Here is a 288,358-nt window from a genome sequence, read left to right on the forward strand (position 1 = left end):
CAAGCTTCTCCGGCGGCCATTACAGACAGCTCGGGCCGCGGCGGTGAATAAAGGGGCACAACGAGGGGTGGGCACCCTCGCTATTAAAATAAAATAAAGAAGCGAGGTGGGCCCTCGTAAAATAAGTAAATAAACGGGCAAAGTCGCAGGGTAGGCACCTGCCAAACCTCACGCAAAATGCGTGATGGCGCCATGCTCGCAATGGGTTCAAATAAAGCGCTCTCCCAGCGCTATAAGTAATATACAGTGCTCCCAGGCGCTATAAATACCAGTCAAGCGCTCCCAAGCGCTTAGGAACAAACCTGGGTAAAGGCAAGAAAAAAAGGTCTCTTGAAGGAAAATGCAGCTTCTCCATGCTGCCAAAGGTCCCAGAGATTTCAAGGGTGCCAAGCAATGCCCCCCCCCCCCCCCATCAGCCTAAGCAAGGCAGAGGGGTCCCCCAGGAGTCCAGGAAAGTCCATCAGGTGTCCAGGGGCTGGGCAGGGCCCAGGGATTCCCCTGAGCCCAAGCTGCAGCACGCCCCTAGTAGGATTCAAGTCAGAAAACAAGAACATTTTGGAAGGGGATACAGCCCCTTCTTATACAGAGAAAAGTCTTTGAAGTCTTTGTGCAGGCAGTGTGAGAACCAGCTAGAACTGGTTATAGGGAAGTCCTGTCAGTATGACGGACAGAGGTGACAGTCGCCCAGTGGGAGGTGGAGGCAGCATTGTGGTCAGGCAGGCACAGCCCTGGTCACTCCCAGGTGCCATCTCCTCCCACTTCCCTGGCAGCAGATGCAGCCTTTCATCCACGGGCTGACTCAGACAACCTCCTGGGCTCTCCAGTCCCTGTCACCCTCAAACCAGACAGTCAATCCACAAGCAGGCCCAGGCACTCCTGGACCAGGCTCAACAGCCAATCACACGCCAGAAACAACTTACACAAATATGCCAACTTCTAAAAGTGGTACTTCTCCACTAAACACAGTCATGCCGCATATATCATTACGCAGCATTCAATCTCACGAGTTCTCTCATACCAAACTCGCCCCTGCACTCCCACATATCAGGAACTACCATGGGCATACATATTCCCCATTCATTCCTATGGGAGGACAGGTCACTCACCACACATACACAGAGAGCTCAAGCACTTTACACTGTACCACAGTGAAAAAGTGGGCAGAGGCCTAAAATCACCACCACCAGGTTCCAGAAACAGGCTAGGAAAAAGCAAAAAGTCTCGGGGTGAACCTGCCAAAAGGGCTGGGTCCAACTGCTGCCATTTCATACACTGTTGGTCACCTGTGTGTCACCCTGACCCCGCCATCATCCCCCGCGCTCTGACTAAGCCCGAGCACACATACTGGAGTCATAAACCATGTCAGCATGAAAGTGCCCCGGAGTCACCTCCCGCGCTAAACCCACTTGTCCTTTCATCCTCCATGCACAGGCAAGCTCCCTTTTATAACCTCCTTCCCTGCACCTGGCCACTCAGTCCGGTCTCAGGCTCTAACTGACCGCTGTGGACATTGTTTATATCCTACACATGGCAGGGCTTGTTTCACCAACAAAGGGGCCTGATTTAATAATCATTAGAACATTGGAATGTTGGGAGCTCCATTGAAAACAATGGAGTGCTCTGGGCTTACAATGGCTGGTATAAGCCTGAAGCTCCAACATTCCAATGTTTCTTTGTTCACAGCTCTGGCTGTGAACAAAGGCTTCAGGGAACCTGAGGGGATTCCAATCCCCTCACGCTCCCAAAAGGCTTTGTTTTTTTTGTTAGAACATTCTGTCCTCTAGTGACAGAATGTTCTAATAGCCTTATAGCCCTTCGTAGATGGGCTATACCGCTATTAAAGTCCCTCTCCCTTGTTAAAGGCCCTCGCCTTCGGCTCGGGGCCTTTAACGCTGGAGAGGGCCTTTAATAGCCGGTATAGCCCTCTACGGCGGGCTATAAGGCTATAATAACCCAAACCCTTAGATCTGACCGATCCCACGTACTTTTAGATCCTGCTGGAATGTCCAGCTGCGAGATAGCGATCATCTGTTACATCTGGGTGGGGGACGATTGCTGCAAGGTCTGTGTGGGAACTAACAGGATTCCAAGGATGTTTGAATATAGCCTTATAGTCCGCCGTAGAGGGCTATACCGGCTATTAAAGGCCCTCTCCAGCGTTAAAGGCCCCGAGCCGAAGGCGAGGGCCTTTAACAAGGGAGAGGGACTTTCATTGCGGTATAGCCCATCTACAAAGGGCTATAAGGCTATTAGAACATTCTGTCACTAGAGGACAGAATGTTCTAACAAAAAAAACAAAGCCTTTTGGGAGCGTGAGGGGATTGGAATCCCCTCAGGTTCCCTGAAGCCTTTGTTCACAGCCAGAGCTGTGAACAAAGAAACATTGGAATGTTGGAGCTTCTGGCTTATACCACCCATTGTAAGCCCAGAGCACTCCATTGTTTTCAATGGAGCTCCCAACATTCCAATGTTCTAATATGCAATTATCTAATGTCAGGAATGTTTGACCATGTAACAAACAGACAGAAAATAGTATAAAAGGCCATGCCACAGAGATGCAGTTAGAGCACCTCCTGACGATAGCCCCGGTGTCTGATGTGATGTGTTCTCCTCCGGAGAAATAAACTTGTTCTTCGCCTTCCAATTCCAGCGCCTGCCTCATTATTTTGATCGCTATTCTTATGTGAATTAGAGGTGGTTTGCACCAAGCGGCATCGAAAATCTTGGGAGTCAAAGCTGCTTTTTCACAGAACAAAACAGAGTTTGGCTGAGGGATCTGTGTGACATAGAAGAGTGAAACAGAGCCTGGGTGAGGGGTCCATGTTACAAGTACAATTTAAAGAGAGCTTAGGAGATGGATCTGTATTACAAGGAAGAGTAAAACAAAGGTTCAAGCATGAGATCTTTGTTACAAGGAAGACTGAAACAGAACTTGGGTGAGGGATTTGTCTTACATGGAAGAGTGAAAAGAGATTGGGTGAGAGAGGTCTGTGTTACAAGGAGTAAAGCAAAATTGACAGATTTGTAATTAATTTAATAGAGAAAAAGCATGGCTCGGGATTAAAGGCGGTGAAAAATTTACGAGTTTATGTTAAGAAGACATGTTAAGAAGACATATTGGACTCACCTTTCAAACCCTGCCGGGGTATTTGCTTCTTTATCCAAGTCATCTAGGATGTGTTTTTACGTGTGGCTAATTGACTCAATTGAGGGGATTCTCTTTGTTACAAAGGGACGCGTGGATGGTAAGAAGGGTCAGGGAGCAAGTATGATGCCACCTTTTGAGAAGTGCTTTAATCTTTTGTACTCATTTTCTTATATTAATTGGTGAAATAAAGATATATATTAATTATTCACAAAAAAAAAAAATACATAATGGTGCAAAAACAAAGGCGAGGACTTGGGGGACCGGGACACACATTGTATGATGAACCAATAACCATCAGTAGTAAAAAAGAAGTTGTGTGCACTTGTTGGCCCAGAAGCAGTGAAGGCAGAGTGTACCCTTGTCGAACCTGGAACATGGAATTATGAATGGAAGCAATGGTGTCTCATTCATGGACAGAACAAGTAATCTGGCAATCACTGCAAAGGGTCAGAAATGCAGGTGCTACATTGTACAGATTTCTGAATAAATATTGGTATATATGACTATGAGAATATTGGCATGTACAGAACAGTATGAGAGGCGCTCAGTGTGTGCACCCAACAAAGAGCCGCGTTGGTTGGTTTGGCAAGCAATTGGCATGGGCAATGGCATGATCATGGTGCAATGCTACAGTACTGTACTGCAGCTGCTACTGTTACAGTAACAGAGTTCTCAGTTCAATCACAAGTTACCGGTTCAGGCTGGACACACACACACTGACTGGAGTGCAAAGCCTGCAGCCTTAGTTACTTAGGCTGCTGCCCAGTGATGTATTTCTGCCACTTTGTGCCCCTGTGGCCAACAGCTGCTGGCCTTATTGGACCTAATTCCAGTCCATGACACTGAAAAATATTCATGAGTGACCACAGTGCCGTGAAAGCAAGTGTCCTTCCCGGGTGTAGAACCTCACCCCAGTCTGTGCAGCTTTATTTCAAATGATTAGGCCTACTACCAGGCCCTGCCTCACCTGGTGTCTACTCCTCAAGACTCGCCTCAACTCTGCCAATGTCATCCAGGTCACTGTCGCGCTCTCAGAGACTTTGAACGGCGGCGGCCTTTTAACCACGATGACTCGGTGCCAGTACTGGGTGAGGTGCGGCCGTGCGGGTATGCTGGGGCGTGGCAAGGCAGAAAATGTGAGCGCAATCTGAAAAACTCTGCGGCTGCTGCCGCACACAGCCCCAACCCCTGCAGAAGTCCAAAACACAGCCCTGCCCCGCCCAACTCAGTGTCCCGCCCACGGGGCCGGCAACACTGAGCTGCGGCCGCTGGTCCATACGTGCCACTGCATTGACCAACAAGATTTGAGTCACTGAGAAAGAACTTGAACAAATCGAAGTCAGAAACAACTAACATCAGTCATCAACAACACGACAGTACGTAACACTACCCTGTAATAGTAACAGCAGCACTTACGGTAGTACAGCACTCACTCTGTGCCTCCAATTACTATCAAATCAATTAAGTCCACTAAATGTGTGTATACCCTGCCCTGATACTTAAGTGCAGATGCTAAGCACCGGCAAAAATTAAGCATTGCGCCATCTCCCGTCGTGTGTGGCAGCCGGGGTTGAGACAGCTTCCCGGGCATACACACACAGCTGCACCGGGGTACTTCACAAGTCTTTAAAAAACCATTTACTTGTTAATGAGGCTATGTTGTTTTTTTAACCATTCTTAGAGTCCTTGCCCCTTCACTATGCCAATTGCTGGAAGAATTAGCCCCCCCTGAACTTTTTATTAGCCCCCTACGAAATCTCACTCTAGTTGAGCCTGTGCGGTCACCGCTGTCCGGAAAAAAAAAAGCAGACCGCTTGTGCAAGGGCACAAAATAGAGCCTGATAGAGCCCCGTTTCAAGGCCTCCTTTAAACAAACATTTGCAATGCAATAGGTCTCGCATTTGCAATAGTTGGAGCTATTGGCATTGTAAATGACAATGCCTTTTATTCTTTTGTTTTGAAAACCTACAAGCCATGCATAAACATACACTTTGTACGTATCGTCCTTGCTTACGAGAAGCAAGGCTGTCAGTAAAAGAGACTGCCAGCTTTGCTTCTCATAAGCAAGGACTACAATTACAAAGTGCTTGTTTACGCACAGCTTGCAGGTTTTCAAACGCTTTTAATAAAAGGCATTGCCATTTACAATGCCAATAGCTCAAACTCTCGCAAATGAAAGACCTATTGCATTGCAAATGTTTGTTTTAATGAACTGTGCAACTACAGATTTGACTCTAGTGAGTCCCCGCCTGTGGCGGCGCAGAGTACTGTGAGCCACAGCATTCCAATGCTAGCCGTGCCAGGGGAAGGCCAGATTCCGACAGAGACGGGTATCCCTGAGACAACATAGAAGGAACAGTTCCACAGTGTGAGGAAGCCACCCGAGCCCTGTGAGCCACGGATTTCTCAAGTCACCAGAGCCTGTGGCCGGGCAGAGAAAACCAGTGAGCCATGGTGGCACAGTGCTACCTTAAACCGTGGCAGGGCATCCTTTTAAGATGAAGTTTCGTGCAGCTCTATCTTAAATGCACCAAAATGATTACAAACACAAAATTGTTTTTTCCCCAAGGACTTGCGAGTCTAATAGGCACCAGAGAGGCACCAGTGCCACCGCATTCACACTTATAAACATTTGCATAGCTCCCACGCGGTTGTCTCTTGAGAGGCGCTGTATCAGCTGTGCGTTTTCCTGCAGACCCCGGCCAGTATGCACTAGCTGTAGTGCAGTGTGAGGGCAGCAGCAGCCCAGACCCCTCTGCGGAGGATGCCCCCTGACCAGCTTTGCGGGGCTACAGAATGCGGGTGGGATATTAAGTCGGCCTTTGATTAGTAATTACAGTTATATGGGAATCCCAGCATATGACATGATAATCCACATTTGTAAAGCGGCACAATCACCCGTAAGGGTCTCTAGGCGCTGGGGGCCGTCGGGAAGATTAAGCAAGCTATTGCCCAGAGTCATGATGGTAATTTGGAAACGTTACTGTTGATGCCAAGCCTCTCCAGAGATCAGCCCCAGCCCGCTTTGAGAAGGTTGCAAAAGTCCCTCTGAAGCCCCCTCAAAGGGATTCCTCAGATCTTGCGGTTGTCGAAGTGCACATAAATCTGAAAGGCGCTGCTTCTGAGCGCTCTATAAAATCATAGCTCCCCGCCCCTTCCTCCGGGAGAGCCCCCTCTCCTGACCATTCACCCACTCCCCGCCTTTTGTTCATTTCTAGGCAGATGCATTCAGGGGCCGGCGACGCTCAATGAGGCTGTGTAGCAGCTGCCCCTAATTGGCGTTAAAGCACTCAGTACTTGGGAGCATATGTGGGGAGGGGGCTCCCAAGTCCCATCAAGCAGCGCACCCACCCACAGGACCCTCAACCCGGAGGGGAAAGGCAGAGCAGAAGCTGAAAGTGTCAGGGTGTGAGGGAGCGGGAACTGGTACGGACCGAGGGACATTACACCTTGCATTCCGCAGGTGTGGGAGCAGGAAGGGGGTTAATGGAGACCTGCCTTCTACAGGCAGAGAAATCTCGCTATAAGCCCCACAGGCCAGGCCACGAGGAAGGGCCAGTTGTTCTGCACTCTGGCTATGCAGTACAAATGGGAAAGGGTTGGGGGGTTACACACCCCATGGGGGGCATCGATGGAAGGACATTACCCCTGCATTCCACAGACAGGGCCCAGTGAGGGGGGTTCATGCACAGGTGCCCTCTACAGGCAGAGACATCGCGCTATAAGCCCCACAGGCCAGGCCAAGAGGTAGGGGCAGTGGCTCTGCACTCTGCAGTACAAATAGGAATGGGTGGATGCGCACCCCATGGGGGTCCTCGATGGAGGGACAGTGGTTTGGCTCCCCTCAGGCAAAGAGCCCGGAGGGGATCTTGGTAAGCTGCACTGTAGAGGCAGGGCCTAGAATGAGGGCTGCGGACAACGGACGCGCCACACAGGCAAAGCCCCAGAGAGGGTGCTTCAAGGCTTTGCGCCCGCATGCAGGGGCCCAATGGGGTGTGAGGGGCTCAATACCTCAGAGAAGAGGTCTGCTTGAATCTCACAGGAAGGGCCATGAGAGGCTGGGAGAGAGTCCCAGAGGATAAAGGCATTGGTCTCACCCGGCATAAAGAGGCCACTAAACAGGGTGCATCCAGCTCAGACAGCCTGCAGTGAAGTCTGCCCAACAGGTGGATCCAAGGAAGACAGAACCTCGCACAGCTGAGGCAATCTTTTTTCCTCCTAAAACAGTCTATAAATGGTAACGTTTGTCTAAGGCTATAAGAGTAAATAAATTTGCCATTCAGGTCAGAGTGAGCGTTGGAACTTCAGACTGAGGTGAGCTGGGGCAGAGCAGAAAGTGTATCTCTCACGAAGAAGAAACCTAGGTTGGGATCCCGGCTCCCTACTTCATCAGCTTGTGTGATTCTTGGCCTATCGCTCCTCCTTGTATACAGCAACATTCGCAGCTCTTGGAAAATGTAAATATTCTTATCTAGCTAATTGAAAGCTTAGAGCGCATCAAACAAAGTTGGTAGACACTATTGAAAAACGCTGCAAGCAAATGCCGACCACAACAAGCAACGTACCTTTCTTGGATTGAGTGTTTCCGGTCCGTCTGCACGAGTGAGACACAGGAAGCCAGGCTGGACTGCCCGGGACTGCCTGCTTGAGGGCGGGGCCACCAGCACAGACAGGAAGCGGACGGGAGCCTACCCCGCGCTCTATGTGAAGGGAAGGGGGCTAGCCGCCTACAAATCCCTTGCAGCGCCACTACCGCGGGACAGGACGAGAGGAGTATGAGAGACCCAGTGAGTGAGGGCGTCGGGGCACATTGACGGCTAGACTGATAGACGGAAGCCATTAGGTGCGATCATTAGGCACGTTCGGCACGTTCACAACACCAGAGCTACAGCGCCCAGGAGAGTCAGAACAAGTGATGCGAGCCCGCCAGCTGAAGCGCGTCCTCGAGGTGAAATCACTGAGGTTATGCACGTAACCAACCCCTCTCAGCCGTTCCCAGGAAACCCACAACAATAGGTCTTTCGCTGGAGCAGCGCTATGCACTGCTAACACCAGCGAGACCAAAAAAGCACCAATCACATTAGTTCACAACAGCTGAATGGAAGCGCACAGGAGAGTGTGCACAGGGCCAGCAGAAGCGGCAGTGAGGCGGCTTTTTACATAACTTGTTGATTTTAATTAATTCCATAACATGAGAGCTATCGTAGAAATGATATATTGTAAGCAGTTCTTTTAACCGTAATGGTGTCAGCGACAAGAAGGGTTACGAAGTTTGAGACGTGGTAATGCTTTGGAATTTAAAAGCAACCATAGTCCCAGTGAGGCGGCTTTGAACGTACCTTTGCGACTTTTAACACTGTGGTTAAATAAAAATCACCAAGCACATTAGTTAACAACATCTGAACTGAAGCGCACAGGAGAGTCTGCACACGGCCAGCAGAAGCGTGTGCCACTTGCCTAAAATAATTAGAGATGCGGAAGTCATTAGGCGCGATCACAACAACAGATCTGCAGCGCCCTGGAGAGTCAAGTGCGTGCAACTTGCCAAAAAAAAATGCGAGGCACGGAAGTCCTTAGGCGCGATCACAACAAGAGATCTGCAGCGCAGATCTGCAGCGCCCTGGAGAGTCAAGCACGTGCCACTTGCCTGCAAAAAAAAACAGCGTGTGCAACTTGCCTAAAAAATAGAGACACGGAAGTCATTAGGCGCGATCGCAAAAACAGATCTGCAGCGCCCTGGATAGTCTGCACACGTGATGCAAGCCTGGCTGCAGAAGCGGGTCCTCGAGATGAAATCGCCAAGGTGAAGCGCGTAACCACCCCCTGCACCCCATTCCCGGCAAACCCACAACAATACATCATTCGCTGGAGCAGGGCTTCGCGCTGCTAACACCAGCAAGACCTAAAAAATGCGAGGCACGGAAGTCATTAGGCGCGATCACAACAACAGATCTGCAGCGCAGATCTGCAGCGCCCTGGAGAGTCAAGCGCGTGCTACTTGCCTGCAAAAAAAAAAAAGCACGTGCAACTTGCCTAAAAAAAAAAGAGACACAGAAGTCATTAGGCGCGATCGCAAAAACAGATCTGCAGCGCCCTGGAGAGTCTGCACACGTGATGCAAGCCCGACTGCAGAAGCGCGTCCTCGAGATGAAATCGCCGCGGTGAAGCGCTGTGGTCCCGTGATTCCGAATTGGGTTCGATAGTTCTGAAACCCGATTTATGAAGATTGTCGGAAATGGACGATCTTGGTGTCAGCAGACCGCAAATGACGAGTGTAACGTGTCTGAGTGTTTTTGTATGAATCGATATAGGAGAACACTCTGCATTTGAGGATTTAGTTTGAACCTTCGGGTTCCATTTTGTATGTGGCAACCATCTTGTATGGTTGCCCTAACATAGGCCCTATGATTGTGGCCGAACGAGTCCTTGACACGTACGCCTTAGCTGACTCCTGGTTGACCTGGCCGAACTGACTCCTCGCCTGGGGCGAATCCTGCTGAGCCAGCTTCTTGTCCAGCAGCTGCACTGATAAAGATCAAAGAACAGGACGTGGTCCGATTTTATGGCCCACCTTTCCCACTCCTCTATCTCCTTTCCATCTGTTTCTGCCTTTCCTTTACGACATGTTCATCGATCTGGGTTGAAGGTTTTATGATGGGTTTGTCCGGCCTGATTGAACAGGAAACTAGCATGTGTGCGATCGTTTTTGGTGGGCTGGACAACGGAAAGTGGGATTAACTTTGACTGTCGTGATTCGATACTTTTTGAAATGCTACTTGTTCATTGGTTAGTTTTGTATGCACCGAATGCAAATTGTGATGTTGCCAGAAGCGTAATTTTCGGCATAAAAGACTGGGTTTTGTTCATTTGAATTGGTGCAGTCTCTGTCGAACTACCCGTGTGTACTTCGTAGACCTCTGTCCCTGGTTGCAACCAAATAAACTTTGGTCTTTGACGTCATCGAGAAGTATCCCGTGTCTCTGTTTGCCAAGACAGGGGAATCCGGGGTCTTTGGGTGTTGCCCTGACACCGCTGGGTTATCAATCAATCAATCACTGACATTTATAGAGCGCACTACATACCCGTAGGGTCTCAAGGCGCTGGGGGTGGGGGGGTGCCGCTACTGCTCGAACAGCCAGGTCTTCAGCTTCTTCCTGAAGGAGAGGTGGTCTTGGGTCAGGTGCAGGTCGGTCGGGAGGGAGTTCCAGGTCTTGGCGGCCAGGTAGGAGAAGGACCTTCCTCCTGTAGTCGCTCTTCGGATGCGGGGGACGGCGGCGAGGGCGTGGTTGGCTGATCGGAGGTGGCGTTTGGGAGCGTAGAAGTTGATTCGGCTGTTGAGGTAGCTTGGGCCTTGGTCGTGTAGGGCTTTGTGTGCGTGGGTGAGGAGGCGGAAGGTGATTCTTTTGTTGACGGGGAGCCAGTGAAGGTCTCTCATATGTCCGGAGATGTGGCTGGTTCGTGGGATGTCGAGGATGAGTCTGGCTGAGGCATTCTGGATCCGCTGGAGTCTCTTCTGGAGCTTGGCGGTGGTACCGGCGTAGAGGGCGTTGCCGTAGTCCAGTCGGCTAGTGACGAGGGCCTGGGTGACGGTCTTCCTGGTCTCGGTGGGGATCCACCAGAAGATCTTCCGTAGCATGCGTAGGATGTTGAAGCACGCCGAGGAGACGTTGTTGACTTGCCTGGTCATGGAGAGGGAGGAGTCCAGGATGAAGCCCAGGTTGCGTGCATGGTCTGTCGGTTTGGGTGCGGTGCCCAGGGCGAGAGGCCACCAGGAGTCGTCCCAGGCGGAGGGTGAGGAGCCCAGGATGAGGACCTCCGTCTTGTCTGAGTTCAGTTTCAGGCGGCTGGTCGTCATCCACTCGGCTACCTCTTTCATCCCTTCGTGCAGGTTGGCTCTGGCGGCGGCGGGTCGTTGGTCAGGGAGAGGATCAGCTGGGTGTCGACGGCGTAGGAGATTATGCTGAGGTTGTGTTGGCGTGCGATGGCCGCGAGGGGGCTCATGTAGACATTGAAGAGGGTGGGGCTCAGTGAGGATCCTTGGGGGACGCCGCAGATGACTTTGGTGGCCTCTGACTTGTACGGTGGTAGGCGGACTCTCTGTGTTCTTCCGTCGAGGAAGGAGATGATCCATTCCAGCGCCTTGTCCTGGATTCCGACGTTGCTGAGGCGCTGTACTAGGGTGCGGTGGCAGACAGTGTCGAATGCCACGGAGAGGTCTAGGAGGATGAGGGCCACTGTTTCTCCGTTGTCCATCAGGGCTCGGATGTCATCGGTGGCGGCGATGAGGGCGGTCTCGGTGCTGTGATTGGCTAAGAAGCCGGACTGTGAGGGGTCGAGGGATCCATTCGTCTCGAGGAAGGCGGCCATCTGCTTGTTGACGGTCTTCTCAATGACTTTGGCTGGAAACGGGAGGAGCGAGATGGGGCGGTAATTCTTGAGTTCGGTGGGGTCCGCTGTGGGTTTCTTGAGTAGAGCGCTGAGTTCGGCGTGCTTCCAGCTCTCAGGGAAGGTGGCGGTGTCGAAGGATGTGTTGATGATGTCTCGCAGGTGGGGTGCGATGACAGCGTCGGCCTTGTTGAAGACGTGGTGAGGGCAGGGGTCGGTCGGTGATCCGGAGTGGATGGAGTTCATGGATGGAGTGGATGGTTATTGTAATAGTATTGGTTCCGAGAAAACCCAGTACCTCAATTGGCGCCCAACGTGGGGCGACTTCAGCGGTACCGGTCCAAGCCAGAGGTTCGTGAGGAGCGTCGAGTGAAAATTCCAGAGGTTGGCCAGCCACTTCAGCGACCCCTGTATGTCGAGGTGGTTCCGAAGGTCTTTGCTGCGAGGCTTCCCACGTCCCGACGGCTACGAAGGACGGCTGCCCTGACTGTCGCCCTGTTTTGGAGCCTTAGACGTTTGTAGAGCAAGACGATTGACGGGTCTTCTGGTGACGCCATCGACAATTCAGTTAAGTATAAAAGGGAGCGTCTCCTAGTTCTTAGTTTGGTTTGTATGCTTTAGTGGATAGCTTTGATTTGATACCTGCAGGCCCCAAAGCCAAGGGATTCGTGTATTCACGAGCTTATCGATTTTAGATTACCCTTGTTGTTTGAAGCTAGACTAGTGAGCAAGATGCCTGGTTTTAGCAGTCTTAGGAATTTGTTTAGTTGTGGTACGTCGAGGGATTCCCGGTTAGAGGATTCGTGTCCGGTTCCTCCGATAGGAACTCCTACATACGAATTGTATGTGAAGCATGGAGTAGGTCCTATTAGCTATAATGAGATTTGGGTAAAATACACAAAGAATGACGGTGTCCTACAGTGGCCCCGTTATGGTAGTTTTGAGACAGAAGTCCTAGATAATCTTGAAGTGAAATTGTTCAAGAAGAAAGCCCGGCCGGCAATGTTTGACTCTTTCCGTATATGGCGCAAAGAAGCCAAACAGAAAGAAATTAAGTTAGCGAAACAGAATAAAAAGGGTATGTCAATGGTACAAGCTGCCGTTGCATACAGAGATAATGAAGAAGAGAAAGACAGTGAACAGATGCTTAGAGTGAGGAAGTTAGCGGTAGACATATGCTACCCAGTCTTGCCGGCTAAAGAGCAGAAAGACGAAAAGGATCTTGTGAAAGACCCTTTGATGTCGCATTTGCTAAATTCACCGCCACCTTATGTGCAGAATGCTACAGCGCCACCACAACCTGTGGTGGCCGCGCAAGCTCCTGTTGTTCTGCCTCCTGTTATTCCTCCACAGCCAGCTTCTTCGTTGGTTGTTGTTCCTAATGTGCAGCCTTCTCAAGGGTTACTAACTTTGCCTCTTCCTGCTACTACTGTTTCTATGCCTGTTCCGACTATGGATCTTACTACTACTACTGTTTCGTCTCCTCTTGTTCTTCCGACTGTTCCTTCTCCTAGACAGTGGATGACCGCTGTCTTTTCTAATTTTCTAACTCCTATTTTGGGACAAATGAGTATGTCTCCTATGAGTGAGCATAGACAGTCGCGTAGCCAATTGCCTGATACAGATGAGCGAGTGGTTTTGGACCATATGGCACGTAGATGGGTGATGTATAGGTCCCAGTATGACCTGGAAGGTATTATGGATGTTTTCCGACAATGGGAAGCACCAAAGCAGCGTTATGTTTTTGAGCTTATGTGTGCGTTCCTCCATGAACAATGGATGCACGATTTGGGTAGAGTTCCTGTGGAATTGTCTCGATTGCGTTCGGAGTTTGCCAAAGGAACGATTGTAAGTCTACTTGACATCGAGAAAGCGGTGTCGACGTTATTGTCGCTTCGCAGTGATGTTCCTACTGAACGGCTGTTTGAGCCAGATTCATCAGTTAGGAGACATGCGCGTCAATATCCGATGCGAGAGATTCCTCCAGTTTGGAGACCTGCTGATCCTAATGCTGCTCCACCTGTTCAAGCACACTTTCAGCGTGTGTGGGTTCATGTACCATGGAAGCGTGCAGAAGTTTTAGCACTTAAGCAGACTTTACCAGATCCGCGGAAGAATCCGGCAGGATATTATAAAGAACTTGCGCAAACTGTGAGTTTGTGTGTCATGAATTTGGCGGATATAGATATGCTGTTTGGGAATGTTGTTCCACAGCCCATCTGGAATGTCATTCGACATACAGACCATGATAATGAATTGGGCGACTCGTGGGTGAATCTTGTTGCAGCGAATGACAGACAAGTTGGAGGTGCTAAGCCTGAAGCTGTTATCACTGAACTTCCTGGTAGAATTATCGCTTTCATGAAGACTTTAATGCCTGAAGTCCGTGTTAATTGGGACAAATTGTCAGCTTGTAAGCAGAAGAAAGAAGAGTCTGTTTCAGACTTTTTCTCGCGTTTCGAGGAAACTTTTGTTGATCATAGTGGTCAGGATATGGCTACTGAAGGTGGCCAGAGATTGTTCGTTGATAAATTTGTGCACAATCTTCTTCCTGAGTTGTGTACTAAGTTGAAGGATTCCAAGAGTGCTTGGCCTGTTTCTACTTCAGCGCAAATTCTTGCTACGGCTCAGTACTATGAGAATAGGCGTAAGGATGAGTTAGAGAGAGCGGATAAGAAGACTAAGGAATTGAAGACTAAAGTTCTTCTACAACAAGCTTATCCGCCTCGTGTTAATAATCAGCATGACTATCAGCAGCCTCAACAGTATTCGAGGAACTCGCAAAGAGACGAGACTCCTCAACAACAGCGTGTTCCGTATGGGCCTAATCAGTGTGCGTATTGTAGAGAAGAGGGTCATTATAAGAACAGTTGTCCCGTTCTGTTGCAACGTGCAAATAGTGCTCCTGGTGTTAGAGGTAGAGGTGCTCAACAAGTGCCTAGAGGTAGAGGTCGCGGACAGAACGCGCGCCCTTTGCCTCCTCAGAATTCGATGAATAGCTTTGATGAACAGCAGAATTCTTCTGGTAGGTCTACACAGTACTATGTAGATGATTACTATGTTGAGGGCGATGGAGAGCAAGGTAATGATTGTTAGGACAGCCATGGACAAAGAGAGGGAGTTGTTTCAGTTCCGGTAGATCAGAGTGGACCTTACGTGGAAGTGATTGCATCAGGTGTGTCAGAGCCTTTTCTACTAGACACTGGTGCTACGAAGAGTTCTATTATGCATTCCAAACTCCCTGGCGCACCTTTGTCTGGCTTTAATAATGTTTCTATAGGTTTTTCTGGCGCCCCGTTACGAATCCGATTTCTGTTCCATTGCCTCTTTCTGTTGGTCCTCGTAGGTTCGAAGCACCTCTTCTTTTGACTACAGGTTATAATGAGAACTTGTTAGGCCTTGACCTACTGAAGAGATTGTATGCGACTTTGTACTGTTCTCCGTTAGGAGTACATCTTACTTTGGGTGAGAATGTGATCTCTCCGATATATGTTTAGAAAGATTGTCTTACACCCGAATTGTCTTCGTTACCGGATTTGTTATGGGCTACGGGTCCAAATGATGTGGGCCTGTTAGATATTCCCCCATATGTTGTGAGGCTGAAGATGAATGCTCAGTTACCACGCATTCCGCAATATCGTATTTCAAGTGATGGTGAACGAGCGCTTTTAGCGATCATTTATGATCTGATTGACAAGGATGTTATTGAAGAGACTCGAGGTAATGTGTGTTATAGTCCTGTTTTGCCTGTTCTAAAGAGAACTGATTCTTCACAGCCTCCTGTATATAGGTTTGTTATCGACCTTCGTGAAGTGAACAAAATTGTTGTTCCACAATTCCCTGTTGTACCCGACATTACTGCGTTACTGACATTGATTCCAGCTTCTGCTACCTGGTTTTCGGTGATTGACTTGAAGAATGCTTTCTTCAGCATCCCGATTGCCATAGAGAGTAGAGATATCTTTGGATTCTCTTTAGGAGGACGAAGTTTCCGCTTTAAGCGCGCTCCTCAAGGCTATTGTGAGAGTCCATCTATTTACAGTCAAGCTTTGAAGACGCAACTTGACTTGTTGGCCTTACCTGAAGGTGCAGCCCTTATTCAGTATGTTGACGATTTGTTGGTCGCTGCCGATACTGAAGACATATGTAAGGATGCCACTGTGTCCTTGTTGTCTCATTTATCTGAATGCCATCATAAAGTTTCTCTCTCGAAATTACAATTTTGTCGCCAAGAAGTAACCTATCTAGGTCACCTCTTATCGAAGGAGGGAAGGAAGCTGACCCCAGAAAGAATCCAGACTATAGCGAGAATGAGTGTCCCTACGACACATAGAGAAGTACGTGCGTTTTTGGGTATTACGTCGTACTGTAGACAGTGGATCCCAATTTTTTTCCTTTTAGCGAAGCCTTTGATAGCTCTTACGGTTAAGGATACTCCGAATCCGATTCCTTGGACTGAGGAATGCCAAAAGAGTTTTTCTGAACTACGTAATTCGCTGTGTTCGGCTCCTGTGTTGGGTACTCCCGACTACAGCAAGCCTTTCACATTGTATGTCCATGAGAGAGAGGGATGTGCATTGTCGGTTTTGACTCAACAATTCGGCGGGAAGCAACGCCCATATGCGTACTTTTCGTCAACTTTAGATCCTGTGGCTAGAACGTTGCCGAGTTGCCTGAGAGCAACTGCAGCAGCGGCTGTTTCGATTCGACAGTCTGCTGGTTTAGTTATGGACAATACGCTAGTGGTTATGGTTCCATATGCAGTGGATACCTTGCTGAATCGGATGAAGACACAGCACCTGACTAGTGCTCGGTTGTCAGGGTATGAGCTTACATTGTTAGCGAGCCATGTGCACATCAAGAGGTGCAATACCCTAAATCCGGCTACGTTGTTGCCGATTTCGCTTGAGACAGACGATGATAGCTAAGAGCAACACGATTGTTTCTTGAGAACAGAAGAAGAGACGAAAGGGAGGATAGATCTGAGAGATACTCCTCTTCCTGATTGTAATGATGCTTTGTGGGTTGACGGCTCGTGTTTTAAATTACTGAATGGCGATACCACTGCAGCGTATGCCGTGACGACTTTACATACAGTTGTCGAAGCTGCACGTATCCGGAACAATTCTGCTCAAGCGGCGGAGTTGATAGCACTTACGAGAGCATGTGTGTTGGCGAAAGGGAAAAGAGTGAATGTGTATACTGATAGTCAGTATGCATTTGGAGTGGCGCATAGTTTTGGACGATTGTGGCGTGAATGGGGATTTTTGACATCGCATGGGACAAAGATCCAGCATGGGCAGATGGTGAATGAGCTTCTTGAATCTCTTATGTAAAATGCAGTGCCCATAGAAAGATCACGGATGATGTTGGTCGTGGTAATGCGTTCGCGGATGAGGTTGCGAAAGAAACTGCTAGGAATGTAACGAGTCGAATGTATGTTGTGGGTCCAGCGAGATGGGTTCCAAGGAAGAGTATGTGCAAAGACACTATTGAGAGTGTGAAGATTATCCAGAGTGAGGCTTCAGAGAAAGAGTTGGATGAATGGAGAGAGAGTATGGGTAGGTTAGATTCGAATGGTTGTTGGACTGATTTGTCCGAACATCAAAGATGGTTGTTGCCAAATGCGTATGTGCTTCCAGTTGTTACAATGGCGCATGGATTGGCACACATTAGTGTGAAAGGGATTTGCAAGGTGTTGGCTCAGGTTTGGCAGAATGTGGGAATACCCAGATGTGCAGAGAACTTGGTCAAGAATTGTATGGTGTGTTTGATGCATAATCCTGGCAAGGGAACTCCAACACCAGCTGGTCATTTTGCTCCTCCTACATATCCGTTCGAGGCTTTGCAGCTAGATTTTATCCATATGGAAAGATGTAACAACTTAAAGTATGTGTTAGTGGTTGTTTGCTCTTTTTCTAGGTGGGTAGAAGCTTACCCCCTTAAGGACAACACTGCTTTGTCCACCGCCAAAGCTTTGATAAAAGAATTCTTCCCTAGGTTTGGATTGCCGAGAATCATTTGGAGTGATAAGTGAAGTGAGTTTGTGGGTCAAGTGATGAAGAGAGTGTGTGATGGTCTCGGAATTAGGCAGAAATTCCACGCTGCAAATCATCCCCAATCAGCTGGTTTAGTCGAGTGCTATAATGGCACTCTGAAACTTAAATTAGCCAAAATTCAAGAGAGCACTGGTTTACAATGGCCAGATGCTTTGCCATTAGCACTTTTGTCCACCCGAATGACTGTGCATTCAAGAATGGGTTTGAGTCCGTATGAGGCTGTGTTTGGTCGCCCGGCGAATATTTGGGGCGTACCAAGACCGACGAGGTTTAGTGACCTCGAATACCCTGTTTTGCTTGATTACTTGCGTGAATTGACAACTAAAATGAGTGTTTTACGCCAACAGGTATATAACTCCCTGCCACAAGCTACAGAAGATCCAGGCCACGCCATAGAACCTGGCTCTTGGGTCTTCGTTAGGAACTTTCAGAGAACGAAGAATAATCAGCCCTGCTGGATTGGACCCTACCGGGTCCTCCTGTCGATGAGATCTGCGGTGCGAGTACGTGGAAAGCGTCACTGGATCCACGGATCCCATACGAAGAAAGCACCCTTACCTTTGCCGTATGACAAGTGGGTTCAGGATGGTCTTGCAGATTCTGAGACAGAGACAATCCCGAAATGTGTTACATTCAGTGATGCTCTGATTGGGACTAATTCAGAACTGGAAAACGATCGTCTTTTGCAAGCATCAATACCTCCTGCAGAGCGGTTGGACACTACCGAGCCTCATCTTTTGTTTGCCGATCAAGAATTACCTGGAAGAGACAGATACAATTTGAGATCGAGAACTAAGGACAAATAAAAGAATAATAAAGTTAATTTGTTTACTGTTTGCAGGTTAACTCTCCACCAAGGATCTACGTATTTTTGTTTTTCTGAGCTGCCATCCGGTTCTTGCTGCTAGGGTCGCGGTTGCTAGCAGTCTTGGGAGTGCAAGCCTGAGACACTAGGTCTTGGGTTCTGTTGGTCCAAGGCAGCCTTCCTGGATTCGGCGGAGGCACTCTCAAGCAGAATCAACCAACCACCGGGGGCAGTACCTTTAGTTTAGGATGGATTTCTTTGAGTTGGAGAGACCTGTGCAGACACTGACTTTCAGAAAACGCATTTGCAAAATAATGTCGAAGAAATGCTTTTTGATACCATGCATACTTTTACTATTGAGTTTCGTAATTTTCATAGTTGGTTATGTAGCATTTGTTTTTAAAATTACGTTTAATTCCACTGTGCAACCTACACCTTCACCTACTATTTCCTCTCATTCTTTCCACCCTTTGCCCGAATATGAGGTAGTCAGACGTAAGGAATTCTCTAATAATTCGTTCATACAGCTTTTGCACCAGCATCAGTTAGTGATCAATACAACGAACTGCTGGATTTGTGGTTTAATGCCTCATACTACCGATAAAGGAATTCCTTATTTGGTCTTGCCTTTTAGTTTGAATGGTTTGATCCGAGCTTATAGAACAATGTTCATATATGCCCATAGTGTTGACCCCTTACATTCACCGAGGGATAATCCAAAGAATAGTCCTATAGCTAGAGGGATAGTCGACATGATTAAAGGGACTAATGCAGTAGAGACTATTCCGAAAGACGAGAGGCAACCATATAGTGGTTGGAACGTTACTGGATATGGAGTAAGTCTGAGTATTAACCAGCCTGCGAAAAGTCCTCTACCGATCTGGATAGTGCCCCATAAAGGCTACTATTGTCTGCAGGGCAACGGTAAGAATCCAAAAGCTCAGTTAGGGAAGAGCGTCTGCGCTGAGACTTATGTGTTTCCGTCTCAGTCTTCCCCAGCGTTCTTAGCTGCTAAGGGTACTTACTTTGTTTATTTATTTATTTATTTATTATTACATTTATTAAGCGCGCAGCTACCCGGAGGTTTCCCGGCGCTAGAGCAAACTGATCGGTGAAAGGAGGGAGGAACATTAGTTTTTGAAGAGCCAAGTTTTTATTCCCTTACTGAATTTCAGAAAGCACGACAAAGCATACACATGGTTGCCCCATGACTTTTCGGGCACATGTTTTGTTTCCTTTCTGTTACCCCCCACTTTTACAGCTGCGGCAGATTACCACAAGACAAGAATTGCTAGAGGTGTCTTTAGCCAAGAACACTGCAGCACAAGAATTGGGTGATTTCTTTAAGGGTTTTCTGCCGTTCTGGGGACCCATGGCTAACAGTAGGAATATTCGTCAGCTTACGAGAGTGGTTGAGTCCAACATAGTCAAGACTGCCGGTGCCCTTGGTAACTTGACTGCTGAGCTCCAGTCGGATAGACTTATGACACTTCAGAATAGAGTTGCCTAGACGTTATCCTGGCAGATCGAGTGGGAGTTTGTAGATTGATTCAATCGAGCTGCTGCGTTTTTATTCCAGACAACGCTCCGTCAGTCTTCCAAGCCATTTCTAAATTGCACAAAATCTCCGATTCCGTCCATCTGGACAAAGGGGATTGGTCTTTGTTGGGATGGTTATGGGGATTGATATCCACTTGGGGTTGGAAGATTCTGAAGGTCATTGGTGTGGTCTCAGTGTACAGTGCGCTCCGGCTATTTGTGGCCTTTGTGCTACTTTGTGCGTATGGAAGACTGTCCGGAGAGAAATGCATAGTAATAAGATGATGCTACAACAGCATATCGATGACCTGATGAATATAGATCCGGATTCAGATTAAAATGGGTCTGGGTTTTTTGCCTATGATAGGGCAAAAGGAGGGTCTGTGGTTCCGTGATTCCGAATTGGGTTCGATAGTTCTGAAATCCGATTTATGAAGATTGTCGGAAATGGACGATCTTGGTGTCAGCAGACTGCAAATGACGAGTGTAACGTGTCTGAGTGTTTTTGTATGAATCGATATAGGAGAACACTCTGCATTTGAGGATTTAGTTTGAACCTTCGGGTTCCATTTTGTATGTGGCAGCCATCTTGTATGGTTGCCCTAACATAGGCCCTATGATTGTGGCCAAACGAGTCCTTGACACGTACGCCTTAGCTGACTCCTGGTTGACCTGGCCGAACTGACTCCTCGCCTGGGGCGAATCCTGCTGAGCCAGTTCCTTGTTCAGCAGCTGCACTGATAAAGATCAAAGAACAGGACGTGGTCCGATTTTATGGCCCACCGTTCCCACTCCTCTATCTCCTTTCCATCTGTTTCTGCCTTTCCTTTACGACATGTTCATCGATCTTGGTTGAAGGTTTTATGATGGGTTTGTCCGGCCTGATTGAACAGGAAACTAGCATGTGTGCGATCGTTTTTGGTGGGCTGGACAACGGAAAGTGGGATTAACTTTGACTGTCGTGATTCGATACTTTTTGAAATGCTACTTGTTCATTGGTTAGTTTTGTATGCACCGAATGCAAATTGTGATGTTGCCAGAAGCGTAATTTTCGGCATAAAAGACCGAGTTTTGTTTATTTGAATTGGTGCAGTCTCTGTCGAACTACCCGTGTGTACTTCGTAGACCTCTGTCCCTGGTTGCAACCAATAAACTTTGGTCTTTGACGTCATCGAGAAGTATCCCGTGTCTCTGTTTGCCAAGACAGGGGAATCCGGGGTCTTTGGGTGTTGCCCTGACACCGCTGGGTTATTGTAATAGTATCGGTTCCGAGAAAACCCAGTACCTCCGCGCGTAACCACCACCTGTGGCCTATTCCCGGCAAACCCACAACAATAGGTCTTTCGCTGGAGCAGCGCTTCGCGCTGCTAACACCAGCGAGACCTAAAAACTGCGGTGCTCAGCCCACTTAAAGCCCTGGAGCAGCCTCTGGTCAGCAGGTGCATTCTAAGGGTTGCAGTCTAGTTTTGCTTTCAGGGCCGGACTGGGAAACAAAACCGGCCCTGGAAAACTGCTCGGCCGGCCACCCATGGGGGAAAAGTGGGAGTGCGGCCGAGCTGTTTTCTAGGGCTGGTTTCCGCTGATTTTGTTACCGGGGCCGATATTGCCTTTGCTTTCGTGTAACTAGACTGACACCTGATAGAAATGATTTGCAAGTGAAAAGCTCAGAACTGGAAGCAGATAATGCACTCAAGTTCCTCAGCTCCCTGCATGAGTAGCTAGTCTAGTCCAGCTTTCCGCTTTGCATTTTGTGACACATGGTCCCTTTTTATCCCACAAAATAATAAAAACTATGAGTCCCAGAATGCAATGCTCACACTACACTGAACAAACTACTCGCAGCATGGCCATAAGAAACTCGGGAGCTCCATGAGGATGCTTCCTATGGAATCCTGTGCTCGTCCTAATCTCTGATAGCTCCCCAGGAGTTAGACACAAAGTTGTTTGAAAGGGACGGTCTGTTTTCAGAAATGCTTTAAATGAAGAAAAAAAAGGGACGGTCTGTTTTCAGAAATGCTTTAAATGAAGAAAAAAAACGAACAAAAAAAATAGTAACTCGCTTCTTGTTATTTTCAAGAATATTGGTGACACACAAACACGCGCTAGCCCGAGGCCACGAGGACACATGCCCCAGGCCCAGTTTTCTCTGGATAGAGCTATGAGTATGCAGGAGGAGGGGGGCTTGAGCTCTCATTTCCTCCCCCCCGCAGGCTGCCAATCAGCCCCACAATGCCCGCACATCCAGTCTGTGGGAAGGTGGCCGCTGAAATCTGCATTTCCTTTTCTCTCACACAGCGCGCAAGGCCGAAATGTGCCTTCAGCACAGCGGAGAGTCCCGGGGGAGCAGCTGACCTCTTAACACCAGACAAGTGGCCAATTAGCTGATAAAATGAGGTTCCTCTTTAGTTGTGTAGATCACGGGGAGGGGGCAAAGGGGCTGTTCCGCAGGTGATCTAAGCCAGCAGTCAGGAGGCTGGGCTGAGAGGAAAAGCTGGAAGAGGACGCAGCGCGTGGAAGTCGGAGAGTTGGTCATATCCGGCTGCGAGACGTGACGACTCTAGCTAAAGGTAGCTCGTTGGGTTAATGCGCCTGCTCCGGACAGCCGAGCATAACGTGTTTCCGCTTGCGGAGTGAGGTTGGCTTTGCGCCGTTCAAGGTTTGTAACCTGCTTTCTTTTCAGCTTTTAAGATTTCAAACAGCCCGTGGATTAAATGGGTGGTAGTATTGCCTGCTTGCAAATTGGTTTGATAAAACAGTTCTCGTCTTCTCCGCGTTATTCACTGCACACCTCATGTCCGGACTGGCGCTCCTATGTGTCGACTGTTCGGCATTTCAGTTTCCTCTCATATTTTAAAATGGCATAACGGGAGGATTCGCAAAGCACCTCCCCACACAAATAATGTCCATTCTTTTGGTGAAAAAAGGCGGTTTCTCCCACAAACAAATATAGGTATTGGACAATTTAACGGCTCTTTACTGATTCTTAATCATACCTTTGTAATTTTTTTATACACACTTTGTATTCTGGTACCTTTTAGTCCTGTTTTCTCCACAATGGCTTTATGGCAACAAACCAAAGAATTCAAAGAGAATAGCGAGGCTCTGAAACCTGCTCGCGTGTGAAATTGGGAAACGCAAGATATTAGATTTAAAGAGGTCCTCTTAGAGGGCAATTCAGAGCACAGAGAAAAAAAACGGTACTCTTTATATAGTCATACATTTACAACAATGGGTTATGTAGAATGATGCTTTATATGATGATGTCAAATGGGATTTCGAGATGTGTTGTGACAACATTCACTGGCTGACCCCTTTAAATGTTCCCATAGAGAGATCAGACAGGCGCCTGGCTCACAGTGCACCAGAGAAGCCCCAGTGTTGAGTTACTTGTATTAAAATGCATCCAGGTCACGCCCCCTCGCCTTTACTCTGCACAGACCACCATCCTCTAGAGCAGTGGTCTTCAAACTTTTTTTATGCATTTCCCCCCCTGTGGGGAAAAAAATCATTGGGTCCCCTCAGAAATTGTTACAACTATTCTATTAAACTGGCAATTTTTAAATATGTCTAGACTTATTTTGACAAGCGCGAGCATCAACGAGCGCGCACTTAGGACCCGGCCCCCCGGCCCCGCCCCTACCTCATCTAGTCCAGTGGAGGCCGGTCAGCCCCATGGGGCGACCGGCCTCTTAGTACTTCCAGGGGAAGAGTGATGCACTTCTGGTGGGGCAGAGGGCGGAGGCTGGGGACCTATTTGGGAGTTAAGTTCTGTCACTGTTTTAAAAATCCAATCAAATATATGAGTGTCAGACATATTATTTTGGTCAAGCTGACCTTACTAACGCGTATGCGTATCCACAGTGTGAGTATTAGAAGTGGGGCTTTTGCAGAACATTTGGAGCCCCTTCCCTTTTGACGTATACTCCCAGCTAGGATATAAACGACAAAACATGTTAGTGATGGCCCATTATGGAGCAGGTTAAGGCCGCTCAGTTTTTTCCACTCATTGCCTAGTGGGGTATGTTCAAACACGTATCACCAAGTAAACGCACATCTAGCGAACAAAGTAAGTCCTTCATTTATTTATTGGTCTAAAATGGAGTATGCCATATGGATCAGTAAAGAAAAAATATAAATATATTTTAGTAGCACATCAAACCCCCTTTTGTACAGTGGAGCTGTTCAGAAGCAATTGGCAGTTACCTGCCCCCCCCCCCCCCCTCAAAAAAAAGTCTTGGACCGTAGAACTTTGGTGAGAAACGAAGGAGCGGGAGAAGGGCAACGAAACAGGCAGTGACCAAAGGAGTCGCCTAATGAGGTCCTAAAAACATAGAAAACACATGCACTCTCATGGAATGTGGAAAGAAAAAGAAAAAAGCAGTCTCCCAAATGTGAGTGGTGGAGTTTTATGTAAGGCTCCCGGTTTTCCGTTTAAACAGATTTTTACATATAAATGCAGACCAAAACCATTTTTCCCTTTGTCTGTGTTCATAAATATAAATGGAAAAATACTAACAAACCAGATTCACACAATCCTGCAGAGCAGCCGTGCCCCTGCCCAGGGTTGCCTAATCTGGTGTATAGAGGAATGCAGCTGCCCTCGGCGCATGAAAGGCGCCTTACTAATGGGGCAGACTCTAAGCGCTGCATTTGGCCCTCTCTCTTTGCATGCCATTCTTGAGAAGTGGACCACCGTGGGGAGCCTGGTGTAGTCATCCTCATCCAATGCGCTCTCAAAGTCGGGAGTGCATTGCTTTATAGGGTGCGCATTTTCGCAGTCCCATTGTTCTTTGGGTCCACTGGAGGAGAAGGGGGGGAATATCTCTGTTAAAACTGAAGGCTGAGATAAGAATTTATTCACAAGACTGCGCAGCCAATGCTTAACCATCTGCTGCATGTTAACTTTAATTGGTGTGCACAATGTGGTGCTGTTGCGACTTTGATGACCATCTAAGATGAGGGTGGATGGCAGTTTCAGGAATGTTTTCTGGTGCCACTAAAAAGCACATCCACATTTACATTGAGGTCGCTGCTTCGGCAAAGCATCATGTGATTCTAGGCATATCCCTTCATTTCCACACGCCTGTACACAATGCATATGACCAGATGAAATTCAGCTGGCAGTCGGGTACAGCTCTCCAAGACCTTTGGGTCGAGTTCCATTGTTCTGCGTTTTTGATGGGGGGGTTGTTTCCTATGTTGAAATAACAATTTCACACCCTCCTCCTTCCCTTAAAAATATGAACACTGACCTTGCATTTTAGCAATTTATAAACGGAGATTTATCATAGTGTACGCAGGAAACTAATGATCACCTCCGTTTAAAAAATAAAAAAATTAAAGGATTCTTATGTAGGTCTGAATAATCCCAGCGAAGTTGTTCTGCAATGAAAAAATAGAATGGGTTACTCCTGGCTAAGACACAGCTTGACATTTGACCTCTGTCTTTGAAGGCACAGCAAATGTGACTGGATAAGAAAAGAATTTAAAGGCCTGTCTGCAGAAAGGGAGTTCTATCCTCCCCTCTGGTCCCTCGGGTGTACAGTCCCACAGTAAAGGTTTCTTAATGCAAGTTACTCAAGGTCTGTTCAGGCCTACGTCCACTTCAAATTAGCTTGGCAATGTTTTCAGATGAATGTATTGTGTTTTTCCTAATTTGATGTATATATGCATAGATGTACACCTATAACACCTGAGTGCAAGTGTGCAGTGTCTGTTTAAATAAATGTGAAAAAATACTAGCTGCAGCGTCTTCTTTTGCTTGCAACAAAAATAGATGTGGATAAATGCAGATAAAATTACCCAAATACATACAGACTGAAATGTAAAAAGAAAAATACCATAAAACCAGGAGCTCTAATTATGTCAGCCAATCAAAAGTAAAGAATCTATGCTGCAGTTAAGGCACAAACACAAGCACGGATATCAATGCCACAAATTAAGAAGCAAGTAAAGACAATAAAACCAACCAATGGAAAGCAATGGGCAGGTCATAAGCTCACTATAAGGTTTTGGTAGGGTCAGCTAATGCTATTGGGTAGGCAAGACCTAACTACATGTCCCTAAATGCAAAGTGCTATGCAGCCAAAAGATTAAAAAAACAAGCCTGGTGAAGACGTTGCACATGGCGTGCAGTCACTTACCAGCAATGAATCGAAGTCATAAATTCGAATCTGCATCTGTGTTTTATCAGAGTAGATCTTTTTTACATCCGTCCTCTCAATGTGTGGCGGCATAATATGTAATTCGCAGGAATATGTAACTTCTTCCTCATGAGGTCAAGTTGGGCAATCCTAGGAAAATCCCTATGACCATGTGCATCGCTCATCATTTCTGGGGAAAAAAGGGATTCTTCGAGGGAAGCTGACTCTCATAGTTAATGAGCAATACATTATGTCTGGCCTAGAGACACCTTAAGTTGTAGCTTTTTGCTTCGTTGTTTTGTAAGCATCATGTTTTCAAAATAATACATAATCAAAAGATAGATACATGCAAGGACTTTTGGTTTGCCCTCCTCATCCATTGGTCTATTGAAGTGTCATTCACTTTTTGCTTCTGCCCACCACAGTATACAGCATAGGGTAATGAATCCGCCCTCTTCTGCCACTGGTTTTCTTCGCTATGACAGTATTTGCGCATGTGCTCAATCACTTACAAAATAGTTCACTTCTGTGACAATGGTTGGTGGGATACTTTTTGCTTCCTTTTCTTTTTCATTTTTAGGTCTGGCCTTGCAGCAGACTCTTGTAAGCAGGGAAAAAACACTAATAAAATGATGCATACATAGATAAAGAGGCTGTTGGTCAGCCCTCTTCATCCATTGATCTGATCAATTGTCATTGACAATTTTGCTTCTGCCCACCACAACATACCGCATTGTCAACACACTTCAGCCTTTGGCTCCCTGGCACTCTAAAAACATTTCCTTCTGATCAATGTTCAGATCTACCTTAAAGGAAGTGTACCTCAGTTACACTACTGTGGGTATAATACCATACTTTGCCAATGTTGTTTTTTCTTTTAATTCTTTATCCTTTATTTATTTTTTTATCCTGGTGTGTTTAAACTATGCCTTCAGGTTACTGTAAGTGTACCCTTTTTGCACCAATGTAAAATATATTTTCATAATCTGAATTAAAACTAAAAATGGCTTCAATAGTTCATTGTATAACTGCTATGAAGCACAGATACTCTTCTTTGAGAACTATGAGATTGTTTTATACAGCCATCACTTTTAGACGGTGGCTTTTTTTTTATTTTTGTGGCTTATGCTTGCAATAAAAAAGGTAAACATCTCATCAGTTTGTCAAGTTTGCACCTAAAGGATTTGGTAATGATTGTTTCACATAGCACTTTGTACAACATATCCGCCTTTTCTAAATGCTATAAGTGGCAGGTGTTACTTTATCATTAGCTTTAACATTCCCGGTTTACTGCCCTCGTAAGAATTGAAGGTTCAATCAGTCTTGCGACGATTCAAATGTAATTGTAGTTAGGGAGACCGGATTTTAAGGGGCCGATAACGATGACAGGTGGAAAATCTCCTCCCGACAGTGGGAATCTCCTTGACCGCGTCGGAGCCCTTCAGACCAACTTGGTTGGTTTACATTCTGACCGCCCGATTACGAATTTCGCGATCAGAACATAAACCGCGGAGTCATTCCAAATCGGTTCCTACCAACTCGCATAGTATTCGTGTCTGTTGGAACTGCATCGTATACCACTTTGGACAACGTTTCCGCCCTCGAGATTACAATGCCCATTTTCCAATCGCCTTTCCGCGTTGGCCTGTCCAACAAGGAAAGTCTGTTGGAAAGTGTCTTTGGGGGCCCTGGCAGGGCCCCTTACCTCCGAAGCCTACAGTTGATGGTTGAGGGGGTACCACCTGTAAAATCCTGCACTGTGTGACAGACCCCATGAGGTGCCTGCGACAGGGTGCAGGGTTTTACACACACACACCATTTCCCCATAGGAGCCTCTGTTACGACCGGTTCTCGGGTGTAACACGAGCTCCCATAGGAAACAATAGGAATCCGAGCGAACAGTGTTCGGTAGCATCATAATCGAATTGTAGGAACCACAAGCCAGTTGGTCCCGATTCCGAGACGGTGTCGGGCGGGGGCTTTCCTCCCATCATAGTAATGAGCCTTTTAGAAGCAAAGAAAGGGACAGGTCAGACATAAAAGTAGGAGTAAAGCCTTTAGTCTCACTTTTATATCTGTACTGTCCCGTTTCCTTTCGGAGCCTTGTGTGTATGTATGTATATATATATATATATATATATATATATATATATATATATATATATATATATATATATATATATATATCCGAGCAAGGAGCGCAAGCGCTTTGATGAGGGCTCACCACAACGGCCCGAGCCTCCGGCTTCTTTGTGGCACCCACTGGAAAGTTGCGATTCCCTCTTAAATAAAGAAAGAAAAGTCTGACGCGTTTCGGGGCCTAAACACCTCCAGTGGCAGGCAGCCTTGGTCCGCCCCCGGAGTGGAGCTCCTCATCCCGACCATGGCGGGCCGTTGGAAAATGTCGCCTTAGCTGATCAAACACGTTTTATTTGATCAAACGAAGAAGAATCCCTTTTTCCCCCAGAAATGATGAGCGATGCACATGGTCATAGGGATTTTCCTAGGATTGCCCAACTTGACCTCATGAGGAAGAAGTTACATATTCCTGCGAATTACATATTATGCCGCCACACATTGAGGCGAGGGAAATGCAATCGCCTATCAGCACAACGACCCCTGAACTAAATGCAAGGTTGAAGATTTCTCTCCCCTTCCTACTCAAGGATCAAACGGACAGTTAAACATCAAGGAATGCCAACCTACTCAAGGGTTTAACAAACGCTCACCTTACAGGACTACAACTCCCACAGATCCTGGCGCTGCTAACTCCTCCCACTCAGGGCGGACGACGCCCATTGATCAAATAAAACGTGTTTGATCAGCTAAGGCGAGCATGGTAATCTCCTTTCTTCAGTCCATGAATAAGGGGCGTGTTTAGGCCCCGAAACGCGTCGGACTTTTCTTTCTTTATTTAAGAGGGAATCGCAACTTTGCAGTGGGTGCCACAAAGAAGTCGGAGGCTCGGGCCGCTGTGGTGAGCCCTCATCAAAGCGCTTGCGCTCCTTGCTCAGATATATATATATATATATATATATATATATATATATATATATATATATATATATATATATATATATATATATACATATATGTATATGTGTGTACAAAATTTGCAAGGCTATGTTTCCATAACATTATATATGGCCAGACCTCCGCTCTGCTCTGTCTCCCAATTGCTGGGAACAGGCAGCGGACGTCCTCCTGAGCTGCCAGACAGAAACTAATAAAATACTTTCAGTTTTTAAGACTTTAGAGGTGCATATGAAAGGAGAGCATGCCTTTCACTTCTGATTCCCACCTGACCTTTTTCCCAAAAACCGGGACATTTATTTAAAATAAACAAAAGTGTTGGGAAACTGGGACAGTCGCCTGAAAACCAGGACAGTCAAGGGAAATCCGGGACGCCGGGTCACCCTAATTGTAGTCAGATGTCAGCAGCGAGCGTTTAACTCAAAGCTCCACGTGCAACATGAAATAAGAGCAGAAACTGGTTAAACTTAGGCCAACATTAATTGATATGACATGCAATCAGAGAGAAGATGTTTCTAACCCAATCGAGGCCGCTTTAGGACATACCAGGCTTGAGTTTCCAGCTGCCCAACCAGGAGGACTTGTACTCAGTGCTTGAAATGGAAAAATAGAAGTGAGAAGTGCCGGTACTCTCCAATTAAAAGTATTACATTTCTTTTGAGAAGGGCCGGTACTCTACCCCTCAAAAAGCATAAGTGCCGGTACTAGGTACCGGAGATTACCGGCCCATTTAAAGCACTGCTTGTACTGGTCCTGTGGAATGCGTAATGACTTAGGGAGGAAACTACAAACTACACATCTCCTCTCACGACCTGGCTGCAGGAGCTGAATGAGGAAGTGCGACTTCCTGAATCGGGGCCACGCCCCTTTCTCCAACGCCAGCCCCTCCTCCCTGGAAATATGGACCGTTACACTATTCAAGAAGAAAGCCCCTAAGTGCCAAAACATGGCGGGTGGGGATAGGATTTGGAGCCAAAGCCAAATGCGTCACAGCCAAAATATCACACGGGACGCGTGAAGCTCTATACGCCAATAACTACCCCATTAAACCGCTACAGGTGTCGATGGTGTTGAGTGGGCCGGCCTTTAGCTTGGGCGAGCAGGGCCCAAGCCCAGGGCGCCTATTTTCTGAGGGGCGCAGGGAGCATCTTGTTCCGCCTCGTCCTTGTTCCTGCCTGTCCGTTTCTGTATGATTATTCAGTTTTAAATGGTTTTAGTCTTCTTTCATTATAATACGGTTGCGATGCTTTTGACACCCCTGCAGCCCGCTTCCTCGCCCTCTCGTCACCCTCTGCCCCCTGCTGGCATACATCAACAAAACCACCATCTGCACGAGGCAGCTACGCTATCGGGGATGTAGGTGACTTGGGGTAGGTACCTGCTTATCCAGGCGCTGACCAGTGCACGAGGCAGCTACGCTATTGGGGATGTAGGTGACTTGGGGGAGGTACCTGCTTATCCAGGCGCTGACCAGTGAACGCAAAAGGAACCCCTACTGCCTCATATGATGTACAACCATCAGCAAGGGCGCTACATTACTCTCCGCCCAGGCGCTATCTTAGCAAAGGACTCTGCGGGAGGCGCCTCGAAACAGGCATCACAGGCGTGGCGCACTTCGAAAGATAGAATGTAAGCTCCTGTGCTCCAAACCACACAGTACAGAAATGTAGTGCCTTCGCGGGTAAAGCAAAGGATTGTGTTTTTTGGGGGGTATTTTTTTCGGCAGTTTTACATAACTCAAACTTGGCTCAGAGGCATCGGAGCGCTTTACATAAGTGTCGTGTTAGACCACATAAGGCCAGAGGTTTGTGTTGATTTAGGCACAGGGGGTCTAACAGTGCTTAATTGGGGCTGGTGGTTGCAGGTGGGGCCCACCGGAAGTAATTTGTGGGGACCTGCTCTTATTTTTCTTCATCAGGCTTTTGACCCAGAGAAAAGAGAGAGAAAAACACAGAAGGGGAAAGAAAGCAGGGAAAACGGAGACAATGGGAGGCATTATGGATGAAAAAGAACCAGCAAAAGTGAAATAAAGAGGCTGGGTGTGTCCGGTAGACCAGCTCTGGCTGCGAGGACACATCGTACCCTAAGTGTATCATTAAAAAAACCCGCCCACCCATGTCACATCCCGCAACCCAAAATCAGTCCTGCACACGGGATTGCCCTGATGCCACCTGTGACGTCAGCACGCCGCTTCCAACCATGAAATACACAGCCGAGCCTTCCTGCACCCTGAAACAAACCGCACATATCTGCTGCACACGGCCCCACAATCCAGATCCATTGCATACACCGCAGACCCGCAACACGCTGAAGCACAGCAGACCCGCAGCACGCTGAAGCACAGCAGACCCGCAGCACGCTGAAGCACAATAGACCCGCAGCACCGTGAAACACCACAGACCCGCAGCGCGCTGAAGCACAGCAGACCCGCAGCACGCTGAAGCACAGCAGACCCGCAGCACGCTGAAGCACAGTAGACCGGCAGCACCATGAAACACAGCAGACCCGCAGCATGTTGAAGCGCAGCAGACCCGCAGCACGCTGAAGCGCAGCAGACCCGCAGCACCATGAAACACAGCAAACCTGCAGCACGCTGAAGCGCAGAAGACCCGCAGCACGCTGAAGCACAGTAGACCTGCAGCACGCTGAAGCGCACTGCAGACCCGCATCACGTTGAAACACAGCAGACCCGCAGCACGTTGAAACACAGCAGACCTGCAGCACGCTGAAGCACAGTAGACCCGCAGCACCATGAAACACAGCAAACCCGCAGCACGTTGAAACACAGCAGACCCACAGCACGTTGAAACACAGCAGACCCGCAGCACGCAGAAGCACAGCAGACCCGCAGCACGCTGAAGCGTAGCAGACCCGCAGCACCATGAAACACAGCAAATCCGCAGCACGCTAAAACACAGCTGACCCGCAGCACCATGAAGCACAGCAGACCTGCAGCACCCTGAAACACAGCGCAGACCTGCAGCACCCTGAAACACAACAGACCTGCAGCACCCTGGAAAATAGTGCAGACACGCTGCACCCTGAAACACAACAGACCCGCAGAAATACAGCTGACCCGCAGCACGCTGAAACACAGCTGACCCGAGGCATGCTTAAACTCAGCTGATCCACAGCACACAGAAACACAGCTGACCCGCAGCACACAGAAACACAGCTGACCTGCAGCACCCTGAAAGACAACAGACCCGCAGCACCCTGGAACACTGCTGACCCACAGCACACAGAAACACAGCTGACCCGCAGCACCCTGAGACACAGCAGACTTGCAGCACCAACACGCTGAAACACAGCAGACCCACAGCACCCTGAAACACAACAGACCTTCAGCCCCCATGGAAAATAGTGCAGACACCCCTCACCCTGAAACACAACAGACCCACAGAAATACAGATGACCCGCAGCACCATGAAGCACAGCAGACCTGCAGCACCCTGAAACACAGCGCAGACCTGCAGCACCCTGAAACACAACAGACCTGCAGCACCCTGGAAAATAGTGCAGACACGCTGCACCCTAAAACACACAGACCCGCAGAAATACAGATGACCCACAGCACACAGAAACACAGCTGACCCGCAGCACACAGAAACACAGCTGACCTGCAGCACCCTGAAAGACAACAGACCCGCAGCACCCTGGAACACAGCTGACCCACAGCACACAGAAACACAGCTGACCCGCAGCACACAGAAACACAGCTGACCCGCAGCACCCTGAAACACAGCAGACTTGCAGCACCAACACGCTGAAACACAGCAGACCCACAGCACACAGAAACACAGCTGACCCGCAGCACCCTGAAATACAGCAGACCTGGAGCACCCTGAAACGCAGCAGACCTGCAGCATCATGAAAAGCAGCAGACCATGAAACAGCGCAGACCCGCAGCACATATAAAACACAGTGCAGACCTGCAGCACCCTGAAACACAGCGCAGACCAGCAGCACCCTGAAACACAGCACAGACCTACAGCACCCTGAAACACAACAGACCTGCAGCATCATGAAACACAGCGCAGACCTGCAGCACCCTGAAACACAACAGACCCGCAGCACCATGAAACGCAGCAGACCCGCAGCACCATGAAACGCAGCAGACCTGCAGCAAACCTGCAGCAGCATGAAATGCAGCAGACCCGCAGCACCCTGAAACACAGTGCAGACCCGCAGCACATATGAAACACAGTGCAGACCCGCAGCACATATGAAACACAGTGCAGACCCGCAGCACATATGAAGCACAATGCAGAACTGCAGCACCCAGAAACGGGGCAGACCTTTAGCGCCCAGACACACGGTGCATACCAGCAGCACTGAAACACACGAGCAGCACTTAGACACACGAGCAGCACTTAGACACACGAGCAGCACTTAGACACACGAGCTTACACCCGCAGCCCTCAGTCACACGAGCACACGCCCGCAGCACTCAGTCACACGAGCACACGCCCGCAGCACTCGGTCATGGTCTATAAATGCACGTGCACAACCTCGATCACACCCCATCCATTGAGGGCTCACTGTCGCGCGGCCACACGCATCAGGGGTGACACGCACGCCTCTAGTATACACGATTCCCATCCCGTCCCCTAGTGCGGATACCAGCGGGATCTCCCTTAAATAGCACCCGTCCCGCTCCTCTGAAGCTTTTCCCACTTGCACATCGGTGCCCCCCCCCCCCCCCCGACCCCCGGAGCCACCAATTAACCCTGTCATGTTCGTTTCTCGCCTCTATGTTTTTGTAAGTGATGAATGTTCTGCCTTCACAGCACCGCAGAAAACCGAAGCCGGGCGAGGGCAGGACGCATGGAGGGAGGGATCCCTGGATGGTGAGGGGGAGGGCGCCCTGGAGGAGGAGGGCTCCCTGCTGGGAGCGGGGGAGGGGTCTCCTCTGGATGGGATGGGGGCTGCACTGGATGGAGGCTGGTTCGGCGCAGTAAGGGCACAGCTCAGCACACACCGGTGGCCCGGGATAACTCGCTCCCAGATCTGCTTCGTATTTTCCCGGAGGGGGAGTTTCCTTTTTTTTTTTCCTCCTCTCCGACTTTTCACTCGTGGATTTATTGGAACCGCTTCATTCCGTCTGAAGACATCCAGCCCGGCGCTGCTCCTCTGCCCTTTTACCTCCGCGCTCTTACCCCTACCCCATCATTTACCCCGGCAACCTTTGAACTGTCCGTTTGTTCCAGCACACGCGCTGAACCAGAATCTGCCATTTTACCCCGGGACCTGCCTTCTTGCCCCCAGGATCGGCCCTCTCGCCCCCTGAGCGCTGCTGGGATCACCCCGTGTGCTGCCAGTGGGGTCTCTGCCTGGGCCCCCTCACCGCTGGATTTTGGATTTGACCCGCAGCTGTCCGTCTCCTGCAGCGGCCCCCGGGCCCGGCCGTGCGGCCCCCACCCTGCACCTGCCCCCGGTGAGTCCAGACTGCCCTTGTGTGCACCGGAGGCGCGCGGGCTGCGTCCTGGTGGGTGGGACGGGGCTCGTGAGTGTGAACAATATCTTACTGTGTCAGTGCGGCTTTTTATAGATTATCGGCATGCACCTGGCTGCTCCGTCTGGGGGGGGCGAAGTCTGCGCCTGCTCTCCTTCAAGATCCCACGAAGTGGTTAGTGGCTGGTGCATTCCTTAACTTCACTCCGGCATATTAATTCGAGGGGGGGGGTGGGTGGGGGGGGGGGGGGTGTTGCACCCTCAAACTCTATACATTTGGGGATACCCCACTAATCTTCAGTAGTCAGCTGGCAGATAATTCCATCAACCCGCCTCAATACAGGGACCCCGCAAGATGCCCCCCCCCCCATACACGCACCCCCCGCTGGAGAGGCAGCCCGGGGGTGCGCGGCATGGTCACCGTACACAGGCAGGTGCTAGAGTTTGCTTCTCTTCAGGGTGGCTAAGAAGGGGTTGGCGGAGTGTTACGTCTCCACCCCGTCCCAGGGGCTCCTGCTCTCTACTGTAGTGGTGGGAGGAGGTGGTTTAACGAGTAATACTAATACTGTAGGGTGTCCGTATGAGGCTTGTGATCTGCCTCTTCCCCCAACCTCGCCGGGAATGCTACTTAATGTACAAATCCTCAATATGATGAGAAAGCCCCCCCCCCCCCACCACACACACACACTGACACAAAAAAAACTGAGGCCGATGCTCCACAATGCGAGGTCCTCAAAACTTTCGCCTCCAGCCCCGGCTTGGTACTTCACGGCGGGTGCCCCTGAGGTTAGCATGGCGAGGGGTGCCCTGCTCCCGGGCTGGCACTGAGGTGATGCGAGCGCCTTGCGGTCACTCACTGACGGACGCCCCCGCGTGCACACTCGCCCCTGAGAGTGACCTGTGAGTTGCCTGAGCACCTGTCTGCCAGTGCTGTCAAGAGTACAGCAGGTGCAGTGACCCCGGGTCCCATGGTGTGAGGGGGCTTCTGCACCCACCTTGTGTTTGTAATTCACTGCTTAACTTGTGACGTGGGATCCCTTCCCGTGCTTCCACCGGGCCCAGGGCCCCCTTGCTGCGGCAGTGTGACAGGGAGACTGGAAGCCTGAGGCAGCTGCTGCAGGGACCGGGGCCTGGGACCGCGAGTCCAGCTCTTTTGTCAATGCTCGTGTCACGTGGTGTGCACGGGGTGCTCGTGTCACCTGCCGTGCTGTGCACGGGGCGCTCGTGTCACCTGTGGGCTATGCCCGTTGCACCCGTGTCACCTGCTGTGAAGTGCACGGAGCACTCCTTATCCGCTGTGCTGGGCACGGGGCGCTCGTGTCACCTGGCTGCTTGGCTGTGCACGGGGCGCTCGTGTCACCTGCCGTGCTGTGCAAGGGGCGCTCGTGTCACCTGCTGTGCTGTGCACGGGGCGCTCGTGTCACCTGCTGTGCTGTGCACGGGGCGCTCATGTCACCTGCCGTGCTGTGCACGGGGCGCTCGTGTCACCTGCTGTGCTGTGCACGGGGCGCTCGTCATCTGCTGTGCTGTGCACGGGGCGCTCGTCATCTGCTGTGCTGTGCACGGGGCGCTCGTGTCGCCTGCTGTGCTGTTTCGGGGTGGCGGGAAGTGCGCTGTCAGTCCTCAAGAGAGGTGTAAGGGAGCAGATTGTCAGTTGTCAGGGTGAAGTAGCAGGCTGTATGGTCTCGGGTTGAATAGTGGTCAACAGGCTGTCAGTTCACAGGGTGAGGGGTAAGGGAGCAGGCTGTCAGTCTCAGGGTGAGGGGTAAGGGAGCAGGCTGTCAGTCTCAGGGTGAGGGGTAAGGGGACAGGCTGTCAGTTCACAGGGTGAGGTGTAAGGGAACAGGCTGTCAGTCTCAGGGTGAGGGGTAAGGGAGCAGGCTGTCAGTCTCAGGGTGAGGGGTAAGGGAGAAGGCTGTCAGTCTCAGGGTGAGGTGTAAGGGAGCAGGCTGTCAGTCTCAGGGTGAGGGGTAAGGGAGCAGGCTGTCAGTCTCAGGGTGAGGTGTAAGGGAGCAGGCTGTCAGTCTAAGGGTGAGGTGTAAGGGAACAGGCTGTCAGTCTCAGGGTGAGGTGTAAGGGAGCAGGCTGTCAGTCTCAGGGTGAGGTGTAAGGGAACAGGCTGTCAGTCTCAGGGTGAGGTGGACGGGAACAGGCTGTCAGTCTCAGGATGAGGTGTAAGGGAACAGGCTGTCAGTCTCAGGGTGAGGCGTAAGGGAACAGGCTGTCAGTCTCAGGGTGAGGCGTAAGGGAGCAGGCTGTCAGTCTCAGGGTGAGGTGGACGGGAACAGGCTGTCAGTCTCAGGGTGAGGTGTAAGGGAACAGGCTGTCAGTTCTCAGGATGAGGTGTAAGGGAACAGGCTGTCAGTTCTCAGGGTGATATGTAAGGGAGCAGGCTGTCAGTCTCAGGGTGAGGCGTAAGGGAGCAGGATGTCAGTTCTCATGGTGAGGTGCAAGGGAGCAGGCTGTCAGTCTCAGGGTGAGGCGCAAGGGAGCAGGCTGTCAGTCTCAGGGTGAGGCGCAAGGGAGCAGGCTGTCAGTCTCAGGGTGAGGCGTAAGGGAGCAGGCTGTCAGTCTCAGGGTTAGGGGTAAGGGAGCAGGCTGTCAGTTCACAGGGTGAGGTGTAAGGGAACAGGCTGTCAGTCTCAGGGTGAGGGGTAAGGGAGCAGGCTCTCAGTCTCAGGGTGAGGTGTAAGGGAGCAGGCTGTCAGTCTCAGGGTGAGGCGCAAGGGAGCAGGCTGTCAGTCTCAGGGTGAGGCGCAAGGGAGCAGGCTGTCAGTCTCAGGGTGAGGCGTAAGGGAGCAGGCTGTCAGTCTCAGGGTGAGGGGTAAGGGAGCAGGCTGTCAGTTCACAGGGTGAGGTGTAAGGGAACAGGCTGTCAGTCTCAGGGTGAGGGGTAAGGGAGCAGGCTGTCAGTCTCAGGGTGAGGTGTAAGGGAGCAGGCTGTCAGTCTCAGGGTGAGGTGTAAGGGAACAGGCTGTCAGTCTCAGGGTGAAGTGGACGGGAACAGGCTGTCAGTCTCAGGGTGAGGTGTAAGGGAACAGGCTGCCAGTCTCAGGGTGAGGTGTAAGGGAGCAGGCTGTCAGTCTCCGGGTGAGGTGTAAGGGAGCAGATTGTCAGTTGTCAGGGTGATAAGTAGCAGGCTGTATGGTCTCGGGTTGAATAGTGGTCAACAGGCTGTCAGTTCACAGGGTGAGGTGTAAGGGAACAGGCTGTCAGTCTCAGGGTGAGGGGTAAGGGAGCAGGCTGTCAGTCTCAGGGTGAGGTGTAAGGGAGCAGGCTGTCAGTCTCAGGGTGAGGTGTAAGGGAACAGGCTGTCAGTCTCAGGGTGAGGTGGACGGGAACAGGCTGTCAGTCTCAGGATGAGGTGTAAGGGAACAGGCTGTCAGTCTCAGGGTGAGGCGTAAGGGAACAGGCTGTCAGTTCTCGGAGTGAGGTGTAAGGGAACAGGCTGTCAGTTCTCAGGGTGATATGTAAGGGAGCAGGCTGTCAGTCTCAGGGTGAGGTGGACGGTAACTGGCTGTCAGTCTCAGGATGAGGTGTAAGGGAACAGGCTGTCAGTTCTCAGGATGAGGTGTAAGGGAACAGGCTGTCAGTTCTCAGGGTGATATGTAAGGGAGCAGGCTGTCAGTCTCAGGGTGAGGCGTAAGGAGCAGGCTGTCAGTTCTCAGGGTGAGGTGCAAGGGAGCAGGCTGTCAGTCTCAGGGTGAGGCGCAAGGGAGCAGGCTGTCAGTCTCAGGGTGAGGCGCAAGGGAGCAGGCTGTCATTCTCAGGGTGAGGCGTAAGGGAGCAGGCTGTCAGTCTCAGGGTGAGGGGTAAGGGAGCAGGCTGTCAGTTCACAGGGTGAGGTGTAAGGGAACAGGCTGTCAGTCTCAGGGTGAGGGGTAAGGGAGCAGGCTCTCAGTCTCAGGGTGAGGTGTAAGGGAGCAGGCTGTCAGTCTCAGGGTGAGGTGTAAGGGAACAGGCTGTCAGTCTCAGGGTGAGGGGTAAGGGAGCAGGCTGTCAGTCTCAGGGTGAGGTGTAAGGGAGCAGGCTGTCAGTCTCAGGGTGAGGTGTAAGGGAACAGGCTGTCAGTCTCAGGGTGAAGTGGACGGGAACAGGCTGTCAGTCTCAGGGTGAGGTGTAAGGGAACAGGCTGCCAGTCTCAGGGTGAGGTGTAAGGGAGCAGGCTGTCAGTCTCCGGGTGAGGTGTAAGGGAGCAGATTGTCAGTTGTCAGGGTGATAAGTAGCAGGCTGTATGGTCTCGGGTTGAATAGTGGTCAACAGGCTGTCAGTTCACAGGGTGAGGTGTAAGGGAACAGGCTGTCAGTCTCAGGGTGAGGGGTAAGGGAGCAGGCTGTCAGTCTCAGGGTGAGGTGTAAGGGAGCAGGCTGTCAGTCTCAGGGTGAGGTGTAAGGGAACAGGCTGTCAGTCTCAGGGTGAGGTGGACGGGAACAGGCTGTCAGTCTCAGGATGAGGTGTAAGGGAACAGGCTGTCAGTCTCAGGGTGAGGCGTAAGGGAACAGGCTGTCAGTTCTCGGAGTGAGGTGTAAGGGAACAGGCTGTCAGTTCTCAGGGTGATATGTAAGGGAGCAGGCTGTCAGTCTCAGGGTGAGGTGGACGGTAACTGGCTGTCAGTCTCAGGATGAGGTGTAAGGGAACAGGCTGTCAGTTCTCAGGATGAGGTGTAAGGGAACAGGCTGTCAGTTCTCAGGGTGATATGTAAGGGAGCAGGCTGTCAGTCTCAGGGTGAGGCGTAAGGAGCAGGCTGTCAGTTCTCAGGGTGAGGTGCAAGGGAGCAGGCTGTCAGTCTCAGGGTGAGGCGCAAGGGAGCAGGCTGTCAGTCTCAGGGTGAGGCGCAAGGGAGCAGGCTGTCATTCTCAGGGTGAGGCGTAAGGGAGCAGGCTGTCAGTTTCAGGGTGAGGGGTAAGGGAGCAGGCTGTCAGTTCACAGGGTGAGGTGTAAGGGAACAGGCTGTCAGTCTCAGGGTGAGGGGTAAGGGAGCAGGCTCTCAGTCTCAGGGTGAGGTGTAAGGGAGCAGGCTGTCAGTCTCAGGGTGAGGCGCAAGGGAGCAGGCTGTCAGTCTCAGGGTGAGGCGCAAGGGAGCAGGCTGTCAGTCTCAGGGTGAGGCGTAAGGGAGCAGGCTGTCAGTCTCAGGGTGAGGGGTAAGGGAGCAGGCTGTCAGTTCTCAGGGTGATATGTAAGGGTGCAGGCTGTCAGTCTCAGGGTGAGGTGGACGGCAACTGGCTGTCAGTCTCAGGATGAGGTGTAAGGGAACAGGCTGTCAGTTCTCAGGGTGATATGTAAGGGAGCAGGCTGTCAGTCTCAGGGTGAGGCGTAAGGAGCAGGCTGTCAGTTCTCAGGGTGAGGTGCAAGGGAGCAGGCTGTCAGTCTCAGGGTGAGGCGCAAGGGAGCAGGCTGTCAGTCTCAGGGTGAGGCGCAAGGGAGCAGGCTGTCATTCTCAGGGTGAGGCGTAAGGGAGCAGGCTGTCAGTCTCAGGGTGAGGGGTAAGGGAGCAGGCTGTCAGTTCACAGGGTGAGGTGTAAGGGAACAGGCTGTCAGTCTCAGGGTGAGGGGTAAGGGAGCAGGCTCTCAGTCTCAGGGTGAGGTGTAAGGGAGCAGGCTGTCAGTCTCAGGGTGAGGCGCAAGGGAGCAGGCTGTCAGTCTCAGGGTGAGGCGCAAGGGAGCAGGCTGTCAGTCTCAGGGTGAGGCGTAAGGGAGCAGGCTGTCAGTCTCAGGGTGAGGGGTAAGGGAGCAGGCTGTCAGTTCACAGGGTGAGGTGTAAGGGAACAGGCTGTCAGTCTCAGGGTGAGGTGGACGGGAACAGGCTGCCAGTCTCAGGGTGAGGTGTAAGGGAGCAGGCTGCCAGTCTCCGGGTGAGGTGTAAGGGAGCAGGCTGTCAGTTCTCGGAGTGAGGTGTAAGGGAACAGGCTGTCAGTTCTCAGGATGAGGTGTAAGGGAACAGGCTGTCAGTTCTCAGGATGAGGTGTAAGGGAACAGGCTGTCAGTTCTCAGGGTGATATGTAAGTTAGCAGGCTGTCAGTTCTCAGGGTGAGGTGCAAGGGAGCAGGCTGTCAGTCTCAGGGTGAGGCACAAGGAAGCAGGCTGTCAGTCTCAGGGTGAGGCGTAAGGGAGCAGGCTGTCAGTCCTCAGAGTGAGGTGTAAGGGAGCAGGCTCTCAGTCTCAGGGTGAGGGGTAAGGGAACAGGCTGTCAGTTCTCGGAGTGAGGTGTAAGGGAGCAGGTTGTCAGTCTCAGGGTGAGGGGTAAGGGAGCAGGCTGTCAGTTCTCGGAGTGAGGTGTAAGGGAGCAGGTTGTCAGTCTCAGGGTAAGGGGTAAGGGAGCAGGCTGTCAGTTCTCGGAGTGAGGTGTAAGGGAGCAGGCTGTCAGTCTCAGGGTGAGGTGTAAGGGAGCAGGCTGTCAGTCTCAGGGTGAGGGGTAAGGGAACAGGCTGTCAGTTCTCGAGTGAGGTGTAAGGGAGAATGCTGTCAGTTCTCAGGGTGAGGTGCAAGGGAGCATGCTAACAGTAAATAGCCTTTACACCGCGGTCAAAACACAGCGGTGCCATTACAAAGCGTCTTTTACAACGCAAGTCGTTACCACGACTTGCGCTGGAGGGCGCTCTAGACTAAGGAATAGTAGATTTACTATTCCAACACCTTTCCTACTGTACGTAGGCTGGAGTTGGAATAGGAAATCTTACTATTCCTAAGTCCAGCAACCTACAGCGCAAGTCATGGTAACGACTTGCGTTGTAAAAGATGCGTTGTGATGTGCCGCGATCTTTTGGATCACGTTGTAACATCATACAACCATGCTGTCAGTCCTCAGGGTGAGGTGTGAGGCAGCAGGCTGTCAATCTCAGGGTGAGATGTGAGGCAGCAGGCTGTCAGTCTCAGGGTGAGGTGTAAGGGAGCAGGCTGTCAGTCTCAGGGTGAGGGGTAAGGGAACAGGCTGTCAGTCTCAGGATGAGGTGTAAGGGAGCAGGCTGTCAGTCTCAGGGTGAGGTGTAAGGGAGCAGATTGTCAGTTGTCAGGGTGAAGTAGCAGGCTGTCAGTTCTCAGGATAAGGTGTAAGGGAGCAGGCTGTCAGTCTCAGGGTTAGGCGTAAGGGAGCAGGCTGTCAGTTCTCAGGGTGAGGTGTGCGGCAGCAGGCTGTCAGTCTCAGGGTGAGGTGGACGGGAACAGGCTGTCAGTCTCAGGATGAGGTGTAAGGGAACAGGCTGTCCGTTCTCAGGGTGAGGTGTGCGGCAGCAGGCTGTCAGTCTCAGGGTGAGGTGTAAGGGAGCAGATTGTCAGTTGTCAGGGTGAAGTAGCAGGCTGTCAGTTCTCAGGATGAGGTGTAAGGGAGCAGGCTGTCAGTCTCAGGGTGAGGCGTAAGGGAGCAGGCTGTCAGTTCTCAGGGTGAGGTGCAAGGGAGCAGGCTGTCAGTCTCAGGGTGAGGCGTAAGGGAGCATGCTGTCAGTCTCAGGGTGAGGGGTAAGGGAGCTGGCTCTCAGTTCTCAGAGTGAGGTGTAAGGGAGCAGGCTGTCAGTCTCAGGGTGAGGGGTAAAGGAACAGGCTGTCAGTTCTCAGGGTGAGGCGTAAGGGAGCAGGCTCTCAGTCTCAGGGTGAGGGGTAAGGGAGCAGGCTGTCAGTTCTCGGAGTGAGGTGTAAGGGAGCAGGTTGTCAGTCTCAGGGTGAGGGGTAAGGGAGCAGGCTGTCAGTTCTCGGACTGAGGTGTAAGGGAGCAGGCTGTCAGTCTCAGGGTGAGGGGTAAGGGAACAGGCTGTCAGTTCTCAGAGTGAGGTGTAAGGGAGCAGGCTGTCAGTCTCAGGGTGAGGTGTAAGGGAACAGGCTGTCAGTCTCAGGGTGAGGTGTAAGGGAGCAGGCTGTCAGTCTCAGGATGAGGTGCAAGGGAGTAGGCTGTCAGTCTCAGGGTGAGGTTGAAGGGAGCAGGCTGTCCGTCTCAGGGTGAGGTTGAAGGGAGCATGCTGTCAGTCTCAGGGTGAGGGGTAAGGGAACAGGCTGTCAGTCTCAGGATGAGGTGTAAGGGAACAGGCTGTCAGTCTCAGGATGAGGTGTAAGGGAGCAGGCTGTCAGTCTCAGGATGAGGTGCAAGGGAGTAGGCTGTCAGTCTCAGGGTGAGGTTGAAGGGAGCAGGCTGTCAGTCTCAGGGTGAGGTTGAAGGGAGCAGGCTGTTTGTCTCAGGGTGAGGTGGAAGGGAGCATGCTGTCAGTCTCAGGGTGATGTGTGAGGCAGCAGGCTGTCAGTCTCAGGGTGAGGTTGAAGGGAGCAGGCTGTCCGTCTCAGGGTGAGGTTGAAGGGAGCATGCTGTCAGTCTCAGGGTGAGGGGTAAGGGAACAGGCTGTCAGTCTCAGGATGAGGTGTAAGGGAACAGGCTGTCAGTCTCAGGGTGAGGTGTGAGTGAGCAGACTGTCCGTTCTCAGGGTGAGGTTAAGGCAGCAGGCTGTCAGTCTCAGGGTGAGGGGTAAGGGAACAGGCTGTCAGTTCTCAGGGTGAGGTGTAAGGGAGCAGGCTGTCAGTGTTCAGGGTAAGGTGTAAGGGAGCAGGCTGTCGGTGTTCAGGGTGAGGTAGCAGGCTGTCATTTCACAGGGTCAGACTGTTTTGCATATGGCCATGTCTGAACTGGGGTGGTGTGGAGTGCAAAAAATCGATGGATTTAGGCCCAGATCTCTGTACTGGGGTGAATGTATGACATTATTCTGCATTCTGTCCATCACATGTGGTTTTTGCATTTGTCACCCCGAGTGGGATGGGTATGCTCAGATGCGGGTCCCATGCACTCCACACCACTGGATTCAAGCAAGCCGGGCTGAAGACGGCTGGAATGCCAGAAACCGGTCCTCGGAAGCTTGTTTCCGGTCCAGGGAAGGCATGGCTTGGCAGTTCGGGCTGGACTGTTTCCATGAGGCACAGAGTCAGACTGATTTGCATATGGCCATGTCTGAACTGGGGGTTGTGGAGTGCAAAAAAACGATGGATTTAGGCCCAGATCTCTGTACTGGGGTGAATGTATGACATTGTTCTGCATTTTGTCCATCACCTGTGGTTTTTGTAGGTGTGAGGGAACAGCTTGTCAATCTTAGGGTTAGGGGTAAGGGAGCAGGCTGTCAGGCCTCAGCGTGAGGTGTAAGGGTATCGGAGGTAGTAGGGTAGCCCGCGGTTAGGTTTTAGGCTGAGGGGGTGTGTGCAGCAGTCAGTTCTCGGCGTGAGGTGTGCAGGAGGTGTAAGGTCTCTCAGTATCGGTTGGGGGAGGAGAATTACTAGGTCCGATCTCCGTTTGAGTTGGGCAGTATCCAGTCAGATTCGAACATGAGGTAAAGGGGGAGAGAGGCTGACCGCTCTCAGGGTGAGGGGAAGGGAGGTGTCAGGTTTCAGGGTGGGGTGAAGTCGGCGAGATCCATCGGAGGAGCAGGAGCTGCTTGCTGCCAGATCTCAGCCTCAGCGGATTTGCATACAACCGGCCAATACAACAGTCGCACAAAGTGATAAACCAATGGAATGGAATGGAGCCTGAGAACTTCGGACTGGCCGAGTGGCGCGGGCCCGAGCACGTCAGGCAGGGGGGTTCTCGGGGAGGCCTGGAGCTGAGGGCAGTGATGGGCAGGACGGGGTGCGGCTGGCGGTACTGTTAAAGGCCGTGCACAGCTGGGAGGTCACAGGAAGTCAGAAGGGGGTGCTGCTGGGGGGGATTATCGGGGTCCGGTCAGATGGGGTGCTGCTGAATGGCACTATCGGGTCTGGGGGAGTTGAAGGGTCACAGTCATACCCGAGTATTTAGTGGAGTGGCGCTGGGACTCACCGTGGGGTACACCCGAGGGTCACTGGCAAATGTCAGGGGGTTCAGGAAATCGGCGTCAGCGACTAGAGTAAGGTATGCAGCCTCCATCAATATACAGGGGGGTTGCGGGGTCCCTGTCAGGTGTCAAAGGTGACGGCTTTCGATCATGGCACGCAGTGTCAACAATGCACTAAGAACATATACTTGAACATGTTTTTGTAAACAAGATGTAAATAGATAAAGTAAGGTGTGTCTGGGGGCGGGTCACTGCCGGGTGTCAGGCTGTCGTGCTCTGAGGGTCAAAGGCCATGCGTTAGGGCTGGGCTGGATTCTCACTAAGACAAATCCGGTTAAAAACGTAATTTATAAATATGATATCAAGAGGACGAGGTGAGCCTGGGGGGGGGGGGTCACCGTCAGACGCCTCAGTCCTGTGGTCTGAAGGTCACAGTCAGAGGTTGGGGAGGGGTGGTGCTGTGGATTTGGAGGTCACAGTGACGTGGTGCATGACGTCAGGACTGGGAGCGATATCATTGCCCCCACTGATGGTGCCGCCCGGAGAGGTCGGATCCCCACCACTCCTACTTCCGGCACCCCAGTTCCACAGACACGCACATACCAGGCCGTGGCTCGCCAAGAATTCACCCAAGTCCTATTTGTGCTGAATTCCACTTCCCAAACACCGTGCGGTATTTCCGCCATAATTGCAAGGGGTGGACCTTGGTCTCCTGGGTGAGGTACTCCCACAAATAAGATTCCTCGTTACAGAAACCGCCTCTTTGGCGTGATGTCGCCGATGATACACAAGCATCGGTAGGTCACGTGGCCTGTCCATCTGCCCTTCTAAACTGGAGGCAAAAGGCACACAATTGGTGGACCGAATGCAGAATAAATCAAAACATTCACCCCCAGTCAAGAGATCTGGGTTGAATCCATTGTTCTTTTGCTCACCATGCCACCCCAGTTTAGACCTGGCCATATGAAAATCTGTCTTGACCTTGTGCTTCATTGGAACTGCCAAGCCAGGTGCCCCCTGAACTGGAAACAGACATCCTAGGACCGATTTTGGAGTTTCACCCCTCTTCAGCCAGGATAGCTTGATTCCAGTGGCTCAGTGAGCACGGGACCCATGTAGGACATTGTTCTACAATCTGTCCTTCAATTTTTCTTTTTGCCCTTCTAAAGTGGACAGCACTGCTTTACGCTGATGGAAACTTCGAATTTCCTCTGGAAACTTTGAATTTCCTCTGGCGGTGATGCGTGGCCACATATTACGACCATGGATGCTATCAGGGGCAGGCTGGTACTTGGTTTCACTCGCTGTTTATTCATTGGGAGAGAGGATGGCATTGCTACACCAAATGGCAAGGCGCCTGAGCTGATGCACGCGCTGAAGCAACAAGGAGTGGGTGCGAGCAGCCTAGCTGACTGCAGCCAAGTTTCAGATTTCCTCATAACCGAGTTAAAAACAAAAAAAAAATAGCGGGGAAGGGAGCCTCTGTCCTGCCAGGGAGAGTGAGGGAAGAAAACCGAAGCAGAATTTTCCAACCCGCTCTCTTTTTTTTCTTGTGTACAATTTTACTGTGTACCAATGTTCTTTCAGAGGGGCATGTTGGCCTAATAACTCCGAGATGGTGCTATGTGAAACATGCAAATGCAAGAGGTATGAGCTTTTGCCCAGGGCAAAGAAATGACATGCTTAGTGACCTTGGAGAGGGTTCTCGCAGTAGTGTAGCAAGGGGGACATCCTTTACAACGCGGATGTTACACCGCTTTTCTCTTACAATGCAACTTTTACAACGCAAGTTGTAACAACGAATTGCGCTGGGGGGCGCTCCAGGATAGTACATAGTTTAATTCACTATCCAACTCCTTCCCTACTATCCACGGGGACTGGAGTTGGAATAGTTAATTAAACTATTCACTATCCAGCCCCCAACAACGCAAGTCGTGGTAACGACTTGCGTTCTAAAACATGCGTCGTAAAGTACTGCGATGTAAAACATTGCGTTGTAACGACATACATCCAGTGTAGCAAGGATGCCGTGGGCCCTGGTGCAGCATAGAAAATGCCCCCTTTGACTGCTTTTGGGGGGAGTAAAAAACAGAATTGTCAGGTACCACAGGGCCCCGGTGCCACTGCACCTACTGCACCAATGATAACCCGGCCCCGGGGCTCAGGACCCATCACCTACTGAGGCTGCAATCAGACCTACTAGGTAGTGCTGTTATGCTTATCAGCCACAATTCGATAGCAAATCAAAGAGCACCGCCAAGAACAGTGTGCCTCTTTAAAGGATACTGTGTCTGTGTGCATAACAGGCCACTCCCTCCCTCAGCTGTCCCCCAGCCGCTTGTTGACTGTCTTTTTTGACCCTATGCAGTGCTCCCAGGGCCATAGCTATCAATAGTGCATCAGGTGCAGTGGCCCAGGGGGATGAGGGCCCAACGTTACCCAATTAATGTCTGCATTGTGCCACAAAACTAGCAAATGGAGGGCCCAGTTTCCTTGCTAGCATTAGGGCTCATGGTGCCCTTGTTACACCACGGAGCACTCTTTTGCTATGTTCAAGCTATACAAATACCACTTACATACCTAGCAACAAATACACAAGCATTGGCAAAGCCCGTCCGCCTGGCTTGCATTTTGAGTCCTGAATAAGCAATAGATTTAGCAAACACTTCTGAAAAGAAAGACAAAACACACATGGATTGGGTTCTGTATACAATGCACAAATGAGATAAATATTTTGAGGAGGGTCACAGGCATGCTTAACAAGAAGCACTATTAAAGAAAATTAAAGCACACATAGCTGATATAGGTGTTGAACTGGTGTGTGTGTGCGTGAGTGGTAGGACGAAGTGTGAATTCCTTATTTAAAAGCTTATTCAGGGTTTTCTTCCCTCCAAAAGCACTCACAGGACCAAAGAGCTAAGCTGATGATTGCAATGTCCAACTTGTGTGTTTTTCAATGCGGCTCCCATAAAGTGGCCCATTTTCCACCTTGAAAGTGTGATGCAAATCTTGTGGAAGGCTAGGTCTCTATGCCCATTATGAGAATGAATCAATCAGTCTGCCTTGGCTGACCATGCCTCAGGGGGTGGCAGGATGCACAAACCCTCCCACAAAGATGCCGTCCTTAAAAAAAGTCCTAGCAGAAGCCCTGTCAAAAGAAAAATCATCATATTGGGTGTAGATTTCTTGTGTCCGATCTGAAAGCTGAAACCCCCTACTACTGTCCAACCAGATTTGAGGAGTTCAGAACACGAGATACAAAACTGGTTCTCTCCCTTCACAGATGCTCTACTGGTAATTGAAGTTGGCCTCCTGTCCAGCTCTTATGCCAAAGGACTCCGTTTATACAGGCCCTGGCAAGTCAGTGCTTAGAAGCCTCTTTAAATTGATCTTGAAATTCATGTGGCTCTTTAGCTGGTTCTCACAGGATGCTGAACTGTGGGTTTCCACAAATCTAGGACCAAGTAGGTTCATCAGCTGTCTCTTCCAAACGTGCGTGTTTATGAGCAGGGCGTGCATGACAAAGGATGGAGCTGAGCATGGGGCCTACTCAACAGTGCCTTGGAGCTTGTGATTGCCCCAGCGTGCCACTGACAAGACTTGCAGAAGACCCAACATGCAGGCAGACACGCCAAGTGTGGCGACATTCTCTGGTGGTCACACACATTTGTACAGGCAGGAATCTGGAGAAAACACCCTCTTTGTGCAACTGCCGTATTATCTTTTGCGTGTGGGCAGACCCCCATTGTCATGGGTTGCAAGAGGAACATATATTCTCTCCTTGAAGACCTATCCACTGACACTGCTGGATGCCCACAGGTCCGCTAACTAGCTGGCCTTTACATCCAGAGTTTGGCAATGGAACCACACAGCCCATCATTACCTTTGCACACCTTCAGGTCAGGAGTACAAATCGCCTTTTTGGCATTAGGCAACGCAAAAGAGGGTTCCTAAGCGACAGTGCACCATTGGACACCATGACAGTGAAATTGCTGCAGGCAGAATAGTGAGCCCCCTCTAGCCCAATTCTACGATTTCCAAGACTTTCAACAGAGGAGTACCATTCACATTTCCCATTCATAACCATTGGCTCCTAAGTTGTTATTGCGCTGGAGTCTTTTGACTACTATTGGTAGCCTGTTTCCTATTGGACACTATAGCCATGGTAACCTCTTGATCTTAACCAAAGGTAGGTAGGTCATCGTTGTACCACGCTGGGGGGGCAGACAGTTTTAACTAGTTTGTGGGGCCTGTGATAAATGGACCTTTTTTTTCAGAGTTGATTTTAAACTTTGGATTTTCGATTCGTTCACAAAAACCACAGACACTCGGGTGAAAAGACCAAAGTGGATTATGAAAACTGGCCCTGACTGCACCATCATGGTTCTCTCTCCCACCTCCCCTTTGCCAGTGAGATGCCTTAACCCTGTGGCATTTCCTTCGACTCCAGGTTAAAAACTTTCAGCAGTTCGGACAGCTCCGGAGCTGTCCACGGTGCTGAAACCTCATAGCATAATATTCACAAATGATAGTCAACGAGCTCTGTTCAACCAAAAAATGAATGAATAAGAACATTTATAAGGTGTAAATAAGTGGACAGAAGGAAGAGATCAATGTATTTCTTAGACCACATATTTAGGCCATAGTTATACCGTTGGTTTCTTTAATATCTCTGGATTGGACATACACCATTTGTTCTCATTTTACAGTGCAATCACTTTAAAGTTTTCAATTAATTTTTTTTTTAATTGATGACTAACTTGGCATTGATACGTTTGGTTGTGTGCTGTTTAACTGGGCTATGTACTATATCTGATCGACCATCACACCTCCTCCCATGAGCTAGGCCTGGACTACTCGGCCGAGATAATGAATACAATTAGAAAGGCTTTGATAGCAATTTCCTCTTTCAGACCCAGCAGCACCCTGGACAGTGGGCAAATATACAGCCTCCCCTTTTGATAGTCTAGATACTCATTCTGGCTTCAGGATTCTCAGAAAATTCTGCCCGCATTTTGCAGCTAATTTTAAAGGCTTTTAGAAGTTTTTGGAAATGTGAATGGAACCTTCATCTGAAGACTACTTCCGGGACCCCTGATACAAGCCACTCGTTGCATTGCGTCCTTCTAATTATAACCCCAGGTTTAGTCCTTCTTTTCGTGTAATTTCCTTGCAGCCACCGGCACCTATAATCCTCCTGATCAACTCCTTGATAGCTTCTGGTATGAACTCTTTTCCTCCACCATATTCCTGGAAACAGCCACTCCCCTCGCTACTTCCGCCAAACTCCTGGCACTCTACTCATCCCTCATGCCTATCACTTGAACCTTTGACCTCAGCCGCTCTCATCACTTCCTTCTAATCATTGACTCATCCAAAGCTTCAAACCACTGACATCAGATGTTTTCACCTATTCACTTCCTCCTAACTCACGCCTTGAACCATTCTCCTCTGGGGCCACTGTAATTATGCGGCAGGGGAGGACCAAACTATGTGGCAGGGTCGATTGAGTCGTCAACAAAAGGCAAATATTGTGGCGTAATGAAGCACATTTGGCAGTAATGTTACTTGGTTAGGTTGTCATTTTTGCACTGGGTGACACTGCCTGGGTAAAGGTTTCACTTCATTAGTACGACTTTAACACCCAAATACAGCAATAAGCACAGAAAAGGGACCAGTCAGCCTTTGCAAAGTGAGTTCCACAGTGCAGCAGCATGTGATAAGCGCATTTTTTGCAATTTTTTGTGAAAATCTGCAGACTGTGCAGCAGCTTTTTTAGTAATGAGGTAAATGAGGCCAATCTGTAATTGTGTAAAAAAATGTTGATGCCGTAAAATCACATCATTCCTGTAGCCGTGCTCGCCTCATAGCAGTTTCAACCTACAGCACCAGACACTCTCCTCACAGTAAAAACAAAATCACTGTACACAGCCCCTACTGATGTTAAAGCGGGGTGGTGCCCTCCCCTTCTGCCCCATAACCACACCTCCTACCTGACTCCTTCCATAGCCCTGTTTTTGGGTTAAGCCCCATCCTCCTGTCCCCCTTTAATGGTTTTTAAAGTAAAAGATGTTAACTTGTAGACGCTATTCAGTAAACTTATAGTTTGTTCAGTATAATTGTGTTTTTTTTTGATAACTTGTTTTTAAGAATTGGGCCAAACTAATTCTACATCACATTATTTGATATAAACCAGTTGCTTATTGCCTGCATGTCGGTCCAAGTTAACCTGATTTATGTGTAGCAATAATGAGCACATCTACACACAACTATATCATAACTTGCGAAGTACAGAACCCTCCCACCAGGTATGTTGGCTCTTGTTTAAAACTCACTTTTTCATGTTTTACTTGTGCTCTCCATGCCACTGGAGTCAAGCTATCCTGGCTGATGAGGACTGAAAGCCCAAAACTGGTCCTAGGATGCTTGTTTCCAGTCCAGGGAGGACCTGGCCTGGCAGTTGGGCTGGACTGTTCCCATTGGGCGCAGGGTCAGGACTGATTTGCATATGGCTGGATGCAAACTGGAATGGCTTTGTGAGCAAATAAACAACGGATTTAGTCCCAGATCTCTTACTGGGGTGAATGTATGACATTGTTCTGCATTCTGTCCATCAATTATTGTTTTTGCATTTGTCACCCGAGTGGGACGGGTATGCCCAGATGTGGGTCCCTTGCTCTCCATGCCACTGGAGTCAAGCTATCCTGGCTGATGAGGGCTGAAAGTCCGAAACCGGTCCTAGGATGCTTGTTTCCAGTCCAGGGAGGACTTGGCCTGGCAGTTGGGGCTGGACTGTTCCCATGAGGTACAGGGTCAAGACTGATTTGCAAATGGTTGGGTCCAAACTGGAATGGCATGGTGAGCCAAAAAATTATGGATTTAGGCCCAGATCTCTGTACTAGGGTGAATGTATGACATTGTTCTTCATTCTGTCCATCAATTGTTGTTTTTGCACAGCACTAGCACTACCTACATGAAAAAAACTAAAGGCTGCAACAGCAAAGAATATATTTTTACTTGGTTACCTTACTACACACCTTAAAGCATCATGTAAATATATACAGTAAGATCCTCTTCATTGGAGTACAAAAAATTGTGTTATTTTTCTTCTTTTGTTTTGGTTTTTTTATGTCATTTTTTTAAATAATAGGATATTTACAGAAAAGGGGAAAGGACATAAAAAAAGAGGACGGGTCTTGGCAGAGAAAATTGCTTGTTTGTTAGCAATTTATGCCCTGAGACCAGAAGAGAAATTTTGGGTTACCACTACTTTTTTTTGGGGAGATCAGTCTGGAGGCTGCTGCTTCGAAGCCAGGACACATTTTGGCTTCAGACTGATGGGCGTAGCTACCAATAGAGCAGCAGGCACAGTAGCACCAGGGTCCAGGATTTGGGGTCCCCACTACACTCCAATGTTTTTCTTTTTTTTTACCACTAAGCAAGGGTGACGCGTTTTTTCCCTCCTTGCATTAGGGCCTGTGCCACACTCGTTATGCCACTGTTTAAATTGGCAGGTGAATTTGCCTGGGTCTTTGCCTTCTATTGTTAGTATCTGCCTAATAGTTACTAGTGACACTACTTTGAATCTACAGCCATGGACTGACGTCCTCTATGCTCACAAGCTTTCCTATTGCTGAAACTAATCTATTGGAAGGTGTAGAGAGATTTTTTTTACAGTTTAAAGCCATTGTCAAACTGGGACAGAGTCTCAGTCATGTACCAAAAAGCCACATTGTGTCTCTGGTGCTTACTAATTTAATTTGTTGTGTTTTAAGTCATTTATGTGTCATGCCGTTGTCTCAGTCAATTGGACCAGAAGACTGTATCTAGCTTAGAAGTAATTGTTCTCCTCCTACATAACTAGCAGTTGTTGTACAGCATTATTCTCCCAGGTTCTGGGGGCTACTGGGCTACCCCATCAGAATGAATGGTCTTTACCTGAAATTCGCCGGGCCCCTGCTTTCTCTTGCGGGGAGCATCTCCCCCAGCCCGAGCCTCGAGTCACAAGCCTCGTGGAGCAGGTGGGAGCCTCCTGTTTCCAAAGCACGTGGACTGAGCGGTCTCCAGCCCAGGTGCGGAGGCTGGGCCCAAGTGGATTGCAGTGTGCGTGCTCGTATTTCAGGCCTGCACAGGGTTGGTGGCAGCCTGAACAGAAGGCCTCATTCAGGGTTCCCTGGGAAGGGGCTGCGGCCTATGACCTGTGCCCCATGGAGGGCTCAGCCAGTGGGTGTCACCAGCTGCCAGACCGAGAGAGGGGTGCCGCTGAAGCCCCCGACAAATCACGTTCCCTTCAGAGAGCGTGCTTCCGGCTTCCGGCTCACGTGAGGCCCTCTCCGGTCAGGTGGCCCCTTAGCTCTCTGTGAGCCTCTCTTCGAGCTCTTTTAGTGATGCCCCACTCTCTTTCCTTCCTGTCTCTGCCTTCCAGTATCCTTCTGTCTGTGCATGTTTCCCAACCGTGCATCTCTTCCAGGCAGTGAATCGCTTTTTCTTTAGAATTTTGCTAAAAGCATCACCAGATGTAACTCTAAGTGTCTCTGCATCCACTTCCTCCCTCGCTGCAGTTTACCCGATGGGCTCCGCATGTTATCCTGCTCGCTGTTCTCTGTGCCTCTGCCTCTCATTTTGACTTTTCGTCAGGGACATGCCTGGCTATGTGCTCTCTGCACATCCTCTTCCTCTCCGGGTTTGCCGCTCAGCGTGTCCTCATTTCATCATGCGTTCTGTGTCTTTCTAGATGTGTCTTTGTGCCCCTGCCCCTTCTCTCTGCGTGTCTTACCCACGGGGGCTCTGCATGCACTCTGCCCCTCTCTCCTCCTGCATTCATAGGGCCTTATTTATGAAGGCCTTGCGTCAGTTTTGCGCCGCCGGTGCGTCACTTTTTGTGACGCACCAGCGCTGTAAAAAAATGTGCCTAGTTGCGCCATATTTAAAAAGTGACGCATCTAGGTAGATGCGTCACTTTTTAAACCCCTGCGCCACATTATACCTGCATCAGGTATAATGTATGCAGAGGGGGCGTTCCACCGCAATAAGCCTCGTAATAGTGACGCAGTGAAATCTATGAGATTTCACTGCGTCACTTTTAGGACGCTGTTGCGTCAAAATCTTGCGCCTGCCTCACAGCAGGCATAAGACTGACGCAAACCCTTTCACATGGGGCTTTCCCCATGTGAAAGGACGCATTGTTGGAGTTGCGTCACTTTTGTGACACACTCCAGCAGTGCGTCACTTTTGCGCTTACAGTTACGTCAGAAAAACTGACGTATCTGTAACTCCTTGCGACATGGTGTGTCATACATTAAATATGACGCATCAGGAATGTCGTAAGGAGTGCGCAGTGAAAAGTGATGCATCGCTGTTTTCACGCAGCAATGCGTCACTTTTCATAAATGAGGCCCATAGAGCGGGCACCGTCTATAAATCTTGAGAAAATTGCCCTCATTCTCCGCAGACATACAGACTTCCGCCCCACTAGAACCTCCACTGGGAAACACAGAATCTGAAACGGTAGTTGTAGGATCTCATGCAAAGAAGGTCCCTTTTTGATTGAAGAATGGGTGAGTTAGGGGGTTGGTTGAGACTTAGCTCTGAAGTGTCATCTATTCTTCCATTTGCCTCCATGAAAGCCATGTGAACATGTTTCTATAATACTATGCAACCCAAGCGAGCTGGCAGCACTTGGGGGAGACACACTGTATTTTATATTAGATGAGATTAGACACCCCAATCATGAACAGGTAAACAGTCCTTTGCAGGTGCTTGTGGGGTAATTTCTCCCCAATTCCGGACAACTGGCGCTTATCGGCTAGTGGTTTGTATACGGAAAGATCGCTGTCGCCATATCTTCTGTTGAATGCTAAAGAATGCTCAGCATTGCCTTGTAACAGCTAATGTACCATAGCTAGAGCCTTTTTTGTTGAAGCCCTGGCTCTTGCAAATATATAGAAATGAACACTGGTGCTATAGAGGCCTCGGGTAGCCTAGGCTACCCGAGGACCCGAGTGGTCTCTGTAGCACCAGTGTTTATTTCTATAATATAGATTACCCCATGTCAGATTACTGGGGTTCCCTTGTTTTTGATAAAATACTGGCTCTTGGTAAATGACCACTGGATAGGGGTGGGCGGAATTTGCGTAGTCGCACTACGCAAAGCACCGTAAAACTGTAATAATCTTGGCGAGCACGCAAAAGTTCAGCGAACACACGGAATTGCTTGTTCCTCCCGTTCGCGATGCTTTTTTCCTGTTCGCGAACGCTGTTTGCGTGCTCGAGGAGAAATATCTTGCGAACATGCATTTAGAAAGCGTGAACAAGCAAAATATTCTACGAAGCGTGGAATTTTTGGCAATTCCGAGTTCTCCGCGGAACGCAATATTACCCAAATTCCAGTAGTGGAACGGAATTTACAGCCCAGGCATGCCACTGGATTCATCATTAGTGGAGGTTCCGAAAGGAGCACGCCGCCGCATGGAAATGATATTGTTCGGTTGGTGAGGTTCATGCTTTATGGTCGGGTAAAATGGAGACAGAGAATCTAGCCAACCACGCTGAGGCACATTGACAAGTAGTACAACAGCACACAATATTTGGTGTGCCACTTATGACACCCATCCCAACAAACTCTAAAATATCTCTGGATACACAAAAGAGCTTTATTTATCTTGTCCAGGGGTGCCTCTGTAGCAGATCTTAGCAAAAGCAGTGGTGAGGTCATGTGTTCTTCCTAGTGGCCTTGACTGCTGGATTATCGCCCCAACAAAAGTGAACCCAGATGTTGTTAGTTTGTGCAGTTGTAGGTGTGCCAGTGTTGTTTAGCTTCCTCAGAGGTCGTGTTGTGAAGGTTGCTTTAATGTATCCCTCATTGGAGGCGGTGAATGCCCAGTCAGTGGTGTTTCTTTTAAAAGAAATCTAGTGTGAGTTTATGTTTGGATCACTAGAACAGATGAAACGAGAAACATTGGGGAAGCCCATTTACGGTTCCTGAGATATGACCCCATTGGAAGTTTATGGTTGACATGATTAAAACAAAATGGCGGTTAATGTGTATATTTTTTTATGGGGCAATGTTTGCAGACCGGTAGGCTTTGCAGTCACTCACTTGATTTACAACCTTAGCTATGTCTTCTTGGTCTGGGACTTTGTGGGGCTGTAACTCCTGTTTACAAGCATTCTGTCATTCTATTGGCCGATTGACCTACACAGAGAATAGAAAGCATAACATGGTTTCAGACAGTTTCATTCAAGAGATTCAGTGTTTCTAAGGTAGTAAGGTGGGTTTCATTCCTACTTCAGTGTCTCAACACCCACAACTAAAAAGAATGTTCCTCGATGTCATGATGCTTTGTAGTATTCCCAAACAAGGTCTTTGGTGCCCATTGGTGCCACGCTGCTTGCCTTGGTCCTCAGTTCTGGCTGGGACTGCTGGAGGTGAAAAATGGGCCACTGTATTGCATTTCATTAGTCACTCTTAATTTACTCTGGAAGATTGCGCTTTCTGACACCTACTTCTTTGGGTGGTTTCAGTTAGGGCTTTGAACACCAGGCCGGATCCCTACAAGTGAGTTTAGGATTTCTGGTACCTTACAGCAGGGTTCTCCAAACCAGATTTTTAAAAAGACTACATTTATCTAAATGGGACTATGCAAAAAATCTGGCATGGATCCGGCCCTCCAGGACCGGTTTGGAGAACCCTGCCTTACAGCATGATGCTGCTGAAGTCATGAGGACGGTGTGTGTTCCATCCCATGATGCATGTGTCTAATTGAGGTTTCACATCAAGTTAAATTCATTGTTTTAACTTATTTTGAAAGAAAAATCATGAATACATATATGCAGATTTTAAACAGTTTTTCGTGCATTCTGCGTTAAACGTTATAATACTTTTACCTTACATTACAGTTTTTTAATGCAGTTTGTTCGTAATTGCAGTTACTATGAAAGCGCAGTAAGTTGTCAGTAAACTTTTCTGTACACACCTTTTGCCCAAATTCTTGGAGAGAGTCTTGGAAAGGTGTGCAGTGGGTGTGAAAAGATGGCCGACGTTTTCTGCATGTGTTGCAGCCCAGACTTTTATATCATGGAAATTCTTCTTTGGTGCCCTCTATAAATGTGTACGTGTGTAAATGTGTAAAGACGCTCACGTACACATTCTAAATATGCAGTGCACATGAAACAAAGAACCATGCTAAAATGAACCTGTGCACATATGTGCGGTGCAAAAGCTGTTCCCCAGACATAGTATAAAGTCAATTTCATCTGTGCACCTACTGATGATGCAGAACCTGCTCTTGTTAAAGCGGGTGGTCCCCCCCCCCCCCCCCCTCCTGCCCCATGACTGCACCTCCCACCTTGCTACTTCCATAGCCCTGTTTTTGGGTTAAGCCCCTCCACCAGTACATCTGTCATGTTAAGATGTTAACTTGTAGACGCTATTTAGTCAATTTATAGTTTGTTCAATATATTTGTTTTTTTTATAAGTTTCTAAGAATTGAGTCAAGTTTCAAGTTTAAAAAAAAAACAAAAAACTTGAAACTTGAGTCAAACTAATTCTACTTCACATTATTTGACACAAACCAGTTGCTTATTGCCTGTAACTGGGTCCAATATCACCTGGTTCATAAGTAGCAATGATGAGCGCATCTACGAGCAACTATATTCTAACTTGCTAAGCACAGAACCCTCCAACCAGGTGTGTTGGCTCTTGTTAAAAACTCGCTTTTTCACGTTTTACTGCCAATGGCAGTTGGCACTGCTGCGCCTAGAGACGGCACAGAGTATCTGAGTTATTTAACTACTAGCACCTTAGGCTTGGCACATCAACAGTTACTATGAGCACAATGTTGTTCTCTATAAACGCTCACAACACATATTTACCTCTTGCTGCGGCTCTAACTATCAATTGTATGGTTTTGCACCATACAGAGGGGGTACACTTTAATATGCACGTGTGCTAGTGCAACAGGCCTCGTGCCCAAGTGCAGCCTCTTAAACGTGCGCCGGCTTTATTGCAGACGCGACACCAGGGCACTCTGGACTGTGCCATTTGCGCAGGGGCCACACTTTTGCCAGTGACAGACTCCCCTGGCCCTCGTCGAACTGAGTGTTGGATAAGCTAACATTCATATCAGAATATACCTGCTGCTTCACCCCACCTGTCGCCATATTTCTTGTCATTCAAATGAAGCTGACCCCTCTCTCAAATCAGCTTTCAATCAGAGGCAGGAAAACAACACTGGACTATACCACTTTAGCATCTCAATTCAGTAGGTTCCATGTACATTTATACAGACGTAAGAGTTTTGAGGTGGACTGTTTCAACCCCCGTGTTTTTGTTTTCGTTTTCCTGCAGTAGTGACATTTTGAAATGCTGTCATAATATACCCTGAATCATTGTACAAGGTCCAGGCGGCGCGAATGGCACTACCCCATTCTTAAACCGTGTTTTGATGTTTCTCCCAGGTTGGCCAGTAGAGGCCGCTGTGACATCAGATTCTTGAACTTCACTTTCATCCAGGGCGGATGGACGGCCCTGGCACATCGCCCAACACATTCACTGGGCGTTTAAAGTGCCAAGCATAATAAATAAACAGAAACAAACTCCGTGATATGACAGCGAAATAATGAATCGAAAAAGGACAACGGCCCCAAGATGTCGCAATGCACAGCCCGCGGCAATCCTTTGTAGAAGGGGTTTGTCACAGACTTAAACAACAAGTGGTAACCATATTTTGTTTTTTTTTTTGCTGTAAAAATTGCATGCAACAAAGTCAGTGTCACTTGGGTCTGTGGTTTGCCTGATTCTGGGGTGAAATCCCCTGCTAAGTGGCTGACATGGGGCTTTCTAGATTATCGTGCGAAATCTTCCATTTTCCAAATCCTTATTAAAGAAAACCTCATACTTGGCTCAGTGTAACAGTTTCTTTATTCAACAGCCAACATCTGGCTGTCTGAGCTAATTTTCTCAAAGGCAATGAAATGGTACAAGTTCACTCCTTATGTGCCAGTAAGCGCAGAGAGCGTTGGACAGACAGACAGGATTTAGGCAGCGAGAGAGTCATTGCATTTTTGACTACTGGAATTATGCAACAATCGCGGGCAAAATCATGCGTTAGAGTTGACTACATTAGACGGTAAAACCAGTCAAATTATACGGCATATTCAGTGGCACAGTATTTTTATGTCCAATTTTCTTAAAATATAGGGTAAATTCACGTGCTCAAGCGGCATGTCTTCCTATGGATATGCCATTCCTAGCTATTACAATCGCTTTGGGGAAGTTCCTGAAAGCGATATACGACATTCTAAAGCAGAAATTAAAAGAGGGATGCTGATTTTAAATCTTTTAAAAATGTTCTCCTAAAATTGGGAATTTTAGGAATTTATATTCTTTGTAAATTGTTTTTAAAATGAAATGTGTATTTTATTATGTTATCACTATGAGGATCCAAAAGCTGTGTATGGTTTTAAAGACTATGGTCTAAATAAACATTGTTTATCTCTCTCTCTCTCTCTGGCACTGTTTTGTCATTTTACTGTATACTAATACTATCTGGGTAAACGTTTCACGTCATTAGTATGAGTTTGGCGCTTTTGATGCAGCAATCAGCAGGAGAAAGGGGGCTAGTTAAACTTCGTAAAAGTCTGCCACTGTGCAATTGCATGTCTAGCACTTTTTGGTAAATTTAAATTTTAGCAAGATACTTTTTTTTAAAAATAAATTCTTTGCGAAGTTTCCTAAAAACTTTGCCACGCAATGCGTAGTACCGCAAGTGGCGGAGTGTGCTTGATGAAGCCGTTCGCGTTGATTTTCAGCGCCGGGTGTTTGTCCTGCACTGGATAAACAACGCACATGGCACCATGCACCACGCAGGAGGGCACAGCCTCTTTTCTGCCATTCGAGTCGATTTTCTACTCAAGCTGCAACTTTCTCAACACAAGCATAAAGTTTCTCAGCGTAAGCAGTCGCAACAGCCCGCATTGAGAAATCCGACCGCCTGCGTTGAGAAATCTCACCGGGAGGTGGATTTTCCTCGCTCATGCTCGCAAACTCGACTTTGGGGAGCACGAGTGAGGAAAAATCTTGCCGTAAGGTGGATTTTTCTCGCTCGTGCTCACCAACTTGACGCTGGGGAGCTCAAGCGAGGAAAAATAACTCAACTTGCTGGGCAGAGTGCGCAAAACTCAGCAAAATCCGTGAACGGAGCAGAGTTCACCGCTCAGGCTTACATAAAACATATTTTGTTGTAACTTCACATAAGATTATAGTATCCCACTTTTAATGTTACACATAAGCGATGTTCTGATTTAACAAATGCCTTACATCAGTCTTTGTAGTGAATATTTATTATAAAAACATATACTAACTATACATTAATTGCATTTCTTTTTGTATATTAAAAGCACAGCACCCTTCTAAAATCATACATGATTTCACAAATATCCTGTTACTACAATAGTAGATAAAATACTATATATAACACATTCAATTAAATCTTGATTGTAAATAGTGATCTTAAAAATATTGTTGACGCTGCATTTTGGTGGTTCAGTAGTCTATTGCACCTTTCTCAGGACAAAAGGCAGGCACTTAGACACTTGTTATGGTATAATGAGTTAATAATCTTTAAAAAAAATCTTTTTCTTTAGGCAACCTCTATAATTAATCACACCTACTTATACCCAAATCATAGATAAATCAAAATTTCACTTTTTGATAGAAGTAGTTTCAATTTAGGACTTTTTTCAGAGTTCTACCTCTTTCTTAATATGAGCTCAATCGCTTACTCTGAGCAGTCTACAGTTCAGTAGGAGTAAAAACTATACATGAGTGAATGAAAAATGTAAATGTTCACAACCTTTGTGAAGGGCAAAAACTGTAAAACCTTGTAGGTGGATTCTTTTTTTTTTTTAACCAACCCACGTCTCTGGTTCCTGAATATTGACAGCCTGGTTGGGCACTTTAGTCCCTTTCAGGGACACTGTCTACTACCATGGACTATCAGACCTCCATTTTCTAGTGGACCTAATTGAAAACCTCTTTTAGTCCTCTCCAGGCTGGACAATGTATCATCATTTTCACAGTAGTGGGTGGAGGTAATCGGCATACCCAGATGAGCTCGGTGATGAGATTAGTGCAGTAAAGGCAACGCCTCGCAACCAGGAGCTGCTTGATAGCAGATTGGTACAAACATGGAAATACACATATCATTACAGGCAATGCACTCAATAACAAGCATAGGCAAAACCAATAGGTCTGGTGTGGGCAGTCTTTTCGGCTTTGTCAATGCTTCCTTTGTTTTAATGGATTTTGCAAAACTTTACTGTTTGGGATGCTGCTGGGCAATGTCAATCAAAATAAATTTGATAAAAGCAAAAATATTTTTACGGTTGCAAAAGCACTGATTTAACTTGGTGTACCACATGGGCGGACACATTACCCCATGCTGTATGCTGTAATGGGAGGCAGAAAAATAAAATAATAATCAAGCAATAACAGGCTAATGGATAAAGAGCACTGGCTTAAAGCCCTTAAAAGTTAGATATATAATATTTTAGCGAAACCAAAAGGCCTGGCTAATGCCAAGACCCGGGTGTAAGGGCTAGTGTTTGAAAAGACCTTTTGGACTGAAAGAACAAAGTTCAGCACACTGGAAAGCAATGCTTAAAGCGGATGAAGCGCTTTACATTTTAGGTGATCATTTGCTCAGAACTTGGTGGTTGCTTTGGCATTTGATGGTGAAGAGGGTGAGTGCATACATTCCCAAATAAGAGCTTACTGTTGGGGGGGAGCACTTCCCAAAGACCAATGTCTAGTAGGGTGCAGTTCATGTAGCATCTGACGGTGTCCCTCCCTTCAGTGCCTGGCTGTATACCCATATTAGGGGCTGCAAGTTCCTTCTCTGCTTACGTCAAGTCAAGTCAAGTTAAAATTTCTATAGCGCACTACTCACCCAGAGGGTCTCAAGGCGCTTGAGGGAGGGGGGCTACGTTACTTATCGAATATCCAAGTTTTTAGTTGTTTTCTGAAGGAGAGGTGGTTCTGTGTAAGGCGAAGGTGGATGGGGAGAGAATTCCAGGTTTTGGCCGCTAAGTAGGAGAAGGATCTTCCCCCCATGGTGGATCTTAGGATGCGTGGAATCACGGCGAGGGCTTGATTGGACGATCGCAGTTGGCGGGTGGGGGTGTAAAAGGTCAGGCGCGTGTTGAGGTATTTGGGTCCTAGGTCGTAGAGAGCTTTGTGTGCGTGGGTAAGGAGACGGAACGTTATTCTCTTGTTGACGGGGAGCCAGTGGAGTTCTCTGAGGTGACCGGAAATGTGAGCTTGGCGGGGGATGTCTAGAATGAGTCTGGCTGAGGGGTTCTGGCTGAGGGGTTCTGAGGGTTGTAGTTTTTTCTGTAATTTGGCTGTGGTTCCGGCGTAAAGGGTGTTTCCGTAGTCCAGTCGGCTTGTGACCAGTGCATGGGTGACCGTCTTTCTTGTTTCGGTGGGGATCCAACGGAAGATTTTTTTGAGCATACGTAGGATGTTGAAGCATGATGATGAGATGGCGTTGACTTGTCTGGTCATCGAGAGGGAGGAGCCCAGGATGAAGCCCAGGTTACGTGCGTGGTCCGTAGGTTTGGGTGCGTTGCCCGGGGCCGGTGGCCACCAAGAGTCGTCCCAAGCGGAGGGGGATGATCCTAAGATGAGGACTTCAGTTTTGTCTGAGTTCAGTTTTAAACGGCTGGTCTTCATCCACTCGGCTACTTCTTTCATCCCTTCGTGTAGGTTGGTTTTGACGGTGTTTGGGTCTTTGGTGAGGGAGAGGATCAGCTGGGTGTCGTCTGCGTAGGAGATGATGTTGAGGTTGTGTTGGTGCGCAATGGATGCGAGGGGACTCATGTATACGTTGAAGAGGGTGGGACTGAGTGATGATCCTTGTGGTACGCCGCAGATGACTTCAGTGGCCTCCGATTTGAAAGGGGGGAGGTGGACTCTCTGGGTTCTTCCGGCGAGGAACGAGATGATCCAGTTCAATGCTTTTCCTTGTATTCCGACGTTGCTGAGGCGTTGTATAAGGGTGCTATGACAGACTGTGTCGAAGGCTGCGGAGAGGTTCAGTAGGATGAGGGCAGCTGTTTCTCCGTTGTCCAGTAGAGTTCGAATGTCGTCTGTTGCTGCGATGATGGCGGTCTCGGTACTGTGTTTGGCTCGGAAGCCGGACTGTGATGGGTTGAGAAAGCCGTTGGATTCGAGGAAGGCGGCGAGCTGACTGTTGACGGTTTTCTCAATGACTTTGGCAGGGAATGGGAGGATCGAAATGGGGCGGTAGTTCTTAAGTTCGGTGGGGTCTGCTGTGGGTTTCTTCAGGAGGGCGCTGAGTTCGGCATGTTTCCAGCTTTCTGGGAAGGTAGCGGAGTTGAGGGAGCAGTTGATGACATCTCGGAGATGGGGTGCGATAATGGAGTCTGCTTTGTTGAAAACGTGGTGGGGACATGGGTCGGTTGGCGATCTGGAGTGTATGGAGTTCATCAAGCGGATGGTGTCTTCAGTGGTGATTGGGTTCCAGGCGCAAAGGTTGTTGGAGGGGGGTTTTGGTTCGGAGGTGGGTGGGGCGGACTGGTCGCCAAAGCTGTTATGTATGTCTGCGATTTTGTTGTGGAAGAACGAGGCTAGACAGTCGCAGAGGTCTTGAGAGGGAGTGATGTCGTTGGTGCCAGCGGTGGGGTTGGTAAACTCTTTGACGATGTTGAATAGTTCCTTGCTGTTATGGGCGTTGTTGTCGAGTCGATCCTTGAATGCTGATTTCTTGGTGGATCGGATCAGCTGGTGGTGTTTGCGGGTGGCATTCTTGAAGGTGGCCAAGTTGTCAGTGGTTGGGTTTTTTCGCCAGGCTTTCTCGAGGGTGCGACAGATCTTCTTGGATTTCTTAAGGTTGTCTTTGAACCAGGGGGCTTTTTTGCTACCTTGCTTGATTTGATGGTTTTTCAAGGGTGCTAAATTGTTAGCGCTGTGGGTGATCCATTGTGTGAGGTTGATGGCTGCTTGATTTGGGTCCAATGATTTGGCAGGAGGGTTTTGGTAAAGCGCTGTGAAGAGCTGGTCGGTGGTAATTTTGTTCCAGTTTCTGCGGGCGATTGGTTGTGGGTCGTGGTCTTTTTATAGTTGAAGTGAACGCAGCTGTGGTCCGTCCAATGGAGTCCTGTGGCGTGATTGAAGGAGATGTGCTTTCTGGAGGAGAAGATTGGGTCGAGCCTTTGCCCGGCGTAGTGGGTGGGGGTGTCTACAAGTTGTTTGAGTCCAAGATTGGCGAGGTTGTCCAGAAGGGTGGTGGTGTTGCTGTCGTTGTTCTTTTCCAGGTGGAAGTTGAGGTCTCCCAGTAGAATGTAGTTCTCGGAGGGGAGGGCGTGTGGGCTGATGAAGTCAGTGATGTCTTCGCTGAATTGTGTGCGGGGTCCTGGGGGTCTGTAGATGAGGGTACCTCTGAGTGTGGTCTTAGGGTCGGTGTGGATGTGGAAGTGAAGGTGTTCGGCGGCTGCGAGGTTATCGTCGGAACTGGTCGTGATGCGGATGGTGTTCTTATGGACGATGGCGGTGCCTCCTCCTGTTTGGTTGATGCGGTCCTTTTGGATGATCTTGTAGCCGTCCGGGATGGCTATGGCGATGTTGGGCGCTGATGAGGCGTTCATCCAGGTTTCTGTAAGAAAGGCAACACTTCTGTTAGATAAAGGATTTGTTTTTTAGAAGGTTGCGTACAAAATGACTGCCTGGTGGTGATATCATCAGATACTCAAAAAAAGTACAACATGGAACTTGCTCTAATGAAGCCCCATGCTAAAACTCTTTAGCTGGAGCTGGACCTCCAAGTTACTCGCCAACCTGCAAGATGGCGCCTCACTGGCGAGAGCAAATAAAAGAGAAGGAGAAAGACCTAGCATTGGGAGAGTATGGGGCCCTGGCAGGCTCACAGACCCTCATCCATTGCACACTTGCAGTGCTGGTACCCCAGGGAGTGACTCACTTATCCGGCAGCAAACCATGCAAAGGTGCTAAGTTTAGGGAACAGCACCCATTTCAATAGTAGCTACACATACTGAGTTTCCTTATTTCTGTTCCACGGTCACAGATATAATTGATACCAACAACTCCTAAAAGAGTGTAAATGCGGCTCCTACCCTGTGGCAGAGGAGCATCACCTCCCCACCGCATTGCTGGGTTGGAGACAGCATAGCACAGGTTCCCATTCTCTCTGAGAGCGCAAATCAAGCGTGCGCTGGCCAATCTTGAAGCTGCTGTCATGCATGAGATCAGGTTCAGGATTGGCCGCAGAGGACTTGGGGAGCCTGTGCCTGCAGTGAGGCCAGGAGAGGAGCAAAAGACTGGCGATGCAGCGGGCTGCAGGTATGTCTTTTTTTCATTGTCTCCTTTACACCCACCCCCGCCCTGCCACTCTCTTCTGACACCAACCACTCCTGAAAGAGTGGCGAAGGAAGGCAAAAGCGGCGACAGTAATGGAGGACATCCCTCTCAAGAGACAGCCCTGTGTCTTGCACAACCTCTCTGCCAGCCAAATGAAATTACTTTTTACGCAAATAAAATATTTTTTGGTTGGTTTTTTTTGCAGATTTTTATGTAGCGCAAACTTGACCAGAATCGGGTATCAGAGCGCTTTACATAGCACGCCAGTTGCGTTACATGAGGACACACATTCATTTTTGTTAGGCACAGGGAGATCAAGTGATTTGCCCAGAATCACAGGATGTTAAACATCATTGCCGAGACTCAATCCCAGTTCCCCAGATTTGAGCTAGGCCAACTCCTCTCCCCAAGAAGAGAGCAGTAAATACCGAAACTTTTTTTCAGTTTTCCACTTGTGGTCATTTTAAGACCATATTGTTGTAAAGGGTAAATCAAAGTAGACCATGATGAAGCACTGTCACATGTGACTTTCTACCACCGTCTTATTAAGACTTTTCATCTCTGAGGCAAGGCATGCTCATGGAGGAACTCATCCTTCCTAAATTGTACCAGAATACTGTCATAATAAAAAGCTGTTCTCAGTTGACAGTATGTGAAGTTGCTAAGAGTTTATTTTTTCCAAACTTACCAAAGTTTCATGGAAAACCACGCAAATTTATGGCGTTTCGTGTTTTTGCAGTTTTACATGAACATCTTAACTTTAGCAACAATTTATGTTACAGACATTACACTTTCAGAAAAAAAATCCTACATAAATTTGCTGAAAGGCACAGAAATACTGAGAATTGATTTGCATATGTTTTCAGTCTTGGTTGGTGTTTGTTAGTGTGAATAAGAGCATTTTTTTTATTTCACAGTTTTTTTTATTAAACAGATGTTTATATATACATACAGTACAGTTTCTGTGTCTCATAACACCCAGAGAGCCTTTGCAGAGTTGAAAGCGAACTTAAACCGGAAAACATGACAAGGGGAAACAATGTGCAACTTTGCAGCACTTTATGGGTGGAAAAAACTTTGCACAGCCCTACTTTCGCTGTGATTGTCAGCCAAGTCAGCCAGCTTCCAAAGATGCCGAAAAGAGGCTCCCAAACATGTCGACAGTCACACATGCCTGTCTGAGTCACACCCCCAGGAGATGAATTTGAGGTGGTGGCGCATTTTGCATCGAGGAGATTTGTGCTGATTTACCAGGGGAGGCTGTTCCAGAAAGGAAGCTGCCGAACTGGTGTGTGGTGTGTAAGTGGTCACACGGAATGTTCTGTTTCTTTCCCACCGTAGACTAAACAGTGGATGGCTTTTCACCACCTTTCTTCCACCCGCCACAGCTCGGCGTGCGCTGGGAGAATGAAGGCAGGGCTCTGGGATTCATATACATAAAAGGGTAAATGCAGTATGATGCAAAACTTCTGAGGAGGCGTCAAAACACAAAGTATGTGTCGGAATGGCGCACGCCCACGCGCCTCGGTGCCAAACATCTTCTTGCCTTTCTCATAAATCAGAACAAAAATTCCCTGCTCTCTGTCGGCTCTGGACTTCAGTTGACTTGCGGCAGATTTGTTGATACATATTTGAGGTGTACCTCCAGGAGCAAAGGGACTGACTGCGAGATTCCAGCAATGTGTTAAAAAAAACACACTGTCGATTGTTAGTACGAAATGCGCAGAGGGATTTGTGGATTTGTGAAAATGTAAGTGAAAGAGTCTTCATGCAGACTTTTTCTAAAATGGCTGCTGCATTTTGTGCCTGTCATCCGAGTTGCTAATTCCAGTGGAGAATAAAATAAAACTGGATTGATGATGGCATATGTAAAGATTTAAGAGACATTGGCTGTTGATTGTGGGTCTTCTCCCATTGCATGCCATTTACAAGTGTTTTCCCTCAAAAATGAAATAATAGGTTCTGAGAGATCATTGTGACTTTGATTTGTATTTCTGAAATCCAATCGGTGCCTCCAACCAGCTCCCTTTATTTTAGGATTCTAGTGGCAACACAAGGAACAACATGGCTAGTGGGTCAAGTGCAGACACTGCCTATATATATATAGAGAGAGAGTGGGAGGCTAGATACTGTACCTTGACTAGAGCGGGCTACTGGATACTTGGGGAAAGGCATGCAAGGTCCTCGTAGAGGGTCAGGTGAGCCACAAGGGGACTAGTATGCTATATGTGTGGTGTATAGGCCTGCGCAGAGTTGACCAAAAAACTCCACAAAGCTATGTAGAGTTCCGCACGTGTTGGGGTGCGTTAGGATGCGCTGTTTGTGCTGATTTTTAGCACCTGGTGTTTGTCCCATGCTGGAAAATCAGCACGAACAGCACCATGTGCAGCACAAGAGGGCACTGCTTCTTTCTGCCGCTCGGGTAGATTTTCTACTCAAGGGGCAGCTTAATCAACGCAAATGGATGGTTTCTCAACACGAGCAGTCACAAGCATCTGCGACCGCCCGCGTTGAGAAATCTGGCTGGGATGTGGTTTACCGTTGGATTTTTCTCACTCGCGCTCACCAACTTAACATAGGTGAGCACGGACGTGGAAAAAAAGTCTGCAAACTCAGCGAACGGAGTGGAGTTACCCGCCCAGGCCTCGTGTTGTACTACACATTCCACAAACTCCTTTTCCGTGTGCAGCATATGACGGTGCAAAGACTCTGCTTCCCTCCAGAGTGGAGCACCAGGCTCCTTCCACAAAATGGCATGTGTGACCACTGAAGCCACATAATCACCATTCCTTTAATACCAAGCATACAATACCATGAGGGCTCTTTGGGTGTCGGAGGGCCGTACCTTTGCTGATCTGTTACGAGAATCGCAATGTTGCAATGTTCTATCTGCTGGAAGACAGGCACATTTACAAGTGCAGCTGACATGCCGCAAAAAAATCAGTTCCACAATTAGCTCTGCCATGTAAACGTTACACTTCCAAGGGGAGCATTGACACTTCAAAAGTATCTTGATTGCTGGTGGGGCACACATAGAAAAGTGTTGCTCTGGCAACAAAGGGGCACACGCACATGAGATGGACACAGTTATGGTTGGGACTGCTTGAGGTGCAAAATGGGCTATTGTATTGCACATCATTGGTCACGCTTAACTTATTCTGGAAGATTGTGCTTTCTGGCACCTACTTGTTAGGGTGGTTTCAGTTAGGGGTTTGAACACCAGGCCGGATCTCCACGCCCACAAGTTGTGTCTAGGTTTTCTGGTACCTTACAGCATGATGCGGTTGAAGTCATGAAGACGGTAGGGGTTCCATCACTTGAAGCATATGTCTAGTTGAGTTTTCACAACAAGTTAAAATAAATTCTTGACTTATTTTGAAACAAAAATCATGAATAAATATATGCAGATTATAACCTAGACCATTTTTCACGCATTCTGTGTTAACCCGTTGGCTGCGTCGAACGTTCAGCTCCAGTGCTGAACGTTCGAAAAACGGGTGGGGCAGCGTCGGCCAACGGACGTGCGCAGCACTACCAAGGTAGTGCACGCGACGACCGTAGGCCGACGGCAGCAGCCAACGGGTTAAAAGTTCTAATACTTTTAGCTTATATTACAGGTGTATTTAATGCACTTTGTTCGCTATTGTGGTTACCATTAATGTGCAATTAGTTGCCAGTAAACCAGCTAAACTGACATGTGCATTTACAAGTGCCTACCACTTCTCCTCCCAGTCCCTGCACTGTCAAGAGAGGATTGGCTGGCCCCACCGGCCCTAGACTCGGCAGCATTGGCTGCACGTGAAAAATAAGAGGATAATAACCTTGTTTTATTGTCATTTTATTTTTTATTCTGCTCTAAGTGGGGCTACACTCCTCCGCCCTTACGGAGGAGCCTCGGCTGTTGGTACCTTAAGACTTGGCACATCAACAGTTATTATGAACACAGTTTTGTTCTTTATAAATGCTTAATAACATTTTAAACACTTACTATCTAGCTACCAATGAAACATGCGCTCGCTGTATTGCAGACGCGACTCCAAGGCCATGCACAAGGAAACCCTTTCCACCAGAAGGGTGCACTTACCAGACTGGAAAGGATATGTACAAGGGTAGTTGAGGAACTAGTGTGGCACACTTACAACGGGTTGTAGGGCCACCAGCGAACACGCAGCAGAAGATGTGCCAACAGGCAAGCACTCTTGCAGAGCAAACTGTGCGACAGGGAGAGCACGCTTACAAAATATGACTTACCACCAGAAGGAGAAATGTGTACGGCGAGCTCTAACACGCCGTGGTTATCTCAAACTGTGACCCCCAAGTGCTCTCTTGCAATGATAGCTCTGACTTCATAGGTGCATGCCATGGCACAATGACCTCTGCTTCTGGAAATGCCCCCTTTGCAACAGATGCTTTGCCACCAGATGGACACACACTGTAGCTAGCTCTACGACCGAAGCAGGGCGTCTTAACAGCATTACAGGCCCCCGGGAAAAGCAGTGCACTGGGCCCTGCCTACACAACCACTCGCAGGAATACAAATGTAAATTATCGATAGAACAAACTTCTATTTATTGGTACCTTCAACAAAATCAGTGTTTTGACATTCTAAAATTGGGGGCCTTATGTTCATGGGGCCCCGGGCAACTGCCCAGGATGCCCATACGTTAAGACGGCTCTGGACTGAGGTGCACATTTATGAGTATAGCTTTAAAGCCCAAAGGGTCTCCTTATAAAGGTATCTCTGGTGATAGCAATGCACGCTCATAAATGCTGCTGTGATGGCAGAGGGGCACACTCACAGTCGTACGTTTGATTCCAGAAGAGCATTCTTTCCTCATCCTGTGGGCTCTGCTATTGGCTATAAATGGAATATTGCTTGTAGAACACCGTGCTTATAAACAATGTGAATGTAAGAGTGTGAACCGGTAGAGTGGCCTAACTTCCAGAGATCCATTTGAACTCTGCTCCGTTTCTTTACCATATAAAGTATCCGGAGAAGCATCGCAGGCCCTTTAGCCGCGAACGCAGTAGTATCATTTCATTCACAGCTTGGGCGTGGGGTGAAAGAAATCTGCAATTCCACATTTTTAAGTTGCAGCCTCAACAGAAAGGCCCGGGCAATGGCCAAAATAAACAGGACGCATCCGCACAGCGAGCCTTTTGGGGGGCCCCTCCCACTCCCACGCGAAAAAGCCTCCTCGTGAGTCACAAAGACGAAGGAAAGTGGACAAGTAGCCACTTTCTCGACAACAACCCTGCTCTGAAGTGCGAACAGCTGCGGGCGCGTGGCCACGGCCTCCCGGGGCCTGCGGTGACGTGCGCGGCCTCGGCCCTGGGCCTGTCCCCGAGGCTGAGAGACGTGCCCGCAGGCCAGGGTGGTCGCGGGCCTATGTGTGGCGTGTCGCTGTGTGGGCACTGGCAGGGCCTGGGTCCGGCCTTGTTCTACCACGTTAGGGATATTTCCCAGGGGACCCCCATTGAGATGTTGCTTGCCCTTTTTTTTTTTTTTTAAAGATTTATGTGTAGCGCTGTGTGGACGGTTTAATGAGGTATATTTGTAGCATGTCTCACCCACACTGCAGCGCAGGTGGATTTTGCTTTCAGACGCCATTACCTCCGCCTGCATAGGCTGGCTGTACTACTTGGTACCCGGGCAGTGAGGTAAAGATGCTTTTGGGGTAGAGTGACCAGAATTTTAAAGCCAAAAACCCGAACATTTCACAGAAATAGAAGGACTACAATTTTACTTCAAGCTATGAGAGCGCTCCTCAGCAGAGAATTACAGAACAGGCAGTAAGAACATACATAAAATGTAATTTTTAAACCCAGTAGCTTGCCTGTTAATTAAATTGCGTTCTTCAAACAACTGCTAACTTTCCCTGCTTTGTAAAACATAAAAACACCTCCCACCGTTTTCAGTCGACCCTCTCTAAGGCCCAAGACATGAGCTACATTTCTTGACATTTCCTGGGACAGCTGGTTAAAAACGGGGACCGTCCTGGCAAAACGGGGACGCCTGGTCACCCTATTTTGGGGCCGAAAGCAACCAAAGTAAGTACCCTCGGGCACTCAGTGGTGGTTAATAAAAAGATGGCCATTATTAGGGTGCAATGGCCCCACACATCCTTCAGCCCGTGAACAGCTGAACCCATGATGGCTACATGCCACCATTGTGAGATTTCCTTAGAGGCCAGTCCTTCTGAAAGTCTGGAAGGGCTGGGAAGAGTCAGTCACATGTCTGGCCGCCCAGCATCGCACCAGAGTGAACCTGTCCATTCTTGTCCAGTTTACAGGAGATTCTACTAACTTAGTAGATGTACGTGCACCGAGGCACATATGCCCCTCTTCGCAAGGCGCCATCGCCATTGTGAGACCCAAAATGAAGGGACTTTTTCTACAACATCTCTTTAAAAAAAATTTCGTTTTTTTAATGCCCTTTTAGTTGTTTTACGTTCCTACATTTTGTTGGTTATCTACGCGCCTCTATGGTATTATGAACGCAAACGCACCTGGCGCATTCACAGAGGGTTAAATACATTGAAGGAAAAAGAAAGCTTTCATTGGTGGTGTAGTTGCCAGCAGGATTTCTTTCAACCAGTGGTCTAAGGGGAGTGATTTTCCACCTTCTCTGCTTCTAGTGCATTGGGGCAGTGGGCAGCACTTTTTTACCTCCTACAGTACAGATCATCGTACCAATGTCTGCTTTTTTTCATTAAACATGCTCTATTATCGGCGATTGGAGAGTACACGTTCTGCCATTGGGATGCCATCATTGCACTTTCTGCAGGTTACGGGTTTACAGTCGAAGACTGGGGTCAGATTCAGCTTGCGATGATGTGACATGGGTATTGTGCACTGGTTCCATTCTCGGTTAGGTAGCTTTGTCGTATTCATTGGGCTGTCAGTGTGTGATTTTGGTGTGAAAGGTTCAAGGCCGGAGGGATTTGCCAGTTCCTTAGGCATCTTATAAATTGATAGGCAATCCCATTTCCCAGCGGATGAAAGTGTGTGTGATTTTTCTCATGGCAATGGTTGTCTGGTAACATAACAGTAGAATACATGTTTTGGGCCATGTTGAGTGCCTGTTAGGAGTCAGTGGCGGCTGACAGGGAATGGGGGGTGGCGGGCAGGGGGGAACAAATTATAAAACATAAAAAAACTTATCACCTCACAGACGTCGGCCGCCATCTCTCCTCCGTCTTTACTTAAACCCCGAAAGAGGAAGCACACCGGCTCCCCTAAGCTAATCACAACACTGCAATGGAGCATTGTGATTGGTCTGAGCGCCGTGGTTTGGCACTCCGGTAAGCACTGGATGCCTGTGCATTTTTCCCACCAGGAGGTGTATTACAGCCTCATAGGGGACATACAAAGTGCGCATTACTGTTTGGCTGGCCCGAGACGGCCAGCCAAACCGTCACTGGTACTTGGAGTGTGTAAACTACTCCTAAGCTCTGATACCAGCCCGCTCGGCCCTAACCCAACCACATAGCTACAGAAAACAAAATGATAATACCATCTTATCATTTTATTTGTCCTGTTCGGAGAGCAGTGGGGTGAAACTCCTCCACCTTAGCAGAGGAGCCGCCCCTGTTAGGAGCCTAGTGGTATATTAGTGATATATTAGTGTATATCAGAAACCTCTATCCCCTCTGCCGTATGTTGCTTAAAATAGGACACATCAGTCCATAGTTGCAGGTGGTAACATCTACGTTTACAATAAACCACCCCCAGAAACAAGACCCCCTTCTATCTAGTTCCCCTTTCTGCCCCTGACAAGGGTGACCACTTTATGCTAGTTGCACAATCCCATTCTGCTCTTGTGGCTTCAGCTACCTATGTCTTCCTCAACAAAATCCCCATTCCTCAGGGATTAGGCTATGCACACATCCTTCTAGATTTACCCTCCCATCACTGACGTGAACAGATGATCGATGTAGCAGCATCAATGGAATCCCACAAGGGGCAGAAGTGGCCTTGCTTCACTACCAAAACTCTGAGTAACAGGTTGAGAAGTGTTTGGAGTATGTCAGACCAGAACCAAGTCACAAGCGTAAGGCTAGCTGTAAACTGACATTGTGGTGTAAACTATGGTATCCTACAGTGGCGGCTGCCACGAACAAAGGGTGGTGAGGTGGGTGGGGTAATGCGGGGGTGGGGCATGGGGGTGTGTTAGTAATAATAAAAACAATAGCTTACCTGAAGCCACTGGGCGCCTCCTGCATAGCGTAGCTCCTGCTGTCCTCTTCCTGGTCCCAGCAGCCCTTGGGACAGACTCCCATCCAAACCCCGAGCTGCAGACCATTGCGGGTATTGGCCTGAGTGGGCTTGAAAGATGCTCCACTCAGGTCAGGGAGTCTGTGGGGTTTCTCCAGCCCGGCTGCTAAATGCAGCCGGGCTGAAGAAACCTAAGTGCGCATGTGTGTTTTGGTCAGCCTGACACTGCCAGCCAAACACATATGGGCACATAGGAAGTGCACAGGCAATCCAAGCACATATGTACATATAGGAAGTGCAAAAGCACTCCTCTTCCCTCCTCCAATGCCCCGCCCCTCCCTGCACAAGCTGCCTCAGAGCCGGTAAATGCAAAATAAAACGAGTGGGGCGAAGCTTCTCTGCCATTGTGGAGGAGTCGCCGCTGGTATCCTACTGTCAGAAATTAAACTGTGGATACTTGTGAGGCAACAGTAAAATATATATAAACAGAAGAAGCAGGGTGTTTGGCAGAGACAGATGGAGAGAACATTGCATGCAGCAACAGTAAGGGAAGACTCCAGGTCTGCAGGAGGCCGGGGCTATGAGATCCTCTCTCAAAAGAAGGATGCGTTGTAGGCTCCGGGAGGTACTCCTAGCCAAAGACCCTGATCACAGTCCAAGTAAAGTCCGAATCGGTCTAGATCATTTCCAACCTGATAGACTGAGGTAATTTAAAGTCTGAAGAGATATAACAGAGAATTAAAGAGAAACAAATGGAGACTTCAGAATGTAGTTCAGGAATCTACTAAAGGATGAAGGCAAAACTAAAGTGTGGAAGAATCCAACACAGTGAAGCTATAAGCACTCGGTTTAGAATACAGCACAATACCACTGTTCTCTCAAAAAGGGGAGGTATCTTGGGCTTTTCTTGCAACAGAGGCCTTCAGATAAATGACGCTAAAGCCTCATTCCCCAACAACATGTTAATTGTGAGAATCATCCTTAATGGGAGTTTATCACCTTTCATCCTTTACCTCAACACTGACCACCATGGACTACGTAAGTCCATGTGTTTTTTATGAGGTCTTAAGTTCAAGAAGGTAGGGTGGTTAGACAGGTAGCACACGCAACCTGATACTTGGCCACACATGGAAAAAATGATAGGAATGCCCTTCTACACAATTAGCTTTTCAGGCACTAAACCTCTCTCCTAGCCCAAGTCCAAGGTAGCCCAGACACCTAGGAGAAATGATCATTGAGTCATTTGTGGTACAATTTTTGCTGGTCATGCACAGTAACTAAGAAAAATGTTATGCTCATGTCTCAACAGGGTCCCATGCTGAACAAATAAACAGAACCCCATACCAAACCAGCACTCTGAGAAAAATAACAATCATGCCACACCATTCTTAAATAGACCAAAAGGGAAAAATCTAGGAAAGTATTCATGGTGAAATTGTACTTTAACCCCTCCTCGCATCTGAAATAGCAAGAGAGAAATGCAGTGATCTGGGTGCATATTCTGGTGTTATCTGCCCCACAGGAGTAGAACACCCTCTTAGGCATCCACGGGACTCTGAGAGTTGGCCTCTGCACTGAAGAGACTGGAGAGGGCAATCACAGCTACTCAAAGAAAAGTTGGGGGTTCTGTCACCAGTTCTTGGCATTACTTTCAGAAAAAAACAGTACTTCTCAACTAAGGGTTAATAAAGGAAGCCCTCTCCCACTGTTGTTATTCTGTAATGGGTTCTCACGAGGGATAAGGCTGCCCAACCTATTGTCTAATTTGTCAAATGGGGCATCAGCTTCCATAGTGAAAGAAGAGCAAACACATCTTAACATACAGCGCAATTCTGCTGGAGATGCCTTTATTAGTATTAGCAAAGGCGTGCAACATGTCACGGCTGGTTAGCATGTGCAGGTTTCTGCGATGAAGTGCCATGCCGGGCACAACCACAAAAAAAGATCTGGGGAGCACTTTGAAAGTTAGTCCACAAGTAGCTTTGTAAGCAGACGAGGGGGGACCGAGACTTTCAGGATTCTGCATGGTGTGTGGCTTCCAGAGAAGCAATTGGTCCTTTGTCAACATCCTCGTCATATTTAATATCTGAGATCTCTTCATACGGAAGGAAATGAAACAAATCATTGTTCAGTGAAGCATCCTTGCTGCTGATCCTAGATGGCAAGGAAACACTATAAGGCAGGTTGGGTCAACGCGAGCCAAGAATATGTTTTGAAGAACTCTGACCGCTTATCACACAGGAGGACCAGCACAGTTTCAGTGTTATGGGTAGAGCTGAACACAGCATGGACAATAAGACAATAAGCAAGCCTTGAAATTCTAAACAGCACCAAACACCTTCTTGGTGGCCCATCTGTTAGCAACCCTGGTGTTAGAAACGGGACCCCGGCCGGCCAAAGACTCGCGTCGAGGTCAGTCAGGGATCGCCATTTCTAAGTGTCAGGGCAAGGGAGTCACACGCCAAGGCAACCCCCACTCGCCCTCTAGGTAACGTGGCGCGAGCAGTCAAGGCTAAACTTGGAGGTGATGTAAGTTAAGTATTTGCGCATGCACCCCAGCAACAACACCCAAGGCCCACCACAAAGAAAACACTCCACACAAGGTTATAGAAAAATAGCCTTTGTATTATAATAAATATACATCAGATAAAACACACATCTTATTACACTGTGCCAACAGGCACGGGCGGAATTTACAAGGGATATTTGTACAGGACAGGACCACTTGGATCACTGTCACGGGTAATAGCACTTTGTAAGCAACACTTTCAGCACTTCAGCAATACCTTCAGTAATAGCACTTTAGCACACAATATAAAGGTAGAACATACAACCAGTAACCACTGGACACAGGACCTCTCTAGCACCACCTGTACTAGGGAGAAAACAACCACCTACACGTCACACTACCTGTAGGGGTGCAAAAGCAACACACATGATGTCGTAACATTCAGAGGTGTAAAAGGACAAAGAGAACACATGATGAATAATCTACCCATTCAGAGGTGTAAGCAAAACACATGATGCCGTAACATTCAGAGGTGTAAAGGCACATGACGCATAATCAATACATTCAGAGGTGCAGAATCAATAACAATTTCCCCAAACTCACCAGTCACCACCTGTGACTGTCCCGGTGTCCCAATGTCAGGGCCTAAACGTGGCAGTTGCCCACAAAGTGCTGGGCAACTGGAGCAGGGAAAGTTGGCACAAAGTTGGAGCCTCTCTGGGCTCAAAGAACCACCACTGTGGCACTGCGTAGCCTCACTGGACTCCCAGACAAGAAATGATCCCCTCAGAGCCTCTCTCAGGCTCTCAGACAAGGGGGGGGGGCACTCGAGCCTCTCAGGGCTCGTAAAGCAAAAGGCAGGCTGGAGCCTCTCTGGACTCCAAGCCAATGGTGCAGCCTTGCTGGGCTGTGGGGTCCCTCTCTTTGGGGACCCGGGGTAAGGACAAATGCTCCTCAAGAGCCTCTCGGGCTCGCCAAACAAGGAATGTGCTGGTCGTTGGAGCCTCTCTGGGCTCTTCAACACACAATGCCCCCGAGCCCTCAGGCTCAAAACACTAAGGCGCGTGGTCGCGCTACAGAGAGGGGGCGGGGCGGACACCGGCAATGTGTCCCGACGCTCCCCCCTCCTCTGCAGGCACCTACCGGGTTCGCGCTGGGCTCTCCAGCGGAGGCGGGTCTCTCCCGCTGGTCCCGGGGCTCTCCTGGGCGGCGGAGCCTTGCCGGCACCTTATCTCCGTTCTCCTCGCTGCTGGGCTCTTCTCTCTCCCGGCGGCGAGGCGGGACTTCCGGTTACTTCTCCCGGGGCCGCGCTCTGATTGGCCGGCCGGCCGGAACACTTCCGGGTCGTCGCGGGCAGCGCGGCGGCCCGTTTTAGGCAGGCAGGCGGGCTCCCAGATGATCCGAGGAGTGGGCTCCCTCGTAGATCAATAAATCGGCACAACACCACAGCAATAAGCGGGGTGGCACCCGCGCTGTCAACTCGCCACACGGGACGATCGGATGCCGGGTGGGCACCGGCCTCTGCAGACCACAGCGCTCCCAAGCGCTGCAGGCACAAATAAGCGCTCGTAAGCGCTAAACAGCAGCAAAAAGCGCTCCCAGGCGCTAGGGGTAAAATCCAGCGCTCTCCAAGCGCTAGGCAGGCGATCTCCACGCTCCCAGCGCTGAAGGGCAGAGAGCAGCGCTCTCAGGCTGCATGAAAGAAGTCCTCAGTGCTCCCCAGCACTGGAGGACAGGACAGGGCTCCAGCAGGGCTGGAGGCAGGCAGGGGGGCAAGGCTGGGCCAGAGCCAGCACACTGGGTCTCCAGGCAGGGAGACTCGCGGGCCAAGTCCAACACCTGGCTAGAAAGGACAAACTAGGCTTCCAGGGAGGTATGATAAAAGAATGTTGTGGACAAGCTATTGATTGACAAAAATATTACGTTCAAAATAGAATTTGCAAAATGCTCAACCCATTTCAATTCATAATATAAATGCTATACCCAGTAGCAAGATATTTTTGTAAACAATATTTAGGACACAGCATTTATGTCGTATGACAGTTTTGCCAACGAAATTCTGATAACAGCCTCCTGTCATCCATATCAGGAAGTTAGATTAGGAGGGTTGTAGAATTTACTCCAGGAGGAGAGTGATTATTTCTCCAAAGGATGTAAACCCCTAAGGGAAGATGTGGAGCCACCAAATCGTAATATCCAGATAGATATTTAAGATATCCACAATGAATTTTTATGAGAATTGAATATGGATTTGATGGATTCATGAAGACGACATATTTACAATTATTTGTAAGTCAGAAGGTGTGACTGGGTTTGTTGTTGGCTGGGTTAATGAGCAATGGCCCATATACTGGGCTGTTTTAGCTTCAAAGAGGGAACAGAATTTGTCAGTAATTTAATTTAGTAACATTGCTCCGTTATCTCTGTTGGTACATCAGTACAGGTGCACAAAACCACAGTTGATGGACAGAATGCAGAACAATGTCATACATTCACCCAGTACAGAGATCTGGGCTTAAATCCAATGTCTGAACTGGTGTGGAGTGCAAAAAAACGATGGATTTAGGCCCAGATCTCTGTACTGGGGTGAATGTATGACATTGTTCTACATTCTGTCCATCAACTGTGGTTTTTACATCAGTACAGGTGAACACTAGTTTGTGAGTGCCACCCTTAATGTGTATTTCCAATAGCAGTAGATGGCATCCTTGTGCTGCAAGGCCTTTGGCACATAGCTCTCTTAGCCTCAGGTCATCATGAAAGGGCTGTGAGACTGACGCTGAGTTGTTCACCGCCTTTTTGGCACTGCGGTATTTTTTTCCAGACTCCAAAGCGCTTGCAGCATTTTGATGAGGTTGCCAATTCTCCCTTTCAATAAACTCAGGATTTCTTTTAGTCAATTGCCTTTTTCAAGAATAAACCGCATGTGCATGTCCACTTTCATCTTGCATTCTAGGGTCCGCCATACCGTGTCGACAGAAGACAGGTTATGTTCTTTATTTATCTTTTTAAAATCTGTTCGCATAATCAGTGATTCAAGGTCTTTTGTAACCTCTTTCTAATGGCCTGGAGCAAGTTATGGTCAGGGAAAAGGCATAATCTGAGGTAGGATTGGAGACTTTCCTTGTGTAAAGATGTCCAAGGTTTATTCTAGCCAGGCCAGTGTGAATAAATGGCTTGCTAAAGGAGGCTGGGGCTCATCTGAGGCTGGTCGAGTAAAGAAACCCAGTAAATTAGAACATGTACATACTGTACCTCTGAACCACCAGCAACTTTTATGGATGTGTTTGGCCAGGTCATTGTCTCCACCTCCAAGCTGGATACATTTTTGAATGTATGAGACTATCTTAGTTAACCACATTGCTTAGTCTAGTATGTTAGTGTAACCTTGAGCCCCTTAAAGCGTGTAACTGCTTTTTTTTTACTTTCTTTGACTCGAGCCTTAAGTTTGTGATTTTTGGATTTGTGTGTCTGCTGTGGTGGGGCAATCAGCAGGATTTACAGTGGCCCAATGCCAGGCCTGGAGTTCTGTTTGTGAACTCCATGGTTTGATGGCAAGGACAATGCAACTTCGCATGTTCAGGTACTAACAGCAAAAATGTCTTCTGGCAGGACCCGAGTGGTTTCTACACCAGTCTTTGAAATGTGGTTTATTTAATATATTTATGCAGCTTGCCTGCTCTACAGAGGATGTTGGTGCGCTTCAGATAAAACCGATCAGAAACGAAAATTATTTACAACAAACAGTAAAAAAAAATATTGAGCAACATGGTAACTGAAGGAAAAATGATCTATTTAGGAAGAGGGACCAGTGTGTGTGTCTTCGTTGAGGTAAAAGTAGAAGATTCCTGAAGGTTAGAGGTTAAGTTTAAGTTTTTTGATTTATATATTGCGGCTTATCACCCGTGAGGGAATCCAAGTGCTGTCCATGGGCACTGGGAGATTGTGATTTGGCCAGAATCACAGAATGTTGCCCCAATGCCGAGACTCGTACCCGGATCCCAGCCCCATAGTTGACCGCTCTGGCCTTTGTGCCACATCCTCTCGGTACGGTTCTGATCTCAAGTGGTAGAGTATTTCATGAAAAGTCGCTCCAACAAAGAAGTGTGCTTTTCCCAAGGGATTTTGATTCAAGGCACTTCAACTGTTTGGAGATTGAGCATCTTATATTTTTAGTACAGCTAAGACGGTGACGAGTTTGGATAGATAGGACCTTATGACGGAACTTTACTGGCCCGAAATCTACAGGCGAGGCTGAGCTTGGTGTTGGCTCCAGAATCCTCATCTGAAAGCCTATATCTGCCAGTGACGCAACTGAGTTGATCTGCAGTTTCGCTCCAGACATTATGTACGGATCTGAGTGACTTCTTCTATCACCAGGTGTCTTTAGGGTTTTTTGGGCCCATTCCAAGTCAAATAGGTTTATATAGCTTTGGAGTCCACATCTCACGCAATTCCACGTTTCCCCAGGTGGAGGAATGCATCTGGTAGAGTCGAATGTTTCTGTACACATTTTCCGCCTGCTGAAGCAAGAACTCGGACAGGAATCGATGAAAACAGGCGAAATGAGAGTTGGCAATTCCGGGTTCGACATTGCTGTTCCTCATACTGGGCCTGATGACCCAGACTGACTGGTAAAATGGAGACACCATATATATCTGAGACCCCAGTATATCGTTGGGAGTCTATTTAGAATGGCGGCCATCTCATTGTCTTCATTTTCTCTTCATTTTTCCTTATTCTCCAACTCATGATCTCGCATCCGCCAGTCAGTATTCTCATCGTACAGCATTACTTTAACCCTTTATTTTCTACTCTCCCTCCTATCCTAGGCCGTTACTCATTCTGACCTGAGCCCCTTGCTCTCCACCTTTTTTTGCCTTACTTTCTAACAATTCTTTCACCCCCATATCTCCCTTGTTTGTCTCATGCTCTCTCTTGACCTGTTACTTTGTCTTTTTCTTCTCACACTCCCCCTCTTGCTCCTTATCTTTCTCTCTCAATTCACTTATTCACTTTGTCTCTCCCTGTTCTGTCTCTCATTCTCTCTCCAGCAGCCTACACCCCAGTTTTCTTCCATTTTAGATTTGCGTCCTCCCGCTTCCCATTTTTTTTTCCGTATTACACTCCTTTTTGACTCACTTCATTTCATCCTATCTTTCCTCACCTGCCCATATTAATTGGTTATTTTTCCCTGCCATTCACGGTTTCTCCCCGAACTCTTGATTTTATTCTCCCTTCCTCTGTTCATGGTTTATCTTTCTCTCTATCTTTTCCTTTCTTCGTCCATCCCTTTCTTTTTGTCTTCCCTTTTTTCTTTGTTACCGCCCTCCATGGCTATCCGACCCCTTCCCCTGTCTCGCCATCTTTTCTGTATCTCTGTCTTCTCCACCTTTCTACCCACTGCCTCTGTTCCATTTACGAACATTAGCTTCCTGTATTAATCTTCATCTCTTCCCCTCATTCCTATGTTCACCACTTTGCGTCATCTCCACCTTTCTTTATTGTCCACTTTCCACATCCTTTTTCTTATGCCCACGTCTTTTCTCTTTCTCTCTCACCATCTATCCCATATTTTTATTATTTTGCTTTCCCACATCGTTTCTCCTCCTGATCCCTTGACTTTCACTCCTTGTCCCTTTGTTCTACGCTCACAGCATTCCTTTTCTCTGCTGCCATCATACCTGTAAGTCTCTCCCCACCATTTCGCTTCCTATTTCCCCATACTTTTTCTTATCCTGTTTCCTGCTTTCTCTTCCCATTTTTCTAGTCACATAACCACTGTCTTCCTTTTTCCATGCATTTCCTCTACCTCTCTTCCCGTCCACTCTTCATTTCTCTCAATTCTTTGTACACCTCAACTGTCAACCCGTCACTTCCCCTTACACCTTCCGTTTCCTTCCTCTCCTTCCATTATTTCGTTTCATCTCCTCCCTTTTCGCTTACTTTTGCTCGTCGCTGCTCCTCTTCTTCCCCACCCTTTCTCTCTCCATTTCTTCTTTCTCTCCCATGAATTCTCTTTTCACCCATCACTTTCTCCTTTCTCTCTGAATCCTCTGGCCTGCTTCGTCCCTCGTTTGTATCTCCCCTTCTGTCCGTCCTTCGTCGTCTTCCCACGTCCTCCCGTTCTGCCGTCCTTGCCTTCCATACACCTCTCCTCTCCCATCCTCGTCTGCGGTGCTGCACCAGCTCTCCTCCCCCCTCCTCCTACCCCAGCCCCATCATCATCATAACTCACCCCGAGCCCTGTCAGCCTCTCCTGAGTGACTCTGGCGCTTCGGCCCTCTCAGCCCGCAGAGAAAGTAAACACGCCATAAATCAGGCCTGGAGTGTGAGCGCGGCGGGCGGGGGGTGACGGGAGGGGCGCAGGCCAACTCGCGCCAAATAAGGCAAGGAGTCCTCGGAGAGCGCAGGCACCGAGCGAGGGGACAGGAGACCCCCGCCCCCTCCCAGCAGCAGCCCTTTTACCTTTAGCGACGGGGAATGGAGCGAATTCAGCACAGACTGGGCATGAACTACCAAGAGAGAAGCCTGCTGCATTACCTCAAGGTCATTGACAAGTGTAAGACTGACGTAGAAGCGGGCCAGTGACGTCATGTTCCGCGCCAGAGGGTATGGGGTATAAACGCTTACAGATAAGTTATTGTCCAATGGTGTTGATCATTATAGAGACAGTAATATCATGCCCAAGCCAGTTATAACCCGGATATATACACTTTCACTGCACAGCGGCCGCCCTGAGGGGGATACATACCCATCATAAGGATATATACCCATCATAAGGATATATACCCTTCATGTGAATATATACCCATCAAGGATATATACCCTTCATGTGAATATATACCCATCATAAGCATATATACCCTTCATGTGAATGAATACCCTTCATATGTAATGTAAATGTATGTAAATGTATAGGCATTTATATAGCGCACTACTTACCCGTAGGGTCCCAAGGCGCTTCGACCGCTGCGAAACCCTTCCTGGCTTCCCTGAGAGATGGTCCCTTAATGGGTATCTCCAGGGTGAGACCAGGCATCCCAGGCGGTCTGGTGGGGCCGTTAGTGAAGATGAGGCAAGCTAATGCCCAGAGTTGCCGAGTGTGATCGCTGATCAGAGTGGGCACCGAGGCGAGTGAATTATCGAGTCCGCTGACCCTGGCCCAGAAACCTGCCGCGCCGGGAATCGAACCCTGGTCCCGGGCCGTCCTCTGCTCTCGGGTCTGCCGCCTCTAACCATTGAGCCACACTACTTCATATGGATATATACCTTTCATTGGGAAATTAATTGGCCTACAGGTATATCCCTTGCAGTGGGGACTGACTTCAGTGACCCAGTTATATATCTCTGTATGTGGTAGGGGAAACATCCTTTACCCCGCATGCGTTACTTCGCATGCCATTACCCCTCATTTTTTACACTGCAAAATCTTTTATAACGCAGGGCTTTACACCGCAAACTATTACGCCTTCCCCAAAGTAAAGTCCCCGTGGAGTTAGAATAGTAAATTGCATTGTAATGGGGAATGTATTGTAATGGATTGTAAAGCACTATGTTGTAAAAGATTTTGTGGTGTAAAAACTACAGGGTAACGGCACGCAGAATAAAAGTGGGCAGAGTAAAAGTGGGCGGGGTAAAGTGTCCTATTCATGTGGTAGTGGCTTCAATGACCGTGAACTCTACCATGACAGAAAGTCCAGCACGGTGCATTAATCTCACTGGCCCATTCAGATAACTCTGCTTGAGGTTCCCAGGCCACCAAAACCTGAATAGCAGGACAGCCCGAGGGTCAATCCCTTGCCAGGATTGAATAGCTTTGTTGTCAGTCTCAATATTCTGCTTCTTATTCAATGGATTTGTTTCCTATTCTTGTGTTTGTTCCACCCGAGGATCATTTGTTCTTTACCTGCAGGTGAGAGATTGTTTGACTTGTATCCTACTTGAAAGGATTTTTATTTTTATTTTGTATTTGGCTTTCAGCAATTCAAGGTATGCATCACATGCCTCGCTTTCTTTAAGGATCTCTTCAATTTTAGTTTTTTGTTCCTTCTTGTTTTTTGCGTCGTCCCTGAAGCTGCGCTCCTGCTGTCAGATGGCTCACTTTCGGCCATTTCCTTACCTCCACACTCCCCTCCTAATGCTTTCAACTGCCCCCAGCTCCAATTTGTTTTGTTCCTTTTTTGTGAGCTGCCCACTGCTATCCAGTTGCTTGCTTCTGCAACATGGCGTGGCATCCCGTGCATAACTTTTTTATTTTATTTACCATTCCAAGATGGCCGTCTGCCACCTTGGAAAGATATATTAAAATTAAAGTAAAAAGATGGCCACTGGATGGGTATGCATGACTGCCATCTTTGAATTACTTTGTATTTTGCCTCATGAGAAAGTCTAGCCTTTGTATGCATGACAGGCATGTTGCAAATATATTTCTTAAAATAAAAGAAAAGTAATTAAACAATGACTGCTATGTGTGTACATAAACGGTGGATATATTTGAATGATTCTACTTTTCCTTTATGAAAAATGCTTTCGAGGTGGCCATCAGGCTTGCATGCAAACAGGCACCAGCAAATTAAAGGTAAAAAGCACTGGCTAAGCAAATGGATATCATGGGCAAAACCCATTGGCTTTGCCAATGCTATATTTCTTTTTGTGTGCAAACATATTCAATATATACAAAAAAAATGGGATAGCCCAGGTACACCACCCTGGGCATGGAAGTGCACTTCTTATCAGATGGCTGTACAGATTTGATTAGGCAAAAACGCCGTCACGCACAGTGCAAGCTAGCCAATGGAAGAGCAGGATGGCCCATTGCCCATGATGTTTGCAGTGGATAGCTGAGTCAAAATGTAAATTACGCTTCGACAGACCAGTGGTTAAAGAGGGCCAGCCAAAATACCCCCATGTATCTATTTTTATTATAGTTTTGTGGAAACATAAAGTTGTAGTTAATCTTAACACCTTCGCTGCGGCGGCTATTCTGCCGCAGCGCTAAGGGGGTGGGGAGGCCGCGCGGCGCGCCCATGCTGGTGACGGAACCTCTCTGTTACCAGCCTCGGTTGAGCTGTGCTCACGACGGAGTGGTTCCGTCATGGCCCCGCCCGCTCAATGAAACGCCCAGCGCAGGCGCGGAATGCGTGCCGCGCAGGCGCAGCGAGCGGGCCATGACGGAACCGCTCCGTCATCAGCACAGCGCTACCACGGCTGATGACGGAGCGGTTCCGCCATCAGCATCGAAGGAGTTAAATAAACCAACTCAGAGCAGCATACTGTGTCTCCCACAGCCAGGAGACCATGCCCTTGATAGGGAGAGTACATCAAGACCCGAAGAATAATTGTCCCCTGCCCTTTATCCAAACAATTCTGTCTTCTCCTTGCTAAATTTGGTTCTTCTTGAACAGGAGCACTTCTGGATCTTTCATTTCAAATAGTTTTTGTTTATCCTTTCTGTTATGTATAGTCTCGGACAGAAAGAAACTGCAATGCTATCTGTACTCTTCAACAATGTTCCACATAAACCACCTAGCCAAAAGTATACAAAGTAGCTTCCTTAATAGCGACAATAACATATAACGCTACCCGGTGGAGATGAGTTTGTAGCTGTTTGTACCATCTTTTCCATGTTTGGTTGTGCACTGTTGAGACTGTGGAATAAAAGTTGTAGGGAAAAAAATTCTACAGGTCTTATTTATTTACAGAATGACCAACATATTTAATAAACATTCCTACAATCCATAATTTCCAAGATTCTCCAAGCATACAAATATAACAGTTATTGCAAGAAATGATTTGCTCATGTCCTGAAATATGTCTCACCGTCATTTATGACCAAACCTGCTGGGACAGCCAGACCACAAAATGATTCCACCCTGCAGATGGTTCTCGCCTCTTCACAGCCCTTGATTCAGAGAGTGCTGACTGATGGCAGCAATTAACAGTGTTTGGCGACCCCAACCGGATCCCCCAAAGGATTTGTTCTCACCTCTCCTCAACTCCTTGATTCCTTGAGTACCAGTAATAAGTAATTTTTGGCGGTGCATAATGGCTTAAACCCAGGGATGAGTCTTCAGCAGGCTTCACATTGAGGAGTTCATGTGTTGTTTCAGACTTAAGCCTATGGACTTATTCGTAAGTTGGGTGTTAACAGAGGACGAGGGACTGAGAACTGGGGAAGTGGTAATTATAAACTGAGGAATGGAGGAGGAGTTGGTGGTGGTCTAGTGTAAATCTGGCTGGTGCCGGGGGAATGAGGGTGTCACTTGTTTTGGCAAGTCTCTGTACTTCTGGCTGGTATGTACAAGGGTATATGAAGGTTTTCTCAGTCCTCATTCAACCAATTGCAGGTCTATCAAGTTCAATAATTTTTAAAGTCTTGGGGCCAGATGTAGGTGGCCAAATACCGGTCGGTAACGGCCGATTTCGGCCGTTACCGACCGGTTTTTGGAGTTTTAGATGTAGGGGGCCTTAAAAATTACCGATTCGGTAAATTTACAGATTCTGTAAATTGGCGGTTCGGTAAATTTACCGAATCAGTACATTTGAGATGTAGGTGGCACTGAAAACAGTGCCACAGGGCCTTAAGGATTCGTTATTTACCACCAACTACTAGTTGGTGGTAAATAACGAATACCTGTGTACATGCAAATCTGTGCATGTACACCTGTGCCATGTGGCACACATACATGCCCTAAGGGTATGTATGTGTGTCACATGGCACACAAGCTTGAATCAGGGGTGCAACAGGGTGTCAAAGTGACACCCTGCTGGGTGTCAAAGTGACACCCTGCCACCCTTGACTATTCGGTAATTTTACCGAATCGGTAGTTACCGATTCGGTATTTGCCATTGATTGAATCAATGGCAATTACCGAATCGGTAAATACCGATTCGGTAATTACCGAATCTTAACGATTCGGTAATTGTTACTGAATATTTACCTACATGGCATTTACCGATTTGTAAATACCGAATCGGTAAAATTCTGTATTTACGAATCGGTAAATGCCATTTACCTACATCTGGCCCTTGGTTCTTATAATTTTAATTTTAATATGAACTTCTTTTTTAAAAGAGAATGGAAAGTGCTTTTAAGCTCATTTTATGTATTAATTGTCATGATTTTAATTGATTGTGCAAATAAAAATGTATCTATCTATTTTATAACCAAACCTGTAGTGAAAATTGACACAATCAGCCATGTAGTCCTAGTTTGTATATTAAACCCAATAATAGTATATACATTTGGTCGTGGCCATTCAGATATTTAGTTCTGAAGGCCTAGTCCAGACATTCGGCACTGTGTTACTTTTAGTTGACATTCAGCAGGGTGATCTTAGATTTTGCGGTTAGTCTTGTGGTTTTAGTTCACATTTGTAGCTCTATGATCCAAGTTCATACATTTAGGCATGGAGATCCTAGTTCACATATTCTGTCCTGTGATCCTAATGTAGACATTTCACCATGTGTTTCTTAAGTTTCGATTTTATGCGGCATCACCCTGATTCGTACGTTCGGGCAGCTGGTCCTAGTTCATATGTTTATCCATATAGCCCTGTGTTATACTTTCAGCCAGGCGGTCAAGAAATCATTGTCTCTCACCTAGTCCTCGTTTAGAGATTCAGGCATTCCTTGTTCAATAGTTTATCTATGTGATCGCAGTTCAGATATTTACACATATGGTCCTAGTTTTTACATTTAACCATGCAGGCCTAAATAATACTTTTATGAGATCAGATCAAATTCTATATTTCCAAGAGGTAAATTCTTACAGGAATATTACACATCACCCAATTCATTGACATATACAATTTCAAATAATCATAAAATCCCCAATACATGTATCCAGGTGGTCCTAGTTAAAGTGTTCAGCCGAGTGGTCGTAGCTCATATATTTAGCATGTGTTCCTAGTTCGTACATTGTTATGCCATCCTAGTTCATACGTCAGCCACACGGTCCTAGCTCATACATTCAGTTATACCATCCTAGTCACTACATCAGCCATATGCTCCTAGCTCATTTATTTAGCATATGGTCCTAGCTCAAACATTCAGTTATGCCGTCCTAGTTCATGCGTCAGCCGTATGGTCCTCGCTCATATTTAGCATGTGGTCCTAGTTCATACATCCTTTATGCCATCCTGGTTCATACGTCACTCATATGGTCCTCGCTCATACATTTAGCATGTGGTCCTAGTTCATACATTCAGTTATGCCGTCCTAGTTCATATGTCACTCGTATGTTCCTATCTCATATATTTAGCATGTGGTCCTAGTTCATACATTCAGTTATGCCGTCCTAGTTCATGCGTCAGCCGTATGGTCCTAGCTCATATATTTAGCATATGCTCCCTAGTGCATACAATCCTAGTTCATACGTTGATCTGTGTTGCTAGCTCATATATTTAGCAGTATGGTCAGAGTTCATACGCTTAGCGTGTGGTTCTAGTTCACATATTCTGTTCCCTCCTCTTAGTTTCGACATTTGGCAATGTCCTCCTAGTCTACACATTTAGCTGTGCGGTCCTGCTCGTGTTGTTTCAGACGTCTCCCCCTGCACAGTTGGCCTCTTCTCTGCTGCAGACGTTTCGTGGCTCAAAGAGCTTTAGGAATAAATTAATGCCTCTCTCATTCGCCCCTCCACAAGCACCCCTAGGGCTCTGGGGTCTCGGTCAGCTATGACCACACACAGGACAGGAGCAGGGCGGCCGCGCACTCCCGTTTTACCTCGCTAAACTCTCCAAACGGCGGCGACAAAGTAGTGAATATAATAAATGCAGATACGAGCCTCGCGCTCTGGAGGGGAGCGTACCATTTTTCAGGGGTGAAGGGAGGTGGGCTAAACAGCTGCACTAAAGGGCAGCGCTGCATTCAAATCCTTTTTGGGTGTTGTTAGATGCAGACAAATCTACACAATACCGCGAAGGAAGTTAAAGACTTTCATGGCCTATTTTGTGTTTAAAATATGAATTTCTGCTTAGGAACCTTTATACATTTTGTTTTTAAAAACATGTATGTTAATAAATACGGCTGGGGGGTTTACGACTCCCTAAACCAAAAAATTCATTTTAGTAGTAAACCTGTTACTATCTGGGTACTGAGAAGGGAGGAGGGGGTCTAGGCTGTACCTGGCCATAATGGAGGGGCTGCTTTCTCCCCTCTTTGTGTGATGATAAATGGACGACTTAGTCCCTAAAGTCTATTTAAACTTTTGGGCTGGAAATAGTATGATGATTGAGGATCGTGGCCATAATAGAGGCTTAATGGAATTCAAGATGTGGAGCAGATGTGTGCGCCCAGCAGTTGAGGTGGGGAAGCTGGCCTTATGTATTGCATAGCCCCATAACCCCTGCGAAGCTTCTGAAATGGCAACAGGGGTTGCATGGACTGGGTGCACTGTGGTGGTATTGTTACCTGTGGCATATCTGAAACCATAGCAACCGCTCAAGGATGCTGTTGAAAAAGGCTTCAATGGTAAGTTGTACACAGGAGTATCTCCATCACCCCGAAGGATCTCATTATGAAAACCACAAGCGGTGACATCTTAAAAAAGATAACATGGGTGGCCAATTGTTGCCCACAGTCATTTGGAGGGTGTCTGTACCTGAGGAGTGCTGGCTCTGACAAGGCCCTGGAGTCTATTGCGTCTTCCCTGCGTGTGGTGGTGGGAAATGCTGGTCTGGGTCTGAAGCCACATCTGTACCTGTGTGAGTGGGATTTCCTAGACTGCACTGGGTCTGAAGCTATTGAGGGTAGGATGGAAGCCATCATCCATAAAAAATCCTTGCTCATTTGTGTTGGAGACTTTTCTAGATGTTGCCTTTTTGTCTGGATGTCATGGATGGATGTTCTGGGAGCTTTTTCGCATTTGGAATCCTTGATCTGGATCTCTGAGTGTATAAAAGAACTATATCATGCTCCATGTGGGCATCCATTGCACCACTCCCATGGAAGGCCTGTGTGCTACGACTGCGCATTGGTGCCTTAAACTTGCCTGTGCCTGTGTGAATCCTACACCAGAAATCTGAGTAACAATTTTTTTCTGTACCTGGAAGGCAGTCGGAGGTCAGACAGGATTTGAACATGCTAAAAAAAGCGTCATTCACTCTTACCAAACTTGTCTAATCCCCAAATCCTGCTATTCACTAGTAGTGGTCGGTCACAGGTTGTGTTATGTACCTTTAGCTGTGCGGCTTTTTTTTTCTCAATTCAATGCTTTATTGTTTAAGTTAATAAAAACAATAACAATGCTGTGAAAGGAATGAAAGTCAGACGATTTACAGTCATTTAAAATGTTTAAAAGACGTTGAACTATTTTTTTTCCTAAAAAACACAATTCAAATCATGTACAACGAACTAAAACGGACCATGTTACTATGTCATAAAATTATCCACGATATTGGTATCACATCAGTTTTGATATAAAAAGTACTTATGCAGCAACTTAGGATCTAGATACAGTCAACGGATTGTTGGACGGAACCAGGCTGGTTGTATATATTTCCCTGGGCCATGTTATCTTTTCATAAAGTGACAGAAATGTCATAATCTTACAGGTCAGTCGAGGATCTGTTGTGCCCAGACCGTTAATGATGGCAGATCTGCAAGTTTGAATGCCCCTGTCGTTAAAAGCTTTTTTTAGTAGCGAAACCTGGATAGATTTTAAGAAGGGGCAAACACAAATGAGGTGAATCTTGTCTTATTGCACCAAATAAGCTACATGTTTTGGGGCCTTTATCCTTCCATGCAGGTTGCTCGACCAAACTTGGTAATGCCCCGAAACTGATAGCCATTAGCTTTCGTTTCAGGGAAGATGAATATGTTGTGCTTAGGTATTCCACCGGACGTGTTGATGTGTAAGTAAGTATTCCACTTGGTTGAGTGACCAATCCAAATGCCTACTCCTGCCAGATGGTCTCAACTAGCAGGAAACATACAAGCACAGTGAAAAAGGAATATGAGATCATACATAAGGTCAAAACAACAGTAATTCTAAAAAACAACCATATCTGTTCCAAATACAGCTAAAAGGTTGACTGAACCAATAGCTCTAGATTTAAAAGGATCATTGGGTTAATAAAGGGAACTATTTCAGTTGCCTGATAACAATGTATCTCATTCTATTGTACGATGACTTGAATATATCTAAAAATCGTGGTTCTGATTTGTTTCCATTTTGTTTTTTTCTCAGGTACATAGAGCGAGGCTACCTGTACATTTTGAGGACTGGCGAAGATGGATTCCTCGCACATTCTACATTTTATCCTTGTGGTCTGCATCCTCACCGTCACCTGGGCAGCCAACCCATTTGCTGTGCAGCAGGCACTCCCCGATCCCTGCTATGAGGAGGGTGGGGCTCCCCGCCGTTGTATTCCTGAGTTTGTCAACGCTGCGTTTGGTAAGGAGGTGCAGGTCTCCAGCACATGTGGCTGGCCACCTAGCCGCTACTGCGACTCTGCCGACCCCCGCAAGGCCCATCCAGCCTCTTACCTCACAGACCTCAACACTGCCACCAACATGACCTGCTGGCGATCTGAGAACCTTCACCACTCGCCACACAATGTTACTCTCACGCTGTCATTGGGGAAGAAATTTGAGATCACCTATGTCAGCCTGCAATTCTGCTCGCCGCGGCCTGAGTCCGTAGCCATCTTCAAGTCAATGGATTATGGAAAGACCTGGGTGCCCTACCAGTACTACTCCTCCCAGTGCCGGAAGATCTATGGCAAGCCACACAAGGCCACTGTGACCAAGCAAAATGAACAAGAGGCCCTTTGCACCGATGGCCACACGGACCTATACCCCTTGACCGGTGGGCTTATAGCCTTCAGCACGCTTGACGGGCGCCCCTCAGCCCAGGACATTGACAACAGCCCCGTGCTGCAGGACTGGGTGACCGCCACAGACGTCCGGGTCATTTTCAGCCGGCCACATTTATTCCGAGAGCTCGGAGGCCGCGACAATGATGAGGATGAGGCAGCTGGCCTCTCTTCCTACTACTACGCAGTAGGCGAGTTCCAGGTGGGTGGGCGCTGCAAGTGCAATGGACATGCTTCCCGCTGCTCCAAGGAAAAGGAGGGCAAGCTGGTTTGTGACTGCAAGCACAACACTGAAGGGCCAGAATGCGATCGCTGCAAGCCCTTCCACTATGACCGGCCATGGCAGCGGGCTAGCGGCCGCGAGGCCAACGAATGCTTGGGTAAGTGAAGGGCGTGCATGCCTCATTTCTCTCTGCGTAATAGACAGCACAGATGCCAATACTGTATTTTACTTTCTAGATTTCGTTCGAACCCATATGAACAAAACATACCGGTCTGTTTAGTATAACGTCACTAGTTTATTGATTTATTTGTTCCACTAGTCCGTATTTATTTTTTAGCTTTTTTTTATCATCATAAACATTTTTGTGCATATACAAAATGTACAATTAAATACAATCTATTACAACGACATACACTCTCTATACATATTTTACAACTCATCCACTCCAGACTTCCAGTCCATTCATACAAAACTCTTACAAACAAAATGAATCAATATGGTGTGGCCCTGTGTCAACACAAGCGTTTTGCTTGTACACTTGATGTACCCTAATGACCGTTTCAATGCACCATTGTTACACAGAAATGTTTAATTGGAACCAAATCACATATTTTCCTAACAAAGTCCTTCTAATCCTCATTTCTCTCTGCTGCACCTCTGATTTCAACTGAGATGGAAACCTGACTTCAGCAATTGAAGCCAGTCTTTCTGGCTTGGTGTCAGCTCATTTTAATGTGTTCAGATAGGATGTGTCCAGATGAGGTCTACCAGGTTTGTTGAGTGCTATGGAATGAGGCACTCTTCTTTTTAGCTGGAAACCTGTGAAATCTTTTAAAACATCAATAGGTCTACCTTTATTGAGTTAAGGCATGCACATACATGCATGCATGAACAAATGCTGCTGTGCACATAAAGAAATTAGGTCTGGCTTCTGCCACTGCCAGGCAAAAACGTACAGAGAGGATTGTTTTATGCATAGAGGAGTTTAAGAGCTGAATGTGACCAACTGTGTAATGATTGAGTGAAATTTTATTTTGAAGAACTTAAATTGTCAAGCATGCATCCTAATGAAGGCACTTGGTAGTGGGAGGATTGATACATCAAATAGCCAAAAGCATGAGGAGAAAGAGAAATACTCATCTAGGCAGGTCAATAGACTAACTATATGTATATTTATAGTATTTGCTAACAATAGGTCTACATCTGTGGTATAAAGCCAAACCTAAAAAGGACGGTCTGCAGTTAACCTCTGGTGCCAAGCTGGTTTGCTGTTTACTGTTTTTCTAGGTACATGGTTTCACAACTTGGGGGCATGGCTTCACTTCTCACTTCCTTGTCTATACCCTTTCTCTGACTGCCTAGTGTCCCTAATCATAAGGGACAAATGATGTCCTTGATGATGTCATATGTGATGCCCTGGGTCTTGCCATCCCTTGACTGCTGTTAAGAGCTTAGACTGGGCTTGCCCCAGTTTGATGACACTTAGTTACTTCATGTTTTAGGGACGGTGGTTGGCTGAAGGAATGTTCGCTTGCAGCATGTCAGCGAAGCAGCCATTCCATTGTGATGCATTTTCTTCTCCAGACAAATACCTGCTCACATTTCTCCAGCCAGTGTCACACTATTTTTAAATAACTCAATATTTTGTGACCTAGCAGTCCATCTTTGTCTCCAAGAGCACAAGAGACTTGCAAATAACTTTTTAATGCATGACTGCAAATATAAATGTAATGTAATAAGATATACGTGTGTGAGTGCTGGCACTCTTTAACCCCTTCGATGCTGATGACGAGCTCAGCTCGTCATCAGTCAAGGTGGTCGTGTGCTGATGACGAGCTGAGCTCGTCATGTAACGCGGCTTTTGCAAAAAAGCCGCGTAGCGCAAAAATAACCCCCGCACGCATGTGGTTAAATATGAATTCTTCGTATATAGCTTCATTGTCCCTACAGCGATAGCGAGCTCCATTTCTTACTGCATGGTTTAGAGATGAGCAAAGGAAAACCTCCATATTCTGGAGAATGTGGTAAATCCAGCGGATACTCTACTTGTGGGTTTTTCTCCACGATGTGTTTTAGTATGCATGAAAAAGATTTTACATTTTATTACATAGTCTAAATCAGGCATTTGCTCTTTGATTGTTTTCTTTCCTTTTTACCCCTTTTCCCTATCGAGAATGCCTACATTTTCTTCTCAAGTGAGCCTGAGAAACATGCACATTTCCGGCGATTCAGACAGGTCGTGCAGTCAGTGTTGTTTCCAAGACCTGGGTCTGGTAGAATTTCGGATTACCCCATTGATACCTAACCCCCAAGTCGTTTCCAAGAATAGCCACACAAATTTCCCGAACTGCCCATGCACTGATTGTTTGTGTGATTCCCCCTGGCCCTCATTTTGCATGCAGGGCCGGACTAGGAACGAAAACCAGCCATGGCAAAGTGCTCCCCCCCCCCCCCCCCCCCCTTGGAGAGGGGGTGGGGTGACCGAGCTTTTTGCCAGGACCACATTTTCGTCCGATTTTGTTACAGGGCCGATTTTGCAGCTATAAAATCGGCCCCCGGGGGGCCCAAAACCAGCCCCCATCCTTGCGGCCCACCGGGGGATTGCCCGGTGCCCGCAACGGCCAGTCCGGGTCTGTTTGCATGGGAAGCTGGTACAAGCTGATTGAGAACCGGTCAGTTTGCAGTTCACGGCAGAGCGACCAGCGACTGACAGCCTTTTTTAAAAAGTCCACGACGGGTAGGAGAGAAACCATGGGCGTCAATTAGAGGTCGTCATTGGTCACATCTGTGACCCCTAAGCCACCGGTTGTGACCCCTGCCACCTTGCTTGCGACCACTGGCTTTTTGTCCGCCTCTGCAAGTGCCTCGATGGCATAAAATCAGCACCAGTGTGAGCAGCGCTTGATTTCATTGCTGTGCTGAAGCTCTGCCTGCAAGCTGGGCCTGGGTGGGGCAAGGAACTAGTCTTACTCGTTGCTACAGTGAGCCCCAAGCCGGGCGGGCAGGCTGACGTAGTCCTAGATTTGATACATTGTATGCTTGTGCTGCGGGCCTGGGCCAGGAAGCTGAGCGAATGACCACGAAGCGCGCACAGCATAGCTGGGCATGATTGGACAGTGACTGACTACACATGCTGCAGCTAGAGGCGAATATGTGTGAGTTCAAGCATTCACCTGCTGCCACTACCCTAGCTGAGGACATAGTGCATGGTGCGATACGTATACCACTGTAATTGGACCCGCCGACCAGGTCCCAGGGCTATCAATCCAGCAGTGCGAAAGCATTACTAATGATGACAATACATCAAAAGTTATTGGCATATCCCCAAGCAGCAGAAAACACTGCGCTGACACAGCGTGCCTCATAGTCGAGTCGGACTCATGCTTGCTGCGTGGGTGCTAGGTGTCAATAGTCTAGAGTGAATGAGTAGAAACAAACGCAAGTCCAGTTCGGGACCATGAGTGACTTGCTTCACTTAATTGTCACTCTCTGACTGAGTCGGACGGTCGGGCCTCAGATGGGCCGCGGGACAGGTGAGGTGAGGTTGTGTGAGAGTGAGACTGACTAACTCATCACATCGACTCGACTAGAGTCTTCACTCAACTAGAGTCTTGACTATCCGACTCCCCTTGTGGTGGTGCTGGTGATTGTGACTCCTGTGCGCTGCGGGCCCTGGGCAAACCTCTAACAGAAGCAACAAGTAAAGTAAGATAAGATTATCTATTTTTGGAGTTAACACAACATTTTCAAATGCCCTTCAAAACTTCAGACATTATTGTTAAAGAGCACACATTTCACGTTCAATTCTTCTAGTGGTCTAGCCATGGTTTAGGTTATGCGACTAACACATTAATTGCCATTGTTTTATGTTGAACACTGCATCTGTATAGCCACAGCATGGGCACCCCGGTCAGTGCTGGTGGACTAGCCAACAAGATATTGTCTGTTTTGAACACCACCAAAGCCAGAATGGTCGTACTGGGCATCGGGCAAAGGGCCGGCGTTTCCCTGGGAGTCTGGAAGGATGGGGCCAGGTTTTGTTAGTGGGGGCGATTTTAGTTCTTTAGTGCAGCAGCTTTAAAGGCACTGCAAAGTTAATTGTATATTCAGCTGTTTTTGGGCAACAATAAACGTGTCAAGTTAACTGGTGATTTACTAATGTACCTGCTGGAGAGAGATGGGAGTTTCGTCTAGTACAGTTTTCACTTTTCTAAGGAAGTATAGAGGGTTAAAATGCTTTTTGCAAAGAACGTGTACCATGCATATCAAATATTTTATGTGGATAGCTTGGTGGGTTACTACTTTTGTCACAGACATTCTGTTGTTCCTGTGCAGTGCCTAAGTTTTAATTAGTAATCTAGCATAGTGAGCTATGAACGGCCATCTAAGAGCTTGCTGCAAGCTGCATGGCACAGGTTAGAAAGTTATCCTTTTTTCCCAGTCTTTCTATCCTGATGTTTCTAAGAAAGGTTTCTTTGGGTAGAAATACATTCTTATTATTAAAGTCAACCCTAACTACTGAGTTATGTTCTGAATCCTGAGCTTCTCCAGAACAAACACTCTTAAAAAGTGGCCACCAGTGTGGATGGCATGTGAATCCTACATCTTGTAGCCTCCTGAAGCTTATGTATCATTTACTATACACTGATTTACACACATATGATTCATTGTCTCTGTATGTGTGTGATGGTTTTGAAAATGTGGAAAGTTTTAGGAGCAGTGATTAATGGAGTCATTTTTAAATGCGGACTGTAACATCTGCATTTGGAAAGCAAGCATTCATGCCTTTGGGCATTTTGGCTCTTAGCTAAGATGTTTGTTGCGGGTAACGTATGCTGATGCCGAACAAGCATATCATTGATCAACACAAGTACTGTACCAGTGATGTGCATGTTTTCTGGAGAAGAAATTAACGATAGAAAACCTGGAAAGGTTCAATGGCTCCACAGGTTTGGAGGCGTGTATACCTTGTCATGAAAAGGAAGGCTGCTGGGAGAACTCAATCTGCATTAAATAGTACTGTTACCCACATTTCAAGACTGAGATTTAATTGCAAGGTACTCTCAGTTTCTAAAACAAATGATAAAGTGATTTTGTTTTGAATGTTATGAGCCCATCAGCCTTTCCATTTTATTATAAATTTATTTGATATTGAGAATGGCTGAGTTCAACTTGACTAACATGTTTTCCATTGTTATACATTATTTGATAGGTTTTTAATCAATGCTACATTATTTAATTATATATCTGAAGATACTACCTGAAACAATGTATGTAGCTGCATTTCGAATAGGATTTGAAGTTCTTCTGTTTACAGGGTACTTCTTTTGTATCTATAGAGATTTTCCAGCCTCTGCCTGCGATGTAAGTAGCCAAAAGTTAGATGCATCATTTCCTGTGATAGTACCAAGCAAAAGGTCATGCAATACAGCTTCCTTAGATTTCATAGAGTCCAATGGTCACATGATGTCACTTTTTGTAATGTCATCAGGCCAAATGCCTTGCGATTTCACTTCTTCTGACATCGTCAGGGTAGGTCAAAGGGGAGGTGATGTCATTTATTGTGATGTCACCAAGACAAAGTTTGTGTAATGTCACTTTCTGTGCCTTCATGCGGGGGTCACATGCCATGTGATGTCACTTCTGCTACCCCTGACATTTTGATAATCAACGTCCATGAGAGAAACGTTTGCAGATTTGCATTGCAATTTCTCAATGGCACAGTACCAAAAAAGTCGCCTAATTAATGGCTTACTAGAATGGTGCTCATGGAGGTTACTGTTGAATAATTAATTGTCACAAATTCCTCCTAAGTAGACTTTACCTCCCAGAGGGTGACTGGCCCACCCTGAAGTGGTGCCTTCTGAATTCACACAGCGAGGATCTTACTTCTGATTCCGCACTAATTGAAAATTATGTGAAGAAAAGAGGCCTGTGGATCTCCATGGATCCACCATGTCAGAAACCGCATAAGCGTGAATGTATAGCCCTTGACATTTAGACCTTGACATTGTTAGGCCTCTTTCAAAGCACACCCAGTTTTAGCAGATCAGTGAATGGAGGACACTTTGATCAGGATTACTTAGTCTAGCCTCAGAGGCAGAAGTTTGTGGAGGTCAGTTGTCTGAATTCAACATTGGCAGATCACCCACAAGTCCACCCTCTTCATATGGCATTTCTATGGTGCAGGGAAGAGCTATTTCACCTGTTACAGTGTCGGATCCCACTTGTATTGAGCAAAGTCAGTCATCATTGTCGTTTATGGAGCAACAATTGCCCCATGTGACTGTAGCATGAACAAAATCAGACCAGCACTATTCATTTAGTCATCATCATATGCTTATATAAATGAAAAGGTGAAGTTTGTGAACTTGGATGTTACCGACTTCACGAACCCGTTTTCATAAATTGCCAATTCACAACTCTGGTCAGGAAGGAAAAAAGTTGCATGTTGAAAATACTGCAAAAAGTAGGGTTTTGGGGAACGAGAAACATTTAAAATGTTATTCTTATGGAGGAAAAATCTCCCACAAGAAAGGTTTTTGCTGGAAAAATGTTACATCCATTTTTTGTAGAAAATCTCACACCACAATTGTTTCAAATAGTCTAGGTTGGTCATCAGAACCCTGTGCAACATGGGAATTGTTGAGAAATACAGAGAAATTACAAAATAGGACATTACTGTGCGCATCTTACAGAAAAATTAGAGATTCTGGGGGATTTTCAATTTTTTCATTGAGTTAGTTTTTGTACAGCTCAACTGAACCCATACTAGGATGTCTGAGTGCTCAAAATAAAAATGAGACCGAACATATTGTTAACTAGTGAGGCATATGTAATGAGTGAGTATGAAATTATGTACAGCATCAAAACATGTTGGTGTTCAATTGAGTCTATGTTTTGCCCCTTAGTGGCGGACAAGCCTGGGGAGTTTTTACAGCATTGTAGTCCAAGTCTGTTAGTGACGTAAATTGTCACTATTTATGAATATTTAATTAGATATATGACTTTATTCTTGACCATACCTGTCAATATAATAGAGATCTTACCTCTTTCCTGGAATGTTTATTTAGTTTTCAGAATTTGTATTGTATTTTTGAATTTTTATTTGCAATTTGTGAAATTGAGTACCTGTAGAGCCTTGCAAACCAGTCTGTTTTGACATATATACAGAGTAGCAATGCATTAGTGGTTCAAGCAAGTTGGATGAGGTGTGAGCATCCATGTACATCTGGCCTAGGGACCCATATAATTCTCAGCATATAACTACAATCACAAAGGAATTGATGCAAGAGAGATAATAGAAAAAAGAAATAAAATGTGTGCCTGTCTCTAAAACCAAGTAAGGGGACAAATTCATTTATTAATTTCATCCAGTGGGAAACAGCCTTTACAGCGCTGTCTCCACAACGCGGTACATTTACAACGCGGTTGTTACCACGACCACGTTGTTACCACGCATAGTATTACATTTCAACGACTTTCTATACGGGTCTTGCTGGTGTTGGATATACAATCCAATACCTTCACTGCTGCTGCACAAACTGGAGTAGGAATAGTAAATAATACTATTCCTAAGTATAGCGCACCCTCTAGAGCAAGTCATTGTAAGGACTTGCGATGTACTGGTACACCTGGTAACAACGCAATCGTTGTAACTGCCGCGTTGTTTAGGCTTGCGATGTATTTGCATGTGTTGTAAACAGCCATATTCTCATCCAGAACCGCTGTGTAGCATGTGAATGCCCTCCCTTCTATGTATACAAAAAGTGATGGATGGACTGCTTGAATTAATCTCAGCCATGTGTAAATTACACGGTGACTCATCCCAATCCATCGTTATTTTGCACACCTTGGCACCTCAGTATAGACCCAGCTATATGCAATTCAGTCTTGACCCTGCTGAACAGTCTATCCCGAAATGCCAAGCCAGGTCCTCCCTAAACTGGAACACAAACAATCCAGGACTAGCTTTGCCATTGTTATGGGCTAATCAGCCAGGTATAACTTGGGTCCAGTGACACAGTGTGTATGGGACCCATGTCTGGGCATACCCTTGCCACTTAAAGCGACATTCTAAAGGATACAAAAAGTGATGAACGGAATGCTTGACTTTATCTCACCAAATGGTAACTGCTCCGCATCCCAGTCCATCGTTATTTTGCACACCATGCCATCTTAGCTACACCACCGGAGTGGGACGGGTATGCACACATGTGGGTCCAGTACACACTGTGTCAGTGGGACCAAGCTATACCCAGCTGATGAGCCCATAACAAGGGTAAAACTGGTCCTGGGTTACTTGTGTTCTGGTTCAGGGAGGACCTGGCTTGGCAGATCAGGCGGAGCAGGGTGAAGACTAATTTGCATATAGCTGAGTCCAAATTGAGGTGGCATGGTGTGCGAACGAAAGGATTGGGATGCGGCCCAAGTAGTTACCAGTGACTGAGATTAATTCAAGTATTCCATCCATCAATTTTTGTATACTCCCAGGTATGTGGCACTATTAAGTTGGAGATTATTCGGAAAGCACACAATCGTTCAAGACATTCGGGACACACACAGCCTATAGAGGGACTCTCAGACTATTGAACATGCCCTGGAGTGAATGCAACCTAGAGAACTGTAGGACATTGGTCACAGCACATCTCTCCAATTCCTGGCAGACATCACCCTCTTGAGATCATAAATAGCCCTCAGGTAGGGCCATCAGAGGTTCCCATATCACTTGGGTCACAGTGCCCAGCTCTGGTCTATACAAATCATTGTTTCAGGTGTTTTCGTTTAATTAGGGCAACTGAAGTGAAAACTCTTGCAATGCGGTTTGTTTGTCAAACAGAAGCCCATGACAGGGAATACTGAAGTTATCGGATGACCCCTGGATATCCGGTACACCACATTCCAGTCAGGCCCGGATTGACCAACACCAGGCATTTTCCTGGTGGGCTGGAAGAGTGGGGGCTACTTTTGGAGCGGTGGGGGCCACTTTTGTAACATGGGCCAGTTTTGGAGCAGTGCTGCAATATCTGCCCCCTGCAACAAAAGCGGCAGCGGTGCTTCTTACTAGCCCCCCCTGGGCTTGTGCTTCTCATTAACACTCCCCCACCCCTCAGGGCAGGTCCAGCTGAACTCCCACGGCTTGTTTGAGTTCCCAGTCCGGCCCTGATTCCAGTCCAGTTTTTACTTTTACAAACCAGAATAAACTACAACTTTAGACAAACTACAGTGATTGACACTATAGCTCCCAGAACCCACTGGGTTGAATAAATTAATAATACTGATCGCTAGAACATGGCATCTCTGAGGACATGGAGTCATGTCTTACTGAACATATTATTGCGCTCTTAAATGGAACTCTACAAATAAATAAATTATGAATGTGCTGAACCATAGGGAGAATAAAATAAATGTGTGGGTGCTCGATAAAGAACTGGATCGCCTTGGCCAGATAACATTCCCACTCCAAGTGTGATAGTCTAAATCTGAAGTCCTAGTCCAAGCCAGGCAGAGGGGCAGGAACCCAATTTAAAGCTGTTGCCGGATGTCCTAGTGGGTGGGGCTGCTTTCTTTGGCGAGGCAAGCCAGCTAAGAGAAACATAAGCACTGCAGAACTAGAAACAGATAATGTGAAGCAGAAATAGCTCACTAGTGCACTACAGACCTGTTTATATGGTCTGGTGGCATGGCTCAAATGCAGGCACAGGCTGGCATGCCTACGGCTTGGACGACGACGCTCCCTAATCAGCTCCAGAAAGCAAAGCTGTCAACTGAGACCATGTCAAAAGGATGATTTTGAATGAATCCTGGTTTCAACCAAACCATTTGCTTATATTAGTATTCATGATGGAGATTTTACTTACCATGTTTGCAACTTGTAGTTTCACTTCTTCCATTAATAAGTGTGATCAGTGCTGAATTTGTTCAGACTGTGGACATAGGCACTTTATTTTTATTTTTTAGAGAACCGAGGTCACTTTTTCATTATCATGCTTTGACCATCTGCCAGAGAGAGAAAGAAGAAGGAATAGAAAGTTAGGAAAACAGTGACAACGGGAGAACGCAGGGATGAAAAATAAAACCTGCAAGAGTGAGGCAAAGAAACAAAATATTGGAAGAAAGAGGCAGTGAAATCAAAATTAGGAGCTTGGCCATGCCAGTTGCGGGCTTCAATGTAATATATATATATGTATATGTATGTATATATGTGTGTATATATATATATATATATAACGTGTGACCAAGACACATTGGTGTCGAAACGCGTAACGTTTTGTGAGGAATAAAACTCTTTTCAGCAGACCTGTTGCCGAGTGCGCGTTTTTGCTTACATGCAACCTGAGGATTGTTAATATATATATATATATATATATATATATATATATATATATATATATATATATATATATATATATATATATATATATATATATATATAGATAATATAGTCACTGAAAAAAGCAAAGGTTACAGGGGCATTACAGTTAGGCTCAGATTTCACTCGTACAAAGTCATTTAAATTCAGCAGTTATAGTTACCTGAACTAACTATAACTTACGCCCCTACAATGCACTGCTTATGACCTCACACATTGCATAACTCATGATTTGGTCAGTGACATCACTGACATCATCCAGTGAGTGTGTTTTCTAAGAATTTGAGTGTTAAACATATATACCAGGCTACTACAAAAGTTTAATAAGTATACTAGTTGTACTACTAATGAGCGATACTGCTTTTAATATATAATATGTGAGTGACTGTGTGTATCCATGTGTGAGTGGGTGTGTGAGTGGCTGTATGGGTGTATAAGTGGGTGAGTGAGTAGCTGTGTGGGTGAGTGAGTGACTGTGAGTGGCAGTATTGGTGAGTGAGTGGGTGCGTCAGTGGCTGTATGGGTAGGTGAGTAGCTGCATTGTGAGTTGGTGTCTGAATGGCTGATTGAGTGAGTGACTGGGCATGTAAGTATGCTATATGGATGAGTGAGCGGCTCTTTGAGTGGGAGTTTGGTTAGGTGCTTTGGTGTGTGAGTGACTGTATTGGAGAATGTATCTGTGTGAATGGCTGTATGGGTGAGTGAGCAAATATGTGAGTACTCGTATGGATGTTTGGGTACATAAGTGGTTGTGTGGTGTTTGAGTTAGTGTGTGATTGGTTGTATGGGTGAGTCAGTGGCTGTATTAAGAGGCTATATGGGTAAGTGAGTGGATGTGCGAGTGGATGTATGAGTACTTGTATGGGTCTGTGAATGGGTATGTGACTGGTCATGTGGGTGTGTGAGTGGGCATACGAGATATTATATGGGGTGTAAGTGGGAGTGTGAGTGGTTCTGAGGTTGATGCTATCAGTGATGTCACTGACCATGTCACGAGTGATGCAACAAGTGAGGTCATAAGCAGTGTATTGTGGGGGTGTAAATTATAGTTCCCTTAGGTAAATATAACTCCTGAATTTCAATGGTTTTGTACTAGTGAAATCTGAGCCTAACTAATAGCGTCCCTGTAACCTTTGTTTTTTTTTAGTCAATTTTTAAGGTTTTTTCAATTCTATTTCCTAACTATAATGTCCCTGTACCTTTAGGTGTTTTAAGTTAATTTCAAAAAAATGTTAAACTTTTAGGCGTTTTTGCAGAGTGGTGGAGAAAGGGCCAGGGCCTCTGACCAGTTCTCACCAATCCCGCTGTGTGGGACTTACTGGAGGTAACAGGAGAGGTTCTTGGCCCCCAAGGACCCTGAACATCCAAGGGGACTTAATCCCCCAACCTGTAGTGTGCCAGGAGGTGCATTTGCAGAGTGGTGGACAAAGGGGCTAGGGCCTTCAAGGACCTCTCAGCAATCCCACTGTGTGGGGTTTTCTGGAGGTAACAGGAGGGGTTCCTGGCCCCCATGGATCCTCAGCATCTAAGAGGACTTCATCCCCAACCAGTAGTGCACCAGGAGGCACATTTGCAGAGGGGGTGGTGAATGGGGGCATGACCTCTGATGACCCCTCAGCTATCCTGCTGTGGGGGACTTAATAGAGGTAACAGGAGGGGTTATTGGCCCCAAGGACCCTCACCAGCCAAGTGAACTTCATTCCCCAGTAAGTTGCGCACCAGAAGGCCCCATTACAGAGTGATTGAGAAAGGGGGCAGGCCTACGGAGCCTTCCCGGGGGCCAGTCTTAAAAAAAACATAAAAGGAATGTTATTTTGGGAGAGGGCCCCATTGCCTCCCTTCCCTGGGCCTATTTCAGCCATGTGGACCCCATCCCCCGAGGCACAGCTTATTTTTAATAGGGGAGGGGGGCTGTCTCCAGGCCACGTGGTCCCCCCCTCCTTTGTTGTAGTGGGGCCTACCCCAGGGAGGTGCACTCCCTGGGCCGAGGACAGCCCGGGAGGGGGGCTACGCACCCCCTCCCATTTTAAAAATACAAATTGGCCCCAGGAGGTGGTGGTTCTTAGGTCATGGGGGTCTGTGATGCCCCCTCAATTTATTTTGTATTAGCCCCAGGGAGGTGGCGGTCCCTGGGGCTGCTGGGGAGGCCATACGGGGCCCCTCACATTCATTTTAGCAATAGCCCCAGGGAGGTAGCGGTATCTAAGGCACAGGGGATTCTCGAGTCCCCTCCCCCCCTCCTTTCTGATCATGAAGTCCCTGGGAGGTGGCGGTGCCCGGGGCATGGAGGCCTTGTTAGAATATGGATGGGAGACTGCCTAGGAAAACCAGGTTCTGTAGGCTTTTCATCTTTTTTTTAACTATGCCTCCTTGGAGGGTTGGAGTGGCCATTTACAGGACCTCCACATCAAGACAAAATAGCCTGCACTTAAAAAATCAATGCACAACAATTGCCTGGAACTAAAAGTCGCTCTACAAGCTTTTCTGCCACGTATAGCAGGAGTCTCCATGTTGGTCTGTACAGATAATACGATCAGCAAACATTAAATCAACAAGTAAGGGGGGACAAGGTCTCTAACTCTCTTTCAGGAGGCTCAAGACATTTGGCACTGACTCACAGCCCTCAAAATATTTCTAAAAGCTCAGCAAGTGTCAGAATTGAACAACACCTTAGCGGACACTCTCAGCAGAACCAGAGACAGTTGCCACAGTTGGGAAGTGGATCTTTTGGAGCTGAACAAGATATTCTCATGCAGGGGCAATCCAGCATTGGATCTCTTTGCGACAGACAAGAATGCTAAATGCCAGTTCACCGTCAGTTGATACCCACTCCCAGGGTCGTGGGGGAATGCCCTTTCAAAGGGGTGGTCCTGGATTTATGCACACACTTCTCCTCCATTTCCTACCATAGTGAGGATTCTCCACAAGATAAAAATACAAATTCTAATAGCTCCCAAATGTCCCAGGTAGCATTGGTTTATGGAGCTACTGCTACTGTCAGAGTCCAATTTCCTCCACCTGCTGAAGATCCAGACCAAAATTAAAATTGGGTTGGGGTGGCACTCCTTTTGACACTCTAGTATGAATAGCTTCTACACACCGCCATGAATCCCCTTTGTAAAAAGGGAATAGAAACCTTGCTATAAAAACTTGTTTCGGACTGCAAACCAATGAAGAGCAAGTATACATTAACCCTGCTCTACTGTGGAAAAGCCAGTGGTTGGACAGAACACATATACAAAGACACATTCCTGCTCAAGAGAAACTTTTAGGGCATTTGCTGTTTGTTGTGTAGATTCCCTTGAATAGTTTTGCTGAAATCGCTTCACCTGCTAAAGGTAAATTTGCATTTAAACTCTAAGCTCATAGATGTATGTTAGAATTATAGCAAATGGTTGAACAGAAAATCCTACAGGCGTGGTAAGGCTGCAGTCCTGTCTTTGGACACACATACAGCAACTACTTTGAACTACTCAGGATGCAGGAAAATATTTACTGAAGTAAAATGTCAACATTCACTCCATTGAAGTTATGTGCTCTCTTCTACACGACGCCACAGTACAGTAAACTGGAGAATCAAGGGTGCACTTTATAAGTGATAGAATAGGTTTTGTACAATGGCAGCTTAGATCTTTAGATGGTACGAAGTCCATAAGGCAAACTGCTTTATCAATAGAAATTTGGGAGCATGTGGGCAATCCTCTGAGTGACACATGATGGCCTTCCACGTTGACATGCTCTGACCTGAGAGCTGTGGGTACCTACGAGAATTATTTGAAGGGCTTGCATCTTCAATTTTCACAAATCTCACACAAAGCCTTGATCCCATTCTTCGCTTCCATTGGCCACTGGCCTCTCTAGACATCTAAGTCCATTCAGCATCCAACCAGGCTCACAAGGATGTCTCCCAGCTTCCTCTGACTTGGCAGACTCTCCCGGACCCACTTGCTTGGGGTAGGGAGACATCCTGTTTATTATCTCTGCTTCTGGTTGTGTGCCACTCCTACTCCAATCAGTTGTGTTACTTCTAAAATCTTAGAACATGGGTACTCGCTAACATTGTACGAAAGGCCACAACGTATGGTCTGTAAAGTGACTCAGGGCAGCATTGATGTCAGCAGGGTTGTGGTCAAGTGGGTTTTAACGCATGCGATGTAATGGCATTGCGGAGTAAAATCTGCGTTGTGATTGCTGTCTCCCGGGAGGGAGCGGTAAGCTGGGTATAGGGGAAGCAAAGTATATACATTTAGTGCTGAATTGCATAATGTGGAACCAGAACATCCTTGAATTTAACCCATATTACCCATTTACCAAATTGTGTGATCCTAAGCATTTGATTTATTTCACTTTCCCTCCTTTTTCTTCATTATCACATATGAGTACCTCAAAATACATGACTTCAGGATGTCCGCTGTACAAACCTTTCTCCTGTGTTTGGTTTAATTAACTATGAGTTTTTTAATGTATAATAGGAACCTAGGCAACCCTAAGAGTGCACATAACAACTGTTGTGCCTCTTAGTTCACTATTGGCATTGTTATCAGTGTGTCGAGAACAATGAATGTTTTTAAATTCATATTTGAAAAATTCAAAAAAATACTTCTCAGTGCACTGATATTATCTGATATACTAAGGTGAAATGGTTCTGCATGTTAATGAAATACGCATTTTGGATTTTGAACAGACCTTACCTATTTTTACACTTTTGCTGTTAAACGGCTTTTAAAATGAAGGTATTTTTAAAGTTAAGTTGTGCAAGACAGCCTAGTTACTTCCTTTCCTTAACTTTAATTTCCTTTAAATAAAGGCTTGCGAACAGCAGCCTAATACCGATGCTGACCAGGGGGCCACATGTAAAGGTCAGGTGGGCCGCATGGGGCCATCAGCCCATACTGGAATTGGAATTGGAAGCGATATTTATAAAGCGCGACTGTCGCTTCGGAAGAAGCATCCTGGCGCTGACTGGAAGGTGAGTGGAGGGGAAGGATTTGGGCGGGACTAGATGGTATCGCGCACATACTCATCTGATAAGCTAAAAATCCATGTTTTCAGTTGTTTCCTGAATGTATATTCCTTTGTCAGGAATCTCAGATGCTGGGGCATGGCGTTCCATGCTTTGGAGGATAGGTGGGTGAGAGTTTTTCCCCCTTTGGTTTTTAGGTTGAACTTTCCTATTGTAAGAAGGTTGTTGTTGGAGGATCTCAGCGACCTGTGTGGGTTATAGTGGCGATAACGTTTAACTAGGTACTTTGGACCAATCTGGTTGAAAGCCCGGAAGGCCACGGTTAGGATCTTGAACAGGATCCTTTTGTGCAAAGGTAACCAGTGGAGGGTTCTCAGGGCGGAGGAGGCTGAAGATCGTCTGGGGAGTTTGAGCACTAGCCTCGCCGCCGAGTGCTGGACGCTCTGGAGTTTTTTGAGTGTGGTTTTCTTCACACCTGCCAGGAGGCCATTGCAGTAGTCTATACGCGAAAGAATTAGTGCCACTGTGACCGTCTTTCTTGCTTCAATTGGAAGGAAATCAAAAAATTTTTTGAGGGACTTGATGATTCCGAAGCAGCATCCTGCGACTGTCCTGACATGATGGTCAAAGGACAAGTCAGTGTCAAAGGTGACTCCTAGGTTTCTTGCAGTGGTTACGGTCTGTGGGGGGGCTGTAGAGTCCTTTGGCCACCAAAGGTGGGGATGGAAGTTGAGTATGTTGAGTATGCCTGTCTTAGAAGGGCTTTTTAGATTCTAGCTTTGTATGCCTTTCTTTTTGAACATGTATGTTAAGTATGTCAAAATAAGTATATTGTGCAAGACTAATCAAAATACCATATTTAGAATTAAGTGATTGAAACACCGCATACAAAATCAGATACCTATTTAATTAAAAAAAAATTAAGAATAAGAGGTAATAAAATCTGTGAAACTAAAATGCTCTGTTTTACCCACCTAATGGTGAATTTTTATTTATATGGTGATTATCCTCCAGTTTTATTGATATTAGAGTAATACATTATTTTAGCTATTTGTGGCTTGTGAGAACCTATGGATATAGTCCACCACTATGTTTAATATTTATTAAAATCCAGTTCAGAGATGAAGTTGGATTTCTAATAAATATTAGGAAAAGTAGCTTTTAGAAAGTTAACGTTCCACTTCCTGAGGCTGCAGAAGGCTAATTTACTTGACAGCAGCTGCCTTGCCAGTCCATAATGAGTTGTAAAAACTGCTCCCAGAACACCAACAATGGCTTAGGCCTGCTGACAGGATAAGCTGGGTGTGGAAAGTGGGATACACATCTGCTCAGGAAGGGCAGCTTGAGTGGTTGAAGAAACTTCATGAATTTGAAAGGGGCAGAGGTGAAGGCTGACCATAGTTTAGAAAAAGAGTAGACTTGAGAAAGGAACTGTCTTTGTTCATTAAGGCCAAGGTATCAAGTTGGACACTGGCACAGGGGGAGTGGGCTCTGGTACGAGACCAAGTTTGATGTAGTGCACGAGGACGTAACCGCTCATTACCTTAAACACACTCCAGGCTCTTCCAAAGGCTTCTTTCAGGGGCAGAAAGCCTGTGCCATTAACAAGATCTGCTTCAAAAGTGGTTAGGGTTGCTCTCAGGAACACTTTCTTCATTGGTTAGGGAGTGTCCAGGATTAATCTCTACCCACTGAACTTTACAAAAATACAACTAACCACTAGTTCTCTTTCTGAACCTCTGCTAGTGGCCTCTGCTGGAGTAAATACTGACCTTTCAGCTCTGACGCTAAGATCCTAGGGCACTTAGATGTGTGAACCTGGACTTCATCAACCTCTGAAAAGTTGGGACATAGAAAATGTTTGGAATTCCAGACCTGCGGAGGATCGGGACCACTCACCCAAGTCATTCTCAGCAAGGCATGACCTAGGTCGGGGAAGATTTCAAGTTGGTCCTGCCCCTCAAAAACAACTTATTCAGCATATTCCAAAACCTGAACTTTGTGAGGTAACAGCCTTATACTATTTGTACCCTGAAACTGTCTCTGCCTATGCAGCTCGCTTGGACCTCCTTTTAAAAATAGTTTTTGTCCTGGAAAGGAAAAGTCCAACTTCCTGGCATGCCATGGCTCATCATGGCTCTCCTCCAGTACAGAAGATTTTGGAGAAAGCCTCATCAACACTGCAGATCCTTGTTACTCCTCATCCGTGTATGAGGAGGTGGAGTTGGTGATGCTCCAGTGACAAATCATTAACCATGTTCATGGACTTCACCCCTTCTTATACTTGTAATATGAGGGGCGCTGTATGGTTTCATGGCGGAGACCATTTTATAAACCCTAGAAAAGAGCAACGTATGGCGTCCTAGATGGTGGCAGACTGCTACCAACTTTAATGGTGGTTTGTCCTGGCTGTTTATCTGTATGTATGAAATATGACTTCTCTCTTGACAATCAGAGAATATTTTGGGGGCAATCCCCTAATGTGTGTACAATAGGTAAAATCTGTATCTCCTGGAAATATATAGAAGACATTTTCTTATTTTTGCACTGACACTTTGCACTACAATCACTTTTTCAAGATGTCATCATTACTACTTTTGAAACAACTGTGTATCTGAACATGTAGTGTGAAATTGTTAATACCACAATAACAGTGTTTTCCACATTCTAAATTCTCAACTTTAATCAAGAGCTGTGACTATAGGAAGGGGTGCCTCTTAACTTCCGATCTTGACAAAGGTCCCTCGAGATCGAAACGCGTTAATGAACTTCTTTCGCAGCCAACAATATATGTGGAGAAAAGATAGCCCTAGCGAGTGTGATTGCTATGTTCATTATAAGAGGCTGCCACAAAGTCGCACACACACTCTCACAATGTTTTTAAGATGTTATGGAAAGGTCTGGTGGGTTGAAGCCCCATGAGACTGACCCTTTAAGTAAATGATTGAATATCAACACCACAGGGCTGTACTTTCTCTTCCAATCCTGATGGAACTTCCTGGTGAGAACCATCAGCCTGTTACAGTGGGATTCGCCTAAAGACAGTTAGACAATAGCTTTCACAGCCTGTCAGACTTGTGAATGCATGCTGGGGGACCCTTTCACACTCCCCACATTGATGCATCCAGACAGTGACATATTAGATAGAGTACAACCACTCCCACACCCAGCAGGTTAGAAAAGCACAAGTGACCCTGCTGCTCATATGCAGGTCTTCCTTGCATAACAAAAGCACCTAACAGAAGCTGGGACCAAGAATGGAGGGGTTAAATGCATACTGCACTGGAATGTCACTGGTAAGCCCCATTTCACTCCTAAATAGGTAAGAACCCTTAAAGTGCGAGAGTGTGTGTGTGTCTGTGTCCCCCACACTGTGAGGCCGGATCAGTCCCCATAGCATAGCTACACCCAGAGAGAAGCAGACAAACCCTATATTTGCGAGGACCGGTCCCAGTAATGTGTTTAGGTACTTTCTAGTGAGTGTATCAGAAAGATAAACGTGCAGTTCTATTGGCCTCAGTCGCTTTGTCACCTCCCCTACTATAAACGTGTGTTTGGGAGTTAGAATAGTAAATGCACTCTTCATTACTGTCAATGGCCGGTCCTTAAAATAATAGATATGTTGTGTTGAGTGTGTGAGTTGCAATGTTGAGCTTGGCAGCATATACAGGCAAGTGAGCCCAGGAGGAGTATTTACAATCCTGGATACACAGACAGGCATGAGCACATGATGTGGCAACAGCAACCCTTCATATACAGATAGATTCCTATGCAGGGTGGAGTGACCGCAATCCAGCAAACACAGGGAGGCCACAGAATCCTGCTTTGGCCTGTTCGGCGTGTAATGGGGATTTTGTATACACACAGGCTGTGGTAACAGGAAATGCTGGATTGGAGTTTTCCTGCATACTTTCACAAGTTTACAAAGGCAGATATCTTGTAAATGCAGGCAGGTTGGCACACAGGTTGCAGATACAGGAATCCTCTCTGGTTACAGGACGCATGTGCCAATATCCTGTGTAAAGCGGCAGGTCTCGACACATGCTGCAGGCACTGGAATTCAACATCCCTACCCAACCCAGCATACACAGGCATGTTCGCACACAGGCTGCAGGTGCAGCAGAGGCAGGCTCCCCTAGATGTAGTAGGTTAGCCCTGCTCCTTTCTGTCCCAGGACGCATCCCTGCCTGGGACACCGTCCCAAACCTTGCTTCGTCTGGCCTGCTCCCAGATCCGCTGGTGTTTATTTAACTTGACATTTCGTTACTTCCTTTCTTTAACAGAACATGTTTATGAGTGGAAAAAACGTTCTTTTCATTTATTTTTGTCTTATTTCGTGCTCTGCTGTACAGGAATAGTAACTCCTCCAACTCGCCCTGCATTTGTTTGACTCTGATGGCGAATCTGTGTATTTTAAGACTAAGCAGAAGAAATAAAGTTTGGTGGGGATAACCGACAAGTGAAAGTTCATATAGAAAATTTGATTGTAAGGTGTGACCCCATCTAAAGACAAAGGGGGGAAGTTGCAACCTCACACATCTGGTGAGGTTATGCTCCAATGAGGGACACTTGTGTCAAACGAGTGGGCTGCATTCGAAGATGTGGCATGGGGGACAGGGGCCCCGTGACAGAGACAAAGATATGAGTTCGAACTCAGGCCACCAATGGTACCCCCCGACGCCGAGTACGGCGTCAGGATACACGTCATTCAGTCTGTACCGGCACACAACATCCCTCCCCAAGTACCAAGTGGTCCGTTCTGCCCTTAGTCACTAGATCCTGTTCATCAGGCTTAGTGCCTGAGACTTTGGGAAGAAGAGGGGTTTATAAAAGGCTGCATTTCCCCTCCCCTCGAATTCGATGTGGGTGTGGGTCCGGCGGCAAAGGTTTCGGGGCCTAAGTTGAAATCTGGGCTGACAGCGGGGGCTCTCAGGCTTTCGGCTGGTGTTTGGGCTACCACTCACCCCACTCCGCCTCCTCCAGGTCCACGGTCTCTTCTCTCTGTGTAGCTTAGGCCCAGAGCTTTCTGCCACCTCTTAGCAATATATTCTTAGTCTTTCTCTCATCTCCTCTTTGGACCGTAGCGTAGCGGGCTTTCGGTCCACCACTGTCCAGAGTTCTCCCTCAAACAGCATCTCAAACGTACTGTCCGGGTATTGATTTTGCACAAGAATTGCATCACCCAACTTTAGGTCACTGTGCCGGGCTCGCACAGTTTGTGGCCTTTTAGGCCAATGTCCAGGGGTGCTGGGTACCAGTCTGGAGACACCTGAATGGGGCCTGGTAACCAACAGCTAAACAGAAACATAGCTCTGGTGCACAGTGTAGTACAATGCGCCATGTTGCAATACATTCGCAAGAAGTTATGTGTGGCTAGTTCTGCATTGCCATTCTGATAACTTTGTTCAAGTTTCTCATCAGACGTTCCACTATCCCAGTGGTCGACGGCCATCTCTGGGTGTTTTTTATGTCTACGTCCTAATAATGTGAAATACTCCTGAAATTCTTTACCTTAAGAAGAGATGGGGCACGTTTGGGCAATGTAGTTCATGTAATCATCTGCTTTGTTGTTGTGCTTGGTGTGGTGGAGAAGTGTGGCTCAATGGTTAGAGTGGCAGACCCTGATGCCAAGGTCTGGCCCGGGACCAGGGTTCAATTCCCACCTCGGCCAGTCTTAGTGGGGTCTTGAGCTTTAAATTCCTCAGACCTGATTTCTGGCCTCAGTGCCTATTCTAATCATGGGTCCCACGCTGCAACTCTGGGCAATAGCTTGCTTAATCTCCACAACTGCCCCAACAGCGCTGGGATGCCTCGCTTCACATTGGGGATGCCCAGGAGTGGACATTTCACAGTAAAAAGCCAGGAAGGGTTCCTTAGCGGTATGAGTACAAGCGCCGGGAGACCTGGTCCGGGTAGCTGTGCGCTAGACAAATACAAAACATTTACATTTACATTTTCACAAGCGGCATTCTGGCATATATATCTACTGAGGCATTCAGTCGGGTTCTTACACTCAAGCTTGTATGCCAGCGAGAGCCTGTATGCCAGCAGTTGAAGTGCCCCTTTTTAATATGGCAAGGAACTGGAGGGACATGGTCCCTAAGAAGAGGGAGGCAGAAGAGGTTGATGGTTGTTGATCACATTGGAGGGGCACCATAGAAATGCAGGGGAAAGTGAGTGCTGCCCTGTTTGATAGCCAATGTCTCCCTCTCAATCTGGGAGCTTCCCTCCTCTGTCTCAGAGTTCTCAAATTGCAAAAGCATTAGGCTTCCACTCGCTCCTGCTTTGGTCCGCCATCAGGATTCCCCTAGCCCCATTGAGCTTGCAACCATAGTTCAGTGTCCAGCTGGGTGAAATACCCTGTAGGTCCATTGTACAGGAGAGTCCTTGTTTGCTTGAAATGCTGCTGTTGGATCTCTCCCCTCCCCCACTACAGGTTCCTTTTGATCAGTTCCCTCTGGGGTTCTGAGAGGATTGACAGGTTGGGGATGAACCTGCTGCAAGATATTATCAGGCACAAGAAGTATTCTGTGGGCGTGCAGCTTTTCTAATGTTGGTCACTTTTTTCGCCTCCACCTTGGCAACTGCTCCAGAGAAGGAGTATCCACAGAACTGCAATTCTTGTTTTCGAAATTCACACTTTGCGGATGCAAGGTTAGGCTGTAGCCTCCTAGCCTTGCAGAGTTGCCTGTTGGGCTCAGGGATGTTGAGGGCATCTATGACAGTGAAGGTCACCGAGATACCAAAGTTCAGCCTCCTGTATCACCTCAGGACTACATGGTTTGAGAATGCCATCATGTAATTACTTTTTACTCCAGTTCCAGCAGGTGGTTGTCGGCGTTGAGATCCAGCTGTGGTCCACATAGTCCTTCTTTGGACGTTGCCGTATTCCATTGGAGCGCTCTGTATCATGTTGCAGCCCCTTCCCACATGATTTCCTGCTTCTTTTATGGTAGCACCAACACCACTGTTGTTGCTGCTGAAACCAGGTCCCAGACTACTTCTTTCCAGCACACTGTGATGTATCTATATAGGGCCAATCTTTCAGATCTGTCAGGCAGCCCTATGAAGTCTTTATTTCTCAGCAGAAAAAGCATTTCCAAACAAAATACCAAGGGTCTAAGACCTACTGCTGTAGCAACAGTAGACCACGGTGGCCTTGCCTCCTTCTGTGTGATGTCTTAGCTTGGATTCACTTCTTGAGGCCTGAGTAACTGTCGGCATGAAGTGTTGAGGTGTGGTTGACACATTATGTTCAGGCAACTCCCAATCGCAGTGATAGAGCGCAGTTCAAGGCATCCTCAACCTAGTTTGCTAGATTGTAGTTATTTTCATTGACGAAGCTGCTGCTTTCTTAAGTTGACATGGCGCCTCATCCATTGGATTGGCGTTCAACCTGGGGCTTGAAGCAAATGCAGCAGCTGTCTCGTAGTTCTCACAGGCCATATACATATTTTGTTTTGTCCAGGAGCTTTTAAATTGAGCCATATTGCTCTAATATACTTTTCATACTTTGTTTGAAGTACAGACCTTTTCCAGCTGAATTCTTGTTTTAGCTGAGGGAGTGCGTTACTTTAGAGACGCATGTCACAGATGGGAAGTGTGAAAAACAAAATGGCTCCTCGTCTGGGAAGGCAAAGTACTCCAACAGGTTAGCACGCCTTTACGCCTTGTGTTTATTACGTTCTTCTGTCCTGAGGTAAGTGTGATGCGTCACCATCTAGTGCTCAGCGGCTCAGTTCTTGGGCCCCCCCAGCATGGACATCATTTAAGAGTGGCAAGGGATAGCAGCTGCCACCCATTACTTGGCCTGGGGTACCTCTGGCATTGTCATTCCTCCCCCTGGTGTCTGGGTCCATGGTGGGAACCAGAGGCAGGAATGGAAAGTGCACAGGACCGCTATAATTGTTGTAGTTTTCACTTCTTGTCCATCAGAGGAGGCTGCTGAGATGGCTTCGTGACAAAAGGTCATCCATGTGATGTCAATAGGATAAAAGGGCACTTTGATGTCATTTCCGCTAACCCTGGCATTCTGATGAATCGACCCTTGTCTGCAAGCGTCTCCTAATTGCTGTGAACATGAGCAGGCAGATTACTTCCAAGGTTGAATGCAGGTGACGTAGAGGTGAGGGTCAGCACGGGGCTAGTGACAGGAAGTGTTCAATCTAGCCCCACCCCCTCCTTCCGTAATGGCTGGAACACCTTGTGTTGTTGTCTTGCAGAGCCTGGTCATCTTACACAGCGGCACGAAAAAAGTGAGTGAGAGAGATAAGTGAGTGAGAGAGAAAGTGCGTGTGTGTGAGAGAGAGAGAGAGAGATTTTTGGAGCAGAGGTCACTCTCGCCATGACCTCAGGCCCGGAAGTACTTCTGTATCCTCGTGGCTGATGTTGGAACACCATGCCTATCAGCGAGGAAGTGACCAGAGTTTGCCAGGTCTGACCACTTTGGGGCTGTTAAACATCAATAGCAAAGCTGTCTCGCTACACACTTCCTGTATCTCTGAAAGGTCGAGGCCTGAAAGGCATCGATCTAAGCTTCACATCTGTAGGAGGTGGTATGCAAGTTTACCTAAATTCATTTTTTTGGGGGGGGGGGGTGTTTGGAGGGGGCAGGGCCGGCTTTAGCGCTGGTGGTGCCCGGTGCGACAATCATTTTTGGTGCCCCCCTCGTCCCTTGACCGCCTCCTCGTAGTCCCTCACTACCACCTGCAGAAGTGCCCCTCATCTCTCATATTGCCAAGCACAGCCCCCCCCCTGAAGTCACATCGCCCCCCACCACAGGTCAGCGCCAAGTGCGGCCGCACCAGTCGCACTGCCCTTAGGCTGGCCCCGGGAAGGGGGGGGGGGGGGGGGCGGCATGTTTTAAGTTGGCATGTACATCCAAAGTACCTGCTTGGTCACCAGAAGAGTGACGCACTAGAAAACCAACACGTAAACTTTGAGTAAGAGTGTCTCGAGCTGGCATTGACAGTCAGAGGGTCTCCAGTAACCTGACCCTGTATTTTAAAAAATGGCGACAACGTCCTGCGGATAGACAGCTGTACTGTCAAGCCGGATCTAAAATTTATGGGAATTTTCCTTACTTCACTGTACATATAGAAGCATCAGTAGAGTGGTCTGTGTTACAACAGCTGAATGGGTTACACGCCCACTGCAGAGAACTGCGCGTAACTGACAAAACAAAGGTTCTAAATGCTACTTGGAACAACATATATACTTGGGACAAGTGTTCACATGCAACTCATTTTCTAAAACAACATGGCATTTTATCCTTCCAAGGGTGAAAAAGCACGTGTTAATGAGTGCTATTAAGTTGGCTAATTACCCTACCAGTAACTGAGTGCAAATGAACAATTCAGTTTGCCATGCATGACTGCACCCTCTAGAATGGTGCAAATAATTATGAGTACGTCCTGCACACTTTTGGATGCCGACAGCAACTGATTTCGTGGTCAGTACCTGGAAAGCTCATTCTGTTGGGCAAGCAGGAGAATTTAGGCACCAAGAGGGTGAGGTGGGGAAGTGGGTTGGGGTGATACTAGCGTGTGTCCCTGCGTGAGACTGACTAGTAAAGGCCAGGGCACTCCCTTAATACAAGTCATGTGATCTCCCTGAGGAAGGCCTGGTTACACGTTTCCATCACCTTCCACAACAGTGATACTCACAGTACCGCCCAGGGCTGCTTGTGGCCCTCTTGACCTTTACATGCAGCCACCCTGGTGAAAGGTAGCAAAAGCTGATGTTTAGTTGCTGAGCAATAATATTCAGAAACAATGCTAAATAAAGGGGCGAGCATTTATTAACCTACAAATAAATTCTTCCTTGTTTATTCAACATTTTTTAGACCTCCTTACACAATCCTTGACCCGCCCAGACCCACTACCGACACCCTGCTGGCATTAGTGCGGCCCTCGGTCACATTGCAGACCGTACTGTGTGACCCCTGGATAAATGTTTGCGAGTACCCATGTTCTACAATAACAAGGTAACTGTGGGGGTAATTTGGGGGTAGTCAGGAATGGCCGCTGTTGCCCCTGGCTTGTTGTTTGGTAGCTCGGATTGGTAACGCGGGCATTCGGGCAATGCCCGATGGGCCGGTGTCTGAGTTCCTGCTGTGAGCTGCTTTTTTGAGCAGTCTGGGGCCGATTTGGGCGGTGTCTCTATTTTCACAATACAGCCAGCGGCCCAGTGGGTGGCTGAGTGGCCTTTCTGCAGGCAGATGGGCGCAGATGGGCGTTCATTACCACCCTCCCTCGCCACCAACACCGCCGATCCCCCACCCCCCGTTTAGCAACAGGCAGAAGTATCACTCCCTTTGTCTCGCTGGCCGGCCCATTAAGGTGTGCACATACTGAGCGAGGCAGGGGACCTCAGTAGAAGTAGCCTCACTTGTTTTCAGGTGTGTTTCACTAGTGTAAACTAATGCGTGCATTTTTTTAAGCCCCCCCCCCTTCTTCTTTTTAATGCAATTACGATGAAGCAGTGATTTGAGGAAAGGCATTATGCAAATGGGGGCCGGTTTTTTTTGTGTGCCCGGGCCGATTTTCAGTCCCAATCCGACCCTGGCTCCAGCCCTTGCTATCTCGTTTCTCAGGGGATGTGAAAGGTACGTCAAAAACAAAAAGTATAAGGCCTGTTCTACTCCTTTCCCTTCCTCCAGCCCCTCCACGTCAAATGGGCCGCAAGGGGTGGGACAAAAGACCAGCTCATAATGTCACATCTTCCACCTCCGGCGTTGAGGTGAATCGATGTCCGTTTTTAGTTTCTAGTGCGTCGGCTGTGCAGGGCTGACGAGGGCTGCCACTGCATATGGAGGGAAGCTTCCAGTAGGAGTGTGTGCTTGCCGTGCACGGATTTGTTACAAAGCCGAGAGAGCGTTTCGCACCAGAAGACTCATTTAGAAAACAGCTGTTTATTTTCATCGTTTCATTAAAAGGCATCGTTGCCTTGACAGAATCCATTTATTTCTTGTGTTTTGTGTGACACCATGTACACCCACCAAAGACTGCCATTAAGGAAATGTCTGTCTTTAGTTGACAAAACCACTTTTAAAGTGACAAGCACAGCCTTATTCTGAGCTATTGCATAAAAAACTCGAAGGTCAAAAATGGGCGTTCTTTTTAAAATTTGCATTTACACGATTTCTAGTCAGGCATGACTGGGTGGCGAAAGCATCGAAAACTGTGTTGATAAAAAAAGAAAAAGGAAATGGGGAAGGCCTGTTTCACAATGTATGTCAAATTTGATTCATTTTCCCAATTCTATCTCCTCACCATAAATGTGAAACTGTTTGCAGTCTCATATGAAACAGAAACATCTCCTTTCTTTTCATAAATTAAATTCCACAGGCACAGCAAACCTTCTCCTTTCTGGCATTTCCACCTATGAATCTAACATGTGCAATGTTTAGAGATTGGTTCCTAGAACAGTTAATATTGTAGACCTTACAAATGTAGCAGGAACAATCATAATGCAAAGTTAAAGAAATAGGAATTGGCATAATTCTAAAACCCAGCGAGCTCTATGCAAAAGTCTGAATGCATCACTCTGGTCAGACTACCAAAGTAACACAATATATATTATGTCTTGGGAGTATTGCTCGGGCCCGTTTGTTTATGTCCTTGTAAATTGTAACTTGATACTTGTATAGAGCACTACTCACCTGCAAGGGTCTCAAGGCGCTTGTATGAATACTGCTGTGGAACCCATCCTGGCTTTCCCTGTGAGGCGTCCACTCCTGGGCACCCCCAAGGTGGAAGCCAGACATCCTTAGCGTTGGGGGGGGGGGGGGGGGGGGCTGTTGTGGAGATTAAGCAAGCTATTGCCCAGAGTTGCAGAGTGGGACTCCATGATTGGAATAGGCACCGAGGCGAGAATTATCAGGTCCATGGAATTTTGAGCCCAAGACCCGCTGAGGCGGGAAATTGAACCCTGGTCCCAGGCTAGACCTCTGCATCAGGGTCTGCCGCCTTAATCATTGAGCTACACTTCTCCTTAACATGAGTGTATGTAGCATAGAAACCGTGAGTGAGACAGGAGAGATTTTACCAGTTAGGTTGTACTGTGGTAATAATATAGAATTTGACTTTCGACGGGTAGTAATGTGTTAATGTATATTAATTAGGGTGTTTGCCTAACATCTTTGGTAGATTACTCTGCTTATTTTTCTCTGCATTAGGTCACTGGTAAATATGCCAATTACTTTATCCCAGAGCTCTGCTCAAAAGTGCGCGGCAGGCATTATTAAATGTCAGCACACCTGATTCCAAGGCTGGGCAGCCTTCCATCCAACTCATGCATGTTTAATCCACTACCAGGCACTTCCTTCCCCTTTATGTCACTCTTGCAAGTTCCGGCTTTCTCTATTTGTGACCGTTTTTCTGTCTTTCTCTTCCTTCTTCTTTCTCTTTTGTGTGTTTTTTGCCTCTCTTGCTCTCTGGCAATGTCTGAATGAGGAGAAAGATGTGGCAGTCCATAAAATGGAGTAAAGATTCTGACTATGAGTCCTGGTGGCCCACCCGGCAGCCACGGGCTCAAAATAAGCCCTGCACTTGCCTCGCCAGCAAAAAAAAACAAGTACTAAGAGCTTCACAGTTATACTTGCACAACATGACTAAAAAAATATTGTGAATGCCAATACTTCACACCCCTCTAGCCGCCCCAGAGGCATTTAGTGGCTTGGGGTTGCTCTGGGTGATGGTAAAAGTCGGTAGTTAGTGTGTTCCGAAAAGTGGATTCCATTGAATACATTGTCCAACTCACTCCCTGCTACTCCGCTGTGGACTCTCCCTTGGTGGGGGGATGAGCGCTGTTTAGACCCGTCATGTGTCAGAGTGAGATTGAGAACAGCCAATTGGGCCCGCAGCGCCGACCAGCAAATCCTCCTTCCAGTCTGGTGGTTCTCAATTGCAGGCCCTTGTCGCTCCAGCATGTGCCTGTCAGGAAAGCATCACCACAAGTCTGACAGGATGGGCGAAAGTGAAGGGCAAAAAAGGACAAGAAAGGGCGAATCTTAAGAGGGAGGAAATTAATATGGAGATAGCATGTAGAAGTTTAAGGTGGTCATGAGAGGAAGGGAACAGAGGTGGCAGGGAGGAAAGGACAGAGATGGGCTAGTGTTTAGTGAAGAGGAAGGTAGAGGACCAGTGCTTAATTTTAGCTGGTGGCTTCTGGTTCTCGGAACCTGCACTTAATTGTCATCACTGGCACTTATGACAGTCTGCCACATGGAGGGGCTGTTTGTCTAATTTACAGATGAGCACAATGAGTTGTTTATTTAATCAATGTACATTAAAATGACTAAAGCCTGCCATCCAAGGAATTAGTATAGCTTTGGGGGGCCTGGATTATTTATTTTATTTATTTCTAAAGTTTTATATAGCGTGAACAAGATCCCGAAGGATATCAGAGCGCTTTACATTAGGATGGAAGGAAGGACATAAATGCAATATCTACACCAAGTAGGAGTAAAAACAGGAATGATTGCAGAGTACAAGAAGTCTGAACTGTCACACTGTAAGGCAGAGGTCTTCAAACTGTGGGGCGCGCCCCCCTGGGGGGGCGTGGAGTGGTTCCCAGGGGGGCGCGAATAGCTCTGCAGATGCATGTAAATTAAGATGGCCTGGATGTGCGGCGATCTTTAATTGCCGCATTTCCAGGCTGTCTTCATTTACTCTGGAGTACAGTGAGGGCAGGGGTGAGTAAATGTGCTGGCAGGGTCAAGGAGGTTGCCTGAAGAAATCTGGTGAGCGAAAGGCACAGTGCACGCAGCGCGTGTCACTTATTAAGTCATCCCCGATGGCTCCGAGGTGCAGAGATTTTATCACGGGCGTGTGCAGCAGGGCCGGGTCTAGGATTCTCGGGGTCCTTGGCAGACAGGGAATTTGTTAGGCCCCTCTAATTTTCATAGATGTGACACATTCAGGGCTGCCTGCATCTCAATAGATGCCCCTGCTTATGAAGATGCAGCCCATCCTCTCCTTAAGTGCCTCTTGACAGCTCATAAAGGGCTGGAGGTGTGAGGGATGCTTATCTGCGCAGACTGCCAGGGAGCTAAACAGAGGGACAATAGCCATCACACTGTGCCTCTGCATGGGTGGGGGTGGAGACCCAACTGCCGGACAGAAATTAGTAATGTGTTTTCCTACAACTGGTTCTGGCCCCCACCCTTCACCCCCCTCTGGTTTGCTTCCCTACACCAAAGCAATGAGGCCAGGGGAGGAGGCCCCCTAAGGTGGCGGCGGCGCACTTACAAGGTCGCTTCTTTAATGCCATAACCTGGCTGTGTCTTATTGGTGCAAGGCCCTAAGTTGGAGGGCTGACTACGGGGCCCTGACAGCTGCTCACACTGCCGATGCCTAGCGCTGCCCCTGTTGTGCAGTGGTTCCGTAAAAGGCCTCTGCCCTGTTAACACCGTAATGCAAACCAATGTATGCATTGTATTTTCTGTTGAGGACCATATAGTAGTGACCGTCTTGCAAGCTGCTGGGACAGAATGTTGAGCTATGTCAGTCAAGCTAAGAATACAGAAATGTGATGGACAGAAGCCCCCTCGATACAGGGTTCAGGTACCACTCAAACAGCAAAACAGCTCAAATGGGGATTATCACGGGTGTCATTTGTATACAGAGAGGAGCCACATGCAAGCGGGCGCTGCGGCCTGGGAGTTTCTGTCAGGTGTTCGCATTTCATACACACGAGAACCGATGTAAGTAAGTAAGTGTTTTGTGTTTTCACAGTAAAGGTCTGGCATTTGAAAAAGTTAAAGCTATTGCGTCATAAATTGTCATGTTTGTTATTTACTTTATAGGTCTGTAGTGGAGTGATTGTTTTAGGAACAAAGTGCACGTGATTCTATATTACTAGAATTAGTTGGGACGTTAAGGAGTTGTGGGGTGGAGAGCTATGAAGACAGGAAGAGGATAGTGGACAGAGGTTTAGGTGGAAAAAGATAAGGCGTGAGATAGAATAGTAAGATGAACTGAACATGCTATGGATGGAAAATGCAAATAGAAAATTGCAAGAGGGTATGGAAATCAAAAATGGTGGACGGTCGGTAGGTATGTCAGATGTACACTCGGAGAGCAACAGGGAAATAAATGAGCGAATGTGGGGAAAATGCTGATAGATTTCCATGCAGCATACTCCTGCGCATGTGTGTTTCTCAAATGGAACAACTACAAGAAGTCATCTTTAGCAGTCTACTGGCCTTAATGTTAGTTTCAATGTCCCCATGTTGTTAGTTTGCTTGTTAAAGTTGCAGGCGTCAAAATGTTGTTTTCTTTTCCTTGTAGTTCTGTTTCAGTGGGGACATTTTGCTAATTTTTTATTATGTTCAGTGAATCGAGTGTTTCATGTGTCTGTTATTGTGCACTAAGGAAATTGATAAATGTTCTCAAAAATACATATGGTGGACATATTAGTGACTCATTGTCGACAGCATTAATTGCATGTGGCGGCTAATTAGGTCTTTGAGTATTTGAATTTTTTTCTGAATGGTACCTAGGAGTGCCATTGGTTTGCTAGAGTACCAGTACCTACTGCGGCACAAGTATTGTAAATATGGTTTATTTAGCTCTGTGATTCATTGTTTGCGGGGGGGGGAGGGTGCCTGCCCATGAACATAGCCATGTCCCTCCCGCTCCCCCAATCAATACATAAAGTTTTGGAGGGGGGCCCAACCCCAAAACATTTTGCTTAAGGGGGGCTCAGAGCAAAAAAGTTTGAAGACCTCTGCTGTAAGGTGTGATGGTTAATAGTTGTTTTGATACTGTCATTGGCAGTACTGGCAGCTGCAATGGGTGGTCCCAGCAGCAGTGCCCCCCTGACAAGGGCCCTGGCACTGGAGAGGACCTGATTCGAAAGAACAGGCATAACGAGGAGGGGGTGGAGTTGTGGAGGAAGGTGTGGGAGGACGAGGAAGAGTAGAGGAAGAGGCGATGCTCAGGACGAGATAGGCAGAGGAGGTGAGAGTATCAGAGGATAAGAAGGATGACGTAGAGGAAGAGGAGTAGAGAGGCGATTGGGGTCCCAAAGTGGACGTAAACGTGGGAGGAGAGGGATAAAAAGCTTCAAAAATGGGGAGAAAAGGATCGATAAAGAATCGGAGAAAGGGAGAGGCGAGGCGGAGGCAACAGAAGGAGGAGGCCTCTGAGGCGTCAACGGGAGAGACCATCTGCGAAATGAAGGGGGAGGCGGAGGGAAGAATTGAACTGAATAACCGTGCCAATTAAGCTGAAAAATATTATAGGTGAGCTGTGTTATGCCCGCCGAAGCCTAGCGCTGCCTGGTACACTCGTTCTGGAGTCCTCGCCCAGTCCATGTCTTGGACTGTGGAGGGGCGTAGGTCAGGTCAGGGGTGAGAGAGCAGGTAAATAATTGCCTCTGTATAGTTATTGGGCTAGCTGAATCAGTAACTTGAATTCTTCGACTTTAATTAGTGAACAAGTAATTCCATGACTACATTTTCAGTGACCTCCAGGGAGGGCGGCGCACTGGGGTCTGACCCGGCTGCAGGCGAGCCCTGGCGGTGCAGCACAGGTGTGTGCCACATAAGTGCATCAGGAGCATGACGCTGCAGGTTGAGCCCCAGTGGTGGCATGGCAAGTGAGTGTGGCATGGTCAGGTGGCACATGGAGGGTCTGCCTGTTCATGACCCTGCGCGGCAGGGCTTTAAGTGGGATGAAAAAACTGGGGGGTCTCTCGTTGGTGGCGTGGCCAATGTAATTAAGGTCGTGGCTTTAAAACTCGTACGCTAAAAATCTGTGCTTAGCATAGTGTACCGCCTGACTTGTATTTTGCTGTTTGTCATTGCATCCAGATATGATACAACAAGTAACATCATACCCACAACAAGCCAGGACTATTGGCTTTGTCAATGGTTGTTAGTTGCATAAGATAAATAAACAGCAACTATAGCTTGTATATAACATTGAAAAAGCTTCCACTTGAAGCCCTGGTGACACCACGACAATGTTGCTGCGCCTGGGTTTCAAAAAGAGAAGGCAAATCCAGAGAGAAAATTACTCTTTAAAGGATTTCCCTTCCCCTACAATGCTCACCTGGCATGACGTCATGCCGTAACTTCTCCACTAGTGAGAAGTGAGTAGTGTGAGCACGCGCACATCATGTGCCTGCTGTCACTGCAGTCCGGGAAAAAACGGACCGCTAGTGCCAGGGTACAAAATAGAGCCCGATAGAGACCCGTTTCGCGGACTTCTTTATAAAACTGCCGGTGCTCAGCAACGGTGAGACCCCGCCCACTTAAAGCCCTGCTGCTCTGTATGTTTAACACCCTATGGTCTGCTGTTGAGAAGCATATGCAGGACAGTGCTGGTTGAGCCACGGGCTGCTGTCTCACTGCAAGGGTGTGACATAATCTGGTGGACCGGGGAGGTGCACCGTGGGCATGATCATACAGCATGTTCATGACACAGAGTGACGTGCCATGGAAGTGGTACACGGGCATTAGGTTGATCATTGGATTCACACTATGGGTGATATATTATGATTCTAGAGGAGTAGCGTCTCCATGACATGTCTGATTGAGCCACAGTGGTGCCGTGACAGAGGGAGGTGGTTCCGCAGCACGGTTATGACACCTTATGGCATGCCACTGAGACGCAGAAAGAACATGACACTACAGGTTGAGCCATGGCTCTGCTATAAGCATGTGAGGAAGTTGTGTATGCCAGAACCACATGAATGTATTCTGGAGTGGTCCCATGAAGTTGCAGTGTTGGCCCTATCCTGCCAGGTTCACCCTTGTAGTGCATTTTGGGTCTTTTGCTATTGATGGAACCATAAAGCTGTAGTGTGGGCTTGACACTGGCAGAGGGGTGATTCACGATGGTCAGTGAGCCAAGAAATGATGAGCAGGTGCAAGTTTGCTTGACACCCAGTACCCAGGTAAGGTCATGTGTGTGACCCCGAAACCGTGGACTTCAATGTCTGTGTAACTGGCATCTATTCAAGACAGATCTGCGAAGTAGTCACTTTACAGCTGCTTGTTCTGTGTTGTTGACTGTCACATGTAAGGGACTCTAATATTAACCCAGTGTCTGCCAGAACCAGCTCAGGTGGGTTATAAGTGGGAGTAGCTGTCTGGATTATCTGCTCACGACCCAACATGTAGGAGATAGCAGGTTCCTTGATGAAACTTTCTCCTCAGTAATCAATGAGATCTTGACATTAGGTGAGATTCTGGAAAGAAAGTGAGGCTAGGCCTATATTGGAAAGGGCAAAAAATGACCTGGAATGTGGGCAAGTGATCAGAAATGCTGCTTTCTCTATGGTCTAGGAAACCATTCACAGCCTCCTTGAGGAAACGGTCCATTAGAACCCAGCCATCTCGTGTTTTAACACTGAAAGCCTGCAGCCTTTAGGCTAATTCCCCAGAGTGCATTGCAGCTGCACACGGTAGCACTTGTTTTATTGTTACCAAGAGTCCCATCACAAACCTTCATCTGGGGCCTTTGATGAGTCGGTGTAGCCTATCAACAGCCGCACAATTACCCCATTGTCCCCTACAACATTCACAAAGGCAATTAGTCTTGGCGGACAGTGTTCACCTGAAGACCCCACCTGGAGCTTACCTATCAACTATAGGCAGATGCCAAGCGAGTGAATTAACATTTTGGCGTGACAGTTGAATATTCCACAAGACCCTCTGTGTCGCAAAAGGAGCAGATCCTCTCGGGCTGTTACACTATTTTCTGGCAAAACAAGTAACTTCAATAGCTCACAGCATGAGCAAATGGAGAAGTATTCTGGCTCCTGCAATCTTTACTACTTAGCAGCAGCAAAAACATAACACTGAAAGCATCATGAATTTCAGACCCATATCTAGATGGAAAATAATGCTTTTCATGTCCACTCCCCATATGACCACCACTTTACATACTATATCCCCGAGAGGACATCTCACCTTGGGTTTTGATAATGGACCTCTCTTTCTAGAGGTTTTTTTCAATCTCTTAGACATATATTGTGCAGCAGTGCAAGGATCTCGGATGGACAGTACGTTCAGGGCAAGGTCTTCCTCCTCCCCTGAATCCGCATCATCGCCCTTTGCGGGGGTCTTGCTTCTTTGGCTCCGACACAGTGTGTTGGTTGTAGCAAAATATCCCATCTGGACTCTATCATTGTCCATGACCGTGGAGCCACATCTTGATGTCCGTCTGTGCCATCTTTGTCACCCTGGAACAGTATGTCACCATTCTCCATGTTTATCCAACATTTCCTATTTTCCACATGAATCTCAACTCAGTTCCATTCTGCATCGTCAAAACCACGAAATCTGTAGATCTGTAGATATCCTCTTATGTGGCTTGCAAGGCTCCCTTGGCCCTTTTGAGCTGCAGCACCTTATGAAAGGACTCCTGTCATCCCTTGCCTCCATACATATCCTCTTATTTTCAGACACATGCTCGTCCGACTTGATAGCCACTTTTTGCAGATGCTGCCCTGTGTCCCCTTCCAGAACCGCTCATAGAGCGCGGCACTCTATGGGGATGACTTGAAAGTGTGTCCCTAATAGGCTTATTGTCCTCGGACACCGCTGTCAACACTGTACTATCCACTGATGCTGCCATGACTTGTTTCAAGCTATGAGCTTGTGGTAAGTCACATTCTCGTGACTGCAGAGCTTTTGTTTTGGAATGATGACCCCTCCAGCATGAAGTCCCACCTTGTCTCCTTAGCCATTATTAGCCTCCTACCTAAGGCAGAAATTATATTCAACTGGGTGTGCCATGGCCAGTCGTAGACCCCCCGCACTGCGGTCAGCACTACATAAGCTTTAGAAAATGTACAAATGTAGGGAGCTGGTAGGACGAATGGCACAAGATCAGGGAATTGGTCAATACGAGGCCTACTCAAAACTTCTACTACCAACCTACAATGTGCTAGAGAGATCCGCTACCCCACCTCTGCAGGTAGTTTGCCTAGAGGAGAAAGTTTCGCTGCTCCAGAGTACAAAGGTCAAGAAGTGGGCCCAGCAACCAAGGGTGGGGCATCAGTGCACTATGCAATGCAGCCGGTAGGCTGCGCAAGAGCCTCAGCAGCTCGCTACTCCTTTTCTAGGTGCAGTTGGGATAGACTCTGCCTGCTAACCTTTAAATGGGTACACCGTTGTAGCGGCTATTATCGGGGAATAGTGGTGCAGCAGTGCGGGGGGACAACAACAAAAAGCCCCCAAAAAAAGAACTTGCCTGCTACCTCCAGGCTTTTCTGCTCCTCTGCTAGTGCACAGGCTGAGGCTCCCAGACCCACCTATGGCCAATCCAGATGCTGCTTTCATTCTGGTAATACTATTACCCAGTATGAGTGAGGCACTGGGATTGGCCTCAGGGGGGGTCATTTTTCATATCTCCTCCCGACAGCGCAGCTCGTATGCATGTTGTAAGACAGCCGGCCAAACCGACATGCGCACTTGCAGCAGTGTCCACCACTCCCCCTCCCTGCTCGCTGCAGTGCTGGCATGAGGATGGCCCACCCCAAGACTCGGCACCGAGAAGAAAAATAAGATGATAATAAAACTGTTTTGTTATCATTTTATTTTTCAAGTTTGCCTCTGCTGACAGGAGGGCGACACTTCTCTGCCAGAACGGAGGAGCCACCGCTGGTGCACCGAGGGAGCATGCGCCGCATGTTAACCGCGATCCAGAGATGAGGGCGGATTTGTTCTTCCAGAAATGAAAGGGAGGCATCCTAGGATTCGGGCAGGGGCATTAACCCTCAAAATATCAGTACGAAGCAGGGAGTGGGTATACCCAAGCATTCACATCAGAAGATGCCAGAGTTAAACCACCATTACAGATTGGAGAAAGCGTTATAGGAGCCTCTAGGTCTGGTCATTGAATCAATTTCCAGAAGGAAAGATTCAGAGCAGATGGCAGGCGGTCACAGGACCCGAGGGAGTCTGAGACATGCTTCTCTGCCAGAGGTAGACCGCTCTTGGGCCGTTGTGTGGAGTCGATCGATTCATGCGTTGTATTCCGGACAGCCCTTTATAAATAGCCTGGCTGTTAAATAGGTCTTTTTACGGGGACTATCAGGTGCAAGAAAGGACCAGCCTGGGCAACATGGTGGTGACTAGCAAAGAATTATGGGTAAAATTGGACTTGGACCTAAATGTAAAAAAACAATGGTAAATATTGTGGAAAGGGATTAGCTAAACTCTATTTCGTAATAGCAATCCCTCCTTGCACACTTTAATTTAAAAATAAAATGTGTGGGTTTATAGATCTTTACGGCCCAAATTATGAACCCTTTTCTATATAGGAGACTTTTCTGGGAGTGGGAATTGTATATAACTTACCTACAATTGTTTCATGTGAAACCTGCACATATAACACCCATGGATTGCCACTATTTATATAGCCATGACTGAGTGACGTTCACGAAAGCCGAAACCTCCAAGTTACACTTTCAATGTATGATGTGTAATCGTAATTTCTGCGCTGGTAGTTGCCGTCTAGGTATGTACAAGTGGGCATTCCCTGGAGAATAAATATCAAATTAGGTGGAGACCCACTCAGCCATACTTTGTGTGGGTTTTCAGCAATAACTATTTATTCCATGATGTATTCCTGTATTTGGTATAGGGTAAACGTATTCCGAAGCGCGCAACTAACACCAATATGTTTTATGAAATCATTGTATTGCCATTTTCCAGATAGCAATTGCGGTCATGCTGTTTCGTGGTATTGACCTAGCAATTTCAGGATTTGTCTTCTAGTCCATGTTGAGTAGAATATTCATATTCTGACTGTTGGTAAAATGCAATATATAAAATCAGTGGAATATATATTATTGCCACGCTCCTCACTGTCACATAATCAGCCTTCCACCGAAATCTGAAGTGTTCCATCCAACGTTTCCAGATTTTCTGATGTTTTAAGGGAACCCTTTAGCCTTTTGTAAATGTTTTTATAAAATCATGTATCTGTCCATATCCTTGGAACCATACTGTTAGCATTGGGTAGTTCATTTTCTTTCAAGGGATTGAGTGCTCTATTTCCTAGCCCCACAGCCCAATAATTTAACATTTCACATATCTAGCCAGTTCAGTGTGCTCTGGTTTTCCCAGGATCACTTGCTTCGGGCCACTCTACAGTTTCCGTTCCACATCCATACAACACAATTGTAAGCCTCCTCCACCGATCAGTTGAACAGTGCCATTGTCTTGTCCCCTATGGATGGTTAGTAATCCTCACAGAATCGGATTCGTGACCTGGTGGAGTCTTTGCTCAGCTGAAAGACTTTGATCCAAGTACTTTACCATCTTCCTTTCCATATATGTTATGCATTTTACGGTTTCATTTGTTTTTATTTCCTGTGACCATCCAGTTTCAACAGTGTGGAGGAGTGAGCTGAGATTCAGTTTCTTCTAAGCAAGGTTTGTGTATGGGTAACTCTGAGCATTTCTTGTGTGGGGTTAAACAGTAAGCAAGGGAAGAAGGCAAATGTTCTTCAGATAGTCCCCATCCATATACTACTCAAGCCTCTTCCTTCTACCAGTTTAATCTATAGTCATCCCTTCCATTACCAGTGCTTTACATTTACTTTGGTGCCTGCTGACGCCTAAGTCTGGGTGATGAACTCCACTCCGCTTGCGGAGTTTGTGGAGATTTCCGCACTCCGTATTACGCTGAACTCACGGAGTTCCGAAAAACTCAGCTCCATATAGTAGAGCAGTCTTTTCCCTTGCTCGCGTTCGTCAATGTCAAGTTGGAGGGCGCGAGCGAGGAAAATCCACCTCCCAGCGAGATTTTTCCTCGTTCGCGATCGTCGACATCAAGTTGGCGAGTGTGAGCGTGGAAAACCAGCTTCCTCAGATTTCTCATTGCGAGTGGTCGCTTATGCTCGAGACCGCTCGCATTGAGAAACTGTCCGCTCGCATCGAGAAAGCTGCTACTCGAGAAAAAATCTACTCGAGCGGCAGATAGGAAACAACGCCTGCTTACACTAGGCGTAGTACCGTTCGCAATGATTGCACAGTGCAGACAAGCACCTGGCACTGAAAATCAATGCGAACAGCATTTATCCTACGCACTCGCCGCTTGCGGCGCTCCACGTAGCACTGCAGAGTTTTTTGCACTTCGCGGAGTTCCACGTAGAAGAACTTTGTGAACTCTGCCCAGGCTTACTCACGCCCACCCTGAAACCCACCTTTTTACCTAACTGCTCCGAGCATCTCTTTAATGGCTTCTAATATAACCTTCTTAAGACCTCTGTAAAGGTTTGAGGACAGTGATTGCAGCTTATGCGTGAAAGCTGACCACTGGTCCCCCTTAAAAGTACCAGTAACCAAGACGTAACAATACTTACCCATATCATTCTTTTTTCCCAATTTGGAACAGTATTTTTTCTTGAATAATATTGGCTCCCCTCTCGAACAAAAATTTTAACCTGCCATATTCTACAGTTTGTAGCCACCCACTGAGTCTCTCGAAACAGAAGAGCATCCGAGCTAGGTCATCTTTCATATTTAACAACCAGTACTTTCTTCGTTTTGTTTCCCAACCAATTGCCATTGTCACTAAGCTCTGATTGCCATTTTTTTGTACTTGTGCCTCCCATCATTCAAATGCCGTGCCCCAACCATGCTTGGAGAACAGACCCCAGGTGTGTTCAACAACTCTCCTTACCTACCCATTCTCCCACGCATGATTACACTCCCCGTCAGCTCTTTCTGAGCATTATATCGAGTTTTTCCACATTCTCCAACAGGACATTCAGATTTATTTATTGTGTGTGTAGTGGCTGTTATACTGCATCTGGCTTGAACCTTCAAATTACCACCCACAAGTTGTACTGGTGGCTTAACCAAGCTACCCAAAGACATTAACACGGTTTCCAATAGGTCAACTATTCATCTTAAATCAGACCTCCAGCATCATCATTTGTAGGTGACACATTCTGATAATGCTAGGTGGCTCCTACATTCTGAAGGTCTGGGGAAAAGCCTGAGATCAGTAATGTATGTGAATGTCATGTTTCCCTGTAAAGGTTGCAAGATTAATAAAGTATGCATGGCTGAACAGGTTTGCGAATCTGCTGTTCAGCTGCCTATGGTGGCCTGCATGTTGACTTTGACTTTCTTTGTGATACATTCACAAAGACGTAAAGGAAAGGCGAGCCCCATTATTTTCCACCTCAGACCAGTCGCCGCTGCTGCCAAAATACAGTTGTGAGGCAGCAGCAGGGGGGATTAATAGGAAATTTAAAAGAAAAACATACCTGATGCTGCCGGCCGCATAGCGCCAGAGTGCTACTCTGCTCTTCTCTCCCGGTAGTCCCTGGGACACCATTACAGCCTCCCTATCCAATCCAGATGCTGCTCTCCTGCTACCACCAAGCATGAGAGCCGCATCAGGATTGGCCTGAGTGGGCCGTTTCTCCACCTGGCTTGGAACACAGCTGGGTTGGTGAAACCTAAGGGGGGCATTTTGGTTTGGCCATCCTAAAACGGCTGGCAAAACCGACATGCGCGCTTACAGTGCCCATCATTCCTCCTCCCTGCCATGGCCCAGCCTTTCCGTACACACTCATGGCTCACAGGCTCAGCCAGTCACTTAATAAAAAAGTTTTATCATTTTATTTTTCAACTCCTGGTTCAATAAGTAGGGCGACACTCCTCCGCCATTGCAGAGGAGCCGCTGCTGCCTTAGACTTTACTTGGTCTCTAGTTCAGTGGGTGAAATGATTTTCTGTTCCTTGCTAAATTGACATTTTGCTGTTCGAGAAAACCCTCACCTACCAACAAGGTCATGTATAGGCCATTTGTTTGTAGACCCTCTTGTGGTCATTTGTGGAAGCGCCCGAAGGCAACTTCCTGCAGTTGTCTGATTGTTTTCATGTTGCAGTTACTTGGTGGTGTTGCTTTCTGTGGCATTCTCAAATTCCTTTACTAGTTTTGGCTACACCACACCTTCTGAAAGGCAGCTCCTTGCTTTACCACTCTTTTTGTTAGAATTGTTTTGATATGTATATACATATATTTGTGTTGTTGGTGGAGTTGGGTCCACAATAATTACACAGCGCCAAACATGTAACTATTTGTCATTTTGATAGGCCCTTTAGCAGTGCAATGAGAATTCATACCTGGAAACCATGAACACCAATGTGAAAGTGGAATGCTGTGGTTTGTACTACTCGCGAAGCACAGAAAAATGTGATACTGGTGGGCTTGTCCTGGATTCAACCAGCAGCGGCCCATGCATGTAAGAGCGGTGGGGCTAGGTTGGGGGGGGGGGGGGGGGGGATTCAACAGATGAATCGCAGGGGGACATTAAATAAAAAATGTATTTTCCCTTGTCGTTGTCTGTCATAATTCCCCCCACCCGGCCCCACCACCCCACCGCTCTTCCCTACACATGCTGCTGCTGGAATCAACGTTTGGCTTTCGGTTGCTCATGGATTTGTGCATCAAGTGCTTTAGCCTGATGAACTGGCTTGTCGAAATGCTCGTCTGGGTTGGGTTTATAAAGCAGCTAGTAAGACCATGATGTGCATGCGTGATTGAATGATCTTCCATAATTGGTCTTTAGTATCGTATTAAAACCAGGGGTGTGCACCAGGCGATGAAGCGTGTTTTTATAGAGTGGGCTCTTTGTAGTCTGAATCCACATGTTGATGTCTACTATGTTTACCTGTTAAAAAAGAAGCCATTTAACAATTGGACCAAAAATGCCCGAATGCCCCCAAGCCTAAAACTCATCCACTTTGTGTCACAGCCGAGGGAGGACATGGTGGACGATGGGACAAGAGACACCTCTTTGTGAGGCACGTGCACACACCTCTGAGTGACAGCCAGAAAGGCAGCTCACTTGTCTGAGTGCTCTCTCCAGAGATCTCTGTGTAACCTGGAGTCAGAAGTTCAAGCTGCAGCAGCGCTAACTCAGCTTTTCACCCTACTAGGTTAATTAAATTAGTAGTGTCAAGTTGGATAATGGATAGGCCAATCACGTAGACGCCAAGAGGGAGCATGCGAGGAGCGATGTGGCGTTCGCTGTATAAACAGATAATATTATGATTGTATTCAATTTTACCTTTCAACGAGCTCACATGGTTCATGAATGACCTCAGGGCGCTAGATCCAGGATGCAAGACAGGAAATGCGCTGGGCCACGAAGTGAATGGGATTACACTGAACAGCCTGGAGAGCTTTTCAGAGTGTGAGGTGATCCCCGGTGGATATTGAGTGCAGGACCTTGACAAGTAGCAAAGGTCAGGTTCTGCGCCATTTGCCGGTGCTTGCCTTGAGTACCAGAGTTCTTCAGGGTTCCGGGGCAGAAAAGAAATTGTGATCCAGATGGAATCTAGTACTCTACTTGTACAGCCCTGTAAAGAATTCATGAAGCAACAACTCTGTATAAAACTTCCAAACACATATGTATATAAGGGCGGAGACCAGAGTAGATCTGCTTGGACGCTGGCACAGGCACTAAGTTGAGTTCTCTTGGTCAGGGTGAGACATTTAAGAGTGGAGCAGGTTTGCTAACTTATGTGACTTTGCCAAGGAGCAAACACCCATTGGACTCGGTGTTTGCTGAAAGGATACTTGTTTAAGGCTGTTCCCGTTGTCCGGTTGAAAGGAAATTACGGGTGTGAAGGAAATGATAAGGTGCTCTGGTTCTTAAGGCTCTGCAAAGCATTCTCAGGTGGAAAAAGCAGGATCCCCATCATTGGAGGACTTCAATGTCCCAGACAGCAGAGAATTGTGGGAAACCCCAGGTCTCTGCCAGTTTCTGCAGGCAAGATCAGGCAGCCTTGATAGCCCAGCAGAAGTTGGACGACCACACTGCGTGGCTTAACCCACCAATGCGTATCTGTGTTTTTCAAGGCTTTATCCTGGGGGTTACATTGCAGTCTCATCCATATAGTGCTTCATAACCATAACACAGTGCATTAGCACCTCGGCCATGGGTGTTGGATGTGCTAGGTTGCAGCGACGGCTCGTGGAGGGAGTTACGGTGGGGCAGGAGGGTGGGGAGGGGGAGGGGCAGGGTGGAGGTTGCTAAAAACCGGCATCTGGATAATTGCAGGTATGTAAACAATTTAATTAATAAAACGAATTTCGTAGTGCGCCTTGCATCGCAAAATGCAATGCAGTGCGAGCTACGAAATTCGTTTTATTAATTAAATTGTTTACTTACCTGCAATTATCCATATGCCGGTTTTTAGCAACCTCCACCCTGCCCCTCCCCCTCCCCACCCTCCTGCCCCACCGTAACTCCCCCACGAGCCGTCGCTGCTAGGTTGGGACTGTGTCGGCTCATAGAGTGGCCTATGCTTGAGATGCTTTCGGGTCATGCATGAAGATCAGACTTGTGCTCTTATCGTGTTACATAGCATGTGTCTCTGCACCTCTGCATGCAATGGAGTGAAAATGAGTGAGAGGCAGGATGATTAAGCTTTTAAGGCATGTGTGGGCTGTGGCCTCTTTAGGGAGTCTTTTGTTGTTGGGAATGATTGGCGGAGGCTGCTCATACCGCATTACTGCAAGCGTACAGCAGCCCATATGCATGGGGTGATAGATCGCTCTGCATGCTATTGATCATGCCTACCGAGAGCCAGGGTCGGCTTTAGGGCAGTGCGACCGGTGCGGCCGCACTGGGCGCTGGCCTGTGGAGGGGGCGCTGACCTCAGGGGGTGTGCTCTGTTTAGCAATAACTTATGATTGGAGAGATGAGGGGTACTTTTGCCCGGTGGTAGTGAGAGAATCTGAGGGGAGGTTATGGGGGTGCGGCCGCCTAAAAGTGCTGGTGGCCACCAGTCGCACTGGCTGCCACCAGCACTAAAGACGGCCCTGCCGAGAGCGATACGATCTTTAGTTTTTAGCGTTTACGCTCTCCCTGTGGTCAGAACGGTTCTGGCTCTTGATTGGTGGAACCTCTCCATCCTCTATGTTTCTCAAGTACCCCGTCCTGCCTCCTTACAAAGACAGGGTAGCGTAGGCCGCACAGGTGCGCACTGTCGGAAGTGCTTGAAATGGAAACATAGAAGTGCAGGTACTCCTTGTCCCAGAGCCCCGGTTTGCTGCCGAGAAGTGCTGGTACTATCCCTTCCAAAGCAAAGAAGGGGAGGTACTACTGAGTACCTGACACATTAGCTGCCCATTACAGCCCTGGCTGCAGGCTTGTGGTCAGTGTGCCGAGTGCCTGTCCTCGTGGCCGGCCGGAAGGGCTCGTCCGAATGCTGCCGCCTCCCCTGAAATAGACCTGCTGCAGATCAAGTATCGTCTCCGATGACCAAAGGCTAATGAATCTCAATCCCTTCATCGTCCAATCAGCCTCCCTGACCCGGGGATGAAAAATGATGTCAGTATCCCAATGGCAGCGAGGCCCCAGGCGCCCTTCCTCGATGACCTCCATCAGGGGAAGCGGTCCCCTGCCTCGTGTGTCATCCATCCGTGGCCGGGCATCGATCCCGTGGAGGCGCGCGTGCGTGAGGCGCGGCCCGCAGAGAGCTGGCCACGGCTTAAGGACGGCTCAGGGACGCGGCCCGCAGAGAGCTGGCCACGGCGTAAGTAGGGCTCAGGGATGCGGTCCGCAGAGCACCCAGTGTGCGCCCCCCCCCCCCACACACACACACACACACTGCCCCGGGACCCCAGGCGTGCTGTCTGACTGGGGCGCTGATGCTTGCAGCTCTCCCCTTGTGTCACTGTCTCACCAGCCCCTCCCTTGTGACATTTCCAGCTCCTTTCTCGCCTCTTTAACCTCTTGTCTCGGTTGTGTATCCCTTTCTGCTCTTCATCCGACCAATCTTCTCACCACAGTTTTTCTTTTTGGGAACCCTCCTCCTCGGGGCTTTCCCTCAACCCCCTGAGCTGCTTTTTTTTCCTCCCTCTTTTCTTTCAGTTTCCTCGACCCTCCTCTCCCATTTTCATTCCTCTTGCCTCTATAGGGCATTCCCCTCCTCCTTCCTCCCACGTCCCCTTCTCTTTTTGTGCCCTTTTCCCCTTCTTTTGTACCTGCTGTTTACCCATTCCCTTATTCTGCCCTCCTCACCCTTTCCTCTCACCTCCATCCAGCCAATCTCTTCTCCTGTGTTTCACTCTACCTCCTGTTCTTTTCACACCTCCTCATTTTCTCCTGCCCTTCTCTCTTCTTTTCAATTCCTTCTCTTTTCATTTTCTTTCACTCCTTTCTCAAGCTACCTCTTTTGTAGCCCATCCTCCCGCCACTCTAGTACTTCTGCTGTTCCTTCCTCTTTCCCCCCTACCTCGCACCTTCCTGTTCCCCTTCCCTACCAGTATATTGTAAGTCCCATGAGAAAGTATCCTGAAGCAGACCGCCCCCCAGCACCATGGATCATGGCCGCCTCGTTTTGTACGGTAGCTGCTGAAGCGGGCCCGCTGTTGCTGGGCATTGTGGTCAAGAGATGTGCATACATACAGGTGTGGCAGTCGGCAGAGCAGTTGCTTTCCCCCCACCCATGAATAAGTACCTCCCTGCCAGCAGGAAGCAAAAATACTTCATGGGCACCACTGTGATCCAGGAGGGCAATCATTGGTGAGCGTTCTCTCCACAAGTATTTCGACTGCTGCGACCACACCTCTACAAGAGCAGACACTCTAGCTCTTTATTTCGGATCTGGATGGGCAGCACATAGACCAGGCCCCAGCTGTGCTGGACCATGCCACAATTTTGGCCACATTTTCAAGTATACAGCTTCCTGTGAGGCATGGGGCGCTCTCAGCAGGCGTAGCCCTGCTGCTGGAAGCAATATATTCAGCTGTACTTTTTCAACATAAGGCTGTGAGGTACTCTTATTAGTGCCTACTGCACATAGCAACAGATTTGACTGACTTATGTGCCCAACCCGCACACTATGCCCATAAAATGCCATAGTAAGGCATTTCATAAGGTTGGATGCCTGGACTGTTCATGGAGCCAGAAAAAACCACCCGGCTCTGGTAGTGGTTAAATAACCCACGACAAGCTGCTGTAAAGCTATTGATGACGTATCATTTGCCGCCCGTGTCCCCAGGAAACATGACCCTGGGTTTCCTATTGTCAAGGCTGCCAAAAAGAAGCATTCACACCAGTTTTTGTTTTTTAAATAAAATGTTATGGCGGTTTTAAACATCTCATACACCAGTATGCGGGGCATGGCTCTGTGCCAGCGTACATTTCTAACGGGAAGTACAACAGTATGCAGGCATATGCGAGAGAAACATACAAGTGGTAGGCAGTTAAAGCATGTATTGGCTCTAGAAGCCGTCTCCCAGTGAACAGTGGCACTCCTCCCTACTCTAATCTTCCCAACTTCTCACACCAGTATAAAAAAAAAGTTCCCCATCTCCCTCAACTTCCCTCAACTTCCCTCCTGCTCCCTTTGGTCATGCCTTGGTTTACCCCAGAGTCCATCAATTATACATATGTTAATCTCCTTTGGAAGTGGTTCTGCACGAGTCGTATGCATCCCAGCCCCCCAAGAGGTCTCGCCTCCCTCTACCTCCCATGTGCAGTCCATCTGGGGAGGTCTAGTTCCCACTGCAGTGGCAAGGGATGCATTGGCATCTCCAGCGACCAGGGGTCGGGGTGCAGCAAGTCATCTATCAAAGTCTCCAACGCCCTAGCTATGTCAAGCGAGCCGTGCCCTCGTTGTGCCTCTAGAAGCTTCACGGTACTCTCGTAGCCCGCCCACCTTATCAGTTTCTTATTCAAACCTCCACCCTGGTGGCTTCCGGTTCTTGGTTACTTCCCTCTGGGCCAGGATAAAAGCCAGGTCCTGGGACCTGCTAGTGGCCTTAGTTTTAGCAGTGTGCGGGAACCAATTCAAAAGAGAGTGTCCAGGAGTGCACGGGACCTCTCTCTTGATGACCTCGGCCAGCATTCCGGGAATGTCCTCCAAATAATCCACTTATCCCGGGCAGTCCCAAAACCTGTGAAAAATACGGCCCCTCCTTCACCACATCTAGGGAATTTTGCGCTGTCTACTGCAAAGTGTATGTTAATCCTCCCCTGTGTGAGATACGCTCTGTGTAGTGCATACAAATTCCTACGTGTAAAACGAGCGTTCCTGGACACCTTAGGTACTTTGTTCACAATAGTCTCCCAGACCTTTTCCGGGATGGAAATTTCCAAGTCTTCCTCCCACCAGGTTCTGAGGATGCCTAGGGGTAACCGCATATCCCCTCGCCGTTGTCTATACAGACCGGTAACTGCTTTAAAAGTTCCAGACGAAGTGACCATGTATTGGCAGCCTCTGGCAGGAGATAGTTCTGCCATGCCCATCTCCGAGTGTCTGCAATTGACTGTCGTGACCATGACATGAAGGAGAAAGTGACCCCAAGGGAGTTCATATCTCTCATGAAACTCCCCAAACGGAAGTACTAGTTTAGTCTCGAAGCGTGGCTCCAACCGTCGCCACATCAGTGGCCACCCAGACTGCCAATTCTCATCAATCTCCCCCATGTGGCAGCTCCTCGAGGAATCTCAGCGGAATGTACAGGGAATACGGCAGCTTCACCCATTCCCTCTGGGGCTATGAAGTCTAAAAAGGACTCTAGCTAAGCTAGTGGGGTGAGTCTGCCCGCCACCTATTGCATTAGCCATTGAAGTTGTAGAGCCAGATCGTAGGTCTCAAAATCGGGGAGAGCCAACCCACCCTCCGCCGCTGGCCTTTAAAGTGTGGTCAGTGCCACTCTCCTGTGGCCTGAGCCCCAAATGGTACTCGTCAAGAGCATGTTTATATATCGAAAACCACTAGAGGGATCCAAAACAGCAAGACTACAAAGTAATATAGCAGGTGGGAGAGGGCAATCATTTTGAGGAATGCGACCTATCCCCCCACTGATACGGAGAATGTCTTCCAAAACTCAACATTGGGGCAGAACGCATGGATAGCCGTTCCCACATTCCCCTCTAAAAGATCTACTGGATCATGGTACATCTGCAAACCCAGGTAAGGCAGGCACCTGGGCTCCCAGTTCAACACCCTAAATCCCTCTGGTAAGGCTCTGGATGGCAGTGTGGGGAATAGGCAAGATGTTTGCCAATTAACTCGAAGGCCCTGAGAGGGGTCCAAACCAACCTAGGAGACTGCGATCACCCACTAGAGATTCCTCAGCATCATGTAAGAATAGCAAGAGGCCGTCCGCTTATAACACATTATGATGGCTCTGAGAAACCACTGATATACCCCTATTATCATGGCGTAACAAGCGAGTGGCTCCATTGCCAGGGCAAATAGTAAGGGCGACAGAGAGCAGCCCGTCTGGTACACGCTCCACTCTGTATTCTTCTGAAAGGATGCGACCCATTCAAACCTTGCCTAAGGGGTCCGTATACAGTAGCAGCGTCCAAACCACGAACTTCCGCCGGAGGCCAAAATGCATCATGGCGTTATAGAGCAAGGCACATTCTAGGCTATCAAAAGCCTTCTTAATGTCTATTGTTAAGATCACTGCCTTTACGTTTTCATATGTGTGCACCTCCAACAGCCTGAGGAGCCTGCGGATGTTAAGGGCTGTATTACGGCCCAGAATGAATCCTGCCTGATAACGATGAATAAGTGTAGGGAAGTGATGGAGGAGGCGAGTGGCTAGGATTCTACTCATGATCTTATAATCAATGTTTACCTTCGATAGGGGTTGGTAGGATCTTACATCGTGGGATGGTTTTCCTGGTTTCAGTAGGGGCATAATCAGGACCTCAGGCGTAGAAGCATTCACACCATTGACAGACGAATCCTGGGGAGGAATCCAAGGCGGGTCAACAAACTTTCCTAGCAAATCAGGCAGATCGCTCTATAACCAACCGACGTCCGAGTGACAGAAAGGCGGATAATTCCAAGCCTGATTCACACAGGGCCTTCGCTGTCGTGGCGGAGACCCTCAGTCATGGGGGGGTCTCATTGCAGAAATTCTGCCCCGAGTGCGTGACCCCGCCACGTCTGCGGGGCCTCTGCCATGAGGGTAGAGGCCCTTTGTCAATCGGCCCTTTGCCTTAAATTTTCAGTGATCTCCTCGTAAGGGTAAAATCTGCTACTATGCACACTGTTTATTCTTTATAATCCTTCCATCCATTTCCTCATCCTGCCCCACTTTTCTGGAAGATAAACTGCAGTATGTGTGGGGTTTCTGTTGCATAATGAACTGATGTTCCGATAACAGAACACCACTTGCTTAGACCCCTCATGCATACATCTCTGACTATTACCTCCTTACCACCTGTTTACATTCATCTCAATTCCACTGTATTTCAAGCTGAAACTGTTGTTTGAATCAGTAGCCCGCTGTCCAATGGGCTAATTTGTATAGTTCAGGCCAAACGAAATGCTTGCCCTGTTCTGATGGTGATTTCTGGAGACTCTCCTCCATTGTTTCGGCGCCTACTCCCTAATCCGGGGCCACAGGAATTATGCAGCAGGTTTGGCTAAATTATGCAGCGAGAAAAAGCAAAAGTGGTGCAATTGGGCAAATTTTTTTAAAGTTAAACATTATTTGCGCACTGTATTAGCAAAGATTTGTATGATTAATATCAGTTTAATACCAAAATACAGTGATCAGCAACTGAAAGATAAACTGACAGCGCTCAAAAGGCCTGACACTACGCAGCAAAATGTGTGGTAGTATTTTCAGCAACTTTTGATCCATCTGAGATATATTTGTTATTGTTCTATTTTGCTAATTATGCCGAAAGTGATGGATTATGTGGCAAGTGCAGCAAATCCATTATTGTGGGGCCACAGCATTTTCCGCATAATTCCCGTTGCTCTGCACTGATCCCAACACTGACCACTGGATTGAGGGAAAGCATTATACAGAAGCTTTATGTGAATCGTGCGATATTAACCAGCCCAATGACTGTAACCCTTAAGTGTACCCCCTTCTGTCCTTAAAGAGAGTTCGTAAAACAACTGTGCTCCGGAAAACTGTACAATAAGGTTTTAACTTGGAGATACATAAGGGAATTTACAGCGCACAACTCTGCAGCATACTTCTGCAACTTTTTACTGCAGAATAACTGTGGGGGCTTGCAAAAAATGATTATCTCAACGTCTGCAAAGAGAATAGATTGCATACTTGTAGGGCGAATAGCTTTATGCAAAGGATAATCTCTAGGATAATCTATAGTTGAACAAATAAACGTGGCACTAGAGAGAAGAATCTCAATTTGTACAAAAAAATTAATTCTTTAAACATAACATTAAACATAACCTTATTGAAATTTGACAGCTGGATAATGTTGGTGTTTGTACAGAAAGCAAACTTCCCACTCGATTCTGTTTTTTAGTTCTGTTAAAAGTAACATTTCATCACATTATCCACAATCATCAAAGATCTACATATGTTACAAATTACCAAGTTACCTGCTGGACTAATATATTTTCCACTCTGGAACGTTCCAGAAGATATTTTTCATAATCAGATTTGCTGATATTTTTCCTCTTCTGTGGTTTCCTTCCGCCTGTGTAATTAAATGTTCTGTACAATGGAATTAACAAAATGGAATGTTCTTGACTATTGATTAAACAATGGGAAATGTAAAGCAAAATGTGAATTTACAGACTGTTTTGTACGTATTCGTCTACTAGACAGTGTCGCTTAATAATCGGGAAAACAATACTTTTTGGATTGCTGCTAGCCTAGACCGACAAGGTTTTGACATTCTTGTGTTCAGCTATTATACCAGCTTTGGCAACGCCAAGAGATCTGACCTGTGCACGGTGGGGCAATGGAAATTATTATTTTTTATTGCAATCATGTGCCACAAAAATAAAGAGAAAACATGCTGCCTAAATATCGTGGACATATGCTTCCAATAAAAACTTGAAATAAAAAAAATAACAAAAAATAACAATCACGTATAATTTTAATGGAACAATAAGGGTGCTTCTTAACGGGAAGATTTGCTTAGAAAAGGTGTTAATAATCCATATCACAAGAATACTTGATGTGTATGGCCAAGAAAAAGATACTGCTGCCTTTGAATTACTGTATCCTGAAGGCATAGTTTAAAGACACAAGGATGATGAAAAACATGAAAAATGAATAAAGACTGCAAATTGCATAAGTTAAATGTAATGGTAAGTAGTGGATTGACTTTTGTCACCCAGTATAACTTTAGGAGCCTTAGTGTGTCCTCTGATTCCTGACAGTTGTTGGAGCGAGTATTGACTCATGAACACTGCTGCGCAGTACCTGTTTATCTACAATAAATCTTCACAATGATTTATGTGTATTTGTAGTGACTTGCTACAAATATGTTGGCGACGCGTCACACGAACTGCTGAACCCACGGAACTGGCTGGTGTGTGTCGTGCCTTTCATTGGAGCTGCGACATCTACTGATTCGTCACGGTGCAAGGCCTCGGGCACAGATTGTAGGCCCCCCGCTGATTCAACTCGCCATTGGATACCAGCGAGAAGCATTACTAAAACAAACACTAGTTGCACGGTCAGTGCGCATGCAAACAGGAGTGGCAGTGGTTTAGGAATATTCCCAAGAGTAAAACCAGGGCTCGAGTCGGGGTACCACGCGGGTGGACGGCGTCCCCCCTCTTATTTTACCGGGAGCTCGATAGCTGAAGCAAATGGAGCCACACATTCACTCTTTGGCCTCTCTGGGGCGAAATCGGAGCTCATTCAGAACGCTGCTCCTGGCTTCTCTGATGCAATCGCATCTAAGGAGTGAGCGAAAGGGATGCAAGGAGTCTGATGGTGCAAGCCACCTTTTGTGATGTCACTTCCTGTCGTGACGTCAGCATCCCTCCACTTCTTTTTTTAGGACTAGTGCCCTGAGTAAAACCAACAAGTCCAGTTTACTATTTCACTTTTAAGTAACTTTACTACTTTTGACTGTTTACCATTTACAAGTGTACAGGTAGTCAAAGGTGTAGCTTTACTTGTTTCCAACCCTGAAACAAGGGGCTAAGTCATAAAAAATGTCAAATGTAACCGTGAAGGTACGCTAGTATTCACAATCACATTTGATGTCCTACACGCTTGCCGGAGGCCTCCGCATTCAGGGCAGAGGTTACCCAATTAAAGTATGGGGACAGTTCGAATATTTTTCTTTTCTTTTAAATGTAAAATATTTTTTTCGTTAAAAATGAATTTTAAAGAAATTAACAGGCCGAGGTACTAGGTTCAGGGACCAACGTAGATCCTCGGCCCCCACCCGCTGCTCTTGCGACTCTTTGGCTAAAAACAGGAGAGACTGTAGGCAGACAAAAAGGGACTTCCTTGTCTCTTTAGTAGTGGGACTGGATCCAGGAAACCTAAGACCAGGGCCGACTGGCCGTAGCGGATATTGGGTGTTTCCCCAGAAGGCTGTGGCCTGGTTTTTAGGGACACGGGCTGGTTTTATTACTGGGGGCCGGTTTTGCAGCAGTGCTTCAATATTGTCCCTCAGTAACAAAAGGAGCTCTCCACACTTGTGCACCCCCCCCCCCCCCCCCAGTCCGCATAAAACCCAACTGTTGTTCCACTTCCACTCCCGATGTGGCAATGACCGGGTGCTATTTAGGGCAGCCTGTGACTTGCTCTCTGCCTTTTTGAGAGGCCATCAAACAGAAGCGGGACAAAATGCAGTTTTGCTCACATATAAATAATATATATATATATATATATATATATATATATATATATATATATATATATATATATATATATATATATTTTTTTTTTTTTTATTCTCCAAGATTGGAGTCCTCCGTCTTGGAACAGTACATACCAATGGTGCTCCATCATGTGTGTGCGCCTCCGTGTGTTAAGCAGGCGTGCATATGAATCATCATGCTAGGACACTGCAGCATCATGACTCGTGCACACATGTTTTATTGCTTGTAGCCCCCACTGCACTTCTTTGCTGTTGTTTGCCAATGTTGTACAGCATTGGCAAAAACATTTGTTTCTCTCTTTTTGCTAAAGCTGAACAGCATTGGCAGAAAGCATTGACAAGTCTTGTTTAATGATGATTTTTACATGAGGCAGTTGTTTCTAGGCCAGACCTAAAAACAGGAAACAGGCTAAGAAATGACTTGCTCCAGTGTATCGGGTCCCTGTGGACACAAAATATGTTTGAACTTGCACCTTCTTTGTGTTACAGGCCTTGGTCTCGGTCAACAGCCGTACAAACACTTGTCTATGTATCAAAAGTCTCCATTTATTTGAACAACTTTTATCATATCTTGTTCAATTTATGATTATTTACATAGAATAGACTCTTTCCACAGTCTTCTCATGTGCGGTTAGGTCTGTCTTCCAAAGGAAACTTCTTGAGAACACGAGTCATAAGCCGTGACACTATAGGCAGGTCCCAAATATTCTCTTTATGGCTAGTTCTAGGCAGCTCTCCTAGAAACCACCAGCAATGGGGTGCAACATTATCCATAGAAGCCTAACAAGATTGTGCCATTTCCAGATAAGATGCTGTAAAAGTCGCTCTAACTTTGTAAGTTCTTGACCAGGTCGTGGTTCACAGAGGGCAAGTACTAGTTAAAACACTTTTTGGTCTTTCTGGAAGTCAAGGCAATGACTGCTAGTGTTCACGTCCTCTTAGCCACTTCAAGCATGCCTTTTAGGAGAACACTGCTAACCATGGCCTCTGTATGGTTCAAAGAACACTTTTATTGGTGCCCCATCCCCATCACTTAGATCAGCTGCAGAAAGGAAGTGCATTAACAAGTTATTTTTTAAAAAACTAAGAAAGAGAAAAATCTGACTCTAAAAAAACTCATTTGGTTTGCTTCAAATGTCATGCTGGTTTGCCTTTGCTCCAGGAACAAGGAGTTTGATTAGGGGATATAGCCAGTGAGTCTGTGCTCAACACAATTTACCATTTCGGCCTCATAGCTAAATGGGTGCATTGTGAGTAAATGTGATGCAGAAGCGTCTTGTAGGGCTCATTGGGACTGCTTACCTGACTTACGATACACATCCAAAAGCATCATGGAGTAGAGGCCAATGGTGGGTTCCTTGATGTTGTGAACAGTTAACCTGTCAATGTTTTGCTACTTTGCCATCAGTTGACCACCTTCATACTCTGCTTTGAGAATACTGTGCCTGAGATCCATGCTCTTAACTTGCAAAGTGTTTGCATTGTTTATAATGTAACAACATGGGGTAGGACTGTGAATTAGTATCGATGTTTCATCAGTTTGCATCCCCTAAAAGCCATACATGTGGAACTTGTGCAAGCGTATCACCTGTCTTATTTTGTGGTGCTTGCATAAAGATTTACTACATCTGCCCCAAAAAATTATTTTGTGTTAACCAATCATCAAGCGGGATTTTCTGTTTCAAATCGAACTCCTATGCAGCAGTATCACTAGGAAGCAGTGGTGGGCAGCAACATTAAAATATGGTGGGGTGCAATGCCCAAAATACTCACCATATATGTTGCACTTGCTGGCATGTAGGTTCTGGCTGTGGTCTCACTATGTCCTGGTGCTCTCCTCGGCTGTAACTCCAACAGAAAAGGGAAGGACTTCCTCTGTTGTGCAACATGATTTCAACCAATCCTGGAGCAGCAGCACAGCTCAAGGCTTGGTTGGTGGAGGCCTTTCTGAAAGACGAGAGATTTGAGTGAGATTTGCTTAAAAGGGGCAGTTCATTCCAGGCCTCTGATGCCCCTAGAACAAAGCTTTTGCCTCCCCATCCCGCATATCTCAATCTGGAGATAACAAGAAGTCTGGCAGAGGAAGAGCGAAGAGAACAGTCTGGTGCATACAGAGCTCTTCGTCAGCAAATCTGGACCTGTCCCATGCAGGTCTTTGAAAACTGTGCAAAGGGCCTTGAATGTGACTTTGTCTCACAGGTAGCCAATGAAGTTGGCTACCCGTGTTGGGACCTCAAGAACTACCGACCAATTTTTCTTCTCCTCTTCGCAACCACAGTCACAGAGAAGATCGTCAACAACCAGCTCACTAACTTCAAAGAAGCCAACTCGACCCTCGATTCCTCCCAATCGGGATTCTGCAGCAACCACAGCACTGAGGCCGTCCTCCTGGCCACCACGGATGACATCCGCACCCTCCTCAACCAGGGCCACACGGCAGCCCTCATCCTACTAGATCTCTCCGCACCATTCAACACCATCTCCCACCGCACACTAATCCCAGACTCCACAACATCGACATCCAGGGAACCACCCTCAATTGGATTCGCTCCTTCCTGACCGGCCAAACCTAAAGACTCCCACCCTTCTTCTCCAAACCCACAGAGAGCAGCTGTGGAGTACCCCAAGGATCCTCACTCAGCCCCTCGCTCTTCAACATCTACATGGCTCCGCTCACCACCATCAATAAAGAAGAAGCCACCCTCGCGAGCGAGGGAAACGGGTGTCACCTGCCAAATGATAATGATGGAGCATGACCACGTCTCCAAAATGATGACAAGAACCAAACTACGTTCAAATCCAGGGAGAATGCGACATACCATAGAAACCAAAATTATAATACAAAAAAACAAGATTTATTAGGAATACTGTACATACAAATTATTTAATTTATCAAGGAATGCATAACAAAGCAAATAAGGCAACAATACAGAAAACATATGTATTATGTGCTGCAAACATTCAACAATATAAAAGAATTGTAAATTTTTCTTAGGCCATTTTCGAGTCAAAACATAAATTCTCAAATTTTATAAGTGAAAATTATTACATCCCCACACAGAGATCTCAACGATAAAAACGGACTTCAGACGCATGCACTCTCATCTGTCTTGCTACTCACACACTCAACAAACTCACATACGGAAATTACACAATAAATATAAACAGCCAAATGCAAAAGGTGAAAGGCAGAGACCCAGAAAATAAGTAGTAGATTGGGCAATGTTACATCCGTGTTCACAGAGAATTCTTGCCCAATGGTCTCTGTCTTGCACAGTGCCGACGCGCGTTTCGGTGATGGGCTAGCAAGTAGCCATCACCTTCCTAAAAGTAAAAAATCTCGGCAACTAAACTGCGAAAGTGGGGTAAGACAAGGCACAGCAATTTATATACAAAGCAGCATCATTTTATATACAAGGTAAGCCTGTCCATGGCACGGATCCAAAGTCAAATACAATTTGTGTATGGCAGCTCCGTCCACATGCAGGTCAAAGTAGACTGAAGCTCAAATGGGGCTCCGGTCGGACAAGATACAAATAGAACTGATGAAACACACATAAACAGGGGGCGATGGCCCAAGTTAGAAATCAAAAGCTTCGCCAAAGTGGATCCGCAAAGAAACCTGCTCAGGGGCTGGATGAAGATACATCACAGCAGAAAAACCTAGGAACCCAGGATGGAGAGGGTACGGAAGCATCAGGCTCAAATCAGGATGTGGAGCCTCATGTCAATGAGTACTGGTTCAAGGAATCTCACAAATTCAGTGTTGCGTTCCCATAGTAGCACCCGGCCCGATAAAGAAGGCACAGCGTGTCCAAGGATTCAGGATCTCCTCCAAGAATGGCGGCCGAAGAGAACAAGCGTCTCGGGCTCAAAAGGGGTCCCGACGTCCGTGACGTACAAGATGTAAAACAGGCCTCATCAGAAAACATGGACTCGACATAGTATCCTACGCCAAAGACACCCAGCTCATCCTCTCTTTCACCAACGAACCCGACATTCCCAGACACAGCTTCCAGGAAGGCACGAAAGACGTCGCCTCCTGGATGAGCAACAGCTGCCTAAAGCTCAACTCAGAGAAAACAGAAGTCCTCGTCCTTGGATCCACCCCTCAGCGTGGGACAATACCTGGTGGCCCACCACCAACACCCACGCTTGCAACCTTGGCATCATACTCGACTCCTCCTTCACCATGCACTGACAGATCAACGCTGTATCCTCAGCATGCTTCAACACCCTCCACATCCTCTGCAAGACCTTCAAATGGATCCCCCATAATCCAGAAGGGTCGTCACCCATGCAATCATAACCAGCAGACTGGACGATGGGAACATCCTCTACTCCGGAATAAGCAGATCTCTACTCCTCAAACTCCAGACAATCCAGAATGCTGCAGCTAGACTTGTCCTCGGCATCCCACAACAACATCACAACACCCAACACCTACGAGAACTCCACTGGCTCCCCGTCCAAAAGAGTGACCTTCAAGATCCTCACTCATGCCTACATATCCTTCTACAATATCGGACCCCAATAACTGAACAAAAGAATCTCCTTCTACAAATACCAAGAGAAGCCTCTGATCCGCCGATCTTGCACTAGCCGAAATCCCATGCATCCACAGAGCGGGGGCGATCCTTCTCCTACATCGCAGCCAAGACCTGGAATGAACTCCCACTCAGCATCAGACAAATCCCCACCCTGCAAACTTTCAGGAAGAACCTCAAGACCTGGCTCTTCGGATGAGACGAAGGTGTGCGAACCCCCGCCCAGCGCTGTGAGACCCTTGCGGGTGAGTAGTGAACTTATCAAATCCCTGATGGATTGATTGAATTGATTTATGACTTCTCTCAGGCACATTCCTCTTCTATCTCTTTCATCCTACCCACTCAGGGCTCAGAAACACCCTCCTTCCTAGTGTGCGCTGCCGCCATTCTGGAACACTCAATGTGATGGTACATTCATGGAGCGACCAGCCCAAACTCGGAGCTTAACTCTGACGCTCCAACTGCAGGTTGTCTCCTGCCACCAACCCTGCCTCTTCCCAAATGGCTCCTTAGCTTCCCTACATCAGACCTGTTGTGACAATACTGCCCCATGCTTTGCCAACATGAGAGAGCCTCTTTCGCTACAGTCTCTGCTTCTGGAGGTAGAAGTTGTCCAGTGCAAGTGCACACCTGTAACACTGAACGTCGCACCAGACGGCGTGGACTTCCCAGCCTCAAATCTGCCAATTGACACAGTTGCCAGGTACATGGGACCTCCTTCAATCACCAAAAATTCTTACTTGCAGGAGCTTCCTGGCAGCGGACAGAACCCGTACGCCTTGCTTCACGCTCCTCTGTCATTCCCCACTGTCCCATAAGCATCTGAGAGCAGCAGATGGAACCCGCCAGGGGGATTCGGCGAGGCAGTTCCAGAGTTCTTGGAAAGTGCAACCATATTGCAGGCAGCTTCGCTCCAGCACCTTCAGCTTGGGTAGATCTGCCTGTGCCTCCAGCACCTTCAGCTTGGGTAGATCTGCCTGTGCCCCTTTCATACATCACCCACATTAAGCACAGGAAAATGCTGCCCTATTTTCTGCTAACATCACAGAGATGAACTAGCGTTTTAATATGGTAGTAAAAAAAGGAAAGCTAGATTTTTAAGAGGTACACCCAAATGCGATCTACCGCGATCTACCCTAGCTGCTGGGTTGAAAATTCACTATCACCCCGGTGGAAGTTGGTGCCTGGCACATCTTGAGCTTTCTGGTAAGGCTTATATGTGCCGCCTGGTCGTACTCCGGTGAACAGCCGGGCAGTGTGCACCATCCACTTCTGTAGTATGAGCCTCTATATTTCCAGGATAGGCTATTGGTCAACATTAGAAAACAATTCCAACTGCTAGTCCTCCGCTATGAATGGCCGGACTACCTCCCCATCAGTTTCCACATACGCTTTTGGACCTAATTCAATCATGCCAACTACTCTAGTGATTCTCTCATCAAGGTTTCAAGGCCTTGGACACAAAAACCCTCTCCAACCATAACTCCTACCACATTACTCACAACCTCAAGAAGCATTGGCAAAGTCAATGAGCCCTAAGCAACTGAATAAATAGTTTTTTTTAATGCTGTTAGTGCAAGCATATGCCACAAACATGAACAAAAATAGCGAAAACATGCTGCTGCATGTGCTTGTAATACATTTCTTAAGAATAAAAAACTGAACCATCACGTCTAATTTTACTAGAAGAGTACTGATGCATGCTGGTTGGCAGGTGCACTTTGAACACTTTTTAATTTTAATGCACATCTCAGGTAAGTGATTCTTATTGGTACAACAAAAAAAGGGTACTGTAGGATTGTATTGAATTAGTGTAACCTGAAGATATAGTTTAAACTCAAGAAAGATGACCACAAAAACATCCGAGCATGGAAAAAACAAAACATTGCTAAGGAATTTGCTCTGTATAACTAGTCTGAATTGCACTTCGTTTTAGGTGGCTGCGCACGAGTGATAAGGTTAAACTGCTCTCAAGGAGCAATGAATCAGTGATTGAAGTGGACCGACCAACTGCTCTATGTTTTGGTTGGCAAAATGTTAATGCCTGTAGAAAAGAACAATGAATGAAGAGGTCTGACCCAAGCCTTTGTATATATTTATTCATATATATATATATATATATATATATATATATATGTGATCAAGGCCGTTTTTTGACGGCCGAAACGCGTCATGCCGATGGCGAGGGAAAAATAAAGCCACTTTTGATATAACGACTTGGTGTTGTGGAGATCTCTACCTGAGGGACGTGTGGGGAGCCACATTGCAGGACCTTGCATATATATATATATATATATATATATATATATATATATATATATATATATATATATATATATGTATATATATATATATATATATATATATATATATATATTTTTTTTTTTTTTTTTTTTTTTACATGATGCTGGCGAACATTTTTTAGACAGTTAAAATGTTTGTTTGGGGATGGCTGTATGAAAACTTAGCAGAGGCTCAGAAGCAAAAAAACGCTAGCTTTACAAATCACCAAAAATCAAGTACAACTTTAAAACAAGAAATAACTAGGTTTACAGTTTCTCGTTCTATAATAAAACCCCACTTAGGGGCGAGTGCCTAGCCATTACGAAAGCTTAGCCAATGACGGCAACTCTAGACCTCATAAAGGTACCATGTATTCTGCGGTGCCAGTGCAGCAAATTGTGGGATATTACATAATAAAGGCCAGAGGCTTTTAAAATCTCAATCCCTTGGTGGCTTGTGCAACACCTGCAAAGTATCTTAAATTCCTTTTTCCTCATCGCCCCCCCTTGTCTAGTCTGGGGTCCACCTGGCCTAGCTGTAAATACCTCATAAATCACATTAAAGGGCCAATCTGGCACGGATTAGCCGCTTCCACCTCCAAAGAGGCTGGCAGCCTCAGCATGGCATATGATTGTGTCTTCTCCAGCCTTGCCTGCCTCTATCAGTTCATCCATGTTTATCCGTGTTGGCCTCTCTGCCTCTATTTGGTATCTCAAAAAAACAAAAAAACAAATACATTTTCTTTTTGGAGGCGATGGTGCTAAGAGTAAAGGGGGGGGGGGTGCATTAGGCTAACCGGTTCCCCTTTCAGCCCAGTGCTGCCCGGCTGGCATGTTAAATCTTTGTCTGACATGTTAACGAATTTCCCAGCACGCCTGGAAAAACTCTCTCCTCAGCATTGAGCGAGGGGAGGCGGCGGTGGAGGCTCGCCCGGCCTGTGCTAAAGAGAAATCTTGTTCTAATTTGACGTGGTGTTAAAAAGTTAGCAGGGAGCCCGCCGGCTCTTTTTCTTTTATCTCCTGCACGTGCATTTTGAACCAACCGCATCCCCCCACCACACCATACCACCATCTTTGCAGTTAACAGGCGTGAAATGTACAATCATTTCAAGACAACACCCGGGGCTTGGAATCAGACCGCTTGAGGGCCCTTGCACTCTGCTAGGGTTTTGGTTGGGAGACGAGAAGTCTTTCCCTGCTGCTGGTTTTTGACCCAGATCTTTATATATTTTTTTGTTTGTTTTTCGCAGTTGTATATAGCGCGAACTAGCCCCTAAGGTATTGGAGCACATCACATGAGTAACAGTTACATTACACAAGGACAAACTCAATGTTTGATGGGCACGGGGAGATTGTGATTTGCTCAGAATTACAGGATGTTGAGCCGATGCCAAGACTCGAACCTGATTCCCCAGGTCCAAAGTCGGCATATCTGGTAGTTATGCCACATCCTCTCCTTAATGGAATAAATCCACCTCTCCATAAAAAAAGAGTAATACCTCACTGCCTTTTCTTCTCTGAGGAGGTTAAAGTTAGATACTTGTGGAGAGCAGTCTATAATAATCAAAATGAGGCGGAAGTTCTTGAAGACATTTATTATGCTGAGATGTAGCTTATCATCCCACAGAATCACTGAGCGTTGGTTGCCGTGACCGACCCGTCCAACTGATCCAACTGTCAGCTGACAAGGTGCTTGTGACCCGCCCCGCATCAAACTTCACACGACATGATGTAATACAATGTCTAGGTGGAGAGTACTTATGCGAGGCAGATACTACCCCGTCCACTCATTGATGGGTGAATTTCGTTGCTCCGCGATGTAGGGTTTTTGGGAATGGGCTGTCCCATTGTACTCTAGCAAGGTGGTTTTGCTCCTGTAGCTTTGATTGGACCAGAAATGGTCAAGAGTAGTCCAAAGCCTCTATTAGAACAGAGGTATCAGAAGGACACCCTAGAGCCTCTTGGAGATGGTGAAGCAGGGGTCTGCTTCAGGAGCATCACAAGCGATTGGTGGCTGGTTGTCCAGCCTGCTCTTGCAGGGGAGAGCAGCCGAGGTTCTTTTGCACTTGTGGGTTGGTTTCATCCAGTAGGCAAAGACTATGGTGGGTCCGTGCATGGCGTGGTGCTTTCATCCAGGAAAGGTCTACAGTCCAGTGGTGCCAAATCATTTAAAGGGGTGCAGTTTCAGGTTCTTTCAATACCAAATGCACTGAACTGTGGAAGCCTCTTGTTACGATCATGATCCTGGCAAAAATTAGTTTGAGGCATCATTAGCAGCGGAAATATGCTACAGCCAAAGAAAGAGATAAAGTGAGAGGAACATGCCAGCATGTCCCCTTACAACTCAATTTCAATTTCAAAAATCTTTATTAGGTTATTCATACAAACAACCATAAAAGCACAATTCTATAAAAATCACAGTTACAATTAAATCAATCTAAAAACCACATCCAGAATTATCTATCACAGTTGGTCATATACAGTACAATGTTAAAAACAACAATTCTAGACAATTAACCCTCCATGCTATTTCTAAATTTTAGGGCTAGTTTTAAAAAGCCACTTACAAATAAAGTGCAATCGTGAGTTGGCAGCTGTAAATAACAACGTGCAGGTCTAACCTGGGTAAAGTTCAGTTTTTTAAGAAGAGGCTTTAGATAAAACCTCCGAGGTATATCATAAAAAGGACAAATAAATACAAAGTGCACCCTTACAACTCTTTCAGACCAAATGTAAGTGTTCTACTGTGACTTACAGTCTTGTTTATGCCCCACATTGTGCGGGGATCTCTTGACACAAGCGTAGAGTCAGATTCTTTTTTATGAGATTTGACCAGGTCTCCATCTGAGTGCAAGTAGCTCTAGGGGAGGCGTGGGGAGACAGGGTGGCATTGGGACCAGAGAGTAGAACAATCAACAGGTACCTTCAGGGGCAATAGAAGCAAAACCATGGACCGGCCTGGTATTTCTCTCGAGGTTTTACAATGCCCTCAGATAAGTTATTGAGAGAAGAATGTGTTGTATTATTCTATGAGTACCTTAATGCTTTTGTCTGAGAAAACCATGTTAATGGGCAACATGTTCAAAAATCATATAGGACATTTACACTTCATATGGTGCAGGAGAACTCTTCAGCTTGCAAATGAAGCTTGCACTATAGCTGTAGGCTCTGGAGGAGAATAGCTGTGACAGTGTCAATGCAGAAGCATTTTCTCTTGTGGAAAAAAAATATCCAAACAATGTCAAGCGTGTAACAGAATTACTCGAGATACAGTCGTTCGTGTTCCTCAGGCTGGTTTCAGGGTTCTCATCATGAATAATACAAGCCATAATGAAATTCCATTTTTGTACCTGCAAAATTGTATTTTTCCTTACTGGAAAAGTAGACATCTGTGTTTGACTTTTACTGGGGTTCGAGTGCCTCAAAAACCTCACTCGAGCAACTTTTTTGGGCCCAGCCCTACCATCTGCGCAGACCTTCTGGGCAACCTGGCCCAGAAAATACCACCCACCAGGTAGAACATAAAACCAGTCGTGGAAGCAATCTAACATGAGGCCAAAATCAGGCACAGTCCATTAATAGAGAAAATAAAAGCAATATATATTTTACTTTGCTGATATGTTAAAGTTATATGGTTGAATCATACCAAACAGCTGTATGTCCTGCCATCACATCATCAATGCGACCAATAAACTGCTTGCTGGGAGAATAAATTCCAGTTTCCAGAACATGATCTCTTAAAAATAAGACCTAAACTAAGAACATCCCTTTAAACCATTCCCTATTTAACCCCCCTTCTGCTCATCCCAATAAAGCATCTGACTGGGTGGCAAAGAAACTGTGGCTGGTGAGGAGGCAACACAAGAGAAAGCCCTGTTGTGGGAACAGAGAGACCGAGGCTCTCCTATTGCTGATTCAGTCATAGGTCTCCGGATATTATTGTACTTACTTATTTGACATTTTCACGTCTATTATCCGTATTTGCTTAGTCAAATTTTATTAGAGTGTATCCATATATTGGAGCCGGTGTGAAACAATGAAGCTGAAATGAGTAAATTTTCACATGTGTTTCAAAGATAAATGTACAGTCACATTTGAATGCCTTGCAGGTTTCAATATTATGAATACTAATAGATTATAAATCAATACATTAAAATGAAATTATTAACATTTTAGTATCAACCTTGTGTACACCTAAAGCTGTTGGGGCCCTATTTGGAAACTCTATCTCTTTTTCTTAAACCACTTACTTGTCAGTCCATGCAGCCTTTCGCCTGGCAGTCATGAGTGTCCGTATTTAGGATTGTTCAAAAAGCAATCAAATGCGCATTTTAATGATTTTATGTGTATTTAAAATAAATGCTGACTAGAAAACAAATGGGTTTCTATTTGTGAAAATCAGTTAAAACGGACAACTGGATTTTTCAAACCTGTTCCAGCAACAGTCTGTGCCACACATTCCCAATGGAACTGCCTCCTCTGATGGAAGCTGATGGTCCACTGTAGTACCCAGAATGCCATGTCCCAAAAGTAACCTTAGGGCAGCGGAATAGCAGGGACACCTTCACTGCCATGCTGGACCTGGCCAACTGTGCTGTTACCCCTGTCCATGCCAGGGAGCACCCTCTTGAGTCACATCGTGGGTCACAGCATGCTCCAATGGTGGCAGAAGATTCAGAAACATTGATATAAGTATTACTTTAAACTGTGGCGGGTGGAGTTCCAGTTCGCAGAGGCTCCGGCAGGAGCGGCCTAATGCAGGTAAGAGCGGTGGGGCAGTGGGGCCGGGTTGAGGGGGAATTCGACTGACGACCACGAGGGAAAATTAAATAAATAATACATGTCCCTTTATTGTCGTCTGTTCCCCCCTGCTCCACTGGTCTTACGTGCACGGGCCGCGGCTAGGCTCCGGCCTCCACTCCACTGACGCATTACTACTCGCTACACTTGGAACTCTGCACCTGCCTGATGGGGATGTCTTCGCCTTATGTGAAGAAGCCGGAGAGCAGAATCGCTGAGTCTGGAGCGGGTGCCATGCTTGTGTCACCTCACCTGCTCTGCAGCCATTTTTTAATGTATTTTCACTGAAACCTGCAAAGCAGGATATTGTTTCAGCAAATCAAAAAGCAATGACCCTGACTGGCAGAGGGGTGTCTCCCCACTCTTGGTGGCCACCACCAGCTTTGCCTACTTGGGTCCAAACCATGGCATGGAAAATCAGTGACTGTCACCCATCCCTAGGTGGGACAGACACTGGGCCAAGGACATCCAGCAACAGAGCCAGCTGGGGCTTTCTGTCAGAAACCCTGAGTTTCCGTGACTCAGAATGACGTGGGGGTTGTGAGGTGGGCGTGGTGCCAAACTCTAAGTGAGGCCTATAGCTGTTTTTAGGAAAAAATAATTGAGCCATTTTAATACACCTATGTATAAACCATGCCTCTTGTGACATGCAAATTCAAATGAATCACTGTGTGTAAAGTAGAGTGAGCTGAATGGGGATCTTAACAGATGCCTTTAAACCTTGTCTGTAAGCTACTACCAGAGTATAGGCCCTTACAGTTGACAATATGGCGGTAAGTGTTAAGGGCAAAATGGGAATGGGTGGCTGCATTTTGCCCTCGGCTATTACTGGGGCTAGTGTTGAAGCAGGCGCAGTAGTGGTAGAGGCGGAGGGCTAGGCAAACAGTGAGTTGCGCTTTCATTTAAAGCTAGTTTGGAAATGTTAAAACTTGTGCTACGGATGCAAATGAGGTTTCCATGTATTTAACATAATAATGCAGTTTTAGAAAAAATTGTACTAATGCGTGAAAAAATGCGGTAATACCACTTAACTGCTAGGGAATACCCGTTACCATCAATGAAACGCTAGTGTCAATTTCACACATTTAAATAAAGAAAGGATTGCAGACTCAGTGCGTCTGTGTGTTATTGCTCCTTTCCTTCTGAATTTTGATTAATATTTCATTTACCAGTTCTGGTAATCCAGTGGCAGGAACAATAGAGAGGATGTGGCCTAATGGCAAGAGCGGTCGAACTCGAAGCTGGGGAGCCGGGTTCGAGTCTTGGCAGGGACGATCAACTTCCTGTGATTTGGGGTAACTCACGTAATCTCATGTAAAGTGCTCTGATACTTTCTGGTCGAGTGTGCGCTATATAAAACGTCCACAAAAATGAATAAAAATGGCGTTTCCTCAGATGCCCGACATACTGTGAATGCTCGCCTCTGCGGTTAGACAGGCATTGGTACAAGAGTGCTACAGTAGTCTGGGGGAAGGTGTAATGTTGCTGGCTGCTTTCAATCGCCCCCCGGCTTCGAGCTCTCACCCAGGAGCACATCTGTACTCGCCAATCTTCGCTCCCTCTGCAGGTGATGCCCAGATGTACAGATTGCGCCACCCTAGCTGGAGCAATGTCTTCCAAATGGCGGGGCTCTCCTGCCAAATTATTTACTGTGCAGACACAAGGGATGCATTTCTTTTAGTTAGTGAAGTGATTTGTAGCCTACACTCTACGAATTGATTCTTCTCTTGGCGCCTGTCTGTTGCTTGCTATTTCTCAGTGCTTAATTTGTAAAAGAGTAAGTGCAGGGGCGCTTGTCTGGAAGTCACTGCAGCTTGCACCACACATCTCTCCCGTCAGCTGCTAATGACAGTACAAACACAGCTACTAACCATCACACTCTCACAAGTGTGACAATTCAGACTATTCTAGGCTCTCAAAGCTATAAGAATGGCTTGGGGAGCAGGTATCAGTCATTGTAAATGTAAACTGAACTCATAAATGTCTGTTGTGCTCATACCTAAATCAGCCAGACAGCGTCACCATGTGGCAGACTGTCATTAGCCTCTGTGCTGGCAATTAGGTACCGGTGCCCAGTACCGGAAACCACTGGCTCAAATTAAGCACTGCTATTTCTCAGTATGCCTACTTGAATGGTCATTTAGACTCCAATGTGGACAATAGGCACAAAAACACCCTGGTGCAAATGACAATAAAAGCCAGTGCCAGAAGAAGGGGTGTTGTCCGCTCAATTTACTCCGCAATGTTATAAAATGAGTCAATTAGTGCAAGCTTGCTTTTGCACAGATTAAAACATTTCTTCTTTTTAATTTTTGACAACCCATAAATGCCTGTGCAAAGAGCAGAATGAGGCGCAATTTGTGCCGAGCTCCAAATGTGTGTTACCGTTAAAACCAGAGCAAAGTGCATTTGCACCCATTTTAAAACTCACTCATTCGTCTTAATTAACGTTAGTATTGGCTTTGTTAATGTTTTTTTAGCCATGTTGTACAGCCGCATGGCTGAAAGTTGGAGGGAAACGGTATGGCGCAGCCAGTGCTGGCCGCATCATGGCTTTTTTTTTTGCTTGTAGGCGGGCTGGGCGCGAGTCAACAAGGAGGAATGGAGGGGAAGCAAAAATAATAGGATGTGGCATGTGATGTCCACATCATAGGCCATTTTTTTGTTATTACGGAGGGCGTGGGTAACACGGACAACAAAAATAAACAAAGGAAGGGGGTTGGGGGAAAGCTCTACGACACAGCCAGTGCTGTCTGCATTATAGTTCACTTTTTATGTGTTATGGCAACTATGGGGAATACAGAAAACTGAGGGAGGACTGACATGTAGGAGGGCCAACGTGGACAATGGAAGGAGAAGGGGGAACAAAGCGCTAGCGCAATGTCCCCATAATAGTGCTTTTTTGCTGTAAAGTTATATTGGGGTTTCAGAGCAGGGCAACACAAACAATGGGATGGTAGGTGATACCAGTGCAAGCCAGCATGGATAACGGGAGCAAGGGTGGGAGCGAGGCAACATGGACAAAAGGAGGGCAGGGGCTAGTTGGGCAGCATAGACAATAGGAGGGAGGGCAGTGGCAAGTCAACACAGACAACAGGAGGGAGGGTAGGACCACGTCTACATAGACAACCGGATGGAAGGAATGGTGGGAGCAAGGCAACATGGCCCACAGAAGAAACAAAGGTGGGTGGCAGCAACCCAACGCAAATTCATGAGGAGCATAGAGGAGTGAGAAGTACACGAATGAGCCATCTGAGAAGACGCACTTGAGTAGGGTGCTTAAATACAAAGAAAATTGCAGCGCCTACAAAATGAGCAGTGGAGGGGCCCATGTCATTCAATCAAGCTCCAGGGATGGGACAAACACACAAAATGGAAGGCTGCCTACAGCAGCTGTAGCAAAAATTCAGAGTTCCTTCTCCTGGATTCACTATTTATCAAATCTTTAATTAGTCATGGGGTCTTCCCTAGAGAAGCAAGGGGGTTTGTAGTGTTACAGTAGTTACCAAATTTACACTTCAATGAAAATGGTGCCCACAAGTATCAGCAAAAACATGAAACAATAGTGTTGTTGTATAAAAATATTGATCAATTATTTATTTAAAAAACATAATGCAAACAATTTATAATAAGTCACAACATGTACAAAATTACAAATTTATTCTAGGTTTTTACAAACGCAAAAAACATTCATCATTTAAAAAAAATTATTATTAAAACATCATACTGTCAATTATACAATGGTTTTTGTTAAAAATTACTGGGACATAGGAACGAAAAAGACCTGCAGACACCCCCCCACCCCCCCATCCCCCAGCACCATTAGACCGTCAGGGGTGAGTAGCACGCTTACAATTCCCTGATTGATTGATTGTTTGATAGGGACAATGAAGTGTATCAATGGTAAGCAATGGATCAACCCTAGAATATAGGTGTTTCAGAGCAGTATGGACATGAGAGTATAATGACAAGGTTGTCCTCTTAACCTATTATTTTTAAGGGTCCTGCAAATGTCTTACACCTGTCAAGCTATTATGCTTGACCAGTAACTAAAATAGATTATGGCCTGGAGCAATGCTGAAGCCATGACCAGGTATACCATAAAAAGACAAAACATAACATAATTGCCTACTGTAGGCTTCACAACAGTTCTTCGTAAAAAGGGCATATAGTTGGTGTTCCGGTGATGTGATCAGTGAAAAAGAAGGTGCATACCTTTTGGTAATTGATTACAATCATTACAATTTGCTTGAGTTTAACTTTGATACAAAGCATACCTGTTTAAATGTGAATGTGTATTGGCCTTGATACATGGTGAGCAAACCCCAAGTAGACCTCTTGAGCCTAGGACATGCTATAATAAGGTTATGTGGATTTTGAGAGCTGCCAGGCTCCATGGATGTGGTGTCATTACATTTATTTGGGCCCAAAGCAGCCTTTTTTGGATGAAATGTTTGCACAAAGACATATTATTCACCTTAAAGCAGGCACCTATTTCTATAGAAAAGGTATATTTACAACTATCCAGTCAGTGAACTTAGATAGTTATGGGAAAGACATATGGATGTGCAGGTATTCCTGAATACTGCAGCACATGTGTAATGACAAGGGTACCGACGAGCTCTGTAGACTACCTGCCAGGTTAATGTATTTTCCTCACATGATCAATGTGGCTTGGTACAACCATTGCAGGTTTGGTATCACATCGGTGGGCAAGAAACTTCAAACATAGTAAGCTGAGCACGATCAAAGGCCGCAGACTGCCTGGTCTTGAATAATGCAAAGACAAAGCTATTGAAGCATGTTCAAGGGCATTTTGCATCCATCACTTTAGACATACTTTTTTGAGGTCTTGCTAGATGAAGAGTTAGCTCAGACAGTCTAAAGCTAAAGTACTTAGAACTAGAAATGACCCGCGGTAGTCTTGAAAAACTAATTTCACATAGTCTACAATAAAAAAAATATATTTCTCACTGAAAAAAACGAAGGTTACAGAGACATTATAGTTAGGTTTAGATTTTACACGCACAAAACCTGAGATATTCAGCAGTTATACTAATTGTTATCTCAAGTAACTTCTCATCAATAATTTCACTGAAAATGTTGCAATGATATTTTCAATGGTGTAATAGAAGATGTCATGAGTGATGTAAAATGTGTGGTAATTAGCAATGCATTGCAAGGGCATGAGGTATGGTTACTTTAGGGCCCAGTTATAGTTCCTTGAGATAAGTATAACGCTAGCTGCTGACTTTCTATGGTTTACTGTGTGTAAAATCTGAACCTAACTGTAACATCTCTGTAACCTTTGCTCTTTTCAGTACATTTTAAGGCTTTTTAAATTATATTTCCTAACTAGAATGTCCCTGTAACCTTTGGTTTTTTAGTGAATTTCACTGGTTCTTTGTAATATAAATTGTACTACAATTTGACCCACAAGTTCAATTTACAAATCTGTATTTTCACAAGTATAGAAATAAATACATTTTAGTCACATATTCATTCTTAATATATATTTAAAAATTAAAAGTTAAGGTAAGGTATCTTACGTAGTATTTCTATAAATACAATGCACAAAGTCTTTCTTTTTCGAAAATTCCTTTTAAGGGATGCGCAAATCCGCTGCAAATCCTTGATCAGATAAGGGGTCTACTGGTTAGACTGCACACATTCAATACTAAAACAACAACACATTTAATAGAAACATATGATTTTGCAATTCTATAAGTGTATCACTGTCGGTGTGTGAGTGGCTGTGAGAGTGGGTGTGGGAGTGGTTGTGTGGGTGTGTGAGTGGGTGTTTGAATGGTTGTGTGTGTCTCTGAGTGGATGTGTGGGTCTGTGAGAGGGTGTGTGAGTGGTTTTGAGTCTCTGGAAATGGGTGTGTGAGTGGTTTTGTGGGTCTGTGAATGGTTGTTTGAGTGGTTTTGTGAGTGTTTGTGTGAATAGATGTATGGGTGTGTGAGTGGATGTGACAGTGGTTGTGGGGGGATGAGAGTGGGTTTGCGAGTGGCTATGTGGGTCTGTGGGTGGGTGTAGGAGTGGTTTATGGGTCTGCAAGTGGGGTTGTGAGTGGCTGTATGGTTGAGTGGGTTTGAGAGTGGCCATGTGAGTCTGTGATTGAGTTAGGGAGGGGTTTGTGGGTCTGAGTGGCTGGGATTGTGTGGGTGTGTGAGTGGTTGTGTGGGTGGGTGTGAAGTATATGAGTGGATGTGGGTGAGTGGCTGTATAGTTGTGTGGGTAGATCTGTGGGTTGGTGTGTGGGTGTTTGAACAGTTGTGCGAGTGGATATGTGAATGGTTTTGTGGGTGTTAGTGGCTGTATGGGTATGTGAGTCATTCTGTGGATGTTTAAATGGGCGTGTGAGTGGCTGTGTGGGTCTGTGAGTGAATGAGTGAGTGGTTTTGTAGATGTGTGAGTAAGCGTGTAAGTGGATGTGTGGGTGCTTAAGTGGGGGGTTTTGTGGGTCCGAGTGTGTGAGTGAGTGGTTGTGTGGGTTTGTGAGTGGTTGTGTGAGTGGCTGTGTGTGAGTGCATGTGTGGGTCTATGAGTGGGTGTGTGAGTGGCTCTCTGGGTTTTTGGGTGGATGTGTGAGTGACTGTATGGCTGTATGAGTGGCTGTATAGATGTGTAAGTGGTTGTGGGGGTATGTGAGCGTGTGAGTGGGTCAGTGAGTGGATGTATGCATTTTTTTATTTGGAGTCTGGATCTGCTGTGAATTCACACTGGGGAAGTGCTGAGCGCTGCAAAGGATAAACGGATCCTTGTGTATGCAAAAAAAATGTTTTTCCACAATTTCGTCCCCATGAGGTATCCCTCACAGATCCCTCCATCAGTCCCATGGGGTCAGGATACCTCTATCCTGACCCCTTATATCCTAATTTTACTTTATTCCCCCTCCACTCAGGAACTGTGTCTCGATTCACTAAATGGAGGCAGCAACTTTTCTCTTAAGTTGAGATCAACCAATCACGGCATTGTTGTTCATGCATGGATCTGCGGGTCCTTTACGGTGGATCTGCAGTGGATCCATGTCTCTAGATATGAATACATATTTTTTTCTTTAATAACTCAAACTACTGAACAGATTTAAACCAAATAACAAAAAGCACTCTTTCTGGATCAAGATATAACTTTCTGCTAAATTTGGTGTAATTCTGTTCAGAGGTTCGGGCTGTAGTCGTACCTAAAATCCCTATGGGAAATTGCATGTGAAAAACGCATTTCCCCTCTCCCCTTTTTATCATCCTCTGCTTGATGAATCCCCCAGAAACTTTCCAGACAGCAGCTGAAGTGCCTGGCATACTTGTTGGGAAAATGTGTGAAGATTCGTTAAACGGCGACAAAGTTATTAGCGAAGCAAGAACTGCTTTTCCTATGGAAACTAGGTCCTAACTGTAACTACCTTCTGGCAACCACCAGTAGGTAATATATATAGAAATGTAGGTATGTGCTTCTGTCTGCCTGTCTGGGGCATGATAACAATAGTGCAGGTTATATTATCTGTGTCTCCCTAATCTGAGCATATGATGCAACTAGTGTAGGATTTACTGTTTGTGTGTGTGTGTGTGTGTGTATGTACTTTTGCTAATCATAAAATAGAAATGGTGCAGTGTTTCTGAATTCCTCAGACTTGGTACACATGGTGTTGCTTCCAGTACCTGTGTAGCTGTACTAAGCAGGCATTGCAAAACTTGAAGTCACGCTGTTTTGTCACACTCGACACATGATGGAAAGAGTGCAGATTGTATAATTTTTGTTGCACATGATTCAGTGCATTGGGTGCAATTGCAATCTGTTTGTGGTTCTTGCTGAAATAAGCATGATATACAACCTGTGCATGATTATTCAGTTCCTGTCATTTGAGGTTCCAGATGCAGACCTTGATGAACTCAATTTACATTTAATCTCTCAGTCTTCCTGCTTTGGTGGGACGTTGTGCAGGTTTTTAGACCAAGTTGGCACTTCTTGTCCCCAGCAGCCTCCCACTTGTCATCTGGTTATGGTGATCATCCTCTCCAAGAACCACATTTGTTTTATTAAAATGGAAGACATTGCCTGTGGCTGCCAGCGGTTGACATGACTAAGCTGCTGATTGTCCTAGAAAATCCAAATGCATCTGAATTACTCCAGTCATTGACTGTGATTGGCTAATTAGAACAACCTAGACTAAACTGGACCCTGTGGCAATATGCATCTCAATTCTGATTTTCCAAGTAGAAAATTCACATTGAAAATATAGTTTCAGCATTGTAACACACACAGCTAACTATGTGTATCTCCAGAGAATGTAATATTGTGTAGATTGTTTTGTATTGTGCGTGGTACTGTATAGTAAAAATAAGTTGCCCTATCTGGTTTAATGTAATGCAGGGTGGAATGGTGTGGTTGTGAGAGATGTGGTGTGGAGCTGCATAGTTTTGTACGATGTGGGGGGTTATGTGGTGGCACGTGGTTTCTGAAGCGATGTTCTATGATTACACTAGGTGTGAAGTGAGGTTCTGTGGTGTAAACCACAATATGGTGCAAAATGGTAGAGCATGATTTTGGGTATAGTTTGTGTGGTGGGGTATGTTTTTTGCCTGTACACGATGAGTGTTGTTACGTTTGGGATGGGTATTTTATAATATTGGGTGAGGGGATGTTTTTTGATGTTGGGCCCTTGGTTTAGTTAATGTGTTTTGCCCAGACAATTCACTTTCAGAACAACAAGCCTACTCACCCTCAAGATTTCACCTGAGCATAACCAAGCTTTACAGACCACATATGTTGGTGGGAGCCTCTCCAGTCTGGCAAGTAATGCCCCTTGCTGTGTACTTGTGAATCTCAGTATTCTGCTGTTTAATGAGGCTTGGCTGGCATGTTACCAGTTCTGTCTTTCCACCTCCTTAAGTTTGTGTCTGTATGACATTTATGATGTGTGATACAGGAGTGTGATGTGAAACAGGGTGATGTTTCGAATACTAGATGTTGTTTGGTGTGGTATGATGTGTATTTTGAAATTATGTGGTGTGGTAAATGTGATGTGGTGTTAGCATTATGTGGTATGGTCGGTGTGTGGTATTCAGTGTATTGATTTTATGGCATACAATGTTTTCTTATGTAGTCCGGGGCGTAATGCCGGGGTGCACCCGAAACCTTCAAGGGGACCCCATTAAATGATAAGTATTGTCAGGTATGGGAAATTCAGGGCCACTGATCACATTATACAAAGGAGGGCATAATTATGCGTTACGTCTCTGCATGCAGAGTGGCGGTGGTGCTGTGAATTTGGATTTTGCTGTGTGTTCTGTGTGTCATGTATGTGATCTAGTTTGATCTCTTGGTATGTTATATTGGTTATTGTATTTGGTTATGCTATTGGGTATGCTGTGATGCAATGTGGCCAGGTGTTTGGTGCGATATTGTAGATTATTCCCCCATCCATATTTTTTTGCCTGGATTCCCCTTCAGTCTCTTCCTGGAAGAGAACAGTAATGGCCGCCACTGCTTACAATCACCCAGGAGCAGATGGTGACCACACACCACTCTTGGGGGCGGCAACAGGCTGTGAAGGCGACACCTCCAGGTCCCTTCATATCCTCTGAACTGCCTGTGATGTTGCAGAACTGGAAACCCCAGGAAAATAAGCCGTTCAAATCCAATTAAAACTCCCAGACTTCAAAGCTCTGAAGTGAGCAGAGAGCCAGGGGCTTGTTAATTTGAACGGCAAACATGGAAACAGAGAGGCCGCTAAGCTCACAGGTGCTACTGTTAATACAACAGTGAACCGGAGGTTTGTTGTTAATACACAAGTGAGCCGGAGGTTTCTTGTCACTTTCCTTGCAGTCTTGTGTCTATTTTTGTAGGCATATCCTTTACCATTCTGTCTAATTCAAAAGGCCTTACCAGGGAAGCTCCCTCTAGAAGCCACATGTAGGGTATTGCATCCAGATTTGGAGCCCCCTTTGTACTGTGCCCAGTTCTGATAGTGTGGCCTGGATTAATGCGTCCACTCGGAATGCTTCCTCTGTACTATTCAGAAGGCCTCGTGCTGAGCATTGTCAGCTTCCTGAGGTATTATAGGGTGTAATTTGTTCAGCGACGAAACCTTCATCTGTTGTATGGTCTAGACCTGGAAAACAAACTTGGAGCATGCTTTCCTGCTTACCAGTCCTCAACAGGAGATTAGTGCTCTCTTTAACCCGTTCAGCGCGGCGCGAATTTTCGCACTGTGCTGAACGTTCTTAAAAACGGGTGTGGTCATGACGGAACGGTTCCATCATGAGCACAGCCCAAACGACGCTCATGACGGAACCGTTCCGTCATGAGCGTGGAAGGGGTTAAAGGTGTATAAAGTTGCAGATATGTTTTCAACCTCCACAAAGGTCTTTGCAAGACTTTGCAGCTTGGAAATTTATTTTGCTTTGCCAGTTCACGCAAAACGTGCAACTTTTGCAACAATTGTTGCCATGCACGTACACGTGATCAGGGCACAAGTCCTTAATAAAAAGTGGGGGGACTAACCAAGTTAGGGAGTATGCAAATGACTTCACAGCGCATGACATCACGGAGTATGAAATCACATGTGACATCACAGGAAGTGTCCTCACAAGAAGTGACATCTGTTCTTAACACCTCAAACATATGTTTAGGATGAGTACATTTGAGTGCATTACAAGCTTTAACAAATGAGATTTTGTGTCAGGTTGTGCTTAAAAAAAGTGATGCAACCCAAACGCAAAATTTGGGCCTCAATTTATACATTTAAAAAAAAAACTCTACCACAAAGAAATTGCTAACAAAGAGAAATTTCACAGTAAATCTGTTCTGCTTAATTGGTGGCAGAGTCTGCATTTTAAAATATCTTATGGGGTTAAGGCACCTGCTGCAGCGATTTATGTGTCCATTTAATCTCAAGGAAAATATTAATGGTAAAATAACTCTTGAGGTTAACGCATTAGCGGGAGAGATCTGTGTTTTGTCTAGCCTCAGTTTTTAATCAAAGTAGCATAGAGTGTTAACATGTCTCCGGCAAATGTGACATGCAGAGGACTGATTTGTATTTTATGTAGATGGGTAAGTGGGTTACTGCTTTGAACAAAGAGATTCTTTTGTCACTTGCAATTCATAAATTGCAATCCTTCTCATAAAGCACAGTGAGCTATTAAGGACATGTGACTCCTACACCTTGAAACCCTCACTGTCTTATCTAACACATCCTGGACGCTGATTACATTTACATTTATATGGTTTATTGTCAATGTATACCTGTGTTGTAAAGCGCTCTGACATGCTGCATTGGGATGATTAGCTATATAAAAGAAATAAAACAAAATAGTTGTATTTAAATTGTTATTTGTGTAAATACTGTGAGAGACTAACACATCTGGCATTCTTATAGTGAATTCAAATCTCTTATATATAGGGACTGAACAAAGTCAAAACCATGCCTCTCTTAAGTACTTGTGAAGTAACAATAAGTTGTGTGCATTTCTTTCCCTTCAAATGCATTGCTTCTAGGTGTGAGGCTCCAGATAGCTCCCAGCCAGGATACTTGAACAAAAGAAGGTCTAGAGGCCCCTTAACTGCGGCCTTTGTTTTGTGCCCAGCTGAAATATAAAATAGCATAGCCCCCTCGCTGCCTCCACGGTTGCTGCTTGGAACGAAAGCAGACAACGTGCAGGCACTTCAGAATGTGTACCAGTATCACTGGGAAGAGTTCAGCATATTTTAGTGGGGCCAACTTTCTTGGCAGGGTGGACGGTGTCCACTCTGTGAAAATAGTGGGTGGACACCGCTTACCTGTGTGTACCATTGACTTGTGCCCTGCTCATGATACAATCACAATTGTTCTGAACTAGATATATTTCACAATAACCAATTCAGTATCCGCTTAATTGGGATGTGAATAGTGTACGAATATTGCACTCCCGATCTTTTCCCGCGTTACATTTCAGCAGCACAAAAACTGGAGAAATGTTCAGTTAGGATATTACTAAAAAATAAAGATTTACTAGGAAAATACTGTCTGGGACCATAGATGCCCATGTAAGTCCCCATTTGGCAAGGCACATTCAGAGCTAAAGTTGGAATGGTGTGATATTCCCGTTGCTCTAATTACTGATTGGTTTTTCCGGGAGCCGGAATACCGCATTGAGTGAGGAACTTGGTGTTCTTCTTCTGTGCAAGAAAATCCTTTGCATGAAGTAAACTTTTCGAGAAACCTTGGCGATCATTCTCCATTGTGCATGCAAAAGCTCAACCACGGGTAAATTTGCAAAGAAAAATCCAGCATATATGTTCCCGCTTAACTGATTTCGATTAGAGAAATATCTGTCACTCTTACAACTTGGAACAACTCTTTTTGGGAGGGCGGGAGCAAAAACCTGGAAACTTCACAAAGGTCGAAAATGGGAAACTTTTCAAAACTTAGCCCAAAAACAGATTGTGCCTTTAGTTTTTGAATGGTGTAAGCTACAAGACCTCCGCGGAGAGGAGTCAACTTGTAAACGTGTACACTGGAAAAAGACGGATTGGGTCTTAATAGAAGCTTTCATAAGGGGATCTTGTGCACTAGAAGAGTCCAGTATTGGTCTGTGGAAGGTCACTCCTTGAGTCCAAGGCCGCTACATGAGACTGAAGAATGGCAAACGGAGGAGAAAATCTATAGGAAATGTTATAAAATATTCACCTTGCAGGAATGCTGAAGTTAAAGAAAACAAATGAGTGCGAAAAACAGGCCGGCGTTAGAAATTGGGGTGTGTCCTATGGAATAAAGAAGGCTGAAGCTGGAGAACATGTAGGGTGATCATATTTTAACCTAGGCAGTACATTGGGCATTATTGATGGTCCTGACAGTAAATTGGGCATTCTTTATGGCCTTGGCCTAGGCAGTAAATTGGGCATTCTTGATGGCCTTGATGGTCATTATCTGCCTAAGATCTGCCTTCTAAGATGTTAGCGACTGAGTTAGTTTGTTTATAGCTGCCTCTTACACATGTCTGAGGCAGGGACCGGCACGGTCAAATCCTCCAAAGGAGGAAAGCCATGGGTGGGCATTTATTGCACTGGGGCACCTACATAAATAGATAAACATCAACTAGGTGGGCAGAGAAGAGAAGCTTGTGATCTATACTATGTGTGGGCAACTGATAGGCTACGACTTTAAGGTAGACTCCATCTACAGGAGGTGACTAAAGGTAGAACGACTGGTTGGGGAGACCCTGCTTGTCAAGCATTGCCTTCTCTATTGTTCATATTGATGAGCAGTGCTCACTACCCATAAGGCCAATATGTTTCTGATTCTGACTTCTGCAACATATTTTTATCATCGGTGTTGTCTCTAGCTTTTTATCAGTGAATGTCTCTAGTTTCAGCCTTGCCCTTATTCATGTTTTCTTCAGCTGCTCTATGTGCTGGACCCATTTGTGGCTGAGAGGAATAGGGCTAACGGATACAATTGTCCAGCATACATCTTACATTAACACCATCACTCCTAAGGGAGGGCCAATTTGTAAGTATGTCCCAAAAAAATCACAGAAATAAAAACCTGAACAGGATGTGTAACATTTAGCCGAAAAGTGTGCTGTTGTGTTGAGAGTCCAAGAAACCAGCTATCATGTTACACAAAATTCCAAATTAATCTTAGAATGTTAAATTAAAAATGAAGTAAAAAGGTGGCCACCTTGTGTGCATGCACAGATGCCATCTTTAAATTACTTTTCTTTTTCTGCAAGAAAAAATCTTTCAAGATGGCCACCTCCTTTGCATGTGCACGCATGACGGCTGTCTTATATTGACTGTACTGAACCCATAGAAAATCAATAACCAACCTCTGTGAATGTGTATGCATTAGCAGGGGTCATCTGTGAGTGTTTTTTTTTCAGTTTAATAAAAATTATTTGCAAGATGGCCGCCTTGCAATGCCCAGAGATTGCAAAGTGTGGAGAAAAAAAACATTGACAAAGCTGTAATGCTTGTATCTTCTGTTTGGACCTGAGCTCTCTTAACCACCATACCTAAAGTCCTTGATTATGCAATATAATGCCCTACAAACATGCAGAGGTTTCTGGTATTGGCTAATTGCCAGTCTTGTAATGGCCTTGCTAAATAATCTATTTTTGCCACTTGCTTTGATTACCATAGTATATTTCAGGTTTGAGAGGCGAGGGTGGTATCAATTGTTACACCATGTGCTATATGAGACAATTAATGTTTTTCACTACAGTGTTCCCAATTTGCATTGTATTCAATGAATCCGGTTTAGGTTTTTTTATTAGCTGGCTTTAAAAACGAGCATTGCCAAAGGCTACAGCTCTAGCCTTATGGAACTATTGGCTTTGCCAATGCAGTATGCCAAAGCAAAATGCTTCTTTGTCAATGCTGAACAGCGTCCACAAAATAAAAAATAAGAAAAAAAGATGGCATGATGTTACCACTGTGGCCGGTTGTGTCATTCAGTAGGCGCATGTATGCATCACAAAACACCAGGGAAAGAGCTGGTAAACATGTGCTCTCATTGGGTAATTAACCAAAAAGAAAAAAGTAGTTCCCTAAATGTGAGCAGTGGAAGGATACAAGTCAGCCAATGAAAGGAATGGTAAAGTGAGGACGCTTCAGGGGAGGGACAAACACAAGAAGAGAAAGACAAAGCATTGAATATGAAGCAAATAAATGAGTGACGATAAAGCCAACCAATGGTAAGCAGGGCGGACTGTAAGCCCGATGTGGGTTCACAACACGTCTTTGACAACCAGACAGCCAGTGCTGTCTGGTAGCGGAGACTGGTAGGCAAGACCTGAAAGGACCAAATCAGACTGTTGCCTGCGCAACCTCTGTAATCACGCTGCCTATGTTGGGGCTATCTGTGTGCGTGAATCTGTTTGTTGTCACTTTGTTCACCTGGGATTATTTTATGTGGTCTCTGTAGCCTGTGTTGTATGTGTCTCCTGAAAGAAACCGTGATTATCCTTATGTGGAAGAGGATTAAACAAAGATGCTTGGTGATTAGAGACCAAGTGAGTCCGCACAGTATCAACAATGTCTGAGTTGTGAGTCCTGTACAGGTCCTCGTGTAGGAGGATCAATCAATCAGGGGTTTATAAAGCGCATTACTCACCTGTGAGGGTCTCAAGGCATGGTGCAATGTCAAACAATGGTTTCGTGTATGTGGTTGTCTGTGTTTGGTTGCATCAAAAATGACATTTTTCTTTGCTTTATCCATTTGCAGCTTGCAACTGTAACTTGCACGCCCGGCGGTGCCGCTTCAACATGGAGCTCTACAAGCTGTCCGGTAGGAAGAGTGGCGGAGTGTGCCTGAACTGCCGGCACAATACCGCGGGCCGTCACTGCCATTACTGCAAAGAGGGATTCTACAGGGACATGAGCAAGATCATCACGGACCGCAAAGCCTGCAAAGGTATGAAAACATTCAACAATGGGCGCTTAGTCTTGAAAAAAACCCTCTTCCGTAAGGAGGGGCCAACATACTTTTTTCATATGGTTATTCATATATCCCCTGTTTCAACAGCCATTTATCTAGTGGGGATTGCCATTAGTATTATCTGCAGGCACTCTTTGTGTTTGCTTGACAATGCGCCATATGTATCCAGCAAACTTCTTTGGGTTGTGGGGGGACACGTACCTTGGCTGTGAATGTGCACAAGTACAGTTGACAGGCCAAAGCCTGTTCGTGATTGGGTGGCCAATTGAGAGTGCTCTCTCTTTTTAGAATTTGCATGTGCTCATTCGCTGCCTGGCTTCTATTAGCATAGGTTTGCATAGGTGGCAGGTTGGCACTTGAGACAAAGTCTTTCGGCCACTACTCATTCTGCTGGGATGTCTCCTGAGACATGGGAATAGGGCACTTTTGAAGAATGGAGTTCCTGTGACGGAATATGATCCTTTGCAAGAGCTTAGAAATGACAGACCAATAAAATTAGAGCAGTAGCATATGGGATCATAAAGAATTGGAGCAGGAAGCACTGACCACCATAATCCAAAATATTTACAAATGTTCAGTGCAAATCTAGACTCTATGGAAGATACAAACAGTGGAGGGTGTCTGACAAGTCAGAAAACCATATTGGGGTTGGCATACCGTTAATCCCGATACCAGGCTGAATGTCTAATAACTAGCAGAGATAGGTTTGAAGTGTGAAAATCCAAGTAACTAGCCAAATATGGTATTTCAATATAGTTCAGCCAATGGTAATTGCTTTAAAACAGGTTAAAGCCTCCGCTTCAGCAAGAAACCAGTGGTTTAGAGAGTTCATAAATATGGAAATAATTCATGGCAATAATCGCAATAACAGCAATCACTGATATTACTGGCATTATTTTAGCCTTTAGTAACAACCTAGTGGTTAGGAATCCATCGTGTATCAGGATTTTGAGCAAATGCAAGACCTGGATAAGAGGCCCTGTAAAGGTAATTAGTAATATCTGACAGGCCCTATATTCCTTAGCACCTGGGTAATGTTAACTGGCTTATTCTAATCTTAGGATGTTTGTGAGAGCCTTGACATGCTACTCGAGTGGAATGCATCCAAGTACACAATCACAGCCCAGCAGGTAGTAAATGATGTATTTATAGATGTATACACATTTAGGTACAAATATATCCTCTACGCAGGGCGTTCCAAAGAATAAAACGCGAGACAATGCAGTACATGTGAGTGGTGACCAAGTGACAGTAAATAAACCTCTTTCAACAAAACAGGAAGAATTCCCTGCCAATCGTACAAAGAATTACATACATTAATGGGTCCCCACTGTAGGAACATGGGGTCAAGGGAGCTCCTCAGATTCTGGCACATGCTCGCAGCATTGTCTTCGGAGCGAGCGTTGGAATTTCAGGGGAACCTTTAACTCCTTGTTCCTGTGGTGGAGACCTTTGGATCCCTTGCTTGCGTATTGGTAGAAGTGAAATGAAGTGACACATTTCCCTTATTTCCACTGTGTTAGTGGCATTCACTCCACTGGTATGTTGGGTGCATCCCAACATGTCCAGATGAAGATTTTATTTAAATGTTTCTTTGGTGTTGAAATGTTCTTGTTTGGCTTGAACTGTTAACCAAATGTTGTTGAACAAGGATAAATTTACGAGCTGATCTCATTATCATGTGTGATTCATTTTATGATTGGAAGTCAATTTGTCCGCTTTTGTTTAAGGCAGTATATTTTCTGCCACTGGGTCATCGCTTTGGAAAACCATGAATCGAGGATATTTTTGTTCTTACATTTGTATATAAATATAAATCATTTACTACTTGCCGAACAATTATTGTGCATTTTGAATGCATTCCACTTGGTGCAGCATGTCAAGGCTCTGACAGCTGTCCTAAATTTAATAAAACATACCACATGAATACTTGTTATTTGACTGCTCGTCAAGGTAATTGCAGGAGATAAAAATGTAAGTAATGCCTCTCATATACTTATAGTATTTTGATGTTCAAGAGTTGCAGATATCAGTCAGGCTAGAAGTCCGTTCATGTGAATCTGTGAACAGCGATACCAGTCTACATGCTGTCCAAGTGCTTGCTGTGGTGGCCGCCAAGTATGCTATCTTGTGATTTTTGTCCTGACAAATGCTCACTCCTCAGCAACTGGTGCAAATTTGACCCATTAGCAGCAGAATAAAGTGATCACATTCATTGCAAGAGCATTGACTCCGTGTAGGAACCACAGTGGCATTCAGATATGCTGGTGCAGCCAAGCCAAGGAATGCATGTGACCAAGGTATGGATCTATCTGCTGCGATCACCAAGTGAAATCCACGAACGGTAATGTTGGTGTCAGATCGCCAATCTTGCTTGTGAGGCAGAATCCTTTTCTGGTTATTTGTATTCTGTTGTAGGTTTGTAGCTCCTCTTCGATGCTCTATTTGCTTGCTGAGCTGGAGTCGCTACTCCTATCAACATCTTCTTATCTTAACCAATGATCTTTCTCCCTCTCTTCTATGCATCACTGCAACTTCCACCATTGGTCAATGGGAAAGTGTAAATCCTGACCTGTTGCCTCCAACTTTAAAACTCTTCAAAGTTAGTAATGCTGCTTAAGAAAAGGGAATTGTTGCAAGGCGCTTTTGAGATTTTGGGGATAGAAAGTGGGAAGTCTAATGTAAGCCAGGATTAGGAGACAAGAAAGGAGTCCAGTGGGAGCAAAACCAATAGATTTAAAGGAGGACAACCAAAAAGTGATGGATTGATCGAGAGGGGTGTTTGGGAACAGGGGAATAAAGCAGTCCATGAGGGAGCAAAAGAGGCAGTTGGGTAACTAGAGGGAGTGAAACATGGAAATCTTTTAAGGGGAGCATGAAGAATAACAACGGATAGGAGAGAAGAGCAGAAAGGAGTTAAGGAATCATGGAGGTAACTGGGTAGAAACAAGTTAGGAGGGGTCAGGCAAGGGGATTGTGGTATAATGGAGGCAAGAGGGCCTTAATGGTATTTAAGGGGCGAGAAGTTCACATACAAAGGAGTCGAGGCAGCGCAACGGAGTAAAATGGGGAGGGGAACACCCAAACAAATACCAGATGAAGGATGAGCAATATATGGAACAGGAAAAAACAAGGAGCCAACCGAGGTAGGGAAGGAAATATATTCATTATTTAAGAGTAGTAATAGGGGCAATAACATATAGCGAAATGACTGAAAGATGTACTTACTGGAAGGTCTGGGCAAATGGAGTGGCGGTGAATGAATGAATGAATGACCAGTATTTGTATGGTGCACAGCTACTCCTTCCGGAGTGTCCTGCCAATGAGCATAGACAGAAGACAAATGGGTCACCGGGGTGTTAACTAGGAAGATGTAGGGGAAAATCTCGAACAGCCTATTAAGAGAAAGGGGGGTACCTACTGGAAGGAGAAGAACATACTTTTCAACAGGGAGCACCCGAAGGAACTACTTGCAAACAGCCGTTAAATGGGAGTCAATAGAGGGGTAACTAACAAGTTGAAGGGGCGCACAGAAAAAAGTCTAGGACAAAAAAGAGGGAAATTTGCATGTGGCAGCGGTGCATATATAAATGGAGGAGCAACAGTAGAGAAAAGAGTTAAATAAGCACAAGACTGGCAAAGGTGAGTAGAAGGAGCAACTTGGGGTGGGGAAAGCTTAGAAGGGGTAAAGTGGTGTAGCGGAGAGCATAGAAAAAGTCAAAAAAGGAACATTTAAATGACTCGATGGCAAAAAGAGCATAAACATGAGAGAAAAGGAGCACAGAATGGAGTAATTGTGGAGCAAACTTGGTATTTGTAGGAAACAAGTAGATTCGATAGGATGATGGGGAACACCGGAGGAACCCATTTTTGCATGCATAAAATGGAGGCTAGCGCTAAAGTAGTATGATGAATGGACGAGAAAAGAGAAAAGGGACTGGCGCCTGCCTGCCTGGGGGAGGAGTGAACGAGAAAAGAGAAGAGAGACCGCCCCTGCCTGGCTGCGGCAGTCTATTTTTGTAGGAGACACTTGGACATTGTGCTCAAGCTGTGAATCCTATATTATTAATTGTTAAGAGAATTATATTGTGCTTTGAATTTTCTGGAGAATCTATGCAGTGAGTTTTACCATCAAACTAGGGTTTATTAGACAGAAAGAGGCAACTTCCTCATGGGGTGGGAAATAAGGGCAGTAATGGGCAATGCGCCAAGAACTGGAACAACAATGACGGGGCGGGAAATGGAAGGGATTGTGTGCAACTCTGAACACGGACACAAAGTCAATCGGAGGCAAAAATCCATGGCACGTGCTATTAACCAGATGCAGTTTCACAGCTGCTTTGAATGATTTAGCAAAATTTTACACGTATGAAAGCTCTAAGCTTCCAAAATGTCCAGAATTCTTGGGCGATGGCGTGGAGCTCGTGCAGGGGGTGTTCGTCACACGTGAGGCTGATGCAACGAGGGCCCGCGCTTTCTGACGCTCTAAGTGTTCCGGGATCCAGGCCGCGCGCCCCAGGGCCGTTCAAAGAGTGTGAATCGCTTGAAGATAGCGTGCAAGAGGAAAGTGATTTACGACGTCCATAAAGGAGCTTGGAGTGTTTTCCAAGATGTTACGTCCTCGACCTTGACCCCTCCCACACCCCACTTTCCTGCACATGAAAATTAAATTGAAAAAAAAAAGCCAGACAAAAAAAAGGCTCTCCTTGTTCCCCCTGTGGCCAAGCAAACTACCCCGGGCTGTCCAATAAAACATCAAAAGGAAGCCAGCCGCCCACGGGCCCTACCTGCAAGCTTTGATTTCTTCAGGCAGCCCAGGCCAGGAGGCTAGCTTTCTGAGACTGAGGTGATGGGGGGAGCAGCTGTATCCACCATGTCTCCTTCTTATTGGTGGGTGCAGAGGGTTGGAGTGGGATCAGGGGTCTAGAGAGATTGTGACCTCAGAGTCCCAACATCATGGCCAACATTTCTAGCTTCTTTTGAGAATCTGTCACACCGTTCGAAGAACTATGGGTTTTCGGAATATGCGAGTGGTGAGTCCTGCCTTCCCGCTCCGTCCCTCAGGGGAGGCCGAAAGAATAGTTCTCGGAAATTCAATTCTCCATGACTTCCCCATGGCCAAGGATATTCCCCAAAGCTGAGGTCGGCCTAACTATATGCGGTCACGCCTGTGACACGTCAGTGTTGGCTGGCCCCTTCCTGAACCGCCTGTTCTCAGGGCCAAGATGCAGCCGAAGCTTTTGCGGTTCCTTCTCTTACAAGGCCCAGCTGCCTAGGTTAGCTTTTGGCTAGACGGCATTTTTGTGTCCCTTTACAGGCGCACAAACTGCAAACCGTCACGGTCGAAGAAGCAGCGGATATGACTTATCCACAGAGCACTTCACTAAGTACATTCACCTGCTCTGCATGCTTGTCCAACACTCCACACATCCGGCGAGATTGATGTGGTTACTGACATTTTCTCAGTGTTAGCAACATGCTTTAGTTCACAGCAATCCCTAAGTCTGCACTCAAACAACCATTTGCACTGGTCTAGGTAGAGTGGCCAGTCAGGTTCAGGTTCATATGCTGCCACCTTACTGGCAAAGGCTATTCAATTATTACCTGACTAGCAGCCCGTCCCGATGTTGTCCGGATATGAATTGCTGCTGGCCAGTAGTATATTGTTTTGTAGGATTTCGTTTTGATAGCATTTCTTATCTGTGACAGGCCTGTGAAACGCTCCGATTCACAGTGCAGTGCTGATGCACTTAAGAGTGCGCGTTCAGTAGTGTGTGAACTCGAGTTTCCCTACTTTATTTTTCCTTTCAATATTATATAGCGCAAACTCAACAACATGGCATGAGCACAATTTACATTATAGAAGAACACATTCCTTTTTGGTAGCCACGGGGTGACAAAGCGGTTTGCCTGGAATCACAGGATGTTGAGCTGATGCCGAGATTCGAACGTAGCTCCCCAGCTCTAAAGTTCGCAATTCTAGAACTTGTGGCGGGAGGTGTGTCTAAAAGTGTATGTCCGTGCTGGACATCAATGAGAGAGACCTGTGCATTTTTCAAATGGGTGGTGAAAAAGTATGAGTATGTTGCTGGAGATGTGGGCCGCCGTGCCACCAATGTACTTACCGGGGGAGGATAAGCACCCATTATTCCGCAACTTTCTTTCTGCATACCATCACTCCGCATACTTTCATTACGAAAGTACCATGACTCCGCAATGCCATTAATAACGCATGGCATTACATTTTATATTCTTTTACCACGCATACATTTAAAAAAAAAATTCGTTGTAAATGCATGAATGGTAAAAGCATGTTTTTTTTAACGTTTGGATAAGGTAAGTATGGGTATAGGGATATATGTTTTGGGGTACTGCGGTATATGTTTTGGAGTGTTTGGGTATTTTAAGGGTTCAGATATAGTTTTGGGTTATGGGGTACAGTGGTAGTTTTAGGGTTAGGGATAGGTATGAGTTTTGGGGTACAGGGGTATTTCTAGGGTTCAGGGCTAGGTTTGGGTTTTGGGGTATAGGGCATTTTTAGGGTTCAGGGGTAGGTTTGGGTTTTGGGGTACAGGGGTATTTTAAGGGTTCAGGGCTAGGTTTGGATTTTGGGGTACAGGGGTATTTTTAGAGTTCAGGGCTAGGTTTGGGTTTTGGGGTACAGGGTTATTTTTATGGTTCAGGGCTAGGTTTGGGGTACAGGGGTATTTTTAGGGTTCAGGGGTAGGTTTGGGTTTTGGGGTACAGAGTTATTTTTAGGGTTCAGGGCTAGGTTTGGGTTTTGGGTTTTGGGGTATTTTAGGGTTCAGGGGTAGGTTTTGGTGTTGGGGTACAGTGGTATTTTTAGGGTTCAGGGCTAGCTTTGGGTTTTGGGTTACAGGGGTATTTTTAGGGTTCAGGGGTAGGTTTGGATTTTGAGGTACAGTGTTATTTATAGGGTTCAGGGCTAAGTTTGGGTTTTGGAGTACAGGGGTATTTTTAGGGTTTAGGGATAGGTTTGGGTTTTGGGGTACAGGGTATATTTATAGGGTTAAGATGGGTTAGTGTTTAAGGGTGTGAGGGTATTTTAAAGAGTAAGGGTGGGTTATGATTATGGGGTTGCAGGGGTATTTAAAGGGAGCAGGGTGGGATTAGCACACAATATGAGACATGGCATGAAGGGCCGAACGTACCACACGCCCCCAGCGTTTGTCACGCCCCCAGCACACACCCACAGCAAGACGAAGACATGCCCAAAAGGGACTACTTTGCTGGTATGGTTCTTTTACCTTTTAAATGTATATGGTGGGCGTCTGTATAGCCTATGTCCTTCTGCTGCAACTGCCCTTTCCAACGCTGTATTGGGTGTTGTGATTGGTGCTGTGGTTCCTGAGATTACCCGCCTCAAAGGTTTGGGCTCTCTCTTTAATATATTAGTATGGATAGATGCTGCCCATATTGTGCTCTGCACATGACTACGGATGGTTAATGGCAGTGCTTAATTTGTGCTGGTGTTTGCAGGTGGTGGGCACCAGCACTCATTTTGGAGATCTGGACTTAAAGAAAGCTAGGACAAGAGAGACGAAAGGGAAAGATAGGGAAAAATCAGAAATGAAAGAACGAGAAACAGAGATGAAAATGTACAATATTGGAAGAAAGAAGCAAGTAGTGGAATCAAAACCCGGCAGCCTAAGAAACTTTGGGCCACAACACTTTTTCCCCAAAGCTTTTGCTGAAAATGAACACACCAAACATCACTGAGTGCATCCCTTTCATAACTCAAAGCACCTGAACGCCGTCTACACAGTGTCTTAGCAGGAAAAGTAACAGAACATGTCAATATTACTGTTGGACAACTTGGCACTGTAGCAGAGTAACAAAGTCTGTCATGTGTGAAGCAGGACAGCTCAGGAAAGAGTGACAAACTAACAAAGTCTGAACCATTTCTGAAGAAACTCTACACTAGACTGTACTCCTTTTCCATGAAGATTCCGGGAAGTGTGTGTTTTTCAGAAACCCAACAAGCCTCTCTCTGGCTAAGGCATGGTGTGCCTCGGGCCTACTTCCTGTCTTGGACAGCTTTCAAAAGCTTTAGTTTTTGGGAACCCCCCTTTTCCTCCCTCCATCCTCCCCTGCAGCACTGTGGAGTTATAATTCCTGATTTATTTAGAATTTCCGATTCTTTCACACGGTTATAAGGGTCAATACAAACCTCTGCTGTTAATATCCTGCATGGCTGGAGGGAATCATAATTACAGGGAATTAAGGGGGACGCAAAGGCGTGCAGAATCGCGAAGGAGAGAATGTCGTTGAGCCCTTCTAATGCGTGGGAGGAGAAGTCTATTGAATTTTTTGAATCTATTCACAGAAGAAGGGATGATGGAGATTTCTCCAGAGACGTGTAAAAAGCTTTAGGCATGATGGTGTTGTGCAAAAAACAGATTTTCTGGTAAATTTGGTTAGTGGCCCTTTAAAGGCGCTGAGTCACTCCTCACAGACATACACTGACCCTGGGTGATCCGGGTCACCCTAGAGAGCCTGGTCTCCCTAAATCACATTGGCTTCAATGACCTGTGTTATGACCATGGTTTGTGATGGTGAGTTTGTTCACTGTCGTGGGTGTGACATTGTAAGGAAGAGGGAGCAGATGCCCCTGGATTAGCAATTGGTATTTTTGTAGTAGATGTGTGGGATTATCCTGAAACTGTAAACATGCTGTGGACTTGGCTACTGGACCAGGAAAAAGAAATCGACAAATAACTCTCATTCTTCCTAGAAGACCAGAATCTTCTTCACTATGATTGGTCAAGTTTTCGTCTCATTCACAATACAGAGTTAGCCTGTTTTTACCGTCCTAAATGATCAAAGAGACAATGTTGGCTCAAACTGGACCTGGTTTTATTGGACCTCTCTGCAACATTTGACACACTGTCACACAAAATGGTGCTTTCCACCACCATCAAATAACAGTACATGACAATGCCTTGGTCTGGATTGCCTTGTATTGTTCCCAGGTATGCTTCCTCTCTTTCCCTCCAATTTTAAGTCAATCAGTCATTTGGCTTCACCTTTCTGACCTATCCTGAAGACACGCAGATTGTTATCAGACCTAATGCTCGCATCTTCCGTGCTCGCATATTTTTTTTAAATCACCTTACGGCATTGCTAGATGGATGAACGATTACGACTATATTAAAACTCAACGCGGACAGGGGCATACCTGGGAATGGTGCAGTGGCACTAGGGCCCAAGGATTTCAAGGTCCCACCGCACCCAAATCCTGACAGTTTTCTAATATCTAATATGGGTTTGTTGAAGCCATTTTTATTTTTTTTAAATAGGATCAATGGCGAGGTTGCTACGCCAGTGACAAGTGACTAAGTTAAAGCAATTGTTGTGTGATCTACCTCTGTCTTCTGAACGGTCATTTAGTTACCTTCACCCACTCCCATCCCTCCTATGTGAAACCTAGGCTACCTATTCGATAATTCCTAGTCTGTTTCCATACAGATTAATATCATATCTTCTAACAGCTTTGTTTAATTTGAATTCTTTGAAAGATTGTCCCACTTCTCCCTTTCACTGCTCACTGGACCATAGTCTAGGCGTCATACTGTCATGCCCTTGCTACAGCAATTCACTTTATCTGGGTCTTCCTCTATTCCTGCTGGTAAGGCTCCAAAGAACTCCCGACACAGCTGCTTGTCTCCTCTACTTCTCTCTCATGACCTCACATCTTACTTCATGAGGGCTCAATCATTAAAAAACCTACTTTCAAGAGCCTCTGTTTTGCATATAGGGCCACGCATAAGACTGAAATCATATATTCATGTCAAATACCATAAGTACATCCCTTTTAAGTGCTTTAGATATTCTTCCTCGAGGGCTATATATGTTTCTCGATTTTGCCAAATTTGCAATGAAGGCTCGCCTTTCAAACAGTTGGCAGCAAAACTCTGGAATACCACCGCTCTTAGGGCCATATGTATCAAGCCTTTTGCGATTCGTTAAAGCTGAAAATCGCATAATTTCGGCCTTAGCGAATCGCAAACGGCCTTTTTACCGATTTTGTAATGTATGAACAAGTAGCAAAATAAGGAATCGCAAAAAAATGTGATTCCTTATTTTGCTTAAGCATTTAAGGAATCGCAATTTTGCGATTCCTTAAATGCTATGTATGAAGCTTTTTAGACTTGCGATTTCAGGTTTAGAAATCGCAAATTACCACCAACTTGTAGTTGGTGGTAATTTGCGATTTCTTGTAAATATGCACAATTGTGCATTTGTGAGGGTGGCATATGACGCACATACATGCCCATTGGGCATGTATGTGCGCCATATGCACAGACATGTAATTTACAGGGGTACAGCAGGGTGTCCTTGAGACACCCCTGCACCCTTGCAATAATTCTCAAATTGCGATAGCAAATTGCGAATTCGCAATTTGAGAATTATTTCGCAATCATTCCTATGGGCCTCCTGGCCCATAGGAATGCATTGGAAATTATTCCTCTATTGCGAATTCGCAAAATGCAAATTCGCAAATAAGGAAGATTAAGGAATCGCAAAAAAAAAGCGAATTTCTTCATACATACCATTTTGCGATTCCTAAATAGCGATTCCTTAAAAATCGCTATTTAGGAATCGCAAAACGGAACGATGATACATATGGCCCTTAGTCTTTGGCTTCTGCATATCTGTCCTTAATTTTGTTAGCCCTTAAAAACATGGCTGTTTACTTCTCTATCTGTGCAGATGAATACTTGCATTCACTGTTCACTGACCCCGGCTCATCCAAACAGTGCCAGGTTTCCCCTTCCGGGTGTTAGCGAACAATACAAATTCTCATCAATGTCAAATGTCCTGGTAGCTGTGAGCTTGTTATAAATATATTTTATGATGCTGGCCAAGATGTATAGGTTTGGGATGGGTATGCTGTTATGGGATTGTAAAAGGTCCGTGTGTTTGTATCCATTTGGAGATCTTTGTTTCTTGGCTGCATTGATTGACAAGTTTGAGCGAACAGTTTTTAATTTCTGTCAGATTGATAGTATCATTTGTTTATTAGATTGTATGGCTTTGATGTGTGTTGGTTTTAAGGGCTGAAGAGTGTGCACCATAGCCTTCAAGTCACTAATGGTGATAAGCTGAGCCTGACATCAATGTAGCTCTAATGCAAGTTCATGTTTTGGAGTGTGTTTGTAGGTTTGGATCTGTAGGGAGTCAAAGTGTAGGATTATGTAAAACAGACATTGGAGGGTTGAGTAAATATATGTGCGCAGTAGTTGAGGGTAGCTTTTGGTTATTTTTTGTGATTGCGTCTCGAATTATTCTTCGGCAATCTGAGTGGGGTAGTCTGGTACTGAAACTATAGTCTGCGTTAAACCCGATTAACATTTGAGCATCTGCGTAAAGAGGTGTGGTATATTGTATAGTATTGCAGAACCTCTGTAGTTCCTAAAACGCTTGATGAGGCCCTGAAACACTCACATGTGGACAAATAAGAGACTACTCCATTCCTTGTGTATGAAAGTCAGAGTGTATGTTCAAAGAGTGCCCTATGGATCCGGTAGAGAACACATCATGCTGTCATTGTTTCTGACACAGGGGGGAGGGCGGGTTCCACGAAATGTCAACAGTGCTTATTAAATTCAACGTGGTACACCGGGGATGTTGGGATTCCGTCGGAAATTACTGTTTTATGCGACTGAAGTTGCAGTTCTGGCATTTGTATGCACTGGGCATTTTTTTTTTAAATAAAGAGATTTGTTAAAAATATAAAAGGGTGCCCTATGGATGATAAGTTTAGGAATTGTGTGTTAGGTTTGAAAGTGTGCTCTAAATCTGATGCAGCCAATACCTAGCTGCGCTCAGGCAGGGATTGAAGCAAGAGGTGTAGAAGGGATAAAGTCACATTTGAGTCTACTTCCCATCTTTGTGTGTGAGGGTACTACATTCTACAGGTCAAGTTTTGGTTATGTTTTGAGCTCCCAGGAAGTGTTGAATACAACGCTGTTAACAGATGTCTATCAACTTCTCATGTATCATGCACAACATCAGCAGGGTAAGTCTCTATTTCACAAAAACACTACACCCGCCTCATGAAGATGTTGCCGACATTTTACACTTGCCATGTTTCTGATAGCCCACCAAACAACCGTGAGAGGCTAATGCCTGCCACAAGGGAAGGGAGGCTGGCTAGAGCCTGTGGTTCATGTGACTGTCTTGGCCTCCTCTAGGGAAGAGAGTCTGGTTAGAGCCTGTGGTTCAGGTGACTATCTTGGCCTCCTCTAGGGAAGGGAGTCTGGCTAGCGCCTGTGGTTCATGTGACTGTCTTGGCCTCCTCTAGGGAAGAGAGTCTGGCTAGAGCCTGTGATTCAGGTGACTGTCTTGCCCTCCACTTGGGAAGGGAGTCTGGCTAGCGCCTGTGGTTCAGGTGACTGTCTTGGCCTCCACTATGGAAGGGAGTCTGGCTAGCGCCTGTGGTTCATGTGACTGTCTTGGCCTCCTCTAGGGAAGAGAGTCTGGTTAGAGCCTGTGGTTCAGGTGACTGTCTTAGCCCCCACTAGGGAAGGAAGTCTGGCTAGAGCCTGTGGTTCAGGTGACTGCTTTGGCCTCCACTAGGGAAAGGAGTCTGGCTAGAGCCTGTGGTTCAGGTGACTGTCTTTCTGAACTTGCACACACCCCTCAACCTTTCCATCACAAACATTTTGCAAAAAAAAGAAAAAGGGGACTTTGCCTGTGGTTTTGATGAGCGGTGGACTGGTACCACAGATCTGTCTTGGTCTCCACTAGGGAAGGGAGTCTGGCTAGAGCCTGTGGTTCAGGTGACTGTCTTGGCCCCCACTAGGGAAGGAAGTCTGGCTAGAGCCTGTGGTTCAGGTGACTGCTTTGGCCTCCACTAGGGAAGGGAGTCTGGCTAGAGCCTGTGGTTCAGGTGACTGCTTTGGCCTCCACTAGGGAAGGGAGTCTGGCAAGAGCCTGTGGTTCAGGTGACTGCTTTTGCCTCCACTAGGGTCGGGAGTCTGGCTAGAGCCTGTGGTTCAGGTGACTGCTTTGGCCTCCACTAGGGAAGGGAGTCTGGCTAGAGCCTGTGGTTCAGTGACTGTCTTGGCCTTCACTAGGGAAGGGAGTCTGGCTAGAGCCTGTGGTTCAGTGACTGTCTTGGCCTCCACTAGGGAAGGGAGTCACGCTGGAGCCTGTGGTTCAGTGACTGTCTTGGCCTCCACTAGGGAAGGGAGTCACGCTGGAGCCTGTGGTTCAGGTGACTGTCTTGGCCTCCACTAGGGAAGGGAGTCACGCTGAAGCCTGTGGTTCAGGTGACTGCTTTTCCCTCCACTAGGGAAGGGAGTCTGGCTAGAGCCTGTGGTTCAGGTGACTGTCTTGACCTCCTCTAGGGAAATGAGTCACGCTGGAGCCTGTGGTTCAGGTGACTGTCTTGGCCTCCACTAGGGAAATGAGTCACGCTGGAGCCTGTGGTTCAGGTGACTGTCTTAGCCTCCACTAGGGAAGGGAGTCTGGCTAGCGCCTGTGGTTCAGGTGACTGTCTTGGCCTCCACTAGGGAAATGAGTCACGCTGGAGCCAGTGGTTCAGGTGACTGTCTTGGCCTCCACTAGGGAAGGGAGTCTGGCTAGCACCTGTGGTTCAGGTGACTGTCTTGGTCTCCTCTAGGGAAGGGAGTCTGGCTAGAGCCTGTGGTTCAGGTGACTGCTTTGGCCTCCACTAGGGAAGGGCGTATGGCTAGAGCCTGTGGTTCAGGTGACTGTCTTGGCCTCCACTAGGGAAGGGAGTCTGGCTAGTGCCTGTGGTTTAGGTGACTGTCTTGGCCTCCACTAGGGAAGGGAGTCTGGCTAGTGCCTGTGGTTCAGGTGACTGTCTTGGCCCCCACTAGGGAAGGAAGTCTGGCTAGAGCCTGTGGTTCAGGTGACTGCTTTGGCCTCTACTAGGGAAGGGAGTCTGGCTAGAGCCTCTGGTTCAGGTGACTGCTTTGGCCTCCACTAGGGAAGGGAGTCTGGCTAGCGCCTGTGGTTCAGGTGACTGTCTTGGCCTCCTCTAGGGAAGGGAGTCTGGCTAGAGCCTGTGGTTCAGGTGACTGTCTTGGCCTCCACTAGGGAAGGGAGTCACGCTGGAGCCTGTGGTTTAGGTGACTGTCTTGGCCTCCACTAGGGAAGGGAGTCACGCTAGAGCCTGTGGTTCAGGTGACTGCTTTGGCCTCCACTAGGGAAGGGAGTCTGGCTAGTGCCTGTGGTTCAGGTGACTGTCTTGGCCTCCACTAGGGAAGGGAGTCTGGCTAGAGCCTGTGGTTCAGGTGACTGCTTTGGCCTCCACTAGGGAAGGGAGTCTGGCTAAAGCCTGTGGTTCAGGTGACTGCTTTGGCCTCCACTAGGGAAGAGAGTCTGGCTAGAGCCTGTGGTTCAGGAGACTGTCTTGGCCTCCACTAGGGAAGGGAGTCTGGCTAGTGCCTGTGGTTTAGGTGACTGTCTTGGCCTCCACTAGGGAAGGGAGTCTGGCTAGAGCCTGTGGTTCAGGTGACTGTCTTGGCCTCCACTAGGGAAGGGAGTCCAGCTAGTGCCTGTGGTTCAGGTGACTGTCTTGGCCTCCTCTAGGGAAGGGAGTCTGGCTAGAGCCTGTGGTTCAGGTGACTGTCTTGGCCTCCACTAGGGAAGGGAGTCCAGCTAGTGCCTGTGGTTCAGGTGACTGTCTTGTCCTCCTCTAGGGAAGGGAGTCTGGCTAGAGCCTGTGGTTCAGTTGACTGTCTTGGCCTCCACTAGGGAAGGGAGTCTGGCTAGCGCCTGTGATTCAGGTGACTGTCTTGGCCTCCACTAGGGAAGGGAGTCTGGCTAGCGCCTGTGGTTCAGGTGACTGTCTTGGCCTCCACTATGGAAGGGAGTCTGGCTAGCGCCTGTGGTTCATGTGACTGTCTTGGCCTCCTCTAGGGAAGAGAGTCTGGTTAGAGCCTGTGGTTCAGGTGACTGTCTTGGCCTCCACTAGGGAAGGGAGTCTGACTAGTGCCTGTGGTTCAGGTGACTGTCTTGGCCTCCACTAGGGAAGAGAGTCTGGCTAGAGCCTGTGGTTCAGGTGACTGCTTTGGCCTCCACTAGGGAAGGGAGTCTGGCTAGCGCCTGTGGTTCAGGTGACTGTCTTGGCCTCCTCTAGGGAAGGGAGTCTGGCTAGAGCCTGTGGTTCAGGTGACTGTCTTGGCCTCCACTAGGGAAGGGAGTCACGCTGGAGCCTGTGGTTTAGGTGACTGTCTTGGCCTCCACTAGGGAAGGGAGTCACGCTAGAGCCTGTGGTTCAGGTGACTGCTTTGGCCTCCACTAGGGAAGGGAGTCTGGCTAGTGCCTGTGGTTTAGGTGACTGTCTTGGCCTCCACTAGGGAAGGGAGTCTGGCTAGTGTCTGTGGTTCAGGTGACTGTCTTGGCCCCCACTAGGGAAGGAAGTCTGGCTAGAGCCTGTGGTTCAGGTGACTGCTTTGGCCTCTACTAGGGAAGGGAGTCTGGCTAGAGCCTCTGGTTCAGGTGACTGCTTTGGCCTCCACTAGGGAAGGGAGTCTGGCTAGCGCCTGTGGTTCAGGTGACTGTCTTGGCCTCCTCTAGGGAAGGGAGTCTGGCTAGAGCCTGTGGTTCAGGTGACTGTCTTGGCCTCCACTAGGGAAGGGAGTCACGCTGGAGCCTGTGGTTTAGGTGACTGTCTTGGCCTCCACTAGGGAAGGGAGTCACGCTAGAGCCTGTGGTTCAGGTGACTGCTTTGGCCTCCACTAGGGAAGGGAGTCTGGCTAGTGCCTGTGGTTTAGGTGACTGTCTTGGCCTCCACTAGGGAAGGGAGTCTGGCTAGTGCCTGTGGTTCAGGTGACTGTCTTGGCCTCCACTAGGGAAGGGAGTCACGCTAGAGCCTGTGGTTCAGGTGACTGCTTTGGCCTCCACTAGGGAAGGGAGTCTGGCTAGTGCCTGTGGTTCAGGTGACTGTCTTGGCCTCCACTAGGGAAGGGAGTCTGGCTAGAGCCTGTGGTTCAGGTGACTGCTTTGGCCTCCACTAGGGAAGGGAGTCTGGCTAAAGCCTGTGGTTCAGGTGACTGCTTTGGCCTCCACTAGGGAAGAGAGTCTGGCTAGAGCCTGTGGTTCAGGTGACTGTCTTGGCCTCCACTAGGGAAGGGAGTCTGGCTAGTGCCTGTGGTTTAGGTGACTGTCTTGGCCTCCACTAGGGAAGGGAGTCTGGCTAGAGCCTGTGGTTCAGGTGACTGTCTTGGCCTCCACTAGGGAAGGGAGTCCAGCTAGTGCCTGTGGTTCAGGTGACTGTCTTGGCCTCCTCTAGGGAAGGGAGTCTGGCTAGAGCCTGTGGTTCAGGTGACTGTCTTGGCCTCCACTAGGGAAGGGAGTCCAGCTAGTGCCTGTGGTTCAGGTGACTGTCTTGTCCTCCTCTAGGGAAGGGAGTCTGGCTAGAGCCTGTGGTTCAGTTGACTGTCTTGGCCTCCACTAGGGAAGGGAGTCTGGCTAGCGCCTGTGATTCAGGTGACTGTCTTGGCCTCCACTAGGGAAGGGAGTCTGGCTAGCGCCTGTGGTTCAGGTGACTGTCTTGGCCTCCACTATGGAAGGGAGTCTGGCTAGCGCCTGTGGTTCATGTGACTGTCTTGGCCTCCTCTAGGGAAGAGAGTCTGGTTAGAGCCTGTGGTTCAGGTGACTGTCTTGGCCTCCACTAGGGAAGGGAGTCTGACTAGTGCCTGTGGTTCAGGTGACTGTCTTGGCCTCCACTAGGGAAGAGAGTCTGGCTAGAGCCTGTGGTTCAGGTGACTGTTTTGGCCTCCACTAGGGAAGGGAGTCTGGCTAGAGCCTGTGGTTCAGGTGACTGCTTTGGCCTCCACTAGGGAAGGGAGTCTGGCTAGAGCCTGTGGTTCAGGTGACTGTCTTGGCCTCCACTAGGGAAGGGAGTCTGGCTAGAGCCTGTGGTTCAGGTGACTGTCTTGGCCTCCACTAGGGAAGGGAGTCCGGCTAGTGCCTGTGGTTCAGGTGACTGTCTTGGCCTCCTCTAGGGAAGGGAGTCTGGCTAGAGCCTGTGGTTCAGGTGACTGTCTTGGCCTCCACTAGGGAAAGGAGTCTGGCTAGAGCCTGTGGTTCAGTTGACTGTCTTGGCCTCCACTAGGGAAGCGAGTCACGCTGGAGCCTGTGGTTCAGGTGACTGCTTTGGCCTCTACTAGGGAAGGGAGTCTGGCTAGAGCCTGTGGTTCAGGTGACTGCTTTGGCCTCCACTAGGGAAGGGAGTCTGGCTAGAGCCTTTGGTTCAGGTGACTGTCTGGGCCTCCACTTGGGAAATGAGTCACGCTGGAGCCTGTGGTTCAGGTGACTGTCTTGGCCTCCACTAGGGAAGGGAGTCTGGCTAGCGCCTGTGGTTCAGGTGACTGTCTTGGCCTCCTCTACGGAAGGGAGTCTGGCTAGAGCCTGTGGTTCAGGTGACTGTCTTGGCCTCCACTAGGGAAGGGAGTCACGCTGGAGCCTGTGGTTCAGGTGACTGCTTTGGCCTCCACTAGGGAAGGGAGTCTGGCTAGTGCCTGTGGTTCAGGTGACTGTCTTGGCCTCCACTAGGGAAGGGAGTCTGGATAGAGCCTGTGGTTCAGGTGACTGCTTTGGCCTCCACTAGGGAAGGGAGTCTGGCTAGAGCCTGTGGTTCAGGTGACTGCTTTGGCCTCCACTAGGGAAGGGCGTATGGCTAGAGCCTGTGGTTCAGGTGACTGTCTTGGCCTCCACTAGGGAAGGGAGTCTGGCTAGTGCCTGTGGTTTAGGTGACTGTCTTGGCCTCCACTAGGGAAGGGAGTCTGGCTAGAGCCTGTGGTTCAGGTGACTGTCTTGGCCTCCACTAGGGAAGGGAGTCCTGCTAGTGCCTGTGGTTCAGGTGACTGTCTTGGCCTCCTCTAGGGAAGGGAGTCTGGCTAGAGCCTGTGGTTCAGGTGACTGTCTTGGCCTCCACTAGGGAAAGGAGTCTGGCTAGAGCCTGTGGTTCAGTTGACTGTCTTGGCCTCCACTAGGGAAGGGAGTCTGGCTAGCGCCTGTGATTCAGGTGACTGGCTTGGCCTCCACTAGGGAAGGGAGTCTGGCTAGCGCCTGTGGTTCAGGTGACTGTCTTGGCCTCCACTATGGAAGGGAGTCAGGCTAGCGCCTGTGGTTCAGGTGACTGTCTTTGCCTCCACTAGGGAAGGGAGTCTGGCTAGCGCCTGTGGTTCATGTGATTGTCTTGGCCTCCTCTAGGGAAGAGAGTCTGGTTAGAGCCTGTGGTTCAGGTGACTGTCTTGGCCTCCACTAGGGAAGAGAGTCTGGCTAGAGCCTGTGATTCAGGTGACTGTCTGGGCCTCCACTAGGGAAATGAGTCACGCTGGAGCCTGTGGTTCAGGTGACTGTCTTGGCTTCCACTATGGAAGGGAGTCTGGCTAGCGCCTGTGGTTCATGTGACTGTCTTGGCCTCCTCTAGGGAAGAGAGTCTGGTTAGAGCCTGTGGTTCAGGTGACTGTCTTGGCCTCCACTAGGGAAGAGAGTCTGGTTAGAGCCTGTGGTTCAGTTGACTGTCTTTCTGAACTTGCACACACCCCTCAACCATTCCATCACATACATGTTGCAAAAAAAGAAAAAGGGGTCTTTGCCTGTGGTTTTGTTGAGCATTGGGCTGGTACCACAGGCCTGGTCGTGTTTAAAGACACCCTAGGTTCCTTCTCAATATCTCCGCCCTGCTCTTAACATATACCCCTGACGCCCTGATGTTTCCTGTGAAACACGGATGGAGAGGGCTTCATGCCCACTGCAGATGTAGCTTGGAAAGGCCCCATCTGGTACGCGTTACTCACGGGACGGGCTGCTCGCTTTGCTGATCGCTCGGAGCGCGCAGGATACTCCATCTGTTTAAAATCAGCAAAAAGATAAAATCTTTGTTTGCTTTTCCAATAACGTTTTGCTGTTACATTGATGAAACGTAGATTAGAATCCATCTTTCCCCACCCTGCCAGCTCTTCACCTCTTCTCCAAGCTGGGACTGTCAAAGCGCCTGGCTTCCAGAGGAAGGGGATTCATTACATACCCATGGGCAGAAAGTCTGGAATGGATGTTGAGACATGTGGGCACCCAAACTCCAGACACTACCGGCTTGTCGTGCAGTCTCTCTTCAAATTTGACTTTTGATTATGTTTGGATGCTTCCGCTTTTGTGATATTTATTTATTTATTTATTTATTTATTTATTTATTTATTTATTTATTTACTTGTCACTAAGTTCATATCCTTAGGCAGTGAGATGCCACCATTACCCCAAAAATATCTTCCCGTCTGTTGTGCCAGAAAACGTCATTTGCCAAGACAGTTTTAGCAGAGTCCAGATTTAAAAATTAATAAAGAACCAACATAGTGCACCGGTATATGCAATATTCAGGCCTGTGCCCTACAGCCTTATCCACAGAACTCGGGAAATGTCGATTCTGTTGTAATGCCCATTTGAAAATATAAGGCTATACTGTGCACTGAGGCCACATCAGACCTTTGAAGGCAAAACCTTTTTAAAAAATATATTTTTTCTGTTCGTAGTGGTGTAGGCGCCGAGCAGATTCAGTGCGTAGGAGGCTGGTCTCTCTGGACTAGCAGCTGTGCACTATACTTGGCACGTAGGCAACGCCTGCTCTGAAGTTATGCCAACTTGCAGTCAGTAGGTGAGTGCTGAAACCGGCATGTTGTGAATGTTTGATCAGGAGATATGCCACCTGGGTGTCATCCACAGGTGTGTACTGCAGCCCTGGCAATTTGAGGCTGCCTATTTATTTCATATCAGAGGGTGAACAGTACCCCTCGCATGCTAACAATGCTCCTCTGTGCCTTTCCCATCTGTCTGAGATGAACAGGTGGGCAGGGATCCACTAGGAACAGTTTCAAGAATACCTCTGCGATTCACAAAGGGTGTAAGTGTTAGTGAGTGGACAATGACTTCGATAGCAGGCCCCAGTAGTGCTAGAATAATTCTCATGTTTGGTGTGCTGCCATCGACATACCACAACAACTACAAGGTGATGGAGGGAATCCCTGAATTAATCTCAACCTTTGGCAGTTGCTCTAGGTCGCATTCACGTCCTTCGTTTTTTGCCCACCATGTCACTCTTAGACAAAAGCCTGTCATATGAAAAGCAGTACCAATGTTGTTCCTCATTGGAGCAGTCCGCCCGAAGTCGGACAAGGTCCCCGCCAGAAGGGCGCACAAGGAACTCCAGACTGGTTTCGATCTACTTAGGATTCATCAATGAGGTACAGCTTGAATCCTATGGCACAGTCAATTATGGGACCTACGACTGACCATACCCATCAACAGTTAAAGCGCCAACTGCAACAACAACAACATGATATATTGAATACTTAGATTAATTTGTGCCATTGACAATTGCTCGGGCTCCATTTCAATCAATCGTTTTTCTCTCATCATGCTAACCTAGACAAAGACTTGCACTATGCACTATGCACCTAAGTACTGAACCTACTACTCACGGGAACAGTCTTTCTGAACTGCCAGGCAAGGCCCCCTCAAGAACAGACCACAAACAATCCAAGAGCAGTTTGGACCTACTTGGGTGTCATCAGTGAGGTATAGGTTGACCTGCGTCAGGGCATACACCATTCCAGTCCATCATTTTTTACCCACCATGCTACTCAACAGCTCCCATCGCCTCCTGTGACTTGCATGTTTGCTACCAGGTTCACCAATCAGTTGCTCTTGTTCATCGCTCATTTACTCCGGTTATCAACTCCTTTACTCCCGTTAGATACTCCTTTATTCCTGTTAACCACACATCTACTCAGGTTAACCGCTGCTTTACTTAGTTCCACATTTCTGACTCCGGTTCGCCACTCCTCTCTTCTTGTTAAGCTAAAGTTGCAAATTTAACCTGTTATTATGCAGCCTTCTACATCCTCGGAACTCAGGAACTGTACCAGCAGCATTGCCCATCTTAGCGCTAAGTCTGGAGTTACATTAAAAGAAGCACAATATTTGTTAATGGTCAGTATTCTCCTTCATAGGAACGAGTGAACCATCCGGTTGGGAATTAACAGGCTTAGTCGCAGAACCGCACTCACGCCTCAGTAGCCGACTGTCAATCAGGGACTGCGTAGAAAGTCTACCGTTTCTCGTCTACTCTGGGACTGAAGCAGGTCCTCTTTATTGCTAAAGAGAGCATGCCAAGGTGGGGACCATGGGCTGGGTGGGCTTGGGAACAGAACTCCTTCTTGCCTCGTGATCATCGCCGTGCATAGAGTTTGATTATTAGACAGGTAGGCCCTCACTTCTTTAGAAGTAATGCACATTTTTTTCATATTATACCCTTTGTCCTACTGTTGCTTTTTGTGCAGGTTTTCTGTTCAAATATTTATTTTAAAATAACTTACAAATTATTTTTAAAAAGCCTGAGGAGAACAAAATAGTTTTTCAAGTAACGTGGAGCCCAGATCCCTTGTGCACGCTTGTGGTGCAAGGCAGCTCCTTGAATGGTTGTACTGTGTGTTGTGGCCTCTCCTTAACACTAAGGGTAACTGCTTTATATAGACGAGGGATTAGAGCATGGGTACTCACAAACATTTTACCAGGGGCCAAAATGAATGGTCTGTGGTGTGACCGAGGATAGCATTGATGCCAGCAGGGCGGGGGCAAGGGCATGGGGGTGGCAGGTGAGCACAGGGGTAAGAGTTTGATCCTATACTGCCCCCTAAATTAAGCCTGTAGTCTCTAGAAGAGTCCTTGATTTGACAATACTGTTCTATGCTGTATCTGAGCCGCTATCGCTCTACCGAAACCAGAGAGTAGCCCTCTCTGCCTGTTATTGCTACCTTTGGTGAATCAAGAGTACAAAGGAGGTTACTTGATTATTGATCTGGAATGAAATAGAATCTGATGCCTCACAATCACCTTCTCCTTTTAGTCTCCTATTTGTTGATACTCAGAGTACTTAGAAGCAGGGATCAATCCCAGCTTCCTCTCTTGACCAAACTGTGTAAACCTAGGCAATTGTTTTATTTCACTTTTCTTTTGTTTTTCTTCATTGTCATACTTGAGAGCACTCTGAAATATGAGTTTAGGATGTGGAGTGTACAAAACCTGTTGCTAACTATTATGTTACATGTATAATAATAACCTAGGCCACATAGAGGATGCACATGACAACTGACTTGTGTCTTGGCTCACTGATGGCATTATTGTCAGGGCAGTGAAGGCATGAATGTTTCCAAGTTCATGTTTGAAAACTATCACTTTAAAAAAATGCCTTTGAATACAGCAATAGTCATTTTTTTAATTTTGAAGAGCCTTCATAATTTTATGTTTGGTGCAAAATGTCTTTAGAATGAAGGTGTTTGCAAAGATAAGTAACGCAGGACCCGACTTTGTTAATTCTACTTATCCTTCAGTTCTTGTGTAAATAAATACTTACTGGTTTAAAGCTTTCTGAATGTTACTGCTACCTCAAATAAACAGCAGTACAGGGGGCCGCATTTAAAGGTCAGGAAGGCCACATGTGGCCCTCGGGCCGCACTTTGAGTATCCCTCAATTAGAGTGCAGTGCTAAATAGGAGGCACTTCAAGTACTTAAAGCATGTTAATTATCAAAAGTACACCGCGGATACGATATTTCTCTAAGCTGAGGACTTTAACCCTACCACCGGGATTTGTTGTGGGTGTATATTTCTCTATAAATTGTAGATGTCTTAGTTTCACTTTCTATGCATGATGAAAAACCTGCACTCTAGAGGAAGCCTAAAACCAGTTGTGGGACAGAATTGTAAACAGCAACGTAATTCATAAAGGAACTGACACTGGTCAGTAATTGCAGAGTGAAATCAAAGTAAAACTGGAGTAGGATGTGTGTTGTCAAGCGTCGGCACAAAAGGGATTAGAGTGGATGAGACAGGCAGGGCTCACCTGCGACAGTTTTCTCCCATGATCATTCACCTCCATATGGAGCAAAATGGCATTCGCCCCAAGTTCTGTGAAGGGTTCCTTCTCATTTTTTGGATTTCTTTTTTTTGCTTTTATCAATTGTTTTCTTTATTTATTGTGATGGCCCCAATATGGCTGTAAATGCTGGGTGTAATTTAAGGATGGGAAATAAACTCCAGTGCTGATGTACCGTCCCTTTGCTAAGGAAGACCATATGGAATGACCTCTATGGAGATATGGGAAAATGAACAACATGCTGGTGCCCTGAAAATGATGTAGGGTGGTGGCACAGTACATTGCAAAATATACATCTCTCCCACAACATCACATCAAAAGTCAGGCACACCACTGTCAAACCCTGACACTTGCCTGACTTTTCCCTGGTCCTACTGGCCATAGTTGCAAACCAGTCAAATTTTGTCTAAATTTCCCAGCCGATGCAGTGACACTAATTCACGAGCCAGGGGTCGTATTAAGCATTGGCATTGTTTGCGCCCAGCGCACCTTTTAAAAAGTGCCCTGGCCGCAAACAATGCCAATGCACCCCATTATTGTGAATGCCCTGCCTCCAGGGCAGCCCCGAACTCGCGCTGCCCCCAGTGCAGCGCATTCATGTGAAAACACGGAGAGGCCGCTCTGTGTTTTCACAGTGCAGGCGGCAGCCGCCTGTACTTTCAATGGAGTTTAGAGATCCCCTTGCAGGTGGGTGCAGTCAATGACTGCATCCGCCTGCAAGGGAATGTCTGGGAGGTCCATGGGACTCCCTGCAGAGGGCTACTTTATTGGGCCGCACTGACAGTTAGCCACCTATTAAATGGTGCACTGTCGGTGCGGCTTCTTTGCCTCTGCACTCGCATCTGTAATATGGCACGGGCGCAGAGTCAAGGGAATTCTATCATTTACATAGGGCACACCTCTATGCAGATGAGGGAACACCCTCTGAAGGTAGCACTGGTGCTTTAAGTGTGCCAGCGCTTTCTGTATTATAGAAGGGGACACATAAGTGTCTGCGCCCCCTTCTATAGTACCAAATCGCCCCAGGGCGCGCAAACTGGGCACAAATGTCCGTTGCGCCCCTGGGGCACCTTCTGTAGTACGGCTCCAGGAAGCCAAATCCTGGGGTTTTTCTACAATGTTCTGTTTTTTAGGTGTTTATCGCTTAGTTTCCGTCAATGCTTGACTTAGCTTGCCCTGGTCACTCTGAAGCCCAGGTGTCGGCAATCTTGCTGTTAGTGGTCACCGGAAACGTTCCTTCCGACGTCCTCCTCCTCAGAGCCAAAAGCAGTTCCAGGTACCCAAGGCCATGCTGTAGTGTTGTTACCATACCCTGATATAAGGGGAATCTTGTACCTAGTAGGCAGGTTGTAGAGTTTGGATGAAGGCTGGGCTGTGTTCCAACACCAGCTTCTCCACTAGACCAAATTCTGTGTACGATGATTAATTAATTTTTTTTTTTTACCCGAGTTCCCTTATCTCTGAAATCGAGAGTGCTTAGAAGTAAGTTATAAGTGTTTATTAAAAAAGGGCATTAATGCTATAAGCAAGTTACAAATAAATAAAACTAGCTTTGCAGCTGTGGGGAACGCAGCAGCTTCCCTCCTCGCCACATGTTCCCCACATTAAAACAAACCACCGCTGGTAACCATTCCGCCCTGCACTGTTTGATTTTTTTTTTCTTTTTTCTTTTTTTTTTTTATCCCTTCACAAGGTTGCAATTAGTTACCTCTAATGAGCCTTAACGAGCGCCCCCCACACCCGCCTTCCTGGCCTGGGACTGGCTAATTGACACGAGCAGCTGCGGTGTCTGAGCCCCTTTAAAATTCCTCCCATTTTTCACACGGCCGGCTCCAGCCGGCCCCCTCCCTCCCCCGCCTCCAGCAGCTGCGGCAGAGCACGCCCTGTCACCGAGAAAATGGCGGGCGGCAAGTACCCGGCCTTGCATTGATGGCTGACAGCTGTGTGGGCCAGGGCCCGCTAATAAATAGCAGCTTAACCTAGGGAGCCCAGAGCAAGACGAGGTCGGGCCTCGTTTAGCCCACCCCCAACCCCCTCGTGTGATTCAACCCCCCATTACCCCGTTTTATTTAACAAGGCGGGCCTGCAGCAATGCCCTGTTATTGCACTGAAAATAACCGGGGCCTGGCGTGTGTTGGTTTAAATCCCAGATTATCTCGGCCTCACCACGAGACCGGCGGCGCTGCACTGAAAGGACCACCAGTGGGGAGTCAGACACCCCACCCTCCCTTCTCGAATCAAGAGTGCCCCTTTGGCGTTGGGACACTAATACTTTCTATGGAAAACCTCCTTTTCCGGATGTCTCTCACACATCCCCGGGTGATAAGTAACATCTCATGGTGGAACCGTCAAGAATTAATACTACCCATAGCTGCAAAGTGCAAACCAGTTGCCTCTCGAATGAGGGTTAGACGAGACCAGATGTTTAAGAGGGTGATCCTATTAAAGTGACTGTAGAAAAGAAAACATTTTTGGAGGGTGAGGCGGGTTTTCTGAGCGGGTGAGGGAATGGAAGGTCTCTTGAGGCATGTCTCTTTTTAGGAGGATGTATACTATTGAAAAGAGGGTGGCTCTTGCCAAATAAGTGTAACTTTACTAATATGAGTACCCATGGCATTTCTGTCCATCCCATATGACTATACAGTTACATGGATTAAAGAACTTCCTGAAGCATGGCTTTCTATCTCAATGTGACCATGCGCGGAATGTATGTATGTATAGGCATTTATATAGCGCACTACTTACCCGTAGGGTCCCAAGGCGCTTCGACCGCTGCGAAACCCTTCCTGGCTTCCCTGAGAGATGGTCCCTTAATGGGTATCTCCAGTGTGAGACCAGGCATCCCCGGCGGTCTGGTGGGGCCGTTAGTGAAGATGAGGCAAGCTAATGCCCAGAGTTGCCGAGTGTGATCGCTGATCAGAGTGGGCACCGAGGCGAGAGAATTATCAAGTCCGCTGACCCTGGTCCAGAAACCTGCCGCGCCGGGAATCGAACCCTGGTCCCGGGCCGTCCTCTGCTCTCGGGTCTCTGCTCTCGGGTCTGCCGCCTCTAACCAGTGAGCCACACTGAATAAACAACGTCTCCAGAAATCGCTATAAATCCGTATTTGTGAATCGAATACATGCATGAAATACTAACATCTAAGCACTTCTCTTCTAACTACATCACCGCCTTATAAATAAAACCACTGAAATTACGACACTAACAGCTAGATTCATCAAATAAAAATGGGCTCGAAAAGGGCCAGATTCTGAGAATCTGGCCCTTTGCGAGCGCAATTTTTGCATTTGGGATTCATCATCCCAAATGCAGAAATCGCTAATTGCGAAATCGCTAAAGTGCGAGGAATTGCATTCAAGGAATCTCTATTTGAGATTCCTTAAATGCAATTCATTAACCATTTTCAAATTGCGAATTCGCTATTTTTGGACGCTATATACCGCGAAGTCAGATTTCATGGTAAATAGCGAAAACTTAGAAAAATGCACTTTAGTGCATTTTTCTAAGTTGGATGTTACACACACACATGTCCTTTGGACATGTGTGTGCGCAACATCAGTCTACATTGACATTTCAGGGTTGCTACAGGGTGTCCTTTGCACACCCCTGCACCCTTGAAATCGCATCCTTATTTGCGATTGGCAAATTGCTAATCACAAATAAGGAATAACCCCCCATTCATTCCTATGGGCCTTAGGCCCATAGGAATGAATGGGGAGTTATTCCTTATTTGCGATTAGCAATTTGCTAATCGCAAATAAGGAGGCTGTAGGAATCGCAATTTATTTTGCGATTTCTACATGAATCCCGATTTGCAAGTCCTTAATAGCGATTCCTTAATAATCGCTATTAAGGACTCGCAAATCGTGACATTGATGAATCAGGCCGTAAGTGGACCAAATTATGTGGAAAGCACCACTTGGAATTATGAGACTGGGAGGACCAAATTATGTGGAAAGCACCACTTGAAATTATGAGATGGGGCAGACCAAATTATGCGGAAAACACCACTGCCGCAGAATCGTATCATTCAAGTGGTCTTGGTTGAAATGGAGTACCAGCCATAGCCATCTGAACAAAGGGGCCTATAGTGCCTTGACAAGGCGCAACAGAAAGTGAGAATCACCCAATGATAAGTCAACCCACTCATCTATTGGATGGCTTACAATGAAGATACATCATTTACAGTGCGTGTGCCTGGCCAATTCTGCTCCTAAATTATTTTCCTAGTTCTGTCAGAAAAGGAGTTAGAGTGAACCTCCATCTTGTACGCATACCTATACTCTTGTGGGAGGTCATTTGTCTTGAACTGGCTACAATCATTTTAGTTTCAATAAAACAGTGTGCCCCTAGATATTCCAGTCCTATCTAACAGCATTGCTTGGAATAAATGCATATAATCGATAATAAAGCTAATAGGTGACTTACAGGGTATTCCTATTGTTTCGGTCTTATTTTATCAATGCATTGAAAGATTTCCTTTGATACTTAACACCCCGCATACCTCTGTCCCCTCTATCGCACCTCATTGGAAATGATACCCCAAATAATTTCTATCTCGCTCCATTAATCCATGGAATAAAATCAAGTAGTAAGTTACACCCCAGGTATTTCGATCCATGTGAAGTTATTGCATAGAATAATTTGTGTGTAATTAAGGAATGGCACGCTGTGTTTTATTTTCTGGTAAGACTCCATGAAATAACAACCATCCGTTGGTTTTCTTCTGTTTCCGTATAATATTGTGTCTGTAACTGAGCTTTCTTATTTTGAACAAAGAAGGAATTAATTGCTTGCCACCTGTGTGTTCACAAGGTGTCTTTGCATTTGTACATTGCTGGCATGCCCCCAATATGTATTCCACAAGTAATCATCTGCCCTTTCTCCACTCAGCATGTGACTGTCATCCAGTTGGCGCAGCTGGCAAGACATGCAATCAGACCACCGGCCAGTGTCCCTGCAAAGATGGCGTGACGGGACTGACCTGTAACCGCTGTGCCAAGGGCTACCAGCAAAGTCGGTCGCCTGTGGCCCCCTGCATCAGTGAGTTGTGTGCCCATGTGTTTGCATTTAAACTATAGTAGAGTTCTGTATTTGTGTTTGAGTAGTTGGGTTGATGCTCTCTGCCATCTGTGATAATTATACATATTTTGCTTGCTCTGTCTAGTATGTGTACATATATATATTTTTTTTTTCTTCTTTGTTTATTTGTTTTGTTGACGAAGTCCGTCCTGGCCGAAACGCGTTTGTCAAGCCAAGGAATAAGAATAAAGTAGTGTTTGATATTTAAGACCTCGAGTGAGCGCCACACTTTGTTGCTACAGAGCGTTTGGAGAAAAAAAATATATATACATATATAGTTAGTGCATTATTCCTGTCATGTGTTTTTCATGTAAAGCATTATTTTTCCTGTCTGTAGCATGTTTGTACTTTCAGTGTGCTATACTGTTTTGCTGCTGCTAGTTTCTTATTTCTGCCTGCTCTTTGTACTCGCCTGGATTTCCCACCTGACTGCCTGTATTTCTTTCCAGAGATACCAGCTATTATCACAACCCCCGTGGTCACCAGCACCGAGGAGCCAACAAGTAAGTCACTACTCCTGGTTGTAAGGGGCTTGCATGTGGAATTGTCTCGGTTCTGGCCCAAGGCACCTGTAGCATAGAAATGTTCCTCCCAGACTAGGCCTCCGAGAAGGAGACAGACCATCACCACCTTATTCGCCATCTCCAAACTTGGTCATGGAAAATGAACAATGGAAAAAATACAGAAAGAAATATTTGCAAATGAGGTTTTAAAGTCCCATTTATTTTTTGGAACCCACCCAGGGAAGTTGACAGAAAGTCTTAGTATGTATGCTTTTGCCTGAAGCGCCTCTTTTCCCCGCCAAGATTTCTTTGTCTGCGATCTAGTGTCGCTGCCAGCAGCCCTCACTCCAGAGCAGCCTTTCAGTTAAATACTGCTTTTTTCATTTTTTTAAAAAAAAAGCTTGTCTCAGAGGTTTAGTACATGTGAACATTAGAGACTTTGCAGCACTGCGGTGCCAAGACTGGGTAATGCACATCAGTTCCCCTTCTGCTATTCTAGAACTGGCACCCGCTCTGGGCTCTGTCAGGGCATCTCAATTCTGACGTTCAGCACACCTATTCATAGCTGGGTCTGCACACGCACCTCAGTTCTAAGCCCCCAGACTGTTTTCTGGAACCCGGCCACACAGTTCCAAGCAGTGTACCTTAAATGTAATTATGTGCCTGCGAAATTTCTCGTAATCATTCTCAATTCTAACCTGCAGCGCCTCATACCAGTCCAGTACAGGGCAGCACTATTAGTGCTCCACCAGGGTTCCTCCATCCGCGCCTCTGAACCCCCTTTCCCTTCGTTCATATGCCTTAAATATATAGAAATAGTTTCTTACATAGAACGATTTAAATATGTTGGTATGACCGCCCAAGCCGCCTGCTTTTCTTTTAGTACAAATAAAATGTTTGCTGGGAATATATCTCACAACCTATGATAGTCACAGAAATATGGATAAAGTGAAACTAACAGAAATCTGATTACTGTAGTCCCCTACTAGGGGCTTAATGTCATGTTCCTTCCCAATGAAGGGGTCTCTGCATTCCCAGCCACCCCAGCAGGTGGCGCACCAGGGAATGGTGCAAGCGGCTTGGCTGCTTGGGAGCACACTATTGCCGCAGTCCGAGCCTCCCGGCAGCAGAAGGTAGAATGGTACAGGGACCAAAACTGATCCAGAGTCCACAGTTAATGCTGTGCTAGCCCTCCCCTGCAGGGTGTACGATAGGGCAGTGTGCAAGACACCTGGATGTTCCACCACACACACTACTCCCACATACATTTCTCCCTCTCCATCGTGACCCGCAGGAGGCGCAACAAGAAGTGGTGCATGCGCTCTCTTGATTGCAGTTTACCGTTTCTGTAGACCCGGCCATGGCCAGCATCAGTAGCATAGCAAGGGTGCAGTAGACCCCAACTGCAATCGAAACAACGGGGTTGCACCCTCTGGCTTGGTAGTAAAAAAACTGCTTTAATTGAGGTGGGGTTGACGTCTCGCACCTCGAGGCCCCAGTGCCACTGCGCCATTGATAAGCACACCCCTGCCCAGCAAGAGTGCGGTTGGGTGTGGTGTGGGAGATCCAGCTAGAATTAAGTCATTGTTTGGTCGTGCCAGTATCCTCCAGCAGGAAGCACAGTAGAGCATGGTTTATGCATTTTGTGTTAAAGGTCAGGTTATCATTCCCAACTGTGTAAAACTACTGTAGATTGGGGGTCTGAAGGGATAGATTATAGACCTATAGGTGTACGTTCCCTCATACAAACTAAATACCAAATTGAACACCTATAGTCTCAGACATACCTGCATACCTCACTAGATCCATCATCTCACATATGGGATTACCATCCTGTCCCTTACCTGACAAAACATCTCTGAGCTCCTTCTTTAAACACGGAAGTAGTAGCTCCCAGTGGTGACTAGGTTTTCCACACTGGTAAGGAGGACCCATATGATGAAGCATGTCACCTTCGGGTGAGTGAGGGTTCTTATCCTTAACCCTTTCGATGCTGATGACGAGCTGGGCTCGTCATGGTGCACAGTGGTCGTGTGCTGATGACGAGCCCAGCTCGTCATAAAATAAGGAAAATAGCAATTTCCAGCACAGGAGGGGAATTGCCTTAGCAGCGAAGGTGTTAAGGGATGTCTCCCCTAGTCACTTTTCACTTGTAGTATTACGTTTGAGAGAGACACTACGTATTTGCTTACACACACATGTCTGAGACGATAGGTGTTCAATTTGGTAATTAGTATCATTCCCAACTCCCAGTCTACCCACAAACACGTTGTTTCGGATGGTGGGTGTAGGCGAAGTAGAAACATCTGGAGCACATGTATCTCTCTGCAGTAGTACCAGAACAGTGGGCAGTGATGCGCCAATCCATTGCAGGCTGACGCAGCTGGGCAGAGCCAGCCGCTCTGTCAAGAGTACAGCCATGGACAGGGCTTTGGCGTTTGCGATTCCTCCTGCACTCACACATAGGTCCTAACAGGCTCTCAGCTGTGCCCGGAGGTGGGTGGAGACTAGTACACATCCTAGTTAAAATTTCTGCGGTAAAATACCTAAACGATGAGGGTGACAATCCAAGAAATATACAGAAACGACAATCTTAAAGTAACACCAAACTAGTACATCAAACTACACTCAGAATATGTATTTCCAACATTCCTTTAGGTTTAGGAAACCAAGCAAATGAAAAATGTAAGGTTCTTTGCCCGGCACCCTGCAGCTCCATTGGTGTCTAGTTGTAGTCTCCCTGTCCCTAGCTCATACATATCGTCAGAATCCGTTTTGATGCCTGGGTCTTTCAGGTCTCTCACAACTTGGTCCAAGACCCCTTTGCTGGTGTTCTTCCCCCAGGAGCACCCAAGCACTTGACCCATTCAATTACAACCGGTTTCTAGAGACCACTCTAAAAAGTTCCAAAGTGTACTGTATCAATGTTCTTCTAAGTAAATGATTAGATCGGCAGACCCTGATGCAGAGGTCTAGCCCAAGACCAGGGTTCAATTCCCCGCCTCGGCGGGTCTTGGGCTCAAAATTCCACGGACCTGATCATTCTCGCCTCGGTGCCTATTCCAATCATGGAGTCCCACTCTGCAACTCTGGGCAATAGCTTGCTTAATCTCCACAGCGGCCCCCACAACGCTAAGGATGCCTGGCCTTCACCCTGGAGGTGCCCAGGAGTAGACGCCTCACAGGGAAAGCCAGGATGGGTTCCACAGCGGTACTCGTACAAGCGCCTTGGGACCCTTGCGGGTGAGTAGTGCGCTATACAAGTATCAATTTACATTTACAAAGTAGAAGGCAACTTTCAGAGGGTGACTGGGTGATTCTAGCAGGATTTACAGTTCAGATGCCAATCAATCAGCCCCGTCTGCAACTCACTCAAGCTGCCGTAATAGGAAACTAGTGCCTCTGTCTGTTCTAGCTCTGTTGTTCATTTCAGTTGACTGCTGCTGGGGTCTGACTTACTTGGCTCCAGTCGATCCTCTTTCCTTTCTTGTGCATTCGTAGGCTTTACCTCCTGCTGAAAATGTATGTAAAAACTGAAAATATATGCCAAGTTTACAATGTCCAACCGTTTTGTGAAGTTCTGAAAATAGTCAAAGTCTAAGGTGAAGACATCTGCTTGTTTTTTTCCCTTTTGTGTTTGCCCTGCAGATTGGGACTGTCCCTTGCAATGGGTCCCTGTCCCATTCCTGTCCTGCCGCAACACATCTCCAAATTTAGTTCTGTACTTTGGGGGTTGACCCTGCTAATGGAAACTACCCAGCATTCCCTGGGATCTAAAACTACTGATGTGGCGGACCTCTAACATTTTCCCAAGGATCTGCATGACAGAAAGGGGTTTTCAGCAGGCCAGGGTCGAGCAATGGCTGACCCTTGTAGAAGTTATCTGTTTCCAGCTGTGGCTGGACTTTGATCCTTGGATGGGCAGTGGCGAGACTGTCTCAGTGGGCCCAGTTGTGGATTCAACCCATTGCTTATTGTGCGATGCCCTAATTGTGATGTCTATCTGAGACAGAGCTCAGACGAATACCATGGACTGGGATGTGGCCCTGAGTAACGACCACTTGAAATTATTGAAAAAATTCCACTTTTCAGTTTTTTTTCCTTTTTTTATTTTCCTGGGAGTTTTATAGCTAGCCCTCTGCATGGCAGGTGTTAGGGCGTGTAGCCGGTCCTGTGATTTGAGCGCTTACTCCATTCAGAATACCCTAGAAGTGGCTATCAGTCCCCAGCCAGGATCTGAGTTAAGTGTGCCACATGGCCACAACATGTCCTGGCCACAGTAGTATCCCGGGCTTCTAGAAACTCTTGCAGCAGGCACTGCCTAGAAGTTACTGGGCTTTTGAACTTAACCTGGGCCTACAGCGGTAACTTGTTGCCTCGTCTACACTGCATAGTTTGACATTTACCTTGTTAGCTTCACTTTGTCACGTACCTTTACCGAAACACCATTACCTCGTCAATATGGTTATCTGGTCATTACGGTTACCTTGACTGAAATAAGTAAAATAAGGGGAAGGAATAGATTTAGAGCTAGAGTGAGTTTAAGGCAGGGTTAGAGGAAGTGATAAAGGACGGTCAAAGGTCAGTATAAGGTTTGACCCATGGTACAGGTAAAAGAAGGAATAGGTGTAAGTTTAGGGTAGGTTAAAGGAAAAACGAAGTTAGTGGGGAGGTTTAGGTTTTGTGTCGGAGTAAGGGTAAAGGATAGGGTTAATGTATGGTTTAGGTTACGGTAACAAGAAGATATAGGTTTAGAATTGGGGAGGAGTAAGAGAAAGGAAAGATTTGGGTTTAGTGTTAGGGTAAGGGAAAGGTTAGGTTTAGGTTAAGTGTAAATAAAATAGGTAAATTAAGGGTCAGTGATAAAGTTATTCGTAGGGGAATTGGGCGCGATAAAGGAGATAACTCCGTAATGGTGAAAAGGTAATCGTATTTTGGGGGGAATTAAACTGCTGACAAGGTAGTGGCAAACAAGGCCACAGTGAAGAGGATAACAAGGTAACAGTAGAGCCAAGCCGGGGCGTACATTAAGAACTAGAACCGCACACCCAGAGCTTGAGCACCGGGCGTGACAGTGCCTGGCTCTTAATGCAGGCCCCGGCTCGGTACTGCAGTACAATCTGCCTTTGTGGTTGCTAGATTTTTTAAATGTTGCTGTATTTTATTCTGCTTCGCTTTTTTATTTCATTAGAGAGCTCCCCTCTCAACGCTGCCCCCCTCTCTCCTGGGTGGAGGCCACATTTCCAGCCTTAGACATTTTACGCTGCATTTCTGTGGCTTTTTACATTTTTCCCGGCTGTCTGCATTTTTTAAATATAATTTTCTTCCTTATTATTATTCACGGTCGTCTTTGAAACAGGGCGTTCGAGCGCCAGGGCCCTCCATCGCTCACCACACATACTCCGCGTGTAGACAGGCAGCACTCTCACTCCATTTCCAGCAAGGAGAACATGTTTTCTCTTTGGGTCACCAGTAATCTTCATCTGCTCTCCACACAGACAAGAAACGACCTCTTTGTGGACAGTCTGTGCTCTTGAACTAATTCCTTTAAGCACAGGGCTTGGTTTTGGTTTCAGTTTCCTGGAAGGCTGCACTTTTGCATCAATCTCGTGCACACTCACAAAATGACTTGTTTCTGGACACTGATACTGATTACTGTTTCCAGGACCATTCCCCACTCAATCAATCAGTCAGGGAATTGTAAGCGCGCTACTCACCCGTGAGGGTCTCATGCCGCGGGGGGTCCACAGATCTGTTTAGCCGAAGAGCCAGGTCTTGAGGGTCTTCCTGAAGGTGTTCTGGGAGGGGGCGCGTCTGCCGGTAGCTCGTTCCAGGTCTTGGCTGCAATGTGAGAGAAGGATCTACCGCCTGCTCTGGCTCTGTGGATGCATGGGGTTTCGGCCAGTGCGAGGTTGGAAGATCAGAGGTTTCTTTTGGGTACATGGAAGTTGATTCTGTTGTTGATGTATTTGGGTCTGTTGTTGTGTAGGCATTTGTAGGTGTGAGTGAGGATTTTGAAAGTGACTCTTTTCTCCCCGGGAAGCCAGTGGAGAGTTCGTAGGTGTTGACTGATGTGTTCGTGCCAGTGGATGCCGAGGACGAGTCTGGCGGCGGTGTTCTGTAATGCCTGGAGTTTGCAGAGTAGGGACTTGTTGATGCCAGCGTAGAGTGCGTTTCCATAGTCCAGTCTGCTGGTGATGAGTGCATAGTGACTGTGTACCTTGACTCAGGGGGATCCACTTGAAGGTCTTGTGGAAGATGCGGAGGGTGTTGAAGCAGCTGGAGGTGACGGCGTTGACCTGTTGGTTCATGGTGAGTGATGAGTCAAGTGCAATGCCGAGGTTCTTAGCTTGGTCTGAGGGGGATAGGTGGGCTTCCGAGGGCGGTCGGCCACTAGGTGCTGTCCCATGCAGAAGGGGTGGTACAGAGGACGAGAACTTCTGTCTTCTTGGCGTTGAGCTTCAGGCAGCTGTTGGTCATCCAGACTGTGACATCTTGCCTTCCATTCTGGAAGTTGAGTTTGGCAGTGGTGGGTTCTTTGGTCAGGGAGAGGATGAGCTGGGTGTCGTCGGCGTAGGATACGATGTTGAAGCCACGTTTTTGCTCAATTCCACACACACACACATAGATTGTTTTATTAAATAAAGGCAGTACACTTCCAGTTTCATTGCACACGCGCACACACAAATGGCCCTTGCTACTGCCAGCTCTCTTCCGTCATGCCAAGCACACACAGTGGTTCACCACTGTCTTGCATAAGTCTCTATAAATACAAAAACTCATTTTCTTTTTAGCTCGCTGCCTGTCTGGTATGCAAAAGACATCTTGGGGACTTTCAAAAAGTTGACCTAGGAATGGATCCCACCTGTGGCTCGCTATTGACTTGGTAACTCCCGTTTTCTGGCTTCCGATTTGCTGGCTTTATTTGATTTAGGCTGTGCAGAGTTCGTACCTCCCCATGCTAAAGCCGCTTTTACAGTATTCTACCACAAACTCGTTTTATGTAATAAAACAGGCCTTTGAATCTTGTTCTTATCTTGCCACATTTGCGGTGCATTCAAAAAACGGAGGTCAAATGTCAAGCTGTGTTTGTGTGGTAGCCTGGTGTCTTATTTTTGCTTTCTGCTGACTTGAAAGTGAGAGCGTTAGTAGGAAAGAGGAATGCAGCGTGCTCTCTCCAAGAAGCCTGCTTGTGCCCTTTTAAAATTTTTATTTTAGACATAGCCATCTCAAAAGTTATCTCGTTCTTCATTGGACAAAACATTTGCTTAATATTTGCAAAATTCCTCTTCTTTGGTGAGTCCATTATATTTGGGGAACCACCGTTTTGGGAACAAGGTACAAAACTGCATTTCAGTCTCAGCGTCATCCTGACATATGGTGATCTTGAGAAATTTACACTGTTTATGGGCGATTCACTGTCAAGCACAGGTTAAGGTACTTTCACGGGAAAGAGCCAGCCACAATGTAACACAATTTAACAATGCTTGGTTTTAAATTTGATGTGTAAAGTATATGCTTTATTAAGGACATCTGTAGCAACTCGTTTTGGAGAGTTGGATAAGTTTAAAGGCACTTTTTATAAAAGCTTTGGTGTTTGTTAAGCTGCACATTCATTGTGTATTTCCTCTCTAACTGTGCCTTTTTTTGGAACACATACATTACTGGACATAAAGAATGTCCTCATTTGCCGTTGCCGGGACTAGGGTCGTGATTTCAAAGGTGTAGCAGGCGCAGTGGCACAGGGGCCAAAAGTCTTTGGAAAGCCACTGTACACAGATTATTGTGATATTTTATTCTTAAACAATCAGTCGCAAGTGCAGTTACCTTGCAGGCACTAGGGTCATGATTTCAATGGTGCAACAGGTGCAGTAGCGCAGGGGCCAAAAGGTCTAGGAAACCCACTGAACACCAATTATTGCTACATGTTACTACTAAACAAGCAGTCACAAGTGCAGTTGCCTTGCAGGCACTAGGGTCATGATTTCAATGGTGCAACAGGTGCAGTAGCGCAGGGGCCAAAAGGTCTAGGAAACCCACTGAACACCAATTATTGCTACATGTTACTACTAAACAAGCAGTCACAAGTGCAGTTGCCTTGCAGGCACTAGGGTCATGATTTGAATGGTGCAGCAAGTGTACTTGCACGGGGCCAAAGGTCTACGAAACCCTTTGATTATTCTACATGTTTTTACTTAACAAGCAGTCACAATTGCTGTTACCTTGCAGGCGCCAGGGTAAAGATTTGAATGGTGCAGCAGGTGCTGTGGCACAGCAGCCAAAAGCTTTTGTAAACATTGCACCCAAAGTAACACCTAAAGCATAACTGTAATAAAAGCTGTAACCTATTGAACTTTCCTCTCTACCTAAAGCTGTAACCTATTGAACTTTCCTGCCTACCTACAACCTATGTTGCATTCAGCACATGTATGTGGCCCATTTCCACAGTTTTTGGATGGCCCTAAAAAGCTTCTGAATCTGGAGACAATAAAACCTTGGCAAGGACATTCCCCATACTGTAACATTAGCACTATATAAATACTTATAACTTTACCATATGGCATTCCATACCTAGAATTGGCAAAGCCAATTGGTTTCGTCAATGAGAGATGTATAGGCTTTTTCAATGTTTTTAGCCATATTATACAGCAGTGCAGACCATGCTGGCTGTGTCATACAGTTTTTTTTACATTACTTTCAGCCATTTGCAACATAGCTAAAAAACATTAGGAAAGCCAATAAATCTCACATAGGCACAACATATTGGCTTTGCCAATGTTTCTTCTAGCCAGCCAGGGCTCTTGCACCATTATCACATGCGCATTGATGGTGTCTGTTTCTGGACATATACCAAAAACAAGAGGGAATGATAGGAAATGTTAGGTTAATCTTCCACTTTAAGCCTAATTTCACAAAAAAAGGAACCTAGCTAAGTCCAGAATGTTAACACTCCACTGGAAAAAACAAAAGTTTTCTTGTGAAACCCTCATTCACCAGGGTTACTCCTTGTTGTCATCATTGGGTCCATCTCGTTCCACTACGGAACTAATCATGCTTCGACCTACGAACTATGTGGGAGCGCTTCCTTTAGCGGTATAATGATAAAGAAGATGTAGTTAAATAAGAGTGGGGAGGTTGAGTGTTGGGTGAAGTCTAAAAATTCCTGGCTAGTGGGTATTACCTTTTTATTCTGGCCTCTAGTTTGTATGTTTAGAAAGGAGAAAGTAGGAGAGGAGAAATTATGAGTCTGCTCTCTTGCAAGGTCAACATGTTTCAATCTGTGCCCCTATCAACTTTTCACCAGGACCTAGGGAAACTAACTCCCGAGGCCCACTACTGCTTTTTTTACTATATGCTCACAACTTGCATGCTTAATTAAATAAATCAAATTACCACCTAATTGTTTATTGACCTGTTCGGCAATTATTCAATAAATCTGTGAAAATAAAATTAAAGTGGAGAGATAAAAGACACAGCCTTCTGGCTGTACGTTCATACCTTCCTCTGTTTTCAACATTATCAACATTATTTTTATACTTCTGCACCTCCAAGTGAAGAGACTTGAAACATTCGGTTATGTGAACAGATCTAGTGTGGCTTCCCAAAGGAGCTTCATAAAAAAGCCAAACACTCTGTGGTCAAAGAGGTTATTTCAGAATAGTGCGCAACTTTTAAAAATAAAAAACACTCAGTAAAACACATCACATCCATATAAGACGCCAGGATAATGCCTTTTTTTTATTTCCTCTGGGGGAGAGGGGAACTTGTAGTCACACTCTGTAAAGAATATTCACAGTTAAAATCAGGAAAATGATTGCGCCTGTTTAAAAAACCAGCAATTAATCAGGGGTCGCGATTACCACTCCAAATTTCTAGGAACGGCCAATATGTAGCACCACCTTTAACATAGCATCGAACATGGTGACAAAAATCATCAATAAACAATGGCATATTCTGAATAGTGGGTCCCTTTCAATACCACGGCCCATGTTCTCCAACAAACGAGAAAAAAGCCTCAAAGACATGTAATGTAATGTATGTGTCTTGTAAAGCGTACTGCTGCCCTGAGGCGTCGTGGAGCTGTAGACCGCTGGGGAACCCGTCCATGCTATCCCTGTGAGATGGTCCCTACTGGGTATCTCCAAGGTGAAACCAGGCATCCCCGGCGAATGTGGGGGGCCGTTGTAGAGATGCCGAGTGTGTTCCCTGGTTAGAGTAGGCACAGAGGCGAGAATTATCGAGTCCGCTGACCCTGGTCCATGACCCTGCCGCGTCGGGAATTGAACCCTGGTTCCGGGCCGTTCTCTGCTTCCGGGTCTGCCGCCTCTAACCAGTGAGCCACACCACTCCACTAAGTGATGTTAGTACACACACATCCCAGAAAAAGACAGAGTGGCATTACATCTTAACAGAGTATTATAACACCTGTCATGGGTCATTACCCATGTCACAGCTGCAGTGTCCGCTATCTGACAAAACCGACACAAACAGTCTTTTTCAATAACCATATTACCTGGCATTTGAAAAACCTCACCAACTGCAACACTCCAAGGGTAGTATACCTGGCAACTTGCCTGTGTAACCTACACTATGCAGGTATGACAACCAGAAAGATAAAAAGAATATGCGAACATCGCAGCAATTTAAGGTGTGGCCGTGCAACCACTAAGAGGTCAACCCAAAACATAGAGAAGAAACGCACAGCACGGGATTACCAGTGGATCATCCTTGGACACATAAACAACGTGGTGGATTCAGACTCAAGAGTGTTTGAAAGGGAACAGCTTTGGGTCTTTAGACTCAAGACTCCTACAGATTGCTTAAGCGATAATATTCTGTGGTGCCAATTCACCAGATAAACACAAAACCTTGGGATAACGCAATCCATGTGCCACTCGCATGCACCGCAGGGCTTCTTGTAGACTTTTGTTTACGTACCAGTACATCTAAGTTATAATTATCCTTATTATTTTCCAACCTCATCCCCATGACATCATTGTATTCTCATACCCTTTTATAATTATGTCCCATAACATCTTGGAATTAAGTCGCTTTACCTTTGAGTACCACCCTGATAGACCAATATTAGTGTGACAGCAATAGCCATTTTTCTTACCAACTGACTCATTCCCCTTTTGTAAACTGTTAGCTACAGATATGAGTTCCCCCATCTATGTCAGGATATCATCCTTTTTATATCCCTTGTATACCCCTCAATAACACAGAAAAAAGAAGGAACTCTTTGTTTCCAAAATTTGGGGGATTCGAGTAAAAGCTCCTGATTTAGTTGAACAGCGTCTACCGCTCGAGAAAGATGCACCAACATAGGTTGGTATGCAGAGGTAGAACTTTTGCCGCATGGCAAAAAAAAAAACATTGGCAAAGCCAAAACGTTCAAAAGGTGAGACCTCTTGGCTTTGCCAGTGCTTGTTCCTGAGAGGCGCTACTCTTACATCATCACTCTCACACAGAACGAGGCCAGTTGCTGACAGGCTCTTCTCTTGCACCATTCCCCTGACAGGCTTTGGGACAGCCTCCCCTTGCGGTGCTGGCAGTGCCTCGGCTCAGGCCTCCTGTTTTCCTTTAGTATCGGAGACACGAGGGCGCGGATCTAAAAGGATTTGTTTGCTCTAATTTTCTGGCAGGGAGTTTTGTGGGAAATCCACCCGGGCTGCCTCCCAGCCCACTCTCAAACAGAAGCTCACAGCATCAAGAGCAACAGAGGCCCACTAAAGGACATTGAAATCCGGGAACAAAACCCCCCTTTTTTTTTGTTTAAAGTGGGGCCTATTAGTCAGAGTGCCTAGAAGTGGCCCAGTGGGCACGCAGGATGTTGTTTTGTGTATTAATGGCAGCAAAATATCAAATATTACAGCGGCCACCAATGGATCATGCCACAAACGTCTGATACAGCAGGCTTATACTGTCAGATACATTGGCATGAATTAACCAATTGTTATACGTTAAGCGATATTATCCCGCCCTATCATACATGGCCATGCATTATAAAGATGCATCATGCACTATCAGCGTCACACTTGTGGAAGAAGTAAGATGCAACAAAAATGGCACACATTTTCAAGTCCGACCTGCGGTATCATGCATTATTAGGTGTTCTGACTAAGTCACAGCATTTGCAATGCGCTTCCTATCCTGCGGGGTCTCATGCCGGTGACTCAAACGCTTACACCTAAATAGGGTAAGTCTTCACAGGTGTTCTGAGTAGGGCCGGACTGGCTGTAGTGGGTATCAGGTGTTTCCCCGGGAGGCTGGAAGGGTAGGGCTGGTTTTGGAGTGGGGGGGCGGTTTTGTTACACAGGCCTGATTTGCAGCAGTCACGCAATATTAGCACCCACTAACAAAAGTAGCAGTGCTGGAGCAGGTTTAGTTAACCCCTATGCTGCGGCGGCTATTCCGCCGCAGCGCTAAGGGGGAGGCGGGGCCGCGCGGCACTCCCGTGCTCGTGACGGAACCTCTCCGTCACGGCCCGCGGGTGAGCTGTGCTTGTGACGGAACGGTCCAGTCACGGCCCCGCCCGCTCTTTAGAACGTCAGCGCAGGCGCCGAATTTGCTACGCGCAGGCGCGGCGAGCGTCCCGTGACGGAACCGTTCCGTCACCAGCACAGCCCACCCGAGGCTCATGACGGAACGGTTCCATCACGAGAATGGGAGGGGTTAAGCAGCAGTACCTCACACTTGTATCCTTGACTACCCCCTGCCACCCCCCACCCCACATCTCCCTCTGGGGCCGGTCCGATAAAATTGCCAGGGCTGATTTGTGTTCTCTCCCCGGCCCTGGTTCTAAGACACTGAATGAAGATATGTGTCAAAGCTCTATTCCAAGTGAATTAAAGATATATGGACACAGTTTATGAAAGCAGGAGGCCCTTTTCTGTTCCAAGTCTAAACCAGCAGATGGGAAGAAGTTAATGTTATGTTAATGTTAAAAACGTTTTTTAAAGCGTTCGTACACTGGTTGGCTTCATGGCGCTGGTTCTAGGAGGGGCTGTTGCTGAGTCAGTTACAGTTTAATCGTAGGCCTGAGTATACAGCCAAGTTTTAAGAGACTTTCTGAATTTCAGTAAATCGGTACTAGACCTGATTTCCAAGTCCTTTAGCTTTCCTTATCTGCACCTCCTGTTGAATAGTGAAGTGTTATGTATTTGCTATATGGGCAGAAGCATGGTAATGGAGTCGCCAGAGGCCTAGCAATGCTGCCTTGAACCTAATTCCCGGGTCCTTATTTAGCCCTCATCGGTACTCTGGTCAGCCCGGACAGTGGAAGGCAGTGTTCCACTGGTCTGTGAGACTCCAGCTTGCCATATTTAGATATTTGTACCAGACAGGCGGGGGGGGGGGGATCTCTGTAATTTCAGTGGAGGTGCTGCCAGGTCGGCTCCACTGAAGGTAGTGAAGGTTTGCTGTGCGGTTGCTATGTTGAGTGTTCCCACTCAGCCAGTGCTTAATTTACACCGGTGGTTGCGGGTGGGGTTTCTCCGGCTCTTAGTTTTGGAGGCTGGTACTGCTTTTTTCCCTCAGCTGGCTTTCACCCAGAGCAAAGGAGAGAAAACACACAAGAAAGAAAGAAAGTTGGAAAAGCAGTTCTAAAGGGAGAAAGCAGGGATGAAAAAACTGGAATGAGCAAGGTAAAGAGGCAGCCAGTGTCAGGTGGTGGTTCAAAGTGGTATGAGGTGCAATCAAGCCAGGCAGCCCTGGTTTTTGGCACCCCGATATTCATAGTGCCAGCCGTGGGCTCCTGAGCACAACTTTAGGCACCGGTGATTATTATGTTACAAATTAAGCACGACACTCAGCAAAGTTTCTTTGTTTTTCAAAAAGAAAAGTCCCTGACACCGTGACTGTTTTCGTCTGTGTGTGTGTGTGTTGGTGGGGGGGGGGGGGGGGGGGTGATCCTATTGCCTGTTGGGGGGACCACCAGGTTTTTTCAGTCCAGAAGGAAAAAAAATTATATCAGAAAGCGGGCAGATGGTTTGACATCTTAGGACTGATGGCTTACCGTATGGTCAGACCATTGGACATAGGTTTCTGCCAACCAAGACTCCATGGCTAAAACATGGTAGTTCTCCAGACTCTACACAGAGCAGGTGAACGAAGAGTTCGGCAGACGGGGTACTCGCCACAAATGCGGCAGAACACTCTATTTGACAAACTATAAAAAAAATAACCTCCTTCTCCTACTGGGAGAAGGCAAAGTGGCTTTCTGGTCTAGATGATAAGGTCTACTTTCTTCCAATCCATTATTATCTGCATAGGTGTATTCGGTGTTCTCTGTAGCTTCTATGAAATGGCAAGCTGGTGGGGGCGTGTATAAGGCATTATAGAAGTCTTGGAGCTGGCTATTGGAAACTTTTAAAATTGATCAAAATGGCTACTGACCACAGACTTTTCTTTGTGCTCTCAATCGAGCTCAGAGTCTTGTGGATCAATGTGTATTTTCGTTTTGGTCTCAGGAATCTGTTGGCCCAAAAATTCAGAGATGGATACTGAAGCAAGATAGGATCCTTATGTCCAAAATATGAGGTGTAAGTTCTATCCTGCGTCCACGTTTGGGATTTGGGCGGATGGATTTCCTAGGGATAACTCAATTACTAATTTAAGTGTGTTTAATATACATTTAGGAATCATCAGTGTGTGATTGTAGGTTGATAGTTTGATCTAAGAATACTTTATACAGTGGGACCGAGTATACATTGAGAAGAAGGCGGAACAAAAGAGATTCCTGAAGATCTCACCAGTGTCAAAAAGGGACTAATTTAACCTGTTGCTTCCTCTCAGGAAGGGCCAGTTGTGACTAATTAATAGAGTGTGAGGTGGTGTGCACTCAAATAGATACAATGGTCCACCATAAATACATTGAACATAATTTACCATGTGTAAAGTATTGTCGCAAAAAATGACGAACACTGTCTTTGTTTCAATTTTTGGGGCTAAACTGAGACCTCATAGGAGACAACAAACGGTTGTCGCTATACTGTGCGCAGACAGGATGATGATCAGCTATGTACATTGATCCACATATTAATTTTAAAAAACTCACACACATACTAAGGTAAGGAGTGAACTCTGCAGGCATATGTAAATTCAGTACAAATTCACACTACAGACATATGGGGAGGAACAAAATACCTTAAAGACACTGCTTTGCAGATGGACTTGCATGTGCCCAAGGACATAAGCTTGAACCACGCCTGTCCGGCTTGACTACGCAAAGCAGCTCCCTTCGTTCACGGCACTCCGTTATAGAAATCAAAGCCTTAGTCTATGAGGTTTCTAAAAGAATAGGAAATAAAGCATACCTCAGTATTTCCTACACCCCATTTACCACGGGCCTTCACCCCAAGAGCTCAATGGAAACCCAAAGGGGCTGTGGGTGTTAAAGTTTCAACCAGCAACACTGACTTTCTGCTTCAGAAATTCCCAGCAAAAGTTCTGAAATACAGCGTAATCGTAAAGTCAGTATTGCCTCAATTTTTTTGAGAACAAAAAACAGCCGGAGTCAGTGATATTGAACAATCACAGAATTCCTGTTTGGGGTTCATCAGCACGATGCTTTTGACGTGCATTGACAGGTAGGGTGACCAACCGTCTGTAAATTTCACGGACAGTCCGTAAATTGGACCTCATATCCGTTGTCCGCGAGGATCCTTTTAACTGACGCCGTTTGTCTGTAATTTTGGCCATCACAGGGAGCAGCACTGCTCCCTGCGAGAAGCCTCGCGCCCCTTAATGATGGCATCTCGCACTCCTCCTCGGAGCACTAGAGCAGCCCCACCCGCCCATTGTCATTCTGTATGGGGCTGATGATTGCCACATACAGAATGTCAATGGGGCAGTCTGGGCTGTTACTGCATGCAGGTGGGCCTCCTCCTGCCTCGGTCTAGGGCAGCGCATTTTGTTAGATGGAAGGAATGTGCAAACAATCAAATGCTGCTACAGAATCCAGTTCATTCAAAGAAGCTGGTGAAAAAAGTTGAAAAGAAGGGGCCCGGGCTAGAGTTCTTTCAGTCTCATCATTTTAGCAAAGTGCAGTTTCAATATTATATTGAACAAAGCCATGATTGCTGCATTTTTATTTTATGCATCTAACAACCACTAACAAAGCCAATACTTCTGGCTTGTTGTAGGTGTAACGTTACTTGTGTTATATATCTGGATACAATGACAGAAGAGGCAAAATACCAGTCCTGTGGCACACTATGCTAAACACAGATTTTTAGCTTAGTTGTTTTAAGCCCCGCCCATAATTACATCGAACACCCCCTTTTGAGAGACTCCCCCCCCCCCCTTCTTTCATCCCGCTTAAAGCCCTGGAAACGCCATATCACAGTCGCCTCACGTCCTAGCGCTGCATCATGCATGACTCATGCCTTCCACTTTTTCAGATTGCCTATGTGCAGGGGCATAGTGAACCCTCCGCCACCTCACCCCTTGCTGTAGGAACTACAGCGAGGGTGACATTTTTGATGGGTCTCTTCTGTCTGGAACTCTGCAGGCGACGGATCAGCTCATAATTAATATGAAAAGGTTGGCGCGTGAGTAAGTGAAGGGATGGATGGATGGATGGATTGGTGAATGGATGATTGAAAGGGTGAATAAATGGATAATGAGCCAAAGGATGGATGGATGAGTGAAAGGGTGGATGATCGGTGAGTGAATAGGTGGATGGATGAGTGAAACGATGGATAAGTGATAGGGTCAATGGATGGATTCATGAGTGGATGAGCAGATGGAAAGTGGGTGGATGGATGGAAGGAAGGATGGCTAAGTGAAAGGGTCGATGGAGAGAGAAAGGGAGGATGGATTGAGGACTGAAAAGGTGAATGGGTGAAAGGATGAGTGACTGGATGGATGAGTAAGTGAAAGGATAGCTGGATGGGTGAAAGGGTAAATGGCTGGATGGAAGAGTGAATGGATTAGTGTACGGATGGATAGGGTGAAAAGGTGGAGGTATGGATGAGTGAAATGATGGCTGAAAGGATACACAATGGATAGGTTTGCAAATGGATGAATATGTTTGGATATAAATGGGATTACTTATATTCAATTGCGTGACCTCCTTTGATGTGTCTGTAAAACCTACCTTTTGTCCCGAAGATTTGTCCTGAATTTTGACCCCCTGTCCTGAATTTTTGTCCTGAATTTTGACCCTTTGTCCTGAATTTTTACACTGACTGTCCTGAATTTGCACCCATGACAGTTGGTCACCCTATTGACAGGGAAGTTCAACCTCTCTGTAATGCTACAGATATTGACAGGCCAATAGCGCAACCTTATGGTATGAGAGTATGGATAGTGCTTTTGTGCCATTCCTATGAACTCTGAGTCTGGCAGTCATTATTGTGATCGGTTTCTCATTGACTAGAGCCAAGCTAGTCTTTATAAACTGCATTTGGTCTTTTCCAGGCATTCTTGTGCACTCTTTACTCTGGTGCTCCAGTTCGCACATTTATTCAGTGGCCCCCAGGGCAGGGGGTCGGAGGAGATCTAGGGACAAGCCGGCCTGGGCTCACTTGACGCACAGCATTTCCAGCATTGACTCTATTCTGCTTGACTGAGCTGGAGTGGATAGAACGCTTTGCTCAATACACTCTGGATGAAGCAATCATGTGCCGCTCTGTCCCTAATCTCCTTGTGTCCAAAGCTGAATTGAAGCTTTCAGGCCGGGCGGTCGGCAACTTCCCCTCTTGGGACCAAGGCGGCCTAGCGGAAGCGGCTGTGCCAGGCCGCGACAGAAGCTAGCGCCACGGATTTCAAATGCAAAGGCTCAGCTCTTGTCAAAAGGCACATCCAGCCTGGCTGGCATGTGGCAACCCTCCAGGTCCCTAGTGCATGCTCAGGCTGCCCTCTCTTTATGCTATGTTAAAAATATTTGTAGAGCACGTGTACGCCATACGTTTTTTTGCCGCTAATTCTAAGGAATGTAAATCTAAATGTACAGGAATTTATATAGCACAAATCACCGAGCCTTTTCTAAGCGCTTGCATAGGGAACCCGTCCTGGTATTCCCCTGTGAGATAACCCCGGCAGGGTATCCGCAAGGTGAAAGCCAGGCATCCCGCCGCGAGGGGCCGTTGTGGAGATTAAGCAAGCTAATGCCCAGAGTCGCAGAGTGTGAACCCGTGAATCGAGTAGGCACCGGAGCGAGAATTGTCGAGTCCATGGACATTTTAGGACTCCAGAGCCCGCCAAGCCGGTAATTGAACCCTGGTCCCGGGCTGACCTCTGCTTCCAGGTCTGCCTCCTCTAACCAGTGAGCCATACCCTGCAGCTCAATGAATCCTAACTCTGCACGACATTGCCACCTCAACTCATCCAGATTCAAGAGTAGCATCGCTTTCCATCTTTTACACCCTAAACCTCCCCCCCCTTCCTCAAGCGCCTTGTGACCCTCTGGGTATGTAGTGCGCTATATAAATTCTGACTTGACTTGAGTGAATGCCCTCGTCAGCTTCTTCAGGGAATCTTTAGGACTGGAGCGGTACTCACGTTCCTGAAGTCAGCCTGCCACAAGGATCCCCTCACAGGCTTTATGACATGAAGAAAGCTAGAACGCTCACTGGTGCACAAGCAGACCAGAAAGTATGGCGGCATGCGGCCCCCATACTGCAATGGTGGGACTGTTGCGCACACGCCGATAGGAAGATGAAATGAGCAGGTCTGCAGAACTGCTGTCCTGATGTATTATTTTTCGGCACCCATCGCCTTTACTGTCCACAGAACTGAAGGACAGCAGGCCCAGCAGGGATGGAAGAAAGCAGTCATTGTAGTTTGCGCTGGACCAGAACCATACTTGACCTCGGAAAGGACATGAACTTGAAATGACAGAGCTGCCATCCTGTCATGTGACACACATGCACAATCATATGCACACAAACACATATTCCTAGATTCTGCAATGTTTACAGTGACGCCTACCAGCACATATGCACGCATACACTGTCTGACACATGTGCTTGTAATCATTATCTCTCAAAGATACATCTACATACAAATTCCCAGTCGCACACTGGTGCACTTCAACCCTATCTCACAAAAGCACTTTCACCCAGCATCCGACAAGAGCTCCGATGCATATACACAGGCATGCTGTTCTGCAGACACCTTCTCTTGTTCAGACCGGTTCACACCATCAATCCTGCACAGACACACATACAGAGAGACTCTAATACTTAGAGTTGCATAGAAATTAGTAAACACACATTCGTAGATATGGTCTTGCATATAAGCACATGCTTAGGCACTCTTCTTCCACACAGTTGCACAACACCTTCTGCCTTATATAGGCAAACAGACACAGTACTCTGCTGTATATAGACACACAAACAAAACCAAACACACAAATGCTCTTGCACACAGAGGTAAAAATGCAGGGTACCAATGGTCCCACCTACATAAACACAGACCGACATGTAGACAAGGCACACACACACTGCACCAATGGTCTCACCTACACACACACACACACACACACAAAACGTCACCAATGGTCTCACAAACACATACACAGACAGACATACATGCAGAGAAGACACACGCACACACATGACACAAATGGTCTAGCCTAAACACACACACTGACACACACGCACCACTCCCTACACTGAGACCTATATGCAGGCTTTCACACAGCAGATAAGAGGTCAAAACCGAGGTAGCGCATACCATTCTTGTCCACGTTTGAACGTGCGTGAGCCATGGCCCAATGGTTTATCCATTGACATAAAAGCAGGACAAACGGCCTCTTTATCACCCAGACGCCTCCCGTCTCGCCCTGTTACGCACTCACGCCCTGGGAGAACAGTCCGGGCGGCCTGTGAAAAGCTGGCGGCGCACCAGCGCCCTTTCTTGAATGGCCTCTGCCCACCCGCGTCACTCCCAGCCCCCCTCCTCCATACAAAGGCCCCTGCCCTGTCCGAACAGAAGGGGAGCCGAGCTGCCAAGATGGGCCGCAAATTCGGCAAAATAAAAGAAACGAGACAACAAAACCCTGCTCACAAAAGGCCAATAGAGGCCTTCAGCAGAGGGCGGGAAGGACGCGGACACACAGCAAGAATGATGGTCTTTTTCTGTGCCGTTGTGCAGGAAAAAAAGAATCTGTGGAGCTGCCGACCTGGGTGGGGGTTTGGAATCTCCTCAGTTCCATGGAATTCTAACCCGAAAGCGAATCCTTAAAATGGAGGAGGATCAACAGCGCCATTCAGGGCATGAAGGGGGTGGAGTCTTTGTCCCTGCAGTGTTCCTTATTACTGTGCCACGAGCACTGCGTCATCGCGAGACGCTGGCGGACAGGAAGATGCGGGTGTCTAGCACAGCACTCCCAGACCATGCTTAAGCGCAGGAGCAGAAAAACATGATTAAATGAGCAGAGCAGCACGAAGCAAACGGAAGAGCTGGATGCGGCACACTGACCATGTCCCCTGCAGCGCATCCCCCAGAAGCACCAAGATGGCGCACAGGGTGTGACGCATGATCAGAACATGAAGGACTTCCTCCTTTGACTTGAAAATAGTAGCTTCTATGATCACCAAGGAAGTGTTTACTTACACACAGTGGTTGCTCGTGTGCTCCCCGCTTGGATAATGCAAACGGTGGTATTTCTAGATTCGCTGCCATATCTGATTACCCATTCGCAGAGACTGCAGAACGCAGTATCCCATCTCTTGAGCAAACTGAAATGCAGAGAGCATCTCCGTCTGGCTCTTCGCTCGCAGTGTCCCAGGATTTAGTTTAGAATACCAGTGTTTTGCAAGCTTCCTATGATTGAAGGCCACCTCTCCTACCATTCAAAGTTCGCCATGCCTGACTGTTGAGACACTGAACATTTTCCGGCCCCTGCCTTGTTGAAGTAACCGTTGACAACTAGTGAGGATAAATGTCTTCAGAAATTAGAGGCCCTGCAATTCCAGAAAGCCTAACCACAGTCATTATCCTCTTAAGCACAGTATGTAGCCATCTCATCCGTTACTTCTGGAAATGAGTGCAGTGAGACCTTACGGGTATACACGCGCACTTGAGAAATGACCTTATGCAGCCTGAAATCCCATGCTGGTGTGCAGGAGGTTTTGGGCTGTCATTTAGCACATAGATTGAAAATCGGGGTCCACATCTGGTAACAGCACATACCCTGAGGTGGATCCCTACATATAGGGTGACAAAGAAACACTATATGCACATTGTGTTGACTTTTAACAAGCAAAACTCACTAGGTGCCTCTAAATATTTTGACTGATTGAGAAAAGTATTAGGCCCTTGCCAATATAAATCCTGGATTTAAATACCTTTCAATGAACTTTGAGGAAGGTAACACGTAAGTAATCACAAGTTTGCTTTTGTCACTCGTCACTTGGGATAGTACGGTTTGCCTGTGATTGAGTGGACTGCATTTCTGCAGCAAAAAAAACCTTTGATATCATTTTTGAAGTTGCTAGATGGTTTGTTTTAGTTTAAGAAGAGAAGTATCTGCACCAACAGGGCTCCATTGTACTGCAGAAGTGGTCCTTCTAGCACTTGTGTAAGGTGTAAAGTTATGGAGCGATCCGAGTGTTGCAAGGTGAGCGGCTCTAGAAGCTTGCCACATTGTCCCACATCTTACTTTTAGGAGCAAGAAAGCATTAGTTACTAGGACCCCTTCTGCATTACTGTTCCTGTGATCTGCAAAATCAGTACTAAGCCAGCTTCAAACACTCTAAATCCACTCTCTGGAGGGTTCCTTTCCTGAAGACCAATCAATTGGACAAATCTGCCCCTTTCTATTATTCCTCCTAATTGACTTTTCTGAATTTTTTTTCTTTACTTATCTTATATACGAATCTGGTGGCTTAGTGGAATAATGTGTCCACTGTAGGGGCCTGTGTTCAACCTCATGGTCACGGGTTCAAAACCCGCCAAGTCCACTCAGCCTTTCATCCTTCTGAGGTCGATAACATGGGCCTGTGTTCGACCTCATTGTCACAGGTTCAAAAGCCTTAGGTGAATAAGCACTTTACAAATACACGTTATTTTATGCTGTATATAATTCAAAGTATTATTGCATTGTCCGCCTCTCTAAGCGGAAATTCTTTGTATCTTGTATGTTTTTTGACAGCCAGCTCTGTACACTATTATCACATTGGATTTGAAGGTTTGACACAAAAGTTGTTTAATTCGACTGTGTGGTGGTTTGGTCCTCATGTAATGGATTATCTGTTTGAAGACATTGCACGTGTAACAACTCATTGTGAAAAGTAGCTTGAAAGGCCACCATAGCACACTTTCACTCCATCATCGCTCCATCACTGCTCCTGATAGAGGTGTCAATTGTGGCACTAATGTGCTTGCCAGACACTGAGCTTTCGACGGGCACCTCTCAACCCTTGCCTCCTCTATAAACAGGCCTACAACGGTGACTGGGACACTCAGCCATGTCACCCTTGAATACTGGTAGATGGAACAGGCATCGCTTGACTAAACCATCATGTGAACAGTGGCAGCCGTCATATGGCCGGCTAAGGCGCAGCCCTGGCGGATTGGTGTCGTTACAACGCAGGCTATTACAACGCCTGCTGTTACAACACGGTTTTTACATCGCATTCCACTACAACGCATAGTGCTTTTAAGCGCTGGATAGTGATTTATTTAATTTACTATTCCAACTCCAGTCCCCGTGGATAGTAGGGAAGGTGTTGGATAGTAAATTAAATATATTCCCTATCCTAGAGCGCCCCCCAGCGCAATGCGTTGTAATGGTTTGCGTTGTAATGGTTGCGTTGTAATGGTAGTGCGTTGTAATAAATGCGTTGTAAGTGATGTTTCCCAGCCCTGGCTAGTCCCTGTATCAAGATCCCTCAAATCCAAAAGCCTGGAAAGCCAAGCGCGTCCACAGCAGCACCCTTTAACTCTGAATAGAATGGCTTATTCCAGATTAACTTGTCTCTCTCTTACAATATCATGCTTTTTATGTCTTCCTAGATTGTGAAACCTACTGTAAGCCGCCAAAGGGGAACTACAAAATCAACCTCAAGAAATACTGCAAGAAGGACTATGGTGAGGAAGAGTAGCTTTCAATGCAAGACTGTGCCTTTTGTACTGAACCACTATCCAGTCCTGGGCGGAATAAGTTGGGGTTCAGAAATCATAGGGAAATTGAACCCTAGGGTCTAGCAATGAAATGTGGCTCTGTTTAAGATCTTCCTGTGCTCCCTTCCCTACAATATTATGCTCAGTTGTAGTTGTATGGCGCAATATCAAATACAAACTGTCGACTTTGAGTGCTACATAAATTCAATATAGACTGCAGGATATCGACTTGCACAATATAGTCAAGGTAAGCATCCATAGGTTTACTCTTCTGCTCCACATCTACTTACAGTTGTGATTTTGTGCAAGTTGACATTGATATTTAAAAGTCAATATTGTAGTACTACACTCTCGTTTGTTCCTCAAGTTTGAGTTTTCCTCTTCAAAAATAAACTCTGACGTTTCTCGCAAGCTTCACTGATGCATTTAAATAGTTCTCCCCATACATGTCTGTGAAATTTACAGTGTGCAGCAGTCCTAGGCTCTAAAATGGCCTTGGTGTTTGTGTGTGAGGGTGATGGAACACTGGGTCCTTCCAGTGATTGTCACGATGTCCCATAATCTCTGCGTCTAGCTTCCCTTGGAAGACCACCACCTCCCCTGGTCTGGGAAGTTAATAGCCACCCCTGCTTTGCCCTACAGTTAGTAGGGCAAAGCAGTCGTGGACAGGACATGGAGCACAAGTATCTCACTGCTAAAGGGTCTTCACTAGTCCCTGTATCCTAAAATGACCATGAGCTTTTGAATAGAACTAGAAACTGGTGCTCACAGTTCAGCAGCGGGAGTGTGGATGTGGGCAGACACATTATAGCTGCTAGGAGGGTGGATTGGGTGGGAAGGAGGGCAAAATGTATTCCTGGGGATTGTGTTATTGTTAATTTTGACAGAGGAAACCTGGCAGACACTCTTCTATGGGATGGTTCTGAGCTAGTCGGTGACGGTATCAGACCACTCCCACTAGGGTACTTTTATCCTCCTCCCACACACCCCCAGACAAGATCTTCCCACCCCCCATCCCACACCCTGATAAAGCCGGTTGGACAAGGGCCCCTCCATATATATCTTACCAAACTCAACAGGCCTTACTGCGGGCAAGCTCCAATCCCGTAGTAGTCCCACCCATCCAAGTACACCACATTGGCAGCCAGGGGGCAGGGATCTTACTCACTAATAGGTTCTCCCCCCTTTCTTCTGATTCCCCTCTGAATTCCAACGATTGACAACCATCTAATGTGCCCCCCCCCGCGGAGGCTACCTCCGCTCGCAGGAATTGCCACACATCAGTAGTAAGCTGGAACATCGCTGGGTTAGGGAAGAAAGTCACGGATGCTAGATGGTTAAAATTCGTGTCCCAATATGAGATTATGGGTTTCCAAGAAACGTGGGACGCCAGTGACAACTTTTTCCTGGATGGGTTCCGGAGCTTTTCAGTCAAGGCAATCCCAGGGGAGGGCGGAAGGCACAAAGGAGGGTTGCACATTCTCTTCTCCTTAAAACTGGCAGGGGTTACCACAAAGATTGATTGCACCTCCGATAACATCCTCTGCATTGAGTGGGTCAGACCAAACTCCCCGCTAATTCTCATAATTAATTTTTACAATGCCCCCACAAGGGATAGTAACTGTTCTCATCTGAAGTCCCTTTCTCTGTTTTTATTTTCATACAAGTCAAAGCAATGCGCTCCATTCGATATCTTGTTATTGGGTGATTTTAACGTCCATCCATGTGGGTGGGGTTGTTTGTCCATGGAGGTATTGGGCCCACCAGGAGCCGTTAGTACTCACTTTGAGCACACCGCGCATGGGGCGGACCTAGAAAACTTACTTGCCAATTTAAATTTATATGAGGCTGAAGGGTCTTGGGGTGAAGTGAGGGCACCGACCTTTGTAGGCAAGGATGCCAGTACAATTATCGATTACATCTTCATTACTCCCGGCCTAATCAACACGGCGGTAGCCTATGACGTGTGCACCTCCCCTTTTAGCGATCACAATCCTGTAGTCCTGACACTGGACATGGGCGACAACACTGCCACCCAGGTTGAGCGTCTGGGGGCCGGTGGAGACGCCCTCGTCCCTAGGGAGCAGGGCCGCAGATTAAACTGGGCAAAGGTTGTCCCGGAGAACTTCATGGACAACCTTGTTCAGAACAGACAAGCTGCCATTAAAACCTGCATGGAGAGTACAAGTGAGGGAACGGCCATTATCACCTCCTTCACCGCCATATGCACACAAATTAACCATGACCTGATGTCCACAAAAAACCATGTGGTTTCATCTAGCCCTAGATGGTTCGACAGGGAGTGCTCTCAAAAACACAAGGCTTTGCTCCAGGCTCTCAAACATCAGCCCAGAGATAGGGAGTTGGTGGGTCAGCTTAGAAAAGAATATAGGCTGGCTATCGAGACACGCAAAAAAACTATAAAAAGCGAGGCATGGGATAGCTTAACATCGGTCAGTGTACTGAGAGATAGTTCTCAATTTTGGACGATCTTAAATCATCCGTATTTTGCCTCCTCTAATAACACCGTGTTGGACTGCGTGATACCAGAGGATGATTGGGTGAACCACTTCAGTAAAATTTATAACAGTGCAGATCTTCTAACTACACCCCATCCCCTTCAGCCTCCTACCGAACCCCCCCTTTTGTCCTTTTCCGAATTTGAGGTTATCAGGGCAATTGAAGATATGACCAAACATAAGGCACCGGGCCCAGACGGAGTCCCTGCAGACCTATATAGCTCGCAGTCACTATTCTGGGCCAAAATCCTTACAAATGTCTTTAATTCAACTGTCATTGTGGGGTTCCCAAAAACCTGGTCCACCTCAACCATCATCCCTATATTTAAGAAGGGCTCTAGATCGGACCCGGCATGTTACAGGCCGATCTCGCTAATCGACTCTGCCGTAAAGATTCTTGGCAGAGTCATTCTACACAGATTAGGCGACATTATTAAGGAGAAGGGGGTGCTCTCTGACCTGCAATACGGTTTCAGGGAGAAAAGAGGTACAATAGAGCAGTGCTTGAACCTCCACATGCTGATTAGTAAGTACACCATGGCCAAGGAGGGGCACTTATACCTGGCCTTTATGGACCTTTCTTCGGCCTTTGACTTGGTCAATAGGGCCAAGCTATGGTCCATACTGGCTGGTATTGGGATTGATCCCCCCCTAGTAGACTTCCTGGCCGCACTCCATGCAGACCTTTCAGCTAATATCAGAATCAACCGTGATGGTAAAACCACCAGACCATTTAGTTCTAGAAGAGGTGTCAGGCAGGGCTGTATCTTAGCCCCACTTCTGTTTACCATCTACATCAACTCCCTAGATAAAGCCCTGGAGGGGACCACACCCGATATCCCTTATGTGGGGGGGTCCGCAGTTCCCGTACTCCTCTATGCCGACGATGCGGTGCTTTTAGCCCGCACAGGGGTGGGGTTACAGAGGCTCCTTAATGCATTTGGTCATTTTATGTCCTCGCTAGACCTGTTGGTCAATAACAATAAATCACATATTATGCTGGCAGGGAAGCGACCAAGGCCAAAAAAGTTGAAATCCTTTAGTTGCTGTGGAGAGGGGATCTCGAGAGTACAAGTGTTTACTTACCTGGGAGTGATATTCGAAGAGAAGGGCTCTTGGTCCCCACAGGTGGACGCAAAATCCTTAGCTGTCACCAGATCCACCTCTGCACTTTTGAGTTTTGCCAAACGTCTTGGGTCTCGACCGATGGAGGCATTATTGAAGGTCTACAAAACCAAATGTTTATCTATAGCCTCCTACGGAGCCCCGCTGTGGGGCTACGCAAACTGTGGCAAACTACAAACAGCAGAAAACCACTTTCTCAGGTCCTTGTTGGGTGTTCCACAATCCACACCTGTCCTTTCTATACATACTGAATTAGGGCTGGGTTATCTCACTGACTCACTCCAACTAGCGCCCCTCATGTGTTGGACCAAAACTTGGCTGAACACGGACATTGCTTTGAACCATAAAATCCTCAGGGATTGCATGTCCTTGGATAACGCCTTAAAAATCCCATGGCTGAAATACATAAAGGGGGAGATGGGTAGACTTGGCAGACCAAACCTATACAGCCACCCAAACACTATACTCAAGGGAGATTTGAAATGGATCAAAGAAAACTTCATAAGGAGGGCAGTTCAAACACGGGAGGAGAAAGAACTAATTAAACCAAGAGTTAGAGCTAATTTCCTACTCCTGACTTCGCCCCAAATTGAACCTTATTTAATAATCGTGAGCAGACCGTACCATCGTCACCTGCTTATCAGATTCCGGTTCAATTTAATCCAATACTCCCTGGGCGATTTTCCTGTGTGGGGTGTTCCTGATGAATCTACCCCGTGTAGCTGTGATAACTTCTCTGAGCAAACCCTCATGCATTTCATTATGTTTTGTAGCCACTACAAAGCGAGCAGGTCGAGGTTCTTGGCACCCATTTTAAGAGATGCAGGTTTTGCCCAGGTACGGCCTGCTTTACTCTACCTTCAGCTATTAGGCAGCACCAGGACAATTCTCGGGGTTGCTAGCTTCCTGGTTGCTGCTATGCGTATTAGGACCAGGATGCTATCCCCGAGACAATTGGAAGGGTGATTTTACCACTATGATTTCCGGTTTGCTTTTAACCTCCATGAATTTTACTGAATTGTTCTGCCTTTGTAACTCACATGAATTTTATCAAATTGTAATGAATTTTATCAAATTGTAATTAATTTTTAAATACATGTTGTTTTGTTGCTTTTATGATTTTAAATGTAATCGAATAAAGCTTGTTTTGACTGACTGACTGACCAGTTGGTGTTGGTAATACAGAGAAAAAGCATCCAGTGGAAAGGCTTGATCCTCTGAATCCTCACTTCTGGGGCGATTACTTCTATGCCCTCAGAGTTGAATACTGTTCACGTTAAATCGTAGGGGACGACATACAATATACAGATTAGTATGGCCATGGCACCCACATGGGTAGCTGTGCCCAAATCCTTAGATCTAGCTTTCTTCCACAGTACTGATTCTACTCCTGTGTGATGTCCATAAAGGTAGAAAGTTGCCTGCTGTGGACTGGTATCCTGTGCAGAACAGACATAGCCACTGACTACGTGACCTGGGATGAATATTTGACACTGAGTTGTGTGCGCTTGGTCGTGCAGTTGTGCACCTAGTCCTGGAACGATGTGCAAATGGCCATAGGGTTCTAAAAGAATATCCCCTTTCATTGCGGGCGTGTGACCATCGTATTCTGTGTTGTCTCTGACTTAACACCGGCACTTAATCTGGCACCTTGATCAGATTCTAATGTCCCACTCTCTTTAGTACTCTCTACTATTCATCATACGTATCTCTTTGGCATCCCTCGCAGTGTTACACTATGTCTTAAACATCTCTCTCTCTCGCTGTCCTTTCCCTGTATGGTGCATCTCCCCCACCATCCCTTCATACCCTTTTTCTTACATCTCTATCGTACTATTCAATTTGCTTTTCATTCATGGATCTCTCTTTTACATGTTTATGTCTCGCACTCATTTTAGACATCCCTGTCCCTAACATTCTCCCATTATTTCTGCCATCGGGCTCTTGTTCCTCCCTAATTCCTACAACTCCTTCTCCTCCCTTACCGCTTCATCCCTCTTTCCTGTGCCTTCCCCTTTCTGTGACATCCTCTTTCTTGGGAGGAGAATATGCAATGAAGGCTAGCTATGCTCCAGCCCCTGTTGAGTGTGCATAAAGGAAAGTTAGGAAGCTTAGTAGTGCTTCCGCCTTGTTGTACTCGTTCCATTTTTGTGCGGGAATCTTCCACTGCTTCTTGTTCTGATACTAATCTGTGTGCTAGAGCCTGGTCAGCTCCTGCCTTTATTGTACATGTTTTATGACTGTGAGGGGAGATGGCCCTGATGCCTGTTCTGTGTCTGATTTGTGTGCAAGAGGTAAGTCTACACAGTGGCAATCTAGGTTGTACATTTTCTTTGAATGCTAGGAATGGTTGCACCACAACTGGTATTGTAACTTTTGTGTATGGGAGAGGGGCTTCAACATCATCTACCTACGTTGGACCGCTTTTGCATGTATGAGACACACCTGTATTGCTGCTGGCTATGTAGTATATGTTTTACTAATGTAAGGTACACAGTTCTTCCTACTGCAAGCAGTGTTCCGTACTGTACGTCTGAGGGAAGCTTGCACTGCCTTTGCACACTTACTCACATATTTCTCTCTTTTTACTGCAGTGGTCCAGGTGAATGTGCTAGACATGGAAACCATTGGAAACTGGGCAAAGTTCACCGTGAACGTGCTGTCGGTCTACAAGTGCCGAGATGAGCGGGTGAAGCGCGGAGACAACTTCCTGTGGATTCATATGAAGGACCTGGCATGCAAGTGCCCCAAGATCCAGATCAGTCGGAAGTACCTGGTGATGGGTACAGGTGAAGGTGCACCTGAACGCCAGGGCCTTACCGCTGATAAGACCAGCGTGGTTATTCAGTGGCGGGACACGTGGACTCGGCGTCTACGGAAGCTGCAACGCCGTGAGAAGAAGGGCAAATGCCCGAAGCCGTGATTTACACAAGCACACCATGCCCTCTGACAAGGCGTGCACATGGCGGCAGGCTGCGGCCCAGCTAGACTCTGTACATATCTAGCACTAAGAGGACCTCCTGTGTGTATAGTGTATATTTTGGCAGCAAGTTCATCAAGACCATTTTTTTTTTTTTTAATCTATAAGTGCAGTAACAGAAACAAAGCGCCTTTTTCTAAACAAGGAGTCTAAGTACAGAGAAATCCTTTGATTGGGACGCTGCTGTGAAGACCAGTGGAGGAGGGACTCCAGGTTACGTTGAGGACTTTGAGTTACTTGAAATTGTTTTGTGTACTCAGCCTTCCTTCACTGCCCGTGTGCCTGGCGATTCTCTGCCCCCTCGTGGGGGCCAAAAATGATTTAGGATCTTGCTTCCAGGTCTCTCTGACAATTTTTCGATCCAAACTGGTCCTTAAACATAGGAAGTCTCCCTACATGGCCAGCAGTCTTCCTGGTTAGGTTTCTTTACTACCCAGTCGGTTCTTCTGAAGCAGGTGTTCCCCAAACCTCACTTTGCCCACCTCTCAGAGTACCTGTTCTCAGTTTTATGAAAGTCTAATTTGCAACAATGGGGTGCTAATCCTGATTTTTAAGTGGAAGTCATCAAAGCATGAGTGAAATTGACAGTTCTACCACAGCTAATGTTGCTATGCTTCGTGAATATTCCCATCGACTAAGAATCTGTTTCCTTGGTCTGCTTCAACTAGGGGGTGAGTGCCGCCTTCCAGAGACAGTGTCTTGAGGGTTCTTGAGCTTGAACTTCGATCACAGAGGTCTCCGCTTAGGCTAGCAGATCTGTGAAGTACAGAACTGTACCGGACTCGTGCAGCTCAAATATGTTCTGCGACGCCTCTGAAGCACCAACCTACATGAGCCTTCTTTGTCTCCTGCCTGCTGCAGCACAGATTTTTACCAGTCCCTAGTAACACAAAGTCCTATCAGGCTGCTAGACACAGACTCACTCTGGGACCCCAAAGTACAGACTTCTAGTGAGCTCAAATGGCAGACCATATTGTCTTCAACAACATCTCCATTTCATGGGAACAGCAATACTTCCAGCCAGCCAAGTCATCTTCCTGAAGCCCGTATGGTTAGACCTACATATGCAATGTGGAGATCCCTGGCTGATGGCTGGGCAGTGGAGTGAACTCACACAGATAGGTGCACAGTGGGGCAATCTCACTGTAGAGACATGTGTGGTGCATTTCAGTGCAGTTACATGGGCTTTGGAGAGATCTCACAGCAGATGCATGAGGCATGGAAAGTTGCCATGGATCATAGCAAGTGTAGATAAGCCATCAGAGATACATGAGCAGCAGAAGGATTTCAACAAAGACACATGATCACTAAGAGACCTCAGAGCAGATGCATGAACCTTGTCAACATCTCAATGTAGATGCATGTGGTGGAGATTCTGCCTCCGCATAGACCGGCATAATGAACAGACTTCAGGACATCCAGAAGAATTTAGGAATAACACCCACCCCACCCCCCAAGTTTGCTTACTTCCTCTAAATTGTGCAATTTTCATGTAATCCACATTTGATATGAACTGCTTCTCTCAAATGCTTTCTCGCCATCTTTAGCTCCTCGTACCCACCCGGTGAGCACAAATTCATTCCCAATACATTGCAGTTCTCCTATAAGTTGACTGTTTGGTATAGCTTCGTCCACCAGAGCCACAGGACTAAGTTCTGAGAGGGAGGCACCCACATGTCGCTCCGCAGGCACAATGCAGCAAAATGTAAAAAAGTCTCTCTATGGAAGTTAGTGTAACATATATAAGAATGTTTTACTTTTTTTTATTTTAACAAATATTAATATCGTTATTTTTTTACTAGCTTACGCCTACTGGGAAATTTCAGTAATTCCGTTTCAGTATAAGAATGCACCATACCATGCTCTCATTTGTTTCAGTTCGAAAAACCCAATGCAATTAAGGTTCAACCCAGTCTATCTTTTTTAAAGCAAAACTAAGAATATTCAAGAGAAACACAGTAGTCAGAAATTAGGTCTCGTTTGTTTTTTATTTATTCCGGCGTGATAGTGGGGTCCAGTCTTTTTCCAATCAATTTAATTTTCAAACTAATTTTGCTGTCATTTTGCTCAGTTGAGAGACTGGAGGAATTATTGGTACACATTTCATGGGTTTTTGTTCCCTTATGTTATGCGGGTTTAACGCAGTGTTCCAGGGACAGTTGGGCCATATGCTTTTCCAAGCGTTGACCAAAAATCCGACCTGGCTTACTACCCTTACAAAGAATCTATATTTTTTTCAAATGTGAACATAACCACCAGAGTGACTCCCAACTACTTGTCAATATTTTTCCATCATCTCCCCTGTTTTTTAACACCTAGGGGTGCATTCACTGATTTGCTCAGCAACAAACACCTACAAACTGTTTTGCCTGGCATGGTATCAAAGAGGCGCCGCCCTGTTATGGATTTGCAAGAGTGTGAACTGGTCAGTGAGTTCGTAGAGCCAGCAGGGCACAAGTGGATACTTGCGTGTCAAGAGTCGCTTGTCACATGACTGTCAATGTCTAAGTCTCAGGGTTTGGTCAGAGGGTCGTCCATGTTGAGAAGTCTCCCATTTTATCATGAGAGAGCAGTCCAGGTCTGGGAGAAACCTACAAAGCCACCACTTATTAAAGTTCTCGCCAGGTAACAGAAAGCCACCTTAATCTTCTTGGGGCATGTTTGATCATATGTCACACAGATTACACCAGATTATAACACAACACATACATTACCTATTGTGTCACGTTTGCAGATGTTTTGTCATTTTCATCTAGATTGAAGATGACAATTTTGCATGCTCAGATGAAGACGACAAGTAGCTGGGGTCTCCTTACAGCAGTCTGCCCGCGCACCCTTCTGACTATCTCCATTGCAGCCCTATGGTGAATGCTGCTGCCTTGTGTATAAATAAATTGTTCAGGATAAGCTGTCATAAGGCAGATGTTGACATGGTGAGTAATGGGGGTGCTGGTCACCCTCTTGCCTACTAAGTGCCATGCGGCTACCCGGTTGTACACCCATGTGCTGAGAATTGACCAGTCTCTTCTTCCAAGCTTCAATGAAAAGGTGGTACGGTTGTGACTGGACCCTATTGAAGGAGATCACCCCATATCCTGTCCAGAAATGGAGCTGGCTCCAGACACCCACTTCTAATAGACCATGAGAAAGTTCATCCGAAACACATTTAATAAAATATTGTACCAGAAAAATGTCAGTGTCTTGAGTTGTCAGTCTCTTTGTCTTTCTTTTGGGGCTATTTCTTGGGCATTTTGCTCTTGTCTACAATTTTCTTTAGTCGCCGCTCTTTTACTGTCAGTCCTTGCATTACCTGTCTGTGTACCGCGTCTCAGAATTACAGCACTCACTGTTTCTGAAATTTAGTGTGCTCAGAAGTCTTTATTTAGGATCAATCCAAGATTAATTTCACAATGGTCTTCAAGCAAGTGATACAAAACTTTGTTTACGAAAGGCATACTTACCTTGTCCAAAGATCTGCTGAAGAGAAAGCGAACTTGTCATGAGCTCAGCTACATCAAAAAATTATAGTTGCTGAGCAACCATACAGACATACCAGTAAACCCCTTGTGGTCGAGGGGAGACACTTGCAGAGATTACCTCACAAAACTTAGCTTTGTAGGTTCTATGAGGTTTTTAAAGCACAAATCTACTGGAGGCTTTTACATGGGAAATCTTGCGATGCCTCACTGCTTCTTTCTTAAATGATGGGTCTCCTAGTCATTGGCCAGCATATTAATTTGCGTTTTCGCCCAAAGTTTTCCCTCACCCCCTGGTCTTTTCCTGTACTGGAGGGTGAGGTAAAAAAGAATTCCACATTCAAATGTACGAATGATGGGTGAAATAATATACAATATTGTAAGACCACTTATATGGCATACGTTACTCAGTACACCGCTGTCAATTGGTTTGGTCTATATGAACACCACATTGATACATACATACATTACAATATGATCAGAAAGTGGTTCTGAAGTATTAGACCCCAACATTGGCAATATCATCACAACTTCCTGAGGTAATATAAATTTTATGGTCATGTTGTGTTCCCTAGCGAGTACCCCACCGACTCCATGTACGAGTTAAAAGTGCATGTAACTTCCCTCCTGTACCAGCTATGAAGACGCAAATACATTTGCGTCCAACGTTAACTTGTCCTCTTTCAGACCCACCATGAATGGGTTTGATGGTCCGTTCCTAAGTATGCTATGCCAACGTCTTTTTGAAGTGTACTCCTACGTTTTTCAGCCTGGCTGAAAGTAGGCCCTGAATCTCTGCCACCGAGCCTCTTTTCTGGCTTCTGACTGCGAGGGCCTCTGCCCAAGCAGCCCCCGTACCCGTGAACTCTGACTTACTTCTAGCGCGGCCCTCCGTGCTCAGCTCAGCCTGCTGCCTGCCAAGATTGACTATAATCTTCGAGTTATCTGTTTTCCTCCCCGAAGATACATTCCAGCCTGCTAGCTTCAGTAAACATCCTTCCTCAGCTACAGGGCTAAAGGGCCGACCTGTCTTTATGCAAGTAATTCATAGCCTCTGTTGCCATGCTTCCATGGAAGGCCCCATGCCCCCACGCTTCTCATACAGACACTCAGGCGCTTATACACGCACTCACAGCAAGTATAGAATAGCTTCTGCTCTAGAGACCTTTCTGCCCAGATAGCTTAGTTCCTAAACATCAGATATCAGATATGATAGAAGCACAAGTTGATCTGACATGCCAGACTTCTGTCTCTTTCCGCCAGTGTAAATGTCAAGTCCCCTGCACCCCGTCTATCACACGTCATGCAGCTGCGCGCGCATCCAAGCTTCCGATTTCTGCTGACATTGCAACATTCTGTTAGCACCACCCCTTGGTGCCACCCACTTGCGTCACCTATCAGTGACGTTTCTAGCACACACCCTAGTTCACGCCTAGTTTACGCCTCTTGATGATGTACTAGCACCACGTGTATACTGTTATCTTGTCTTCTCTCAGCTGTTACGCCTCTTACATTGAACATTATGATGTAAATCAAGTATATAAGCTATGTATTGTCAATAAACGACGGCGCGCTCATCTATCCCTTCTGACATCCTGTGTGGTGGTCAGAACATGATATCCTGATTCCTTTATGAGGAATAAAACCCTTAGAAACTCTTACACCACGGACTCTGTTTTCCTTCATTTCGATTGAGTTATTATTGATTAAGTACTTATCTGCATAGAAATTAAGAGAGTAAATTAATTATTTACATCATTTTGGCGCCCGAATAGGGACCCCTCCCCCACCTCACGCGCCGGAAGGTGCGTTGCAATCCGTGTCCCCTGCCATCAGTTAGACGGACCACACGTGTACTGGCAGGATTTCCTGCATCCCCCTCTGACACACGGAGGTGACGAAGACTGCGATCAGTGCCCAGACGAGGCGGTGAGGAGTGCGGAGGATCCCGACCAGAGCCCAGCCGAAGGAAGCAAGGTCCGAGGTGTGAAGAGGCCCACCAGTTTTCCGAAGTTTTCCGAAGTTTTCCGAAGTTTTCCGAAGTTCCGAGTCGAGTCCAGTCGAGTTTTCCGAGGCCTTCTGTTTTCCGTGCTTCCCGGTGAGTACCATTGCTGGGTCGTATCTAGACGGGTTTGGGTACGCAAGTCCGGTCTGCACTGTTTTTAGGCAGTGTATCTGTACTGTTTAGCAGTATATAAAGTATTCCGAATTTCTGCACTGTTACAGCAGTGTATCTGTATCGTTGAGCGGTACATTCAGAGTAGGGGGAAGTTAGCTATGTCTTTAAATGTTTCATGTGATTAATGTCGTGGTATGAATGTGATTGTTTTTGTGCATTATTGTGTTTTTTTTGTTTAAATAGTTACAGGCGAAATTAAGTATTAAGGATCAAGCATTTCAGTATCAAGTAGGCACAATGCCGTTTTTTAACAAATTAAAGCAGATAGGAACTAGGAAAGGGATGTTAGAGGAAGAGATTCCAATCCCCCCTAGGGACACTCCAGGTAATTTCATGTATAATAAGCATGGCATAGACGCCATCTTGTATCTAGAGTTATGGACAGATTATACCAAGCACCTAGAGGAAAGATACCGATGGCCAGTTAACGGAACATGGGATGCCGAGTGCATCATAAAGGTAGAAGAAATATTACGGAAAAAGAAAGCTAGACAATCTCAGAAAGACGCCATAGAATTTTGGCGTAAGGAATCACGTAAGCGTGCTGATAGAGCACTCCGTAGAGAAGACAGGCTTAAAGAATCAGAAAAGGCCCAAGAAAACGAATTAGTTACTGAGGGAATTCGAGTAAAAGTAGAACAAATAGATCGTATCCAAAATGGCAAAGTGAACAACATGTATCTTTTGGCCGATGGTACCCCTGACGCCATTTCAGAAATACCGAAAAATTTGCCGTCACCATTAGTTCCAACTAAAGTAATGCATAAGACTACTAAAGACATATTCCTAAATTCATATCTCGAAGATGTAGCGCCAGCTTACACCAATCTGCCTGTTCGTGCCCTGCCTACTGACAGGGCCGGGGGTGGTACTGCCCCCCAAGATCACTCTCAGCCGACACCGAAAAAGACTAGTTCCGTTCCGCCAGCTCCGCCACTTCCCTCACCTAAAACTGATCTGCCGAAACCACTTCAATCAGATCCTACTAAAAGACAAATTCAGATACTGACTACACACAGAGATAATGCCCAAGTTTCCGCTTCAGGAGGTGCGACCGCGGGTCTCCAGACCCCGCCACCGACTCACAGATTAAATCTCAGAGGTATGCAGAGTCCTCTTACGCACAGATCCCCCCGTTCTTCTAATTCATCCCGTCTTGATGCACTAAAAGAAAATATGTCAGTTTGTAGATATGATCCAGAACCTGGACAGGACGACTTAATGATATTAGCGTCTTTACGGTTAAGATCTGCTACTGATAGTTTGTTATGTTATGCAGGAATGAAGGAGCGCCTAGACAGAATATATGAGTTCGTTCAAACGGGAAAGGACCCCGACAGTATTAAGGATGCCCTGGAGAAACAGAAAGTTAACATGCAAGCACTGATACTACGATTTTTCATAAATTGTCTAATAAGAGAACGAGACAGGCCCGGAACAGATCAGAGTGAATTAGATGCATTGAACAAGTGGGGTCAAAATATAGCTGATGGAAAACATGACAGACAAAATTGCATAGAGGCCATGTATAAAAAGATTAAGAAAGCAGTGATAGCAGTACACGAGAAAGAGAAAGAAAAGGTTCCCTCCGAGGAGGAAGAAGAATCTGAAGAACTAGAACCGACTACAAGCACTATAGCATATGTAGGTAAGGGAACTTATCTTAGGAAGGGTATCCGTCCAGAAAGCAAGAGAGTTTTCTTCTCTGCCTTAACGAATCCGAATTCTGCTGAGCATCAGTTCCAGGAAACTGATAAACGGCTTCGAGATCGAGTGGGGTACCATGTACTCAATTCTATGGATGAACAAGAATTAGCCCGATCAGCGGTATCATGGGCCGAAAATGCAGACATATATAATGATGACACCGTAGCACAGACATTTCTGAACCTCTCCCCCGACGAACAGAAATTAGCAGGGGTATATATGATTCAGCACCTTCTCATTAAGTACAGAAAACATTATTCCGATCCAGGTCCCTTACATGAGACACTAGAAGCACTACTGATGGATAGATGGAGAGGCCTAAGCACTAAATTAGTTCAAATAATTCTAGAACAACGACGCAGATATGATACCTTTGTAAGTCCTGAATATGTCCCCGCCCCACCTCCAGAAAGGAAAATGTACCATATGCAGTGCGGGGGTGGTATTGAAAGTCAGAACCCCTTACGAGAAGTACACCCTGTTATGGGTGAGGACAAGGTTTTGAAACGCGTGTATGTGCACACGCCTCTGACTAAATTAGAACTGTTAGAAATGAAGAAATTAGTACCATGCCATGATAAAGACCCTGCAGGTTTCCATAGAGAGCTTAAAGACATGTTATTAATGGGGGACTACACATATGATGATATCATGAAAATGTTGAAAGTATTATTGCCTACGGGTATATTCGAGAAATTAAAGGAAAAGGAATGGGAGGTGGGAGACACAAAGATTGCCTGGGCAGAAATAGAAGACGAAGAGAAAAAACGGGTTCCAGGGTTAGGCCTTGGGGACAAAACTAAAGCATTACCAGGTTTGATAGTACAGGTCCTGCCCAGATTATTGACAACTAGAAAGGAGGATTGGGATGCAATCTCGTCCTGTAAACAGAAACATGATGAAGATACTAGCGACTTTTATTCAAGATTCGAGAAATGTTTTATTATCAATAGTGGCCTCCAGCCAAGTAGCGAGTCGTACCCACATCTTTTTGTATCAAAGTTAGTCGAGAATTCCCTACCGTTAGTTAAAAATAGAGTGTATAAAGTCGAGAGTACATGGCAAGCAAATACGCCATCCCAGATGTTACAAATGTTACAATATCACCAGAATAGAATTAGGGAAGAACAAGATCAGGAACAGAAGCGCATGAAAGACACGAAAATGAAAATGTTAGTAGCCCAGACGGTCCCATCCGACAGTCACAGGAAAGGTACGACCCAGACAAGTCACGCTGCAGCTCCTGTTAAAGGGACATGCAATTATTGCAAGCAGCCAGGTCACTACGTACACGAATGTGCAGTTCTGAAACATAACATAGCGACAGGTAAAACTAAAGAGAGACCGCATCCGCCTAGACAAGACCATAACCAGCATCAGTCTACACAGAATACACAGCCCATGCATGCATCTGCACAGACAGCACAGACCGTAGCAGTACCACAGCCACAGCCCATTGCTGCAACTCAGCAAGTCTCACAACAGATGTACCAGTATGCCCAGTCTGCTTACCCCGAATATTCCCGATATACATGAAACAGCCTAGAGAGGGAAGGTGGCTTGCCTCTTATCGAGATTCCTGTAGATCAAGAAGGTCCTTATGTACACAGTCAAGTATTGGGGAAAGATAGAAAGTTTTTAATTGACACAGGGGCAAGTCGCACTACAATAAGTCATGACGAAGTTCCAGGGGCACCCCTCTCAGGCTCACAAAATGTTTCCCTTGGTTTTTCAGGACAACCTATTGTAAATGAAGTATCAGAACCAGTTCCCCTGGCTGTGGGTCCATTATCACGCGTTACAGACCTGTTACTAACAAAATCATGTCCGGAAAATCTGTTAGGAATTAAAACACTGAAGGCTCTAGGAGCTATAATATGCTGCTCCCCGGAGGGGGTTAGACTCTTTCTGCGGGATTTCAAGGGTCATTACGTCCTTCGTGAGTTTGACGTCAGATTGAAAAATGTACCTGATTACTTGTGGGCAAAAGGCCCAACTGATGTAGGATGTATGCACATTACACCATACCGCGTTACCCTCAAGGCAGGTGTTGTATTACCCAGAATCAGACAATACAAGTTACCACCCGATGCTGTAGCGGCTTTACTGAAAATCATTGAAGAGCTCATTGCCCAAGGAGTGGTCGTCGAGACCGACTCCAATATCTGTAACTCACCCATCATTCCGATTCTTAAACGTACTGATCCCAATGCACCGCCAGTATATCGGCTGGTGATTGACCTTCGAGAATTGAATAAATGCATTATCCCACAGTATCCTGTGGTCCCCGATATATCATCTCTCTTGACTGCTATTGATTCAGAAGCAACGTTCTTTACTGTAATTGATCTCAAGAACGCCTTCTTCAGCGTGCCTATTGATCCAGAGAGCCAATATCTCTTCGGATTCTGTTTAAATGGACGCAGTTTCAAATTTTCGCGCGCACCTCAAGGATTCACAGAAAGCCCCAGCATCTATAGTCAAGCACTGAAAAGACAACTAGATTGTATTCAAATGCCAGTTAACACCGCTTTACTACAATACGTCGATGATCTGCTGATCACCGCACGAAGTGAGCCCGAATGTGAAAAAGCATCACTGACAGTTTTACATTTCCTGGCCGACAAGGGACACAAGGTGTCTCCTTCGAAGCTACAATTCTGTGTTCAGCAAGTTGTGTACTTGGGTCACTTGCTGTCCAAAGTGGGGAGACAGCTCACTCCCGATCGCATTCAGTTAATTGTGAACATGCCGCAACCCAAGACACAAAAGGAAGTGCGGGCCTTCATAGGCCTCACCTCGTACTGCAGACAATGGATTCCCCAGTATGCATTTCTAGCTAAACCACTCATCCAGTTAACGACACAGGAGGCAGCGACTTCGACTGTCCTCCCTTGGACTCAGGAACACACACAAGCTTTTGAAGAATTAAAGAAAGTTTTATGCCAAGCACCAGTTTTAGCGACACCATGTTACAGCAAACCGTTTACACTTTTTGTTACAGAACGTGATGGCACAGCGTTGTCTGTCCTCACTCAAGACCAAGCAGGTTCACATAAGCCTTGTGCTTATTTTTCTAGTACATTGGATTCAGTAGCTCAAGCACTCCCTGCGTGCTTAAAGTCAGTAGCAGCAACAGCGTTAGCAATAAGACAAAGTGATTCAATTGTTTTAGGTCATCAGTTAACAGTTCAAGTACCACATTCTGTAGAGGTTTTGTTAAACAGAACCCAGACTCAACACTTAACTATAGCACGACTGACAGGTTATGAATTAACACTATTCCAGCCACACATAGAAATCAGACGTTGCAGCATCCTGAACCCAGCAACACTGTTACCTACAGTTATGACAGATCCAGCTCCGCATGATTGTATAGAAATAATTAATGCAGTAACTAAGCCTAGACGAGACTTAACAGATGTCCCATTGACAAATCCAGACCTGACACTTTATGTGGATGGTTCATGCATGAGAACAAGTACAGGAGAATTAGTGGCCGCGTACGCCGTGACCACTGAAACTGAAATTAAAGAAACACATCGTATTGACACACTGTCTGCTCAAGCGGCAGAGCTCATCGCTCTGACTCGAGCCTGTATTCTAGCCAAGAACAGAAATGTTAACATATACACAGATTCCCGCTATGCCTTCGGAGTTGTACACGACTTCGGAGTCCTCTGGCAAGAACGAGGTTTTCTGACTTCCCATGGGGCCAAGATCCAACATGGCCCCCTCATTCAAGCACTGTTAGAAGCAATACATTTGCCCTCGGGCATATCAGTCATGAAGTGTAAGGCACATATTAAAGTCACAGATTCTGTTTCCCAGGGTAACGACCTGGCAGACCAGACAGCAAAACATACAGCACTGACTCACACCCAGACTACTGATGTGACAAAGACAATAGTCCAGACCCAGTGTATGGCAGTTAGAGATCCCGCCCTAGATGTAATTGATATCCAGACACATGCTACTCCAGAGGAGATAAAGAAATGGACTGAACTAGGAGGGATTCAGACAGATCAAGGTTGGGTGACGAAGGGAAAATCTATATGGTTTCTCCCCGACTCAATGGTTCAAGTCATGATAAATACAGCACATAGTCCTGCCCATCTTGGAGAGAAAGCCATGTTAGACAGTTTACAGAATCTCTGGTACAACAAACACTTACGAGCAGCAGCAAAACAGAAAGTGCGTACTTGCATGATCTGTTGTCAGTTCAATCCAGGTAAAAGTGTCCCTGTTGAGCAAGGTGGATTTCATCCTCCCGATCACCCTTTTGAAGTCCTCCAGATGGATTATATCCAGATGAATAGCTGTAGAGGATTTAAGTATGTCCTTGTAATTGTTTGTGCTCTGTCCCGCTGGACCGAAGCATACCCAGTCCCAGACTACACTGCTCCGACCACTGCCAGACAGTTGGTTCGTGAATTCTTCCCACGGTACGGTTTGCCCCGTGTCGTGTATTCAGATAACGGACAGCCGTTCTCGTCCGAGCTGATGAGACAAGTTTCCCTCTTGCTAGGATATCAGTGGAGGTTCCACTGTGTCCGACATCCCGAAGCAGCTGGCCTTGTAGAAAGGCATAATCAGACACTAAAAATCCGTCTTGCCAAGATCTGTCAGGAAAAAGGGGTCGACTGGATAGTCGCCCTGCCCGTGGCACTATTCTACATGAGAATGGTCGCCCACTCGAGATCAGGGCTATCCCCGTACGAAGTGGTCTTTGGCAGACCGCCGAATATGTGGGGGACGCCCGTTCCGAAAAAGATCACTGATATTGATTGTAACATGTTGACAGATTACCTTGCCTCCTTGATGTCTGCACTCCAATCATGTCGTTCACAGGTTGCCGCAGCCTTCCCTGACAACACCGATGTAAAGGCGCATGAGGTCCGTCCAGGGGACCTGGTACTCGTCCGGAATTTCGACCGGAAAAGTCCGCTGGAGCCCCGCTGGAAGTCTCCAAAGACCGTTCTGCTTACCACCAGGACCGCCGTGAAAATCGAGGGGAGAAAGGGGTGGGTCCACACGAGTCACATCAAACTATGCAATGAACTAAAAAACGGACTGAAACAGGACTCTGACTCGTCCACCCCCACCAAAGACTGTGTTGAAGCACAAGACGTTACTGTGCCTAAAAGAGAAAAGACTCCTCAAGAACTTTACCGTATGAAGCTTCGATCTAGCAAGTCAGACAGTTTAATTGTTTAAGTCCTCCCCTAGGTGAATCGGTTAAATAGTTTCTGACATGTATCCCCTAGATCGAGTTAGAGAGAGAGAGGAAAAGAGAAGAACATATTGCAAATCACTTCGTAGTCACTGCATAGTGACACTAATAATCATGTTTATTCTGAGTATTCTAATTATTATTGCCAGCATTCTGCTTCCTATGTACTGGCCTATTTTCAGGCGTGAACAATCTGCTTACAATGTCTCTGCTGAACACACTTTTAGTGAACTTCCCGCACATGAACTCTCTTACAGACTTGCGCTGCGCAACAATACATTCATTAGTATGTTACACCATTCCCATCAGACAAATAATGCTACAGACTGTTGGATATGTGGCCGACTCCCTCCCTACCAGAATTACAAGGGAGCTCTGCCTCTCTTTCCGTACCCATTCACTCACAATGGCTCCTGTGGAGCATGGTTTAAAATAATTAATTCTTTAGATCCTGATATTGCTGTTTTCGATGGGGGCTGGGTTTGGGGAAACTTGAACTTAGTCCTGCTCAACGTCTGTTATCCTGATAAAGAGGGACTTCCCACTCGAATAGGAACTGATCTAGAAAATGAAGTATATGGATTAGGTAATTACACAATTAGCCTTATGATCCTCACTGTTGAATCTGAAACTGCTCCAGTTCTGCCCCATATGTTAGTACTACCAGTCACAGGTGAATTATGTGTTAGCAAGAAAGGTTCAGTACACGTAGGTCATAGTAAATGCACTACTGTGGTCGAGTTCAGTGACCATGGTAAATCGTCCTTTAAAGCTATCAGTCATTCCTACTTTGTTTGTGGTCATACCGCATACATACGTTTGCCTCCAGATTGGGATGGTACCTGTTACATTGCCTTCCTCCTGCCACCTGTTTTTCTAGCTCCCCCTGATTACCATAGAAATACGAATCTAGCACCGAATAGACCCAAAAGAGATATTCCCCTTGTCGACTACACAGAAACGGCATGGGAACAGTACACTGATTTCAATAAAGGATTCTTTTTCTTCCTAGGGCCTGTCCAAAACAGTAAATTAATACGCAGATTAACGAGAACACTCGAAGCAGTAGTGAACGAAACTGCCTCCGCTCTAGGTAACTTAACAGAGGAGCAGTCTGCTATACGGACTGTTGTCCTTCAAAATCGCCTTGTGATTGACGTCATCTTGGCAGATAGAGGTGGAGCCTGTAAGGTCATCGGGTCAAGTTGCTGTGTTTTCATTCCACAAAACGCACCATCTGTCTATCAAGCTATCACCCGTTTACATAAAATTGCAAATCAGATACATCAGAATCCAGGCACCTGGACTTGGTCCGGTTGGTTCTGGACTACGTTAACAGCTTGGGGATGGAAGATCTTATCCTTCCTAGGCATTGGCCTTGTTATAGTATTCAGTTGTTGCCTGTGCCTGCAGTGTGGGCCAGCGATATGTGGACTGTGTGCCACATCCTGCATTGAGCATTCCAGTTGCCTCTCAAACAGTCAAAGAAAGAAAGACGAACATATAATGTTACAAGAACAAACTGATCGATTTATGAGGATCGATATATCATGAAGGGTCCGTAGGGAACAAGGAGGGAATGAGGTAATATAAATTTTATGGTCATGTTGTGTTCCCTAGCGAGTACCCCACCGACTCCATGTACGAGTTAAAAGTGCATGTAACTTCCCTCCTGTACCAGCTATGAAGACGCAAATACATTTGCGTCCAACGTTAACTTGTCCTCTTTCAGACCCACCATGAATGGGTTTGATGGTCCGTTCCTAAGTATGCTATGCCAACGTCTTTTTGAAGTGTACTCCTACGTTTTTCAGCCTGGCTGAAAGTAGGCCCTGAATCTCTGCCACCGAGCCTCTTTTCTGGCTTCTGACTGCGAGGGCCTCTGCCCAAGCAGCCCCCGTACCCGTGAACTCTGACTTACTTCTAGCGCGGCCCTCCGTGCTCAGCTCAGCCTGCTGCCTGCCAAGATTGACTATAATCTTCGAGTTATCTGTTTTCCTCCCCGAAGATACATTCCAGCCTGCTAGCTTCAGTAAACATCCTTCCTCAGCTACAGGGCTAAAGGGCCGACCTGTCTTTATGCAAGTAATTCATAGCCTCTGTTGCCATGCTTCCATGGAAGGCCCCATGCCCCCACGCTTCTCATACAGACACTCAGGCGCTTATACACGCACTCACAGCAAGTATAGAATAGCTTCTGCTCTAGAGACCTTTCTGCCCAGATAGCTTAGTTCCTAAACATCAGATATCAGATATGATAGAAGCACAAGTTGATCTGACATGCCAGACTTCTGTCTCTTTCCGCCAGTGTAAATGTCAAGTCCCCTGCACCCCGTCTATCACACGTCATGCAGCTGCGCGCGCATCCAAGCTTCCGATTTCTGCTGACATTGCAACATTCTGTTAGCACCACCCCTTGGTGCCACCCACTTGCGTCACCTATCAGTGACGTTTCTAGCACACACCCTAGTTCACGCCTAGTTTACGCCTCTTGATGATGTACTAGCACCACGTGTATACTGTTATCTTGTCTTCTCTCAGCTGTTACGCCTCTTACATTGAACATTATGATGTAAATCAAGTATATAAGCTATGTATTGTCAATAAACGACGGCGCGCTCATCTATCCCTTCTGACATCCTGTGTGGTGGTCAGAACATGATATCCTGATTCCTTTATGAGGAATAAAACCCTTAGAAACTCTTACACCACGGACTCTGTTTTCCTTCATTTCGATTGAGTTATTATTGATTAAGTACTTATCTGCATAGAAATTAAGAGAGTAAATTAATTATTTACATCACTGCTTCTTTCTTAAATGATGGGTCTCCTAGTCATTGGCCAGCATATTAATTTGCGTTTTCGCCCAAAGTTTTCCCTCACCCCCTGGTCTTTTCCTGTACTGGAGGGTGAGGTAAAAAAGAATTCCACATTCAAATGTACGAATGAAGGGTGAAATAATATACAATATTGTAAGACCACTTATATGGCATACGTTACTCAGTACACCGCTGTCAATTGGTTTGGTCTATATGAACACCACATTGATACATACATACATTACAATATGATCAGAAAGTGGTTCTGAAGTATTAGACCCCAACATTGGCAATATCATCACAACTTCCTTGAATGGACCGTCACATCCACATGGTGTATTGTGAGTGTCCTAGTGGTACACCATCCATCCCAGTCTCTCTAACTCACTAAGGCCTTGATCCCTGACTGGTGATACTAATTTGTGCTATTTTCTGTCGAGCTAACATGCTGCCTGTTAGAGCTGGGGTTCTCTAGTTGGCAGAGGTAGGCACCAATGTCCAAATAGGGACCCTTGCTTCTAGTCAGGGTAAGGGGAAACACTCTTTAGATAACCTCTGTCCACCCCCTTGGTAGCTTAGCATGAGCAGACAGGCTTATCAAAGGCAATGTGTAAAGTATTTGTACCAACACTCACAGTAACACAGTGAAAATATCACAAATGGACTGCACGCCAGTTTAGAAAAATAAAGTATCTTTATGTAAACTACACAAGACCAAAATGACAAAAATCCAACATACACAGTTTAATAATATGATTTTAAAAGAGTTCTAGGGTTTGCGTCAAAATAATCCACAGTTACGTCACTCTTAGCCCAAAGTACCTGTAGATGTGACAAAAGTTCCAAGTGGAAGCTGCAGCATTGGAAAACAAGCGATGCGTCACTCCTGAGACCTTAGGGAGGTGATGCGAAAACCCCGCTCATGCAGCGGGCGGGTTGTGTCGAATCCTATCTGTATGGGGAGCGATGCGATACCTTGTATGAATTCCGAGTTGCAGGTTCGATAGGAAGCGTCTCTCACAGGCATGATGCGACGATCTCTGGGACGGCGACGATCTTCAGTGCCGTGGCTATGCGAGGTGAAGCGTTGATCTACTGTCGCGACCCCTCGATGCGTTGACTCTGCGACTATGTTCGCTCCAACGTTATGGGGTCTGCAAGCAAGCGGTGCAACGGTTCGTCACAGCGAAGACAGGCTCTGCAACGATATTCGCATTGACAGGAATCTTCCCGCACCAGGGCGATGCGCTCCGCAAGCGAACGATGCGTTGATTCTTGCAGCGGCAACAGGCATTGCGACGATCTTCGCGGCGATGGGAGTTTTCTCGCACTGTCGACGATGCACTCGGCAAGCGAGCGATGCTTGCAAAATTGTAAATATTCTTTTCTTCTTTTCCTGCTCCCTAAACAGCAGGCAACAACCTCCAGAGGCCCCACAAATGGATCAAGTACTCTAGAAAGGGCAGAACTCACTCAGCAGAGTTCAAGGGGGAAGTTGGGGGTGAAGACCTTTTGTTCCTGGGACTTTTTAACAGGAGGCCAGCTCTCCTCAGGCCCTTGGAGATCCCTTCAAGCAAGGGGACACAGCAACAGCAAGTCCTTCCCCTCTCCTTGGCAGAAAAGCAACTGCAGGTCAGCCCACAAACATACAGCAGGACAGTCCTTCCTCTTCAGTCTTCCAGCTTTTCTCCTTGGCAGAGGTTCCTTCTTGATTCTAGGATGATCTAATTTTCTGGGCTCAGGGTATCCCTTTTTATACCAATATTATCTTTGTTCTCTGAAGGCAGTGAGGCCTTGGCCTAGTCCAAACCAGTTCTGGTCAGTCCTTGTGAACTCTGTTTACATGACTCATTCTTTCCTTTGAGAGAGAGGGGCAGGGTCATCGGGCACCAAGCAGGAGGTGGAGCCAGCATTGTGTAAGGCGGGCACAGCCCTATTCAGGCCCAAGTGCTATCCCCTCCCACCACTCAAGATGCAGATTAAGCTATTCAGCCTAGTGCTAACTCATCCAGCCTCTTGGAGCCACCCCAGTCCCTGTCACTCACAAACCAGACAGTCCGTTCACAAACAGGCCAAGGCACACATAAAGATCAGACAAGAAAACAGCCACTTTCTAAAAGTGCTGTTTTCAAACAAAGGATTTAAAAAACATCCTTCCTAAAAGATGTGTTATTAAATTCTGAGTTGAGGGATACCAGACTTCAATTTTCTATCTTGCTCCTATGGAAAGATATGGAGGTAAACATTATACACAGCATTCCCCATTCTAGCCTGTGGGCAAGATAGCCGTTCAATAGTGAAAAACAAAATTGGCAGTATTTCACTATTAGAACATGTCACCCACACTAGTACATGCTCTACCTTTCACATACACTGCACCCTGCCCAGGGGGGTTCCTTGGGCCTTCCATAGGAGTGTCCAATGTGTACAGAAAGAGAAGGGTTAGGCCTGGTCAGTGGGGACACTGGCCAGGTCAGCATGGCAGTTAGCAACTGCACATGCTGTAGCAGGCTTAAGACACCATTTTAGGGCTACTCGTGTGAGTGGCACAATCAGTGCTGCAGGCCCACTAGTAGCATTTGAATCACCAGCCCTGGCACACTCAGTGCACTCTACCAGGGACCTACTGGTAAAACAAATATGCCAATCATGGATAACCAATCACAATAACAATTTATACAGAGATCATATGCACTTTAGCACTGATCAGCAGTGGTAAAGTGCCAGAACCCTATTGCCAACAACCACGGGTCAGGAAAAACAAAAGAGGAAGAAGCCAAAAAGTTTGGGATTACCCTGCAAAAAGGGCCATTTCCAACACAACCTCTTTCTAGCCTAAAGCCAGGGTAAACCAAACAATACCTCAATGGGATTCCCTGCTTAAGGCGAGAGAACATGGGTCCTGGCCCAAACAGCAGGGGACTATTTCTGTTCTACTCCTTCCTGAACCCAGTTGGATCCCTCTATCTATACTCTCACGGCCCACTAGGCTAAACCATGGGGGACCCTTCTCCTCACCTGGGGACCCCATCTGTGAAGCGCCTAACATTACTTCACCCACAGATGGGTCCACACTGGTAAACAGTACCCACCTGGCCAACACAACGATGTGGCCCAGTCCACCCCCAGGGTGAGATTCCTGCCCCCCTCCTGGGGGCAACTCTGCCCACCAAGACAACCAGCCACAGTGGCCACTGACAGCTGTCAGTGATGAGAGCCAGGCCTCTCTAACCTCTGTGGCATCAGAACGTGGGGGGCAGTAGCCCCAGGTGCCTGGCACCTTTCCTCCACTCCCTCCAGCCAGGACAGGTAGGGCATCCTGACACTGGCCCGCCAGCCCAGGGTCTGTACCCTCAGGCTGACGAGAGGTCATGGGCGAGGCTCTCCTATCCCCTACCCTCTCTTCCCAGGAGAGTCACCACCAGAATACAACTCGCCCACCAGTTCAGGACCTCTCTCCGGCAACTGGTCTCCCAACCTAGGGTCTAATCCCTTGGGTTGCACCGGGGTCAGAAGTAATGACTCCCTCCCTCTGCACCCCCTTCCAGAGGGCTGCACCCCCCCTGTGAGAAGTTGGCCCGATATGCAGTGTTCACTATTCTAGCGACCACTATGCATCGGTCCAAACGACCCTTATGGTGATTGGTTGTAAGTCAACCTTAGACCAGCTATCCTAGTAGCGTGGATACGAGCAGTCTTCGGGCTAAGCTCTAGAGGGCGTGTTAAGCCAGCTGTTATACCATCACATACCCCTTGAACACCAAGTGAAAGGACACCACACAAGTGTTATGAAAATAAACAGTATATTTATTAGAATCACAACAGCCTTGTACTCTTTATGAGGACAGGGTACTAAGCACAGAACAAAACTCTTAGGAAAATACTTCAAGTGCACAATCAATACAAGTGCCCGAGGGCACAGAAAGTTTAGAGGTCTCGGGCGGACCCGATAAGGCAAGTCGGAAGCGAGGGACTCGGGACCCTTAAGTAAGGAGGTTATGCGGGCACCGAAATGCCGAAGTTACCTAGCCACAAGTGCTGCGGCTGCACAAGTCTTACAGGTGTCGGGGGTCTTTGCTGACGAGCCAGGAGCCGGAAGGAAGGAGTTGCTGGCCGACGACCAGTGGAGAATAGTTCGTAGAGATCCAAGCCTGGATCAGAGATAGATGACACCTGAAAGCAGAGGGGACCAAGTTCGTACTACTAGGCAGTAGTCAGAGGGTACCAGGAGGGCACCGGATGGCCGTCACCTCGACTAGGTGAGTGGGTGACGCTAGGCTCTGCAGTCTCACGGACCAGGAGGCGTTGTCGGCGACCAGGATGGAGGTGCGAGCTGTCCCACGAAGGTTGATGCTGTCGGCGTCGCTGGGCCCAGGATTGGGGCAACAAGCCTTGGCAGATTTCAGGGCCACGTGGTGGGCCTAAAATGGCGTCTTGAGTGGACCAGGAGGGTCCGGGATGCTCCTCTCGTAAAAGGGAGCAAAGGCCGGTCTGGAGCAACCAGACCAACAGCGTTGGTTGTCGGATGTCGTCAAGGAGGTCACAAGCCAGCGGCTAGTAACCAGACAACGTGCTGAGCGGCAAAGCAGAAGGGCCCCACGCAGATCGTGGAGATGCTGGGAGACTGCACTTCGATGCTGGAGCTGCTCAAGGTCGGGGCTTCTCGGACCCCAGAGCACTCACCAGAGGATTCCTTCGGTGATCGTGCTGCTTTAAGAAAGCGTACAGGTTTTGATGATGGCCGGTCCCTCGAGGTCTCGTCGCACCCACAGATCTCAGCTGAGCTGACGATGTGGGTAGAGGTCAGAGGTGCCAGGGAAGCCGGTTCTCGTCGAGCTGGGTCGTCGGATTCCTGAGGATGGACTTACAGCAAACCGCAGAGTTCTTAGATGGTGCCTGCAGATGCAGGGTGACTACTCCTTAGCCACAAGGGAGAAATCTTGAGAAGAGTCTCGAATGTCCTTTCGTAGAAAGTAGTTCTTGATTCAAAGATGATCTAATTTGGAAGGGTCTCCACTCCTGCCTTTATCCTAAAGAAAGGGGTGGGTACATGACTAGGTCCTGCCCTAGGGGTGGGACCAGGAAGGGGGGTAGTTACACCCCTCTCCCCTGCCGGACTTTCCCCAGGTGAGGGGCTGGGCGCCCCTGGAACTGGTTCTAGCCGGCAGATGCGTAGTGAGCATCGGGGTGCCACTCCGCAGTCACCTTCTTGCAAAGCCCTGCCTACCCAGGATACACAAAACCCTGTCTGGGATGGTGCGAACACTGCCCCAGACAGGAAACCCTTTGTCCAAGCTCTCCTCGCTGGAAGGACTCTCAGCAGCAGGAGGTCAGACTCGTGTCTGTGGTGGCAGCGTCCATTTTGTGGAGCTGAGGCTTCAGTTAACTTTAACCGGGGTTCACAGTTACGTACATGTCGTGTCCCTCTAGAAGGGCGGAATGCTAACCTCGTCGCCAGAATTGGTGAGGGGGCAGCATCCTGATTCGTATGACACCTTACTCGACATGTCTTGATAACGCGATACCGAAGCTACCGATATGGTACGCGTTATCATGGAACAGCCATTGGGTCTTGGTTCCGCAAGCTGCAACCGGGCTCAGCTCGTGCCAGAGCCGAATTCACACGGTTCCATGCACTCTGCCTTCAGGATTGTCAAGGCCTGCCATAGGAGTGACTGATAGGAACTCGGGTGTCCAGTTTAAGGTTAGATATAGGGATACTATACCTAAAGCAACGAGCGAGTACGCCACGTTGCCACAGCTGTCGTGCAGCCAGTTGTGTCAGATTTAGATGGCCATCCAGGGGGGGCATAATACATGCTTCAGCTCCTGGTAGGCCCTGGGTACACCGATGCCCTGAGTTACAGGGTCTGACAAGGTGGCCCAGTTCCAATTGGGTTATGCACCTAAGGTACACACATCAATTTAGCGAGAGAACAGCTAGGCTGTGGGTCTGATTGGCAGGCCCACAGCCCGAGAAAGTCGTAAACCAGTGAAACAAAAGCAAAAAAGTCCGGGTGATCATAGGATGGCAGACCCTACTCTCCTACACCCCCCAACTGGGATGGTACCCCTGGAAGCAAAACTGGTCAGGACACCGCTAACAGATATCCTTCCCTCCAGGTCAGGCAGATCCTGAACCTGGCCTCCCAACCCAGGGGCCAGTACCTGAGGTTGTACACTTGCCCGGCGCACCAGGACTTCATTGGGAGCAAATATGCCCCCCCCAAGGGTGACACACAACTCAGGTGTCATATCACTGTCTGCCTGGCGCATATCTCCCGACCCCTGTCCATCTGACAGTGCGGGAAGATCCCCCAGGACAGAAGTAAGGTCACTATGGTCACTCACCAGTGACTCAGCCCTTCTGGGTGGCCCCTGACCCACTGGTTCTCTGACTGGGGACTCCTTCCCCCTTTCACCCCTCAGTCAGGACTTCTGCACCCTCCCAACTGGAGTGGTACTGCCAGACACCAGAACTGAAGGAGGCCTGGTTACAGGCACTCCCCGTTCACCAGACACTAGGAGATCCTCCTCATATGGCCTACTAACACCCTCTAGCCCCAACCTGGTGATCCCTTAAGGAACCCTTCAGGCCCTGAGACTGGGTTGGGGCACCTTGGGACACGCAGTCCCACACTCACTCCTTCCCCACTGAGGCAGGACATGCGCCCCTACACCCCTCCCACCACACTGGGACCTAGCTGAGTTACTCTGAACCTCTTCCACCTCAAGGTCTGGAAGATATCTGCGCCACTCCTTTTGGGATCACTCCCCAATGCCTCTTCAGACTCTCTGGAATCCACCAAGAGGTCTGCCTCCAACGCAAGCTCTCTGGATCAGAGAACTCACACTCCACAGGGTGTTGGCTTAGCTCTGGAAAACAGGGACTTAAAATATGCGCTCAACAAATAAATCAAACAGCCCCACACAGTTGTTAACCAAGCTACCCTTTGCCTCACCCTCCAGTGCCTTGCACTGGCAAGACAGTATCTGGCTGTCTCTGTCATACAACCCACCCTCTTCTGGGTGGTCTTCACACTCACAAACCAAGGTTTCTACCATGGGCGAACCCCTCTCCCTGCACCTCTCATCTAGAGTCAGTAGAGTGTCCCTCCCACCACTAGGAATATGGTCCCCTGCGTCAGTCCCCCAACTTACTTCAGGGGCACTGCACACCACTGGAGCTATTTCATAAACCTGAACCCCCTGGTGTATGTCAACCCCCTCCCTCAAGTAGGGCGCCACATCTCTGGGTGTTTCTACATCTCTCTCAGCACTGGAAACTACCATCTTGCTGCAACCATGTGAGCTGGACTCCACCTCCAACTCAGCAAAGCTCACTTCTTGAGCTACACATTTTTCTTCTTTCTGGGCTAAGGCCCACCGGATCTCAGCCTCCATGGTTTTCTGGTTTAATTCTCTGTACCTTCGCTCAGCAGCAAGGACGCACTCACTTTTCTCTTCCTCACTGTCAGAGAAGCCCACCTCCTCAGAATCGTCTGTTAGTGTTGCTTCCCAAATTCTGACCTCATGGGAATACAGGCGTGCCTCAAGATACCTCCGTGTGGACCCTCTTTACAGGGGTAGCCCCCCTCTCTTCGCAAAAGGCTTTTATCTCTTTCCCTGTGTAGATATTCAGGTGGAAAAAGTTGACTTCATTTTGGCAAGAATTCACAGGTGCAACACTAGCCAGAGTCTCAGTATCCCAAAAAATACTTCCAAGAGGACACCAGGAAACAAAACAAACAGTATGTGGCTGCGTAGTTTTCTGCACTAAACTAGTGATGTACACCAATTACTGTGGTTCAAGTACACATACAAGTTCAAATCCTCACCGCTGACCACCAATGTTAGATCTGGGGGTCTCAAGTTGGCAGAGGTAGGCACCAATGTCCAAATAGGGACCCTTGCTTCTACTCAGGGTAAGGGGATACACTCTTTAGATAACCCCTGCTCACCCCCTTGGTAGCTTGGCACGAGCAGACCGGCTTATCAAAGGCAATGTGTAAAGTATTTGTACCAGCACTCACAGTAACACAGTGAAAACACCACAAATGGACTCCACAGCAGTTTTGAAAAATAAAGTATCTTTATCTAAACTACACAAGACCAAAACGACAAAAATCCAAGATACACAGTTCAAGAATATGATTTTAAAAGAGTTCTAGGCTTTGCGTCAAAATAATCCACAGTTGCGTCACTCTTAGCCCAAAGTACCTGTAGATGCTATAACATTTCCAAGTGCAGCGTTGGAAAACAAGCGATGCGTCACTCCTGAGACCCTGGGGAGACGATGCGACAACCCCTCTGCACGCAGGAGGCGGGTTGCGTCAAATCCGATCTGTGTGGGTTGCGATGCGATACCTTTTATGGATTCCGGATTGCAGGTTCAATAGGAAGCGTCTCGCACAGGCACGATGCGTCGATCTCAGAGACAGCGACGATCTTCGGTGCGGCAGCGATGCGCAGCGTTGATCTTCTTCTGTCATGGCCCCTCGATGCGTTGACTCTGCGACAATGTTCGCAGCGACGTGATGCGGTCCGCAAGCAAGCACTCTAGGAAGGGCAGAACTCACTCCGCAGAGTTCAGGGGGGAAGCTGGGGGTGAAGTCCTTTTGTTCCTGGGACTTCTTAACAGGAGGCCAGCTCTCCTCAGGCCCTTGGAAATCTCTTCAAGCAAGGGGACACAGCAACAGCAAAGTCCTTCCCCTCTCCTTGGAAGAATAGCAACTGTAGTTCAACCCACAAACATACAGCAGGACGGTCCCTCCTCTTCAGTCTTCCAGCTTTTCTCGTTGGCAGAGGTTCCTTCTTGATTCCAGGATGATCTAATTTTCTGGGTCTGGGTATCCCTTTTTATACCAATATTATCTTTGTTCTCTGAAGGCAGAGAGGCTTAGGCCTAGTCCTAACCAGTTCTGGTCAGTCCTAGAGCACTCTGTTTACATGACTCCTTCTTTCCTTTGAGATAGAGGGTCAGGGTCGTCAGCCACCCAGCAGTAGGTGGAGCCAGCATTGTGGAAGGCAGGCACAGCCCTATTCAGGCCCAAGTGCTATCCCCTCCCACCACTTAAGATGCAGATGAAGCTATTCAGCCTAGTGCTGACTCACCCAGCCTCCTGGAGCCACCCCAGCCCCTGTCACTCACAAACCAGACAGTCAATTCACAAACAGGCCAAGGCACACAGAAAGGCCAGACAAAAAAACAGCCACTTTCTAAAAGTGCTGTTTTCAAACACAAGATTTAAAAAACATCCTTCCTAAAAGATGTGTTATTAAATTCTGAGTTCAGGGATACCAGACTTCAATTTTCTCTCTTCTTCATATGGGAAGATATGCAGGTAAATATTATACACAGTATTCCCCATTCTAGCCTATGGGCAAGATAGCCTTTCAATAGTGAAAATCGAAATTGGCAGTATTTCACTATCAAAGAATGTCACCCACACTAGTACATGCTCTACCTTTCACATACACTGCACCCTGCCCAGGGGTGTTCCTTGGTCTTTCCATAGGAGTGTCCAATGTGTACAGAAAGGGAATGGTTAGGCCTGGCCAGTGGGGACACTGGCCAGGTCAGCATGGCAGTTAGCAACTGCACACAGTCAGTGCTGTAGCAGGCTTGCAACACCATTTTAGGGCTACTAAAAGGGGAGCATATGCACTTTAGCACTGATCAGCAGTGGTAAAGTGCCCAGAGTCCTATTGCCAACAAGCACCGGTCAGGAAAAAACAAAGGAGGAAGAAGAAAAAAAGTTTGGGGATAACCCTTCAATAAGGGCCATTTCCAACACTGCCTTACGCTTCAGGTCACTCAGAGGTACTATAAGCACACAGAAAAAGAAAATGAAAGATATGTCCTGATCGTCATAGTGAGCATTGTGTATCCATGAGTATGCACCTGGGAAGTGCTGCTGTGTCCCGAAAGCCAGGTTTTATAAGCTAGTCGAGCTGCAACGATCAAACGACAATCCGAAGGGTTTTATTTGCAGACTTTTAGAGGGGGGCTTAACAAAGGTACACTAATGAAGTCGGACGAAAATACTCTGAACTGTTGCAGCACTGTCCTATGGGAGGAACTAGCAGCAGTATTTACCACTATGCTGTACATCCCAAAACTGTCACTTGGGTTTCAGTGACAAGCCCGCCCCTTGTTTTACGTTCACTTGCACAGCGATTGCGAATTTGCTTGTATTTAAAAGAATAAAGGGATTAGAGCCCGCCCATTAATTACCTTTTACTACCATTGGCTGACTCCTACGTTGCTCATACGTCACTGTACTTACCATTGGCTGGATCCCATATGGTTCTCACGTCAATCTTGTTTCCTTGCTTCCTACTGGTCAGCTCCTCCTCCTCACCTCCCTCTTCCTCCTGGCCTTTGAGTCGTTTTTATCCTGCCATGGAGCCTGTACCAAGTACTGCTTCTGGTGGCTAGTGTCCGTCCAGTGCCCTCAGGCACACTTTTGTTACTTTTCCACAAGACTCTTGTTGAGTGCCTTTCTCTGCAGTCCCCTCCCAACCCACATGCTCTTTTCACTCCTTTTCCTTCCTCCCTCAAAATCGCTGTTGTTTCACCCAACCCCTCTTGATGCATCTCCCACCCTCTTTACCAGTCTTGCTTCGTCCCCTCTGCTGTGTTCTTTTATTATTTACACGTTGTTTATATATGGTGAAGGTTACCTTATCCCTGCGCATTATTCTGTCCAGAAATGCACTGCCTGATAACATTCCCATGCATGCCACTCACTCATCAAAAGACTCAAACACTCTCAATCACACTCGGACACAAATACTCACACACTTTCACCCACAGGCACGCACATCCAAACACGTATAATCACAGTCAGACTTCCAGCAATCTCACTCTCTTACACACATGCACAATCTCATCCAGATACAACCAACTCACACTTTGCCAATGCTTTTCTGACTGAGATGCCACTTTGTTCTTCAGAGATCTTAACTGGCCTCTATAATACCTGAGGATTTCCCTTTCTTATGCCTAAACATGCATGCAGGCCCAGCGAAAACATTCCCAAAGGGCCTGTTGGTCACTGGAGCAGCAGACACCGCCGCCACAATTATTACATATAAACTACAGAATCTCTCTTTAAATGTAGCTCATCAAAAATGAAAAACTGGATATCTGTTAAACTAAGGCCCTGGGGATATTTGCAGACTGGCCTTAAGGGCAATAAGGCAGTTTATATACTTTTTAAAAAGTTGAGGTAAGTTATTATTGATTCCTTCAAAGCATTAATTTATTTAAAACAGTTTATGTTATCATGGGCTAGGATTAAAGGCTTGCAACGATGCCATTGGTTGGTTTTTATTTATTTATTTATAAAGTTTTATATAGCGCAAACAAGATCCCGAAGGATATCAGAGCTCTTTACATTAGGATGGAAAGAAGGATAAATGCAATATCGACATCAAGTAAGAATACAAAATAGGAATAATCGCATAATTACAGGACAAATGGTTTAAGGAGAGTAATACAATAAACAGGTATATAGCGATAAATGGAAAAGAGGCCTTGGCGTTCAGGGACACAGAAGCAAGTGTGACAAGGGTGACAAAAGATCTCGTGGCTCCTGAGCAAATCATACTTGGTGAGATGTGTGACCAATGCTAGTAATGTCAGGACAGACCATTCCTTAGCAGTTGTTAATTTCACCTGGGGAGTTCAATATTGGGAACAGAGAATGAGGAATCCACGGCGTGGGCCTTCATTTACTATGTTTTATCATGATACATATTCTTTCATAAGCACTATGGTCATGAATCGGCTGCCATGCCTTGTCTCAACACTGGTCGGCTCAATATTGTATGTCCTGATAGGCCAGCCATATATTTTGTATTCTGATTAAAAAATGATTGAAGGTTTTCAAAAGAATAAACAATAATAAGGCAAGAATAATAATATGAAAAGCAATGACATTTCTGGAATATGCAATTAATGATTTTTTTTATATAAAAACAATTCAGAGTGTTTATAAACGGCTTAATTAAAATCTGCAATGTGAAAAGTTTATAAAATCAATAGAAAAATATGCGGTTGAAGAAAGAAAATAATAGATAGAGGAAAAGAGGGTAATGAATGAAAAAATAAAGAGATGGTCCGAGATATGGGTCAGGTGCAGCCTTACACACGTTTTTCATTCCAAATTCAAGAGAATCATTTTAGTGCAGTTCAGGGGCATGGCAAGAAAGAGTTTAGCAAGTGCACTGATATCGGGCAACAAGAGGTTGAGGCTTTCTGCACCACAAATTATGGACTTTTTTAGTACCCAACTGGAGGACTCTTTCCCTTCTTTGTATTAGAGTCCATAAAACCCCTGGTACCCCCATTGCACAGTAGTAACTTATAGAGGGCATTGTGCTAGTGATTTCTGATCTACTGGTCACCTGGGAATGATAATGATATCAATTATTGATTGTAAGAAGAATTTTAAGTGAACGTTTGTGCAATAGTGTTTTCTTTTAAAGTGCTAGTGGCAACTATATTCTATAATTCTATGTGAAAATAACTAGTATTTAGAAAAATCAAAGAAATCGCTGTTTTCATTAAATAAAAAAAATAGGTGGATGTGGTGGTGCAGAGTATTTTCACGTAGCCGTGTTTGCCAGCACATTTGTAGTAAGTGGTACAGTCAGCATGAAGAGAGGTAGGTGGCGGCGTTGGGTGTATGAGTAGGCATTTCAGCCTGTAGCAGATGGAGGATGTAGATGGGGTAGCTGGTGGTGAGGTTAGAGGTATAGAATGGGAAAGGGTGTATGTAAACCAATATGTAGCTGGTGTAGGATGTAGAGCAGAGATGGAAGGCATGATTAATTTTGTAGGGTTCAAATGGTGGGGACAAAGGAGTGCTGTTCGAGAGGTTGCAGTTTGTAGAAGGTGGGGTGTTGTATGTGGTGAAGCCAGTAGTTCTGAAGGGGGCAAGTTATATAGGAGAAGGTGATGTACTACCTAGGTAGAAGGGGCAATCGAGTGCATTGCCCCACTGAAAATGTAGGGGTGAGGTTCTGGTGGTCAGTGTAAGTGGGTGAATAAGACATAGATCATGCTTTAAAAGATGTTGGTTGTAATAATGATGTTCCATGCGTAGAGGTGATAAAATAGACGTAGCCGAGTAGTGTCTTTGTAAGTTATGTATTAAGTATGTATGTATGTATGTATAGGCATTTATATAGCGCACTACTTACCTGGAGGGTCCCAAGGCGCTTCGACCGCTGCGAAACCCTTCCTGGCTTCCCTGAGAGATGGTCCCTTAATGGGTATCTCCAGGGTGAGACCAGGCATCCCCGGCGGTCTGGTGGGGCCGTTAGTGAAGATGAGGCAAGCTAATGCCCAGAGTTGCCGAGTGTGATCGCTGATCAGAAAGGGCACCGAGGCGAGCGAATTATCGAGTCCGCTGACCCTGGTCCAGAAACCTGCCGCGCCGGGAATCGAACCCTGGTCCCGGGCCGTCCTCTGCTCTCGGGTCTGCCGCCTCTAACCAGTGAGCCACACTACTTCACTTTAAGTCCATAACATCAGTGGTAGCAGCCCCACCAGGAGCAGCCTCCCTGCTGCTCAGCCCATCTTCAACTGTCAACACTCACCCCAGGCACCCAAGCATTCCAAACATGTCCATCACACCAACATTCCATACATAACACTCACACTGGCTGAGCAGCTAGTAACCAGGCAACAGGGAACACTACTACATATCTTCTCCCATTAAAATTGAAGATTATTTTAAACCATACAAAAATGCAAACAACTATACACAGCAACATACAAAAGAAAGTAATAGTCCAGAACCCAGGGATGAAAGGTAAAAATCACATCACGAGAGGGAACAAAAACTAAACAAAAGTAGAAAGAAGAATGAAAAGATATACATGAAATATCACAGACCCTCCTCCTTTAATTAAAAAAACATCAAAATGATTTAAGAACGATAAGCTCACTTGAACAAAGTGAGACACCACCACATGAAAAGACACATGAAAGATCCAAAAGAAGCATCCAAGCATGGACTGCAAACCAGAGCTAAGCACTGCGAAGAGAAACACAGGAGAAATACACCCCAGTACTCTAGCACTGTGAAGAGAAACATGGGAGTAACGCACCCCTAGAACTCTAACACTATGGGTGGACTGCACCCATGTATCTACTCCTTATGTAAGGAACGAAAACAAAACACTATGAAGAAGGGACTGAAACCCAAATTGCCACCCCTCATGTAAGGGACAAAACATGCAAAAACGGGACTGGGTCTATAATGCAAATTGTGTACAAGGAACAAACACCCATTACTAGCATAAAAGGGAAAGACATCCCTTAAGCCACCACTCCTGTAAGGGTCATGTGACTACTGAGTGGAAATGGGACTAAAACTCATTCTTTGTGTAAAAGAGGATTTGTAGTAACCTCTATGTTGAGGTCCATGGCCAGGATGTAGTTTTACGTAGAGCTATTAAGTTGCAGTTACAAGATGTAGAGTTCATGTGATGCAGCCCCACCATGAGCAGTCTGCCTGCTGCTCAGCCCATTCTCCTACTGCCACACTCAAGTATCCAGAAAAAGGAAAATTGACAAGTGTTTCAAAAGATTGGAGAGAAAACAGAATCAAAAGGGTTCTGAAATGCAGTGTTTTATTCACTATGCATCCATTTTGTCATAGTCAAGTAATTCAATGGAAAATATAAAAAAACACACTTGATTATCATTAATTCATGTGCCCATAGAGAAAAGAAAAAGGAAAGGGGAGGTAGTAAAGTTAACAAAAAGTTGTGACTTACTTAACATTCAATAAGAACACAAATACATTAAAATTCATGTATAAATTCTGGATGATCCCTATCCACAACAGGGTCATATATAATGTCCACAATGTCTGGAAATTATTCAGAAAATTCAAGCTCCTATTAGGCCGTATGTATCATGCTGGTGATAGGAGTTGAAAGTGGGTAGAAGAACAGTCTACGTTTCGACCCAGGAATAGTTGTAGGATAGTTGATCCTTACACAGAGGGTCTTCTTCAGGACTTACGGGGGTGGGGCGATGGGCAGACCTCCTAGGGGTAAAGGGAAATTAGGGTCAAAAATACTTCATATAGGGCAATATGTCCCTAAGAGAACCGTAGCGGAGAAAGAGGTAGACCGCCCGGGAACAACGTTAAAAACTATGAGGACTATACATATTGTCTTTGAGGACTGTTACCTGCTGTGTATTGCAGGTCAGAGTGTGACCAGGACGGTCATGATCAGATCGTGGGTTACGGTTTGTAGGTGTCAGAGTTTTGTAAGCTTGAAAAAACAATCCATATCTGGAGGGAAACGTAAGGATTTTTATGAGATTTGAGATGGTTACCACTGTAGACAGAGCATTGTTGCTATTCACTCTTACCCGTCGGTAGAGAGTCATACCTTGTTTAGATGAATGTCTCGGGTAGTGCAGAGAGGGGCTACCATTTATTCCAAAAAAACGGCTCAACTAATATCAGAGTCCGTGTGTAAAAAGACCGTATCTAAAGGGAAGAAGAAAACACGGGGGACTAGTTACATAAATATACCCCACCGTGTTTGTTGTTAAAGAGGCGTATTTAGAATAAGGGGCTTACCTATGAGCACCGATCCTGCTCAGTTAGAACGGTGTCTCAAAAGAGCGTCTCCAGAGTGCTCGATTCGGGCCTGGAGGGGGCGGGGATGGGGCGGGCTGGGTAACTTCGCCGTCCGTATCTGCAACGATAGAGCAAAGTAACGGTCAAGTTAGTGTGACCGTGGGGCTCTCTCTGAAAGCGAGATTGCTTAGAGCACTTACCCGTAAGTGCAATGCTCTCTGCATCGGCCGGGGTTTCTCGCGGGCAAAGACGTCTCCGTAACCAGGAAGTGTCCTGGCGGGGGGCGTGGTTACTGAATATATACGCGAGTCAACGAGATAAGGGAAGGACTTAGAACAGGTAACTTAGCAACCATCTTAGTGTAAACAATGAGCGGAACAGCGCGCTGCACATCAAATGAGTTATACATGTGTTAGAAATCACAGTGCATGTAATCGAAGACCTTAATTTAGCCATAACAGATAGTGGATAATGAAAATAGGACGCCTTGTATACTCAGAAATATACGTTGTAGTGATCCAATTTCAAAAACAGGTAGGACATACAGTTAGACTGCCCCTTGTCAGCATGAACCTGCCGACAAGGCGGTCAAATGCATAACAAATGCATGGGTCACTCCATTATACATTACAGCTTAGAAGGTAAAGTGAAATAAAATACTAGTGGTCAAATGCATGACAGGTGTATAGGTCACTCCATTGAACATTCCAATAGTTTAGAAGGTAAATTAAACACTAGTGGACAGAAGCATTGACATGATCAGCATGAACCTGCCAACACGGTGGTTAAATGCACGTCAATTACCCTCCTACAGAGCAGATCAAAAGTTCATAAGGGTATCATAAATTAGCCAGTTGGGCAAAAGTATTCTCAGATTCATTTAACCCATTCTTTACGGAGTTGAAAAAAGTGATCCACTTCAGTTCCCTGACATTCAGGATTGGGGTTATACTACCGCCCCTGGGGCCCAGTTTGACCTGTTCTAGAATGACCCATCTCAGGCTTTCCGGTAAGTGGTTGTTTGCGGTACAGTGTTCTACCATTGGGGCCCCCTGTACCCTACATTTGATCCTACTACAATGTTGGAGAAATCTCACTTTTGCACGTTGTTGTGTCTGTCCAACGTAGGGTAAATCGCATGGACATATGATGCAATATATCACATTGGTCGTGTTACAGTTCGTATGCGATTTAAGAGTTACTCGTAGTTGTTTGTGAATGAATTCTTTGGTTTGGATGGTCGCAGGGCATGCTTTACAGGACCGCATCTAAAGTGTCCTACAATCGGTGGGAGATTCCACATTGCGGTGATGGTGGGCTCTTCAATGGTGTCAAGGAGTGAACAGACCACGTGGTCACGGATGTTCTTGGCCTTCTTAAAGGAATGTAATGGCAAATCATTGCAGTCAAGGTCCTCCGAAATCAAATTCCAGTGTTTATTAATAACTTTCTTTATTGAATTGCTCTGGGTGGAGAAAGTTGTCACACAAATCAAGCGTTCTTCTGTGGTGCTTTTGTGCTCCTTAGGCTGTAGCAAGATATCTCGGTGATTGAACCATGCTCTTTTCCTAGCTTTTGTGGTCAGGCGTTTTGGATAGCCACGTTCTATTAAATGTGCTTTTAGGACTTCCGATTGTTCCATGTAGTCTTCTTGCTTGCTGCAATTGCGGCGTATTCGCAAGAATTGCCCGAAAGGCAGATTGTCCCTCAGACCTCGGGGGTGGTGACTGGAGTATTGAAGTAACGAATTCCTTTCCGTCGGTTTCCGAAACAAAGTGGTATGTAGTACATCATCCTCAGCGATGATGGAGATATCCAAGAAATTCACAGATGTTTTATCAAATTGAATGGTGAACTGAATATCTTGAGATCTTCTATTCAACCAATTGTAGAAGTCTTTAATTCTTGTCTCAGTGCCTGTCCAGATTAAAAGAATGTCGTCGATGTATCTCATCCACATACGTATGTTTGGTCTGTAGGGATTGATGTCATTCAACACGAATGTCTCTTCAAATGTAGACATGAAGATTATGGCTAGGTCCGGCGCGAAAGCTGCCCCCATAGCCACCCCTTTGGTCTGGAGGTAAAACAAATTCTGAAACATGAAGAAGTTCTTCATCATGGCGATTCTGAGGAGCTGGACGATGAATGAAGTGGGAACCTGGACCGGGGCCTCTCTTTTGTTGAGTGCAAGTGTGGCCACAACAAGTGCTTCTTCTTGAGGTATGCTAGTATAAAGTGACACAATGTCACATGTGGCAAGTAGCTCTTGTCGAGAGTCGAATGGGCATCCGTCCACCAGATTGATGGTGTGTGTCGTATCCCTGATGTAGGTTGCGGTGTCTTCAGCTAGAGGTTTTAGAAAAAAGTCTATATATTTACATAGAGGTTCCAGTATGGAGCCACAGCCGGAGACGATTGGTCGTCCTGGTGGTTGGTTCAAGTCTTTGTGCACCTTAGGCAAGGTGTAGATTGTAGGTATCCGTGGATCTTTTTGATTGAGAAATCCAAACTCTTTGTCCGATAAGAAGCCTTGGTCCAGACCCTCCTGGGTGGTTCTTAGTATTTCCCTGGCCAGGTCTTTGGAAGGGTCCCCGGGCAGTCTTCTGTAGCTGATCCCATCTCCTAGTTGTCTCAAGATTTCATTCTTGTAGTCATCCACATCCTGAACTACAATCGCACCGCCCTTGTCTGCGGGTTTAACGACCACTGTTTTGTTCTCTTTCAAGGACATTAGCGCCAGTTTTTCAGCTCTACTAGTATTAAACTTGATATATTTTCTTTCCTCCAGGATCCTCTTTACATCCCGGGTGACGAGGCTTTCATAGGCAAGGATACGCTGGGTCATAGTGTTGGTCGGGGGAACAAAAGTTGACGGGACCCTGAGACCAGTTGTAGATGAGGAGCGTTGCATCGGTCTATCTTTGGAAAAATATCTAAGTCTAATTTTTCGGAAAAAATTATGCAGTTCCGCCAGAGTGGTAAAGGTATTGGGTAAGGCGGTAGGTACAAAAGATAGCCCGCGGTTAAGCACTCTCAATTCTTCGCTTTTCAAAGTGTATTTAGAGATGTTGATCACAGGAGACGGTGCAGACCTCACCACCTGTAGTTCTTCCTGCGGGTCGATCTCTCCCCGTGTTCTTCTTGGGCGGGGAAGTTCACCTGTTTCGTCCCTCTCCCTCTGCCAGAATCCCATTCTTCTCTCGAGTTCTGTTGACCTCTGCCCGACCCTCTGGTCCAGTTGTTGCCTCTGCCCCGGGGGGGTCTCCATCCACCTTGTCCTAAAAAAGAGTTGGGTTGATAGAGGGGGCCGTATGTTCCTTGGTATCCGCTAGGGCCGGCTTGTTCGGTGTCTTCTCCCGAACTGTAAGAGGAGTCTGAGAAGGTTGTAAAGTTTCTTCTCCCTCCCCTGTAGGCACCACGTCCACGGTTGGTGAATCTACCCTGAGAGTCCTGTCGGTAATACTCTTCTTGAAGGTAGGGGTACGTCTTTTTCTTGTCATATAGTTTCAGGTCTCGGGCAAGTTTCTCCAACTTCTTCTTTATAGTCGTTGTTTCAAAATCTTGTAGTGTGGAGACCAGTTTGGTGAGAGCTTCCTTGGAGTTAGTTAGGGTTGAGTCACTTGTTATTTCAGCCTTTAGATCAGAGATTTGTTTTGTTAGGACGGCAATTTGTTTGTTAGCAGTTTCAATGCCAAGCACCATCCAGTGTCGCGAACAATTGTTCGCGACAAAGCTGAAACCCTCCCTAAATTTAGGGACGTCGACGAAAATTGCTGGTTCCACTTTAACCTGTAAGCCTACAGGAATGATGTTAGACGTCAAGCATTGTGCAAGAAAATGTCCGTGTAATTTTGTTCTGATGAGTTTTTTCTCAAGGCGTTCTAGATTACTGATTTTATCATTAAGTGTAAAGTCAAGGTTAGGTATATTAGATGAAAGAAAATTATTGGCTGGATCCAGGAGAAGTTGTTTAATATAGTCCTCAGTATAGGATAGAATTTCTTTGTCTGCCATTTAACATTGGTAGTGAATCCCAAAATGCGGCACTTATTATATTTGAGAAAGGAAAACCTCGCAGACCAGCGTCTGCCCGAAGTATGTACTATAAAACAGGGTTAGACCCAAAAGTCAAAGGGACCTGGGTAGTTAATTGTTATAAACAGAGGGGTCCCCAACTGATATGGAGTGGGTAAAGGAAAAGGAAAATTGACAAGTGTTTCAAAAGATTGGAGAGAAAACAGAATCAAAAGGGTTCTAAAATGCAGTGTTTTATTCACTATGCATCCATTTCGTCATAGTCAAGTAATTCAATGGAAAATATCAAAAAACACACTTGATTATCATTAATTCATGTGCCCATAGAGAAAAGAAAAAGGAAAGGGGAGGTAGTAAAGTTAACAAAAAGTTGTGACTTACTTAACGGCGAAGTTACCCAGCCCGCCCCATCCCCGCCCCCTCCAGGCCCGAATCGAGCACTCTGGAGACGCTCTTTTGAGACACCGTTCTAACTGAGCAGGATCGGTGCTCATAGGTAAGCCCCTTATTCTAAATACGCCTCTTTAACAACAAACACGGTGGGGTATATTTATGTAACTAGTCCCCCGTGTTTTCTTCTTCCCTTTAGATACAGTCTTTTTACACACGGACTCTGATATTAGTTGAGCCGTTTTTTTGGAATAAATGGTAGCCCCTCTCTGCACTACCCGAGACATTCATCTAAACAAGGTATGACTCTCTACCGACGGGTAAGAGTGAATAGCAACAATGCTCTGTCTACAGTGGTAACCATCTCAAATCTCATAAAAATCCTTACGTTTCCCTCCAGATATGGATTGTTTTTTCAAGCTTACATAACTCTGACACCTACAAACCGTAACCCACGATCTGATCATGACCGTCCTGGTCACACTCTGACCTGCAATACACAGCAGGTAACAGTCCTCAAAGACAATATGTATAGTCCTCATAGTTTTTAACGTTGTTCCCGGGCGGTCTACCTCTTTCTCCGCTACGGTTCTCTTAGGGACATATTGCCCTATATGAAGTATTTTTGACCCTAATTTCCCTTTACCCCTAGGAGGTCTGCCCATCACCCCACCCCCGTATGTCCTGAAGAAGACCCTCTGTGTAAGGATCAACTATCCTACAACTATTCCTGGGTCGAAACGTAGACTGTTCTTCTACCCACTTTCAACTCCTATCACCAGCATGATACATACGGCCTAATAGGAGCTTGAATTTTCTGAATAATTTCCAGACATTGTGGACATTATATATGACCCTGTTGTGGATAGGGATCATCCAGAATTTATACATGAATTTTAATGTATTTGTGTTCTTATTGAATGTTAAGTAAGTCACAACTTTTTGTTAACATTACTACCTCCCCTTTCCTTTTTCTTTTCTCTATGGGCACATGAATTAATGATAATCAAGTGTGTTTTTTGATATTTTCCATTGAATTACTTGACTATGACGAAATGGATGCATAGTGAATAAAACACTGCATTTCAGAACCCTTTTGATTCTGTTTTCTCTCCAATCTTTTGAAACACTTGTCAATTTTCCTTTTCCTTTACCCACTCCATATCAGTTGGGGACCCCTCTGTTTATAACAATTAACTACCCAGGTCCCTTTGACTTTTGGGTCTAACCCTGTTTTATAATACACACTCAAGTATCCAGGCACCCAAACATTCCATTCAAAACCATCACACCATCCTTCCATGTATCACATTCACACTGGCTGAGCATCTAGGGAGAAAGTAACAAGATAAATACAATACAGGTTACTACAATGGTCTACATTATAGGCAGTGGTGTGGATGTACATGATGATGTAGATGGTGGTGAATTCTAGGTGTATTCTGCCAACACCTAGCATGGATGAAGCATCCCCAAGCAAGCCCCAGCCCACTTAATGTAGAATAGGCAATGTTTAATAGTTTCCCACTTGTTGCAAAAAAGGTGTTTCATTGCTCCCCAGTTAGGGTCATGCCACTTAGTTATCAACACATATATTGATATATAGGTGTTCATCTGGGGTCATGAAAGAAAGAAAGCAACATGCACTGGCGGCAGGGAATTAGTGGAGAGGGAAAATATGGCAGAGAAATAATGCTTCTTGCCAATGCCCCGCTTGGGACACATGTAGCCTAAAGTGGTCAACGGGATGAATTGCACCATGTACTGATCGGAGCAAGAGGGCAAATGACTAAAAAGCTCTGTCTTCCGCTCTGTTGACACAGGGAGACAATTATCTTATGGTGATGAAGTTCAGAAAGCAAGTGTTGCTATTGGGTGTGGTATCTATGTAGTGAAGTTATTTATGAAGTAAGCATTAGAGTGAAGGTGTAGATGTTGATAAGGGATGTAGATAGTGTAGGTGGTGTTACGTGGAGCAGGTGTTGGTGTACTTGGTGGTGTAAGCTGTTAGTTGTATAGCATGTATATATTGCAGATATAATATCGAAGGTCTGTTAGAGTTTATTGAAGTTTTCCAAGTCACGCTTATATCTCTGTTTATGTTGGGGGGGGGTCACAATTCTGTTATCGCATCTGTGCTCAGTGTGCGACTGGAACCAAGCTACACTCTAATACAAATGCTTAAATAGTCGTAACCTGGTCTGGGGTTGCTGGCCTGACACTTTGGTGTGGGCTGTTCTAAATGTAGCAGGACCAAGGCTCATGTGCATAAGACTGGGCCCTAAGGTTGAATGGTGGGCAAAACATTAAGGACTGGAATATGGCTAGAGTAATTTCTAGAACCAAGCTGCCCCATACTAACGAGCCCCAAATCGCCTGAAACTGGTTTAGGATTGCTCATGTTCAAGATCAGAGAGGACCTGGTCTAGTAGTTTGCGCCTGTCTATTCATACTTGACCAGGACAAAGACTGATTTGCATATGACGGGGTCAGGGCTGAGGTTGCATGATGGGCAAAAAAATGGATTGAGGTCCAGCCGCAAGTAATTACCACAGACTGAGAATTATGCAAGCATTCCAGACATCATTTTTTAGGTCAAAACCTACCTGAAAGCAAAGCTGTATGGTTTGCTAACAACATCTTGGGGACATTTGGGAAGCTTCTTTGGGAATGCATTCCGACCATTGCTTACCATTGAATATTTTGTTTGTAACTCACATTTGCTTGATTTCTTTTTGCTGGCTCTATTTGTTGTCGTCCCTTCCCTTGCCCAAACCCTGTTTACTGTATTCTTCCGCCAGTATTGGATTTATGTAAACAGGTCTTTACATATTATATTTATCCTATCACATTTGCTGTGCATTCAAAGACAGAGGTCAAATGTCAGGCTACGTCTTCCAGGGAGCTTTGTGTTTTCTTTTCTTTCTTTGACTTCAAAGTGATAGGATTTATGTGATAATTATGCTGTTTACTGCAGCATTGCTTGAGAAAGGCTGTAAAATCAATTTCTTTTCTTGCATGCAACAAAATGTAAATGTTGGTAAAGATTTGTGCGGATATTTTAGAATATATCAGAATTAGAAAAGCACAAATGAGGCATATTTTTGGGTAATTCTGAAGAAAAAATCAATACACTAGGTGATTACACTTCCACACATTGTCGTTTGTGACCTGTATATTTTTATCCGTAAAACTGTATGTTTATGCAAATGTAATGATCATTTCAATTGAAGATGTGTTGTCTGTAAAGGCAGTGTGCTACCACACCGGGCATATTCCACTCCACTCAACAAAAACAAACACAAGGACAAGATGGAGTGCTGAAACTTTTCAGACACTCACCACCAGTCACAGATCTAGGTTGAATCCATCATCGTTCTTTATGTCACTTCGCCACCCCAACTTGGACCCAGCCATATGCAAATCAGACTTGACCCTGTGCCTCATGGGAACAGTCCAGCCTGAACTTCCAGGTTAGGTCCTCCTTGGACGGGAAACAAGCATCCTGGGACCAGTTTAGGGGTAACAGCCCCATCAGCCAGGATTGCCTGAATCCAGTGGCAAAGTGAGCAAGGGACCTACGTCTGGGCATACCCTGCCAACTTAGGGCGAACAAAGCAAACACAAGGCGATGATGCACGGAGTACTGAAACTTTCCAGAAACTCACCCCCAGTCACAGATCTGGGTTGAATCCATCATCGTTCTTCAGCTCACCTCGGTTCATACCCAGCTATATGCAAATCAGTCTTGCCCCTGTGCCTCATGGAGACATTCCAGTCCTTCCTGGACTGGAAACAAGCATCCAGGGACCAGCTTGGCAGTTCAGGCTGGACTGTTCCCATGAGGCACAGGGTCAAGACTGTTTTTCATATAGCATATGCTAAAGCACGAATATGGCTTCAACCCAGATTTTTGACTGGGGTGAGCATCTGAAAAGTTTTACCACTTTGTCCATCATCTTCTTGTGTTTGCTATATACCACTTCACTCTTCTCTACACCATTCCACACTATGCCCCTCCACATCGCGTGACTGTACTCTACTCTACACCACTCAGCTTTATAGCAATTCACTCTACGCCTCTCTACTCTATGACAAGGCAATTTACCCCACACTACTCAACCATGCACCACTGCACTCTTTGCCACTGTACTCTATGCCACTCTATCTGCACCACTCTACTCAGCGCAATTCAACTCTGCAAAACTGCACTCTATGCCAGTAGACTCTTTGCCAGTCCACTCTATAATACTCTTATCTGCTCTGCACTCTATGCCACTGCACTGTACTGTGCACCACTCCATTCTACTCTGAAACAATATATTCTACTCCACTGCACTCACCACCACTGCACTCTGTGCCATTGCTCACAGTGCCACTCCATTCTGCGCCACTCGACTATTCTCTGCATCACTGCACTCCACATTAATGCACTATACACAACTTTACTCAAAATCAATGCACTCTACCCCACTGCACTCTGCCACTATACTCTACAACTCTCTATGCCACTCTGTTCTACTCTTCAGCACTGTGCTTTACACCACTGCTCTTTGTACCACTCTGTGCCACTCTACTCTGCGCCACTGTACTGTATAACCTTCTACTCTGCAAGACTGCACTCTCCAGCACTGAACTCAACACCACTCTTCTCTGCACTACTGCTATCTACACCACTGCACTCTACTCCACTCTATTGTACTCTGCATTACTGCACTCTACCCCACTGCTCTCTGCACCACTCCACCACTTCACGTCAGGACATTATACTGTGCAAGTTTGCACTCTCCACCACTGAACTCAATGTACTCTACTCTGCATCACAGCACTCTATACCACTACATACTATGCCACTGCACGTTGCACCACTGCAAGCTATTCCACTCTACACCATTGCGCTCTGTCACTGCACTCTGTCACTCTATTCTGCTCTGCACTGCTGTACTCTACACCACTGCACTACTCACCACTATACTCTGTACTTCTCTACTCTGCACCTCTCTACTCTATGCCATGCCACACTACTCTATGGCACTTTACTCTGCAAGACTACACTCTACTCCACTGTACGGTATGCCACCCTACACCATTGCGCTCTACATCATCGCACTCTATTCTACTCTGCGCAACTGTATTCTACACCCCTCTACTCTGCACCACAGCACTATATGCCACTGCATTCTGCTCTGAACCACTCAACTTTATGCCATTCTATGCCACTATGCTCTGCAATACTCCACACCACTGTAATCTATTCTGCACTACTGCACTCACCATCACTCCACACCAATCTACTCTACGCCACTGCCCTCTACAACACTGTTCTCCTCTGCACTCTAAAATGCACCACTCCACTCTAACCTGGGCCACTCCACTCTACGCCGCTTCACTCTTCTTTGAAGCAATCTACTCTGTCACAGCATTCTACATTGCACCACTCTACGCTATGCCACTCTACTCTGTCACTGCAGTCTATGCCAATGCACTCTACACACTTTACTCAAAGCAAACTGCCCTCTATGCCTATCTACTCTGCACACTGTACTTTACATCACTTCACCTAAGGCTACTCTACCCTACTCCACTCTACAACACTACACTCTACGATATTCCACTCTATGACGCTCTACTCCAATAAACTCTACTCCACCCTGACACTCTATTCCACTCTGCCACTCCACAACACTCTAGTCCACAACACAATCCCCCACTCTAGTCTATACCACTCTACCATCCTACTCCACTCTGCACCACTCTACTCTGTGCCACTGTACTGTACAACCTTCTACTCTGCACAACTGCACTCTGCACCACTGCTCTCTGCACCACTCTACTCTGCACTACTCTTTGCCAGGACATTATACTCTGCAAGACTGCACTCTCCACCACTGAACTCAATGTCACTTAGCTCTGCATCACTGCACTCTATGCCACTGCACACTATGCCACTTCACGCTACACCACTGCAAGCTACACCACTGAATGCTATTCTACTCTACTCCATTGCACTCTGTCACTGCACTCCACATCACTCTATTCTGCTCTGCACCGCTGTACTCTACCCCACTGCTCTCTGCACCACTCTACTCTGCACCTCTCTACTCTGTGCCTCTGTACTTTATGGCACACTACGCTATGCCACTTTACTCTGCAAGATTGCATTCTACTCCACTGCACGTTATGCCACCCTACACCATTGCGCTCTACGTCACTGCACTCTATTCTACTCTGCGCCACTGTACTCTACACCCTTCTACTCTGCACCACTGCACTATATGCTACTGCATTCTGCTCTGAACCACTCAACTCTAAACCATTCCATGCCACTACACTCATTACTCCTCGCTACTGTAATCTATTCTGCACTACTGCACTCTCCGCCACTCTATACCAATGTACTCTGCGCCATTGCACTCTACACGATCTACTCCTCTGCACTCTAAACTGCACCACTCCACTCTAACCTGGGCCACTCCACTCTACACCACTTCACTCTTCTTTTTAGCAATCTACTTTTTGTCACTGAATTCTACTCTGCACCACTCTACGCTATGCTGCTCTAATTTGTCACTGCAGTCCACTCTACAACACTACACTGTATGATATTCCACTCTATGTCGCTCTACTCCAATAAACTCTACTCGACCCTGACACTCTATTCCACTATGCGACTCCACAACACTATACTCCATTCTATACCACTCGTCCATCTTACTCCACTCTAGGACGCTCTACTTAACCCCCCTCTATGCTTCTGCATACCACTTTACTCCACTCTATTCTACGACACACTACTACACTCCACAATGCTCTGTGCCACTTGACTCTATGCCGCTCGACTTTACGCCATCCGACTCTACAATGCTCTACTCCACTCTGCCATTCCACTCTCATACACTACTCTAGTCTATGCCACTCCACTCTAAGATAATATATTCCGCTCTATGCCACTCTGTTCTATAACACTCTGCTCCACTCAGCACCATCTATGCCTCTCCACTCTGCTCGTTCTACCCCACTCCACAACACTATATGCCACTCCACTCTAAGATACTCTACCCCACTCTACGCCACTCAACTCTGTTCCACTCTACGTCCTCCCACTCTGACTCCTCCTCCCCCACAATACTCCATGACACCCCACGCCACTCAGCTCTATTCTACACCACTCTATTCCACTCCACACCATTAAAAAACACTCCACTTTTTGACAATCCACGTCACTTTCCTTTACTCCACTAACTTTTAGCCTTGCTGAACAGAGCCAATAGCTCTTGCATAGGCGAGACCTGTTGGCTTTGCCAATGGTTGCTTGTATTCCTCATTACAACATCCTAATTGCGAGGGGTAGGTCCAGACGTGGGTCCCATGCTCACTATGCCACTGGAACCAAGCTGCACTCAACTGAAGATACCTCAATAGGACGAAACTGATCAGGGGTTGGTTGTGTATCAGTTAAGATGGGATGTTACCTGGCTGTTTGGGTGGACACTTCCAACAGGAGAAGGACCAAGACTAATTTGCATGTGGCTGCGTCCTGTCTGACGTGTCTTGGTGGTCCCAAAAAAAAACAGGAGTTGATGTGGCAACAAGTAATTACCAGTGGCTGAGATTAATTCAAGCATTCCAGCCGTACATTTTTAGCATGCCTCTGGAGTTCAGCAGCTTGTTGTGGGTTTCCCAGCCTCAGCATATACACACACAACACAGTTCAGAAGACAGAATGGCATCTTAGTAGAAGATTAATCAACAAGACAAGTAGGAAGCAGTTTCTGTAGCTTAAGATTGCCTTCAGCATGACCTGGAAACAGGGTTGTTCAGCAAGGCAAGTCTGCTAATACCTCAGGTCATGTATATAGAGGGTGAAGTATGGCACAAGAGAAAGAATCCCTTAGCATACACCAGAACGTTGTGGATTCCCTTCCCTTCACAGTCTTGGACCACACCCAAAGTAGAGTGTCTATTTCAGAGTTGGACATTTTTGGGAAGGGAGGGAATGTCAATGTTAATGCAAGACTGTTGAGCAAGCCTTTTTTAACACTCATTTTGACTGTTCAGCAACAGTCCTGAAGAGGCTCCTCAAAGCTAACAGCAGGTCCTGCCAGCAGGACTCCAGCAGATGCACGTTTAGTGATTCTTACAATGAGGTCAAGTAAGATGTCAGCAGACATGATAGTCTACCACCATCTAATGAGGTCAAAGCAACAGCTAGCTGATGTCTGTGATCTGCCTGTTTCTAACTCCAGCGGGAGGACTGCAACCGAGTCTTGTTCCTGGCCCAAATGTTATCTCTGTTGCGTTGCACAGATCTTCTGCAAGGTCAAAAAATAAACTTTCGGTTGACTATTTGTGGCAACCATTCTGTCCTTTGTAACAAGTGAACATTTGGAGAGACCAACTACATCCTAGTTCTTCTTTCTTGCGATACAACCCTCTTCCTTAGTTTATGGGCATACCATAACATACATATAGTTGATGAATCCCTGGTGATGACTAACATCCCATAATATTTTCAGGAGATGGATATTTCCTCTATACATTTTCAGCCATTCAGAGCCTGTTGCAACGGTCCAGTCCATCTTCCTGAGTTGGTCAGGGTATATGGGACAAATGCGGGTGGGGTCGCACACTACTCACACACCGGCGGTGTCACCCCTAAGGACTCTGGTCAATGTAGTAAAGTGTTTGCGATGCATCATCTTTCGATCTTCTGCTATCTTCGCTGTCTTCGCCATCCCTGGAGACGTGTTTCGGGGTTTCACCACTCGTCAGCAGGGATAGGCAGTGTTCTGGGGTTGCCGATGGCTGCCAATATCTGCCAGGTATAGTACCACTCCGGCGCGTAGGTGCGGGATCCCAGGCTCGTCAGCCCTCTGCTCAAGGGAGCTTTAAAGTTACAAATGGGGGTGGGGTCGCACACTACTCACACACCGGCGGTTTCGCCCCTAAGGACTCTGGTCAATGTAGTAAAGTGTTCGCGATGCATCATCTTTCGATCTTCTGCTATCTTCGCTGTCTTTGCCATCCCTGGACACGTGTTTCGGGGTTTCACCCCTCGTCAGCAGGGATAGGCAGCGTTCTGGGGTTGCCGATGGCTGCCAATATCTGCCAGGTATAGTCCCACTCCGGCGCGTAGGTGCGGGATCCTAGGCTCGTCAGCCCGCTGCTCAAGGGAGCTTTAAAGTTACAAATGGGGGTGGGATCGCACACTACTCAAACACCGGCGGTGTCGCCCCTAAGGACTCTGGGTATATGGGAAGGCCCAGGTCACATCTTTATTACATGGGGACAGTATTTAACCATGTTTAGCGAACTTCCATTACGAAAGAGCAAAATACGTTGCTGGGGTATGCTTGTTACAAAATCATTTCGAGTACCTTTTGCAGGACCCAATATACGAGTTTCCTGGTCACAAAGGCATATAGGGTACGCTGGAACTGATTAAATCAGCTGCATGGCGGCATAAGGTTATTGCACCAGTGACTTTCAACCCTACAACCCTGCTATCCCTGAATTCAACATGCTAGAGCTTCACTCAGTCCTGGTGATTCTCTGTTATATGATGTAGTAAACTATCAGAGTTTCCTTGTTGCAGGCCTACCTTATTCTCTACAGTGAAGTCTTGACCTTGCAAGGAATAATCCACCAAAGCAACGTTAACCAAATATTATGGTTATCAGTCACCTCAAATATTTATACTCTGTCTGAACAGTGAAGCTGATTCCAGACTAACTGGGATGGACCCTCTTAAGAGCCCAGACCAGTGCTGAAGAGTATCTTTCTATTGTCACCGAGTCTGTTCTCTGTGCAGAGAACAGATGCTCTATTTTCAATGAGCTGTGACAACTCCATTTTCCCAAGCATCAGTCTGTGCTATGAGAAAGCTGACTCTGATCAGGAGCCTGTACTACTGGTGCGTCCCTCAGAGCTGTATTGATCCTAGTACAGCTTGACATTTAGAAGCTCAACTCAGCTATTTTGGCTGCTAACTTTGGGGCAATTATCAGAGCAACTATGGTCCAGTGGATCTCCATAAAATGTATCTGGTAACAAGTGAGGCCCAAAAAAAACATCGTCTTGTTCTGGGTTTTGGGAATATCCTGTTCCATTGCCACTTGGACTTTGCCTTTTAGGGAGCAGCTCTTTCCTCCACCCTCCTAGGGCCCAAGTTGCATCACCAGGTTTTGCCTATTTTGGTATTGCTCATCTTGACCATCAAGTTATCTCTCTGCAGGCCTACAGTGGTCCTCCAGCAGAACTGAGACTGCTATATTTTTTAGGTATGTTACAGAAATTTGCCAGTCCATTAAGGACACAATTCACTAACATTTGAAAGGTGGAAAAGGCATTTTTTTAAACAAACTGTCTGGACATGTCACTGGTGCAGTGCCATCAGGGACCTAAATGTCACATTGTTGTGAGTCTTTTTAACTTCCTTGTCCCTTGATGAAGGAACCCCTTCAGCATTACAAAGTTGTTGTGTCCCCAGGTGACTTGCAGCCTATTGAAGGCTTGATGTTTGTAACTCAGGGCTTAATGTCAAGCCACCTGTGATTAAATGGAAGGGAAAATGACCAGCTTTCCATAGTTTGACTTGCACCAGGGCATTCGGGTTCGACCCTTTCAGAGTAGGGCATTCCAAGTGAGTAGGACACTGAGTGGGCTTTCTCAGTTTCTCCAGCTTCCTGCAACTCTTGAAACACTGGCAAGCTCCCCAGGTCCAATACCTCATCTGTTGCTGGAAACTCAAACACATTCAGAGAGATGGCCTGCTCAGACTTTAACATGGGCACTTGCACTTGTCTTTTTGCACAGGGTACGCACTTCGAAACCTGGCCTTCATGTGGACTCGCCGACAGGCAAGCAAGCACCAACCAACTCACCTAGCAAAAAGGGGTAGCTGGATGCCAGTGGTGGGAGGGTTTGGGAGTGGTTGTTTCCACACAATAGTTGCTGCACTGCACTGATCTTTTGGACTCAGAAGGAAATAGTTGTTCCTCTGATGAGGTACTCATGAGTCTCAGTTGGGGAAAGGGTCCATAGCACCTGGATGTGCTACATCTTTAGGCTATCTGCTCCCTTGTGTTCTTCTTCCATCACCATTCTTTATGTGCTACTGCCTTCGCTCCAGCAAAATCTGGCTGCTCCTTCTGCCTCATTACTTTGTGGTTCCAAGTAAGGGAACCACAAAGTTGCTTGAAGGTGATTTTATAGATTAGATTAGATCTAGCCGAGGTCCTAAATATTTCTTAGAAACAGTCTACCTGGGATGACCGAAAGAACCATGTTTTGCATTTCCTATGTGTGAGAAGTTGGCCTGATATATGATGTTTCCAATTCTGGAACCACCTTGTATCAGTCCAAACAATCCCTTATGGTTTCTGGTTGTAAGGCAACCTTATAGACAAGCTATCCTAAGGGTAGCATGGACTAAGCAGCCTTAAAGGCTAAACTCAAGAGGCCGTGTTAAGCGAGCTGTTTTACCAATCACAATCCTGTAATATCAAATGAAAGGACACCACACAAGTTATATATCATAAAAATATATGTATTTATTACTAGAATAATCCTCTATACTCTTTATGAGTCTAGAGGCACAAGCGTTTAAACAAAAGCACAGTTAAACATACAAAGTTGCACAATTATGGATGAGGGCGGGTGGCCACTCAAACCATATATTAAGAAAGTGGTATAAGAGATACCAATAGAACAGTGGTTAGGCCTAGGGCCTAGGGAATCGCTGGGAGCAGTCGGGAATAGCAATGCTGAAGTCGAGAAAAGCCAGCGGGATTCGGGTGCAGCGCTTAAAGCACAGGCATGCACCAATGCAAAGTCAATGGTGCGTAAAAGTTATAAAGTTATAGTTTAAGGAAACTTCCGCTTAACCTAGCAGGATGAAACTTTAGACACATACACTAGAGGTGTGTACCAGTGTGGGAACACCGGCGTTGATGAGTTACCTCACCCACGGGAAGCGGGTGCACAGGTGCGAAGTAGTGTCGGGTTTTGTCACGCTGGTTGATGGTGCTTGAAGCTGAAGATGCTGCAGGCGTTGTGAAGGAGAAGTGTCCGGTGTGATCCAAGGGTGGATCAGAGTTGTAGAGTACCTGAAAGCAGAGGGGACAGAGTCTGGGTCACTCAGCAGTGACCAGGGTGGAACCAGGACGGAACCAGGCAATGTCGGGTGCAATCAGGTGGTTGTTGAGGAGCTTCTCTCCGCTTCTACGTGGACTCTAGGGCATCTGCGATGTCCAGGAGTGGATCACGAGCTGTCTCACAAAGGCTCTCGCCGTCGGCGGTGTCGGCTTCAGGATTGGAGCAAACAACACTTGGCAAGAGCAATCCATGCAGGACTGGAAGATTGTTACTCACTCGGACCAGGAGGGTCAGAGCGGGTGCTCCTTTTCAGAGGAGCGAGTGCAAGTCTAGAGCAACCAGATTCACAAGTTAGTTTTCATAGTTCATTGGCACAGGGGCCACAAGCCAATGGGCAAGTGACCGGGCAAACGCGTTGAGCCAAAAGAAGCAGAAGGGCCCCACGCAGCACTCGGTGAGTGTAGAGGGGTGAGCTTGGGTGCAAAAGTGGCTCAGGGCTAGGGCTTCTCAAACCCCGGTGTACAGCTTCGAGGGTCTCTCATGGGCTGCACGGTCAGCGTCTCGTGGTCTTTCCAAGATGGCGAGCCCCACACTTCCGGTCGCCTCCATGGGTCTCAGCTCTGCAGGGACTGTGGATCGGGCTGTTAGAAGGCAGGCTGGCTTGGTCTTGTCAGACTTTGTCGCTTGAGTCCTGGCGGGAACTGAAACAAAGCAAACGTCGAGGTGCTGGATGGTGCCTGTTTGCACAGGGTGGTCACTCCTTGACCACAAGGGAGATTTTCCAGTCTTATACATCGAGTAGGATGTCGAAGGGTCCAGAGTTTCGTTTCATAAGTTTCAGTCAGGATAATCTGAGTGCTTCGGCACTGCTCCCATTCTTATACCAATCTAGGGGGCTGGATTACCTGCTAGGTCCTTCCTATGGGTGGGACCCAGGAAGGGGGTGGTTACACCCCTTTCCCTTTGACCAAGGTCACGCTGGGACTGGGGCTGGTGAGCCCCAGAACCGGTTTGACCGAATTATGCAAGGGGAATCCTTGTGCTCCCCAGGCAGTGTCTGGTTTCTTTCAAACCTCCCTGCTACAATCCACTATCTCCTGTCTGGGGTGGTGTGACACCTCCCTGCGACAGGAAAGCCTTTGTCCAGGCCTCCTCGGCTGAGTTTTGGTCAGCAGCAGGAGGTCAGACTCGTGTCTGTGGCAGAAGCATCCATTTTGTGGAGCTGAGGCTCTTTTAAAAATCAACCGTGTTTCAGTAAAGTAACATGTCTTCTCCCTCTAGAGGGGTGGAATGCTATCCCCGTTGACAGGACTGTCGAGGGGATAGTATTCCAAATCCTATTACACCTTACACGACATGTTTTGATGAAGCCAAACCAAAGTTAACATATAACCGCGAGGATTATAATGCACTTTATAGTATATGGTATGGCATTATCCCGGAACAGCTTAGGGAGTTGTTCCCGACAGCTGCAGACAGGCTTAGCTCATGCTCGAGCACCATCTCACGTTAAACCACGCACTCTGCCTCCAGGATTGATAAGGCCTTCCATAGGAGTGCCTCACAGGTTTATATGTGTCCAGATATAGGTTTAGATATAGGTATACTATATCTAAGCAAGAGTTGATTACACCAACTTGTCCCAGCTGAGTGATCAGCCAGTTGTGTCAATTTAAGAACCAGCCAGGGGTGGCAAAAGCAATGCTGCAGCCTCTGGTAGGCCTATGCCTGAGCACCTATAGTGCATGGTACAGGGGCTGACAAGGAGTCCAGTTCCAATTGGGTTATGTACCTATAGTACATGTATGTGAATTTAGAGAGAGAACAGCAGGCTGGGGTCTGATTAGCAGGCCCACAGCCTCATTAAGTCGAAAACCAGTGAAGCAAAAAGCAAAAATTGGGGTGACCATAGGATAGCAGACCTTACTCTCCTACACAACCCCCCCCCCCCCCCGACGCAGGGACATTAAACTTAACCTTGACCAGATAAGTCTTCATGTTCTAAGTGGAAGTACCTGGAGAGACCATCTGCGTTACCATGGTCAGTCCCTGGGCGGTGCTCCACTGTAATGTCCATCCCTTGTAGGGAAATGGACCACCTGAGTAGTTTGGGGTTTTCACCCTTCATCTGATTTAGCCACAAGAGGGGCTTATGGTCTTTCTGAATTAGGAAGTGAGTTCCAAACAAGTATGGCCTCAACTTCTTCAGGGCTCAAACCACAGCAATGCCTCCCTCTCAATAGCTGACCAACGTTTCTCCCTGGGGGTCAGCCTTCTGCTAATAAAAGCAATGGGCTGGTCTTGACCATCTATATTAAGTTGTGAAAGCACAGCTCCCACCCCCAACTCAGAAGCATCTGTCTGTATAATGAACTGTTTGGAGTAGTCAGGACTCTTCAGGATAGGTGCAGAGCACATGGCCTTCTTCAGGTCATCAAATACCTTTTGACAGCTAACTGTCCACTGAACCTTTTTTGCCATCTTCTTGGATGTCAAGTCATTTAATGGTGTCACAATGGACCCATAGTTCTTCACAAACTTTCTGTAATACCCAGTCAGGCCCAAGAAGGCTCCGACTTGCGTCTGGGTAGTTGGAGCCCAGTCCTTTATGGTCTGGATCTTGCTCTCTAATGGTTGAACCTGACCCCCACCTACTAGGTGGCCCAGGTACACAACCTTGCTCTGCCCTATCTGGCACTTAGTAGCCTTGATAGTCAGGCCTGCCTTTTGCAGGGCCTCCAGAACCTTCTTCAGGTGGATCAGGTGATCCTCCTAGGTGGAGCTCAAGACAGCAATATCATCTAGATTTGCTGCACAAAAGTCATCCAACCCAGCAAGGACTTGATTCACCAACCTTTGGAAGGTGGCAGGTGCATTCTTCAAACCAAAGGCCATTACCACAAACTGATAATGTCCACTAGGGGTAGAGAATGCTGTCTTGGCTTTTGACTCTTCAGCTAACCTGATCTGCCAGTAGCCAGCTGTCAAATCAAATGTGCTCAGAAACTTGTCAGAAGCCAATTTATCAATGAGCTCATCTGCTCTTGGAATGGAATGTGCATCTGTCCTAGTGACAGCATTGAGACCTCTGTAGTCCACACAAAACCTCATTTCTCTCTTTCCCTCTTTGGTATGAGGTTTTGGCACCAGGACTACTGGGCTGGCCCATGGGCTCTCTGATGGCTCAATCACTCCAAGCTCAAGCATCTTTTGCACCTCATCCTTTATACAATCCCTGACGTGGTCAGGTTGCCTGTAATAATAAGTAATAGCTTTATTCGATAAAAACATATCATAAAAGCATTTACACATCTTTAAAAAACATTTTTAACAATAATCATCACATAAAAACATTTCATATACAAAACAGCATTTTGGGGGGGTAGGCTCGTTCACTGGATTAACATTTTTCTTACAGTTCTTAGGTGCCAAGCCCAACCCAAAAATTTTGCCATACAAGTTGAAAAGAAGGGTCTAGGATCTGTACGTAAAATACGCAGGGCTTCCAAGTGAGAGCGAGTTCCCAGGCTTCTGCAAATAGGCTTCAACCACCTACGTCTCGGGGCTAAATAGACACTACATTCGAACAACATATGGGACACAGACTCTACCCTTAAATCGCAAAAGGGGCAATAGGGTACAGTTTGAGCAGGCGGTTTCCAAGTGGACGTGAACTCACATAATGGAAGTACCCCCAACCTGAACTTGATGTACAATGCTCTGTCCCTTGGGCTCTGAATGGTGTCTAGATAAGATTCCCTTAACGGCAACTCCTTAACTGACAGAAACAGGGCTACAGATTTACAATGATTTGTGCTTCGGGCCCTCTCGCTGTCCACCCATGCCCAATAAACCTTCTTTAGATATTGTTTCGAGGGTGCAGATTTGTTGGACCAAGCCTCGCCTAGGCCCAAATTGTATAGCAGCTTTTTAACCTCCCTGAGCCAGATGATCTTATGGGAACCCGATAGGGACAAAATATCATTTAAGGCGTCTGCGTAACTACTTAATTCCTGCACATTCCAAATTCTGGACCATAACAGGAGTGGGCGTAGTTTCGCTTGGTCGCAGATTGCCCGGGTACCTGCATCTATCAGCAATGGGATTGTTGGCGTGCTGTGGGGCAAACCCATTAGGTCTTTATGGAAGTTGTTCTCAAGATGGGCCAGAGTGTCAACTTTTTGAGTGCCCCACAGCTCAGCACCGTAAAGTGCCGCGCTTACAACCCTTGCCTTATAGATATCTAGGGGGGCCCCAATAGGTTTTGATGGTGAAGCTCTCTGCTCCTTAAGCAGCGCACCTGCCACCCTTTTGTGGGTAAGGAAGATTTTTTGGTGGTGTGCCTTCCAACTCATGGTATCACTGATGCGTATGCCCAGATAATCAAATTCTTTCACGCGATCAAGTGGGACAGAATCCAGGACCGGGGGATAAACAAATTTTTTTGGCGGATTAAGAACTAAAAACTTAGTTTTACCTATATTTATGGCCAAGCCCCTTTCATTGCAGAAGGTTTGAAAGCTGGAAAGCAACAATTGGATGCCCTTTGGTGATTTTGAGATTAGGAGGGTATCGTCCGCGAACAGAAGCGTTGGGATCTTCCTTCCAGCCAGGGTGGGTGCGTCTGATGGTTGTTGTAAAAGATGCTCCACCACTCCGTTGATATAGAGGGAGAACAGAGTGGGGGCAAGCACACACCCCTGGCGGACGCCTCTGTCCACGGGGATACGAGATGTTTTCTCTCCCTGTGCACCCCATCTAATTTGGGCAAAATTCCTATCATGAAATTTTACAAGCAGTGACAGCAGATAGGGGGGGAGGCCTAACCCATCGAGGACGTTCCATAGAAGCGTGCGTGGCACCAGGTCGAAGGCAGTCCGCAGGTCAATGAAGACTAGATACAGACTGCCCCCTCCCAGTACCACCACTTTCCAATAGATCATTAGGAGACGGAACGTCTGCTCGATTGTACCCGTACCTGTCCTGAAACCTGCTTGGAGATCTGATAGGATATGGTTATTGTCTGCCCACTCGATGATCCTGCCCAATACCACCTTTCCTGCTACCTTTTGAGAAGAATCTAATAAACTGATTGGGCGGTAGTTTGCTGGGTCGTCCCTGGAGCCTTTTTTAAAAATAGGTACGACCTCAGCGCCCCTCCATGAGTCGGGAAAGACTCCACCCAACATCACTTCGTTCAAAAGCGAGGAAATTAATCTACTCCAAGGAGATGGATAGTTCTTAATTAGGTCTCCTGGGATTCCGTCTGGTCCTGCTGCTTTGTTCGGGACAATGGAGTGGATTGCTCTTTCTACTTCTAAGTTGGTAAATAGGCCATCATAGCACTGGGGGTTAATTGTGAAGCCCATGTGTGGGCAAGCTACCTGGGATGGGCCTGAGGGAAGGGAGTACAGTTGCGAAAAATGGTCAAACCATGCTCCCCCTGCAATGTTACAAGTTAGCTGCTGGTCAATGGGCTTTTCCCTAGATCTTAATAGGTCCCAAAACCTCTTGGCATCCTTCCTAGTACTGGCCTCTACTAGATCTCCCCAGAAGTTAAAATCATAAGTCCGTTTAGCTTCAGTTATGATTTTTTTATAACATTTTCTGGCAGCCCTAATAGCAACCGCGTCTTTCGTCTTTAGTGTCTCAACAAGTTCCTTCTTGGCCTCACGACATTTTTGAGTGTACCATTTCTCTGACTGTTTAGGCAAGGATTTTGAAGGACCCCTTCGAGTAGTTTGGGGAACAATAAATAAGTCGCTCAGCGCGAGTACAGTCTCAGTGAATAGAGGTAGGATCTTGTTATCGTTTTGACTTGAAGGGCTCATCCGGGGCTCCACCTCTTCCAAAATTGCCCCAGCTTGGGCCATCCTTGTCACGTCGGCTGAAACTTTTGCCCATTTTAAACGCCTGCTACAATTTGTGGGGACCACTTCATGAGAGGATTTCCACTTATGACCGGTTAAGCCTTGCCTTCCGACCTGCCAAGGGGATGAAATAGATAGCGATAGGGGGTTGTGATCGCTATCGACCGACACTATAACCTCCATATCTAGGTGATATTGCCAAAGGTTGTAATTGAGCATGATGTAATCAATCCTAGACGTGTGGTCTTGTCTATTATAAGTGTGGGCACCCCTATGGTCAGATTTGGATCGGCCATTTGTCGGTCGCAAATTGTGCTCCATGCACAAGGCATTGATCTCTATTGCGTTTTGCGACCATTTAGGAATCGGGTCAAGGTTCAAAATCGGAATACCTCTCCTGTTGTCCTCTTCAAAAGTGTCCAAGATGTCTTCACTGGCCAAAGGCTCGAAGCAGCAGTTGAAATCCCCTGCAAGCATTATATGGGAATCTGCATCACAGGCAGCCAGGTTGCGGTTTAGACCTGTGGATGGTAAATGGGATGCACCGCCTTTGGCACCCCTCAAGTAGATGTTGAAGATTTCCATACTTCTTCCCCCTTTGTGTGTTACCGTTAGCCACTGGAGGTCCAAAGATTGGGTGTTTCTTACTTTTACCCTGTAGCCTAAAGCAATACTGATCCATATGATAAGTCCACCTGACGGGCGACCTTTGGACCCTTGTTCCTGGACTGCTGGGATAAAAAAGGTGGTAAATCCCACTCGGTGTCTAGGCTCCAAGCACCAGGTTTCCTGTAGAAGACAGATGTGGAAGGGTTCCAAAAAGTCGTTTCATTCGGGGATATCAAAATTGCGGCCAAGACCAGCCACGTTCCAAGATAAAATTTTTAGTACAGAGTCAGATGGTGAGAAGACTCTGGTGGGGTCAATAGGCATAGGCATTAAGGAAACAGTCGCACCCACTGGAGTTAAAGGCATCGCAAGTGGCTCAATTTGGGGGAGATTGAAAGACACATAAGGGGCGAGGCAGGTGATATCCGATTGTTCAAGAGTAGTAGGTACAGGAAGGGTCACACAAGGCGGATTTGGCCACTCTTCCCTTTTACAATTTGCTGTTAAGTCCAATGACGTTTCCACCCCATCAGCCCTTACGTTGTTAAATCGTCCTGTTTGGCTTGATGCAGATTCAGGAGCAGGACAATCGGTGAGATGATGCCTTTGCGAAGTTAGGGATACCCTTCGTGTTTGCTTGACTGCTTGCACAGGGAGTCAATCCACCTCCTCTAGACCGCCGAATCTATTATAAGTGGAGAGGCCATTCCAGTGTAGCAGGGTCTCCCTATGGCCCCTGAAGTTATTCGGCCGTTGATGGTGCTGAACCAATGTCCAATTGTCCCCCTGGTTACAACTAGGTCGGGGAGGATAGAAAAAGGATAGTGGCTTGGGTTTAACTAGAGAGTCATCATTACTGGGCCAACTGCAAATGTGATGCGCCGTGAGGGGATCTTCGAAAGTCACTACTATGCAGTCCCCTGGACTGGATTTTAGCGTTGGCCCTACCCAGGGAGTTCTGCGAACCATCAATACCCTACTTCTTCTACCATTGGGGATTGGTCTGTTGACATTTAACCAATGCATTATTTTATTTTTAAGCGACCAGTGATTTTCGAATTGACCATTGCCTAGCGTAGGAACACCCGTCAAGACAACGACATAGTCGTTTGCCTCTGGGGGAAGGTCAATGTAGCCACCTCTAAAGTTGTCTTTGGCTGGGAGGACCTGGGTTTCACTATGAACCGGTCTAGTTACTGTTTCGTGTTTGGGATGTTGCGAGTTGCGGGTGGAGCCTCGTGGAGAAGGCTTTGGTTTGACACGAGATTGCTCCACCGTAACTGTCCTTGGTTTAGGAACAGGTTTTATTGTAAGTGGTACTGAAGAGGAAGCTGGATTAGTTTGTGGTGCCGTAGGTTGTGGGATTGGGTCAGCTGCAATAACGCCCTGGTTTTCCAGACTTTTCAACCCAAGAGTGGCTAGCGCAATAATGCTCTTCTCCATTTCTAACAAATTATTTTCAATCCTTGATAATCTTAGGTCCAAAGGAGACAAGAGTTTTTTAAGAGTGTCCCAAACCACCTCTATAAATTCTTTATTGTTCTTGGTTAGCCCGTCTACTTCAGGGACCTCGTCTGTTGTGGTATTCAGAAGGGAATTAGATGGATTATTTCCCTGTCCCTCACTACATGACTGAGTATTAATGGTGAACTCAGCTCCCGCATTAAAAGCTGTGATGTTATTCGTGGGCAGGTCTTTTGGAACAGCAATTTTCGCTTTCTTACGGAAATAAGCTGAGCGAGAATTGCGTTTCCTCTTTGGTTGTTTCCCACTGGGGATATTGTGAGTCAGATTCGGGAGAGATACAATGGGAGCAGGGATGAGCGTACTAGGAGGTGTTAATGTAGTATCCTCAACCCTACTTCCTGTGGCAAGTGTGGGAATAGCCGGGGTCGGTGAATGGTGGATGTCTACCTGGGCGACTATACAATTAGGGCGGGCTGGGCGCTCAGGGGTAACAGAGGTGGCTATGTGACCAAGGGAGGATTTTTTGGAGAGTGCAATTACTTGAGACACTCTTCTTGCGGCGTCTAGTTCTAACAAGACCCGGGTCTGAAGCTTAGATATTTCTTCGTCTATAGCTATATTAGTGCGGGTTATAAAGTCATCCATGGGGCCGCTGACTAGTGACCCACGTTTAGAAGATTTACTACGAGTTACCCTTGGATCCATAATACTAGGGCACTGTGGCGAGGATAGATCTATATCCCCTCAGTTAGTAGTTTATCTACCAAAACAAACAAACAATATTAAGCCAAGAGGGGTAGGCCAGTCCAGTCCTCTTAGGCCTCGAACGGCCTCAAACGGTCCCGCCCTTGTCCCGGGCTTCTCCCGGCGCCCTCCCGCGCGCTCCCGCGCAGCGGGGAGGCTGTCCGACTTTTATAGTTATTTAGATTGGAGGAGGCCGAGGGGGTGGGGCCGGCAGGGAGAGCAGCCCAGATGGAGGCGGGCGCGCGTGGGCTCCTGGACCTTGGAGTCCCCACGCCACTCGCTCGCAGCCCTGCCGGTCGACCCTGAAGCCAAGAACGAGGTCACCCCTTACACAGTGAGTCCTGCCGCTGCTAACCTCGAAGCGGGACCCGCGGAGCGGGTCCGGCGAGGCGTGGCGGTAGCAGCTGGCTCAGAGGGCTCCCGCTGACAAGCAACAGCAATCCTTCCTTTCCCGATGTCAAGCCGAATGTAGGAGCAATCCGGTGAGTTTCTAACGCGGTGGAGCTTTAGAGTGCTCAGGTGGGGGTGGGGCCGGCAGGGAGAGCAGCCCAGATGGAGGCGGGCGCGCGTGGGCTCCTGGACCTTGGAGTCCCCACGCCACTCGCTCGCAGCCCTGCCGGTCGACCCTGAAGCCAAGAACGAGGTCACCCCTTACACAGTGAGTCCTGCCGCTGCTAACCTCGAAGGGGGACCCGCGGAGCGGGTCCGGCGAGGCGTGGCGGTAGCAGCTGGCTCTGAGGGCTCCCGCTGACAAGCAACAGCAATCCTTCCTTTCCCGATGTCAAGCCGAATGTAGGAGCAATCAGGTTGCCTGTAGATTTTATTCTTCACAGGCAGACTGTCACCAGTGTCCACCTCATGGGTGCACCAGTTAGTTTGACTGGGTGTGAGTGAAAACATGTATCTGTGGGCCTGCAAAACCTGTCTGCAGTCCACCTGTTGCTGCTCAGTGAGGCTGCCTGCCAAGGCTACTCCATCAACTGAACCATCATCAGGGTTCTGGGAAAGCAGGTCTGGGAGAGGGTCACTCTCTTCCTCCTGTTCCCCATCTGTGGCCATGAGCAAGCTCATTTCCTCCCTGTCCACACATGCTTTCAAACGATTCACATGGAACACCCTGTGGGGGCTCCTAGGGGTTCCAAAGTCAACCACATAGGTGACTTCTCCCTTTTTCTCAACAATAGGGTAGGGTCCAGTCCATTTCTCCTGGAGTGCTGCTGGGGCCACTGGCTCCAACACCCACACCTTCTGTCGTGGCTGGAACTCAACCAGAACAGCCTTTTCGTCATGCCAAGCTTTCTGTAATTCTTGACTGGCCTCCAGGTTTTTGGATGCTCTCTCCATGTATTCAGCCATCCTGGAGCGGAGACCAAGTACATAGTCCACAACATCTAGCTTAGGCTTTTTGAGAGGTAACTCCCATCCTTCCTTCACCAAACATAGTGGACCCCTCACAGGGTGGCCAAACAAAAGTTCAAAAGGGCTGTAGCCAACCCCCTTCTGTGGGACCTCTCTGTAAGCAAAGAGCAAGCAGGGTAAAAGGGTGTCCCATTTCCGCCTAAGCTTCTCTGGTAATCCTTTTATCATTCCCTTGAGGGTCTTGTTGAATCTCTCCACAAGCCCATTGCACTGTGGGTGATAGGGTGTGGTAAACTTGTAGTTTACTCCACACTCCTTCCACATTGCCTTTAAGTATCCAGACATGAAGTTGGTACCTCTGTCTGAAAGAACCTCCTTTGGAAAACCCATTCTTGAGAAAACTGCAAGAAGGGCCTTTGCCACAACAGGTGCTGTTGTGGTCCTCAGGGGAATTGCCTCTGGATACCTGGTGGCATGATCCACTACCACCAGTATAAATCTGTGCCCAGATGCTGTTTGAGGATCCATGGGACCCACAATGTCTATTCCAACTCTTTCAAAGGGTACCCCCACCACAGGTAGTGGTATCAGGGGGTCCTTTGTTGTGCCACCTGACTTACCACTGGCTTGGCAAGTGACACAGGAGCGACAAACCTCCTTGACATTTTCTGACATATGAGGCCAGTGAAAGTGAGGGACAAGCCTGTCCCAAGATCCCAAGTCTTGTTCTGGCCTAAGTGTCCTGCAAGGGGAATATCATGGGCCAAGGTAAGAAGGAAGCCCCTAAATTTCAAAGGTATGACCAACCTCCTGGCAGCACCAGGCTTGGGGTCTCTAGCCTCTGAATAAAGGAGCCCATCATCCCAATACACTTTATGGGTACCTTGAGCATTCCCTGCAGCCTCAGCAGCAGCTTGCTGTCTGAGGGGTTCAAGAGAAGGGCAATCTAATTGGGCCTGCCCCAGGTCTGCCCATGAGGGTCCCCCTGTCCCCAGAAACTCAACCTGATCAGGTTCAAGCTCTTCAGAGACAGTCTCCTCTTGGACTGCAGAATCAGCTCCATGTGAAGTCTGATCCTCAACCTGGGGCAAGTGGGAAGGCACAGCCTTAACCCTCTTGCTCTTTCTCTTGGGTTGCGGTTGGTCTATTGTTCCAAGATCCACCACAGGTTCGGGAAGGCACTTCTTAGCCCGAGTCCTTGTCACCGCAAGGACATGTGCTGAAATCCCTAGCATTTCTGCATGAGTCCTGTACTCCAGTTCTGACCAAACTGAGCTTTCCAGATCATTGCCTAACAGACAGTCTACTGGGAGGTCTGTACTCACAACAACTTTGTTTAGGCCAGTTACCCCACCCCATGAGAAGTTCACAACAGCCACACTATGTGTAGTAGTGGTGTTGCTTGCATTGGTCACTAGGTAATTCTCACCTAGTACAATCTGTCCAGGGTCCACAAAGTCAGGTGTCACCATAGTGACACTGGCACAAGTGTCCCTGTAGGCCTGAGCCAGTTTCTCATTAATCAAAGACGTCTGCCTATACTTGCCCAGGTTACTGGGACTCACAGTAGTGGACAAAAATAAGTCCACATCATAAAGCAGAACTGCCTGAGTAGGGACTCTGACTAGGCCAAATTCCATCTCAGTACCCAGGGTTAACCCTACTATCCCCTTAGGTTGTGCACTACCACTGCTGACTGTACTAGGGGGTGCAGGTGCTTTAGGAGCTGCAGTGGTAGAAACTGGATTTTTCTTGGTGCATTCACTCCCTCAATGGGAAATGGACTTACAGGTATTGCACCAAGGTTTCTTTGGGCCATCATTCTTCTTCTTTTTGTTATCATTCTGGGAACCACCCTCCTTATTAGATTTTTTTGGGCCTGAAGAAGACTTCTGGTCTTTTTCTTTATCTTTCTTATCCCCACCCTTCTGGTCTGTTTTCTTCTGGTCACCACCATGGTTCTGGGGTTTCTGCTTAATCCTTGTTCTGACCCATTTGTCCGCCTTCTTTCCCAATTCTTGGGGAGAGGTCAGATCAGAGTCAATAAGGTATTGATGC

The 288,358-nt window shown here is 46.7% G+C and overlaps 1 protein-coding gene and 1 pseudogene across 1 annotated transcript; one reads left to right on the forward strand and one right to left on the reverse strand.

Annotated features, from left to right (window-relative positions):
* The first annotated feature begins 34,069 nt into the window (after positions 1 to 34,069).
* LOC147685369 (netrin-3) lies at positions 34,070 to 231,887 on the forward strand. Its single transcript, XM_086941291.1, has 7 exons — positions 34,070 to 34,549; positions 90,657 to 91,664; positions 170,264 to 170,452; positions 198,305 to 198,454; positions 198,943 to 198,996; positions 221,965 to 222,039; positions 228,311 to 231,887. The coding sequence occupies exons 2-7, from the start codon at positions 90,701 to 90,703 to the stop codon at positions 228,637 to 228,639; spliced, it is 1,761 nt and encodes a 586-aa protein (XP_086797417.1). The 5' UTR covers positions 34,070 to 34,549; positions 90,657 to 90,700; the 3' UTR covers positions 228,640 to 231,887.
* Positions 231,888 to 287,090: 55,203 nt separating this feature from the next.
* Positions 287,091 to 288,358, reverse strand: part of LOC147685370 (uncharacterized) — a 1,874-nt pseudogene continuing 606 nt past the window's right edge.

This window comes from Lissotriton vulgaris, chromosome 10, assembly GCF_964263255.1.
Source record: "Lissotriton vulgaris chromosome 10, aLisVul1.2, whole genome shotgun sequence".
In the NCBI taxonomy this organism is placed as follows: Eukaryota; Metazoa; Chordata; class Amphibia; order Caudata; family Salamandridae; genus Lissotriton; species Lissotriton vulgaris.

Excerpts from the sequence above, each read along its gene's own strand:
- LOC147685369 (XM_086941291.1), top strand. The coding sequence starts at position 90,701 with ATGGATTCCTCGCACATTCTACATTTTATCCTTGTGGTCTGCATCCTC. Across the intron at positions 170,453-198,304 it reads GGACCGCAAAGCCTGCAAAG|CATGTGACTGTCATCCAGTT; the intron begins GTATGAAAACAT and ends TTCTCCACTCAG. Across the intron at positions 198,997-221,964 it reads CAGCACCGAGGAGCCAACAA|ATTGTGAAACCTACTGTAAG; the intron begins GTAAGTCACTAC and ends ATGTCTTCCTAG.